Genomic DNA, 288358 nt, shown 5'->3' with positions numbered 1-288358 from the left:
TTTGTTGCCAAGAGATGATTGAGCTGTTTTAGCCAGGGGCTGCCATGATGTCCATCATTGGGTTTGATTAAAAAATGCTGAGTCCTGACTGGTGAAAAACACACAAGAAACAGGCTTTGGTTCTCAGACATGAACAAACCCACACCTGCGGCGGTCAGACACCTGTAGATGCACCACACCATGGCAATTTAAGTCAGTACTCTATTCTTGACGCTACTGGCGGAGTGTTTCCCCAAGACAACTGCTGTTTGCCCACCTCGACTGCTGTAGTAGCAGCTTATATGGGAGCACAGAAAAAGAAATTGTGTCAAATGATGCAATGCACTGGTCCGGCACTGGTGTTTTGGGCTACAGGGGTACCACAACATATTTTTTACTCTGCATATTTTCTGAATACAATAATCTTCTGGGGGTCAGACGGAAGATGAGGGGGGCCTGATGTGGTCCTCAGGCTGCTGGTTGATGATCACTGGTCTACTTTATATTGAAGTATATCCTTATGAATTACTTTCTTGATGTCATTTAAGTATTTTTCAGTTTGAAAAACATTACATTGGTTGTGAAGACAAAAATACAGAACATTGTTTTACCACAACATTAACTTTGAGTAAAACTCACAATATTCTGTATGCCACTCATTACCAAAGACTGGATTGGGACCCTTGGTTGGATCATGGGAGATTAAAAAATAAAGTCACATCAGGGGCTCCACCCTACAACACTAACCTGCTCCACCATAATAAAACGCAAAACAAGACTTTACCAGCTACTGGATGGCAAAAGTGATAAATTCACCATTATTGATGCTTGGCTAATGCAAAAAGAAATGCATTGTTCCAGACCAGACAGATACTGAAGGTCCATGGGGTCAGGTATGCAAAGACAGATCAGGACCAGATAAAGTCCTGAATTAACAAGCTAGTACCAGCCATCAGTTCAGACTGCCAGCCAAGGCTGGCACAAAAGGCAGACTTAAAGCAATAATATAAAGAAAGAAAAGATATTTGGTCCCAATGGCTGGTACCCTAAAAAGTGGGTCACCAGATTAAAGTTTGGGCAACACCTCCACCTTCTATGCTACTATGAGTGATTGTTTTTAGTGTTGATTCCTCAACTAAAGCATAATATTTAGTATTTTATCCTTCACAGACATGAAACATTACATTAAGAAAATAAAGTTCAATGTAATCTGTTTTTCAGGGATTATGAAATATGCAAAGATCAAACAAATTTGTCTGACTTGCTCTTTTTGTTTATCCTTCACTCTTTTCATAATCTTTTTAGACTCAAACCTGATATTAAACTAACTTTCTAACACATTTCAATAAGTTAAAACCAGTTATGCCTATTCCTGAACTACATGAAAACTTTATTTTAAAACAACTGAAAAACAGTTCATTGAAGATGCTTGTTTGCTTACCTTAAACAAGGTTGTAGTAGACAACAGCAGGACTATAGCTGAACAGAGAGACTGCAGAGTTGAAATGATCTCAAAATAAACTCTTCCATGTGTCTATCATGTGTTACCTTCCTGTCTGACAGTTTATCTGCCTGTGTGCTATCTTTACAAGGAAAACTTACTGCTTTGAATAACACTGAACCCTGACGCAGGTGCCTTGGCAACCACGATGTGCAATACTGGCAGTTTTTATTGTGCAAACTAATGTTATTTACAGCTTTAACAACTATTGTTGTGCTAATTTTGCCAGGCTCAGACTTTAGTTTAGAAGATGTAGTCTTACCTTGTTTTGTGTCTTTATGCTGCACCAGATGTGAGGAGCAATAAATAAAGCTGTGAATAAATACACTTCTTCAAAAAGAGGAAGAGGGGAAAAGTCAATTCTTCTTTCTGCTTTTTCTCATAGGAAACTAATGAAACCAAAGAAACCCCATTCAAGAACTTCCCTTGTATTACTTAATGTTACTTTTAATCTGAATTATACAGCCTGTAAGCCCTGTGAGGTTTCACCCCCGGGTGCGCTCCTCAGTATTTCTCTCACTCTCTCTCTTTAAGTGCATGTGTGTGTTTGATGCTCTTACAATGGGTGGTCTCTGCAGCTACTGTGTGGCTGTCTTGTCACAATCCCAAGCAGTTTGCCAGTCTTCCTCCGGGTGAAAGCCCCCTTTCCTTCCTCGCTTCCTGCTCCAATTGTCTGCAGAGAGCCTTGTTCTGCTCTGTGCCAGTCCCCCTTCCTCTGCTATGCTTGCGTCAGTCTGTGTGGCGTGTTGACAGACAGAAGACCAAAGCCGTGGACTCATTGCTTTACCCACATGTATATGGACCTCCTCCCCACACTGCCTGCAGCTGATATCCCCCACAGCTTACACACCCCTCCTCTGTTTGTCCTTCTTTACTTAGTTTAAGAATTGTGTCTGTTATTTATTGATGTAATGAACATTGCAACACTGACTTCTTGCTTTTAACCATTAATGCCAGCCTTTACCACACCAGTTGTAACCTTTGCAGATATGAAAGAACTCTCACTTGGATTTATTCTCAGTTCGGTTTGACTTTCAAGAGTTTAATTCCCTTCTGTGCTATCTTGTCAAAAATAGTGCATCCTGAGAACAACAGCATTATTTCCTGTGTGAATTGGCTTGGATCAGAACCAGGAAATATGACCGTGGGGGGAAGTAATATTTCAGAAATGATGTGTGTTATTTGAACCTTAAATGAACTTAAACTCAAGTGAACTTGGACATGCTGTTGTGTCCTCAGACCGTTTCACTGTTTATGACAGGTGGGTGAATCCCTGACCCGTCGAAATGGTACATTTTGACAAAATGGTACTTATTTGTTAATCCCAACCCATTACCCCATAACAGTCAGATTACACTATACCTCCAGCTGACCCAGTGTCACCACTGCACAACCAGGGCTTTCCGCAGACCTATAGAGTAGTCAGGCTGTGGGAAAAAGTGGACAGCTATAGGGGGGCCCAAGAGCCCCCCACTCCCTCCCCAGTTCATTAAACATAGTGAGACAAAGAAGTATCAGGGTGTCCTCTCACAGGAGATTTTATTCATCCAACACTAAAGTTCCTGCAGTCCTCAACAGTACTATTTCATGCATAAAGCTCACATTTTGCAAGATTTTTAATTTGCTGGGTTTTTTTTCATGGTAATTTTAAAAATGGGTGTTTTAAAGCTAAAATAGATTTTTTTCACAGAAATGTTTATGTTGGCTTTAAACAATTACTACACATATGTTGTATACATTTACTTTTCAGAATTTCTGTTGTTTATTGCCATAAATCACATCCTTTGTATCGCCTATAAAATCATACTATTTTGCATTTAAAACCATCTTTGTGTCATTTGGGGGTTTTCTACTGTCTTAAACTGAGGGTAGTTGAGTTCCTGTTTGGATACAGACCTTGTCTTATAGGTCCATTGAAGATTATGGTATAGTATAACCATAGAAAAGGAACTTGTACTGAACTGAAAAGAAAATAAGAGGAAAGTAGAAAAAGTAAAATGTTCCATAACACAAGATGCAAATGACGTTTGACCAATAACCTGCAATTAAAAGCATTAAAACACATATAAACAAAAACACTGTGATAAAGGTCCATGTCTGTGTTAAAAACTAAAATCCAACAATTGCGGTTTATTTAGAGTATTGCCGAAGAAAGACAAGAGTCCACTGTGGATAGTTCAGTACAGTTCTGTCATTGATGACCCTTCCCACACCGCTGCTGCTGATTAGCCAGAAAGCTCCGAGCATGAACATCAAGCTTTGGGGAAGAGAGACTGTGCTCTCCCAATCAGCCCTAACAGTCCGGGCATTTAGGCATGACATGATTCCGTGTTGAGTACAATTCATCTTTGTTAGACCCTTCGCTAAGCCCCGCCCCCCTTGGTTACTGTTACTACATCAGGCATGCTTTAACACCTTGCTGAATATGTAATTTTCCACTTGTAAGTAGGGGGTATTCTGAAGTGTTCGAAAATATCAGCGAAAGAGACAGAAATGTCCATGGCGCACTTGTAAAAGCGCTATCATTTGTTGACCGAGTGTGAGCAGATTAGTTAGCATTAGGCTAAATACCTAACAGTAAGCTAGCACATAGCTAATTAAGGCAACAATTATTCATGAGATCAAGTCTAAGGAATTCAAGCGAACTACCTTCGGTGACATTAAAACTACCGACAACTATGCAGGAAAATGGGTATGGAAGAATTTTGATTTAATCATTGATGGTGGATATAATGAAGCTGAAACCTGGAGGACTGCAGACAGCTTAACAACATAAACATGAAGCAGATATGATTATATTTTAAGCTAATGTTAAGTTAGCTTTTAATATATGTATGTTAACGTTAACCATTTGCTGAATAAATGAAAGCGAAAAATTCAGCACCCCACTGTAAAGATTTGTAGGTCCTGTAAGCTCACGGCATTGGTACACTAGCGAATGCTGAAAGCGTGTCAGGCCTCCCGTGCATAGTTACAGTTGCTAACCTGGGATTGAACAGTGGCTGTTTTAGGGAGAGGCTTAGCAGAGAGTCAATTGGTCATAGGTAGATTTACCCACTCATCAAAGTCCACTACAACTCTCTGCTTGGCCCAGGCCCATCCTTGTCCCGGTATTTCTTGAAGTCTTGGCCAGTTCAAAATCCGTCCATACTGCTGATTTTGCTGTATACTTTTCAGTAGCTATATACTTCCCTGGCTTTTTTGATGTCATCCACATTGATTTCATGAATATTCACCATCTACATTAGCCATGTGCTGTGTAAGGTACATATGTTACCAACCCCAGCACTGCACAGGAAGTAGGTCATAGTAAAACTACTATGAGTTTATAAAACTGTAAATTTTTATTCAAAGGTTCTTGAAACCTATCAATATGAAATTATTGCTCATTTCATATTTGGTAATTGGCATATTTTTCAGACATTTTGGCCATCAATATTCTAATCTGCTGGACATCCGCCTGTGAAAATGGCCAAAGACCAGTAAATGCCAGCTAACAGAAACTCTGCATTAAGGACTTACTGTATTTTAAATCACTGTGGCTGCAGGGAGCCTCTGCAGTGGCTTCACTGAAGTGTGTTGAAAGGCATGCGATTAATCTTCATTAAAATAGATCAATGCATTGTAATTGTAGTTATTAATTTATCAGGATTAATACAATCAATCTTGAGAACCATAGGAACTTCTTCACTTTTTGACCACAGGGAGGGCACCCTGGTGGGCACTTGATCATAGGGACCACCCAAAGGCACTTCACTGCATTCTGTTATAACATAAGGGTACCAGGGTAGGCCATCACCCTCTCTGCCTGCCTCTGAATCCACCAGTGTTGTTATTGCTGGTTTTGTTTCCTGCAGTAGAAGTGAGGCATCAGTATCTATTTAAATCTATTTAATAACCAATGAGGAACTCCTCACTGGTGCTTTCAATTAAAAAGATAAAAATTTCACAGTCATCATCATTTATTTATAGGTAAAACACACTTAGAGAGAGTCATCTTTTACTCTGGAGCAGAGGTACAGACAGGAGAAAAGCAAATGCAAATAAAATCAAGCAAGTACAAACAAAACCCTCAAAGCTGAGGAGGTAGCAATAAAAAAGCAATGATAGGACAGTCAAGGCTAAAAGGGCAAGCATTTACAATGAAAATGAAGTACTTTAAACAATGAAAATGCAATTTAAAACAATTGGATCAGAAATTAAAACTGTAAAGAAAATTAATAATGTAATTCTAATTAGAAATTGTTTTTTTTTTTTATAAAGGTGTTCATTTGATTTCTGGAACACAGAGCACAATAACACCTAATTGCACATGTTTTTGGAAGGATTCATGAGTGCAGAATTAATTTTACTTAACATCTTATTTATTTTTATCTTTTTATCAAGGAGGTTTCTGCACACGTCCTTTTCACTCAGTAACTTTTCATGCTGGGGCTCAGAGGCATGCGGTTCACATAATGCCAGGTGATACACACTGAAAAAGTCCTGATAAACACACTAACCCCCCCCCCCCTTTTTTTTTTTTTTACAATGACCACAATCATAAAAAACACGAGTATGAGCACAAACATGAACTAGATTTTAACAGCTTTATATGACAGCTTTTTTTTCTCTCTCCCATTGTAAAATTCTATTTGCCTTCTAATTTTAAAACATCTGAAGTTTGTTGATAAAAACAGCACATGAACATCTTCCTCTCTAGCACACTGTTTATCTCATTCCTCTTGTACTTCCTGTTCATGTTTTCAAAGATATTAAAGTGACCAGCCGCAGTAAAACAGCAAATACACAACTTCAGTACAGCTTTTAAAAGTCAAAGCAAAACAAAATATTTGAATTTTAATCTGACATTTAACTAAAGCAGACATATTTTACATCATAGACTTTTTATTGAAATAGAGCAACAGCTGCCTGAGAGTGAAGTCAAAACATGTAGAGCTCCCCCTGGTGGCTGATTCAATATAAACATAAACCCTGTCTTCTCCATGTTAATAGAGGAATGCAAACTTCATAGTTAAAATGCATGTTTAAATTATTTAGTCAAACCTAGATTCTGTGGTTTTAGTTAGAGATTACCTTGCTCTTACAGGTCCAAGTGTTCCATTTTCTAAGCAGTTTTGTTTTACAATGTTGTTTTATGTTTAAAAAAAATAGTAAAAGAAGAATAGTAGGTGATTGACACCTCTGTGGACAGATGCAGAAATCTCATACAGACTGGCGGAGAAGAGGAGAAACAGCAAGGGGGGAAATGTATCAACAAATAATAATGCATTCACTGAATTTTCCATTAATGAGACTTTCTGCTTCAAACTAAAGTAGATGGGTCCATGCTGCCCATATCATTATACAGTCAATGGTTGATAGCACTTGATTAAAGGATGTATGTAACAACCTGCTTCTGTGCTCAAATCTGCCTCCTTGTGCTTAAATTTGCTCAGTTTAAGCTCAAGGTGACTGCCTGCTCTCAGATCTTTAGTTACTGCTCAAATTTCCTGTGCTCCTGCACAAACCATTCACCGCTTGTTTGGGTCACATCTAATGGCTTAGAGATGTAGGAAGAGAAAACATGAGTATAGGAAATCTGAGCAAGCCCATGAAGATTTCAGAGCCAGCAGACATTTTGGTAAGAAATAAAGCACAAAGAAGAAGACAGGGTAATACTTTACAATAAGGTGCACACATTTCACATTGAGTTGGTAACGAATGAGTAGCTATAGCTAACCAAAAGTTAATTATGATTTAACAGATAGATAAGGAACACACATTTTGAAAAAACATCAGGTAACAAATGCATAATTCACCATTAATGAAAGAGTAACTAACTGCCAGTTAACCATTAGTAAATAACTACATTTACCTATGAGTAACTAAATACTAGTTAACTGCTATTACATTTTAAATTGTTAGGAGGTAACTACTAACAAGGTAGGTAACTTTGCAAAATTCTAGTACCTCATTCATCTGTTAAGTAATGGTTAACTAATGTAAAATTTGTGTACATTTACAGTTGTAAGGGTTAAATAATGGCTGACTAGTTGTTAGTTATATCCTTCTTGTTTGTTAACTATTAATTACTCACTGGATTATTGTTACCTAGTTACTCATTAGATAATGGTCAACTAGAAGCTTGTTTCTCATTTGTTAATGTCACGTAGTAGTTAGTTATACCTTAGTTAAGGGTTAACTGGTTACAAATAATACCTCCATTAATGGTTAACTAGTGGTTAGTTATAATGGCCATTATGTTTATCTAGTAGTTAGTTACTCAGTGCTTGATGGTTAACTAGTAGTTAGTGACTCATTGCTTAATGGTTTTCGAGTAGTTAGTTATACCTACCTTATTGGTTTACTAGTAGTTAGTTATACCTACCTTAATGGTTTACTAGTAGTTAGTGACTCATTGCTTGATGGTTTACTAGTAGTTAGTGACTCATTGCTTGATGGTTTACTAGTAGTTAGTGACTCATTGCTTAATGGTTTACGAGTAGTTAGTTATACCTACCTTAATGGTTTACTTGTAGTTAGTTATACCTACCTTAATGGTTTTCGAGTAGTTAGTTATACCTACCTTAATGGTTTTCGAGTAGTTAGTTATACCTACCTTAATGGTTTACTAGTAGTTAGTGACTCATTGCTTGATGGTTTTCGAGTAGTTAGTGACTCATTGCTTAACGGTTTACTTGTAGATAGTTATACCTACCTTAATGGTTTTCAAGTAGTTAGTGACTCATTGCTTAATGGTTTACTAGTAGTTAGTGACTCATTGATTAATGGTTTACGAGTAGTTAGTTATACCTACCTTAATGGTTTACTTGTAGATAGTTATACCTACCTTAATGGTTTTCGAGTAGTTAGTTATACCTACCTTAATGGTTTTCGAGTAGTTAGTTATACCTACCTTAATGGTTTACTAGTAGTTCGTGACTCATTGCTTAATGGTTTACGAGTAGTTAGTTATACCTACCTTAATGGTTTACTAGTAGTTAGTTATACCTACCTTAATGGTTTACTAGTAGTTCGTGACTCATTGCTTAATGGTTTACGAGTAGTTAGTTATACCTACCTTAATGGTTTACTAGTAGTTAGTTATACCTACCTTAATGGTTTACTAGTAGTTAGTGACTCATTGCTTAATGGTTTACGAGTAGTTAGTTATACCTACCTTAATGGTTTACTAGTAGTTAGTTATACCTACCTTAATGGTTTACTAGTAGTTAGTGACTCATTGCTTAATGGTTTACGAGTAGTTAGTTATACCTACCTTAATTGTTTACTTGTAGTTAGTTATACCTACCTTAATGGTTTACTAGTAGTTAGTGACTCATTGCTTAATGGTTTACGAGTAGTTAGTTATACCTACCTTAATGCTGCCTCTATAAAGTATCTATCTATCTATCTATCTATCTATCTATCTATCTATCTATCTATCTATCTATCTAATGGTTTACTCGTAGTTAGTTATAACTGCCTTATTGGTTTACTAGTAGTTAGTGACTCATCGCTTAATGGTTTACTAGACTTATTGCTTAATGGTTTACTAGTAGTTATAGACTCATTGCTTAATGGTTTACTAGTAGTTAGTTATACCTACCTTAATGGTTTACTTGTAGTTAGTTATACCTACCTTAATGGTTTACTAGTAGTTAGTGACTCATTGCTTAATGGTTTACGAGTAGTTAGTTATACCTACCTTAATGGTTTACTTGTAGTTAGTTATACCTACCTTAATGGTTTACTAGTAGTTAGTGACTCATTGCTTAATGGTTTACTTGTAGATAGTTATACCTACCTTAATGGTTTTCGAGTAGTTAGTTATAGCTACCTTAATGGTTTTAGAGTAGTTAGTGACTAATTGCTTAATGGTTTACTTGTAGATAGTTATACCTACCTTAATGGTTTTCAAGTAGTTAGTTATACCTACCTTAATGGTTTACTAGTAGTTAGTGACTCATCGCTTAATGGTTTACTAGACTTATTGCTTAATGGTTTACTAGTAGTTATAGACTCATTGCTTAATGGTTTACTAGTAGTTAGTTATACCTACCTTAATGGTTTACTTGTAGTTAGTTATACCTACCTTAATGGTTTACTAGTAGTTAGTGACTCATTGCTTAATGGTTTACTTGTAGATAGTTATACCTACCTTAATGGTTTTCGAGTAGTTAGTTATACCTACCTTAATGGTTTTCGAGTAGTTAGTGACTCATTGCTTAATGGTTTACTTGTAGATAGTTATACCTACCTTAATGGTTTTCAAGTAGTTAGTTATACCTACCTTAATGGTTTACTAGTAGTGAGTGACTCATTGCTTGATGGTTTACTAGTAGTTAGTGACTCATTGCTTAATGGTTTACGAGTAGTTAGTTATACCTACCTTAATGGTTTACTTGTAGTTAGTTATACCTACCTTAATGGTTTTCGAGTAGTTAGTCATACCTACCTTAATGGTTTTCGAGTAGTTAGTTATACCTACCTTAATGGTTTACTTGTAGTTAGTTATACCTACCTTAATTGTTTACTTGTAGTTAGTTATACCTACCTTAATGGTTTACTAGTAGTTAGTGACTCATTGCTTAATGGTTTACGAGTAGTTAGTTATACCTACCTTAATGCTGCCTCTATAAAGTATCTATCTATCTATCTATCTATCTATCTATCTATCTATCTATCTATCTAATGGTTTACTCGTAGTTAGTTATAACTGCCTTATTGGTTTACTAGTAGTTAGTGACTCATCGCTTAATGGTTTACTAGACTTATTGCTTAATGGTTTACTAGTAGTTATAGACTCATTGCTTAATGGTTTACTAGTAGTTAGTTATACCTACCTTAATGGTTTACTTGTAGTTAGTTATACCTACCTTAATGGTTTACTAGTAGTTAGTGACTCATTGCTTAATGGTTTACGAGTAGTTAGTTATACCTACCTTAATGGTTTACTTGTAGTTAGTTATACCTACCTTAATGGTTTACTAGTAGTTAGTGACTCATTGCTTAATGGTTTACTTGTAGATAGTTATACCTACCTTAATGGTTTTCGAGTAGTTAGTTATAGCTACCTTAATGGTTTTAGAGTAGTTAGTGACTCATTGCTTAATGGTTTACTTGTAGATAGTTATACCTACCTTAATGGTTTTCAAGTAGTTAGTTATACCTACCTTAATGGTTTACTAGTAGTTAGTGACTCATTGCTTAATGGTTTACTAGACCTATTGCTTAATGGTTTACTAGTAGTTATAGACTCATTGCTTAATGGTTTACTAGTAGTTAGTTATACCTACCTTAATGGTTTACTTGTAGTTAGTTATACCTACCTTAATGGTTTACTAGTAGTTAGTGACTCATTGCTTAATGGTTTACTTGTAGATAGTTATACCTACCTTAATGGTTTTCGAGTAGTTAGTTATACCTACCTTAATGGTTTTCGAGTAGTTAGTGACTCATTGCTTAATGGTTTACTTGTAGATAGTTATACCTACCTTAATGGTTTTCAAGTAGTTAGTTATACCTACCTTAATGGTTTACTAGTAGTGAGTGACTCATTGCTTGATGGTTTACTAGTAGTTAGTGACTCATTGCTTAATGGTTTACGAGTAGTTAGTTATACCTACCTTAATGGTTTACTTGTAGTTAGTTATACCTACCTTAATGGTTTTCGAGTAGTTAGTCATACCTACCTTAATGGTTTTCGAGTAGTTAGTTATACCTACCTTAATGGTTTACTAGTAGTTAGTGACTCATTGCTTGATGGTTTACTTGTAGATAGTTATACCTACCTTAATGGTTTTCTAGTAGTTAGTTATACCTACCTTAATGGTTTACTAGTAGTTAGTGACTCATTGCTTAATGGTTTACGAGTAGTTAGTTATACCTACCTTAATGGTTTACTTGTAGTTAGTTATACCTACCTTAATGGTTTACTAGTAGTTAGTGACTCATTGCTTAATGGTTTACTTGTAGATAGTTATACCTACCTTAATGGTTTTCGAGTAGTTAGTTATAGCTACCTTAATGGTTTTCGAGTAGTTAGTGACTCATTGCTTAATGGTTTACTTGTAGATAGTTATACCTACCTTAATGGTTTTCAAGTAGTTAGTTATACCTACCTTAATGGTTTACTAGTAGTTAGTGACTCATCGCTTAATGGTTTACTAGACTTATTGCTTAATGGTTTACTAGTAGTTATAGACTCATTGCTTAATGGTTTACTAGTAGTTAGTTATACCTACCTTAATGGTTTACTTGTAGTTAGTTATACCTACCTTAATGGTTTACTAGTAGTTAGTGACTCATTGCTTAATGGTTTACTTGTAGATAGTTATACCTACCTTAATGGTTTTCGAGTAGTTAGTTATACCTACCTTAATGGTTTTCGAGTAGTTAGTGACTCATTGCTTAATGGTTTACTTGTAGATAGTTACACCTACCTTAATGGTTTTCAAGTAGTTAGTTATACCTACCTTAATGGTTTACTAGTAGTGAGTGACTCATTGCTTGATGGTTTACTAGTAGTTAGTGACTCATTGCTTAATGGTTTACGAGTAGTTAGTTATACCTACCTTAATGGTTTACTTGTAGTTAGTTATACCTACCTTAATGGTTTTCGAGTAGTTAGTCATACCTACCTTAATGGTTTTCGAGTAGTTAGTTATACCTACCTTAATGGTTTACTAGTAGTTAGTGACTCATTGCTTGATGGTTTACTTGTAGATAGTTATACCTACCTTAATGGTTTTCTAGTAGTTAGTTATACCTACCTTAATGGTTTACTTGTAGTTAGTTATACCTACCCTAATGGTTTACTAGTAGTTAGTGACTCATTGCTTAATGGTTTACTTGTAGTTAGTTATACCTACCTTAATGGTTTACTTGTAGTTAGTTATACCTACCTTAATGATTTACTAGTAGTTAGTGACTCATTGCTTAATGGTTTACGAGTAGTTAGTTATACCTACCTTAATGGTTTACTAGTAGTTAGTGAATCATTGCTTAATGGTTTACGAGTAGTTAGTTATACCTACCTTAATGGTTTACTTGTAGATAGTTATACCTACCTTAATGGTTTACTTGTAGTTAGTTATACCTACCTTAATGGTTTACTAGTAGTTAGTGACTCTTTGCTTAATGGTTTACGAGTAGTTAGTTATACCTACCTTAATGGTTTACTTGTAGTTAGTTATACCTACCTTAATGGTTTACTAGTAGTTAGTGACTCATTGCTTAATGGTTTACGAGTAGTTAGTTATACCTACCTTAATGGTTTACTTGTAGTTAGTTATACCTACCTTAATGGTTTACTTGTAGTTATTTATACCTACCTTAATGGTTTACTAGTAGTTAGTGACTCATTGCTTAATGGTTTACGAGTAGTTAGTTATACCTACCTTAATGGTTTACTTGTAGTTAGTTATACCTACCTTAATGGTTTACTAGTAGTTAGTGACTCATTGCTTAATGGTTTACGAGTAGTTAGTTATACCTACCTTAATGGTTTACTTGTAGTTAGTTATACCTACCTTAATGGTTTACTAGTAGTTAGTGACTCATTGCTTAATGGTTTACGAGTAGTTAGTTATACCTACCTTAATGGTTTACTTGTAGTTAGTTATACCTACCTTAATGGTTTACTTGTAGTTAGTTATACCTACCTTAATGGTTTACTAGTAGTTCGTGACTCATTGCTTAATGGTTTACGAGTAGTTAGTTATACCTACCTTAATGCTGCCTCTATAAAGTATCTATCTATCTATCTATCTATCTATCTATCTATCTATCTATCTATCTAATGGTTTACTCGTAGTTAGTTATAACTGCCTTATTGGTTTACTAGTAGTTAGTGACTCATCGCTTAATGGTTTACTAGACTTATTGCTTAATGGTTTACTAGTAGTTATAGACTCATTGCTTAATGGTTTACTAGTAGTTAGTTATACCTACCTTAATGGTTTACTTGTAGTTAGTTATACCTACCTTAATGGTTTACTAGTAGTTAGTGACTCATTGCTTAATGGTTTACGAGTAGTTAGTTATACCTACCTTAATGGTTTACTTGTAGTTAGTTATACCTACCTTAATGGTTTACTAGTAGTTAGTGACTCATTGCTTAATGGTTTACAAGTAGTTAGTTATACCTACCTTAATGGTTTACTAGTAGTTAGTGACTCATTGCTTAATGGTTTACGAGTAGTTAGTTATACCTACCTTAATGCTGCCTCTATAAAGTATCTATCTATCTATCTATCTATCTATCTATCTATCTATCTATCTATCTATCTATCTATCTATCTAATGGTTTACGAGTAGTTAGTTATAACTGCCTTATTGGTTTACTAGTAGTTAGTGACTCATCGCTTAATGGTTTACTAGACTTATTGCTTAATGGTTTACTAGTAGTTATAGACTCATTGCTTAATGGTTTACTAGTAGTTAGTTATACCTACCTTAATGGTTAACTAGTAGTTAGGTACTCGTTGCTTAATGGTTTACTAGTAGTTAAAGCTGCCTCAATGGTTATCTAGTAAAAGGTTACTTATTGCTTAATGGTTAACTAGTAGTTCGTGACTCATTGCTTAATGGTCTACGAGTAGTTAGTTATACCTACCTTAATGCTGCCTCTATAAAGTATCTATCTATCTATCTATCTATCTATCTATCTATCTATCTATCTAATGGTTTACTCGTAGTTAGTTATAACTGCCTTATTGGTTTACTAGTAGTTAGTGTCTCATCGCTTAATGGTTTACTAGACTTATTGCTTAATGGTTTACTAGTAGTTAGTGACTCATTGCTTAATGGTTTACTAGTAGTTAGTTATACCTACCTTAATGGTTTACTTGTAGTTAGTTATACCTACCTTAATGGTTTACTAGTAGTTAGTGACTCATTGCTTAATGGTTTACGAGTAGTTAGTTATACCTACCTTAATGGTTTACTTGTAGTTAGTTATACCTACCTTAATGGTTTACTAGTAGTTAGTGACTCATTGCTTAATGGTTTACGAGTAGTTAGTTATACCTACCTTAATGGTTTACTTGTAGTTAGTTATACCTACCTTAATGGTTTACTAGTAGTTAGTGACTCATTGCTTAATGGTTTACGAGTAGTTAGTTATACCTACCTTAATGCTGCCTCTATAAAGTATCTATCTATCTATCTATCTATCTATCTATCTATCTATCTAATGGTTTACTCGTAGTTAGTTATAACTGCCTTATTGGTTTACTAGTAGTTAGTGACTCATCGCTTAATGGTTTACTAGACTTATTGCTTAATGGTTTACTAGTAGTTAGTTATACCTACCTTAATGGTTAACTAGTAGTTAGGTACTCGTTGCTTAATGGTTAACTAGTAGTTAAAGCTGCCTCAATGGTTATCTAGTAAAAGGTTACTTATTGCTTAATGGTTAACTAGTAGTTCGTGACTCATTGCTTAATGGTCTACGAGTAGTTAGTTATACCTACCTTAATGCTGCCTCTATAAAGTATCTATCTATCTATCTATCTATCTATCTATCTATCTATCTATCTATCTATCTAATGGTTTACTCGTAGTTAGTTATAACTGCCTTATTGGTTTACTAGTAGTTAGTGTCTCATCGCTTAATGGTTTACTAGACTTATTGCTTAATGGTTTACTAGTAGTTAGTGACTCATTGCTTAATGGTTTACTAGTAGTTAGTTATACCTACCTTAATGGTTTACTTGTAGTTAGTTATACCTACCTTAATGGTTTACTAGTAGTTAGTGACTCATTGCTTAATGGTTTACGAGTAGTTAGTTATACCTACCTTAATGGTTTACTTGTAGTTAGTTATACCTACCTTAATGGTTTACTAGTAGTTAGTGACTCATTGCTTAATGGTTTACGAGTAGTTAGTTATACCTACCTTAATGGTTTATTTGTAGTTAGTTATACCTACCTTAATGGTTTTCGAGTAGTTAGTGACTCATTGCTTAATGGTTTACTTGTAGTTAGTTATACCTACCTTAATGGTTTACTTGTAGTTAGTTATACCTACCTTAATGGTTTACTAGTAGTTAGTGACTCATGGCTTAATGGTTTACTTGTAGTTAGTTATACCTAGCTTAATGGTTTACTTGTAGTTAGTTATACCTACCTTAATGGTTTACTAGTAGTTAGTGACTCATTGCTTAATGGTTTACGAGTAGTTAGTTATACCTACCTTAATGGTTTACTTGTAGTTAGTTATACCTACCTTAATGGTTTACTAGTAGTTAGTGACTCATTGCTTAATGGTTTACGAGTAGTTAGTTATACCTACCTTAATGGTTTACTTGTAGTTAGTTATACCTACCTTAATGGTTTTCGAGTAGTTAGTGACTCATTGCTTAATGGTTTACTTGTAGTTAGTTATACCTACCTTAATGGTTTACTTGTAGTTAGTTATACCTACCTTAATGGTTTACTAGTAGTTAGTGACTCATGGCTTAATGGTTTACTTGTAGTTAGTTATACCTACCTTAATGGTTTACTTGTAGTTAGTTATACCTACCTTAATGGTTTACTAGTAGTTAGTGACTCATTGCTTAATGGTTTACGAGTAGTTAGTTATACCTACCTTAATGCTGCCTCTATAAAGTATCTATCTATCTATCTATCTATCTATCTATCTATCTATCTATCTATCTATCTATCTATCTATCTATCTATCTATCTAATGGTTTACTTGTAGTTAGTTATAACTGCCTTATTGGTTTACTAGTAGTTAGTGACTCATCGCTTAATGGTTTACTAGACTTATTGCTTAATGGTTTACTAGTAGTTATAGACTCATTGCTTAATGGTTTACTAGTAGTTAGTTATACCTACCTTAATGGTTAACTAGTAGTTAGGTACTCGTTGCTTAATGGTTTACTAGTAGTTAAAGCTGCCTCAATGGTTATCTAGTAAAAGGTTACTTATTGCTTAATGGTTAACTAGTAGTTCGTGACTCATTGCTTAATGGTCTACGAGTAGTTAGTAACTCATTGGTTTATTCTTCTAGTAGTTTTTTAAACTTCTAAATAATTAAAATTTGCTTTTTGTTATTTTTTTTTTTTCTACTTTTTGTCAGGTGATGTTTGATAAATGCTAACTAATAGTTAGTTATTTTCTTGATTATCAACTAGTAGTTAGTTTCTAATTGATTTGTGGTACTAACTAGAAGTTAGTAAAAAAAATTTTAATGTTTACTAGCACATAGTTTTGGCTTCAATAAATATTAACTTTATTGAGTCATACCTATGTTTATGGTTAACTAGTGGTTGGTTACACCTTGGTTACCTACTATCATAATTATGTGTTCCTTATCTACTTGTTAAGTAATGGTTCACTAATGGATACAGGTAGTTAATTGCTTATTTGTTAATGTTTTCTAAGTACTTACATACTACTTACTACTATAAATACTTGTACCATATCTTTTTGCTAAGTTACAGGGAAAAAAAGTGAAGGGATGGGTGTTGTGCAAGAGAAGAGAGAGATGTAGGAAGAGAGAGGAGGGAGATAAAGGGAAACAAATAAAAAGCATAACCTGCAGTTAGAGATGAGAAAGATGCAGGAAAAATGGAGAAGAGGAAAATGCATAAAGAGGAAGAGAAAAAGAGTAGAGGGTGAGGCAGGGTAGAAGGGAAGACTGAGATGCAGAAAAACAGGGGAGAAGATCCTAGAAGAGTGACAGAGATGCTGAAAAGAACGAGCATGCTGAATATTGGAAATCTGAGCCACTGAGGATAATTAGATTAAAAAACATTTTGAGAAGAGGCAGATGCAAACAGAGATTAGAGGAAGATGCAGAAAGAGAGAAAACATGGTTTTAGCATGAGAGCAAGGCATTTTAGCATGCAACCAAAGATTTGAGAATCAACAGACATTTTTAAGCCTAAACGCTGTAGATCTAAGCACACGAAGTTGGTTTGAGCACAAAAGCTACTGAGGCTGTTTTTTTTTTCAATCCAGGCTCGAATCAATAAGTCGGTAAAAAGTAATTTGTAGGACATAGAACACACTCTTATAAAGCCACAATAATAACCTCAAACTCAAGCTCTGTTAGAGCTTTGTTGGAGGTATATTGCTGTCTGCTTTCCCCACAAAGACTACATGAAATGAAACAGACAAACTTTTCATCAAAGACCTCAGTTCCTCCTTAAACTCTCTGCACAGAAACACATAGAGAAGTGGGTTCATGCAGATGTTCGTGGTGGCAAACCACAGGGTGATTTCCTTGCCAAACTTTCCTAACAGATAAGAGCAGCTGGTGGTCGATGAGTAGTTGACTTGTTGGAAAGTGTACGGGATCCTGATGACGTGGTACGGTCCGAACGACACGAAAAACACGATGAGAACAAGAAAGACGCGTAGCTTGATCTTCTGCTTTCCCTGGTTGTTATTGCTGCCTGAGTTTCTGAAAGACTGGATCACTTTGTTTGTGATGCAAATATAGCAAACCGCGATGACCATGCTGATGAGCCAGAAAAAAACATTCATGAAAATTACTGTATTTTCATGAGCAGCATACCCTGCCTCTCCTTTTAGTGCCATGCAGGAGCTGATCTCTGTCATGTTGGCGACTGATTTGTCATTCAGGATAATGTTTGGTAAAGCTGAGCCTCCAAAAACGCTCACCCACACTAATCCTGACACCACTTTGCTAAAAGTCACGCTACTGAACATTTTGCTGTAAGGCATCATGATCTTGAAGAAACGATCTAGACTTATCAAGCCCAGCAAGGCAATACAGGTATACAGGGTGCTGTAGAGAAAGGAGCTTAAATAACAAGACAGGATAAACAAAGCAGTCGATGCACCCGGCATATCACTTGCAGCTTTGATCGGCACGATCACAGTCATGATAAGGTCAGCAGCTACAAGATTTTTCAAGTACACAATGAAAGTGGTGGCGGATTTGAGGTGCAAGGACACCCAGGCTGCCACGCTGTTTAGCAGCAAAGCTAATGGGAATATGAGGAAGTAAAGCATGGAGGTAAAATGTGTGTTGTCAAGAAATCCCTTACAACCAGACTCATTGTAAGATGGTTGACTTGATGCCGTCGCTGTACCTATGAGAAATAAAAACACATTTAGACCACAAAATCCAAACTGTCTTCATATTTTATCATCTTTGTGTTTTTTCACTTAAAAGGAAAGTTTCGGAGTTCTTCACTCACTCTGCTGGCCGACGTCAAACAGATCCATACATGCATCGATCACCTGTCGCTTATGTTCGTCACAGAGGCAGGCTTTGCAAAAGAAAAGAGAAAGATTTCATTCAGTTTTTGATAGATTTGGACTTATTTTTCTTGAAATCTAATGCTGGATTTCCTGTTACAGTGCCTATAAAAGTGTTCACCCCCTTGGATGTTTTACCCTTTTTATTGATTTTGTAAATCAAACCAATCATGACAATATAACTAGGCTTTTTATTAACAACAAATAATTACAAAAAACTCTCAAATGTCAAAGTGAAAACGGATTTTTAAAAGTAATGTCAAATGAAGAAAAATACGTAATATTAAAAGAGTGACTGTAAAAAAACATCAGTCTCTTTCAAGTCTTAGAAGATACACCTTTGTCTGCAATCAGCACTGAGTCTGTGTCAATAAGTCTCAATCAGGCTTGCACATCTGGATGCTGCAATTTTACTCCATTCTCCTTTGCAAAACTGCTCAAGCTCTGTCAGGTTGCGCAAGGATCGGTCACAAAGAGCCCTTTTTAAGTCCAGACACAAATTTTCGAATGGATTGAGGTCTGGGCTTTGACTCGGCCCCTCCAGAACATTCACCTTGCTATCTTTAAGCAATTCTGTGTAGCGTTGGGTCATTGTATTGCTGGAAAATACATTTTCTCCCAAGCCATAGTTCTCTTGCAGGCTGAATAACATTGTCCTCCAGGATTTTCCTACCTTTGCTGCATTTATTTTACTCTCTACTTGTAAAAGCTTTCTAGTGCTGGCTGCCAAGAAGCATACCCACAGCAGGATGCTGCCATCACTGCTTTACAGTGGAGATGGTGTATTTGTGGTGATATGCAATGTTTGGTACCAAACGTAACATCTTGTGTGATGGCCAAAAAACACCATTTTGTTCTCATCAGACCAAAGAACGTTCTTCAACTTGACCATGGAGTCTCCAAGATGCTTTTTGGCAAACTCTATTCCAAATTTGATATGAGTTTTCTTCAAGTGGCTTTCTCTTTGCCACTCTCCCATGAAGCTTTGAATGGTGAAGAAGCAGGCAACAGTTGTTGTATGCAGAGTCTCTTCCATCTCAGCTGCTGAAGCTTGTAACTCCTTCAGAGTAGTCTTGGTGGCCTCTCTCACTAGTCTCCTTCTTGCACGGTCACTCAGTTTGTGAGGATGGCCTGATCTAGGCAGATTTACACATGTGCCATACTCCTTTTATGTCTTCATGGATTGAACTAAAGTCCAGGGGACGTTCAGTGCCTTAGAAGTATACTTCTCAATCACCTTTTCACTGAGTTTCTTGAAGTGTTCTTTTTTCTTCATGGTGTAATGGTAGCCAGTGACTGGACATTCACCATACTCATATGAATCAATCTTAACTTTGACATTGTCAATAAAGTGAAATTATATTGACCATGTTTGTTTTAAAAAAATCAATAAATGTGGTGAATACTTTCTATAGGCACTCTATAATAAGCAAATTGCTAGAGAAAATGACTTGAATTCACTGTTTATAATGGGACAACAAACATATTTGCTCTGAATCTATGGGATAAATAAGTCAAAATCTTGAGAAAAGATCAAATTTACTTGTTATCACAAGTTAAAAAAGTGGAAAAGTCTGATGTATCCACCTCTGAAAGTGCAAGTACTTTATTCTCTAGAAAGAAAAGGTTAATGATAAACTGTTCCTAAGAAAAACTTCTTTCTTTTTGAATAATTGAATGCCATTTTCCAACAAGATTACTTACTGTAAATGAATGTAATAGCAACAAAATTTATTTATTTATTTATTTTTTTTAAATCTGAGCACAAATTTATTTTATTTATAATCCTCATCATCATTTAGCCCATTAAATAGCTTACACTTGGCATTGATTCAAAGAATCATTTCTCGGGCTAAAAAAGATTGATAAAAGCTGGAGGAGTGCTGGGCACACACATTTGTTACAGAATTTCACTTTCAGCGAAAAAGAAAACATACAGTTTGTTCATTTGTGGACATTTTTGAGCACAATATTAGTCATTTTACAACACTAAACAATGTCTACAGCTTCTCCTGATTGGCTAAACTAATCATATATGTGATACATTCTGATGATAACTTACAGTTGATGACTTGACTCACTCCTCACAAAAAGCAAAGCTTCAACACAGACTTACGTGCCTGTCCCAGCGTGGTAGGTGTTTAAGAAACACTGTTGATTTACCTGGCAAGCAAATCAGCATTTCAGCTGTGAGGAGACAATTCGGAACATATGCAAAAATAGGAAAAACTTGCTGGTCTTTAGCCAAAAACAAAGCGTGAGTCATACAGTCATAAAGGAGCAGAGGTTTGATAATTGGATAAACTGAAAGCTTGAGTTTCAGATGTTATTTGACTACATATGGCCTGTTTCTGTCTCACCTCATAAAGCGGAGCTTATTGAAGTTTGGAGTTTTTATGTCTGCGGACAAATTACAGCAACCTGAACTCTCCTCCTTGTCTGGTGGTTGTCATCATCCTCTCCATGATTAACATAACAAATTTATTCTAATATTGATGTGGCTTTTTACCTCAGTCTGCAATTGAACGACTAGATACACATTGTATTTCCTGACTGACCATCTATTTGTTGTTAATAAAATGATCAACAAAACACATTTATGCTAATATGCATGTGCCTTTACTTTGGTATTTCCAAATTTAGCCACTGTTTTTTTGTTTGTTTGTTTTGTTTTGTTTTGTTTTGTTAGCAGAGATAAGTACCTTCCTTTTGGGAAACTGAAGCAATAACGTATTAAAATAAATTGAAAATAATATAATTACAGCATATTAAAATAGTTATCTTTGTTGGCTGTCTGCATGATTTGATGCAAGAAAAGTTAGTAGAGTGATCCTGCAGTACACAATGCAATGGCATCATTCAACCAGCAGGGGGCCTCAGCTGTTAAAGAGACCAAACAGACCGCTCTCCAGAGAAGAAAGCATGTGCAATAACCTCCAAGTAGATTTACAGTTTTAATTCTATTTGAATCAGATCCCCTAAACCTCTTTGTCTGACAGTGGCAGAAGCATCAGGGACCACATTTATTGTTGTAGTGTATTGTGCTGAAAATAAAGTGGGTGCATTGGTATTTTAATGTTTAATTTCAGAAAGATATGGCATTTCACAAAGACATAGTTTATTACTTAAAGAATAATTAGAGATAATGACATTATTGAATGTGCTGATGAAAAACCCAAATGAAATTATTTACTGTGGAAAAGAATTAAAGCATTTATTACAGCATTGGAAACAAAGGGCTCAAACTTGGCATGGTTCTGCTGTGTTATGTGTCCAGGCAGTGAAAATACAGTTCCTATAAGAATTATTCATCCCCTTGGATGTTTTTCCCTTTTTTAAAATTTTATAACTCAGTCTTGACCAATATAATATGGCTTTTTTGACAAAGAAAACCCAAAGAACTCTTTAATGTCAAAGTGAAAACACATTTACAACCTCAACAACAGGCTGTAAGCAAAGCTAGTGGAAGTACAGTTAACATCAGGTCACTTTGAGTGGGTTCAGATGCTGATAGCTAGCATTCAGGTCACACCCTATGTGAAGTCTTCAAAGTGTGTGACTTTGGTGAAGTTTGACCTGCAGTGCCACTGACTTGATTTCCAACTCTTTCTACCCTATTTTACTCTCCATATGTTGTCCTTTCAAATAAAAGCACAATAAAAAAGGAATATTGATATTGTTGTTGTTTTCTAATCAATAATAACATTTATTTTGTCAGTCAGATATAGGGGCGTAACTACGGATTTTGGGCCCCCAGAAAGAAAATCACACAGGGCCCCCCTTCGCCGGCCAGCCAAGCAAAAAAGTTGTGTTGTTTACAAATATAAATGAGATTTAATTTATTTTTGAACTTGGATTTTATTAAATTAATGAGCAACATCTTTACTTTGGCTGCATTAATTTTACTTGAGTTATCTCCTTCACATTAGTTTATGTGTCTATAAGCCTCATCTTGCTCTCTGTCCCTCCTTTCTCCTCTCCTCCAGGCTCTGCACTTTCACACAGGGCTGGGGTGGACCATACCATTTGGACATTTTTGAAGGGAGGAGTGGGGGCTTCCCATTATATTTTTTATTCTGATAGGACAAATTTCAGTCTGTTGACCAATTCATTTCATCACATCTTATTCAATAATGACACTTAATACTAAGAAAAAAAAGTTCAGGCTTCCTAAGCCCCCCCTACCATGGGCCTGGGTAATCACCCCCGTGCTACAGCCATGGTCAGATATATTATATCCATCTGATACCTTTAAGCTTGAAGCTTACGCAGATCTAATTGAAGGCAACAGAAGTGGCACAGTCTTCATTTTGTCACTAGAGGGCAGTAGAGCATTAAAATTAAAGATCAGAAGTGATTGTGAGAGTACTCCATCTCTAAATTACAAATCCATTCCCAGACTAAAAGCCAAAGTTACTGCATCCAATGTCTTGAATATGTCAGTAGCAATGACAGTCAGATAAAAGACAAACATAATTGAACAAAAACTAGAATTGATTTAATCTTTTTTGGGGGGGGGGGGGTGATTAATGACCATTTTGGCTGACATTGAATGTCTTTTGGAGTCTCTCACCCCTGTCCCACCAAGTCAGTTCAAGGGCCGGTTCTGGCCTAGAGCTGGAGCCAGTTTGCAGATGGTTCGATTTAAGAACAGCCAGTGAACCGGGTTGCTTTTCCAAGGGCTAGTGCTGGCCAGAGAGTCACATCATCAGTCACTGTAAAAATTGGCATGCATATCTGTTTTCCCAGCCAAATTCAGGCACAACAAAAGAGATATATCACTCTGCAAGCTTTCCTGCTGGCTTCCACCTTTCCTTAAAGTCCAAATGACACTGGTCCAATGCCTTTGTGCTTCTTGTTCTGACGTTTGAACAATAGTCACGTTTGTTGTCTTGCCGTCTCATTTAAAGCTCTGTTGCCATCTTCCTGGTTACCTGTGCATTAAAAGCCTCTCCCCCAGAGACCGGCATAAGGCCTCATGTGAACCCCTGGACTGGCAAGGAGTTGCCAGCTATTCTGGATCTGTTGTTTTGTTTTGGCCCTGAGCAACAGCTATGGCAAGAGAAATGCCAAGAAGTGGTGCTAGAGTAAGCACTGCCTCTGAACCAGCACTGGAACTGGCTTGGTGGGAAAGGGCATGTCCTAAGTTCATGTTGTGCCAGATCTCATGTTTTAGTTTGCGTGTGTGTTTGTTTTTACATTAACCTTTCTTTGTGCCTGTCAATCCTGTCTAACCTGCCCAAACTACAAGTCTATCAAAATAAAGGCATCACCACTGGAAGAATTTCAAACCTATCAGAGACTGTGAAAGGTCACTCTGACTGTTATCTGCAAACTTTGTTATCTTTCTAGATAGATACCACACACAAACAGAAATGCATTTATTATGTTTGGATATCTTACTTTAATAACACCAAAACGTACATTTTGACAAGGTTTTCTGACATTTTTGATATCATTTGTCATCACATACAGCAGACAGTGATCATTCCATATAAAAACACCAGTATTTCTACACAGATTATTTATCTAAGATAACTCAAAAATGAAAAACAGGGGGGTTGACAGAGGGATGCAGAGATGTGGAGTGAGGTCTCCTGAAATGGCATCTCTCTACTGGGAATCCTCCTCTTTTTCATCTGAAAACAAGCCGACACAGATCCCTCTAGCTTTCAGCATGTCCACTAGCTTGTCTCGGTACTCCCTGCACAGGTAGATGTAGAGTAGGGGGTCCAAACAGGCATTGGTAGACGAGAGCCACAGGCAAAATTTGTGGCCTATTTTCACCCACGAATCCATGCAGCTGTGGATGTGTAAGAGTTGATGAATTGTAGATGGAATGCGTACAATATGAAGAGGCACAAAACACACAAAAAACACAAGAAGTATAAAGAAGACCCTCAGCTTGGTCCTCTTCCTTCCTTGGCTGTTATTGCTCCCAGAGTTTCTGAATGACTGTAGGACTTTCATGGTGATGCATACATAGCAGGACACAATTAGTATGCTGACGATCCAGAAGAGAAGTTCCATCGAGAGGACCACGTAGCTATGGAGGGCCATAGCAGTTGGACTTTTCAGAGACATGCAGTTCTGTGATGTTACATTCACTGGACTCTCGTCTGTCAGAATCATTGTTGGGATAGCTGTGCCGGCAAATAATACCAACCAAACCAAGCTAGATGTAACAACACTGAAGGTGACGCTTTGTCCCAGTGCCTTCCCACAAGGCCGAACAATTTTGAAGAAGCGGTCAAGGCTTATAAGACCCATTAAGGCGATACTTGTGTACATACAGCTGTAGAAAATGACAGATGAGAAGCGACAATCAAACGCCATCAGCCACACTGTTGCTCCAGATAGTCTGCTAGCTGCCATTGGTGGGAGCATAAGTGTCATGAGGAAGTCGGCAGCCACCAGGTTTTTTAGATACACAATGAAGGTAGAGGTAGACTGGAGGTGAAAGGACACCCAAGCAGCTATGCCATTAAGCACAAATGCAATTGGGAACAAAAGAAAATAAAAGCATGCGTCAGCTGTATTTAAAAGTTCAGAGTCAAAGGAAGCACAGTCAGAGCGGAGGAGTGTAGAGTTGTCAGATGCCATCTTGAAATCTGTGTTTATAAAGAGACACAGAGATTAAGTCAACAGGATTTGCACATCGTCAGCTTTAACAGAACCCCACTAATTACTCCCCAGATTTTCCTGTGCATCTTTCTGAGGTTGATTTTCTGTCCATTTCAATATTTTTGATGTAGCACCTGGTTAAATGTGCTAATGTGTATTTAGTTTAAATTTTCTTTCATTTTGATCAAGGGAAAGAAGTGTGTACTTTGTGCTAAATAAGATCTAAACAATATATTCTCAGCGATATTTCACATTGATGTCCCAAAGGAGAGCATTGTGAAGTAATTGTAAAACCTTATCATTTCTAATGGCCCTTGAATGCATTATTCAATGACGAGAGTTGTTGACTGGTTAGACAGGTGTCAGCCAAGAGAGAAAAGGGTGTAAGTTAGTCTCTGATCAACCTATCAGGTGTAAAAGGGGTGGGACAACAGGAGGACAACAGAGGAGGCTGTTTCTGAATTTACCTACTATACTAGCAGTGCGTACTGATTTGCCTAAAATGTAGTATGCAGTATGCGAACAAATGCAAAAGTTGCAGTATGCCAAAAATACCCAGATGACATACTGATTTGGGAAAATTTCACGGTATGCATCAGACCAGTCTGCTTTGCCTACTGTTACCCACAATGCAAAGTCCTGGGTCAGAGTTCGTAATAGCAGAGAGCCGCAGAACTTTCACCGGAACGACTGACAGTTACAAAAAGTGCCATTACCTTTTATCTTTTCCCTTTTAACATGTACTATAGCAAAATAAGTTGTAATAGGGTCACTGTTTTTTTTGTTTCGCTGTTGCGACTCGTAATGGCCGGTAAGGTGCTGTCACGTGTGTCCTTTCACTGCACTATACATGCTAAGCTAAAAACAACGACTATAAAAATCCAGAAAAATCAAATAAAACGCTTCCCAGATTTTTTCTGTACGTAAATGGATGGAAAACACTGGAGCACCAATTAGTGGCATAAAATGAGAGGTACTGTACAAGAGAGGACAAGTTTTAAGTCCAAATGTGGAACATAATTTTATTTTAAAAATTTGATATGAGCCGATAAAAGAATGGTCCATGGGCCTCATACAGTTGCCCCGAGAGCCATAGTTTGGACATCCTTTGTCAATGGTGGGGGGGAGAAAAAATCGATACAGTATAGTATCGTGATATTTTGTCTGATGATATATCGTATTGTCTCATCCACCAAGTATTGATTTTTTTCAAATGAACTTCTAAAATGAACTGAAGTCTATTAGAATGGAAATATAAAATCAATTGCTTGGACAACTGTTTGTTCAGTGAGGTTGGCAGAGGTGGCGATCATAGAACAAGAGAAAGTTTGTACAACAGACATGGCAACACCAGGGGAAGGACATTAGCAAGGCAAGCAGGGCCAAATGAGATGGACATGACACATAGGTTTGCAAGAAGTGCTACATGGAAATAAAATACTGTGGAAATATTACAAACATCAGGGCAAGACTAATGCTAAATTAGCTGAACAGTTGAAAAAATGGTTTAGATCATAATATGTCGTGATATATGGTATCATAATACTTTAATGCAAAATGTTTAAAATCGCAATAATATCGAGTCGTGACCCAAATATCATGATAATATTGTATCATGGGGCCACTAGTGATTCCCACCTCTAGTAAATGGTATAGTATTACATAAGGGACCGTCTGTCTAAGAGAAGGAAGGAGTATGTGGAAGGTGGAGGTTAACCTATCCTTAAGCCTAATTTATAACATCCACCCTCACTCCAGACTATAAACTTAACTATATCTAAAGCCTTAAAGTTCCTTACCCCTAGCCCTTGCCCTAACCATTTAATGTGTAAAAATTCCTGGAAAAATAACTAGAACAGTGAAGACTGGGGCAACCTCCTCAGCATAGAGTCTGGATTTGGGCCTAGTTATTAGAGCGACTGTGCCACTTACATAAATGCATGGCCATGCAGTGCAACAACATAGCAACTCTTGGATCAGTAGACCTGGGCAAAAAAAGTAAGATTATCTTTTAACCTAAACCCTAACGCAATCCTCATGTTAGCGGGGTATTGCACTTTTTATTAGCTTTTATTATTACTTAACTATGTTTTAAGAAATTTGAAAGTAAAATGAAGTGATTTGACAAGTGAACATTTGCATGAGTTTACTTCTAACCACACTGAGTAGGGATGTGAGGATAATTTCCATTTCATTTCATTTTCAGAATTTATTGAATGGTTTGAGGGGATTTTTTTCCTGTCATCAGTTGGTACCTCACGTGTGTTCTATACTACATTCTGCTCTAAATGTTCCCCTGTGATTTGCATTTACCATTAGTGAAAACATTTGCTACAATCATTTGGTTTTGAATGCCCAACCCAAATATTTGAATGCATTGTGGAACTTTTGACACTGTGTTTGAGGAAGGTTATGTAATTGTTGGATTTGTTTTCAACATGCAAAGTAATGGTGTTTAACAGATTAGATTACTCTGTCACACAAAGTAACAATAAATATATCAAACAAACATGTATATAGATTATAGGGGCTTAAAACAGGGACACTGCTGTGCCTTTGAATGTTTCAATTCACTTAAACTTACAGTATGACTTAACTTTAAATGTATCAGGACTTCCTGATTTTCTTTCCTTTGCTTAAAAGATGGGGCAAATAACAGAATAAAAGCATAACAAAGGAAATTCCTTAAGATAATCTCTGATTGTAATTGTTTATTTAACAGGGTTACTGACACAAAGAAAGAAACTAAACTGAAACAATAAATCCATAGCATTAACCCGGGATTGTCAGATTTCATTGAGTCATTTTGTACATGCACTCCTATTTATTTACAAATGGTAACAGTAGTAAAAACTGTACTTCACAGAATTAGCACTTTGAAGAGGAAGCATTGGCTAAAGGACACTGCTAGAAAATTGTCTAAGGTAACCATCAGTTTGATCTCCACAAAGCCAAATTAAAGCTTCTAAGCATGATCTGATTTAATAACATGGAATCTTTCCTCTAATATAACAACCATACTTGAACATGCTTTCATTTGTTATCCTCTGGAGAACGTTTTAAGATATTTAAGCACATTTTATAAGTTCATTTAGAAAACAACAACAGTCAAATGTTTACTTTTTCCAGTCACACCCATGTCTAACCCCACATAACATTTATTAAAACACACTGTACATTAAATTAATACACTCACCAACAATGGTCATGTCCTTAACTTCACACTGTGACACCTGGCATAGTTAACACCTACAAATGGTGTTTGACCTAGGTGCCAGAGCCCTCTTAACCAGAAAGATGCAAATCCATGAATTCAGAGCAGCAGTTGGGGCAAATGTATTCAAATAGCACACAAGGTGCTTAACCATACAACAATGTTTTTAGGTAAATCTTGCATTTGTAGTTCAGATCCAGGTCTTGTCTTGACATTAAAAACATGACAAACAACTTTATTCACTTTTTCATATAATGATAAACAAAAAATACATTTGGGTCTAATAATTATTATTTCTATTTCCTGTAATCAGGGGAGGAAAGTAATTCATTGACTTCACTCAAAGTACTGCAATGCTCATTATGTGATAACCACAAGACTAACAAAATATAAAAGCATTCTAACTTCCTTTTTTGCTGTTTCATTATGATTTCTGAGAACTGGCCTGTCCAAGTCTTTGGGCTGTTTCAACACACATCCCAGTCTTTTAGATAGCCCCTGTAGTCGTCTCTCTGTCCATCAGTATGTTTCTCTTCTTAGCTGGTTTGAAAGCATTGAAATAAGCTAAAAAAAAAATAGGAAAAATATATACAACATTTATGCAAATCACTTCCACCTACTTTATGGTTCAAATAGTCTATGAAATCATGTAGATTGCAACTGGAGATCAAAGTTTATTGATGGGATTTTACTGGCAGGAGTTACTGTTTGATATACATGTGGGACATGCTGAGAAAAATAGAGCTTAAGATAGGTTTCCAAGTTGTAAGTAAAAGCATCACATTTCTTTTCAGGTCATGGTATTAGAGTAGAGGAAGTAAATGTTGGGGTTTAGGATGTTAACTGGAATAGAGAACAGAAAGGAAAACATAATAAAAAAAGTGCTTGTGTTGGTTTTGAGTTTCGCAAAAGTCAGCTTGAAAATGCATGTACATGTTTTGTTGCTTTTACTCCACAGGCAATGTGAAGACAACCTTTAAACTCAGGATGATTTTTTTGTCCTAGAATAAGTAATAACAATCATGTCTTCTGACTGTGAGACGCTACTTCCCCACTGAATGCATCAAAGCCATGCAGGGATTGGCCACTCAGTGTGACAGACTGCTCAGCTCGCCCATCTCCATTTTCACATTCATAGTTGAATTGAGAAGTTTTTCAATAAAACTGCACTTGATAATGTTGACTAATTAGTAAGCCACCATTGTCATATCATGGATAAATTTCACACAAATTGAAGGAGAAAAGCTGTTCCAAAAGTTGACTCTGGCTGCAGACTGCAGATCTCAGGTGACCCCTCTCGAAGACCACTACTGTGAGACGCCACCAGGACAGAAGTGACATAATTTCCCAGTACCACCTATTCCTGTTTTAGAAAGTTTTTTTTTTTTTTTAAATTCAACTTTAGTCATAAACAAAGTCTGGCAGTTACATTCATGAAATAACCACACTGCAGACATTACAGACTAAAGAAGATATTGTGAATAAAAAAAGAAAATAAGGTCAGAGGACTAATCTGGGATTGAATTATGTAGACCTGTTTCAGAAGAAGTAAAATGAACAGTGGTTCCCTTCGTTGGCTTTAGCTAAAGCTAAGAAAGCTATACTAGCGACATAGATAACAATACAACAACAAAATAGCCAAGTTAGCTTTAGCTTTAGCAACATGAGCTTCAGAAAATGCAACTAATGCTAAAGCAGCTATGTTGGCTATTTAGGTAACGTAGTTAACATAGCATAGTTACTTTAAGCAAATGTAGCATAAGCTAATATTGATATATCTTCATTAGCCATAGCTACATCAGCCTTTGCTACGTTAGCTGCATACATGGATAAAATATGGGTTTATGAGCTTCACAAAACTGCAAAAGGTGTACAGCTTTCAGCTACATTATCTGTGTAGCTTATGCAGCTAACATAGCTTTGTTAGTTTTAGCTTGGTCTATTTTAATTGCGTTAGAGTGTTTTCATGTAAGCAGACTATTTACACAGCTTTGTTCATCGTTTTGTTATCAGTTTTTGCAGGTCAGGTTGAATTCTTGCTGTCCCAACCTTTACCTTAACTCTTACCCAAACCCTGACCATATTTCCCCCAATTGTGGAACAAAGGTTTATCACATCTTAGCTTATATCTGAGAAACATTGCCACTTTTTTTTGTACAGTATTTTGGGGCGTTTTATAGCTTTGTTTTAGAGAGGAGGACAGTAGATAGTGTCAGAAACAGGGATGAGTGATTAGGAAAGGAGTCACAGGCCAGACTTGAACCCTGGCAGCCCATGTACATGAGTAGTGACCTAACTGCTAGGCCATCTGCATCCAGGCATTGCCAGTTTTCAACAACTTTCTCCCTCAAAATGCTAAATTTATCCATTTATTGGAAACTTTAGTTCATTTTTTAGTTAAAACACCCTGTGATGTATAAAGATTTTATTGCAAAGCAAGGTTAGTTTTTATTAGTTTTGACTGCTGGTTTGTTAGTTTAGTTTAGTTTTTATTTTGCAAAAATACTTAGTTTTATTTTAGTTTTGATTAGTTTTAGTGTTAGGGTTTTTTTTTGCAGCTAGATATCGGGGCAGAGTGAGCGTCATACATTTTTATAAACATATTAAAACAGGCTACTCTTCACTTATCATTTTAGTTACTTAGTGATGTTGTTTGACTACAACTCCAGACATAAAACTGCCAGTGTGTGAAGTCTTAACCAATCAGATCAGGCAACTTTACACTCCCCAGATTTGTGTGTAGGTGCCAGTCAGTGTGGTTGTGTCAAAGACTAAAACTAAGGATATTTTGTCTCCATTTTTATCTTATTTTAGTTAGTTTTGTAAGCGCACTATACAGTTTTAGTTAGTTTTCACTTTTTTTGGTAAAGCTTAGTTTTTATTTAGTTTCAGTTAACTAAAATGATCTTTGAACTTTAGTTTTTTAGTTAGTTTTAGTTAACTATAACAACCTTGTTACAAAGGCCTTTCAATTTAAAAAAGGAGGTAAGAAACAGGTGGGAGGGGCATAATGCTTCACTGATGCATGCCTTAGATGGAAACTCATGCATGCAAACTCAATGCAGAGGCCCAGTCCCATACGGGTTTGAACCAGGAACCTTCATGCTGTTAGGCAACAGTGCTAATCACTGCATCACCATTCAACCCTATACTCCTTGCATGCTTCATGTACAAGTACTTTGGGTTAAATTCCTTCACTCCTTTGTAAACAATGGTTTCCCATAAATCATATAATGAGTTGTCTTCTTAAAATCTGTTCATGCAAAAAGACAGTCATTGAAATCACTCCAGAATCTGAGAAAATAGTCCTTTATTTTTTAGTTTGAATTTATTTTTTCTTAGATGTTATTGTTCTCAATCTAAGCTTTATAAGAAGCAAGATTTCTTCTGTCCCCTTCAAATATGCAACACTATATTTAAATAAACACAGTTACTGTTTTCAAGGCGGGCACTTATCAGTTAGATCCTGTATATAATGTTTTGTTGTGTTTTTGACTTATTTACATCTGTATGATAATGGGATTTTATCCTTATTTAGAGGTGTCTCATAAAGTTTTGTTGGCACTTCATATGGCAGGCCCTCCACGCAAGAGTAGAAGTACATAGGGAGAAGGGTGTAGGGACTTGTTTGTGAACGGCCTAACGCGGATTTACAGATGAGATTACCATGTCTTTAACCACTCTGTAAAAAGTCTTTATCAGCATCAGTTGCCCTATGCATGCACAGAGGAGTCTCTCATAGGGGTGCTGTCTGTGTCATTCTCTGATCCCCTATTTAGCAACCAGCTGCAGGTTCCAGCCGGCAGTCTCAGGCTCTTGAACAGAGTGGTCCTGAACGACTTACAGAGGAAGAAGTAGATCAGAGGATCCAGAACAGAGTTGGAAGATGAGAGGAAGAGCGTGCTTTCCTTCAGCTGAAAAAAGAAGAGCTTAAGTTTGCAGTCAAAGAGAACCACTCGAGTCTGGCTCATTGTGTACGGCACACGAGCAAAGTGAAACGGCACAAAGCACACAAAGAACACCGCCAGCACCAGGAACACATTTACATTCATTTTTCTTTTAGCCTGTCCTGGCTTTCGGACCGTTCCTCCACTCGGTGCTTTACACACAGTCCCTCTAGAGCCCTGGGATTTAGTGCGGGAGTATGATCTGTACAGCTCCTTAGTGATCAGAGTATAACAAACGACTACCGTCACCAGGTTGCTCCAGAACACAACCTGGCAGACATAATTCACCACCTCATGCCAGTACAGCCCAGCCTTTGTCTTCAGGTCACTGCACTTGAAATACGGGGACTCGGGGGTTTTACTCGTGAGGATCACGTTGGGCAGACAGAGAATCAGTTGAAACGTCCAGATGGCTCCTGAGAGGATTTTTCGACGAGTCAGTCGGGCTGCATTAGTCCCCCTGAAGGGCTTCAGAGTCTTTCTGCAGCGGTCGATGCTGATGAGGCCGAAGAAGAGGATGCTGATGTACATGGTGAGGTAGAAGAGCACTGAAGAAACCCGACACACAAATATACGCAGGCCTGTGGAGGCGATGTTGGAGTCTGATAACACCTGTAGAAACATGCACTTTATTAAACACTTAAATTCTTCCAGAGTCTGTTACAGTTTGGTGATATGCTGACATTTTCTAAGTTTCCCCTGTTTAAATGTATTATAAAGATGTAACTTTCAACTAATGCATCCTAACATGAACCAAACTCTTGGATCCCAAATTGTCATTAAAGGGTTGCATTTTTGTGAATACACACATGGATACAAATTAAATCTTGGTATGCCAGGTTGCCTACAAAGGGATTGAGAGATGGAATGAAAAACAGAATAATAAATATTAATAACATCCTTATAATTGAAATGAATACAATGTTAGGGATGCTAAATGTTACCAAGCCGGTTCAAAGATGAAATGAATAACTTTGCTGGGGAGGAGTATTTAACAAATGTATGGAATATTAGGAAACCTAAATGTGATTAAAGTGTTAAAGTGAAAAAGAAATCATTAACCTAATGATTAACAGTCATGCACTCATTATTTAAGGAAATATAGAGGGAATTGGGGATGCCGAATTGTAAAAGATTAGGAAAAAAGATTGACTAGTCTGGGAAATGTACCATATTGTATTGAAGCTTATAGAAATCCAGGGGACCAAATTTTAAATGAAGTTATACAAAGACAAAAGTAGTCATTTTATATCTAGGGCTGACAACATGCAATTTTTAGACCGATTATTGGTTGATGGACTCTCGTTTAATCAAAATTCATCTGTTTAAGAATTGCAGACACAGAGAGAGAAATAGAAGTGGCATGCTTTAAACAGCAGTTTTTGACTGGTGAGTCGTCAAACCCATTGCAGTGGGTCGCGACTGTGTGCTAGGAAAGAAATGGGGGGGGGTGTATTTATGGAAGCCCTGAGTGAACATACATTAAATACAGAATTGTATCTTTGAGGATTTTCTTAATGATGAGTAGATTTTTAGGAAAAAAAATGAATTTTTTATTTCTGTGGCTGAAGAAGCTGGTTTTCTCCAGATAACGAGGAAATACCTGGAAAAACTGTCAACTTTTCTCAGGAAAATGCTGTAAATTAAAATTCATGCATACATTTCCTTTTGTAATGCTGTGCTTTTAAAACATTTTTGATTTGTCCACTCTTTGTTCAGTTATACTTGTTTTATTTGGGCTCCAAACTGCAGCGTTTTTCATTGAATAAATTAGATTTGTGTTCTGAGTTTTTTGAAGTTGCTGAAGTTTGGTCCTGCAGAGAATCACAGCTCTAAAGAACTAAAAAATACACAGACAACTTGACAGTAGCCTACATGTGCAGGAAGATGCAGGATTAAACGATTCTGGTCACCCTCAGTCTCAGCCTGTACCCTAGCTGCATGATTTCAATACTACACAGTATATGGAGACAAACTGGGCATTCAGCATACCAAATTCTGATATTTCTGACTGATGCCAATCCTTACCATATTTTCTAAGTTTGACAAACTATCTGTTAACTATTTATTAACCTTTAAACTCCAGCCCCGTATTTAGTGTTGCTAATTAGTTACTAGAAATACAGAAATCCAAAAGGTTAAATAATCTCTCTTAGTACACTTCAGTAATATTTTTGGAACATTTTAACTGCATTCTTGAAACCTTGCAAGGAAATAGACTATTGAGCTTTAATGAATGACTTGGACTTGAATGATTCAGTAAAGATTTTTTGAAACCCCATGATAATAACATTGTTGGTATAGTTCAAAAACCACCAATAAGCACATCAGGAACATCCATAAAGTGGCTTTCTGTGTCAAGAGGAAGTGAAACGGTACCTTAAAAGGGAACGTGAAGGTCATGATGACATCTGCAACCACAATATTCTTCAGGTAGATGATGAAGTGAGACTTGGATGGGATGCGGAAAAACACCCACACTGCCACCCCATTAAGAGTCAGTCCGATCAAAAAGAGAAAGGAGTAAAGAACGGGGAAAACCACCGTCTTCAGGACATTATCCCGGGAACATGTGATGTTGGTGCGGCTGCTGTGGTTGCCAGAGGACAGAGGCAAAGTTGTAAAATCATCCATGTTTGTTTCCCTGTAAAACAAATCATAAAACAGTTTAAATGGTATATTTTGGTCACATTTTTAACCAGTTATCTTGCTAATGCAAATTATAATTTTTCAAATCTGCAGAAATCTTCCAGAAATCTTAAAACACACTCTGTAAATAGTCATATCCACATCTATATTATAAAATGATTACATTTCAAGGTTCAACTGACCTGGTATTTACTGTGATAACTAAGGTCCTAGAGGTGTTCTTGATGAGTTTTTAGCTCTGTCTCTCTTCTTTATGTTGTGTAAAAGTGATCCATGTGTCTAGTCTCCTCTCTTCAAGTGTTGCAAGCAGTCAATGTGTATTTATATGTGTGTACCCCAGTGATACCCAAAAAACAGGAAGACTTGATTTTTTTCTTCTCCTTTCTTTTTCCTGTCGCGGGTAAGCGAAGGCTGCAGTCTACATGCTAGGATGTGCTTCTTCAAAAACAGAAAGTTTAGATCAGTACAGTAATTGTCCACTGAGTGCAACTGATTAGCAACAAATAAATCCAAAGTTAAGGGATAAGATATTTTAAAAACAGAGAAAAAGCATGGTAGAAGACAAGAAACACAATGTCCTGACGTTTAAAAGTCATTATTTCCTCAGATATTGTCACAAGCATCCTTACTAATGAGTCTCATTGTGTTTTATCAGAAGAACTGTTTTCTTCAGTAAAAGACTAACTTTGTTAGTGTTAAAGTTTCACTTACTGTGATTCCCTGTTATGCCTTTTCTTATGCTTCTTGCATGATAAGGTGATAATACACTGAATCGGAAGAATACGAATCTCAAAGTTGCACTGAAAAATAGTGAAAAAGTAACTGTCTTGGAGAAAAGTTAAATGCTTCAAATGTTTTTAATATACTATACATTTGAGCCAACATTGATTTTAGGCCAATTTTTACATAAAAAATGAAAGTGAAATTGAGCAGTAACTGTACCATCTGGGGTGCTAAAGCCTAGCTTCCTTGCTGGTGCCCTTAGCTGGCTTTCCTTAAGGGGGGGGGGGGCATCCTGACATCAATGGAGGCTAATGCCACTACTAATATCATCAACACTGCACCAAAAAAAACAAAAAAACAAAAAAACAAAAAAAACCCAAAAAAAAACAAAAAAACAATCAAACTCCCCCCTGCCCTCGCTGGAGGAGATCTTTAAAACACGCCGTCTCCTCTCCACAAAGCCAGCTGCTTTCTCAAAGATGTCACCTTCCCATCCAACCATCTTTTCACTATTCTGCCATTTAGACCAGTGGTTCTCAACTGGTGTCCAAAAGTTGGTATTGGAGCTGTTCTCAATGGCTCATGAAGGTGTTTGTGCAAAACTGTAGCTTAAGGTCCATGGTGTATGCAGGGCCAAAGCCAAAATACTTTTGTAAATTTTATTTTACGCTGTTTTTCTATTGTCATTTTAGTCATTTTCTTGAGCTCTTAACCTGTTGAACTCTTTTTCTGAGGAAACAAAACTGATTGTCTTACTTTCTCAAAAACTCTAGAAAACAAAATTGACACTGAATCTTGGTAAATGTATTAAGATACAATACATGCATAAAGGTTTTAATTATGAGGTGCTTGTCCTGCCTCTTTCTTCTGTCATATTTTGTTCCAAATAGAATATAAACTTCAGTATTCATTGTTAAATAAATTAGTTTTGCTGAAAATTTTCAGAAATTTGGGTCAAAATTGCTCATTCAGGAGGTGGTGACGGGTCCTGAGGCAAGACCAGTTGAGAATCACTGATCTAGACAACATTTTAGGACATTAAAAACTCACACATCAAGGTTTATGAACAGTTTCTACCCCAGAGCCATTACGGAACTGAACTCTCAAGGAGCAGTGCCATAATTACAACCACCAATCCCCCAAGAACATCGATCTCTACAGGAGTCACATATGTTCATAACATGTATGTGTTTTTTTAATCATTGTTATTGTTTTACTATTTTTTTTTCACAGTACATCTCTTTTACAATACAAAATGGTTATTTTAAAGGTGCAATGAAGTCTACCATCTTGTGTAATATGGCTGGTGCTACATGACTCAAAAACCACATGCAATTTCTCCATTTTTTATTTAAACCCTGCTTTATTTTTATTAGCATTACACAGTAGATTGCATTCAAAGTGCTAGACTTTTAGAACTTTTGGCGTTTCATTTATCACCCTTTTATTCTCCTTGTCTTTAAGAGTAGCGTAGCAAATTTCTTTGTACAATGTGCAATAAAAGTAGAAGTTTTCCACTGCCAAGTACCTCATACAATCTAACTTCAAAAATACTGAAATATCCCTTTAAGTCTATTTTGGCAGCATCTTGTAACAGACTTTGTCTGACACCTACTCTGCAGATGCCCGCTTAAGGTTATGACAATTACACAGGTGCAGCCAAATTTGTATCTGTTCTCTCTGCTCCTTTATTTCGGCATTTCTCCTCCATTCTGTTGATGTTAAAGCCAAGTTCTTCAGAAGTCCATGCCTCATTAACTCCTGCATTCTCTCTGTACCACCACCAATCATGGTTAGACTCCATCGGTGTGGGGAAGATGGTGGTGAGGGTCAGTATTATATACTACTCATGGCCTCACTTCTCTTTCCGCACTGTAACACTGAAAAGATGGAGGCTGTTAAAAAAATGAGTTGTGTATATCCAAAATCCACAGTAGCTTTTTCAGCTCTATTATTTTCTGACTATACAGAGCACATTTTTAGTTTTAAGTAAACAGTACTCAATCATTCTACGTATTGTTTTGTATTTGCACTCAAAATGTTTGACAGTCTGCTGAGTTTACTCAGAATGCCTTTAGGCATTTGGAACTTTTGCACCCTGAGTGAAGTTAACCACTCAGTTACAGATGTCCCACCTGTCAGGAGTAACTGTAATATAGAATGGATGGTATACTGAACATGATGGTTTTTAAGTAGAGGACAGTTTCCACAGAGTAGTTTAACTTAAAAAAGTAATGGTAACCCAGCATAAATGATTTCTCAAGAACTATTTCACTTCTTAAAAATGTTGACTTAATCAGTTTCAAAAATTCTATTTTGAACTTCAGTTTTACAGTACATAGAGACATCGCAATGGGATGTGAGTTTCAAGACAATGTACAGTGCTTAACAAATGTATTAGACCACCTGTCATATTTGTCTCAGAGATCATCCAGCATCATGAAGTGCTTTGAACAGGAATGAGGAATTTCAAACTGAATTCACCCAAATTTGAGCCGGCTCACTGGGCTTCTCTGAGAAGTCAGAAATTAATCAATCATAACATTCAACCACTAAAACTCATTTTTCTGATCAGGAATGCAAGTTAATAACTATAATTTGACATATTAATCAAGAAATAATAATGTGCTTCACTATTTTTCAGGCTTTTTGTAAATCAGTAAATTTGAAAATTCATGGATAACAATAATAATTATATTTTAGCATTAAAAATATCATTTAGGTTAAAGAGCTTCTACATATTGGTGTATTAACCATCGCAGAAACATAGAAAATGATTTTGGTAACGACCAATGCTGTTAATTTAGGGCAGCTATGGCATAAACCTTACTTTGATTAGGGTTAGGGTGGTCTAATAAATTTGTTAAGAACTGTACATTTCACATTCATTTCCAAACTTAGTGGAAAAAATGTATTCGGTCATATTCAAGTGTCTCCTGACTGAAACATCAACAAGATGCTGGGTATTGTTTGATTGTATGACTCCTCAATATCATGTGAAATACAACACTAACTAATCTTTCTATTTTATGTTGTGGATTACACCCTTTAAAGGCAAGTTATACAGTTAAACTTTTTTATGTGACAAACATTCTCACTGAGCATTATATTTCACCGATTAAAGAAAACAAAAGGAGTTTTAGGTGTCAAACACCAGTTGTTGATTTTTGACCGACTCACACATACAGGGAACAAAACCTGCAAAAAGATAAGAGAGGCACCACTCTGACTACGGGTTGCCAAAATGGACATAAAGCAGAAGTTTCTCATGAGTGTTTTATATTAACCAAGAAAACACAAAATCATGGCATTGCAACAAGTACTGTGAAAAAGTATGCGTACATTTCCTGATTTCTTTCTCTTTTATTGTATATTTATCTAAGGTAAATGTTTCAGATCATCAAAGAAATTTAAATATTGGACAAGGATAAACAGAGTAAATACAAAATTACCAGATAGAATTTTTCTATGAAAATTTCATTTATTAAGGGAAAAGCTAAACAAACTTACCTGGCCCTGTGTGAAAAAGTAGTTGATCCCCCTTGTTTAATCATCATTTGTTTTGGAAAGCTGAGTACAATTTCTCCAGCCTCACCCAGGCTTTATTACCGCCAGACCTGCTGAACCAAGAAATCACTTAAATAGAACCTGTCGACAAAGTGAAGAGGGTTAAAACATCTAAAAAAGCAACATATGCCGCAATCTAAAGAAATTTAAAAACAGATGAGAAACAAAGTCATTGACATGTATCAGTCTGGAAAGGGTCACAAAACCATTTCTGAGGATTTGGAACTCCAGTGAACCCCAGTGAGAGCTGTTATCCACAAATGGAGAAAACTTTAAACAGTGGTGAGCCTTTCCAGGAGCTGCTGGCCTACCAAATTTAGTCCAAAAGCACACTGACAACTCATCCAGGAGGTCACAAAAGAATCTAGAGCAACATACAAAGACCTGAAGACCTCAGTTGACTTAGTTAAGGTCAGTGTTCATGGTTCAACAATCAGAAAGATACTGGGCCAAAAGGGCATCATAAATAAGGAAGGAGCCAAATGTACACAGCACTCTACATACAGTATGTAGGAACCTCTTGAATGCCACAATATCACTTGTTTGATTAATTCAAGCCTGTTCTGTTGTGGCATGTCATCATTCATTTCCGTTTTCTCTTCTCAGTTCTCATTTTTTTCTTGCTTTTCTTATTTTTTTTTCTTCAGCTAGTTCCTCTGTAAGTTGGGTGAACTGCAAAATATCCCAGCATGCACTGCAAAAAGGAAGAAAAAATGAAAGTTAAGAACAGAGGTAAAGCATTCATCATTTTAAAAAATTCTTGCATGATGACAGGTTTAAAATTGAATGTGTCCCCATAGTTTTAGGAAGCTCTGTGATACAATACAATGCAATTCTCTTAAAAAGAACCAGCAACCTGGAAGCATCTGGTTGTAAAACCTGCTGCTCCAAGGTGGAAAATATATGAAAAAGCTCTTAGAGGATGATTCATTGCTATAAAACCTCCCTACTGCTGACAATTCCATTCAGTTCTATTCCAAGGTTCTGTTTGTTGTAGTGTTTTCTACCAAGACTGTGTCCCTCTTGTGAAATTTGACATTTTTCTCTCTCCAGCCTCCCTCCCTCTAGACACAGCATGAAGAAACTTCCCCAAATCTTTGTCTGTTGTAATTCAGAGCAGACGCTATCCTGTCTGAAGTTTTCAAGAGTCTAGATTGTTGAATGGATTGTGGCCTTTATAATGCATTTCAGACCTCTGTAAATAAGGGTTACTCTGATTTTTCTTGTTTTTGTTTTAATTGTTTTGGACTTTTATGCATTTATACGGATAGAAGAGTGGACAGAGTTTGAAACTGGGGAATGAGAGAATGGGGAATGGCATGTTGAAAAGAAGAAACAGGCCAGATTCAAACTCAGGTTGCTGATTTGAGGACAACAGCCTCAGTACATGGAATGCACAGACATAAACTTGGCTACTGGCACCCCTAATAAGAGTTTTAAATACACAATACCACTTAAAAGTATTTTTAAAAGGTCTGACCTTATCCAAACTTCAGTCCTGGCAAAGTTTAGGTCAGTCGGCTGTTGGACTCACATGTACTGAATCTAATGTCTGACTTTAACAGCAAGAAATGATGACATAAAGTATGTGTGACTACTTAAAAAGGCAGCACAATTCAATCAAGTTATTGCAAATTATCTTTTACAAACAAGACTTTCTCATGAGATCACTCTGCAGACAAGGAACCAAACTGGACCAGGCATTCTGCATACGCTCCACAGTCTTCACATAACTCTTTGAGCCGGAAGTTGATAAGCATCAATGCTCAGCATAGCAGAAGCAGCATTACAGTCTGCCTTTACTTAACACCATTAGAGTCAGGTATTCAGTTTTTCCTCATTTGTACAAAAAGTATAGAGAATGTATGAAATGTATCGAGTAGTAAGGTTTGTCCACGTGTTCACCATTTGACAACAATCAGTTAGCTGCTTGCTAACATGTTAGCAAGGTCAGCAGATCAAGTTTAACTTCACTGTGCATGTTAATCAATGAATGAAACAATAAACATATTACAAACAAGTGATGCACAATATACTGTGTTTTTGTTTATTGCTGTTATGTGCTTGTTTGGTTAACATGTGGATTATTGTTTGCTTACATTGCTTATTATTCAGTAATACTACCCTTGAGGCAAGCAAATGCATTCAGCACTTGTTTAGGCCAAAGCAAGTTTTCCCCAAAGGGGCAATAAAATATATCAAACCATACCGTACCGTATCTTTTGTATCCTGTCATATTCCACTGTACCATATTGTATCATACCATATCCTATCGTATCATATATCTTTTGTATCCTATCGTATTGCAGTATATCATATTGTATCGCATCATAATGCACTGTATGATACCGTAGCGTATCATATCGACTCATAACATTTCATATCTTTTGTATCGTATTGCACTGTACCATATTGCACCATACTGTGTTGTTTCATACCGTATCGTATCTTATCGTATCATACTTTACCATATCCTAGCATATTGTACTATATGGCATTGCATCATACTGGATCAGGGCTGTCCAATTTGGGGCCTGCAGGCCAAATTTGGCCCACGAGCTATTATTTTTGGCCCGCTTCCCTTGTTCGAATTTTTTTTTTCCAATTATTATTAATTTCCCACCGCCAGCAGTCTAAAGATTTCTTTCAATATTTAGTTATTGTTGCACTTCCTCTCCTGACCACAAATTAACATTGTGGTACATTGGGGGTAGGGTGGCGCTGTTGAGTTATTTCATGCTGTTAAACACAATAAAGAATAGTGTTAATCATTTTCAAAATTACTTTGTATGAGTTATTATTTTGCACAATTATGCTATAGGCATATTTAATTTCATGCACTGCAACATGAATGTTTATTTTTGGCCCGCGACCCTCCACCTCGCTTCATTTTTGGCCCTTCACTGAAAAGAATTTGGGCACCCCTGTACTGGATCATACTTAACTATATATATATTGTATTGTGAGGACTGTATCTTACTGTACCATATTATATGGTATTATACTGTATTATATCATATCGTACCATACCAAATGGTATTGTACTACTTCACTGTTACTATATATGCTACCATACAATACCATATCATATCATATTGCACTGTACTCCTATTTTATAGTATTGTTTTGTATCATACCCTACCATTCCATATTGTAATTTACCACAGCATACGGTATCGTATCACTCTGTATTGTATGGTTTAGTATTGTTTTATGTACCATTCTGTAACATATTGTATCTTACAACACCATACCGTACTGTATCATATTATATCATATCGTAATGAACCATTTTTATCTTATGGTATGGTACATATGGTATTGTACCGTATTATGTCGTATCATTCCACACCACATGATATCATATCCTACTATACCGTACCATATCTTATCGTATCATATTGTATCATATATTACTGTAAAGTAACGTGATGTAACGTAACATTACATTATCGTAACGTAATGTACCATACCGTATTGTATTGTATTATACTGTACCTATCTTTAATAGCTAACCCGCAATTTCCACATAGGACGACTGTGCTGCACACCAAAGCGCCGCGGGTTTGGTCCAACGAAAGGTGAGCATGAGGTGAGTGACTATTTTACCTTTTGGGCTTAATTTATCATCCTTTCCGGTATAAGTCCACGATACTACTGCTTCCGCCATTAGGAAGTTAAAAGGTTAATGTTTGCTTAAAGGATCTGTGGTTTTGTGTAAAATTCTTGGGTTAAATATCCTCAAAATTTAACTTTTCAATGGCGCTGTTGTAGCTCTGTGATCCACTGACCTCTCGGTGACCCTTTGCTCTCACTGCAGGATGAGACGTGATGTTGATATAGGGATGATTTGCGACTGGGAGCACTGTGTTGTATTTTGAAAGAACCAGATATTCTACGCTTGTGACTTCCTTTTTTGGAGCTTTCTGATTGACGGGTATTGACGTGGTTTGGCAGCATATCTTGAACGAAGCAGAGTAAAGAGGCGCTCCAGGCACACGCCACTGCCGATCTGGTGCGCTGGCTGAGGAAATGCTCTGATAGACTAGAGAGGGAGCGATTTGCTCTGCAGCACCATTAGCTGGCGGATCGTGGCACAGTCACTGTATGTGGAAATTGGAGGCAACAGTTCAGCTTGCAGCTCACACAGGGCAGTTGCCAGTACTGCTGAAGCCAGATTTATGAATAAATCAGGGGGCTAAATATTCAAATGGGAAAAATATCCCACATTTTTATAAAGTTTTTGTCCACTCCATTGTAAAAAAAAATCTGTGTGGTCAGTCACATCAGTTACAGCTTTGGAATGACATCTACTTTAATAATTGTCCCGTGTTGGTAAATATTGGCCAATGAGTGAGGACTGCAGTTCAGGAGAATCTATTTAAAAAGTGTGCTATTAACAAGAAAAAGAGACTAAATGAATGTAAACATGCTGATGGTTGGGCTGTTGGATTAAATTTAGAAAAGTGAATGCTGTTCATTAAATAAACTTTAAACTAGCTCTTTGTCTTATCTTGCATAACACTGAATGTATCATCCATATATTGTTAAATTTAGAGGTTTTCACAACACTTTCTTTTTAAAGATTTAAGGAATTGAGGACTGATGTTCTAAATGTGTTGACATTCACTTCTCCAGATCATTTCCAGATTCAGATGCCCTTTTGCCCCTCTTTCTGTTATGTGCCAACACTTAGCATGGCAATGCTGCAACTTCCTGTGTCTGAGGCGTGATTGGTCCAGTCAGCAGCATTCACTTCCTTAATGAATGCTTATCAGTTTGAGTTGTTCTTGCAGTCAAGGGTAAAGCTCTACCCACATTTAATCTCGTACAGTATGTAATGTCTCTTTATTTGAAATCCTCATATCCATATTAAGATGAAGTGGTATTATTCCATTAAATCTGGTATCATAATGACTGCACTGTGCATACATTCTCCTCCAAGGCCTCCATTTTCTGCTTTTCAGTTTAACATTAGTCAGTCTTTGAATTTCCGTGGCCAGCTCTCTGTTTTTCTTCTTTGCTCCTTCTTTTAACATCTAGGGTTTCTCGACAGATCTGACATAAGTTTGTGAAACAATCAATCTGCTTTTATAATCGGGTATGTCCCGTTATGTTTGGCTATCAACCTCTAAAATCAGCGCTCTCTAGGAAAAGTGTACACTTACCATATGTACTGATGTGCTGGATTACATGAATAATTGACACATTTGCAGACAAAGGCAAAGCTGCACTCTGTTCCAGCACACAATAATCCTTGTCAGCTCCCTCTCAGACAGACAGGAAGAAAGGAATGAAGGGAGGAAATAAGAAGAGAGTAACACAAGACTTGACAGACTTTCCATTTAAACCCCTCTGAGTCTCTTCAAAACCCCCTCCCTTAAACACACATGCTTTCCCCTCTCTGTAGGTGCACCCCGTTTCTCACCTCCCTCGCCACCCTTTGACCTTTAAGTCACCACTCATCACTTTCACCTCCTGCCAAATCCCACATCTCATGACTTTTCGAACATAGCTACCGTCATGCATGTTTTTCCCCCCAGTGGAGCTGGAGAATGGAGGCAGAAAGATTTAATTTCCTCCCTGCACGTGGGGTTTTGCCTTGAGCAGTCTTGCTTTAAGAGAAAATTGCTGGTCTCTACATAGCCTTTGGAGATTCCTATAAGGAAAAAAAGAAACCCCGGTGATTTAGGGCAAATATCAAGCTTACACAGAGCAGTAACAGCTGTGGTCTGAAAAGCCTGCATGATGTGAGGGCAGGATAAGGCTGAACTGTGACTCCTGACCTTTACAAACACTGGACGGTTGATCATCTCGTCATTGTGACAGGTAGAGCGACATTTGAAAGAGAGAGTAAAAAAGCCTCTGTGGTGGTCCTAGCCTCTGGTTTGTTTGTGACTGTCTTTGTCTTTAGGTATGAATGTTTATGTGTAAACATTTCTGATGTCAAGCTTTGGGATTGGCTTCTGCTTGCATAGCTGGAATCTGTAAGCCATACTTTGTTTTGACAGTGTAAGGTTTCTTTAGCTACTGCCTCTGCTGTTGTGCTGTTCAGAGCTGGTTCCAACAAGTCTGCCATCCATATGGTTACCCGCACTGACAAATCTACAGCAAGCCATATGGAGATAAAGCAAGGATGGATAAAACTGGAAAACACAGTAGGCTTCAGTAGTTGTAGATTTTACTGAAATTAAAAGCACATTTGCTGTCATGCCACATTAAGGTGCACTTTAAGCCCCCTTGTTGTGTCTGAGATTCTCTGAGCTTAAGAACACACATGAAAAAATTCTTGAAAACATCAGAGCATGTAACTCTTCCAACCTGAAACCTTTAAGGCCTCCTTGGGGGCCTGGAACTTGGGTAAAGAACCCATGGTGTGAACATCATTCCATGGTATGCTAATAAACAGTGTTGGGTAGCCTTACTTTTGCAACTAACTCGTTAGATTACTGCATTACATACTGATAAAAGTAATTTGTTACGTTACTGCATTACCTACTTCTAAAACTGACACGTTAGAGTACTTTTGTGTTACTAAATATTAAAACCCTATAGCCACTCATTCAATTTGTCAGCTGTAAAAACAACATAACAATCATGCATTTGAATGTGCAGTATGTAATGTCAACGTAATTTACAGCCTATAATCTGTATCTCTGCAGCCTGATAACACCACTAACAGATGTGAAAACCTTTACAGCTCACATGCTCACAATCTGACAACAAGTGCAGCAGAGGCAAACAGAATAGCTCAAACACCGGGCTTAATAACAGCGCATAATTGGATTGAACAACACATTTTAGAACATTATCATTACCAATTAGACTACTGTAACTCTCTTCTCTGGCATCACTTAGTTCTCCATTTCACGTCTTCAGTCTTTACTAAATGGAGAAGCTAGGTTATTAACACATACTAGTCATCATTCCCATGTCACTCCAGTTCTTGCATCTCTTCATTGGCTTTCAGTTACTTTTAGGATCAATTTATAAATTTAATTAATTACATACAAGGTCCTGCATGGCCTAGCTCTACTGAGCAGTTACTCTTGCAGTCACCGCCTCCAGTCATCTGATCAGGGTCTTCTAACAGTCCCTCGTTTAAATTTTAAAGGGGAAATATTATGCAAAAATCACTTTCTCCGGTTTTTCTAACAAAAATATGTGCCCCTGGCCTGTCCACAATCCCCTCAAGAATCGTAAAAATTTCAGTCTCGGCTCTGATTCATCCCAAAGGTTTTCTGTCAGATTGAGGTCAGGACTCTGTGCAGGCCAGTCAAGTTCATCCACACCAAACTCTCTCATCCATGTCTTTATGGACCTGGCTTTGTGCACTGGTGCACAGTCATGTTGGAACAGGAAGGGGCCATCCTCAAACTGTTCCCACAAAGTTGGGAGCATGGAATTGTCCAAAATCTCTTGGTATGCTGAAGCATTCAGAGTTCCTTTCACTGGAACTAAGGGGCCAAGCCCAGCTCCTGAAAAACAACCCCACACCATAATCCCCCTCCACCAAACTTTACACCTGGCACAATGCAGTCAGACAAGTACTGTTCTCCTGGCAACTGCCAAAAACAGACTCGTCCATCAGATTGCCAGATGGAGAAGCGTGATTTGTCACTCCAGAGAACGCGTCTCCACTGGTCTAGAGTCCAGCGGCGGCGTGCTTTACACCACTGCATCTGACACTTTGCATTGTACTTGGTGATGTATGGCTTGGATGCAGCTGCTCAGCCATGGAAACCCATTCCATGAAGCTCTCTATGCACTGTTCTTGAGCTTATCTGAAAGCCACATGAAGTTTGGAGGTCTGTTGAAAGTTGGCGACCTCTGAGCACTATGTGCCTCAGCATCCACTGACCCCGCTCCGTCATTTTACGTGGCCTACCACTTTGTGGCTGAGTTGCTGTTATTCCCAATCACTTCCACTTTGTTATAAAACCACTGACAGTTGGCTGTGGAATATTTAGGAGCGAGGAAATTTCACGACTGGACTTGTTGCACAGGTGGCATCCTATCACAGTACCACGCTGGAATTCACTGAGCTCCTGAGGTGATCCATTCTTTCACAAATGTTTGTAGAAACAGTCTGCAAAGGTACTTGATTTTATACACCTGTGGCTATGGGAGTTATTGGAACACCTGATTTCAATTATTTGGATGGGTGAGTGAATGCTTTTGGCAATAAAGTGTAGCTCATTAACATTTTAAGCCACAGACACAGAAACAGCATGTTCTGAGAAGGGCTGAAACAGAGGGTTTTTTAGACATACAAAAATCCAATACTTGAGTGTTTTTTTTTTTTGGCAACAAACTTCACAGGCATGTTTTGGGGACCTTTGGGACCAATATAAACTTGTGGTAAAATATGTAGCCCTTTAAATCCAGAGGTGATCGTGCAATTGCAGTGGCAGCTCCTGAACCTTGGAACAATCTTCCTAATAACATCAGGTCTGCTGAATCTGTAGTTTTTGATAAGCTGCTAAAAACTCATTTTTTATAGATTACTGTTTTATTTTTGTGTGTGTGTATGTACTTGTGTTCGTAATTGAACATAGGGTATGTTGGTTGTTTGCTTATCCGTCTGCCCCTTTTGGGATTTGTGAAGCACTTTCTAAGTGTGTGTTTTAAACAGAGCTATATAATTAAAGTTCTCATTATTCAAAATGCACATATTCTATGTTAACGCTTGACAAGTTTCATGGTAATCATCTATTTGCCCCTCTACTGCTGATTTTTGTCTTTGGGATCGTTTTGGCTGCTCTACAGCTGCTGACCTAAGAACATTCCTTCTTCTCTCATGAGCCTCATGTTGTCGGTGTGGGTGTGTTGACCGTCTGCATCAGAGGTTTACAGACACACACACACACACGTTAATCTTTGGATCCAGCTGGCTCCTTCTCTTACGTTTATATCAGTGAATGATGTGATTGATTTCATCCACAGCTCACCTAGCAACTCCTTTTATTTTGGTATTACTACACAAATCCATGCTCATCTCTCAGGTCTGGAATATGCATCAATGAATGACCTACTAAACAGTGCCTGGCTTACGCACCTGATTCTTTAGTTTCATTAACTCAGTTTTAATTTTTGTGTCCATCCAACTGTGAAGTGAACTTAAGCCCAACTTTAATATAAAATAAGAGTGTATGACCTATAAAATGGTATGTGTTAAACATTGAGAAACCCACAATGTCACCAGAGGTTGCTGATGTCCCTAGAAGTCTTCCATGCCCTCTTAAATCACTGTATCTGAGTGTATCAGACCAGAAATGTATAGTTTTGGAAAAATATCACCCTTCCATTTCAGCCAGTATTGATCACAGCAAAGAGATTTTAGCCAAAATCTCCACAAAAACTAGTTGTCAGTATTTGGCATTCAAGTCACATTCATCCTCTATGAGGACAATGTAGATAAAAGATATTTGCAATGCCTCTGCGATGGAGAAGTTTACAGGTGAAGTGGTTCTCAGGCTGCAGTTTCGGCCTTTGTTTACATTTTCAGTTAAAGATTCTGGATGAGTCATACATTTAATGTTACAAGGCAGCAGGATGATGGTATTATAATCATTATTATCACAAAATAAGAAGCACTGTTTGTCTACAGGGATACCAAAAAAGACAGAATTAAATTCTTTACAGGAGATTGGGAAATCTTTTCATTGAAATTTGGGGAATTTGTTTTGGGAGATCACCATCATTTCAATTGGGTAATTTGGGGTATTTGCTTGCATTTTTCAGGAATTCACATGGAATTTTTTCGAAAACTTTTATTGGAAAATATAGGATTTTATGATAGTTCAGTTTCTCTGAAACATTTGTGGAATATTTGAAAAAAAATTGGAATACCTTTTATGGAATACTTTATGCATACAATACGTTTCAGAATGAAAGTGGGATCAGTGAGAGTGTAACAAGTATTACACTTCTCTCAGTACCTGGCAAGGTCCTTGCACTGATACTGCTGAACAGGAGCTGTGATCTGCTGCTCCAACACCAGTGGCCTGAACAGTTGGGCTTTACACCTGAGAGGTCTACAGTAGACCACATCCTGGCACTTTTGAGATCCAGTAGAGGGTTGTTTGCAGGCTATGTTGACTACGGGAAGATGTTTGAGGTGCCCTGTAAAGGATTCTGAAGCTCCACGGGATCCCATGTGCGCTCATCCAGCTAATGTCTGCCCAATATTCTGGTAGAGTGCTGTGAAGTGTGTGTGTGACTCCACCTCTGACTTCTTCCCAGTTAACTCTGGGGTGAGACAGGGTAGTGCCTTTGCCCCTACACCCCCTCATTATGTGGAATTCACCCCCTCAGTACCTGCGTGGACCAAATAATGGGGTGGGTAACAGAGGCCATCAAATCTGTGCAACTACAGCGTAGAAATTGAAGAGCGATGCATCTACTTTGTCAGTGTAACCCAGCAGTCCACTGACTGCAAGGCTGAGATCAACTGCAGACTTGGACTCACGCATTGAGTGATGGGTTTGCTGAATAACACAGTGTGGCGTTCCCGGTATCTGACCATGGGGACAAAAGCCTGGTCCTTGGTCCTCCAAGTCTTGGGGCACACACACACACTAGGCCATCCGTACCGAGCCTGGGTCCATTTCAGCCTGAAGTCTGGTATGTTTGGCCAGTGTGAGAGCAATCGTTCTGTGCTTCGGCGCTGCACATTTCGCGGCCCCAGCATGGAAGGATGAAGTGGGCCTAGGTGCGGCACGGATGCAAATGAAGGAGCACAAGCACGGGAATGTGACGTAGCATGAAGTAACAACAAAAGGACCTGCTGAGATGAGGGTTTTTTGTCTATTGTATTCAGTTTCTTCAGATTTAAACTATTTTTATCCTGGAAAGCTCCAAGGCATGTAAAGCTTTATGAAACAAACTAAACATATTTGTGCAACGTCTTTGTCAAATCAAAGCCATGTTAAGAGTTTACTTGACTGCTTATAAATTGGATTTAGATCCATTTTAAAAAAAAAAACCTTTAACCCATTAAAGCATGAAAACACAAATTATAGCCAGAATTCTAATTTTTTCGAACTGAAATGTTTATTTCACTTTCTACTGAAATCCAAACAATACAAATTTCCATAAAATTTGACATATATATTTTTTGTATCTCATTTGATACATTAGGTGTTTTCTGGTAACTGATAATCCACTTGAGGGCATTTTTATCATTTATCAGATTGTATTCAGAAGTTCTTTTTAGTAATTTATTGATCCTATTGATTAGATAGAGGTAGAATAAAAGTATGTATCAAATACGATACAACAAGCTTTGAGGGGTTAAAATTGACATAAATGAAAATTGCTTAAGGGTAACAATTCAAGTAGCAAACATGACTTCAGTAGCAGCCTGACCTCAGAGCTATAATGAGGATCTGTTTTTCTTGTGATGTCATCGTGGTATCTGAGGTGCTGTAAAGACATTTACATAGAGCAGACGAGCCGCAGCAGGTGGTCCTGAATGATGTCATGTTAAATGATGTCACTGCTCCAGTTGGTGTTAGACTCAACCTGTGAGTCTATTTACAGAGTTAACGAGATGACAGAGTTTGTTTTTGGCAGCCAAAGTCTCTCCCAGGCTTTGCTTTCCATATCTTTCAAAGTTTATGACCAAAAAAAAAACGGTATTTAAAGTGGAGGCAGATATTTAGGTAATTTGTTTGATTTTTGGGGAATTGGTGTAGATTTTGGAATGGAAACTTTTGAAAAGAATTTTAGAACTTTTAGTAGATTGTTTTATGCATGGCCTTAACAAGTCCTTGTGATCCATCATCAAAATAACTAGAAAAATTACTACACCATATCACTCTCAATGACTGACTGAGCACCTCCAACAACTGACTAACTCGCTGACAAACAGCTAACACATCTGCACAAAAACCTACCGAATGCAATATTTTCTGCAGAAACAGGACCTTTGTGAGATTTGCAGACAACATTTTTTCTAAAAACTAATCTGTATGCAAAGACAAGGCTGACATTTTAAACTTATCAGGTTATCCCAAAGAAGTAGGAGAAACTACAAAATGCATTCCAAACAAGGCTTTGAGGTTAAAAGAGCCAATAAAAAATTGCTTAACTGTTTGGTGAAGAAAAAGACGGAGCTCAAAAGAGAGTGACTCTGTGAGTGAGAGTGAGGTTAATTTTTTCTATCCAACAGTAAATCTGTCAAAATGAGTGCTAATGCTGCTCTCTTTCTGCTGGATAAAATAAAATGCAACCATTATCCAAAAAAATCTCTTGAAAACTTGAAGCAATAAAATCTATCATTGCATTTTAAAAGACCTTTGGGAAAGGGCGGAAGACTAGAAAAGATGGTGCGAGTGCAGTTCATTTCTACAGTGACATTTATTTTACAGTAAGTATCCAGTATGTTGTAGGGTTGCATTAAAATGATGAACATTTATGTTGGCTCTGTTGATTCATATGTCACCAGGGCCATCAGTATTTTTTGTACCTTTGCTTCAAGTTTAATTCACATTTACAACACTTTTCCACCTCAGATAAAGTCCCAGTAACTCTTTTTGAAAGAATAAGTATTACCACACATTAAAAAGGTGGAATGGACTCAGTATAGTAAGTACAAAGAAAGAATTATTTAAAAAATACTGTAAATGCCATTGGCACCTCACAGCAGTATTCTTTTTTTGAATTCTCATCCAAGGTGTCAAAGTATGTCTGGTTATCCCTAGCCTTTTTCCTGTGTAAGCAGGATGTGGAGCTGTGGCTTAGGAATGGAAGAAAAGCGGGACAACAGATCTCTTTGAGAGACTATCCAGGGTGGGATACCAGGCATATTTGACATGGTGTCTATGTACTCAGCATAGACCTGTCTGCATACAGTGGGCAGCAGATAGGCCAAAGAGACAGGGCATAGAGTGTCGGCTTCAGCTGTTAACCACAATCATGTGGAATTCATATGCATAAAGGTCAGTGTCAAGTGCAAACCAGGGCAGAAGCCATTACTGTGGAGAGGGACCTGGATGCATCGGAGGACCTCCACTCCACACTGGAAATCGGACGAGCGCTGCCATATCTTGTCTTTTTATACCAGAAGTCACTTGAACTGAACCGCTTCTTCGTTGTTTTCTTTGTGCATATTAATATAGGCGGCAAATTCAAGTATCACTTTGCACAGATATAATATGCGACGGGAGTTTGGCTGGCAGGACACTGACGTCTCCACCTTGTTCCCTGAGGCAAGTCGCTAAGTCATTCAATACAGTGGACAAGGACTGTGCACGTTATCGGAAATAAAAGCTCAAATGACGAGATTACATGGATTTTAATGAATCATTTAATAAATGACCCATATAAAAATAACAACTGATAGTGAAATATAAGTACATAAATAAGTCATAAATCGTTTTTCGTGCAGATGGCCCATTTTGGCCGAAGTGGTCCCACACAATAAACGGAAGTACTTCATATACAGGTGAAAAAGGCCTTGTTGTGCAAGTTATCAGAATCAAGAGGTCAAACAATCAGATTAATATATAAATTTGTATATATAGATTAAAAATAAAAAATATCTATACGTATATGAAACTGTATTATATATTAAATTATTCTATTTTGAATCATGGAGTACATCTTTTCATTTAACTTAGAAAATACAAAAAAGCAGATTCTGCCTCTATGTTTCACTGTCAATTATAATTCTAACATCTATCATTTGTTACAAATGATTCCTTTAAATCCATGCAATCTCATTGTTTGAGCTTTTTTATTCCAAAAGCTTGCACAATCCTTGTCTACTGTATTGAATGACGTAGCGACTTGCCTCTGGCAACATGGTGGCAACACAGACATGCGGCCAGCCAGTCTCCCGTCACATATTATGTCAGTGCTCAGTGATACGTGAATTTAGATCATAAATCGATTCATTAAAATAAATGTAACATTATCAATGTGCTTATTAACCCGAAAACTCCCGAATTTTTCATCTACTTGTATTTCCTTACTTGGCGGACTTGCCTCTATTAACATGGTGGTGACACAAGGAGAAAACAATGAAGAAGACGTTCACTTCAAGTGACTTCCGGTATTAGAAGACGAGATATGCAGGCGATTTTCCGACTTCCGATGTGAAGTGGAGGTCCTCAGATGCATCCAGGTACTCTTGCAACTGTGATTATAAAATGACTTTGAAATAAACACAAGGTACTTGTGACCTGCTGAATTAATAAGTTATCAGTCAAGAAATCCGAAACCTCATAAAGTCCTTAATACTGACCTCCATGTGCATGCTAATGGGCAGCAAGATGCAAGCCTTTCCAGGGTTGTCAGGTGGGAACCTCTCTTGGGTGCTTTGTTTAGTTTGTCACATAGTACCTCAGGAGAGTTGAACAATGAGCTCTGGCTTTCAAGAGCCAATCCCCTCAATGTTAATGATCTCTCCCCACCTGTGATGCAAACACGCAATCCTTCTTTATCCTATCTTACCACACGACCATCACAGCCCAAACAGCATTGCCACCTAAAACAGGCCCAGAGTCTGTGCATGCATGCTCCAGGAAAGGACAATGCTGATGCTACAAACCCATGGCCCCTATTTGCCTCCACATACAAGATTACCCCTGCTTCCTTAGACATGATGACTGGAAGCCTACCAACTGGAAAAGGGGCATTGTTGTTCCTGTCTGGAAGGAAAAGGGGGATCAGTGAGAGTGTAACAAGTATTACACTTCTCTCAGTACCTGGCAAGGTCCTTGCACTGATACTGCTGAACAGGAGCTGTGATCTGCTGCTCCAACACCAGTGGCCTGAACAGTTGGGCTTTACACCTGAGAGGTCTACAGTAGACCACATCTTGGCACTTTTGAGATCCAGTAGAGGGTTGCTTGCAGGCTATGTTGACTACGGGAAGATGTTTGAGGTGCCCTGTAAAGGATTCTGAAGCTCCACGGGATCCCATGTGCGCTCATCCAGCTAATGTCTGCCCAATATTCTGGTAGAGTGCTGTGAAGTGTGTGTGTGACTCCACCTCTGACGTCTTCCCAGTTAACTCTGGGGTGAGACAGGGTAGTGCCTTGGCCCCTACACCCCCTCATTATGTGGAATTCACCCCCTCAGTACCTGCGTGGACCAAATAATGGGGTGGGTAACAGAGGCAGGCATCTGGGGATGCCTTGGATGCTGCCATCAAATCTGTGCAACTACAGCGTAGAAATTGAAGAGCGATACACCTGCTTTGTCAGTGTAACCCAGCAGTCCACTGACTGCAAGGCTGAGATCAACTGCAGACTTGGACTCACGCATTGAGTGATGGGTTTGCTGAATAACACAGTGTGGCGTTCCCGGTGTCTGATCATGGGGACAAAAGCCTGGTCCTTGGTCCTCCAAGTCTTGGGGCACACACACACACTAGGCCATCCGTACCGAGCCTGGGTCCATTTCAGCCTGAAGCCAGGTATGTTTGGCCAGTGTGAGAGCAATCGTTCTGTGCATCGGCGCTGCACTCTTCGCGGCCCCAGCATGGAAGGATGAAGTGGGCCTAGGCGCGGCACGGATGCAAGTGAAGGAGCACAAGCACGGGAATGTGACGTAGCATGAAGTAACAACAAAAGGACCTGCTGAGATGAGGGTTTTTTGTCTATTGTATTCAGTTTCTTCAGATTTAAACTATTTTTATCCTGGAAAGCTCTAAGGCATGTAAAGCTTTATGAAACAAACTAAACATATTTGTGCAATGTCTTTGTCAAAACAAAGCCATGTTAAGAGTTTACTTGACTGCTTATAAATTGGATTTAGATCAATTTTTTTAAAAAACCTTTAACCCATTAAAGCCTGAAAACACAAATTATAGCCAGAATTCTCATTTTTTCGAACTGAAATGTTTATTTCCCTTTCTACTGAAATCCAAACAATACAAATTTCCATAAAATTTGACATATATATTTTTTGTATCTCATTTGATACATTAGGTGTTTTTGGTAACTGATAATCCACTTGAGGGCATTTTTTATCATTTATCAGGTTGTATTCAGATTTTTTTAGTAATTTATTGATCCTATTGATTAGATAGAGGTATCATAAAAGTGTGTATCAAATACGATACAACAAGCTTTGAGGGGTTAAAATTGACATAAATGAAAATTGCTTAAGGGTAACAATTCAAGTAGCAAACATGACTTCAGTAGCAGCCTGACCTCAGAGCTATAATGAGGATCTGTTTTTCTTGTGATGTCATCGTGGTATCTGAGGTGCTGTAAAGACATTTACATAGAGCAGACGAGCCGCAGCAGATGGTCCTGAATGATGTCATGTTAAATGATGTCACTGCTCCAGTTGGTGTTAGACTCAACCTGTGAGTCTATTTACAGAGTTAACGAGATGACAGAGTTTGTTTTTGGCAGCCAAAGTCTCTCCCAGGCTTTGCTTTCCATATCTTTCAAAGTTTACGACCAAAAAAAAAAAATCGTATTTAAAGTTTAGGTACTATGTTATGTTAAGAGCTGAAGATGCCATGGTTGCTATCAGGACATCATCTTTGTAATCTGAGTTTATGGGTGTAAATGTGTGGCAGTCATCACTTTTATACACTTATATTGTAATTAACAGCATCATAAATAATGCACCTGAGAGCCAAATGCTGTATTTATCTATGAGGGAAAATGCTTTACAAGGGATGTCTGTTTGGAGAACATGCACATATATCTTACATAAACAATAAAGATAGCAGAGAGAGCTGTCCAAAGGTACGACGTCTGCTCCTGTCTCACTTTTATTTATAGGGGTTTAATGTTTCCTCAGCTGTGTTACAGCTCCTCCAGATTGCCTCTAAATTACACATTGGCTTTACAACATAGTGGTAAATTAGACCTTTTTCCTATTTCCACAAGCACTGAGGAAATGCTGATGGTGGCTGTGTCGGAGAAAAGGAATGTTAGTTGCAGACAAATGTCTCTCTTTCACAACACCCCTCCAACCTACTTTGCTTACTCCTCTTAGAGTGGAAATGTTGATATTTCAGAAGAAAATAGGGAACTCATGCTTTTTTATCAGGGACACAGAGAAAGTATGAATAAGTGCCCATATCTGGTGTCTTATATTTTACCTCTTGTTTTAAAATTATAGTCAAAGCAGGTACATTTTAAGAACATATCTACAGGGAGAGAGGGACAGGACTCCTGAATCCATAATTATTTATCATTTAGCCCACCTATTCATGTGTGCCAGATGCCTGGAGTTGTAATGTACAGGTAATCTCCTTTTTTCAGGAGTAACACCTTACTGCCTTATTGGTTACTCCTTATTGGTTTTATGAATGAATTCCACATCATGAAGGAGAAAATCTGTTAAAAGTAGCCTTCAAGGTTAATACTGCAAGCTACTCACAAAGCATTCTGGGATTCAGGGCTGCCCATAAGAGGGGATAAAGGGGAGAGCTTTCAGGGGCCCAGCAGAACTGGGAGCCCATGGAGGTCAGCAGAGTCATGGTCTATTGTAAAGTTAAGGTGTATTTTATATTTACCATACTTTATATGTACCCTGAATGATAAAGAGTCTCAAAGTAACAAAAAAATGAATTTCATTTATTTATGCTCTTGAACAATATAGCCTTTTTTCAAATCTCAACCACTTTTGTTAAAATAAAGAAATGGTTTATTGATGATGTGAACAATGTTGATCGGCACACTGAAGTGAATGATTAGGACAGTCATTAAGAAAGAAAGCTAAACCATGATGTGCAAAAACAGAAGAATGCCAGACAATAAAGTAGAAGACACTGAAACAACTGTAAAGGCTGATAACTCAAACAATAGCCAGAAAAGTCTCATTTTTTGGAACTGAGATGTTTATTAAACCTTCAAATAAAATCCCTCTCCAGAAAAGCTGCTATAACATTTCACGTGTATATATTTTTTGAATCACATTTGATACATGAGGTGTGTTTTTTGCAACCGATAATGCACTGAAGGGCATTTTTTCTTAGCATTTATCAGATTGTATACTAAAGGTTTTTTTTAGGAAAGTATTGATCATGTTTACTTGACAGAGGACTCATGAAATCGATTATAGAATATGATACAATTGACTTTAAAGGGATAAATGAAAAGAAGAAAATGATTTCAAGAGATTTCAAGAGATAACAAAAAATGGGTAAAAGAAGAAACAACTAGCAAGCAGGGCACAAAGCTGCAAAAGTGTCAAAAAGAAGTGGTGAAGAGTTAAAAGTGGTAAAAAAAATGCAGGAGAAATTGGCAAAAGTGGGTTAGAATTGAGGCAAAATGAAGTGACAAAAAGGGCCAAAAAAGGGACTGGCAAGCATGACAAAAAAGCTGCAAAAATGGGTTAAAAGTGGTGAAAAGAAGTGGTAAAATTGTTTAAAAAGTGGGAAGAAGTGGCAAGATGTTTTAAAGTGGAAAAAATATGTAAGAACTTGGCAAAAATGGATTAAAAGTGGCAAAATAGGGCACCAAGGTGCATATATTGGTCAAAAGTGGCAAAAGGAAGGGGAAAAATCGTCAAAAAGTGGCAAAACGGGTTAATTTGGCATATAAGGGCCAAAAGTTACAAAAATTGGGTAAAGGTGGGTTAAAAGAAGAGGCAAAAAGTTGCAGAGTGGGTGAAAAGTGGAAAAATGTGACAAAAATTGACGGGAAGTGTGATGGAACAGGTTTCAAAGTAGCACGAATAAATAATTTCTACATCAGAGCCTAATAATAGCTTGATTCACTTTTCAGCTCCAAACTGACTGTTAGCCAGGTCTGTAGCATCAATGCTATCAATCCAACACACATCACACTGACATTATCAATAAATCAAAACTGGGGAGCGCCCTTTCACTCGGTTTTGCAGTGGCCCAGCCAAATCTGAGGGCAGGCCTGTGAGACTGCTCGCAGTGTGAATATAATATGAAACTAATCCATGAAACTCAAATGTCAATTTACTGTTTGGTAAATACACCTTCTGAAGTGCAGTATTTTATAAACAGTCTTCTATTTTAATAAAAGTTTGACCAAAGCGGTGTTGTGTACACTGGAAAAAAAAGCCACTGGATATGTCACACTTACTACTGGGCCTGTTCCCTCAGATCGCTTGATGAATCCTTGATGTTTCTCTGACATCAAGTTCCTGTAGGCACCAAACCCACTTACCTTTATTGATTCAACACTCAACTTGAAAAGTTTCCTGGAAAAGCTTAACCTGTCAAACACAAACATCAACCCCCTGCTGTAAAGTAGCAGTGCCACATTGTTGATGTAGCCTAATTGGGTGAGCTGGCTAGTTAAAAAGCTTCCTCTTGCCTTTGGGACTGGATCATTTAGAGGTGCTTTGATGTTTTGAGTTTGGTGTTTATGTGACTTTAGTTAAAGAAGGTTAGGTACACAGCAGTGAGCTTAAACATTACACCTGGGTATTCTAGAGAAGTGAGGGCCACATCTGCATCCGATCAGATTGGAGGAACCCCCACTGTTGTACTTCCACTGCCCTGAGGATAGAGACTAGAGGATATGGTCCCTTTAAAATGTGTTTTCCATGCTTTATAATATGTCTTAAATATGTGTCCCATGTTGAAACCGCCTTGTTTTTGTATTTATTAGGCTGCTTTTGTCTTATAAAGATGGTGGTGTCCATTTACAAAAACGCCTTGACAAATTTATGACCAAAGTCAGAAGCTTTTATAGCTGCACCTTTGCCCTTGAACCTGGCTCTGCTACTGTACTGAGTTTAGAGTGCTGAGAGGGTCTTAGGCAGGAGAAGGGCCTTGAGGTCCTGTTGCAGAGCCAGAAACCTGAACTTGTATGCTCTGTCTTCTCTTAATGAAGCCAAAATGCAAACTCCTGGTTGTATTTGAAGAAGAATAAAAAGGATTTAGAAGCTTTTCCTGAGAAGCAGAAGTTCAAAAAACCTGTAACCGTCAACACAGTGTGACAGATCTGACATGGCAGTGAAGTGCAAAGATGAATCTGTCTTACCTGTGGCTGGAAGGTGGATGTGTGGATTCTACAAAGCCAATGTGAAATTCCAACATCACTTCAGGTATTGAGAGAGACGCTGATCTACTGTATAAATATGTGTTTGCCCAATGGAAGGCCCACTCCAATATTTTGGAAAGACTTTCCAGACTACTGGATTGCAAGAAAAAAAGGGTAAAACAATCCTCTCCATTCTGCTCTGAGCTTGTTGCCAAGTCTGCAGCATCAACGACATGAGACAGACTCCGTGAGCTAACAGAGAAGTTCTTTAAAACTACTGATGGTTGGCTACCGACGCTTCACTCTACACTGAGATCTCAGTTTCCATGTTCAGACTGCTAAAATTCCACTTTAAGCAGGGAGCTCATACCACAAACCAAAACTATGTCTCACCCCTCACTGCCACCAGTCTTCCAAAAATGCTGTAGACTGTAACCTTTCTTTCTGTCTTTTCTCATTCAGTTCTCATTTTCCCCCCTCCGCTGTTTGCCACTGCTCATCTCAAGTATTATTCACACAAAGATAGATGTCAACAGACACTGTAGCCTACATAAAGTCCAATAATAGGTCAGAATTCATATTTGAATGGACAAAAAAATGTAGCAGCAGGCTGATATTTTCTTTAATTATTGTGGGAATTTATTTTGGGTTTGAATTTCTTTTAACACAGCACAGCAGAAAAAAGATAACCTGTATTGAATTTTCCCAAGTAGCAACCTCTGTCAGAGCCACTGCAGAAGTGCAAAAAATTGCAGTTCCTTTCATTCAAATTCACTTCCACACCCATGTTAAAACAGCAGAATTCAACATGTTTACAGGGAGGTTCGAATTGATCTCTGCCGAAATATTTAATTTCTTAATGGGTTTAAATTATCTTTACTTTGCAAAGCAGATAGATTTGCCAGACTGTCTTTTGGCAAATCCATCTTGCATAGGTCCAATCTGCAGCTTTTGTCAGGAACTGAATACAGTTTGGACAAATTGGAGTCATTTGTTGAGAACGCGGCAGCAGCTATGGATCGGGTTGTACTGTAAGCTGTTAGCAAGGGCTGCCTCCAATGTAGAGGTTGTAGAGGGTGCTTCCAGGAAATGTGACTTTTGTGTACTGTGTGTTCATTGGAAAGTATGAATTGTGGGGTCACAAGGACTATGCCACCAGTGAGAAAGGCATGTGATTCTGTCCAGATTCGTTTTGTTTATCCAAAATCTTCGAGGTGGCCAATGAATGGTTAAACCTGCTAACCTCATCTTTTGTAAAAACAAATTGTGTTTATTCATCTTGTGAAAAGGAGGTGATGGTGCAACTCTCCATGTTAACACTAACTTCACCAGTTGTGACCAGAAATTGGCTTCAGAGGAACAGGATATTTGACCTTGTGAAGGTGAAATGCACACATTGAAATGCTCACTGCTCCTTTCAGAAGCTCCTCAAAAAAACCTATTTCTTAAATGGGAAGTGTCGGATTTACACTCTTTTCCTTTACCCATGAGGAAAGAGTAAATGGGAATGTCACATGTTTAAAAGTCTCATAAATATCCATTCTCAAAAAATGAACCTTGAAACCAGAACAGGACAAATAAACAAAACCATTCACAGGGGGCACTGGGTGTTAATGATGAAATGTCTATCATGCAAATGAACTACTGTAAAAAGAACATCACTTAACTTGAATAATCTGTTTGGTGGTGACCTAGCACACATATGAAAGCAGTGTTCCCAGAAATCACAGGGCCAGTAGCCTGCATTCCAAAGTTTATGGGAGACAATTCCCTCTTTCCCAATATCTTCCTGGATTATATCACACTGTCATAGACTGGCTCTTAACTTGAGAAATTTGATTTTTTCCCTGAGATGTCAAAAAGATTTATTGGAACTCAACCATCAGAGGTAAAATGACTGACCTCATTTTTAAGTGTCTGTTACAAGCAGCTGTTATGTATTGGAAGTCGGTATAAACTAAATGTCTTGCCTCTTATAGTTATGTTTGAAGTTGTCCATACAAGGCCAGCATCAAGAGAAGACTGCATGACGTACTCCAGCTAAGTTTATCAGATACATATTTTATAATTTTTCCACATTAGTGAAATAAGCACTGCAGTTCAAGTCGCAACATTATTTATGGGGGCGTTGTTTTGAAAGCACTGCATTATAGCAAATTCAAAATGAGTACAATTAACTGAAAAATTGTTTCCAGGTGTTGCCCATAAGGTACAAGGCTGATTTGGGTTTTGACTGGGCCCCTGAATTGGTTGGTTCTCATTGCAACCCTATAGTCGTCCAAATAGTCCTTGAGTGAATGGTGTCAACATGACTGTTTTACTGCTTTTGACGAAGTCAGAGCCTCCCAAAACAGGAATTACAAATATCAATTATTTGTTTTACCAACCTAGGTTGGGCTGCCTCTGACGGAAAACTTGCAAAAGCCGATGAGAGTAAGCAGACTGGAGAGGATCATCAACCAGATTTTTTTTAGTTTAACAGCTAAAATTCATGAACACAACTAGGTTGTCTTCCCCGCCAGGATTTTACCCATATCCTTTTTCATATCTGTTGCAAATTAGAAAGCTGCCTTCCACATTTGTTCTTCTGATGTCAAGTTTGATTTTATGAGTTTTTGAGATCTTTTTGTCTGTGGAATATCCACGACAGTAAATGACTAATGTGTGGTCTTGCGGATCTCGAGTGTGGAGGATAATAATGTTAAAAATCTCAGTTTCAAAAATCTGAAACTGTCCTTTTGTTTGTGGTCTTTCATGTTCTTAAAACAGGGAGACCATATAAAAAGTGTCTAGTGTGTGTTCAGCTTAAAGCCAGGTGTACACTGTGAGAATTTCAGCCATGAGTTTTGAATTGCACAACTCACTTGGAAGTCATGCGGACTTTCAGTCAGATCATACGTGACAGCTATTTTGTAATCCAACTTTAGACAGCTCCCACACTGAGAGAAGAATCTTCAACTATAGGGCATTTTTTCCTTTATATACTGTCAGACAGCATCTTAAATAAGGAATGACTTTCTAACACCCCCACCCTTGCTACAGTAAAAAAATAAACGGACACGAACAACTTCAACCTCAGTGTATGACACTTTCAAAGAAAGCTCCACAGATTTTTGTCCCGGTCTGTCCTGACTTCGCTAATGCAGTGGGAGCACTCAGGTCGAGCACAACCATTGGACCCTATAGTGTGAGTACATAAATTGCACATGATGGTTGTGCATCATTAGCAATTTACTCGCATTGTGTTAGCACAATGTATACCCAGCTTGAGTTATCTAATTGTGTTACCTTACTAATGAGAATATCTGTGGGGTGAAATTAAACAAAAAAATCTTAATGGTCAAGGAACCATAGTTTGAGAGCAACATCTCCTGACATAAATTCACTACACTAAATCAAGTTTTTGTTTAACCATGTGGTATATTTTTTTTACTTTCTGACAGTGTCATGCTGGCAATAGTTATTTTACATCAGATGAATTATATTTAGGTCAACATTTTAAGAATGGCTGCCTCTGTTGCCCTTTTTGGTCACAAAATCCCTCATCTCTCTGTTCAATTTGCAGGAGGCCAGTAAAATCAGCACACAATCACAAACAAAAAGCCAAGGCTCCCCTGTGGGCCGTGCTCATTGACGGTCAGGGTGAGGTACTATTTTTACAGCTGGAGGGTTGTGTATGTCTGGAAGATTTCTACTGAAGCCACAGGCATGAACCCTCCTGCAGTGTGGGGTATAACTCGGTAATCCTTATGACCTTCAGTACAAAAATGTTATAATAGCTTACTTGTAGTGTTCCCTCAACACTAATCTGTTGTATTCTATAAACATAAAACATTTCTTGAATACAAGCCAAACATTACATGTAATAAAGATAAAAACTATCATTGCTTTTTAATTTATTTTCCCATACTTTAATAGAGTAGATACTACAAATATATATACAAATACTGTATAGCATCACACTAGAATAATGTATAACATTACTGTTAATTCTTGTGTACAACACAATGGGCTGGAAGTGTTTTTAAAAATGTATTTTGACTTAATGATGTATAGTGGACACTGTTATGAACATTTCAAAGTACATTAAATGGCTGATGTACTGATATGAAGAGAAATAAAAGCTATGTATCCAGTGTAAAATAAGTAAAATATATTCATTAGTTAGACTGCTTTCATTGATGAACTATTCTTAAAACACCTTTACTTTACTGCTTGTCTGCTTTCTTTTAATTTGCAGTTCAAGAACAAAGCCACATATTCAACATCATCATCCAGATGATACCTGAAGGCAGTTCACCCCCCCTGAGACTCTAATTTCTTCTATCAATCTGTTGCACAGTCCCCCCCCCTCTGTGCAATTGGACTGTGTAATTGGTAATATTATACCTATGTACAGCCAGAAACGCCTGGTAAGAAAAATCACCTTTGGTTTGACTTTATGCATTAAGTCTTTTCTCCCATGAGACCACCTCAAATTAGAACCACCTTTGAATTTCCAGTCCAGTGGACCAAAGTTAAACTAACAATTTTCTTGCTCCAGGTGGGGGTTTTCCAGTTTACAAAGTAAACATTTCTTACCATTTAAAATGTCCATTTCATTTCTCACCCTTTGCTGTGCTTGTTTTTTAATCCACAATTGTCACTTCTCAATTAAATTCCATATGCCATGTTACTCAGAAATCCATGTGTAACAACAAATATCTCTCAGGCACAAGTGACAGTTTATGTTTACATTCAGTCATAGCTCTATCCTCCTCAGTTAATATTGTCTTTTTCTCACAGTACATGCACATATGTGACTTTTGAGTCTGTGCCTAGGCTGTTCTTCGCCAGACACTTGTATGTGCCAGAGTCTGAGGCTGTAGGCCTCTGAATGATAAGTGTGCCCTGAGGATGGAGCAGTTCACTACCCAAAGGCCTGCCCTGTCCTGCTGTAGACAGAATTGACTTATCAGGGAGCTCCCAGGTGATATCTGGCTTAGGGATCCCTGTTGCTGCACAGTTAAGCTGGATAGGTGACCTGGTAAGTGCCTTCACATGGGGGGGTGGGGCTGTCGTGATCCGTGGTGGGTAAGCAATGACAACAACTGGGACGGTGAGCAAAGCCTCCCCAGCATCATTGCGAGCCCTACAGATGTAGTTTCCCCGGTCGTGGTGAGCTGTATCCTGAACAACCAAGGTGCCATTGTCTAGCAAATGGTAGCGGCCAAAGACTTGGGGTCGGGTAAGAGTGTGGCCACCAGGAATGGTCCAGTAGATTCTGGGTCTAGGATTTCCGTCAGATAGACAGTGAAGGAAAAGAGGTTCTCCAGCCATACTACGAATGATACCCCTTGGCCTTGTCAAGATATAAGGCTTCTGCCCAACATCCAAAATAATGAGTTTCTCTATGTAGCCCAAGAAATTCTTGGCACCACAGCGATACTTCCCAGCATCCTCTTTGCGAGGGCTGTAAATAACTAACATTCCATCACTGCTGAGGCGTAGATGAGAGTCATGGTAATGATCAGCAGTAACTCGTGTCCCATTGGGGAAAGTCCATATTATTTCTGGTGTTGGGCGTCCATCAGCAGAGCAGTTCAGAACTGTTGTTTTCCCAAATTGAGACACAATGCGCTCATTGAAGGGGTTCTTGAAGATTGGCCTTCGTAGCATGCTGGTCACCTCCAACTGCACCACCATTACTGCCTCTCCTCCATCATTCCTTGCCATGCAAATGAACTCTGCTGTATCAGTTGGACGCACGTTGCGAATCTCTAATGTCCCATTATGGTGAACATTAATCCTGCTTCCAAAGTACGGTGCTTTCAAAAAGATGTTTTCTGGCATAATCCATGTGATACTGGGAGTGGGATTACCTTCAGCCTTACAGTCTATTAATTTCCTGGAGAATTTTGCAGCGACTTCTTTGATTACAGTCCTATTCTGCCTAAAGCCATTGATCACTGGTGGATTCCCATCAATATCCAGCTTGTAGACATTCCTATGTTCTCCAGCAAGGTTACGAGCGATACAAACATATTCCCCAGCATCGATGAGTTTAACAGCCCTAATATCAAGAGAGCCGTTGACGTGCATTAGGTAGCGTTCATTAGATGCTCCAATGACATCATTGTTTGGTAGCATCCACAGGACCTTGGGTCTTGGTTCCCCAAATGCCTCACAGTCAAAGCGTATATTCCCTCCAGGCTTTACTCTTGCATAGGTCTTGCTGGCTGGATTAATCTTGGGTGGAGCAGTCACCACACTGATATGTACATGCATTTCATCCTTGCCTCCCTGGTTTTCAGCATAGCAGGTGTAGTCCCCTTCCTCTGACATGCCAACCTGTGGAAATATGATAAAATTATGAAAAAATTTGAAAGGTTTTTAAGTTTCAAATAGAAATCAGCATGCCGTTACAAACCTCATTTAGGTAAAGAGTTCCATTGTCAAAAAGTGTGTAGCGGCGTGCTCGGCCCCCTCCAATGCTGGCATCAGACTGAAGCGCGCTATTAACCACTGTACCATCTGGTAAACCCCAAGAGATCTCTGGCTTTGGGGCACCTGAAGCTTTACAGTCAACTTTTAGGTCTTTACCATAGGCTACCTGCTTCTTTAAATAGAGCTTAGGCTCTATCTTGGCTGGCTTCATTGTCACATGGACCCTCATGAGTTGAAGAGCATCTCCAACTATGCTTCGTGCCACACAGAGGTAATCACCAGCATCTTTATCGCTGACAGTCCTAACAATAAGAGTACCATTATCCAGGACCTGAATTCTGCTGCCCATCCTGGAGAAAGACAAAACACATAATTAAAGTTTAACTCCTTTTATTCACCGTATTTAAAAAGCACAAATATAATTCAACACAACTTTACTCTAAAATGTTTTTATATAGAATGTAAAATGTCTTAACCTTTGCTTAAGACATTCGACATTGTCAGGTTTAAGATTTAAAAGCTATTTCAAATTCCTTAAACCTAAGCACCTTGTGTTATGAAAATGTGGCTGGATGTCTTTATTTTCTACAGAAGCATATTTCTTCATGAAGTAACCATAAATTCTAATGTCTTTTCTTTTGTTACTGCCACTGATAAAGCATTTCTACCTGTGCCACTGGTCCACCACAGCTTTGGATGGCAGCCTCCACATGATCCTGGGTTTAGGGTCTCCTGTAGCTGAACAGTTCAGTAACAGCTGATCCCCAAAGAACAGCTCTGTCAAGCGCTGGGATGTCTTCACTATGTGAGGGGCAGACTCTTGTTTTTCTACTGCAAGTGTCACCACCCGTCTCTCTGAGCCTGTCGAACTAGTAGCAATGCATTCATATTTCCCACTGTCTGCTGGAGTAGCATCCTTAATGTGGAGGGTTCCATTGATAAGAACAGATATCCTTGCATTACTTGCAAGTCTGTTAGATCGTACCGTTGACCCATCATTGAGGACCCAATGAATAGTGGGATGTGGGCTGCCTTGGCCACTGCAAGGAATCCACAAGTTTTGGCTAACACCAGCTCTAATATCCTGACGTTTTTCCTCCTTAATGCCTGGGGGAGCTGCAACCACCTGCAGCCGGACTGTGGCAGTGTCAGCTCCAGCTGGATTGCTAGCAATACATTTGTAATGACCTCTGTCATAAACAGACACCTGCTCGATGATCAGAGTTCCACCAGAAGTTACTGATACCCTTCCCTTCTCTGTGTTTTGACCCCTGACCTGGGTGCGGTTGGCCAGGATCCATGATATCAAGGGTGTAGGCCGACCATCTGCTTTACATTTCATCTCTACAGTGTTTCCTGCATGAGACTTCATGTCACGTATTTTTGGCTCCAGGATACGTGATGGATAGGCCACAACAGAAAGAGTGACAAGAAGTTTATCTGATCCATAATCATTCTCAGCTAGACAGAGGTACTGACCACGATCCTTCACACTTGCATTCTGGATTGACAGTGTGCCATTGGTCAAAACCTCAAACTTTCCCATTTTTCCTGAAATAATGAAGGAGCTTCCTGAAACAAAGAGAAGAGAATTTCTTTTTTACAAATCAAATAAAACTTGTGATGCTTTTATCCTATTTATTTTTCTTGACTGTGGTTCTTCTTACTTTATTTTTGAATTGTTAGGTTATAACATTGTTTATGGGTTAGCACTATAGTAGCAAAAATTTCATTTCTTTTCTTTGCTATTAAAATAGGTTTACCATCGACTTCAATCTTTATCTAAATAGAAAAATATTATATTTGTACCTGTGCTTGAGGACAAGCGTCTCCAGGTTATAGCTGGCTGAGGGTTTCCAACTGCCTCACATGGCAGGAAAGCATCAGAGTTGGATAGCACTGTGAAGCTAGCTGCATTGCCGCCAACAATCCTAGGCTTGCCTGACATGACCTTTGTGGTTTGTTCAAAGCCCTTTACACTTGTGGCTTCAACATCAGTGATGGGTTTGTGGCCAAAGTCTTGCTCTGCTGTAAGGATTGTCACTGTATCAATAGCGAGGCCTTCCTCTGTACTGCCTCTGGCACCACTGCTTTGCTCAGTAGGTCTGACTGAAGTCCTACGGGCAGTGTCACTATTTTCCCTTTGCACTGGTGGTTTGATGTTACTGTGTAATATGGGCTTTGCTGTTGTGTATGGTCTTTTTCTGGTAGCTAGTATGGATGTGGTGGTGGGGGTAAGTGTAGATAAGGGCCTCAAAGGTGTTTTGGTTGTAGTGTAAACAGGGAAACTGCTGGGTTTGTCCAAGTCTGTCTCCTCATGTAAGTCAATTAAGTCTTTTTGGTCAGAGGAAACAGAAACGGGAGTTCTATCCTCTTTCCTAGCTGGTGTGTACAGGGGATTATGGAGTGAAACTGTCCGTTGTGGTTGTCTGGTTGTCTCCATGGTAGTTTCTATAGTTGTTACTTCAGTAGTAAAGGCCTCACTTGTGGTTGTAGCTTTGGGTTTGGTAATCACAGGCTTTTTGAAGGGTCTCCTTCCTCTAAAGGGCCTCCTCCTTCGCCCTTGCTGTCGTCTTGTCCCATCAGGCCTCCTTCTGCCGACAAACCAATTATCAGGCAGACCCCCTGATCCAGATGATATGTCTTCCTCAGTATTTTCTTTTGAGGGTGGTTGTATGGTTGGTGGCGAAGGCAGAGTCTGTGACTCTGGGGGTGTTTCTTCTGTGGTTGAAGATCTGGAGTAATATGGTGAGCTTGTAGTAGTAATAAGGTAAACACTGGGCTCCAGTGTTGTAAACGCTACATCTGAGGAAGACTCGTAGTCATTGTCTATTGAGCCCTCTTTACTACCTGTGTGTGTGGATGGGGAAAGAGTCTCTGGTTCAGCAAGTGAGTTTGCAGGGGTGGTGAAAAAAGCAACAGGGGTTGGGGTTACAGTCACTGTTGTAGGTTCTGCTGTTGTTGAAGTTTTTTGTGTGATGAATGGTTTTTTTAGCCTGCTCAGTATCATTTCCTTATTTTTTCCTCCAAACAGTCTGTCCCATGGGATTCTTCCACGAATAACCTTTGAGGCAGTAGTAGTAGTAGCAGTCGTGGTGGAGATGACAAGCTCCTTCTTTGTGCTCAAGAATGGATCAACTGTGGTGTAAAAATCAGGAGCATCAGCAGAGGTTATGTAGCCACTGGAACTATCTAGCTTTGTATGTATAAATGGGGCTTTCGAAGTTATATAATTGTATGATGTAGGTTTTGGTGTGGAGGCAGGTCTCTGCACAGCTGAACCTAAAGAACCCGTTGGTGTGACAATCTGCAGATGATTCTTTGATGTATTATTTTTGTATTCACAGTCACAGTCTGTGGAGAAAAATATATATCACAGATACACCACACATTAGCTGAAGATGTTCAACCCAAAAAAATTGTAGCATTTACTGAATTTGCTCAAAAAATACTGCTGCTTACCTGTTGACAGTTCAATTTTATATGGTACTGTTGCACTCCCTTCCTTCTTAATAGAGGACTGTTTAAGCTTATTGAAAAAGGACTGTATGTCAGTGATCCTATTGGGTTTAATGATCCTCCTGCGCCCTTGGAAAGTCCTCCTGCGTCCCCCTCCTGTGCCCCCTCTGCTGCTCTTATTTGGTACGATATGGATCTGCTGTCTAGAGATGATGGTCGATCCTGCAGTCAAGTGTGGGGATTTGATGGTTTGAGTGGTGTGGAGGGTAATCTCATCTTGTTGTCTCTCGGTGGTGGTGACGGCTGTGAATGTGGTCTGGCTTTCTGGGTCTGTGGATGTGTGTACAATGAATTCCACTGGGCCAGGGCCATCCTTCAATGGAGTGACATTAGGGTCTGTGGTAAAGGTGAGTGCTGCACCTGTGGATGTTTCTGGCTCTGCAGGTTCTCCTGAGAACTGTAGTTGAGTTTCTTGTGATGCTTCTGTAATGCTAAGTTGGAGAGTGACTGGGTGCCTGATTGAGCTTTGCTGGGTGGTTCTTTCTGGGACAGAAGATTCAGTATTCTCATCAACTTTGTTGTATGAAAGGTATGGTGCAACTCCATCACTTTGAGTTTCACTCCTTTCTGTTGGATTCTGTGTGAATGCAGACTGGACTGATGTAGAATCTGACTGCATATATGACTTTGTTGTTAGTGTATTTTCTGCAACTTCAGATACTCTTCCTCTGTGTGTCGATGGTAAGGGACTCCTCGACATTATGATGAATTGATCTTCATTATGATCAACACCAGAGCCAATTTCACCATCACCAGAAAGACCAGTATGTGACTCTGCATCCTGAACTCTCTCACTTTCAGTATCAGATTTTCTTCTTGATGCCCCTTGAGCCTTTTTCATAAATTCAGCAAATTTCTTTGGGTCCACTTTTCTGGATGCTTTATCAAAAACCCTACCACTCCAGATGTGTCGATTGCTGGCGTGCCCCCTTCTTTTCTGTCCAGCTCTACCTCCAGAACCTCTACCGTGTGACCTATGTCTGGGGAAAGGCCTGTCTGAGGTAATCGTTCTGGATTCCTGACTAGTTCTGTCATAGGGACCGGAGGAGGGAATCTCTTCCAATGGGACTGTGATTTCAGTCAAGCTAGGGTCAACATTGTCCTCTGTTTCCATCCCTGATCCCCCGCTGTCCAAAACTGTCACTGTACCAGACCTTTCTTCAATCACTGTCACTTGAGACACAAGAAGATCAACTCCCAGGTCGTTAGCGACCAAACACCTATAAAACCCTCTGTCCCTTTCTGTCAGACCCTGAACTAGCAAGGTTCCATTCTCAAATAATATTCTTTTCCCTTGAGACTTTTCTAGTACTGAGTGATCAGGTAGAATCCACTGTACTGATGCCTTCGGACTCCCTGAAGAGCTACAATCCAAAACCAGATTTTCTCCCAGTGGCTTTGAAAGTTGAACTCCATTGACGTCAGACTCTTCCACATCAGGGGAGAGAACTGTTACACGAAAAATCAGGATATCTGCATCCAGGTAGTTTGTGGCAATACATCGGTAGATGCCTGTGTCTGAGGTGTCTGCTCCCCTTAGAGTGAGCTTTCCTTCGGCACTGATAATGATCCTGCTGTCTTCACTGGAAAAAGGAGCTCTGACTTTACTTCCATCTGGTAAAATCCACTCCAGCAAGGGCTTTGGCTCGCCACGGATCAGACAGTTCAATTGTGCCACACCACCTATGTTAAAAATAAAATAAATATCTCATTAAAGTAATTATTCCCTTAACTCTATGCATCTATTAAGAGTTCAACTGTAAGTTTAAAATAAACTTAATAATATAGCACCTATCAACTAGTCTCTAGGGGTAAATTCCCACCTGTAAGTACAGTGTGCTCAGTCTGGGTTTGGTTATCTCTCTTAATCATGGTCCAAGAATAGCGGTCTCTCTTAGGTGTCGTGTTTTCCACACGCAGGTTGACTACTGACTGGTACTTAATATGCAAAGTAGAGAAAGTGGTCATTGTGCGGTCAAGCTGGAAACTAACCTCTCCCTGCATCAGCCATGCAGGTGAGGCTTTAATGTCAGCCTTGATGGTTGTGTAAATTTCCTCCTCTGTTTTAGATTGGCTATACCTGTAAATCATTTCAGGGCCTCTGGCTAGCATTATGCCTCTTTCTAGTCTCATTGGAGAGTCACTGTAGCTGGCCAGGATCTGCCACAGCTGCTGTATTTGTTCATGGTCAACATTACACACCAAGTAGGAGGTTATAACAGTGGTAAGCACTGTGACATTGTTTCCCTGCTCCTCTTCCACAGTTTGTGTCAGATTCTCGAAATCTGAGGGCCTCTGGACCGTGCAGGAAAGGCTGGCATCACTGTAAAACTGGTCTGTCAAATTCATTTGTATTGAGCCTAAAGGGGCGATAAAGTCCTTTGGGGAAACAGGAGTGAAGTCCCCTTCGTCCAGGCTGACGTTTTTCTGCTTTAAATGAGGATCAATCCAGGGTTTGGCACATGTGAATGCATCACCGGGGAGAAGGGATAGAAGTCTTTTCTGGTAAGGGGCAGGATTTTCACAAACAGGACACAGCTGGCCTCTTGGATACCTCCGGTCTCGCTTGCATTTCAGCACACCTGGAAACATTTAAATCGAGTTGTGGAGTATTTAGTTGTTGCCATAGAAAAGGACATTTATAGTTTCCTTATTATGAGCCAACCATATCAAAACTGATCAGTATAACTTCTGAACCCGAAAAGATTATCATTGACATATGGAATTAAAATTTATGATTTGCCTTTCCCATTCCCAAGTCTTGAATAAAATGTTTAATTTCTATTCCTCTGCTTTTTTAGCCTTTACAATGAGATAGAGATTTGATATCTGCCTGCCATTATGTACCTGCAACAATTCATATTTTTTCTTTGGGTATCTCTTTCTTACTTTTAACAGAATTCAACATGCTATTTGTCTGTAGAAGACATAAAACACCTAAAAGGCAGAATGGAAAGACCAAAAAAGTACAAATGCAATTAGCAACTTTAACAGATGTGTCGTGTTATAGCTGCAGGCAAATGTATGGTAATGAAGGTAAAAGATGAAGGAAAATGTTTGGATTAGGTACTAGTCGTCATTATGACAGAGGGATCTCTCTTTCCTTGTAAACATTTTACAACATGACACCTCTAAACGCTTTCAGAGATTCTCAAAGCAAACACTCACTCCTCACCTGTGTTTTGCTGTGACCACTTTGAGAACCACTTCATATGGCAGTTACACATCCATGGGTTGTCATGGAGAAAGAGGTTTTCAAGCTGGCTGCAGCCTGAGAAAATATCTGCCGGCAGAGTGGTGAGGAGGTTGTCTGACAGGTGGATGTTTCTCACAGAGGACACCTTGAACACCTGGCTGTATCTCAGAGTGATGAATGTGTCTGGGTGGAGCTGCTGGAGGTGATTACCCTCCAGATGGACCAACTGTAGCTTGGTTAGGCCGTAGAAAGCCTCTGGGTTGATGAACTCAATGTTGTTGTGGTCCAGGTGGAGTCTCAATACACTGTCAAGGCCTTTGAATGTCTCTTTGCTGATTTCCCTAACTTTGTTAAAGGAAATCTTCAGGACCTGTGAAAACAGTGTTTGAGATGTTACAGAAGTCTTTCCAGCAAAATTTGGCACATGAATATTACATAAAGTGTCAAAACAGCAACATAACTTGAAAACATTTTTTGATCAGTAATGCTGGCCATGCACGGGACGACTTTCAAATCTTAACCAATTTTGAAAACAAGAGAAACCACAGACATAAGGCCAGTTCAACAGATTTTTAACATTATAGTTGTCTGCACACAGGCAATGATTTGACAATGATGAGACCACACGCCTACCATCTGTAGGAACGCTTTCACAATGGTGAAAGCAAGATCTCACAGAAACTTGCATGATCAGACATGACCTCAAATAAAAAACAAATCCTGGCATTAAGTCATGGCTAAGAAGATGGTTAAAAAGTTGCTCTTATGTATGAAAGAATGCAACATCTGGCTGGTGACGCTTTCTGGTCAGTTGGCTTTCATTGGCGATTACAGGTTTCCCCAAGGAGGTAGCCTGACCTGGAATTATAAATATCAAACATGCGTAATATTTATGATTCTGGATAGGGGGGTCTGACTTGATCGGGAGCAGTACAATAATGGTGATGTAATGGTAGTGGGCTTTAAATTGTCTATTGCCTCAACTCAACTACAGAGAAGTCAGCCTTATTTTGTTGACAATTAGAACCTGGAGACAGTCATATTTACAAAACGAATGTGTAATACGATGCTGTTCAGCAGAGAAACCCCAATATTTCACCTTCTTAGGAATCAGTCTCTATTTGGTGGTGACAGATTATGACGATATAACATAAGGATGACTGACTCCTTTGTCCAACTTTTCATGGTTTGATATTCTAGCACAGTTAAATGGCATTTTGATACAGTAACGGGGCTTTTAATCTGTTTAGAAGAGACTAACAGACACATTATCTTACCTGTAAAGACTTGAGGTCTTGGAAGGCTCTGTCTTCAATGCTGTGGATAGTGTTGCTATGTAGCATCAGCAACTCCAAGTTCTCAAGTCCAGAGAGATCATTTTCCCTCAAGACAGTTATACTGTTGTACCTAAAACCATAGGAAAAAAAGACACTTAAGGGGGGTTTAGTAATTTGGAGGCCCAAGCAAAGGACAAACATGAGGCCCTTTCTATTTAGCTAAAAGCAATCATAGCAAGTGAACAAAATACTTTGAAGCATCCCTTTTAAGGCAACAAAGCCAGAGAACTAAAGGGCATACCCTAACCTGAAATATACATAGCACGCTCATCACCTCTCAGAAGAGCATCATAACTTATAAAAGGAAAAACTGTATGCTTATCATTGATACACTATCCTTCCTTCTGCCACAAATCATATTTATTTAGTTTTTATTTATCATTCATTAATTCATTATTTGTCATCATTGCATACTCAGATACTTTCCAGCTTTTTGAGGGGCTTTAAACCTTGCCATTGGGACAACAGGGCCTCCTCTGGAACTTTTTAGATCTATTTTGATGGTTTTCTTTTCACTCTTGTGCCTTTATTTAAATCTAAAATGCAAATCTTAATAACTGAAAGTAACTTTAGACAATATACCTAATAAGTGATGTACACCTATAATGAATATATCTTACAGCCCTTAAAGTGGGGCCACCTTTGCCTGATGTTTAAACCAACCATTGTACTTTTTTTTTGTAGTTTTTGAAATCAGTCATTTTATTTCAACTCAAGCATATTTTGAGTGACGTATTGTACTTAGTTACATTTCAAAAAGCATCAAGTAGTGAATAAAAAAATGAATGCCAAAGGTCAAAACAAGGGGGCGTTAACTTTGAGTCACTGATATGAAACTAGTCAGAAGTTAAACTACAATTACACGTGCCACTCATTAACACTCAGTGAAAGAATGATTCCACATTACCTCTAAAACATTTGTTCCATTTTACCTTATTGTAAAGGTGTGCCTGTACATATTTTTTAAAATTTGATATGCTCTTGTTTATACAAATCAAGAAAAGATTATGTTTTATGGCCCACATGACCATCATAAGTAGGTATTCAGTAATTTGAGTAAAATTTAAATGAATTACTTTTTACTTTTACATGAGTAGATTTTTAGATCAGTACTTTTACTTCTACTTAAATAAATTTTAACTGAAGTAACTGTACTTTTGTTTGTCTACAATAGTCTTGTACTCTTTCCACCTCTGGTCTAATCAGATAAGAACAGTGATCATAACACTTCGATAACAGTGCGACTTAATAGCTGGAACCCATTCCTTCAATCCTGAGAGCATAAAATTTGAAAATGGATTTGTGTTTTATATTGGTTTGGTTTCTTATGGTTTTCTGGATGGTGTAGAGCATTGGTGTCAAACTCAACATCAAATCCAGCCTGCAAAATAATATCATATTTTAACTATAACTGGACTACCAGTATGAGGTCTGTAGATTTCCTCCAGTATAAAATGGAGTAAACCTTGATGATTAAAAATACCCTTAAATCATAAAAATCTGAAAATTGAAGCGTAAAGTTAAATAGACTAAAAAGAATGTGGGGAAAAAAATTAATCCATGTTTTCATTTCATATTTTCAGTTTTACATCTCAAACCTATGACTCAAACTTATGATTTTGACTTTGTATTTCATACTTTGACCTTATCAACTCATAATTCTGACCTTTCAAATCATATTTTGACATTTCGGATTCACAATTTTAAATTTAAGATCATATTTCAACCCCTTGTAACATGTTATTTTGAATTTTATCTCATATTTTGACTTTTCAAACTCCTAGCTTTGTTTTTTAATCCCATATTTTTAACTTTTAAATTAACAATTTAAAATGTTAACTTATATTTTGACTATAAAATCCATGATTCCATATTTAGACTCTTTAAACCCATTTGCCTTTCAAGCTTTTAAGCTAAAGATGGACTTTTATATCTCAGATTTTGAGCCTTTAAACTTATGTTGATTTTTTATTTTCAAATTGATTTATCATAAGTGCTAACCTTTTTTTCATATTTTATTACTGGTGAAAATAAGGTTAACAGTTTATGGTTGAGTGTTGACCCTGTTAGGCTCCAAGGTTGAACCTAAATCTAAAATCTGGCCCCTGCTGTGATTGAGTTTGATACTCCTGAGGAACTGTTCACTTTTTTAGCTAGAGACACAGGAAACATGGGTAATATTTCCTCAATATTAATGCTTTTACATATGAAGGTACTACAGTTCAACATCCTGCAGGGTGCTTTTAGCTAAACAGGCTAATTAGATTAGTCATCTTTGACTGGGGCAGGGTTATATCATGATTTATTTTAAAAACGACAGTTAATTTTCAAAAAAATGTTAAAAACATAAACTTTTACTTTCTCTCCCATGTAACGAGTGTAAATTTCACAAACTTAACACTTCATGACCATAATGTCAGCAGGTGTCATAACTAAAATTTGCTCTTAAATTGTTTCAGTAACTAAGACAGTGAGAATATTTAACATATTGTCCTCTTTGTCAGACATCACTAAAGCCTAGACATATTGACATAGCAGAAACAGCACATCTTTTAATAGGATTCCATATGTTCATATAGGATATGCCAAATACCCACTGTGTACTGAGCATAGCCTAATGCGGCCTATATTTAATCCTATTAATTACACCTGGGCTAATCCTGACATGACGTTTTCAATGTTTGTTGAAATGTCATTCTGTATTGAGGATGCCTTAAGAGGTGTAATCAAGCAAAGCAATTGAAAACACCTGTGTTACAGCGCCATAAATTCAATATATGTTGAATGCATACAGTGTGATTTTTTGTCAGTTTAAAACCCCAGACCAGTAGGACACTACATGAACTCTAAGGTAAGGTTGATAACTATTAACCTTAACAAGCTACCATAAATATAACGATTGACTTTTTTTTCCCAACTTCAACGGTTACTTTAGCCAAACAGACATTAAACTGTACAGGTTAGCCAGTGCTACGTAGCACTGACTACAAACATAAAGAATATTAGCATCAAAGCTAGCTAGCCGTTACGTGACTAGGCTGGACGATGAGTGAACAAGTGGGTACATTTTGTCGGTGTTTCAAAATGTAGGAGGCAGCACTTTTAAGTTACAGTAGTTGGTGAGTGTTTTGAATGTATCATTCTGCAGAAAAACACTTGGTTTGGTATTTAGGACGGACAGTAGCTCACCTTAAAGTTAAAGCACTGCGATGAAGCCCAGGCTATTATGCGGTTTGCTAGCATCTGCATAGTAAGTAACAGCAAACTTGCGTTGTTTTGAGTTTTCTTTTTGACCGGTCAATGTTTTTTTTTTTTTTTTTTAATTTACACCACTTTTGAAAATTTGCTCATTAAGTTAGTTTTAATTCAGAAAAGGCGGTGTCCAGTATTTTTTGTGCGTTTTTTCTGTGTAGCTCAGTCAATCAATCAGTAATTCATGGAGTGTCTGTAACGTTGTTATTCATACTGTTAAAGCTGGGGGAAAAAAACGAAAGCTCACCCTAGGTTAATTCTTTCCACAGATGGCTGGATGTGGTCAGGTATTGCGGTCAAGTATCTGAAGGTGCAGTGCACTTCAGTAGGAACATAGCAGACGCACGATGTGGGGCAGTCACCGCTCACAGGCAGCAGGAGAGCAGCCAAGAACAACAGCGTGTCCATCAGCCTCCTCCGCAGGTATGAAGCTTTGCAGGCACACGCACTCATTGTGCACATGGACGGGGCTGCAGCTGCACAGAGCAGAGGGGCTAGACTTTGTGCTGTAACATTAATGAAACCCACCTGGAGAGATAGGCACAGTACGTTGAAGCCTTACCTCAAATACTAATAACTGTGATAGACGGATGGACAGATAGTGAACAAATAACTTAGCTGTATCACATCCAAAAGGTTTCAAAATTATTATTATTTTTTTTTTTACCGTGGTTAAATTGAATTTAACTCATCTCTATCAATGGACATCACAGATTATTAAAAATGTTAACATTTTGATAAAGTTAAACTGAATCAAAATACCTGTAAAGTCTGACATTAAACATGCATTTATTTGCAAAAGGCTTTCTCTTACCTTAATTCAGCAGCTAAAGTAAAAAAGTCTTTTGCACTTTGAAATTGTAATAGTACAGATGAAGGAGTTAGTCCCTTCTCAGTGTCAGTACTTCTCCAGTTTGATTCCTCTGAGTCCACTGTGTCTGACACGCTGAGGGATGGGAGGCATGTCTGTGTGAGCGCCTGGAGTAGAGCACACACTTTGGTCTGCCTCCCCTGCCTCCCCCCTATTCTGCTGTAACGTAATCCAAGAGTAACTGCAACTGTGAAGAGTGTAGAAAAGGGTCTGCTGGAAATACCTTGCATCTTATAGTCTGATAAACACTATCAAAAATACTAAAACCCAAGCTAACAAAAGAATTAAGGAAAGAGTTCAATAGATTGCTTCCAAGACACTAAAATTTGACATTTCTGGGTGTCTGAGATGTAGGTCATAAAATTGTTTTGCACAGAAGCATATTTTAAAAGAAGAAGAAAGTAAAATTTTCCCTAATTTTAGATGTTTATCAACCATAACTCCTTCATCATGACTTAATTAAGTCATCAAGTTAAAAAATAATCATACTGTAAGATAACCTTTGTACTTCTATAAAAAGTGCCTTAAGCCTTACTACATGCTCTGTAAGATCAAAGCATCATTCAGTTATAATAGTCAAGGACAAATCTGTCAGATTGGCCCAAAAAGAATTTGACATTCTTCTTTCCCATTCAATGGACCATTTAAATCCTTTGTTTTGACTTTTGTTTTATGCTTACAATGAAAACCACAAACCAGCCATCATTCCAGGCATGTTAGGGTCAGTTTCATGTCTGGCTTTTTCCAAAATCCCATTATTTTCCCTTTTTTCATTACAAAGAGGTTTTCTGTGCCCACAAATCAGAGTGTTTACAGGCAAAGACTTTTCTTTCACATCCTACTGAGGTTAAACTGAAGCAGATATCTTGCACTCTCTTTTTCACATTCTGATGTCAAGGGCTTTGTAAATACATTTTTTTTTAACAATGTTGCATTCCAAGGTGGATTTTTTTCACCTTTTACTGTAATAAAAAGATCATATGAGACCCCTCCTATCCTAATTTGTGTTCCAAGGAATTGACAGGAAGTCTTCCTTTAGATTCACATGCGTTGCTGATAATGTAAGACTGTCTTTTTCTACCTTAATGCTGAGATTAAATGTGTTTGCATGCATGTCAAGGTTGACTCAGTGTTTTCTGTCGTGTCAACATCTTTGAGTTACTCACATATAAACAGTACCCTTTAAACTACAGCTGCTGTAGGCTGCCTTTAAGTCCCATAATGTATGTTTTGACCATCCAAATACAACATGTATGTTGCTTTTCTTCCTAAAAAAAAGCCAATGATTTACTACATTCCACATCCTAAACGTCAACACACAAACTTTAGATGCGTAGTAATGCAGACAACAGTGCAAACATTGGCCCATTTGCTGAGGAGAGGTTTTATGAATAAGCACAGAGGACTGTTAACAATTTTAGTATGACCTTTAACAGTTAAACCATAGAAAAAGATGCATGAAGTTCACATACTTCATTTCAGATGTATTTGCAGATGAGCAATTTGCGTGGAATGAGGATTTATGGGGATCCTTTTCATCAATTACTCGAGGTCATAGGCCAGGTTGGCATGTTCCATCACATGTGTTGTCAATGTCGTGTACTTAAACATCTGGAAAACACACCAGCTCATGTGGACAACATTTCTCCTCTTGTCAACGGTGACAAAATTTCCTTTCCTGCTGTTATTTGACATGTATCTCACCCAGAAACCAAGAAATATGATTTAACAGCTTTTGCTGTTGCCACTGTAAATGATGAATAATGTAACAATGCGTAAGCAAGACAAACTTGTAAACGTGTCTCTGTGTCTTGCTTGATTCACCATCAGTGACACTCTTGAGGGCTGTCGATCCTGTTTACTGTCAGAGGCCTCACCAAGGCATGTTAACAGTGATTCATTTGTGACACTGTTTCAAAACTAAATTCAGTTGCACAGGATTTCATGCCTCATTCTAAATCAGATCAAAATGAATTCAACCTGTGAGCCACATAGAAATATTATTTAACAGTAGAATATCATAGTGTTAATTATGTCTTGATCTGACTCTTCTGAAATATGATTTGTAGGGAGAGACTCAAGTGGTTGAGGAGAAGAGATGATGGGAAGAGGATACATTGCCCCAGGTTTTATGTGTGTTTATGTATGTGTGTCCGCATGTGCTTATCTTTGTAGCCAGTACAAAGTGACTTGTTTGTTAGCAATTCCACTGATCTCAAAGTTGAATCTGGTCCATTCTTTTCCTGCCAAGAAAACAATTTCTGTTTAGCTTTAATTAACTCCAGATGATGGAGTACGACAAGGGCAGCTGTATTATTCTTCAGGCTTCAATACTGAAATTTTGGATTCACTGGTGGTTTTAAACTGACTTTGATGTGGCAGCATGTTGTTGATTGAAGGAAATTCCTGATGGTGTGTTTGCTAACAGTGGGAAATGATAAACTAATATTGCTCTCTTTATCTTTGTCCTCTCAGTTTGGGCTAAAGGGAGCAAGGAGGACCTAGTCGGCTGTTAAAAATCACAGTTAGCTGGTAGGCTCTGAGGAATCTGTAGACACATATTGCATTGGCCTCAGCCTCCTCACACTCACTGCTCGGTTATGACTGGGGCCCACCTCTGTGGGAGGTGAATGACAGGAATAGCATAGTTTGGAAAATATATCGCCTTACATGAAATCCTCTTTCAACATCCTTGGCATGTTTTTCCTCACAAGTGGAATTCTCGCCTAATAATGTAGCACTATACATGTATTTCGGTTCTTTTTATGACACATTTTTCACATTTCTTTTTGTCGACTTGACACATATCTGGTAGGGAGATTTGAAATTGACAGCACAAAACTAATTGCGCTGGATTTCAGACAAAGTCACATCCAAAGCTGTGGTCTAAGTCTAATGATAAAACGACCATGTCATTGCAGTTTATGTTCACTAAGATCAGTTTATAGGTATGCCAGCTATAGCTACATGTTTCAAAGAGTGGTAAACAAACAGAGAGGAACTTTTTGATAGTTTGGAAAAAGAAACATAAGCATGAAATTGAGTTTGTATATACAGCACATGAAGGGAGAAACAAAAGATTAATTGTTTTGTAAGCCACCATTTGGTTAGTTTACAACAGGGAGATTAAACAGCATAAGCAAAACATAGGGCTACAGTTTTTGCATGGAGAACCAGGACTATTGTTAACCACCACACACACAGATGCAAGAGGGATATCCAGGAGGCCCAATTCATGTTGTTGCCAACAGTTTACTTAACCATCTGAATCTCAGAGATGTCAGTCCCATCCTAAAGTAGCACTGTCCCATTTCTGTGTTCACTCAAAAGACAGCATGTAATAGAAAGGCAAACAGTTTTTAATTGATGATTGATGTCAATTTTGTCTTTTTTAGTGCTGCAGTTGTTCAGTGACTCTACTTGGCTAGCCAGCAGTAAAGGAATATTTGTGAGAATAGTTGTATTTTTAGCCTTCAATTATCCCATATTGTTTTAATGTTCTGTCTGTTTTAAGTCTGCCTCTGTCTCAGCCCACGTAACACTTGTAATTACTCTGCTACTCTACTAAAGCAATATATGGGCTCTTTGGGTTTCCAGGCAGCTTACATTTTAGATATTTTGTTTTACCAAACCCAGCCAGTCTGAAAAGCTGTTATTTTGTCTGTGGTTGTTGCCATGTGGTACAAATCAATAATGTGTTTGCAGATTCTCTTTTCCCCGAGGGTTGGTATGTAGTCCTAAATAGATATAATGACTCTTAATGACACAAAATGTACTGAATGTGTCCCTGTTTGTGGAGAAATCTTCTCTGTTCTGACCTTATTTGTTGTAGAGTAGTTTGTGCAACTTTGTGTGTTCTGTGAGTTGTAGAGCAATCTGGTTCTTGGAACTTGGTTGTATGACTTCACCCTGACTCAGGTTTCATTCACTCTCTAAAATACTGGTGAAAAATAGCCCACTTCTCACACTTTTGATTAATGTAAAATGAGTCAGCCTAGTTAAAAGTATCCCTTCTGTGAGGTTGATGCCCTTTGGCTGTAGGTCATGACATGGCATGGTAAATGTAGTGTAAGGCAGGGAGGCTTAGCAGCTTAAAATATATCTGTGTCAGTCAAAGACACAAGGAGATGTTGTTTTTGGGTCAGGTGCCACATTTGTTTTCTGGAGTAGGTTATATTCCCCTTGAAAGCAGCATTGGTTTAATTACAAAGCGATGAATCATTTTTTACTCCCTTTTGTTTCTCATTTAAAAACAGATCCCCATGTTTTTTTTTCTGACAATCAAAAGCATTTGTGACCCAAATTTGTAATTGCATATTGTATCAAAAATTCACTATGGTCAAAAAGCTTTTTAAATTCCTTTTAACATTTTGACAGATTGTGACCCACCTAAAGAAATGGCAAATAGTTTCAAATATTCATAATTGGAGAAGAAGAAGTACACTGCAGTTATAGAAAATCTCACTAGCTTAATTGTTCTAGTAGGAAATCTTGATGCATTTTTTGTGCTAACATTAGTTGCCAGTTTGCAATCAAACTAACAACTGACCATTTATTTGCCAGCATCTTAAACTCCTGGCCAGTCTAGCCCTAGACACCCCCAAGGCCTTCTCTCTGAAGGACACTGACCTTTTCTCTGATAACTTAAGCCTGTGCTCTCAGCTGGCCTCAGATGCTATGATTAGAACCATGTGTGATGATTATTGTGGATGAGGCTTTCTGCTGGTGTGTGAGCAGGTCTATTTAATGCTTTGTTTGTTTTGTTTGACTGAGCTCCGCTACAGCAAAGACTCTGAGCATAACAGGTCGTCACAGGATGTAAAGTTCCTTATTGCTTTACTTCAGTTGCAAACTGGGACTCCATGGTGATTGTGCAGGAAAGTTGCAGTTTGAAGACCAAATCTTGTATCATATCATAGACTGACCAATTTGGCTGCTGCTGTTGGTTTTTCTGGAGCCATATGCAATCATATTTAGGGACACTAAAAATCTATCTGTCAATCTGTCTCAAAGCAACTCATCTCAACTTTATTCATAAATATATTTTTCATACAAAGTTGTTGCAGTGTGATTTACAAAGAAATGACAGCCAGCGATTAATACAGAAATTGACAACAAAAGATAAAAGACAAAAAGATTGAAACGAGATCTACCTGTCCACCCATCCTTCCTCAGACAGCACACATCTGTGATCCTCACTGATAGCAGCCACATCACTTCTACAGAAGATCTGAGGCGGACAAATTATTTTTTGCTTTTTGAGTTAGCCTCAGGTGGACACTGCAGTTTTTGCATGTGATCAGTGGCCTCATTTTTTTAACAGTGGTTGATAAGAGAAACCCATCTGGGTTTTTTTTTTTTTTTTGCCCAAACAATCCCAGTCTTGCCCCTTTCTGGGTGAAAATGTTCCTTCAAAATGATTGGCGGTGAATGGGAGATCAGGTTATTTGGGATTTAAAACCTTAAAATACAAAAACTGTACAGTTTAACTGTTGGTGAGCGCTCTAGTCCAATGGACAATGAGATAAACATACATAGGAGGACTTAAAAAATTAAAATAAAAGCATCATAACATTATGAAATAAAATTGTAGGTTTATACGAGCGTCTGTCCAGACTCAGAATAATGGGACAAACAGCCTCATCTTGTGAATGGAGATGTTGTAAATCAACATCACATACCTCATGCGTGTTCAATCTTAACATTTAAAATGTCTTTGATAGGTATATGAATGTGTGAAGAAGCTGTTAACAGGCAGGCAGACGACAGCTCCTGCTGTCACTGACAGCAGTAGGAACACAGCACCGGTCCCACATTTAACCACTATAATCCTCTCTAGTTTCAGCCCAAAGCCACAGAGTTCTCCTTTTATTTTTTTCCTTCACCATTTGAGAATAAAAACATGCCTTTAAAGATGGCTTTTTAATTGGTTAAGGCAAACAAACAAAACCAAATGGCTTTTAACCCTGTTGCCACTGCTATTTTCTAATCTATGGCTATTCGCTCAAGGGGCTTGTTTTCACCCAAATGGGGGCATGGTCACTCTGGAAAGCAGAGTGATGTTGCACTGGTCTTATCAATACATACAAATTTTAAAAAGTAAAATAAAAGTAGGATCACTATGCAGCTTTGGATATATCCCCGTTTAACCAGGTATTGGGTGTTAAACATTTCTTTACCAAATCAGGAGTTAAACCTTTTTCTGTTTTGAATTGTAATTCAACCTTTAAATCAAAGGTTATGGCTCTAGTAAACACCACTTGAAATTTCTCAGCTTGTTTTCTCCCGTGATACTTGGATCAGCTTTGAATGTATTTGTACAAGAACATGCTCCTTGAACACACACCCCCTGGAACTTTAGTGAACACATCTTCTCGCACAAACTGTAAACACATTCTTATTTCACTCATGAGAGTGACTGTAAGTGCAGAAGTAATGCCCCTGTTATCCCTGTGTGCATATGTCTAAGTTGACATTGAAGTGTCAAGTACATTTAAATGCTTCAGTAAGCCCCTCGCTATATTCTTATTTGCAGGATAACAGGGATTTACAGTATTATTGACAAGATATAGAAGCAGATATTTGTCTAATGAGTGAATTATTGTTATAGGAAGATATGAAAATTTCTGCCCATATTTGCAACATACACTTCACCAATAAAAAACTGCCAACATTAGCTGTAAATATTGGCTGTACCAACAAATAACTTTGTGGAGTTTTAGGCTGGACCAGCAGATTTACATCAGCTTTTTATTGTCTTTATCACCATTCCTTGAACAAAATGTGTTTTAAGACTGTAATTTATTAATTTGTTCATCCTCAAACTTAAAATTGTGTATTATAAGGACTAAAGTTTTAGGTCTCAAATATATTTAAATATTGGAATTGATGTCAGAATCGGCTTAAGTTGAATTATAAATGTCGACAAAGGATATTGCCAAAAATCTGGTATGGTGCTTTCCATACAAGAGGAGATTTCTTTACACTTAAAAGTTGTTGGTGTTTCTTTAAAAGATTACTGATCATCATGGACTTAGCCTACATGTTATGGGTTCATGGAACAGGGCCATACTTCTAGGATGACAGTGTATAGATTCATTTTCATGTCTCATGTCCTACTGAGAGCTACTGAACTAAGTCACATTTAGAGTTTGGAATTTGGTATTATTTTTACCCAGAAGGGCGGGCTCCAAATCCATCTGGCTGTTTGGCATTGACCTAGTCATCACTGATTTACGAACATGTCACCGGCTGTCCTTCGTGTCAGTCAGTGTGTAAATCACACTTATCGTGAAAAGACTTTTGGCCACATGGGCCAGAGTAAGCAAGTGTATGAGATTCTCAGCATGCTGCTCGATGAGTTTATGTTGGATATCTGTTTTTCCAGTTCTAAGATCAGCAGGATATTCTCATTGTAATGTCTGTAAAGTGGTTGTTTAAACACCAGTGTGTATTGAGTACTTCAGCCTTGAAGACTCTGACAAAGCTAAACCACATGGTTGGATTGTAGCCATAAATACAACCAGAGGTTGTGAAGTGCTCCAAATGACAAATGCTGATCTTTTTCATGTTTCTTTTACCCTTTAAACTCTGAAACTGCATGGGCAGTGTAGACCAAAAAGTGCTGCTGTTTAATGTGAGTCTGTGCTGTATGTATGAATGTATGTATGTACGTGTATTTATCTGTCCAGTCATGCTTTAGTTCAGCTTTTCTTTATGCATTTGTTGATTTTAAGAAAGAATTTCATTCAATAAACATTTATCTAGTTTCACCTCTAGAAATAAGTAAATGCTGTGTTGATTTATTATATTTCAGTCTTTAAAAAAAATATATTATATCATAAAGTGAAGACTATTCTGTAGTGGTTAATTTTCAGTAATTTTCAGCAGACCTTGATGATATATTTTTTCTTAGTGGATAAATCTTAAACATTTATTTGCTATCCTTGCTGCCCAAGTTTTTGGACATACAGTACTGTGCATATGTTTTAGGCATCTAGGGTGCTAAAGATAAATCAGGTGCTAGAGCAGAGTCAGCCTTGACATGTGTATGTTGCTTGGCAGCCAAGGTCAAGCTTGACAGCATCTCTTTTGCCCGGGCCTTTTTCTCCCCTGGTACACTGGGAGACCGCTGCAATCCATAGCACTGCCAGGGGCTAACTCACTACATGAACCCCTCTGCCCTAAAGGTGTGGATTTAGTTGTTTTTTGACAGATTATAATCCCTTGCCCATGGTAAAATACAAGGACATCAGAGCATGGTTCTGTCAGTCCATCTTAATGGTGCCCTCAGGCAACTCATTCAACACATACGCCTTACTTCAGCCTCAATTTTCAGCCCAAACATGTCTAAAGTTCTACACAGTACCATATATTCTATATTTCTACCTTTAAACTGATGATACATTGTGAAGTTACAATATTGTAGCTGCTGTAAGTGCCCAGGATTTGTTAGTTTTGGATTTTATGCTCTTTTTTCACCAGAGCGATGAATTGAGAGGAACTGTCCTGACTGTTATATAACAGACTGATTTTTTTGTCCCAAAGTGTAGATCAGCTGAAACAGTTTTTTTTTTCTTGTGTGTGTTGCTCAATCAGCTCGTCTGTTCTTAATTACAGTTGATGCTTTCCTGTTGTTGCTTTTCTGGAATGCTGAAGATCTGTCACACATTATCAAATGGTGTGATAATAAGAAACACAATACATCTCTTTTAGATGCATAGGAGTTGCATGTTGTGTGTACACTTATAACCTGAACATTTTGGTCATGTTTGTGTACAGTCTGTTTGAATGGCTCCACAAACTCAACCCACATAGTAGAAGACTGAGACAGAGTGCAGAAATGAAACTTCTGGAGCCACTTATGCAGTAAAACATGTGCTCCCTTTCCCCCCTTTGTTCACCCCGTTTTCTACACAACTCCTTTACAGCCTACTGGAATATGTGAGTCAGTTTTTGATCAACTGGAAGTTATTTTTACTGCAAACAGATCAAGTCAGATTCATTTATAAAGCCCAATATTTCATGTCACACATTTGCCTAAAGGGTTTTTAACGATGAATACAATATACAGCAGCTTCCCCTTAGACCTTCCAACTTTTTTTCCACCCACCTGTTACACTTCATCTTTGTCTCTCATGTTTGTTTTTGTCCTTATAGTCAAATTACGATGGCTTGTCATACCATCCCCATCAGTCATTAAAGTGTTTTTGTTCTAGAATTATTGTTTGTCAAAGAGAAGTGTTATGCAGTATTTGTGTCTGTAGTGTATGTATGTGGCAGTCAATTGATGTGCAGATTTCTGCACAAACGTGTTACTGCATGTGAATGTGTCTGACCTCATTCTGTTAAGTATAAACTAGAGGTTCTATGGGGCTGTAAACTCATGTGTTTACGGCTGTGTTTACCCCTATGATTGCAGTGATTATGTTACCATGGTTACCATCTCCAACAGTGCCAAAGATAGTTTGTGCACTGCACATCCTATGGTCTACAGCAGATGGAGTGGTCTCAACCAGTCCGGTACTCTAAACTGCTTAACTTTGGTCACACAGGTGAAAGCAACCTTTTCTTTGTGTTGTGTGCTGATTTGAAGCTCTGGAGTCATGTTCAAACATTATAAACACTATTTGAAAGGCAAACCGAGAGAGCTAAACACAGAAAATATTACGTGTGAAATGTCCTGATTTGGCTTTTAATATTAACATTATGTTGAGCATTTCCGGGATGGTTGTATTTTAGAAGCAAAGCCGGATAATCAATTAATAGGTTTGATCCAATTCTGACACCAGTATCGGAAATACGTCCAAAAATGCAGCTATTGGTACTGGTGAGTACATGAGTTTATGCACTGATCCGACACCGTTTGGTTTAGATTCATATTTTACTTTCTTTAGCCATGCTAAATGTTAGCCCCATAAACCGGAAGCCAGTTCTTCTTCGTTGCTGGAAAGCACTGCTACTGTTTTTAAGCACCAAAGAAGAACCAAAGCACCCACTGCAGCAACAAAGAATGGTGGCTGCATGACAGTTTTTCTCTGAATGTGATCGTTGAAATGCCTTCCAGACTGGCGCTGTCATTCACAACGAAAAGTGACAGTTTATCAAACGTTAACTCATAGAGATAGATAGAGAGAGCCTGTGATACAGCCCCCTGTATTATTGTTCTTTTAATATTCTGCAGTAAAACTCAATGACCAGCAGGAAAATAACTTTAGGGTCACAGAGATGCTGTACATTAACAATGGTACCATATCAGTACTCAGTATCGGCTGATACCTAGCACCTTGATATCAGAATCGTATTGGGAAGGAAAAAGGGTTATCGGAACATCCCTATATTTAAATGAATTGTGAATATAAACTTGCAAAAATAAATCTTCAGTGCACTTGCATAGAAGGCAACTGCAGACATATTTTCTTCCTTGTTCTGCAGAGAAGAAGTTGCCCTGTTTTTAATATCACCAATTTTGAAAGCAGAGCAAATCCTTCAACGACAGAGGATGCCACAGTTGTGTGATCTGGCTGGTACCAGGATTCAGTAGTGCTCTGTTATCCACCTGTCTTTGTTAGGGCTGAGTCACTGTGATGTACAGAAGCACCGAGCCCTCTGAGTATCCGTCATGTTTAGCTGCTTTTAGTTCCATGTATTCCAGCTATAGACCTCATTAACTGAACATGAAGACAACATGACAGCATGTGTTTCAGATCTACAGTGCTTAACAAATTTATTAGAACGCCACAAAAAGTAAGGTTTATGCCACAGCTGCCCTAAATTAACAGCATTGGTAAAAAGTAGTAAAACCAAAATCAGTTTTTATGTTTCTGCAATGGTTAATACACCAATATGTAGAAGCTCTTTAACCCAAATGATGTTTTTAATGCTAAAATATAATTATTATTGTTATCCATGAATTTTCAAATTTACTGATTTACAAAAAAACCCTGAAAAAAATATAAAGCACATTATTATTTCTTGATTAATATGTCAAATTATAGTTGTTTACTCGCATTCCTGAACAGAAAAATGAGTTTTAGTGGTTGAATGTTATGCTTGATTGATTTCTGACTTCTCACAGAAGCCCAGTGAGCTGGCTCAAATTTGAGTATAAAAAGGTGAATTCAGTTTGAAATTCCTCATTCCTGTTCAAAATGGTAAAACGTGGAGAGCTCACTGAAAATGAAAGAATCCGCATTAAAGCACTTCATGATGCTGGATGGTCTCTGAGACAGGTGGTCTAATAAATTTGTTAAGCACTGTAATTCTCCTTAATGCCAGCAGAGTGTCCCAGGTTAAAACAAACGAAAGCAGGCCCTGCTACCTTTTCTTTTGTTTTTCAAATAGCAATTTATTTTCCATTCCAATTGGTCCTGTCGGCCCAAATGGCCCCAAGAAAAACAGGACATTCCATGAGAGTCATAAGAGGACATCAGGGTCCTGCCGGTAATCCTGTTTGTCCTGCTCCCCATTTCTGATCTTTCTCTTAAGGTCTACACATTCATAAAAGGAGCACGTTGAACACACGTGTGAGTTCAGCGAGTGAAGGAGAATGGTATTAATGAATTACAGCTTCCTCCTCATCAGTTTCATACAATTGAGAACATGACAAGGACCTTTACTCAGAAGTATTAGTATCAAAGAAAATCATTAAAGCAAAAATATACTATAAAGGGTGCAACGGGGTGCATATTAAGCTGACAAAAATGTTAGGGTATAACATATTGATTACATAAATTTCATTCTTTATAGACTAATGATATGCAGCCATTGATTGAAGTTTTGTAAGTTCTCCCCATTGTTGCACCATATGGACTAGGTTTGACATTACCCTTCAGCATTATGTTTGGATTTTAGTTCGGGGTGCTTTGGCACGCATCAAAGGTGTAACTGCACTGTCAGAGCTATTACACCTTCTCTCAGTCAGCATGCATTTATTCAAAAACAGAGATTACCGGGTTTGTGAAAATATGAGTCTACTGGTGTCTGTAGCCTGCTGTTGCAAACTGTTTCCACATGCCTAACCCCAATGTCCAACAGCAACATAAGCAGTTCGGCATCAGACTTGCTGTATTGCAAAGCTCTCACCAAAGTGTAAAACCTTTTCAAGTATTTTCTCTTGGCTTCTTGCTTAGCTTCTTACTCTATTTCCCTCCTTGTCTTTATTACATATATTTGTTCTTTCATATTTCAGTGTTTCCCCTATATGCTGCTGGAATCTGACCGCCGCTGCTGCACTTAAATGCAGCGTCCTGTATTGAGTCAATACGGGACGCCACTTGTTCCATATTTCGTCCCTCACGTCCTTATCGGCCACTGATTGACTAATACGTGTTGCATTTGTCGGTTGGATTGGTCAGCTAAATCATAGAGTTAATCAGAATTCGAGTAAGGCGAGTCTTCTCTTCTCAAAAAAAAGCAGGAGGGAGAGGTGACAGCTTCAGACACTCGCGGCGCAAAGGCGTTTACACGGAAGTAAGCGGGAGAACGCGCCCTCGGCACACGCACACATGGAGCTCAGCAAGACGTTAATAAAAGTTGTCAGTTTCCTCGTTCACACAGCGCTGAACTGAACAGACAGGACGTAGCGATAGAGTCCTGCGTCGGACAGCTAACATCCTACCTGACCATTCCTGCTGATTTCCTTTGCCATTAACACCTGCCTGTGCAGTGTGTGTTATCTCTCCCTCCCACCTGTACGAGCAACATGTGCGTCCAAGTCCTCCTACAGTCTGACCTGACACCAATGCACAGAATGACAGAAGCTGCATTCATTTTAAGAAATTATAATATTGTATTCACTTAAGCACTGTCCTTGACAAATACGTTTTTTTTTTTTTTTACTGTTCTAATCAAAGTTTTCTCACTGAATGAAGCATGAAAGAAAACACTCACATCCTCGTCAGGCATCACTCTCCAAAAACATCAGCTACAGCTGACAGCCTGAACTAATTAAACCCTGGTTATATTAATAAGAGTAATGTCAGGATCAGATTTACAGACTTCATGTACACATTCTTTGTTTTTTAAGCTGTAGATGGAATTATTTTCTTGATCATTGTTCGCCCGTGCCAAAAAGCATAGCATACTTCAGTCAGCTCCTACAGAGAGTTCGTTTTCACTCTGTTTGCCCCTTTCTGTCCCTGTCCTTGTCTGTAAATAAAACACTTTATGAAAAGAGGCCAATTTCTATGGATAAAAAGGATTTCCCCTTAAATAACAGAATGCTGGTTCAGTATTTTTGTGCCAGTCTCTTCCTGTGCGTCATGAGGCGCATCAGAGCAGTAGAGACCCTCTGCTGTATGTCTGAAGCGCTATGAAGAGTGTGAAAGCTTCTGTACACATTTATGAAATTATATTGTGCCTAGTTTACGAACTTAAACAGTTTTAGTGCAAACAAAAATTAAATGCAGACCTGATCACAACTCAGCCCTCTAACTAGGTTCTTTCAGTGGATCTAACAGAATAATTCTTCTGAAAAACTGCTGCAGGTGCTCTTGAAATATGTCTGTAAGTAATTATTTCCTAATGTGTTTATAACCCTACGTTTCTGACACTGTGCTGATATGATTTGTAAATCCTGTATGGAGGATAAGTTTATCAGTCAGAGGTGGAGCCATGGGGGGGCTTGTGGGGTCCATGCCCCTTATGTTTCCTCAAAAGCCCTGAATCTGTAACTTTGGTAAAAGTACATTATCCCTGATTACTGAGGAATGTAAAAAGAAATATCATGTATTTTGATAAATACAGTGACCCTGCTGATCACAACATGGAAATTTCATTCAAACTGAAACCCCCCCCACACAAATCAGTTGTTTTTTACTTTGAAAATCTTAAAAGCACATGCTACAGAATAAATAAAAACCTTACTATTAATGTGTGCACACGCTTCACCTCCGCTGCTACAACTCCATCCTAGGGGAAACACTGTATTTATATTATATTCAGATGGGAGCTTTGCAAGATGGATTCGCCAGTGAGGAACACGGAAACGGGCGTAACAATCTGCTTTGCAAGGTTATAGAATAGTTACACAGTGCTGAAAGCAGGTACTCTGTGACAATGGGATAGACAACAGTTGACCCTGTTAAATGTTATTGGTCTATCACATTGACTTTGAAAACACTTTTTTGATATGAAAGGTGACTCTGGAGAATTGCTGTTTGAGTAGTACTGTGAGTCAGTTGCCAGGCAGAATGAATTGGTGGATTGTTCATATCATCACAGGCATCAATAAGCGACATTTGTCCATCAATAAACTATAAGGAGAAGGTGAAAATAATGTGGAAAAATGTATTAAAGATATTTGACAGGCCTGTCCATCAAAAAAACTATATTTTATCTTATGTAACACCTGTTTATTTATTTTTTTTAATTTAAAAGGCACAGAATATATTAATGAACATAAGCATTAAATGTTAACATGCTGAAGTCAGCAAAACTAATAATTTACATCTGTAGTCCCTTGGCAGGTAACGTATAGAGACTGAACAACAATACTGACATTGTGCTAACATGCAATAAAAAAAAATCAACTAGCCTATTTTGAATAAATCCAATGTTTTAAGCTCATGGTATAAAGTGATATATCAAGTACAAGGATAGTTTTCTGCCCGTGTATGTTGCAGACGCAGGTCAAGTAGCACAAGTTCTATAAAAGAAGGAGCATATAGCAGTTAATGCAGATGTGAAAAGATAAATTAAACATTCTATGTGACTTTGCCTAACCTTGTCACCTGAGTGGGCCAAGACAATGAGAAAATGTTACATAAAAGGTACATTAACCCATATATGTCCCATACATGCATACAACAATAAAATCGTTCTTACAGACAAAACAATTGTCACAAATACACAAAGCAGTTGTAGTATATAAAGCAGGCTGGTACAATGCATGCATACATATGTACACGTTAGCTTGGATTGAACAAAAACAGAAAGATAAATATAAGGTGCAACGCCAGGCAGATCTTTGCAGCATGGATATACATACGTATAGATACGCACATGCTGCAGCATACCTGTCCATCCTGTCATAAATAATATAATGTATTAAGTAAGTGCCTGTAAAGAACATTTTTTGTGTTGATTTTGGTGTCCCTTGTGGAAAAAAGTGGTGTATTTGATTTCTTTGCTGATCTATCTTTATGTATGTATCTAATAATATGTGAGTAAAGATGGGATTTTACATAGGTCATAGTTTCTAAAAAAACAGGCTGTAATTTTAATTTAGCTTTTAATCCTTTCAAAATTCCCAGCCAATATTGCTAAAATATTGTCTGTGAATGAGGGACCTGTAAAGTAGATCATTTGTACTTCTCAGAAGAAGCTATGGTGCCTTAAAAACATGTGGCTCAGTGATCTCAGTCACCCTCAGTCCTGGCCAAATATTTCTGTCCCAGTAACAAAACTGAATACTTTACAAGTCTCTCTATCAACTAGCCTGAGACTCTTAAATTAAAATGTCACACAAATCTGAAGCAGGATGAGATGAGTCACCCTGTTATCTACTGTGACCCCTTTTCCTCACTTAGCAACAAACAGTATGCAGGTTTTCACATAGTGGAACATCTCACAGTACTGCATTGTTCTCTTCAGGAAGTAATGTGAAAGACATCAGTGGAAAGCCAAGGCAGGTCTCCATGTTTCCATCTTCACATTAGATTTATGAAACCTAAACTCTGAAAACTTATTGTCAGTGTTCTGACCACTTCTCTGTTAGAAAACTGACAATGTTACGTTACACTTAATCCACTGCAAGACTTGAACAGTAAGTTAAAAAGAGAGAAAAACAACCTGCAGCCTCCAGTCATCTCATTAGAAAGTCTCAGTAGTATCAGTTGAACCTGGAGAGGTTACATCATTTTTGGCTTGAAGTAGTGGAAATTTTTGTCAATTTGAGTTTAAACTGCAAGGAACCTCTTTCTTTGGAGATAACAAATGGCAAAAAGTCCAAAAGGAATTTGAGGAATGATTTTAACAGGAAAGTCTGAGGGTTTTTTTTTAGCTTTGTTGACAGCAAATCGTTTTATTAGGGTTTCAGATGTTCAGCCCACTTCAGAAACTAGACAGGCATCCCGGTCCTAGATTTACAATACTTTGGAGTTTCTTGATTCTTTTTTGAATGCTTCTTGTGTAAGTCCAGGGAGTTATAGACATTATTTTACCAGGGAGTGATTATCATACCAACTCAGATTCACCTCCTCTGCTACATTTAGCTACTCGGTATATTTTTTACGTAATCCTCAACCAGCCCCTAGAGATTAGTTTTAATGATGGTGAAGCTATCAGTAGTCTGCTCATACTTCATCTGACTTGTTTTTATGTGCAATGAAAAGATATTTTAAAAAACCCTAACAACAATAGCTGCAAATTTAACAAGACAAGAAGTGAATTTTCCATCAGAAGGTTCTGTTGTGCTCTACATTGCAGTGTAGGTGTTTCTGATCTGATTGGTCTCAGCTCTCTAGTGTCATGACTCTGGTTTTTCCATCTGCACAACTCGGACAGACAACCAGGCTGTTCAAGCTCAGCCTCTGAGTAGGAAAAAACTTTGAAGCTGAACCTTAAAGGCTAAACACATGTGCCAAAGCAGGAAAACTACATATGTTACACAGAATGGTATAGTCATTTCTGGTGACAGTGTGAGTGTACTGGATTATTTGCACCATTTCATGATTTACTCAGCGTGCTTGTTTCAAAATGGGCCCAATTTAAATGAGATCACCTATTCTCTAAATTTTTATTGTTTCTTAGGTGTATAGCATAGTTTGCCATGACTAAGATGTAGGCCATAGTGTTCAGAGTTTATTTACACACCTTTGACCTTTCCCAGCTTGATGTCAGCACAGCAACATACTGTGCGACCTTCAGGGTCATGAGAGGTTGATACAACAGATACAGGCTACTGACCAGGCAGTGTGGAGGTAGTCGAGGGCATGTGTAGACGTGGACTCATATTATAGTTTATAAAGTATTACGTTTAAAGGCCCAATTAATGATGTCAGAATGAAATCATGAAATTACGATTTCTTTTTCCCTAGCTAAACATGAATTGTGATTTTTTTTTTTTTTAACGGGTCATACGTTTTATCTCATAATCCAAGTACAATTTGGGGAATCCGGTGTATAGAAATCAAGTTTAAAGACATAGTGCAATATTAGTTGTACAAACACCTGATGCCTTATTGTTTTTTGAACATGCATCACATTTAAGGTCTCGTGTCACTGAATAGGGGAAGACAACTGGGTTAAAACACTGGTCATCTAAAGCACTCTGCTGCCTGGAGGCTTGAGGTGAAGTTTGCTAAATAAAGCATGTTATGCACTCTTTGGGCAAAAACAGAGAACAGAACATTCTCCGTTCAGTGGGCTTGTCATAAGTTCCAATTACAGCTAGTTATATCACTTCTGGGTTATTGACCTGTATGGGAAACACAGTGGTATAAAGGTTATGATAGAGGCCTTCTGTTAGCTTGCCTGTCAAGTATGTACCCCCTCTACTCAAGCTGAGATCATATCACACATTCTGCTGCTCCATAAACCCTGTGCACTTCTCTGCAGCATGTAATTCCTTCCTGTTTTCCCCTTATCTCCTGTCAGTTTTCAGCTATCCCTGTTCAACAAAGGCAAAAAAGTCAGTCTTTTTTTCTTCGAGTTAGTGCTTTTGAACCAGCATCTACATCATGTTTCGAAGTAGATCCACAGCTTCTGCTGTAGGTCATAGCTCCATCTGCTGGAGTAAATTTGAACAACGACAGATAAATTGATTTAATTCACATGAATCTGATATTATGGTGTCAACTTTAGCATGTTTTATACTAAAAACATAATAGCAGTAAATCAGGATTACTGGTTAACTTCACGAGTGTAGTTTTTACTGTTATTATAAAGAAGATAGCATTTGACAAATACAGGTGTTCAGTTTCATTAAACATTTTCTGGTAAATGTATTTGCACACTTTATCATTTCTCAGGAAGATGAAGACACAACAGTAATAAAAGTATGGCCCAAAACTGTTTAGGTTTTTAAATGAGTAATAATAATACTAATGATAATGCTATTATTGTTATTACTACTACTACTGCTTCTACCACTACTGCTTACGGTAGTTAGTTAGTTAGTTAGTGAAGTTTATTTCGAAAATGTAAAAAAACAAAAAACAAAAAACAAAAACATAACAATAAAAACATAGTCATGTACCTTCAGAAGACACACAAATTTTGAAGAGAGAGATGAAACAAAACAATTACAAGAACACTTAATGGTCAAGATTAGGCTACATGTTTGAAAAGGAGTGGGAAGAAGTGCAAACTTATTTAATCCCACCCCTTCTTAGTACATTACTTGATAGAACTGTTTATTATTCTGTAATGAAAACAATCACAGATAGATTTATCTGTATCAAATAATAATAAATATTTTACCCCATTAATATATGTTTAAACAACCAAAGTTGATATTTTAATCCTTCTATATTCACTACTAATAATGATAATAGTAGTTGCAATATTGACAAGTTTAAGTCTATCATAATGTAGTAGCTTTGACACAAGGTGGGCCTTTTATGTTATTAAATACATGAGTAATCAATCTCACACTGAGACATGCTACAACAATTACAGATTGAAGACACTGGCAAAAAACAGCCTTGTCTTTGTTTGTTATTTTGCTATTTTTATATATTCAAAATAAATCTAAAACTGATATGGTGTAACAACTGTCTGCTTGAGTGACTTTGATATCAAAAACAACAGTTAACTGATGGGTCAGTCAGTGAGCCATGGGGAAAGTTTAAATGATTTTAGAGTGCCCTCTGCTGATTTACAAAGCAAACATCTTTGAGCGGCTTGTTGTACTGGAAAATTAGCATTTAAACCACTCATTTCTGAGTAAATAAAAGCTTTTTCTGTCAAGTTTGAACAAATGACCTTATCTTGAATTAGAAGAGGGAGTCATGTTACTTCCCCATATTAAATAAATGGTTGATACAGTAAGCACTAGGCCCAAGTGATTCAGGAACATTGAATTGTTTTTTTTTTTTTCCCCCAGTATTGTGACTGGGAGTAAATATGCACTTATTTTTAAGTAACCTGACCTAGATAGACGGTTTCATATATCCATTGCATGAATATATTGCACATTCATCTGGAAAAGCTCCCATAGAAAGCACTTGGGAAGGGCAGGACTTTTCAAAAAATTCTCAGAAGGCAATTGGAGGAACGTTCTGTCTGTGACATTCACGACGGGCTAGTTAGAGCGACAACAAAATGATGTACACATGCACCACTCAGGCTACTGCTAGATTTTTAATGGCGGAGCTTCTCGGTGAATAAAATTGATGCCAAAACTGGTCAGAAGATGTGCAAAAATGTCTTCTCTGACAAGACAAGCTTTCGATGTAGCTCTTTGCTCTTGTTTAATAGGAAATGTGTTCCAGTCCTGGATATTCTGCTGCTTTCCCACAGCTGTATCAGAGCTAATGGCTACCGCAGCAGCAGCCATTGGATACACCGGCAAACCCCACCTGTAACGATCCCAAACCCATGCTGAAGCAGACCAGGAGAAGAGTGAAAATATCTTTCCTGTCAGGAAAAGCTTTCAGTGTTACTCTCTGCCCTTGTTTGAATAAATACATATTGTCCAGGACTTCTGACAAAACCGCTGCTGTGGCTAAGTCTGAGCTAAACACTCCACTATCAGCCATTGTATATGTCCACTCACATAACTAACCCTTTCCCCGTAACTCTCACAAACTCATCCTGAAGCAGGTCAATAGAAGAGAGAAAACATCTTTCACATCATGATGAGCTTTCAATGTGGTTTCTTTATTTCGTATAGAAATGTGGTCCAGTTCTAGTAATACTGATGCTATACTAAAGCTACTTTGAAGTAATCACTGCACTGGAGGCAGCCATTGCAAATGGCTTTGAGTATAGTTAAACCATGCCCATAGCTGCCGCCTTGTTTTTCCCAAATGATACTGGTTGGTCTGAACAGTGATTGATTAAGCATAAATGACTTGGATTGGAGCTTTTCAAGATAGAATTGCCTGATGATGGAGTTGGAGTCTAGCAAACCCATCTGCTTTGCACGTTGATTTTTAAGTTCTTCATCTTATTTTACAACTAGAAAAGCACTCGGAGAGCGCAGACCTCCGCCATTAGCCCTATCTCCCAATAGTAAAGAGTCCTTTAAAAAATTCCTGGATCCAGACGGTGATCCGGGTCACTCCCAAAAACCCTGCTGATCACATAACCTCCTTGGCAGAGATAATTAACTGTTTTTTTTTTTAAACTCACAACGTTGTAAGCAGTCGTCATGAAAACATAACAAAGCTCTGCCAAATAAGTGTTCACATTAAAATAAAAGTCAAAAAATAGGGCTGAACAGTTTTCAACAGTTTTGAAAAATATCTAACTGCATTTTTTTACTCGTATTGCAAATATGATATGAATGCTTATATTGATGGTAAAGATCAGTTTTATGTTATTTTCATTTTTAATGAAGAACACATCTACAAAACCGCGATTAACTGGCGACCAGTCCAGGGTGTACCCCGCCTCCCGCCCAATGACAGCTGGGATAGGCTCCAGCCCCCTCGTGACCCCAAATGAGATAAGCGGTATAGAAAATGGATGGATGGACATCTACAAAATGAAGGAAATAATGCACTTCAATGTTTGCACGACGTGTAGATGTTTTTAGAAAATCTGCTGCAAAAATAAACTGGTACTTTGACACATTTCATATTCAAGAAATTTTGCACCTGCTGCATATTATATTATAAATTTGAAAATTGCAGCATAGGCAATATTGCAATTTAAACTCAATTTTGATTAATTACCCAGCCTTAGTAGCACTGCACATTAGTTTTGTTCAGTTTATAAAATACTTCTAAACATCATTAGCTGGTGTATCAAAGAATAAACTGAACTTGAATGAATGAATGAATACGAATATCTGGAACAAGCATTCATATGTTTGAGTGGTCCTGGCTCCCTGTTGTTGTGAATGTAAAAAAAATGACGTTGAGCCCTACAATTTAAACATTCATGTTTAATAGCTGTGTAGTATATTTATGCAATATTACATGAGAGGGTATGATGTTCTGAATATCATCACTGCTGTGATTTGGTTGTAGATCCAAGGCTGAAGGCTGAGTACAAAAGAAATTCACAGCACTGCTGGCAGTTAGAACCACACCTTGACCTTCAGTGTAATACTGCTTTTATACAAGTTATAAATCCACCAACTCAACCAGTTCTACAACTTAGTGGTTGCCAGGCCCTCGAACATTCTGTTGTCTTCTGTTACGCAGTTTAGCTCTGTGGTTGACACTGTCTGGCTACTTTGCGATAATAACAGCTACTTATGTGTTGAAAGTTATGAAAGTATCATTTAACCAGTAAAATTAGTCTGCTGTGTGATTCTGAGGAATGAGAATGATTAATTAAGACAATAACTGTCAGCTGTAAATGAAATTAAAGTTTTCAGAACTCTTGGCTAAAGCAGAAGGCTACAGTTTGTGAAAAGACCCAGGGATATTGTTCTCTGATATTATCACACATGGAATGCCTCTTATCATATCAAATTGCTCTGCTGGTACTAACTGTTATATAAAGCACTTGTGAACACAACTTTTTGAGGTTAATATAAAAGATGAAGGACACGTTACCTAACATTAAAACACAAAAACAGTGTGTGAGACTACACATAGTTATTTATTAAATAAAATTCAGGTTATGAAATCAATACAGTGGTGATGGCAAAGTAAACCAAAGCAAGCCTGAAAATTAGGAAAGGAAGCATGCATGTTATTTTATTGAAATAAAGGTAGTTATAATGTGATAGTCTTTCAGTCTGACAACTTATAAAAGGGCTTTAATTCAAATTGTGAAAGCAATGTCTTGCTAAAGGAACAAAAACTAAATGAAAAAACAACAACAGTTTCAGAGCACAAGAGCTACAAACAACAACAGTTTAAGTATAGAAAGAGACTGTGTAGCCAAAGGTTTGGAGGTGAAATACTTATCTCAGCTGCCAATAGGCTGTTTCAAGATTTTCTTTTTCTCTACAAATAATGGAAGAAATGTACTTCAATACAAATGTTTTATTTCATTGTGTGCAGACATTCATGCTGTCTTTAGCAGTGACACTGATGTGTTTCAAGCAAACTTAAACAAGTAATTTCAAGTCTATTTTAAGACTTAACTCTTGTCTGATCTCTTTATTAAATGATCTAATGGTATTCTTCTTAGCCACCCTTACCAGCTCTCTGTGCTCCCGGCAATATTTCATTCCAAGTATACTAAAGTAAATGTAAAAATAGGGATTTTTAATTTGACAAAAAAAAAAAAAAAAGCACAATTACACAAAAAAACCTGCTCAGTTACAGTAATCTGAGTAAATGTATTTAGTTACTTACTTCCCCTGAAAAATAAAAGGCTATTTACAAATCTGTGTGCAAGGTTTCCATGTATAGTTTTGCAAATGACAAACCAGACAGATTTGCAATACTTTAAAATCCCACACAGATACACACACTGAAGTCAAATCTGTGCACACAGTTTATAAATTTATTGGCAGGAATATTGAACTAGTTATATGAAGCAGTGCAACATTTGTTCGAAATAAAGTGGTTAACCTAGTAAACCAGAATTAAGAGGAACTTTAGTGCTAATATGCACACATCATTCCAACACCTAATCAGGAGAAGACCTGCCTTGTCAATGTGTAAATAAAGGCAAGCTCACTGTGGTTTTCTTGTGTCTGGTGATAGCACATAAGAAACTCACGTGGAATGGGGTGAGAGGCCAACATTCTTATGACAGAAGTGTTGCATAGGGGACTGCTGATAAAGAGCTTATCCACTGCTGTTTCATACACCAGGTCTCATGATCCTGAGGCAGAGCGTGGAAATAACAAACCTCTGCGGTGCAGTGGTTATGTTCTGGTGGTCATGCAGGGAAGGTGTGGTGTAGACAGGTGGTGATAAAATTAACTGAAACATTTCCAGTGAACAGCCCTCTTATCTTTTATATAAAATTCCTCAATCAAAAGGCAGGTCTTTTATCCTCCAGACAGTTAAAAAAAAATAAAGATAAGATCATAGTGAAATATTTAAATGTTATATAAAAACAATTACATTTACATATATACATTTTTAGTTTCTCAGGCTTTAATTTAAGAAAAATAAATATCCCACTACAAGTTATGATAGGAGATACTGATTGCCACGATATAAAATAATGGCCTTCAAAATCCATTACATTCCTCAAAGTAGTTTGTCATACATCAATAATTTATTTAAAGCTGAAAAATTAGTCAAGTGGCTGTTGTGGTGTTTGCCATGATTAGACAAAAATGACACTGGTTTAATTTGTATGGCCTTTGTCAAATATATTTATCTACATCTCAATGCTTGAGTCCCCACATAAACATCAATAATCAGCAAAGAACCATTTGGTACCTCGGAACAGATAAATAGATATCTTGATAAAAAAGAATCTTTGCATTTATTTCACACAACTTAATCTTGTGGTAAGTTGTAACAGTACTCAGTCTGTGGCATACATCAGTAGCTAAGGACCTTTTTCTGCATTATCCACTCAGATCTAGTCTAACAGGTCTATAGCTGATTAAATATCTACTTCTATTCTTCTGCCAAACAATGGCTCAAGTTCTATTAGGTAAGTTACATAATTACAGCTTTGGCAAGCTAATCTTTATTGGAATACCAGCTCAAAGAATAGATTGCTTGTCTTTCAGCTACTGTTGGCCCCTGAGAGAACACTATGCACCTATGTGTTTATGGGATAAACAGGTCTGTCATTCACAATTCAAATACACATACTTTCTGAATTAAGTAGCTGTAACAATGATAATACAATGCAACATAATGCAACTTCATTGTTTGCATTGTTGGATCATTGTCTGGGGGAAGTTTTTGTCACAGCATGGAAAACCATTAAAGTCTTAACTTATAACAGCATATAATGAATTGAAATATCCACACATATAACTTCCAAACTTGTTTGATTAATGGGCAGATGCTCACTTGTGTTTGCTTTGAAAAATGTGTTTGCATTTTATTGTAGAATTTATTTTAATATTTTTCCTGTTAAACTTATGTTCAAGTTGAATTGTTGTATATTGTTATTTTGATGTATAGTTCATGGAAAATGCTTCCCATATCAACCAAATAAAAAGAAAGCAAAACCGTGAAAAAAAACATTGCAGGCGTGGGAACGTGGAGTTGATCAAGATGAACCTGTTCATAGTTGCTGTCAAACAGATAACAGCAGGATGGATGAACAGCATGAAGCAACCTCCCAGGCTCCTTATTACCCATGAACAGGCTGTAGCTCTGCTTCTGGCCTGCAGCTTAATATGAAAACCAATGGGGTTGCCTGATAAAATCAAGTATTAGTTCAGCTATTATCGTAAATTAAACAAGGAAATGAGAGCATGTTGTAGACTTAATACAGTTGATGACATGAAGGAGAACATCTTTCATTTCAATATCTCACAATTAAACAAGCTTGCAAACAGTTGTTTTTTATCATTTTATACTTTGAATCTGAAGCAAAGCTATTCTTAAAATATCCATGGTCCACAGAGCATTTAGATTTAGAAAAAGTGTAAAAAAGCATTTACAATAAACAAAAGATAATTTATCCGACAAGAATGTTGACATTTCCTTCTAGTGTAAAATCAGTGAGTTTACATGATACTTTATAATGCACTGTTGTGAACATCTCACTTGTGTTCCTTCCATCAAAAATAACCTTGGTTTTTGAATTTACTCTTGTCACTTTCTTTAACAGTCTTGTTATTTAGGTTCCTTTTTCAATGTTCACACCATACCGACTTTTTGTTGTTCCTTGATTGCTCTTTTCAAATATCTTAGTTAATATCAGTGAATTATTTTTTAACATGGAAAAGGATTAGAAATTGTTTGTGTTAGCTGTAAATTTAATAAAGAACCAATTTTCTAACAGCAAGGGTTCTGCTTTTTTAAATTATCCTGCTCCTGCTTGATAAAACATGGTTTCTGTAATTTTGAAAATATGTTTCACAGGAAACAACTAATTGAGTTCTGACTGCTGAACTTCAACTTCTACCTGATTGTATTTGGTGCCTATGAGACCATTCTCAGCAGGAAAAAGTCTGATCTAAAAACTTGTCTTGAGTTTTTGATGGTTATAAAATCAATACAACAGGCTCTAAAAGAGCTATTAAACAAACCAGATGGTCAGGTAGACTGACTAAATAAGTCTTTGGCCTACATGTACTAATGTTGATAATGAATGGAAAAATGTGAATGTATTTCATTTATTACTGTAAACACCTGATTGAGATTTTCTGCCTCCTCTCTGTACTGTTTGTTTATATTTCTAGCTTTTTAAACACAGTTATAATTTATTCATAGAATGACTCATAATTCTTTGATTTGTTTGTAAAGACGGAGCTCAACAGAGTTAGTGATCAGACCTATAATTCTGGAAACAGTTGGTTCTTTTTAGCTACAGTTTACTGTTAAGACAAAGCAGACTTTAGAAAGCTATAAGTGATATTACTTTGACTTTTTAGTTTTCTTTTTTTTTTTTTTGTATAGCTTTCCTTCTCTCTTTGTTTCATTTTACTTCTGTTTATCTCAGTGGCTGCTAAACAAATCTTCGATCAGGTACAAATAAAGTAACCTGAACATGAACCCTGCAAGTTTCTGTGCAGCGCAAGTAATGATTAGCCAATTACTCAACATCCCCAATGTCTCAGTTTTTGTAATAACAAGGTACATCATAAAACAATTAACTGAACATATTTCTTTTCCTTTTTTAATGTCTTTTACAATGCATGGTATTAGTTGGAAGATACAGTGCTTAACAAATTTATTAGACCACCTGTCATAAAAACGAGAAAACATAAATATTTTAGAAATCTTTCAAAAACTTGTTTAAAACAAAAATGTTATTGTAATTTATTTGGCAAATAACAAACTGAAACAACTACATAGTCCTTTTTCACGCATAATAATCAAAAAACTTCATATTTTGTATGGCCTCCATTGGCCTTGATAACAGCTTGCATTCTTGCTGGCATTGTTTTTATGTACTTTTCCACAGTCTCTTTTGTTATTGACTTCCAAATAGTTTCTAGCTGTTTCCACAGACTTGCTTTAGATGAAACTTTTGTGCCATCAATCTTTGAATCTACTAAATCCCAAATTTGTTCAACAAGATTCAAATCCGGACTTTGACTTGGCCAGTCCATCAGTTCCAGTACTCCAGATTCCCTTTTCTTGCTCAAATAGTCTCTGCACAGCTTTGAAGTATGCTTGGGGTCATGATCTTGTTGGTATATGAACCCACGACCAATCAGATTCAGTCCAGAAGAGATTCCATGATGCACTAAGATGTTGTGGTAGACGTTCTTGTTCATGATACTGTCCATTTTCACTCATTTTCCCATGTCGTATCCACAAATGGAACCCCATACCATAATGGATTCTCCACCGTGTTTCACTGTGGGTGCAATGCATCTGGCATCAAAACGTTCTCCAGCTTTTCTGCGGACATAAACACGACCATGCTGACTGAAGAGTTCAAACTTGGACTCGTCCATCCAGAGTACCTTCTTCCAGTCATCAACAGTCCAGTGTTTGTGCTCCCAGGCAAATCTGAGGCGTTTCTGGATGTTTGCAGGCCTCAATAATGGCTTCTTAGCAGCTATTCTTCCCTTTAAGCCTTGTTCCGTCAGTCGTCTGCTTATGGTCATTCTGGAGACTTTCTCAGACTCTGATCTAGAAGCATTCATCTCTGCCTGAAGATCAGCAGTGGTCTTCCTTCTGTCTCTAGTACTTCAAATCTTGAGGTGTCTGACATCTGCTTCAGTTAACTTTCCTTTCCTGCCTCTTCCTTGGCGCATTTTGTAAGTACCAGTCAGTTGACTCCAAAGCATACTTGACCACACTGTGAGAACACTTTATGTCTTTCTCTATTTGTCTCAGAGACCATCCATCATCATGAAGTGCTTTAATGCTGACTCTTTCATTTTCGGTGAGCTCTCCACGTTTTACCATTTTGAACAGGAATGAGGAATTTCAAACTGAATTCACCTTTTTATATCCAAATTTGAGCCGGCTCACTGGGCTTCTCTGAGAAGTCAGAAATTAATCAAGCATAACATTCAACCACTAAAACTCATTTTTCTGTTCAGGAATGCAAGTAAATAACTATAATTTGAATATTAATCAAGAAATATTAATGTGCTTTACTATTTTTTTCAGTTTTTTTGTAAATCAGTAAATTTGAAAATTCATGGATAACAATAATAATTATATTTTAGCTTTAAAAATATCATTTCTGTGAAAGGGTTTCTACATATTGGTGTATTAACCATTGCAGAAACATGAAGAATGATTTTGGTAATTATCAATGCTGTTAATTTAGGGCAGCTGTGGTATAAACCTTACTTTGGGTGGTGGTCTAATAAATTTGTGAAGCGCTGTATAAAGTCAAACAAAATATCGATGTTCAACATCAATTGCACAGCCCCAAGCAAGGCTTATGAGCTAAATCACACAAAAACATGCTTACACCCGTTAGTGTAAGTGCTAACTGCATTATCGCAGTTCATATAGACAAAGACAACATGAACACATGCAGAGTTAGAACATTTTAGCTATAAACACAGCCTTTTTATGTTTAAAATACAGTACCTTGTATTAGCAGTCATTTTGCTTCATCAATTTTTCATTTAAGTAATACTGTTCCACTAACGTAAGATGCTATGATGTACCTTTGCTGCATGTTTTGCAATTTTTATTGGTTGGTTTGTGTTTTTTAAAGTCTGAATATGCAAAAATATAAAAATCACTCTAGGGATTACCTGTCTAGAAGTAACTTCAAATGTCAGTGTAGTTTAGTTCGTTTTCCTGGTCAGTCTTCAGTGTAGTCATAAGGCCACTATCTGCATTGTTATGTATGAGTCCATGTATATTTATGTACAGTTTATGTTGTTTGGTCTCTATGTGTTGTCTGGTGTTATGTATATTTTTTATTCTTCTTTATGTACATGCTTGATGTACACTTGTGTATGTAAATCATCAAGCTGCCAGGGATGGAAATTAGCCTATGGCTATCTTGCACATTTACATGCACATTTGTCAATGTGCACTGTCCCTATAATTGATTAATAAATAAATAAAGATAAATCATTTGTTTAAGTGTATTAAAGGAAATCAGATAATTATTTAAAGAACTGTTTTTGTTATTCCTCAGAAACATGGAAAAGTGGACAAGGACAGTGGTGACAATCACAGACGACTGCTTCCAGCAAAGATGATGCGAAGATGCCAATGAAATGTTGCCCAGAGAGAGGAGGGCACGAGGAGGTTAGCAAAGAAGAGGATTGTTGGACTGTCTACAATAATACTGTAAGTAAGCACTGTTTTTACTTCTTTCATTTGCTCAGTATCTCAGGCTAATATTACAACTGGCAGACAACTGCAAACTAGCAGTTTATTTGACTGGATGCAGTAACGTTTATTGATTGTTGTAGATAATGTAGGCTGAATGGTCTTTGTTAAATGATTCTGGCCTAGGAGTGCCACAGTCGTAATGATCACAGATTAAAGTGATGAAATTTTATAAATGCTTTTTGGTGATTAGGATGTAGTAAATTTTAGTTTGTGGTTGCTCTTGTATGTCTTTAGTGTGCATTTTTATGTGTAATAATATACTGAATCAAATGAGCTACATTGTAACTCATTTTAATGGTAAATCGAATACCTGGGCTGCCCTGATTCACAATTTTATGCCTCCACTGTTGTTTTTACTAGCACACTGTAAGAACTCCCAAGCATCCTCCTTTGAGTTATGTGTGCTTTATTGCTTTTAAGTACCACTGGATTTTGGAGAGTTAAAGATGCAGTTTTAAAGAAACTCAGAGAAGGAGGACCAAAGTTTTCTCTTAAGACAACTGTTACATACCACAGGAATTGTAGGTTTGATCACAGGAATTGAAAAGAAGTAAGTTTAGCATTAGCATTGGGCTAAATATGTCAGTGTTTATGCATTTGGGTTTTTCTTTTGTCCCCTTTTCTTGAAAGGGATCTAATAATCTATTAAATTTGCATTAAACAAGGTACTCACAAAACCTATACATAAATGCACATGCATTCACACATGTACAATAGCCATCAGTCCCTGTTCTCATCAGACAGGAATGAAGCCAGAACTAACAGCTTGCATAAGGCCTAAAGGGAGTAGAAAAAAGAATTATACAAAGGCATGTAGCAACCATATATAAACCCTAAAACAGCTGCGAATGGTAAGCTCATTTAGTTTTCACATTTATACAGCATTCATTAAGTATGAATCATCTGGCCAAAGTAAGCTGCACATTCAAACCAATTAGCTGATTATTACATCAAAATGTGTTCCTCCAGCTCATCTCAGCCTGAACTGTTAATTGATCAGATCCCTCTTTACATGCAGCCTGTCTCCTTTGCCTCAGCAGGGGGTCTTCAAACTGAGAAGTTACGCTTGCTGCTCTTACTCCTCCTTTGCTCATCAGCAGCAGAGCTTTGGCTTGAATTCCTTAATTATAAGATTATGATGTTCCCCTGTGGATGTTTTGAAGTGGAGAATGTGCATGCACAAAGGAATGAAACGTGACCCGTCTTTATGAACACACACTCACATGTGCGCGGCTTACAAGCAAGCACACACACTAAAACCCATGAAAACACTCTCCGACTAGCTTGTAGTCTGCAGACATATTCACATCTTCTTGAGCTTGACACGCAGCAGGGTTCTGGGGTCCACGTGGCAGAACTCTGCACAGCATGGCTCTAGGTAGATGAAGACAACATCCACACCCACACACCCTCTGACACCAACCCCCCCAACCAAAAGATGCACAGTGGGAAGAAAGTTCCATGAAAGATTTACAAGCCTACTGAGGTGGTCTCCCTCAGAAACCCGTAGTTGGAGGAGAAAAGGAGGGAGGGAATTCCAGGGAGAATCCTAGAGTGTGTGAAGTGTGATTTTGTATTCAGAAGATTCAACAGTGATCAGTCTCACAGAGGCTCTTACCCACCCTCTGTCACACTCCAGCTGCATCTCATTGGAGTTTGATGACTGATAAAAGGAGACACTTACCAGCCCCTCACCATCAGCCAATTACAAAATCCTGTTTGAGTAAGAGAAAGTTTGAATAGATCACAGCACAGAGGTCAACACAGTCACGTGGAGGCATGTGGTACAGGTTTCAGAGATGAAGCCTGTGAAATGTACAGTTTGCCTCATAACATGCCTCTTTGTAAAAGCAGCAGCATATTTCTCAAACAAGTCCCATGAAGTCTGCACTAAAGTTGAATTTTTTAAAGACAGTGTATGCTATTAAGCTAGACCCTTTTGAACTCTAGAAGTGTTACTTAGAGCTTGTAAGACACTTAAGCTTTTTTCCTTGCACCTGTTTAAACCTATTTGACTGCTTACTTGAACAAATGTCACTATAAACTTTTTTTTCATTTATTTAACCTTTATTTAGTGAGGTTAGGCCCACTGAGATCAGAGATCTTTTTTAAGGTGGACCTGAACAAGAATGGCAGTCATACACAATTTCATCATCCAGTACACCTTAACACATACAGTAAACATAAAATTGCTAAAACAATAAGTCATCAATTCAGTGACTTTTGGAAGGTTTGAATTCAAGAGTATTTACAAATTCAGTCACTAAGGTTTGTTGTCTAAATTCACTCTGCAGATTGTTCCAAGAAAAGAGTGCAGAAAACCTTAAATCCTTTTTTCCCCAACTCTGGGGACACAAACTGCAAGTCCAATGAATGCAGGCTGTGCAATCCATCCTTCAAGATTAAAAGAGAGGAAAGGTCATCTGTAATTTTCTAAATAAAGATGTTCGAATGTCCAACACGTGTACTTAACTCTCTTGAATATAAGGTAGACTAGGGAGTAAGAAACCCACAGTTTGTGATAAATCTTCGTGCACCATGATACACTGTCCAACATGTGGAGACTGTGAGCAGAAGTATTCATGTACAATAAATCACCACAATCAAGGACAGACGAAAAAATAGGACCCAACTTGCCTCTTTTTGCCATAGAAAGAGATACAGGACTTGTTTCTGTAGTAAAAACCAAGCAAGCTGTCAGCTTTTCAGCCACTTTCTGAATAACAGAACAGTTTTCTTCAAGCAAAACTCCTGAATATTTGAACGAGGATGCCAACTTAATTTCTGGGCTGTATTTAGTAACACTGTTCTTTGACAGAGCTGCTCTTAAAGATGTAGAGAACATGGTATAGTTTTATCTAGTAGTAGTTTTATCTGCATTTAGAACAAGCTGCAGCTGCTAAAGCTGATCTTGGACTAAATCAAAAGCATAAAACTATCATGGAAGAATGTTGCATACAACTAATTTTCTGTAGTTGTGTGACTGTAACCTCCCCTTAAGCTACTGTGTCTCCGTCAGACTCCTGCACCAGCAAATGAGCTCCTCGTGCAGGCTCCTTCAAAACGTGAGTGCATCAGAGAGTCGTATTGCTTTGACAGGGGGTCCTGCCAGGAGAGCCGGCATCTCATCTGAATATGTCACCAATAATATTATTAGCTTAGGCTGCCTGCAACTATAGCTGCGTAGCTGCTCTGCAGAGTCGCTCTTTAATGCTTCGGCTGGAACTACATGGGTTTCTCTTGTTTTTAAACCTTACTATCAGAGTACAATTCAACGTTAACGAGCGCATATCTGGCAGCGAGTAAATCCTCTTATGCCTAATATTATTGGAAGAAAGCTCTCTAAATGCATCTTAAGCAGAAATGAGGGGAAATAGTTGTTTTGAAACGTGGTGATCCCCTGTGGGTGCATCAGTTACATCTTGACTCCTATGTTTTGACGCTCTCGTCAGCTGTGTGGCCATGCTAAGGAGGCACCTGAGGAATTTGCAGCTTGGGCCAATGTGGGACGGTACTGCCTCGTGAGTTCGCGGGGCGCGCTCCTGTATCCATATCACTGACTCTCAAATTAATTCTCCAGCTTTACGGGACCGACATGCATAACGAAACGCGCACGAGCAGCGAGGAAAAGCCCCGAACATGCACGCCGATAACCATCAAATGACACCAAACACGTGCTGTCATATTTAGCTGGTCCGGATCCAAAATTAATTCAGAGCTTTGTCGCGCGTTAGAGTTCCTGTTTGACAGGTACGACTTACAGCCTGTCCGTGTTTGCACCCTGTCAAACTTCTGGGGACGCACTTTGTAAAATGAGGTTGGGAAATATTATTTTTTTCGTCGCTGTGTGCTCTTTTACCGCGTATTATATTTATGAGCCCATTCCTGAGGAGATAGAGGAGAGATGGAAACTCATGTTGACCAACTCTTTCTTCAGAAGTGTCAGCCACCTGGTAAGGAATCAAACTCTTTTTCTTACATTTCATCTGCACATACATCTTTAAAATGCTTTCCCTAAGAATATAAAGCTCTCTGCCAATGAAGAAATGTGTATTTTTTAAGGGCATTAAGGGACACTTTGCCCTTCATTCCTCCATAGAAAACCTGTAAAACTATTGTGTCTTTGTTCTTTCAGGGTGACTACGAGGCGCTTATTTGCTGATGTAGAGTTGCATACTGGTTACACCAGCTTATGTCAGATGCTAATCCATGTATTGTATAGTCTGCTCACCTGTCCTAATAATAGCCCCTATTGAAGTCCTGCTAGAGCCTGTGCTTAACTGTTGCCCATTATGATGCAACCAATGTGGCTCTTTACAGGTGTAAAACATCTAAATATATTTTCGTAAAATTAAGATAAGATAAACTTTTATTGCTCCCCCATTTGGGGAAAGCTGGTCATTACAACAGCTCATCAAGAGATGGACAGAAATTAGCAATACTCAACAAAAGTAAGATTTTAAATGTGCTAACAATATTTTAATACAATATGACCAAAATTTGCAATAATAACAACAATCTAAATAATAACAACAACAATATTATTTGCATATTCACATGTGTATTACATGTGAACTAAACTGTGACTATGTTCAGTAGATATTATAAAGTCCTCATTTTGTCATGCCATTACTAATACTAAGAGCTGTGCTTTTCCAGTATTCAACAACTAGGTGTTGCAGTCTTTCAAACATTGTTCTTAGTATTTAACATACACTTTAAGCATATAGTAGTGTACAAAAGAACACTGAAAACAGAAGAAAATGGATCATTTTGAAGGACACTATCATTGTTAGGCCAGTCCTCATCATTTCAATATGAAAAGTTGTAGAATATTTGATGACACATTTTGTTGCTGCTCAGCCTTTTTACTGCATCACATTCTGAAACAGAATTATAGAGCCAAACTTATCTCCTTGTTCCATGCCCACAGCCTTTCTTTTAAAAGATTTACAATGTCAAAGTGCAGTTAAATGACTCATTTTATTTGAAGGCATAGCCTATCTTTTTTATGTCCATCTGCAACAAACAAGCATTTTTTACATTTTGAAGTCATTTTTTATTTACTCTAGCTTTCCCTTTTGAACTTAAACTATATTACCTTTCTTTTTTCAGTTTTCTAATTCCGTAGACAAATAAATGCCTTGGTGCTGTGTACGCTGAAATAAGTCTGTGATAGTAGGTACTGCAGAGCTTCTAGATGAGTCTTTGATTAGTCTTCTTGTCACAGTGGAAAGCATCAGCTGATGAGCCTCATGCCAGCCACGAAATGCTTACATCATTGCTTTTAATGGAATACAATTCATAGTTTTGTAACTGTATATTGACTTATCACTTCTGGGGAAAAAAATAATTTCTTTGGGGGACTGATGACATTTCAGCAGACAATATTCTGTTGTCTACAGTCTCCTTGTCACTGTGTTTAACATGGCAACAAGTTCTGCATCTTAACATCTCTCTGTTTGTAGAAAAGGAGCTTTGTTCATGTTCATTGTATTTATGTAGGATAAACTGTTTCCAGGGGCTAATTATTTGTACAGGAAGTAATGCTGATGCCTCAGGTGTGAGAAATAAGAGGCTCTGTAACATGTCTCTTCTGTTTCACTCTTTAGGCAGACCTGAGTGAGTTCCTGGGGCTTAAGGACTACATGGGGGTGATGTACTTCATTACGCTGATTGAAAATGTAGCACCCGTGTCTGATGAACACGTCAAAGTGACCGTTGAAACATTTGATGGAGTGGAGGTGTTGGTGTACCAGTCGAAGCAGTGGGGCAGTGACGCTGAGCTCAGAAGAGCCATTATATACCTGCACGGTGGAGGGTGGTGTCTAGGGAGTTCCCGTAAGTTGATGGGTTGGCCCGTCTCCTTATTTTTCAGGGTTATGGCTCCTTGGTGTAAAGACTGATCAAAAGAAGGATGGATGGATAATGCATGCTCTTGTGATGTGTTTATCAGACAGTTATCCTCTTAATATGAGAAAGTATAATAATAAATCTCCTACTTGATTTAAATTCGAGCAGGCTCTACGACAGGACCACAAATAAAGATAAGATTATCAGAAACACAAGCCATAGAGCTTACACAATTTCTGAGGAAATAACACACCGTCTGTAGGAGCAGTGGGAACCCAGAGGGTGGTTACCCTTTAATCCAAAACATAAAGACATGACATGCAGTTTGACACAACTCATGCTGTTTTTGCAATCTGTTGAACAGTTCTAAGAATTATAGTAACTCAGGTCTTTCTCAGTACCACTTGCATTCTATTGCATTCTATAAAAGTTAATGCACAGTATCAGGAATGGATGGGTGCAAATCGTTGTTTGTGTTGCCTAAAAATCTCTGTTATTAAATTTGTGTTTGTCTTCTCTATCTATGCAGGAATGAGTCCGTATGATCTCCTGGCTAGAACAATGGTTACTGAGCTAGATGCAGTGGTTCTCTCTGTAGAGTGAGTATTACCTATTTTAAGGCCTATAATATGCAAATGCTATTGTATTTTATATAGATGGCTATGTATCTACTAGAATAAAATCAATTCAGAAGTGATATAGATATTACTTAGCTCCTGTTTAATTTCTGTTCTTCATAGTTAGATCTAGCTCTTCCCCTCTTGTTGCCTTTGTTTCTTACAGTTTTTCTGACATCACATGGGCCTGTCCTCCCTCATTAGTTGCAGTCAAAGTGAGAGTGCAGTAGGGTGTAGCTAACAGGTTTTTATTTGGGTCCCGTCAGGCCTTTCCTCTTTCACAGTGGGTTATTTTAACCATGTCTGGCTCTATGTCCAACTCTCCATGCTGTTACTCTGAAACCAGTGCTCCCTCAATGTGTTCTTAACTCTTTAGAATTTTGGACAGGTCTGTCCAAAATAAGAGGGCTTGCCTTTTCAAAACCACAAAGTCATACATCCTTTTTTGGGTGTATAATATGGTAATGTTTACTGGTGCATATTTGACAGTGAGAGAAAGAGTGTATCAGTTTGGGGGATATTGTCTTATCTGCCTCATCAGAATTCCTGTCTGTAGTTTGTTTAGGGTTCAGTGGGTGATTCCAGCGTTTCACAGACTGTTTCATTGTCCTTAATATGGAAAAATGTTTATCTTTAGTTCCCAGTATTTGTGGAAACTAAGAAATGTAGATTACATGTCTGTAGCAGCTACATTTTTATTTGCAACCTTTATTAAATCACTCCCCTTTGTTTTTTCCTGGCCCTGATTGTTGTCCAAGCACATAGCATGTGTCTGTGTATTTTTTTTTTTGAGTTGTTTTCTTCTTTGTTGCTTTGATATGCTTCTGCTTTTTCAGATACAGACTAGCACCTCCTCACCATTTTCCTGTCCCCTACGAGGATGTGTACCGTGTGGTCAAACACTTTCTCCAGAAGAGGGTGCTGGTCCAATACTCTGTGGACCCAGGACGCATTGCTGTGTCTGGGGATAGTGCTGGGGGCAACCTAGCAGCTGCCGTGACACAACAGGTACATAATCTATTTGGTCTTTCAGATGCTGGTTCTGTTTTATTTTGTTCTGTTTCACATTGAAAAGAAAAAAGTGATCTACTGTTTAAGGGTAACTATGTGCATTTTGAGAACATGACCCATTAAAATTGTAACTGGCAAGTAGGAATGGCAGTAATACAGTAATACCATATCCTGGGGTGTTATAAAATAGTCAAAGTATTGCTTTGATTAACATCACGAAGATGATGTTGTGTACTGAGTGCATGTTTATAATTATTGCCTTGAGAATGTGTCCATTTCTACCAGCAGCCCCACTGCCAGTGTGTGAAGATGCTTTAAACCTGAGAAATGAAATCCTGCTAATAATTTAAGGCCAATTTGGCAAATGATGGACATGCACATACCTACCAGTGCATTTATACTAATGCACAGCGTGCTTTTCCTGGCAAAGCACTGGGTCTTCTCTAAAGTGCACCGCTGGTTATAATTTGATCAACGGCAATGATAGTTTAAAAACAAATGTAGGTCAGTGAGGGGAATTGATAAAGTTTGGCCCATTAATAACCACAGCTGCTGCATGCTGCAGTGGAAATGTCAAGCACAATAAAACCATCAGCAGTTTTTAAAAACGATTAAACGTATCTAAACCCATTTTTAAGCGAAATGTAGGTGAAATTAATCAGTGCTTGTTGGTTATGTAGTGAACTTGTTGCAAGAAAGAGCTCACCATTTTTTGTAATGCATAAATTTATAATCATTAGGCCCATCTTGATCTGATTAGAAGCACACGGGACATTACTTCATATTTTTAGATACTGCATGGTAATAGTTGTGGATTATCAGTTTTATATTTCCTTGTAACGATGAGGGTAAAGGGTGCATATGAGCTATTACACACTTACAGAGAAAGAGAGGAAAAATGGAGACAGAAAAAAAGCATTGCTTCAACTATCCAGGCTCAAATCACTTCCAGCACCCCTGTAGTCAGCATCAGTGTTTTTAGACTCAAAGCATTTTGTTAAAGGTTTAAATGAAGTGAAGGGGCGTGTGCTTTGCCCACTGTGCTTGCGTGTGCACGGGCAAATGCTTGTATACTGTGTGTTGTAAACACCTGGCTGTAGTACCATCTAAAATTTACAGGAGGTTTAACATTATAAAGGAACAGATACTGCCCAATCCTATTGGCAAAGGATTGGAACAAACACATCTAAAAGACTGTATTACTTCACTTGGAGAGAAGTCTGTAGATTTGTTATTCAAAAATTAAAAGTTCATTAAACACTTTGGGATGTTTACAATACATGTGCTACCAATACAGTATTGATACGCCTTATAGAATCGGTAAAAGTGGTGTCTTCATCAAAGATGGTTAGTTTGATTATGAAAAGACGAGCTCCATCTTCCTATCAATCCATTGAATTTTAGAGGTAAAGATAAAAAAAGATAGCAGAAAAGATAACCTTTTAGATTAAATCTGCAAATATGACACGCAGCCTTTTTCACACACTCAGACAATGTGGTGAAGCAATGTCCTGTACTTAAAATGGAAGACTGTGATAACATTTAGGAAGTGATTCAGCTTCTTCACTATTGCTTCACTTTGACTTGCTTGACAGATCTTGGCTCTTTAATATGACTGTTGCTTTAGAAACAGTTATATAAAGGTAGAGCTGTTTTATGTGAATGTTTTGGAGGTTGATTTTGATGTTGTCCTTGGACTGCCTCGCTGCTTGGCAAACATCTAGTCCAGAGTTTAAAACCTGTTTTGGGTCCTAGCATGTGCCAGACACCCATAGAGCTTCCCCTGTCAATCTTAGCTGGTGTTTAATGACATCAGAGTCCTTCCAAAGGGTTTTTGATGGTTAAACATCAAGTTTTGCAGTCTTTCATTTCAGCTCATTCTTAAGATTTTTTTAAAGCCCTACAGTGGTGTGGATAAATGACTGATTTTAACACCAATCCCGAACTCATTGTTTTCATCTGGACAAAGCTATTCTTCAGAGCTTTGGCATTGTACACTTAAAAAAAGAAAAAAGAAAACCTCTTTGGACAAACTCTGTTTAATTGTGGGTTGGATTGCTATCCAAAAAGTTAATGCAACCCCAACTCAAACTGAACACATCTATGCATTACAATTTAAGTTAAACCAACTCAGTTTTACTGGCATCAGTATGTCTTTTATAAAAGTTTAGGTAATTTAAACAAAAAAAATGTAGCAAGTTAAACTTAATAAAATAACTTAATAAATAACCACACAGAAACAAGATGATTTTACGTTGAGCTCACTAAATAAAGTTGCTTCAGATTGTCATAAAATACTTAGACTGACCTAAACAAATCCAGTTATTTTCCATGACCATGTGTTTCCATTTTGTCAATTCAGCGAAATCTTACGTTTTTCAAGTAATGTATGTTTTGGTGCTCCAGTGTCTCTTTGAGGAAGGAAGAGACAGAGAGACACACTCTGAGCCAGGACATGATCTTAAACGAAAGGCAGCACACCATTTACAGAATGACTCTTTCCATTCCCACAGGCAGGAAATCCCGAACTGAGTGGAAAAATTCACTCATTGTGCAGAAGTGTCTAACCTCAAAAACAAAAACAATCCACCAGAAATATGAGCAAAAGAATCCCAACAGTGATGACTGTACAACAAGAAACAACCAAATACATCTTAACACATCTACATTCTCCGCCTAAAGGCTTGATTGCTAAACTCTGCCCAAATATCCCCCAACAGGCTATGTTAGTTTACTTACAACGACAAATGTACACTTTTTGACATGAATGAATGAAGTTCAACCAATGTATTTCAGATGTTATTTTTATTAACCAACATAGAGCTGATACAGGTAAATAAGCACAGGCCTGCACAAGTGCAGTGTGAAGTAACTTAGTCTTTTATCAGATTTTAGAAGTATTATTATCTTGTTTTCCCCTTTTTGCTAATTTTTGATTAAGCAAAAAGTAATTTTGATTCTATAATCAGATTGTACTGGATCGAATCGGACCGAACCGAATTGAATTGGATCAGACAGAATTGTTCTGTATTTTAATGAATCTTCAGTAATTCAAATTATAGCCTGTGAATCGAGATTTGAATCAAATCGTCTTTAGATAGAGAGATTCTCACCCCTAATATTTTGTCACATATACAGTGCTTAACAAATTTATTAGACCACCACCCAAAGTAAGGTTAATGCCACAGCTGCCCTAAATTAACAGCATTGATAATTACCAAAATCATTCTTCATGTTTCTGCAATGGTTAATACACCAATATTAGAAGCTCTTTAACCCAAATGATATTTTTAATGCTAAAATATAATTATTATTGTTATCCATGAATTTTCAAATTTACTGATTAACAAAAAACTGGAAAAATAGTAAAGCACATTAATATTTCTTGATTAATATTCAAATTATAGTTATTTACTTGCATTCCTGAACAGAAAAATGAGTTTTAGTGGTTGAATGTTATGCTTGATTAATTTCTGACTTCTCAGAGAAGCCCAGTGAGCCGGCTCAAATTTGGATATAAAAAGGTGAATTCAGTTTGAAATTCCTCATTCCTGTTCAAAATGGTAACACGTGGAAAGCTCACCAAAAATGAAAGAGTCTGCATTAAAGCACTTCATGATGCTGGATTGTCTGTGAGACAAATAGGAAAAGATATAAAGTGTTCTCACAGTGTGGTCAAGTATGCTTTGGAGTCAATTTGTTGAGACTGGTACTTACAAAATGCACCAAGGAAGAGGCAGGAAAGGAAAGTTAACTGAAGCAGATGTCAGACACCTCAAGATTTGAAGAGACAGAAGGAAGACCACTGCTGATCTTCAGGCAGAGATTAATGCTTCTAGATCAGGGTCCAAAACTAACACTTGCCACTCGCCAATTACGGGTAGATTTTGTCTCTGGCTGGTAAATTTTTAAGACCACTCACCTCTCTGCTGAGTTATTTTTTTTACCAGCGAAAAAAACATTTTTTTGTTACTAGAGAACGATACTGGTATCGGCTGGTTTCCTGGCAGAGTAATGTGTATTGCAGACTGAGACGATCTTTGGTCACATAGGTACGTCGGTCATGACATCATTCACAGCGTGGCGAGGTGGATAGCTGGTTGTTACTGTAGCCGTACCTCCTTGCAGTGTTGTCAATTTAACGGCTGTGGTGCTATATTTAGCGAGTTTTCAGACCCCTCTAGCAACTCTTTTTCAAAAAAGCGACCAGTGACAAATCTAGCAACTTTTTCTGGTGCCACTGCAGACTTCTGAAATCTCTGACATGAAAGCATGTATCGTTGTAGCACCTCTTGAGCAGCGGTAGCTGCCGTGGGCCCCTCCCCATCCCAAAGCACTGAAAGCCAGTCCACTCTAGTCCCTCTTAGCTGTGGTTAGAGCAGGAGATGCTCATGCCTCCATGTCCAGACTACAGATTAACCCTGTGAAGGCACCTAGACAGTTTTTTTTTTATTGTCTCTTTTTGGTCCAGTTAGATTGTTAATGAAGACTGTATAAAAAAAAAAAAAATTGATTTGTTGTAGGCTCTTAAGTGGACCATAGGTTTTAAACTAAACCAAATGTAAGAAAACTAAACTTATAAGAAAAATATAATAATAAATGAATGATAAACCAAAAATAAAATTTAAAGTAACTCTGCCAGAGTATCCCTTGAGTCATTTTGCCTAGCCCAGATAAAAGAGGGTTGGAATTGTGGAGTTATTAAAACAAGAATCGACAGAAGCAAGTTCATTTGTTGTTCTGCACATAATAAGGGTCTTTTTACTCACATTTTGTCTCTTTTAGCATGCATTATTGCTAGTATTAGTGCATCCTATTAAAATATTGATTGAGAATCGCATACAAGACCCAAATGACATGTTAAATAATACTGAGAGTAAATTACAACACTTAAAAGCAATTTTTATTTGGTTGGCTAGTAAAGTTTCTGCCTGGCTGGTAAAAAATTTCCCCTACAAAATGTTCTTCCAAAAGGATTAAGGCTTACTCAGGTACATTTTTGCAATCTCCAGTCTGGCTTTTTTATGTCTCTTTGTCAGCAGTGGGGTTCTCCACGGTCTCCTGCCATAGTGCTTCAACTCATTCAGATTATGACATATGGTCTGAGCTGACACTTTTGCACCCTGAATCTGCAGGACAGTCTGAATTTGTGTGGAAGTCGACTGAGGATGTTTATCCACCATTCCAACTATCCTGCGTTGCATTCTTCTGTCCACGTCCAGGGAGATTAGCCACAGTTTCATGGGTTATAAACTCCTTGATTTTATTATGCACAGTGGACAAAGGAATTTCAAGATCTCTGGAGATGGTCTTGAAATCTTGAGATTGTTCATATTTTTCCACAATTTTGCTTCCTAAATCCTCAGATGATTCTCAGCTCTTCTTTCTCTTCTCCATGCTTGGTGTGACACACACAGGCACACAACACAAAGGTTGAGTCAACTTTTATACATTCTTACTGGCTTCAGGTGTGATTTCTAGATTGCCAGCACCTGTTACTGCCACAGGTGAGTTTAAATAAAATGATTTACCCACAGTTTTAAAAGGGTGCCAATAATTTTGTCCGGCCCAATTTTTTGAGTTTTGTGTAAAATTATGTCAATTTTTCTTTTTTCATCAGATTTTTTGTGTTGTTCCAATGCACATAAATGAAATAAACATGTGGATACCAAAAAAATTTGTTATTGCAACAATTTTTGGGAGAAATGGTATATTTTCTGGAAAAATTCCAGGGGTGCCAATACATTCGCCCATGACTGTATATATAAATGATTTAACAAGATACATTTTAATTTATCAATGTTTATTAATTATTTAAATGTGTAACATCTAAAAAAGGCCTGAATTTCTTTTTTGATTGTAGCTTCCTAGGTGACAGTTAGGTTGGCCTAGGGCTGCTCTGTGCAACGGGACCTGTCCATTTTCCACATTACTAACAATCCACCCTTCGGGACATGGATGTCTCCTTCCCTTTCTCAGTATCTACAGATATTATCAGAAGAAGCCACATTACTACCATTGGAGTCAATATATATTTGTTTTTGCAAATACAGAGAAAGGGAACTGACGAATTCTTCTTGTACTTACTACTAATTACTACCTCGATAAAGATATTGTTCTACCTTGTACATTTTGTTGTAAGCACCCCCCTACATGATCTACCTGCATTGCTTAAAAGGAAACAGAAACTATGGGAAGAGATGGTTTCATGTAGGCTTGTTTATCCAGGCTTGTTTGGGGGACAGGTCAGTTTAGTTTTATTTCATACATGGTTTTGAAATAAGGCCTTTTTATGACTCATCACTCTTATATTCACAGAGACACACATGTTGTTTCTTAGCATTATTGCTGGGTTTAATTTAACCAAATAAATGTTCAGTAGTTCATTGATGAGACAGAGTAAATCCAGAACATTGTGGGTGATGCTGTATTTCCTGTACAACCATGACAACAGTAATCAGATGAAGCTGGTTTATGTCTAAAACATTTTCAGGCCAAGTCTAGTCTTTTTCAGGAATACTTTCTTTTCAACATATTTAATCCTAAACATGCTGATCCCCCTCTGTCTGTCTTCACAGTTACAAAAAGAGCCTGGGCAGCAGGTGATGTTGAAGGCACAAGCACTTATCTACCCTGTACTGCAGGCACTGGATCTTAACACACCTTCCTATCAGCAGAATCAACACATGCCTATTCTGCCACGCACCCTCATGGTGCGCTTCTGGAGTGAGTATTTTACCAGCGACAAAGCCTTTTTCAGAGCCATGATGGATAACACTCACAACAACCCAGTGTCTTCCAATCTGCTGAAGTTTGTCAACTGGAGCGCCTTTCTACCAGAAGCCTATCATGGAAAGTACAACTACAGTGCTCCCGCTGTGTTGCAGGGAGTCAGGGAGGATGCTGGGATGGACGGACCGTCTCGATCCCTAGCTGACCCCAGGGCGTCACCCCTGCTGGTTCCAGACAAGGACTTACACTCTCTGCCTAAGACCTACATTCTGACATGTGAATATGATGTTCTACGAGATGATGGGATCATGTATGTCACACGGCTCCGTGCTGCTGGTGTAGAGGTGACACATGAACACTATGACAAAGGATTTCATGGAGGGCTAATGTTCACTGTGTGGCCAACCGACTTCATGATTGCACGCCTCATGACGGACAATTATATCAAATGGCTCAAGGAAAACTTGTAAGAGCTCTCTATGATCAATATCCATTCCATTTTTTCCAAATAATGCACCATTAATCAGCCATTTTTTCCAACTATTTTTGTGTTACTTTGTTTCTCATATGTAGAGACTGGTATTCCCTTACCCCCCGTAGGCACATTCAATAACAGAGAAACCAAATTTTAAAGTATCGATCAGATAATCTGAAAATAGATGTTTAATACAGTACCATCTGCCAAGTTGATGCTCAAGTGTAATAATGTAATGTTTTTAATAATGTTTTTTATCCAAGCTAATGAAACTACACAGATCTTAGTGTAACTGTTGAACATCACAAAAGTTTTTTTTGTGGATATTGGCAGCTGCTAATTGTTATTTCCCACCAAAGAACCTGCTTGTCAATTTGATGCCCTGTTTACACGACACCTTTTCAGGTGAAAACCGAGACTTTTGTAGCGTTTTGGCTGTCCGTTTACACTAGAACGGCGTTTTGGCACCTGAAAATGGAACAATTTGGGAACGGACTGCAGAGTGAAAGTTTTTCAAAACGCCCCCGTCTCCATCTCTGTGTAAACAGGGAAAACAACACTTTCTGAAAACGCGCACTACACAGTCAGCTGTCAAGCGTAAGTGTTGCGGCACTCTGAAGCGAGCCGTGGCAGCTTGAGTCTGTTGTATTTTACTTTGATTCAGCTTGTCATGTCACAGACAGCTGGGTTTAGGAAAGGGGACACATTATTCTTGTTTAGAGGGCTATCAGTGCCAGTTTCTTTAGATAAAGTCATGCTATTAATATTGGAAATGATTACTTTGACCTTTTTTATCGATCATCATCGCTGCCATCATTATCGTAGTGGGCAGAGAAATTTCACGGCTCATATTAACACAAAAAATGCTTCGCTAGATCAGTCTTGTTATAATGTAGATATCCGCTGAGAATAATTAATTCCCCACGGACAAATTCAGCTCCTACAGCCTGTAACTTCTGGTGGAATTTCTCATAAAGCGTGGCGCTGCTCATGAGCGCACCTGAAGCCTTTTTCTAGAATGATAATTTTCCTATATATCTGCTTCTTGGAAATGATTTAGACTTTATCTTTTTTCTTTAAGTTTTAATAACTAACTTCAGCCTGTAGACTCCTCTGTCTGCTCCTCCACCGGCTACATATAATGCACAGCTGATGGAGGAGACAGGATTAAAGCTTCCATGTTAAGGTTAAAAAAGATAGTTAATCACTTCCAAGAAGCAGATTAAATTGAAAAAGGGGAAGTAGAAATATTGTTCGAAAAAGGCTATCATTCTTTTGCTGCACTAAAAGCAGGAAGCGCTGCACTTTCAGAGAAAATCCACAAGAAATCAAAGGCTTCAGGAGAAAAATGTGTCCCTGGAAAATCAGTCTCAACAGGATTTCGTTATAGTAAGTCTGGTCTTGCAATGCATTTTTGTGTTTATATGTGCCATAACATTTCGCTGCCACACTAGGATGGTGATGAGGAGGAGGATTTAGTGATGAATTACTCTCACGCACACGTGTATGATAAAAATGTTACATATTCTCAAAAACACATGAAAACACTGTCCTTGTGGTAGAGACAGTTTTATTGTGCAGTAAATCACCTTACTACAGCGTTTTTCTTTTTCCTGCGTTCTCGTGTAGACAGAGATTGTTTTCAAAACGTTGCCGTGTAAATGTGAAACTTCTTGGAAACGAAAACGGAAAACGAACAAAACGTTGTCGTGTAAACAAGGCATGTGTCTCCATAATCTGGCCACAAAATTGAGACCCATCTGGGGTTTGAAGAGTTAACAGCTGAAGTCTGTCAATGCTGGAAATGCTTTCCAGAGCAGATATTAGAATCAGTTTGGCCAAAGTTAACATTTATCCCTGCCAATAGCGGCACAACAGTGCTTGAGTTGTTTAAAAACCCCAAAACTCTAGAGTATGTAATATTTCATCAAAGATTGTCAGATCCTATTCTGTTAAAGTAAACATCCACAAAAACAGGACTGACCCTAACCCAACATGACACAACATGTTTATTTTGGCTGCCAGGGTTATTCTCACTGGAACGGAAAATTAATTGATTAATATTGACAATTATCCTTACTATCACATATCTTCATGTAGTCTTATTTTGACTGTTTCAGATGGGTGTTCGATGATAGATTCTTTGGCTTTGAAATTGTTTCACATCAGGGCTACACATGATGGAAACGTATCAACCACATTCCAGTGAGCATGATGGTATATTAATGAACAAAGACAATTTTGTGACGATATACCTCCAAACATCATTTGCATCATATCATCGAAGAGAGGTATATCTTCATCAAACTGTTAGTCCCTGAACTTCTGGGAGCAGCTTTTAGGGGGAATGAGACTGCAATCAGTGTTCTTGGAGACCAATGATCATAAAATGTCAAATAAAACGATTCTCTTGACTCTCAGATTTATCTTATCACTCATCATTCATATTTCATATATGTTTACTTATCACTATGACTCACTACACATGAAACTGCTCGTATAAAGATAACAGGAAAACAAAGGGTACCAAAAATCATCCATGCTATAAATGTCCCTGTCTGTCCTTAGTGTCTCACTGTTCTTTATACTCTATAGACTAAGATCACTCGTGTTGGTCAGTTGTAAAATAGAAAGTCTTAGTTGTATTAATGGCATTTTAATTTGTTGCAGGATTTTTTTTAATAACCATTTGTTTTACTATTTCCTTATTTTTACAAACAAAATACACACTATGTAATTTTTCAAAAACTGACAGCTTTAAAGGTTTTATTCTTGCTACATTTTAAATTTGAATAGGAATAACTGATGTTTTTTAAATTTACTCTTTGTGAGCTTGTTATTTTCATCACATCATTTCGGTGTTTCTTGTCAATAAATTGACTTGACCTTTATCTACTAATGAACTGTACTGTTTTGTGAACAGAGAGAAAAAAAAAACAAATGTGAGCAGGTGTACTTGTTAACATTGCAGTTCCTTTTGCATAATAGTGACAAGCACATTACACTCAAGGAACGTGAACAGGATGATATGCTGAGAAGGATATTGTATTGACTGACTCAGACACACTTAATCCACTTGGTGCCACTTAGGGGAAGCAGCCCCTGTGGGATCTCCTGAGTGTTCATAAGCTCCAGGGGAGAGTACAGTTGATCTGCAGACACACTACAGACCACAAAACGCACCAGCACATGTTCTTCCCAAGAGACTTGAAAAAACAAGCTGTTTTATTTTCAGTAAATAGCAAAGGGCTTGTTGCATCTATAAAGAATCATAAATTATTTCAAGTAGGTCACCCATGTTCATCAGGACATTATAAACAGAGTAGACTGTTTATGTGCTACGCTATGATGGTCTCGTGTGCAGGTGTGTAAATAAGTACTTCATTTGTTTGCACTTATTATCCCTCTGTAGACAAAGTGTGTTTACAGTTAAATTCTTTCAGTGCATTGGAGGGATAAGAACAGTAACGTGAAATGGATTATGGCAGATGATTCCCTGAACTGTTAATAATGTGTGGTGTTTTTGAAGGGATTATTCCTACATACAGTAAAGACAATACAAAAATCCTAACTCTGTTCACACAAGAATGTGAGCAAGCATGATGAGCTATACACCCACTGCTACATCTATTAATGCCCTTTTTGTAGACATGATGTACATGTTTAATGCAACCCTTTTTAAACAGTATTGTCAGAAGTCAACAGTTATATAATGCTGATATCAAAGGTAGAAATATTTATATCACCCAGCTGAAGCATCATTAAGTTTGGACATTATCAGGCATAAAAAGCTACTGGTTTTTAGGCTATCTTAACATGTACTTTTCTGCACCCTATTCTTATCAACTCTGTATCAATATAAACCTCGAAACTTCTACTCTAAAACTTGGATCATACACAGAGCAAAGCCCATGTTTTCATCCTTGCCTCTTCTTTTCTTATTCTAGGACATATGCCAATGTAAACATAATGAAGGATTTAACATGGTGTGATTTGTCACGACTGAAGGAAAGCGCCTGATCAGGTCTGTTTTATTTGAGCCCAGTGAAGTAAAACCAGCTTAACAGAAACTCCAGGATTAAAAAAGCACCAAAGGTCACAAACAGCTCAATAGGAAGGATTTTTTTTAATGACAAATGAGAGTTCCAAATGATTCCAACTTCCAACTAAATTAAACAATTTAGATACATACAGAATGTATATAGATTGTCTCAGGTTTAACTGGCATATCAAACAGAGCAATTCATGGCCAAAATTAGCACAGACATGAAAATGACAACCTGCAAGGATGACTGAAAGTTGATGGTGCTAGCACTGATAATGTTAGTCACACTTGGCAAACAGAAATATGTTGGTAACTGACACTTGCGCCTCATGTACACAGGCGGCTGGTTTCAAGTCTGGCCTGTGGCTCCTTTCCCATATACTGTATCTTTCTCCACTCTCTTCTTCCTGTTTCTGGCTCTATTCACTGTCCTCCGCCAGAATAAAGACATAAAAAGCCAAAAAATTAATACTTGAAAACAAAAGAAAAACCCTTCGAAGTAGGTTGTTGATAGAGATCAGGCTGTAGGTCGTTTCTGACATCGACCCTCACAGATTAATCATCTGGCACAATTTATATCCTAGAAAGGAAGTGCTGCAATTTCCAGTACAGGGTATTTCCAGTTTTAGATTTTTTTAAATTCAGCTTCGTAAACACAGTCTGGCAGTTAGCCACATTGCAAACATTACAGACTAACAAGCATTTCATAAATAAAACAGAAAGAGGCCAAAACTAAAATTAAAAATGATGTATAGACATGTTTTATAAGCTGGCACACAAATTTTGGCTCACTTTAACTCTGTTAGCTTTAACTTAACCTAACATAGGCGTGCTAGCTACATAAGTAACTGACATTACTATATTAGCCAAATATAGCTAAGTGAGCTTTAGCAATGTGAGCGTTAGCAAACGTAGCTAAAGCGAACATACCTGCGTAGCTTACATATTTACTTTGTGAGCTTAGCTTTAGCTATGTTAGCTACAGAGCTCTGTTGTCTATTTTATGTTTGCTTTAGCAATGTGAGCTTTAGAAAACTTATCTAAAGCTAACTTAACTATGCAGATAACATAGCTCATGTAGCTGCTTTGTGAGATTTGCTTTGTGAGCCTAGCTTTAGCTATATTAGCTACATACTCTATTAGCAGTGTAGCTTACGCAGCTAACAGAGCTACTTAAGCTGTGCTGGCAGAGCTAGAATGCTTAGTGTAGGACAAGCTTTTTTGCTGTATGCAGGGTCATTTAAGGCTACTTTAATAGGGCCATTTAAATTCAGAGTTATGAGGATGTAATCATACAGTATGTACCAGTTAAAGCTAAATTCAGACTCTTCAATAGCCTGTTATAATATTCCTCACCCTGGTGCAATGTTTCTCTTAAGTGCTAACCAGCACCAGATGGCTGTAGCACAGCCAGATGTTGAAAAACACTTAAAAAGTCTGAACATAAAAATGTTAATTCTTGTGATGACTCAGGTGGAAAGGACACAATGTAATGGGCTTAATTATTCAGCATGGTGGGATCATTTAAAAACAAAGACAACAGAGATAAACTCCTGAAACCACTTCCCTAGATTGATTTCTAAGATGACTGTTTAACTTTAGTCTGTTTTTGTGAAACAGATACAGCCCTTTAGTGTTTCAGTAGAATATGCAGCCCTGGTAGTCAAATCAAACACAAATACTGAAGCTTCTGACAGAAAGAAAAGTAGCAGCCAACTGTCTTCTCACGAATTATGTTTTATTGCAATAAAAGGTGATGCAATGATTACTTAATAAGCAAGCATCCAAAGTACAAAAACAGTGATGTGCAGATATTAGAGAACATGTTTTCCAGTTTATACTTCAAAGCCCCAGAGGTAAAGAAAAAAAAGTGTTTATTTTATGAATATTATGGACAAGTCATTCACTTGTTAGGACAGGCTTTTATGCTCACAGATAAATATACTGTGTGCATGGAATTACTTGTGTGCTCAATAAAACATTGGTTTTAGGACTTTAGGGGTTCTTAAAACAGAGATACAACAACATTTCTTCTCTTAAATAACAGAAGACCAACTGTGTAAAAATAGACACTGTTTTTGTTATCAATTGTCATGTTATTTGAATAGATGTGGCCTTTTTGACAAGTTTTAAATCATTCATGTTGTTTGCATTACTGATACAGTATGCTCTATTTACACAGAAAATGGTACCAGATTGCACTGTTAACACTGACAATATTTCAATGGATTTTAACAATTTATCACAGTTAGAACAAAAGAAAATACGACATGATGTAATACATGAGGATAAAGCTGATTTATATGTATTGTTGTGCTCTATGTCTCTACATTGAGGCTTCTTCTCTTTGCTGATTGTTTCTTCTGAAAAGCTTCCTAAACTTAGAAATCAGCTGCTCTCTGAATTGGTCGCCCATGAAGAAGTAGAAGACAGGGTTAATCACGCTGTGCAAGAAGGCTAATGGACGGGATATGATATACATAGCCTCTATATACATCTCTGTGCACACCTGCAGCCCGGCCCAGGACTGCTGGGATGCAATCCTTACGTTCCTCAGCAGATGATAGGGAGTGTAAAGAACCGTAAACATGGCTGCTACTGATGTGACAACCCTAAGCGGGCGCTTGTATGTTGTGGACCTGCGTTGTAAAGCCATTTCCTGAACACGGAGCAGAACTGCAATGTGGTATGAGAATCCACAAAGTCCAAGGAGAGGAATGATGTAGCCAGTTACAGTAAGCCCCAAGCTGTACCCAAATGGATCAATGTCTCCTTTAAGGCTAGCAAAATCCTTGCAGAGGTTTTCATCCTGCAGGTCATGTACCATCAGTGCTATCATTGGAGCAACTTCCACATTGACTGCAAGCCAGCTCAGCCCTGTGATGAAGAGGGCTGCTTGGCGACTCTGCAGATAATGGTTCCGTGTTGGATGTTTTACGAGCAGGAAGCGGTCCATACTCAGCCAAACCATAAAGAGAATAGAAGTGTACAAATTCACATGAAGGACATAGCGGTTAATAACGCAAGCAGCAGGACTGTTCTCCAATTGGTGATTTGCATAGAGGTATGAGAGGCGTGGCAGTGTGCAGAGGAAAATAAGATCAGACACTGCCAGACTGAAGAGATAAATGTTGAAGCTCTGCCACTTTTGCAAACAAAATATATAACCAAATACAACTAAAAGGTTGCCAGGGAAACCAATGCAAAACTCTATGCCATAAAATGGTGACAGGTAGTACTTCTCCAGCCAGACATCTATCTGTGTACAGTTGAGCGCCTGAGAGAATAGAGGAGGTAGAAGAGAATAAGACGAAGGGGAGGGAAGTGGGGGAGGATGGAGGAAACAAAATTGGTGAGTTATTATAGAAAATACATTTTTCAGATGTGAAATTTCAAGCTTCAAGAGCGGAAAAAACTCAGATCTAGAACTCAACATATTTAGCACAACATGAATACTGTTCATGTTCAGATGAGACTTACCATGCTGTAGTTTTAGAAGTCGTTGCTGGTAGAAGAGAAAGAGAATGCGACCATGTGCCGGAGAAGCCACTATCTGTTCTCTGAAAACAGTAAACACTGAGCTGTGAGGGTAGAGGTGCTTGACATGACAGGAAAACTCAAACTGCTACTGCTGCTTTACTTATCCTGGGACACAGAGGCACTTTGAATTAATTTGCATTTATACAATATAAAAAGATGACATAAGCCAAACAAACAAAACAAAACCTCCTATAAGATGTCATTGATTAACGTAATCCTCATCTACTGAAAAATTTTAGTGAAGCAAAAATATTAGTACTCATTCTAGCAAATGAAATTTAAGATTGAAGCAAAAATGTGGAAAATGGAAAAAACGTGTTGAAAAGACCTGGTATATAGTGCTGCATGAAACCATTTATGTGAAACGATGCTAGCCTTCAAACGTCTGAGGTGTTATTTACAGATCAGAAGTGCCCAATTGCATACCAAAATGGCGAAACACAAAATTCAACTATCTATTTACATTGTGAACAAAATCCAACTTAATGTTGGGTGGACAAATTATGAATTACTGGTTGCACTTTTAATGGAACTAGTTGATACAACACGTTATAATGACTTTCTTAAGTCATATAAGGTAATAGCCACGAGAACATATAAATTAAAGTTGACATTTTTTACTGGAGAATTTTTCTTCCAATTCAACATTTTAAGCTTTTATGTCAGCATGAAGCATTAAGTTGGACCCCTCAACTCAAGGAAGCTGTAAAACATGTTATTCAATGATTCTATGTTGGACCCCAAGTTTTGTTTTTACACTGTAGTTGATTGGGTGCATTTGGTCTGCCTCATTGCCCTCTACCTCAACCATAGCAACTAGAAAAGTATGGGAGTCTATGTATGATATAGTCTGAAAGAAAAATAAGTGTTTAAAAAAAAATGTTTTTTCTTTTAAAAAAACAAAACACAAACAACTGTTTTTTTAATAGTTTACAGCGTGGAGAGCAGATAAATATGAGAAACTTTTTAAAGGAAAAAAGGTCTTGTTCTGCACGCATAACAACAGTTAACAGTATATTTGTATGCACAGACAGCAATACACACTTAGGAAATAGCTATAAGAGAATTGTAATCACTTTTCTGAAAGCTTTCATTAAAGTTGCACTTACAGTGGCCTGGGGCTGAAGAAGACGACTTCTCTGAAGTAAAAATGAATCTCAAAAAATGCACCAAAGAAAAGTCAAAGTATGAAGACACTGTTCTCTCTGTATCACTTTTATCGAGTGTAATTATCTGTATTTAAGCTTTGATTTTTTTCTTTTTTTTTTTTTAATTAAAAATGTTTGTCAAATTTTCAGAGTGGACTAACACCTTTAAACCCAAAAGAGAAATGTTCATCTTTGTGCCCTTTCTTTATCTCCAGTGACTGATATCAAAAGGACTACTTCCTTAAAGTCTTACTGTATGTGTAAACTTTGTTTTTTTCTGTCCTTATTTGGCCTTTCTATGTCAGATGATGAGAGATAATGACTTTATTTCTATACTCTTTCCTGTCGTTAATTTCCCCTCAAGCTTTTAAGTTCCCATTTCTTTTGAGTTGGCCAATGCACAGAAACATTTTATTCCTCTTTTGGTTCACACTTAATATTTGATGAGCATTAAATTAGTACATTTTAGTTGTAATTGTACACTCTAATGCTAAATTGTATTAACTAGAACTTTTGCCGTTTTCTTTAATGCCTTTCAAATTTCATTCATTGGAATGTACTGAGGTATTTTTTCATGCTATAATTGTTAGTATTATGTTTTTTACTCATTTCCACAATGGCCATCATTTAATTTTTCCAATATCCTTCTTGATATCATCTTCATAAAACTGATTTGACGCTTTTTAACCCCTGATTGGACAAGATTTAAGTATACTGGATAAGGAACAGACTTCCCCTCCTGCTAGGGGCCTTTTTTAGGGGAGTTTGCATGTTCTCCCTGTGCATGGGAGGGTTTTCCAGAGTTACCCTGGCTTCCTCCCTGTTCCTACCTGTTGTATGACAGGTCACTGTATTATGAACCCCTAAATCAAATTTCAGTCAACTAAAACATCTCTAAGTTTATGAAATAAAGCTTCAAAATCATGAAAAATGAGGCAGTAAAATCTGCTCAAGGATGGTGTGGGCGTGTCTGTTAAATAAGATGAAGCCACACCCACACAGGGGAAATACGATCCTGTCAGATTTTAAAAACGTTACAGTCTGAATGTTGACCTTATGAGCAGAATGCAGCAGCCTGGCTCTGTGCCAGAGAAGAGACATGGTCGGTTTTCTGGCTCCACTCTCTGTTATGATGCTTTATATGATCCATAAACCACTGTGGCTGATAGATTTGGCACATTTACCTCACAATAAACAAAAAACAGCCTTTAACTGACTGTAAACTTTCAATAAAGGCAGTGACATCATCCAACAACAGACTGTACTGAGATGAACTGCTCTGTGGTTTTATATTGTAGTGTTAGAGGTTTGGGGCAATTCCCTACTGAGGGCTTGTGACATCATGAGCCCACATATTGGCCACGCCCACATGAAACCAAGCCAGGAAAGAGGTTAAAAAGCTTTCTAACAGTCTAAATCCAGAATTAAGTCACATGTAGATCTCAGTGTTTTCACATGTTAACAGGAACCATATTCTAACATATCTAAGTGTGTTGAGACACAAATTTTGGATTTCACTTTACAGGGTCTTTAACAACTGGTGACTCTAAATTGGCCGTTGGTGTGAATATGAGTCTGCCCGGTCGTTTGTCTCTATGTGTCAGCCCTGCTATTGGCTTGTGACCAGTCCGGTGTTACGCCCAGCCTAGGGGATACTAGACGTAACATAAATGTTGACCTCTCCTTCCTCAGTCCCAAGATGAATCAACACACAAAGGGACAGGAAATGAGCTTGCAGTCCAAACAAACAAAATTTAATTATTTCTTTTTCTTTTAGATCAACAAGTACCTCGGGGAGATATAGCAACACAATAAACAAAACGCTCTTATAAATCAAAAACACTTACCTAGTTTTAAACAAAGAAAATTTATACAAACCTGGACTAACTCCCTAAACAAAAACAGGAGAAAATGGTTACCCAAGAAGCTATACTCCCCTACCTACCGGGACTGCTTTTATGTTCTAACTTTTAGTCTTTTTACATGTACCCTGCCTCTTGCCCAATGACAGCTGGGATAGGCTCCAACCCCACGCAACCCTGAATGGCAGAAGTGGTGTAGAAAATGTTTCTATGGATGGAAGAAATGGCCTGTGGAGGTCTTATGTCATAAGGTTTATCAGAAAGATTCCAGTAAGTCCAAGCACCTGCAGAATGTAGATAGTTGAGTATTGTTTGACTTACATAATATATTTACGTAAGTCAACAAATGAAGTAGAATAATATCCCCCTGCATCTAAAAGATAAATAATGCCATTCAAATTTAGAGCAAAATTTAAATTCACAGCTGATACCATGGGGTCAAGACATCTAATATTTTTAAACTCAGAGATAAGATATGACAGATGTTAGAAATTGTAGCTATAATCCATTTTGAAACATTAAAAGAAGAACAAAGTAAGATTTACTGCATACAGAGGATTTGACTACAAATTGAATGCAATTATGTGTCTCTATGATGTGAGTTTTCTCTATTGAGTACCACAACTGCTAATCACTGTTACGAGGTCCTTAATCTGATCTCCTTCGATTTCTGTGGACATAGTTGGTGTCTTTCATGCTATTCCTTTGAAATTGTCCACGGTGGTTTCACTTGCTCAGAACTGTTTAAATTCTCTCCTCACATCAAAAAGAGTCATAAGTCTTTAAATCAAATATCATGGGCAAAAAATGTGTTCAAATATTTCTTCTGTAATATTAAATCGTGTCAAAATGTTTCACTTTGCTTTGGAACATGTGCAGGATAACAAAACAATACCACAGCGATGACTTTTAAATTTTCAGTCTGTGATCTTAGCACCTTTCATGCTAAAACAACACCCTGATCTGGTTGATACTGATTCTGATAAAGAGCCTTCTGTATATTCTGGCAACAAAATGTACAATGGTTGGCCTTAAAAAAGCACATGATCTACTGCTGAGAGACATGTGAGACAGGGTAGACTTTCTTTTTAACTTACTCTGCAGAGAAAGTAAGCTAGGTATAATGGAAATGGCATGTCCTTAAGAAACCTAGCCTCTGACTGACAGTAGTTTATTTGGATATATTATTATAGGATCAGGAATAATCTTTCAACATTCTTGTGCAGAAGGAGTGTTACGTTTTCTCGGGTGGAGGCCAACTATGGGGCAATTTCATGAGATTTTTTTTTTATACTACCTTCACATTATTTGCAATTCTGTAAAATGAGAGTGACCTCTAGTGGCAGACCACTGCAAGCAACGATTCAGAGGCTTCTCAGATCATTTCCACACATGCCATGTTATCATAAATAATTGTAGTAAAACAAAGAGAGTTGAGGCCTCTGGTACCCTCTGAAGTTTTAAGGGTGTTTTCACATTTAGTAATGATTGTTTTGGACCATGCCTGGGTGTGATTGTTCCCCCCTCCCATCTCCCTCACTGGTGTGGTTTTATATTATTATCATCATTTTGTGCCCAAGCACAGAGGGTAGCAGTGTGCATGTAGTTAATTTGCAAATATGACAAGAAGGAAAAAAGAGACAACCATGGCAAGCAGTTGGTTCAACATTTGTTTATGCTTTGTGTGGACAGTGAAGTCTATCCTGCTACTGTGCGTGCTTTTATTATCTTAAAGACACCAAAAACAACTTCCATCCCACTTCCACATCTACCGTGCTGCTGGTAGGATGAAATGGCCCTATGTTTTGTAGAGTACCCAATACTCGGGCCTGGTTGCATTCATAACGTCCATACCCTGTGTACCGTACGCTTGCACTCACACTGAAAAAATGGAACCAGACTTCAAGAGTAATCATACCTAGGTCTAAGTCCCTAATGTGAAATCCCCCTAATTTTGGACTGAGGACTCCATTAGTGATCTTGAATGTACTTGAACGCACCCTTAAACGACTTGTACATGAAAATTAACTACATATTGGATGCACATTTACTACAGCGGGCAGATGAAAATGATCAAGACTAATAGTAAAATATTATTTTGTGTTTTTGTTGGAAGTAGAACAGAAGAACATGAGACCATAGACTGGAAAGACACCCAATTTTTTGATCCCCCCATTTGCCAAACAATATATTTTTTATCTTTTATATTTTATGGACTTCTTATGTCCTTCAATTATCTCAGGCCCTGCAGACAGGCTTGGGATACTGGCCAATGCATTAACCCCTCTAAAAATCATTAGTGCCATATTTCTTCATAGCTCTATTTCAGAGAAAGGCTGAAGGCCTGTGGCTTTAGCAAGTGTATTAACTTTAAACTAAAGGACCATAAGGCATGTGTGAGTTTGAGTCATTCTTAGGAGTAACTGGCCACAATATTTTACAGTACAATAAACACTGAACTAGCGCTTCACCTTTAAATTAAATGTGGTTATTTCCTACAGATCATCTGTAACAGTTTCATGCATTGCACACAAACACTTAAACTAAAGAGATTTTGCTCTTTGAAAGTAGGATGAACTTTTTAAAAAGGAAAAAACTGAAAAGAAAATCATTAAAGAACTGTACTTCAGCCACATTGTAGTAGTAGTAGTATTAATGTAATCACCATATAAAATACAATAGTTACTAACAATATAGAAAGTTCAACAAGGATGGGTAACAAGCAGATATTAAACAGGCATTAGCAGAAGAGAACAGCTTTTCCTGTATAAGCCTACCATATGTCCTTATCAAATAAGCCACCAGCTCACAAAGCAATAAAGAAAAACAACAGATAAGTCATCCACATTTACAACCCTTAAACAAGAAAGGGGAAAAAATAAACAAATTTAGATTACATGTTGCTTTTGGATCTGTAGTCACATAATTCCATTGTTTTACCCAAATGGCTGAAAAAAAATCTTTATATAATTATATAATAGATTTTAAAACTGTTGTTTGAGAATTTCTGCAATTGACATCTACCCAAAAAGCTATACTCCCCTACCTACCAGGACTGCTTTTATGTTCTAACTTTTAGTCTTTTTACGTGTACCCTGCCTCTCGCCCAATGACAGCTGGGAAAGGCTCCAACCCCACGCAACCCTGAATGGCAGAAGTGGTGTAGAAAATGTTTGTATGGATGGAAGAAATGGCCTGTGGAGGTCTTATGTCATGAGGTTTATCAGAAAGATTCCAGTAAGTCCAAGCACCTGCAGAATGTAGATAGTTGAGTATTGTTTGACTTACATAATATATTTACGTAAGTCAACAAATGAAGTAGAATAATATCCCCCTGCATCTAAAAGATAAATAATGCCATTCAAATTTTTGCCATTCACATCTGATACATGGACTCTAAATATTAGCTGTGAATATCATTGCTATTTAAGTAAAAAAAAAAAATCTCAGTTTGATATTTTTTCAAAACTGTTTATCCCAAGTTATATGATGATTGATGATATGTAAAATTAATCAGTCAATTTGCTAATGTGATTCAAGTATATAAATAACAATATTTCATTCATATAGATCCGTGTATTATCCTATTTCATGCCAGTGTGTATTCCTGGCCTGCAGGAAAGAACAGTTTATGTCTGATCGATCTAACATTGTGCTGGTTATGAAATAGAAGGGTTTAGTACTTGTGTTTGTTGAAAAATATTCAAGATGAAGAACCTAATAATTGTACCTTAAATTGCATTTTTGGGGAAAAAAAATGCAATTTAGATCATTTTCCTAAATCTTTCAGCCTTACTTGTGTGTTAAAGACTCAAGTTGGTATCTTTGGTCATCCTCAAACTTTGAAATGTATTTCAAGAACTGAAGCTCAGGTCTATACTACATTTATGTATTAGCTAAAATGAATCAGTATTGGCATGATCATGCTGAATACAGGCACAAATTGGATGCTATGCACCCTAATATACATATTGGCTCTCCAGAATTAACAGAGACTGGGGTATCTTAAGTTTTGCTTTGAGCATTATCGACATTATTTTGTAATAAAACAAATAATTAAATTTTATATCAGACAAATTCAGAAAGATGGAAACATTTGGCTTTTTGAAAAATACTGGACCATATTTTAGTGAGCTGGATTTAAAAAAAGTTGTTTTAAGTACTGCACGTTACCCAGGTGTAGTTTAACTTTAAAAAATTAACGCAGCATAAATGTGGTAAAACTGAATTGATAAAACTTTAACTGCTAAATGCCTGCTACTGAACAAATACATTTTTTCAGTGAGTGTTACTTAAAAATGTTTAAGTAATCAGTTGCCTCTAATATTCTAAGTTCTATCATTCATCTGGGATCACTACTTACAAACTTTAATGTAATCAGTTATGACAGATATTTTGAGTATCATCAACTTGTTCAGTTACAGTGCAGAAAGTACGATTAGTCATAAAAAAATAAGTGAGCTATGGATTATATGCAGTGCCTCCAAATTTCACGTATCTCTAGATTAATACAGGATAACTACTAACTTTGGAAAATATTTCTTTGTTTCTTTGTTTCTGTGTTATTTTTTATGATCAACCACAACCCTGGGAAATTTTGTCTCAAAAAAAAAAAATCTTCCAGTTTTTACAGTACAAACTTATTCCAGTCAATTTTCTTTTTATTTCCAACAATGCTGTATTTAGTTTCCCTAAAATTAAGACAATGAATTAACATCAAACAAAGTTTCAAGAAATTTTCAGCTCTCTTTTCATGATCCCTTGTCTTCCTTATCGTTCTTTTGTAAACTTTTGGTCTGAACCACTTTAAAGTGAGTTAGATTTTAATTAAAGGAAAATAGAAGGAGTCTCCTGCCCACAAGTTTAGGTTTGTAGATAAATGGCAGGTTAAATCTCACTGGTCATGTCTAAAACCAGTGCTACAGACATCAATTACAGACGGAATCCAGCAGAGGGCAGTCTTGAACCAAAGCCCAGCCAGAGGGCTTCACTTCCACAAGTGTACTGCAGTGTATGGATAGAAAAACTACATTGTTAGGAATTACATCAGAAGGAAAACAACAACACAAAAACAAACAAAATTATTAACTGAACATAACAATGGTATAAAACAATGTATTTTTAAAGTATAGAATAGTCACAAATAGTTGGGACCAGGCAGTAGTTGAAGCCAGGTGAGTGAAAATTGCTGGAAAAAAGACAAATGACAAGAGAGAACCTGTTAAGTCATTTTTTCATCAGCTCCACATTGTGTTTAAATATGTGTGTGGTTTGCACATTTTGGCACGTCTGTGTGTGAAATGAAGAAATGAAAAGGTGATGGACTGTATCTGCCAGTTTCAGTTCTGCTCATTTCTTCCTCTCCCCCTAGGACAGGCCCAAATGCATCCAGACACTCCACCACAGAGAGGGAAAACAACCCACTAGGCACTAGCAAATAACACTAAACAATAATGATAAGAAAATAACTTGACCTTTACAGTGTATAAGTAAACTTTGCACAAAAAGTAAGGACATTTGTGTTTGGTAGATTATTTCTTTGTGGTAACAATGCTTCTTGGCAATAAATCTTATACCGTTGGAAAGCCTGTTTATTTCCCTTTTAAATGGTGCTGCATTTGTAAGGAACATGCATTTGTGGGATGAGCAGCAGAGCTGAGTATATGAGTTGTGGCCATGAAAAATTTGCTTAATCTTCTCTGCCAGTGCCAAACAGCTGATTCTGCCTTTGACTCTTGTCTCTTGTGGATTGGATGATTGAAGTTTGAAGAAACAAGACATATTGGCAATTTAACAATATATTAATGTAACAAACAGGAGCCTCAGTAGTGTGTGAAAGAGCAATACACAGCCACAGCAGCCTGGCTCCTCCTCCTCCTCATGCTGGTCACACACTGCTGTGGAATGGCATCCCATTCTTCAACCAGCGTTTGTCACAAGTCAGCCAACGTGGTTGTATTGGTCACTCTGGCATGAACAGCATGCCCAAGCTGATCCCACAAGTGTTCAATTGGGTTGAGGTCAGGACTGCTGGCGGGCCATTCCATCCTCTCCAAATTCTGGAAGTAGTCTCTGATAAACCCCACTCTGTGGGGGCGAGCGTTGTCATCTTGGAGGATAGAGTTTGGTCTCAGACTGCAGAGATATGGGATTGCCACCAGTTGCAGAATTTTATCTCGATATCTCTCTGCATTGAGATTGCCTCCAGTGATGACAAGCCTTGTTTTTTCAGTGTGGGAGATGCTGCCCCACACATCACACTGCCTCCACCAAAAGATGTTACTCTATCGGTGCAGCAATCAGCATAGCACTCTCTGGGTCTTCTCCACACTTTGACCCTATGATCCAACTGCTGTAGGCAGAATCTGGACTCACTGCTGAACATAATTTTCCTCCACATGTTCAGGTTCCAGTGTACGTGTTGCTGACACCAGTGCAAACGGGCCTGACAGTGAAGGGCAGTCATGGCAGCCCTACGAGACCAGACATTGCTTATGTGCAGTCTGTTCCTAATTGTCTGGGCAGAGAGCCGTCAGCAACATAGTCCTGCAAACCTTGACTGCAAATCTGTAGAAGACAGCCTATGGTACCTAAGTGCTGACAGGGTGAGGAAACAGTCTTCTTGGGATGCCCACCTTGGGCCTGTCTCTGACATCCCTTGTTATATGGAACTTGGCCTTCAGTTTGAGATGGTATTAGAGTTCACTCCAAACAATGCTGCAACTTGGTTTTGTGGAACACCAGCTTGAAGTTGCCCTATCGCGCGGGCCCTATCCAGATCAGTCAAACGTGGCATGCCGATTCTTGGAGCAGACACCTGTAGCCCATGCTTACAGCTTACCAGAAGCTCAAAACAAGAGTCAATAGCAACAGCAAAATAAGCTGTTTGGCACTGGCAGAGAAGATTTGGCAGATTTTTTTTATGGCTGCAACCCACATTCTCAGCTCTGCTTCTCATCCCACAAATGCATGATCTTTACAAATGTGGCACCATTTAAAAGGGAAATAAACAGGCTTTCCAACGGTATAAGATTTATTGCCAAGAAGCATCATTGCAACAAAGAAAAAGTCTACCAAACATAAATTTCTTTACTTTTTGTACTAATTTATTTCTTTCAAGCAGATAGTCATGTGAGTGAGGGTGTATCTGAGATCACATAAGCCCCTGTAGCTTCATCTGTCCCACTTCTAGAAGGTGACACACTTAGAGCTTTATCACCATAGCTTTGCACTAATTATCAACACGGTTTACATCCGACAGTTTGTTAATTAGGTCAAAACCCGATGTAGCAAGTTGGCTTATTGATTTAAACCTGTCTCTTACATAAGATGGAGTCAGAAACCTTTCTCACACATGCGCTCCTGAAAGTAAATTTCAGAACAGGCTGCAGCTGGAATCATGCTTGTCCACAGATGAACCTCACAGCAGGAGACTTTCCCTGTCTGACGGTCTCAGGAGGCAGAGGATAATGTAAAAAAAGATGACAGAAATGGTGGACAAAGCAACAGAGTCTGAGTCAGAGGCAAATTTTTTCCTTTCTGTCATTCAAGTTATTACTAAATAAGTGTCAAAGAATATACTTTCAAGCAGCTGTTCAGTACATCCCTGATGATTGCAGTGGTCATGCATGTCACAGGAGATCTGTGATGTAAAATCAGCCCCCTGCCTTGTGTTGAATTTTCTTTAATATTTGCTGCTTTGCTCACACATTAGCTTATCTTCTGTGTACATGTGAAAACACTAAGATAAAGTGAGCAGAGCATTTCTTCACTGTAAGCATTAAATCCTGTAACTCCTCCTTACTTTATATGCTCTCTAAATGACCTTTGTCCTCTCCTTTTTAAGTCTTCTCTCTCCCCCGTTTTCCTCTGTTTTTCTATATCATTATCCCAGCATCCTATCGCACTCTTTTTCAATCATGTCTCCTTTATGTTCCCCCAAACTCCAAATTTCGATATGTTCTCACAGGCTGGAGTCAAGGGATGTTTTAATAATTCATCCAGTTTTTCAGCAGCAGTCAAACTGGCGTGCTGAGACAGGGGTGAGATTGAGGGCCTTAGTTGCTCTCACCCTTTTCATTTCTAGGTGGGGCTGGGGTCTCACAGCCCAGATTGGTTATGAAAATTGATGTGAAAATACACCAAAAAGCCTGATACAGTCTTTGTGTTTCTTTATCTAATGTGTGTGGCCATTATGTTTGAAAGAAACATGATCATTAGCTTTGAAAATATACACCAAGATACTCGTTTTTGGCCAATTTACTTCAGTTTCACTTCAGTAAGTGAACTAGTTAGGCTCATGTTGTTTTATCAGTGTCACAGACACTGTCAAATTAAGTTCCTTGTCTTCTTCCTCCTAACTACAGCAGAGAAAATAAACTCTGTCTGGGATTATAATGAATCAGTTTGTCTTTATTTTCAGTTTTTCTTTTTTTCTGACCTGTAAAACACCAACAGTCAGCCAGATGTAGCATTAACGACAGCACTTCCGCTGATTTTTCTTACACTTAATATGTAGAGGTTTACAGTTCAGGGTTCCCGCCAATCCTTAAAAAGTCTAAAAAAGTCTGAAATTGGACATTTGAAAATTCAAGGCATGAAAAGGTCTTAAAACGTCTTATTTTTACCAATGATGGAGTTTTAGATGGCACATTTATTAAGACATGTCTTTATCCAATCTTAGTTTTCCAGCTAACATCATACAATTTTAATCATTCTTTTTGTGTGTCATGTTTTACGCGTTAGAGTTAACAGCATTTACAGTTATGCACCCTGCACATAATCTTAAAGTCTTACAGTTATATGTATATATATGTATATATATAGTGCTTAACAAATTTATTAGACCACCCTTACCCTAACCAAAGTAAGTTTTATGCCACAGCTGCCCTAAATTAACAGCATTGATAATTACCAAAATCATTTTTTATGTTTCTGCAATGGTTAATACACCAATATGTAGAAGCTGTACTGCTTTCTGAAAATGTACTGCAGGTTCTTTGCAGATGATGTCCCGCAGTAGCAAAGAACACTCCTTGGGGGGCAAGTAGTGATTTCTGCATTGAGAAACGCTACCAAACGCCAAAGTTTTGAGTAGTGTACAGCTATGCTAAGCAATTAAAGTGGGAGAATACAAAAAAATCTGAACTCTTAAGCTACTTTTGTGTCCTGAAAGTAGTGAAATATTTAGATCAATAATAAAAAAAGTTGGGTTTGTTGTCTTGTTCCCACACCTCAAATTTATCCCACACAGCTGACATGTCGAGTTTGTTGTTGGCATCCGACATCATCACGTGCGCTTAATTATGACATCACATTATCGGCCGTACAGGTCGGCATAAATTTTATTATCGGCCGATACCGATGATTGACTTTTTTAGCTATTATCGGCCAATACAATATACTGCCAATAATGTAGTGCATCCCTATTTTTCATCTATCCTCTTTCTCTGCTTTTGTACTCTCTAATCTGTTGTAGATAAAATTAATTTTTTCAGCCGCTCTGGAAGCTTGTTTTACACATGCTTGTGGTAAATGCTGTGTCAGGCCTTCTCAGCATTACTGATATGATTGCCTCTGCTGTCCACTGGGATGTATAAACTCAAAAGAAACTCTGTTAGGTCAGCTAACAGTCAGCTAATCGCTACGCTGGTCACTGGACCCGTTGCAGAGCAAAGACTTCCTGGCCTCAGCCAGGGCTGATATCTGACCCTGCCATGTTTTCACTTCAGCTTCTGATAGCCAGCTCTCAAGGTCAATCAAGGAAAACTGATATCAAACCATGCCTTTAGCTCACTGCTTTACATCCGCATGCAAAGCTTGTACAACATCTTTGCTTTCCCACTGCCCTGCTGTGATCCTAGCCTAAAGCAGATTTTTTAAAAATGCAATGTTTGTGTATGCACACTTTGTCATGCATTTAATGGTCAGGGTTGCAGTTAGCAGCTGCCTGCTTTTCCTAAACGGTAGCTTAAAAGTGGATTTTTCACAAGCCATGAAACTTGTACCCACATTAAACTGGCAGCTGTGTGACACACAGGGGTGCTGTCTGAACAGCAACATCTGTGTGTGATTTGCCTCCTTGTCATACTGAACTCATGTAAATTGCTATCATTCATTTCAGCAGGTGGCAGTTTTCTTTTCTGGGAGTTGTTTTCCAAAAGCCCACGCACACCCACACACCCACACACACACACCCACACACACACACACACTTTGCACACCTCAAGGCCTTTTAAAAGTCTTCTCTTGTTTCATTACCGGCATCACCAGGTTTGTACAAATGTGAATGTTACCACACCATGCTGAGAATAATGGCCCTCCTGTTCTATGTCTTGACTTGATGACATCACCCAGCTCATGTGGGGAAACCTGGGAGCTGTGAAACAGGTTATTTTATGTAAAACACATTGTAATGGTTTAGCAGGGTAAGTAGAGACAATGAGTGTCTTGTAAGCCTCTGTGGTGATTTGTGAAATACTGTTCTTGGCTTTAGACAGTGGGGGAAAGTGGCCTTTATTTCTTAAATTTCCCAGCTCTCTGTCAGCACACCAGCACTCTTGTCACTCTTCCTCTGTGAGGCCTGAGTCGGCAGCTTTATCAGCTGACATTCAAGTGTGGGCTGACGACAGAAAACGTCCATTTCCATCATTGACATCAACCTCTCTTTTTTTCCACTCACTCTTCCTATCCTTGTCATCCCAGTAATTCTCTTGACATGTTTCGATTTTACTCCCCCCAGTTTTATCCATAATATCAGACAAAAACACAAGAGAGGCTCTTTTTTTTTGCCAGTTACAGCATTTGGACCAATGGCTTGTCATATCTACAGCTTTCTAATTGGTGTCACATGGTGTCATGGGATAGAGAACTCTTGTAGCACAATGAAGGACACCATTGAAATCTGTCACTGCACTCATGAAGAGAAGAGTTTTGAAAAAGAGCCTGAAGGAAAACAATAAGCTGAGTGGAGACATGATTTACCCGATGCCAGTGAAATTAAGTGAGATAAAAACATCGTCTGTATTGAGTTATTGACGTTGCCCCTATAAGATTACCCGGGGCTGGAAAAGAGACAAAGATTAACATACTATACACCAAAATTGTCACCAATAGTCAACACCTGTGGATAATTTATTAGCCAGTGAATGCGCTAATTTACTCTTGTGTTTTTCCACATTAGTTTTGTGGAGGTAGCTTAAAACTACTATTTATCAGACTCAAGATTGTAAAGCCCAGGCCAGACCACAGATTCGTGATGAGATGAGTTTAAACTCACAACTGCTTGACATGGGTTGCTCTGCAATGTTCTGAAAGTCTGTCATTTTACACCCTTGCAAGTCGAAAAGGCAATGCATTTTAGCAATGACTCTAACAGTCCTTCACTTGAAAGTGATCTATTTCTTAAGTTGCTGCACAGTAAATACGCCTCTACAAGAAGAACAGTATTGCAGATTAATATTTTTTTTATCATATCGCTGCGTAACATCAGGCTGTGTGATTCCTGCTCTTCACTAATACATACCATACCATACCAGTGATTCTGCAGTAATTTACTGAAAATATTTAGATTTCTGATTAACAAGAAAAAGAAGAAAAGAATAAACTAAAAAGTACTAACCAGTAGGGGTGTGACGAGACACTTATCTCACGAGATGAGACAAGACAATATTTGGGCCCACGAGACGAGATTTTACACTTTTTTTTTAATTTTGGGAAAAAAAACATGGATGATAATACGTCCTTTATACAACTGAAATTCATAATTATAACGCATTCAGGTCTATTCAAAAATGTTTGAACTAAGTACTGAATAGGCTATCGTTGCTTCCAACGAGTATGTTTTGTCTAACTTTGACTCAAACTGTACATTTTAATGCTCTTAAAATCAAACCTTTCATTTTAACAGTCTACAAAATGTTAAATTTACTATACTATGCACTCATCGCTACAATTACAATAACAATTTTTAATATACTTAATTATATATAATAAAAGCACTTAGATTATTTTAAAAGTACTTTTAGCACTGTTTAGCACTGAAATATGCTGCATCAGTAAAATCAAACTATTTTTCATCCTCTTTAAGGACATCTATATTTTAAACACTCAAAATAAATCTTTAAGTCAATAACATGTAATTTAAAGAAATAGATTATTGTATCGTTTTGTGGTCTTTTTCTGATATGAGCTTTAACAGTGTTGGACACGATGCACAGATGAGCGTGTGTGTTAATGTGTGTGCGTTGGTGAGTGAGTGTGTCTCTGTCTGCTGTCAGACAACAAACAGGACGTGGTTAACTGAAGCTCTAACTTCACTTTTTGGAGTTAACAGTGGACTCTATGGCGCTCAAACAGAGTTTGTTTTACTAAGTTTACCGCTGCAGTATGCAGACCCGTTGCGCTACACATGTTAAGCTTCTGACTGATGATACGCACAGCCAACAGCTGATGTATGTGTGACTGACAGATGGTGAGACGAGAAGGAGAAATGACAAAGCCGCCACTCAAAGTTGCAAATAGCAGCACTATGAGCGAGTCTACGCGCATACACAAACTAAATAAACGCTGTTTTCTCCTCATGGAGACTGCACAGGCTTTCACCAGCAGCATTTCATCAATTCACACAATATGATGATGCATAGGCAGATCATGTGCGGCCCAAGTAGTGCACGCGAGGGTGTGGTTGGAGCGGTCATCTTAATGGATACTGGATAAGCTCCGTTTCCTCATTTGCTCTCTCGCCAACAGTTTTGAGGTGTCCAGGGCAACTTAGTGAGCTTTTATAACTTCCAGTTTGGTATTGTTTTCTGTAAGGAGAGCTGCTGCTCCAAGTGTCTGCGCAATATTGATCTTGCGAGATTGATTTTTCCGCGACGAGAAATCTCGTGGTGTTTTGATCTTGCGAGATCTCGTGGCAAGAGATCTCATCACACCCCTACTAACCAGACATCTTAGATGGACTGTGTCATATATCCATTGCACGGGATGTATTTCACATCCATCTGGGAAACTTGCCTTACAAAGTGTTTGGGAAGGACATGCCTTTTTTATCTTTGAGGGTGACTGGATGAGTGTTCTCTCTGTCACATCCATTATAGGCCAATCAGAGTGACAAGACAAAAAGAGGTAGTTGGCATGTTCAGCTCCGGTTAGTACCATGATTTAGACAAGCAGGCAGGCAGTATCACCTCTTATCATACCCCATTACATCTTTTCACCATAGGGAGATGTTGTCCTACTCTCATCTTAATCTTTTATCCAACTGTTAATTTCTTTGTTGGCCAATTCCCATACAGTATGTTCATATTACCCTCAGTGATGTCATGAGTGCTATGGTGAGGACTCATGAAATGTTTAGTGTCAAATTGATAGAGAAATCTGCTCAAGTTTTTAAATGATCAGGTATGGGTATTTGTGCATTTTGATTGAATCATATGAGTTAGGTGAGTTTGTTCCACCTTACACCTGTCCTATAGAAAAAGCAATGAACTTACCATGCAGGCATAGTGAGTGCTGCTGATCTCCTGTTTAGTATTAAAATAACAGGGATTTAATTTTTTATTCACGATTAATATCACAACTTTCATAGTTAACTTGTGATTAATTGAAAATTAATCATGCTATTTTTATCTGTTCTAAATGTTCCATACACGAAAATTTCTCAAGAATTAAATACCCTTATCAACACATGAGTGGACAAAAATGCTTTTTTATGCAGATGTTTTTTCATAACAATGACAGATGATGTCCAAAAAGATTCTTTAGATTAAGCTCAAAGATAGTGAATGCTCCAAAAATATGCTCAGAGCCTAACATGGTAAACTCAAGCCCAACAAGCAACAACAGATGGGGATACTGACTTTAATGTAACATTATTGAATAATACCACAATGAAGTTAATAAATGCAGCCATTAGATACAAATTATTTCCACCTATTTAGCAACCACTGTTGAAAGATTGTTGCTTGCAGAGTTGTCTTAGCATCTCAATGTAAACAATCAAGCATGGCCTGCCTTTGGTTAGGGGGGCAGCTTTCTGCATTGGTGGTGTGCACAGGGTACAGAGTATTAAAGACTCTATGAACTTCAGGCAACTCAGTTCCTGTCGACAGTAAGTGCAAATAACTTCTGTCTTATCTGGCATGATCTTAAAGGAACTCACCATTCAAAAGTCCCGTTCCTTTATCCATCTCTACTGGCTTGCAACCAACATCGCTACGGCATCGCTTCCTGATCTCACAAACTATGGGATGGGTTGAGGGTTAAAAATGCATGCATTAATCGTGCAACAAAAAGATTGTGGTGTTAGAATGAATTTAAGTTAACTCATTATTAACGTGTTTACTTTGACAGCCCTAGAAATAATAATATAATGATATTAGAACACAGCTTAAAAGAATAACATTTCTGTATACATGCAAGTGCAATTGTATTTGAATTTCAGAAGTATATGTATCTTTCAGATTGTAGAGACCGCCTCAAGTGGACACTCAAGGAAGTCTCATTTTTCTCTTCAGCTTAATTTTTCAACTCTGGAGATTTCTGTTTGAACCAAAAAAGTAAGATGAATTGCCCAAGTCATCCTGACATGTCAAATATTAAATGTTTTTCTATATTAGGTCTCAGTGTCAGAGGTGAGGAGTCATCACTTTCCTCTGTGGTGTCTTTGACTTCCTAGCTTGTGTGTGTTGGCACCAAAAGACAAGACTCGCTCTGCCAGCCATTCCTAAAGTGGTCAACAGCTCTCCAAAATAACACACCCGCAGGAATTTGTCTCGGTCTACTCGGTTTTGAGAAAATAAAGAGAGGAAATAAGCAGAGATCATGTTTGGAGGTGCTCACTGGACTAGAGAGACAGCAGCACCAAGAATTGAAGTATTTGCTCAGTGGTCGAAAAAGATTGTTTTATTTTCTTCTCATATGAAGAGGTATACAACAAAAACGTTGAGAGAAGCCAAATGTATTTAATAAAGCATGCATTTGCGTTTGGTTTTCCTCGTGTGCTGGTTGTCTTTTTTTCCTGCAAGTCCCTGATTCAGTCTCACCTTCTTTGTCTCACCTCTTTCTCAGCTTTCTCCCGTTTTTCTCATTGGTCAGTTGCTCTCCCTGTACTCCTCCCCAGGTGGCGATTATGAGTGACATGATCCTAATGTCTCGACTTTGCGCTCTGCTGCACACAGACAAGAAAAAAGATGTCAGTGCAGAAATGAGAAGAGCATCCTCTCCCTTTTCTTATTCCTTTTCCCATCCTGCTCTCGCCTTCATTGCCTCTCTCAGCAGGTAGATGGGGCGAAGGTCTTGCCCTGTGACATCACAGCTCTCTGCTTGTCTCATGGCTGCTCAGGTTTCTGCACCAAGGATTAGATTAGGCTCATATTGACTGGCTGACTCACTGTCCTTGAGTTATGTTGCATCATGAAGAGGAGGTTAGATTGCTATGTGGTCAAGGAGGGGGGATCTAAATTGGATTTTTGCTCAGATGGAGATAAATCTAAAATGAAGCTGCACAGATTTGTTCCTTGCTCCGTGAACAGTTTCTAGTGTGTAGTAATTCAAAGCACTTCTTTGTCCTCTAATAAGAGTATCATCATTTCATGTCCCAGCTTAAAATCTCTCTGTTTGAGAATTTAAGCTAAACTTGCAGCAGATTTAGGGATGGCAGTACTTCTGTTCAAGACCCAAATATTCTAACCCTAAGCTACAAGAAGTGAACCATGGCATGAGTAACAGATTCACATTCTGAGAAAGTAACCTGGAATCTAGTGTTCCCTAAAACGATCTTTTAACAACACTAGCTTTAAGTAAAATTTCTTTTTTCTTTTCACAGCTGTGCATCTCGACAGGTCTCATGATGCGATTCACTTCTGATTATCAGGTTAAATGTTCACTTGGATTGGATATTATGATGCATCACAATTCATCACGACTCATCATGATTCTTCAAGTTTGGTTGCACCCTCAATTTTCTGTATGGCTGCTATTACTTCTGTTTTACTGCTTTATTACTGCTACTACTCTTTTATCAAATGAGGCAGGCTGTTAACCTTGACAAGCAGATGGATTGGCCAGACTTGATGACTGTCATTGACAAATCCATCTTGGAATCTGCACCATTTTGGGTCATGCCAGTCAGTGTCGCTTGAGGAGAACAAAGTGGTAGATAACTACAGGTGGGGTTTTATTGGACTGAAAGCTGACAGCAGTGGCTACTGCCGGTGCAGGGTTTTGCTCAGATGTAGCTATAATACAGGATCTTTGCAGATGACGTTGAGCAGCAGTGGAGAACACCCAAATAGGCTATGTTTTGAGCTGTTTATGACTATGCCAAAGGTTCAAAGTGTAAAAATATAAACAATATTAATACTTTAGCTACTCCTGTGTCCCAGAAGTAGTGAAATATTCAAGCAAAATAAAGCAACCCCCCTCCAAGTCCCAGAGAAACAGCAGTAGGCAGGAATTTTTAAAAGCACCTGTCTAAATCCTGCTGCTCATGTATGGTCCATTTCCACAAAGCAGTCAGGTTTTTTTTCAGTATAATTTGGCCATGTTTTAGCACATTAAGCTCTGATCATAGCCGTGTTTCCTCAGCTGATTTCCATCCCACAAACCTTGAGTCTTGCTTACATTGATGGGAAATACATCTTTTTAAAAGATCCAGATCATTAGGCTAAGCTCGGCAGAGCTGGCTGTTTGGCTCCCAAATGACTCTTCATTTGCAACCACTTTGGCTTTTAAATGTGGAATAAATAATGCCAAAGGATGGAGGAAAGGAAACTGGCACTCAAGCGGGAACTAGCTAATGTGACATACATTAAAGATGACATACATTAAAATTAGGAATTCTTTTGTGTTAAAGGTGGTCAGCTAGCCTCTTAGCTCAGTACAAATCTCCTCAAGACTCTTGTCTCCCATCATCTGACTAGACAGGGCTGGACGCTAGGGGTTCTGCAGGACTGAGTAATTTGTGATGTTGATCACCTCCATGCCAGGAAAACCATTTAAACTGTGGTGAAAATCACTGCTTTTTATATTCAGTATGTAGAAATTATGTAGAAATTTTCTGATGATAATTGCAGCATAGAGGTCCATTTAGCATTAGTTTAACCATAACTGGGCTACATTTCTTTATTTAAAAAAATAACAGAGTCACACTGAATTTTTCTCTTAGCAGACAAGATTTTTTACATGTCTTCCAATAGGCATGGATTTTAGCCACCAACAAGCTCTGCTGTTCAAATACCACAGCAATGCTAGCCTGTATAGCTGAGGTTAGCATTGGAGCTATGCATGTCTACTACCTCGTTTTGGGGGGGGTTTGATTTTTGTGATTGTTCTGATGTGGATGAAGCAGGACTGTACAACTGTTTTAATGTGTTGTTCAAAGTTGAGATTTGCAAAGATTACTCCTAAACAGTGTTGGGGGTAACGCGTTACAAAGTAATCAGTTAGAGTACTCAGATTACTTTTTTGTAGTAACGAGTAACATAACGCATTAGTTTTGCATTTTAAGTAATCCTTTTACTAGTTACTTTTTAAAAAAGTAACAGTGACTGGGAAAATATACTTGAATTCTCTCATCCTTTTTGGACACAGAAACAAAATAAAAATAAAATCCAAGAAGGATCAGCGCAGTCTCCTCTCTTCTCTTGGAGCAGCCATCGGCGTAGAAGCGGAAGGTAAACCTTCATCTGTGTCAGCGCGCATGCCTGCCATGTGAGTTCAGCGAGCAAGAAGGTGGAGTCAGAGAAGACCGCGTTTTTGTCCTGGAAATATTCTCATTATTCGGGGTTTTTAAACAAAAAGGACAAGAACATCACGGTGAAGTGTAAATTGTGCCGGGAGGACAAGTTTTTGTCAGCTGCAAAGAACTCTACATCAAATTTAAAGAAGCATTTACAAGCTAAACATGGCACCGCGACACTTGTTGCCAGGCCTATGGGAGAGGAGAGAGTTGCCAGTGGTGCCACAGCTCCTAAACAGCAAAGACTAGTTTTCAGTTCAGCCAAAACTGTCAGCCTAAGGGAAATCAATGAGCTTGTAGCTGGTTATGTGGTGGAAGAGATGCTTCCAATTTCAACGATGGAGTCTTCATCTTTCAGCAAAATAGTCAACAAAATCCCAATGACGCGTAACACACAGGGAGGAAATGTGCCTGACAGAAAAACATTTGCCAGCTACCTTGGCAAAGCTTACACCAATATGGAAAAAGAACTGAAAAAAAAACCCTTTGAATGTGTGGAATATTTTTCCACCATTGCGGACTTGTGGACTGCAAACAACAAAAGTTTTATGGGAATGACAGCGCACTGGATCCAGCCCACTTCGTTGCAGCGTATGAAAGCCGCCATTGCATGCAGATGAGTGAGAGGCAGACACACTTTTGACACGATCGCCAGCAAGATTGAACAGATACACACATCATCAGTGGGAAAGTGACAGCCACAGTCACTGACGACGGCTCCAATTTTGTTAAGGTGTTTCAAGTGTATCAGAAAACAAATTCAGATCAGAGGCAGAGGAGGAGGATGAGAGTGAAGAAGTTACGTTTGCAGATCTACATAATGTGCTTTCCACCTGTGATGACAACAGGTTTGTCCTCTCTCCACACCACAGATGTGCTTTGCACACACTCAATCTCATCGCCACCACGGATGTGGAGAGATGGCTGTCTACACACACCGGAACAAGAGCGGTATACAGGAGTGCCATTGCCAAATGTTCGGGACTGTGGACCAAAGCTAGTATGTCAACTGTGGCATATAAACAGAGAATAAAAGTGGGACTAAAATAAAACCTTGTGGTGCACCACAGGTAATAGGAGAGGTGGACGATGTGTGGTTACCTATGGTGACCGCAAGGGTTCTGTTTAAAAGATAGGAATAAAACCAACTAAGTGCAGATCCCTTGACACCGACCCAGGACTGGAGATGTTCTATTAAAATGGCATGATCAACTGTATCAAATGCCACGCTTAAATCTAAAGGAATTAAAATTGCACTCTCTCCTCTTTCTGCAGCTAAAAGAAGGTCATTTGTTACTTTGAGGAGGGTGGTCTCTGTACTATGTTGTGCTCTAAACATGATTGAAATTTCTCAAAGATGTCATTATCATTCATAAAATCTAAAATCTGTGTTAAAACTACTTTCTGTGAAACTTTGGCAAAAAATGGGAGTTTAGAAATTGGTCTAAAATTACTGGGATGAGAAGGGTAAAGATTTGGTTTCTTTAAAAGTGGTTGGACCGCAGCGTGTTTAAAAGCAGGAAAGTGTCCAGTTAAAATACTGCCAGTATTTGATTGACTCAGGGTTCTGGTAAATCTATCATATCAGGCTCTAGGGTCATTTATTTTCCACCATGTGGTGCATTCACTCCAGTGATGTGCATTTTGCCTTGTAGTAATGTTTGACATTATCACATTTAGCAATAACCCCATTACTGAAAACTACAAGTCAGTTTTACACTGCTAATGGAAAATGTAAAAGTGTCTGTCCATTCTCTGTTTAAACATCTTTTTTCTCTATCCTATTTTCTAATTTCTTATGACTTGCTTTGTATAACCATGTTTCCATCAGCAGCCTGTGGTCTACAGACTTGTGAGCATTTCCATGTTGTAACGCCAGCCATGTCTTAGAAGGCAAAAACGAAGATAAAATGAAATTATGCTCAATTTGCAAATAGACAGCATGTTTATAGAAGATAAACTATTTACAGTAATGCAATCAAATCTCTAAGTGTGCCAGACACTTTTGAGCATACATACAGTTGCGTATGTGAACCTTTTGGGATTTCTTGGATTTCTGAATAAATTGGTCATAAAATGTGTTCTGATCTTCATCTAACCCACAACAATAGACAAACACAGTTTGCTTAAACTAATACTGCACAAAAAAAGGATATGTTTTCATGTTTTTATTGAACAAACCATGTAAACATTCACAGTGCAGGGTAGAAAAAGTATGTGAACCTTTGGATTTAATGACTGGTTGACCCTGCTTTGGCAGCAATAACCTAAACCAGGCATTTCCTGTAGTTGCAGATCAGCCCTGCACAACGGTCAGGAGGAATTTTGTACCATTCGTCTTTACAAAACTATTTCAGTTCAGCAATGTTCTTGGGATGTCTGGTGTGAATCGCTCTTTTGAGGTCATGCCACAGCATCTCAATCGGGCTGAGGTCAGGACTCTGACTGGGCCACTCCAGAAGGCGTATTTTTTTTTTCTGTTGAAGCCATTCTGTTGGCTTGCAGTCATCTTTACAGGACAACAATGCCTAGGGAGAGTAGCAACAGTGCTGAACTTTCTCTATTTGTAGACAGTCTGTCTTACCGTGGACACATGAACATCAAGGCTTTTAGAGATACTTTTGTAACCCTTTTCAGCTTCATGTAAGTCAACAATTCTTGATCATGGTCTTCTGAGAGCTCTTTTGTGCCAGGCATGATTCACATCAGGCAATGCTTCTTGAGAACAGCAAATTCAAAACTGGTGTGTGTTTTTTATAGGGCAGGGTAGCTTTAACCAACACATCCAATCTCAGGTTGGCTGACTCCTGGCTGCAATTCTTGGAGAAGTCATTAGCCTAGGGGTTCACATACTTTTTCTACACTGCACTGTGAATGTTTACATGGTTTGTTCAATAAAAACATGACAACATATAATTTTTTGTGTGGTATTAATTTCAACAGACTGTTTTTGTCTGTTGTTGTGACTTAGATGAAGATCAGAACACATTTTATGACCAATTTATGCAGAAATCCCAAAGGGTCCACATACTTTTCCTTGCAACTGTATGTTTGCAGAAGACCATGCTGAAACAATAACAAGTGTGGGTTATGACCTGCAAGAAAACAATGCGATATGTTTCCTGCAGACAAAACATCAGCATACCTCATCACGTACACGTAAAGTAGGAAGTGCTGTGCAAGGCAACAGTCTGGCTCATATTATGATGTATTGTTTTTGATGTGTGTGCTTTTTACTACATTTCTGCAAAAGAAGGAAGGATATTTCTGCAAGGAAACATTATTCTGAAACACATTGAATGAGTAATATGTTAGTGTTACTCCTCTGGTTTTATATGCAAAAAGAATGATTGCTGAATCTCATTTGGTTACAATTCTGCCTGCAGTTAAATATAGAAATGCATTGGGAGCACTGTCACTCCTGCGTGTCTTGAAGGGCTACGTAGTGTCATCTGTGACTGATGCTACCATAAAGACGAGAAAGACTGTCATTAAAATAGACCACCATCGAAACCTCTTCCAACCCACCTCTTCCAATTTCTTGATATCCCTCATGTTAGGATAAACCTTTCACATGAGTGCATTTATACACTGATTCAGTGTCTGGCAAAATAACTGCGCAACTGACAGTTCTTTTTTGGGGGGTTGTTATCTTGCTTAAGAATATTTAAGCATGTGATGATTTAGAATCAAACCCCTGACCATCCTTTGCAGGGTGTACCAACTCATCTCTCCCCTGCTCCCCTATAATCTGTTGTCGCATTATGTTTCTTTCTATTCCACCACCATGAATACATTGTCTCCTTTCTGACACCTGAATTAATCTTTATGATATAATTTCTACTGTATAAGTAGAGAGAAGCTTATATTTCCAGAGGCATGTTTCTTGTAAAGCCTTAAACCTTTGCATATCAGTTTATTTAGAAGGGTTTGATCTTTATTTACCAATGACACAAAAGACAAGAAGCTGAGACATAATTCTTATCCAACCCTTTGCTCTATTGTGTGTGCTTTTTTCTTTTTTTGCAGTGTTCCTAGTCTTCTTCATTTCAGTCCCTCTGGATGGACAAGGAAAGAATATGTAATGTATATGTTCTTTCATTTTGTCTCTATAGAGGGATACACATACATACACCTAGCAAGTATGGATGGCTACAGGAATGTATGCAGGAAGCACAGTGATGTGTGAAACAGATGTGCTGCTGATCGGCGGCATAAAACAAAAAGGATGAACACATTCTGCAGTGAGATGGAGGTGTTAAGAAATGGTGCAGTGGGGCAGGATGTGCTTTGATTCAATTCTAGAGAGAGCTTCCCAGATTTCATTAACCTGGGACTGCATTCTTATGAAAAGTGTAAAACTCGGCTCAGTGGACAAGACGGCTGAGATTTCTCTTTATAGATCCCATTCTTTTCATTCATTCCCAGTCCTCCATTTTCTTCTGTTTCCTCATTTTTCCTATCATGGCTTTGGCAGAGCTCCAACAACTACGCATTTTCATTGGCCTGCTGACTCTACAAACAGCTTTACAACATTCCTCCTCACCTCTGTGTACACACTACACCTTGCCCCCTCAAAACTCTCTGATCCCCTCTACAAAGACCTCCCAGGAACATCCTCACCCTCACGTTGCTACAGTCCTGTTCTGTGTTTAACCACAACTCCACAGATTGCAGCCTTACCTCCTGGTCTGGTTATATTTCTCTATCTGTTCTGTGTAAACACTGCACACTCACGCACAAGTGTGCACATGGTCAGCTCCATTCTGTGTTTATACGAGCGGGGACAGAGGCATGCCGGCGGTTTCACCACTGTAAACAAGTCTTAAACGGATGTCTGCTGAGCAGTGTGGGTGATGTCAGCCCCTGTTTGGTTCTAGCCAAGCTCAACATTCTGCACATGGGAGAGGCCAAAAACATATGACCACAAAAAGGCAACCCAGCGTTGCACTGTGGCATCAGTAGTCTGAAGCAAACATCATTACGCTAAGAAGTGCGACTAGCAGAGCAAAGAATTGAGTTAGTTTAGACAGTCAGCTTTCATCTGCACTCATTAGGTTACAGCTCATTCTTAGACCTGACACATAACTGCTGTTTTTTTTTCTCTTCCTTCCCCTTTGTAGCTTCCTCCTTCCCTTCTTGTGCCTACATCATTTTCTCTTTCACATACACAGAAAGTGGGGAAAAAAACAGTACTGACTCTGCATAGTAGAATAATTACTTTTAAGCTTATGTCGTGTCAGACTGCAGCTTGTTTTTGAGTCAGTGACTCACTGTGAGCTTTGGCTAACGGAGAGGAGATGGAGGGAAGGCGGGTTGTGGTTTGGAGACTGATTATCGGGGGGCCTTGATGAGGGGAGACCAGTGCTCTGCTGGTTTACTGGACATGCCTATCTCTTTCTATGTCTGTCCATCCATAAAAGTTGTTTACCTATCAACCTACTTACCTGTCCATCCATCCATCCATCCATCCATCCATCCATCTGTCTAGTCTTCTGTATCTATATATGTCCACAGCATATACACACAGCATGCATGTTGGCACATAAAACGTTTTTACATGCAAATGCTTGTCTGCTTTCTGTAAATGAATAATTCATCAACACAGCAAATTCCTCAGAAACCAGGATGCAGTTTTGAATTCCCAATTTCCAATACTATGTTAATATTGTCTCAAACGTTTTACTCATATAAACACACAGAGCTTTGCATTTCTTTGAGCATGCTTTTCATAGATTGTTTCAGGCATGAATACATACAATCATACAGAAGTGACTCATGTTGATTGGCAGAAATGTTTTATTATTCTGTTTGTAACAGTGTTAGTTACAAATAAGCAAATAAAAACAGGTACAATAAAAGCCCTGTGCCAAGTTTTCCAGTTATGACAAACCAAAGCATGGGCAGTTTTACCATAGGGCTATTACCAGGGGTCTCCTGCTCACAGGCCAGCGGCAAAGGATGAAGATGAAGATGAATATTTAGAATGTAGATAAGGTGTTCAAGCATCAAACTACAGTAAGAAACACACACAAAAAAGATCCTGGGAAGGACTCCTGGACCCCCAACTGAGTTCAGGCTCCTCAAAAGCCACCAAGTCTCTGTATCAAGCTAATTATTGTAAGGTAAAACTATAACGAAATTTCAAATACATAGAATACTACTGCAAATTACTGTGTGGTTAGAATTAAAAATCACGATTTTTGGCAGAAGAACTGATATTACATCATGTACTGCTCAAATTAATTATTTCTATTATTGGGATACTTATTCAAATAAAGTAATCCATTACACATTATTTGTTACTTTCTTTTAAAAGTAATGCATAACATTACTTAGTTACAGCAAAAAGTAATTAGTTGCACTGGTAGTTACATAACTTTTGTGTTACCCTGTGTCATCTGAGATCTTCTGTACCTTAATTGCCAATAAGAATACAATGCTAAACCTTACATATTCAACATTAGTGTGACATAATATAATGGCACTATTTCACGTTCTAAAAAGCGTAAGGATACGGGAGTGATGTCAACCTAAGGAGTGTTGTTACCAGACAGGACTTAGTGCATGCTAATCGATTCTTCCCTGTCACTATCCCAATATTCCCTGAAAGTTTGGTGAAGATCCGACTGTCTGTTCTTGAGTTATCTTGTACACATACAAACAAAGAAACAAAGAAACAAAAATACAGAACCCTTTACATAACCCCCTGCCGATTTCATCGGCGTGGGTAATAATAAATACTATCATCTAAAAGAAACATGATAAAGTGCATTCCAGCTGCAAATCTACTGCACTAAGATGCACCCACTAAAGTGCCTTTAAAACAGTGCGGGCCTCGGCTATTTGAGTTTGTGGTGTGGAGTTTAAAGTCCAAAACCGTTTGAGTTTAACAGTCTGATTGTGTGGGGAATGAAACTGTTGCAGAACCTGACTGTTCTGCACTTCAGGCTGTGATACCTCCTGCCAGAGGGCAGTAGAGAGAACAGACCATGATATGGGTGTGTGCTGTCCTCGATAATGTTGTTCGCTCGCAACAAGCAGCATTTGAAACCAGTGTCCTGGATGGAGGGAAGAGAGGTACCAATGATTTTTTCTGCTGTCCTCACCACTCTCTGAAGGCTCTTCCAATCTGCAGCTGAGCAACTGCCACACCACACAGAGATGCAAGTTGTCATAATACTCTCTGTGGTGCTTCTGTGGAAAGAGGTGAGGATGTTGGTAGGGAGGTGTGCTCTTCTCATCCTGTGGAGGAAGAACAAACGCTGCTGTGCTCGCTTTACCAGAGAAGCTGTATTTGTGGTCCATGTCAGACTAGCTGTTATGTGCATCCCCAGGAACTTGGTGCTCTCTACCACCTCCACTGCTGTGTTGTTTATGATCAGTGGTGGGTGACAGGTCTGGTTCTTCCTGAAGTCAGCAATAATCTCCTTTGTATTGTCAACATTCAGGATGTGGTTGTTTTCCTCACACCAGTCCACCAGCTGCAGCACCTCCTCTCTATAGGCCAGGTCATCATTGTCTGTCTGCGGGATGTGACCCGCTGCTGTTGTGTTATCGGCGTATTTCATGATGGGATTTGTAGTGTGCCTAGCAACACAGTCATGGGTCATCAAGGTGAAGAGCAGTGGACTTAGAACACAGCCCTGGGGAGAACCAGTGCTCAGGTGTTCTTCCCCACACACACAGCCTGAGGCCTATTTGAGAGGAAGTCCAGGAGCCAGTTACATAGTGTGGTGTTGAGGCCCCAGGGTACCAGTTTGCTTATTAGATGCTAGGGAATGACCGTGTTAAATGCTGAGCTGAAATCCAAAAACAGCATACGCATGGGGGCATTTCTCTCCTCCAGGTGGTGCATGCTCAGATGTAATACAGAGGAGATTGCATCCTCTGTGGAGCATTTGGAGCGAAAGCAAACTGAAGTAGGTCAAAAGTGGGGGGGGCTATGTGTTACTTTACAAGTCTCTCAAAGCACCTCATTATGATTGGGGTGAGTGCGACAGGGCGGTAGTCGTTCAGGCTGGTAACTGAAGGTTTTTTGGGCACTGGTACGATGGAGGCCTTCTTGAAGCATGATGGTACGATGGCATGGCTCAGGGAGGTGTTAAAAATGTCTGTCAGAACTTGGTTGGAGCACTCTTTGAGCACCCGCCCCGGTATGTGGTCCGGCCCCGCTGCCTTACGAATGTTGATGTGTTTCAGGGTCTTACGGATGTTACCAGATTCAATGCTTCTTCATCTGGGTGTGGAATAGTCTTCCTCACTGGGGTGGTGTTCAGCGGCTCAAACCTACCAAAATGTTCGCTGACCTTGTTGAGGAAGTCAGTGTCATCCTTACAAGGTGCTTGGGCTGCCTTATAGTTTGTAATTTCCCGGATACCCTGCTACAAATTCCTTGTGCTGTTAGGATCATGGAAGAGTGCCTGAATTTTCAGGCTGTGGGCTCGCTTTGCTTTCCTTATGGCACGATTAAGATTGGCTCCAGCTGTTCTTACAGTCACCATGTCCCCAGATTTGAAAGCTGTGTTCCGCTCTTTCAGCATGGCACATACTTCCCCAGTCATCCATGGTTTGTGGGCGGCCCTGGTGATGATGTTTCTGATGACACTGACATCCTCCATGCACTTTTGAATGTATCCGTCACTGACATAGCATATTCATCCACATTTGTGTTCTGGTGGTATGTTGCAGCTGCTCTGAACATGTCCCAGTCCGTACATTCGAAACAGTCCTGCAGGGCTTCCATAGCCCCTCAGACCAAACTCTTAACCTGCTTAACAGAAGGCCTCTCTCTGATCAGCAGGGGCTTATAAGATAGAATAAGCATGACAGAGAGACGATCCGAGGAGCCAAGGTAGAGGTGAGGTGCTGCTCTAAAAGCCTCTTTGATGTTACTATAGGCCAGGTCCAGTGTATTCCTCCCCCTGGTTGCAAAGTCCACATACTGATGGAAATGAGGAGGACAGTTTTCATGTTGGCCTGATTGAAGTCCCCAGCAACAATGAAAACTCCCTCAGGTTGAGTACTCTGAAAGTCACTGATGGAATGGTAGAGAATACTCAGAGCCTCTTTGGTGTTAGCCCTAGGGGGAATGTACATGGCTGTGATGTTAACAGTAGTAAACTCCCTGGGTAGGTAGAATGGCCTACATTTCACAGTCAAAAACTCTATGTCAGGAGAGCAATGTCTGTGGACAATGTGAGCATTGTTGCACCAGTTGTTATTAGTGTAGATACACACACCACCACCACCACCACCACCACAGGTTTTACCAGTCAGTTCACAGCTCCTATCCAGGCAGAATATTGTTAGCCCTTCCAAGCTAACCGCCGTTTCAGGAATGGAATAATTTAGCCACGTCTCTGTCATAATTATGGCACAGCAAGTTATGATACCTAAGGGGCTTGTACTGTGAAATAATGTGCAATAACAACAAGAGGATAAGAATCTCCAACCTGGTTGTATAAGTAAAGGCAGACCTTTATAATCAAGTGAAATTGAACAGCTCTTTTTGGGTGTATTGTGGTCGCATTTTCTGTATGTGCTGCTGACCGACGTGCAATTGACGCCATACTGACCAGTTTCATGCCGTTGACAAGGACCTTGGACCTCCTTACTTCAGCTTTTCTCTTTGTTTTTTACTCTGTTATGCTGAGTGAGGAAGCTGAAATGCTGGGATTGCATGTCTCCTGGGCCAAAACAATGATCCAGGCATTTGGAGATGCCTTAGATGCTGCCACTGAGTCTGAATCTCTGAATGGTGAAGCTGTTGAAGTTGTAGAGCAGTTCCCCTACTTTGGCAGCATAATCCATCGATCTGCTGCCTGTGAGGCAGAGATCAACTGCATACCTAGACTGGTGCATGGGACAACGGGTTCACTGAGCAGGACAGTGTGGTGTTCCTGGTACCGGAGCATGCAGACAAAAGTCTTTCCGGCCTTGGTCCTCTTGGTCTTACTATACTCTTGTGAGGCGTGGACATTGACTAATGGCCAGAGGCGCCAACTGGACTCCTTTGCACCAACTCTTTTTGGTGGATTTTTGGGTATCATTGGCAAGACCATTTGTCTATTGCTGTTTTGCTCAGGAGAGCGAGGATCGGAAGGGTCAGCTGTGCTTTTGGCACCCTTTCCCAAGTCTGATCAGCTCACCACATACTGGGGGCCCAGGACCTGGTGGGCTGGTCCACACGCCAGGGGTGACTGTGTGCATTGTTGAAGGGGAAGCTGGGAGAATACTTGGAGAGATGGGGCATGGGTCTGGCGCAGGCCTGGAAGATGGCCATCAGGAGGCCAGAACAGTACATGGTCAAGGTTGACCCAGTGAAGTGCCAAACTAGAATATGCTCCCATACCTGACCGGTAATAGAAGATTTTCAAAATGTAGTGAAAAACAATTCCTCCCATATAAACTTAAGTAAAAGTAAAATACTGACTTTAAAAAACTACTAAAACTAATTTTAAAAAGTAGAAGTACACAAAAGGCCTCTCAATAACTGCAGTGTAAGTAAATGCAATGTTACTTTCCATCTCTGCTGACCTTATGTTTACTGAAGCACCTATGGGACAGACAAAATGATGGTAGCAAGCTTCCTCAAGGAGTTACTAATGAGCCAACATCAAATGTTTTGAACTATAGCATTTTTAACAAATATACAGTGCTTAACAAATTTATTAGACCACCTGTCATATTTGTCTCAAACACCATCCAGCATCATGAAGTGCTTTAATGTGGACTCTTTCATTTTTTTCATTTTCAGTGAGCTCTCCAAATTTTACCATTTTGAACAGGAATGAGGGATTTCAAACTGAATTCACCTTTTTATACCCAAATTTGAGCTGGCTCACTGGGCTTCTCTGAGAAGTCAGAAATTAATCAGGCATAACATTCAACCACTAAAAGTCATTTTTCTCTTCAGGAATGCAAGTAAATAACTATAATTTGACATATCAATCAAGAAATAATAATGTGCTTTACTATTTTTTCAGTTTTTTTGTAAGTCAGTGAATTTGAAAATTCATGGACAATAATAGTAGTTATATTTTAGCATTAAAAATATCATTTCTGTTAAAGAGCTTCTATATATTGGTGTATTAACCATTGCAGAACCATAAAAAATGATTTTGGTAATTACCAATGCTGTTAATTTAGTGCAGCTGTGGCATAAACCTTACTTTGGGTGGTGGTCTAATAAATTTGTTAAGCTCTGTAAATGTATATAATTGAATATGTCTATAGTTAATGTTTACACTAGAGCAGTTCACACTAAAGAAGCCTTCTGCTGCACTAATTAGCTCAGGTAGAAGGCTGTGTACTCTGTCAATAAACGATCAATGCAGTGATCACGCTGTTATTACCAGCAGAGCAGGGCAATTATCTGCAATGTTTTCTTGTTTGACTCAGCAGTTTTTATTATTGTTCTCTGTTGGAAATTTTATAATCTTTATATATTTTTCCACTAATGAAACTGTCGACTGTCAAGATAGATTGAACATTGGTTCGGTTGAACTTGATATGCCTGTTTATCTTGTTGTTGCATTTTTTTTAAGTTCCACCAACCTTACTGATAATATTGAAATCATACTGAATACTTCATTAAATCTTTGTTTTAGTTTACTTAAATCAATAATGAGCACAGCAGCATGCACTGATTTCCTGAGGCAGTATGGGTAGTGTAGTCCCCTAGAGTGCCTGTCTCAGTGTAGGTCTGAGCTCCCTGTTGGGGTTCTAAGGGGATTGGATATGCTCTGCTAATGCTATTAGTGCTGCAGTTGGGGATTACTGTCTCAAAAGGAAAGGGGGAAAGGGCGTGAAAAGTGAAAAATCAGTGCGTCGGGGGTGTGTATGTGTGACAGAGATTTGCATGTTTGTACGTGTATTTGAGGGGAAAAAGAAGAGATTAGAAAAAGGGATTTTCATGCTGACTATTGCACACCAACAAAAAATACTAAGTCACTGGCTCTAATGCAAAGTGTAGTGTGAGCTGTTTTTTAATTTCATTTGGCTGTTACAGGACTCTAGGGATTTGAGTTAATTAGTCTATTAAGCTGGCCAGCACCTCTTAGAAAAGACTTATTTTTAGCTAAAGGAGAGATAGATCCCATGATTGTAATTTTTTAAGAAGGCCAAAGTTGAAATCTGATACAGAAGCGGAGGACTAATCTCATTTGGCCAGTCTCGTGCCAGAAAAGCCTTTTAAAGAATTATATAACACCTCGACTCAAGGTTTGAGTTAAAGCAAAAATAGTGGAGAAATTACAGCATCGTTGAAATGCTCCTGATGTTGGTTTCATAGCAGACTAAAACTAATAATTATGACTATTTATGAGCTACAAAAACAAACCATCAGGATAAATATTTGCTACTTCTTGAAAGTTTTTGCACCTTACACAACGCCAGAAAGAATAAGACTGACTACATTTATTCCTGATGTAGCATCCTGACAGCATGGAGTAACACATTTACCCTCGACAGTGTCAATGTTGTGTGATGTCATGGGAATTGAAAAAAAGATATTTTGCAACATTTTATCTCTGGAATACACAAATGATTCTGATAATTATAATAAATCTATTTATGTACTGTGTCCTCAAAGATAATGAATACATGGTTATATAAAACATAAACAATGAAAAGTTATTTGCTGTCATATACAACACATAAAAATGTGCAGCACAATCACACATTTAAGGTTCGTTAAACATGTCTTGAGCACTGATTGGAATGTAAAACTGCAATTCCAAAAAGGTTGGGGCACTGTGTAAAATATAAACAAAAACAGAATGCATTGATTTGCAAATCTATTAAACTCATATTCAAAAAAGAAGCAATACATCTAAAAAGTAAGGACAGGGCAACCAAAGGCTCGAAAATTAGGGGGTACTAATCAAAAACGGCAAGTTGTAAGTAATTAGTTAATTCATATTTCAACAGGTCAGTAACATGACTGAGTATAAAAGGAGCATTTTAGAGAGGCAGAGTCTCTCAGAAGTAAAGATGGGTAGAGGATCGCCAATCTGTGAAATAACTTTATCTAAATGTTAAGGAACAATTCCTAAAGAAATGTTCCCTGACACTGAATTGTGACAACCTTGAATAAATGTTTTGGAATTGGGGTATAAGAGGGGCCAGTCTGTCTATCCATCATCAATCCATCTTCTGCGTGCTTGAAGTGGGGTCACGGTAATAGCAGGCTAAGCAAGTAAACCCAGACATTCCTCTTCCCAGCAACGATTTCCAACTCCTCACATTGTAAGACCAGAGTCAGTAGAGTCTTGGATATGTTTGGCTAGTTTTAGGGAGTGAGTTCCAGAGGGAGGGGGCTTTGAAGGAGAAAGCTCTGTTATGTAAATATTCTGAAAATATCTCATTTACTTTGGTGAGAGCGAATGACATATCAAGCAGCAGCGTTGCATTGACTTTATGTGAAATCACACAACTGTGTCTTGAGTTGGTGTGGCTTTACTTTCAGTCCTCTTGTCAGTGTGAGTGAAATCACAAGCCTCAGATGCAATCTCTGCATTGGACAGCAGGACTACTGTACACAGTGTGCATTCTCTAAAATCAATACGGAGGAAAATAAGAATCACCCTCTCCTTAAAGAAGTAACATAATACAACTTTCTGAAAATCCAACTTTGACAGCAGGACATTGTTTCTATAGATCAGCAGTTTGTTTTTCTCCTGTCAAGGAAAAAGTGGAGTCTCTCTCACAGTAGGCTGAGGAGGTGAAAGACCTCATGGAAAACAAGCTGAGGATTATGGTATACCTAGTGAACAGACTGGACATGATCTGCTCTGCCCACCAGTATTTCCCCACAGCTTGCCCTCTGGGTCAACCCGCTCAGGGAGCTGGGCTGAAGAAGATGAGTGTGCACCTTCAGGGGAGGATAGCCTGGCTTTGAAATATGAAAAAAGAAATTCTCTGAATCATTTAATACCATGCACCTTATTTGACCAAAAAAAAAAAAGACATGGCCTCCTGAATATGAACTATGAGAGATGAGGACTCACATTTACCTCAGGCAGCATGATTTCATGAGGCGTTTGTTTGTCCAATCAAACAGAAAATCACGATTTTCACATTGCCTGGGGTTTGCTGCAGGTGTTTTTTTTTTTTTTTTTGTAGGCTTCCTCACTGCAACAAAAGTCGGAGTTTGATATTTCCAGTCAAATTTCTTAAAAAAGAGAAAGCTTCAGACATGTAGGCCTAAACTTGAATATACTTCTGTGTAGCTCAGAAATTCAGCCATCCAGTGATGCTGCATAATGTTCTTTGATAGTTGTGTTCATGCATCTCTAATTAGCTATTAATCTCCACTGAAACAGTGTAGTTTAGCTTTGTTTATGCACAAGTACGATTTCATGATTGCCAATTAGTTTGTTAAAGTATTTAAATCTGTAAGACCAAAGCATTTAAGATGTTTCCAAACTAAACCCCATATTAAAAAAAATGTTTCCCTTTAACCACTGAAATTCTTCACCCTTCTATCTCCTGCTTAGCATCTGCTCTGTTTCTCCAACACACTCCAATAATCATTATCTCCCTGCATCTTTCCCCCTCAGTCTCACACATTTGCACATCTTTCTGCATGTTACGACGAGTCTTGAGATCGGCCTTATGAATATTTACCAACAGTAAGGTACCAAGGGCGATGTTGAGATTTTTCATTCACTCCCACCCTGTTTCATATGTATGCTTGCATAAGTCTCTGGGCTCTGGATTGTGTGTGTGTGTATTTTATTTTTCTGTTCCCTGACTCTCCTCTAGGCAGGGTCAGGTACTTAGATCAAACCCCAGGCTGACCTCTCTCAACAGCAATGTCAACATCTCTCCCACGTACTGAGCCCAATCTGCTGTAGATTCAAATGCAAAGTAGATTTGCATAATATTGCAAGATTAATAATCTTTGTGAACAGGTATTATTTAAATGCATGTATCACTGAGGTTACAGACATTGCCTAAAAATAATTTTCATACCTGCTACTTATCTTGGCTTTAATTTACCTTTATCACTTGAACAACTGATGGCTATGTTGAAAGCCTCCAAATTTGTCCACTGGTCAAAAAGGCTATATCAGAGTCACAGTGAGTCACAGTGAGTCACAGTGGCCTGTGGGTTACAAGAGTAACCAACATAACACAAGCCACTGTTTTCAACGACAAAATATAAAAATTGTTAACATAAATGGTTAGATGTAAGGCACAAAAGACATGTGATCAAGCTTCTTAGAGGCATGTACTATTTGGCGGCTCAGTAAATGTCACATGTTTTACTCTGTATTTGTGGATACAAATTTTCTTTGCCAAGCGTGTAAGAGTTTGGCTGTATGAACTTTAGCTTTCATTGGTGTCTTGCTGTGGAAGTTTCTCATCCCCCATCTCAAACACATGTAAAGCTGTTGGTTACATTTTTTCCTTTAAAGACTTGTACTGTAGGTTTGTGTAGTCTTCTCTTCAAAGGTCATGGATTTTTGTTGTTTGCTGTATTAAATTAGTCCAATCAGATGTCTTTGTTATGTTTTTTCTATTTGTAGCATGAGCATAGAGATGATGTAACCTTGTTAAGATGGAAGCCTGGTGCATTAATGTTTTTGTACAGCTGCCTGTATTGTTAGGCTGATGCTGGGGGAGCTCTTAAAAGTCTGCATGTGAAAGAATATTTAAAAGACCTTAACACTTGCTCATTCTGTTTGGTGTGAGTCTCTCTGCAGGAATAGACTTATTATAACAGAGACAGACAAGTAACCCAACCCTCTCCATCTCTCTGATAGCAATAAGGGAATGGGTAAATGATATTTCAATTAATTTTTGAGAAACCACCGGAAGTTCAGCTTATAAATTAACAGTTTTGTTTTGTACAGATTAAATGCATCTTTAATAGGCCTTTGCTTTGCTGCAATGGATGTTTGATGGAAAACTTTGTGATGTTTGACTTACTTTGGCTTGATAATATTTCTCAGATAATGAATGAGATAATAGGTATACAACTAAACTGTATCTGTATCTGTGGGAATATCAACAGAATGAAAATGATGACCACTGCTGAAGCATATATTTGTTCCTTACCATACTGTACTCCTTCAGCAACCCCCACAAGTGATGCAACATTTACTGCCAAGCAAATCATCCTTCACAAATGATTTAACTCTACCTTGTCCACCTTAGGACATTTTCCAACTCCCACTTGCCACTCCAGTCTCTGCATCCTGATAGGTAATGAAGGCTTGATATAAAATGCAGTAGACACATATGCACTTGGTTATGTGGATTTTCCCACAGTTCAGAGTTTTTGATCTCTGACCCTAAACTGCCCTGACCTTTACAAAAGCAGCCCTTTGCTTAAGGCTATTGGTTGTGCTCAGAATTAAGATTGAAGAATTTTTTTTTTAAGATTTATTTTGGGCCTTTCAGGCCCTTAATAGACAGAGGAGGACAGTGGACAGACTAGGAGCAGAGATGAGCGTTAGGAAAGATGTGTGACAAAAGGCCATGGGTTGGATTCGAACCCGGGCCGCCTGGGTACATGGGACGCACCTTAAACCACTTAACCATCCGCGTGCCCTGGAGAGAGCAGTTTTAACCCCTTTAAAACAGCAGATCATCAGCATATTGAGGAATAACAAGAAATTTATTCATTCATTCAAACCTTTATTTATTCTGAAAAGGACATTGAGGTTTCCCTCATTTCCAATGTCGAGATTACAAGCACATTAGGACAAGCAAGAAAAAAGAAACAACAGTCAAATACAATCAGTAAAAAAACAGCAGAAATCAATTAAAACAATAGCAATTAGAAACAGAGTGACTAGAAAAATACTGGTTAGGAAGCTGCAGGCCTCAGATGTCATTTTTATCAGCATTGTCCATCAGGAGGCTGTCAGCCTAGTGGTTATTTTCACAACCTGGGCTTAAATATAGCCTGTGGCTTTTTTCCCCACATCTTAAGGCACTTTCTCTCTCCTGAGTTGCCGACTGTACTTTCTGGCCCTTCCCAAAAATTTCCAATTGACCCTTTAAGAATCAACAGTTGAGCAAAGAAGCAAACACAGCTCAAGAGCCTGGTTTCTTTTTCTTTAATATATCTTAAGATTTTAATGTAGCATATATGTAGATAGCAATAACATACACTTGTAACTACTGATGAAGACTGCAACTTTTATTTATTGATTATTTTCCTCATTAGGTTGGCAAGTTGATTTTTAATCTTTGCTGATTTTAAAAACATGGGTGATCACAGACATGAGGACAGTCTCAGCAGGACCACACAGCTGTCTTTATAGTAACAAATTCACAGTGGTGATTCCACACAAGCTAGATTTCACAGAAATTCGCATGATCAAATGTAAAAAAAAAAAAAAAAACATGGGACATGAACATAAAAATAAGGAAAAAAGAACATGGGATAAAGAGGAAAGTAGGGATGTAACGATCCATCAATGTGGATTGATTCATCCACTGGTTCATCAAATATACATGTATATTGATAGAAAGACAAAACATTGATCTTCTGTCTTCTTTAAGCTAAGCTTTTATACCTTTAGCTTTTGAAACTTAAAACTTACAAAAGTTTTTGGTTAGAATGCAACTGTTCCCATGTATAGTGCAGGCAAAGCTCAATATACAAGCACATTCACAACCCCAGAACAAATACCCACAGTTCATTGGATCCAAACAGTACAAGTCACTGTTTGTGGATAGCATTAGATGTTGTTAAGTCTCCTTTAAAAAGAGAATGATTATTTAAGTACATTAGCTAATTAGTAAGCTCTTCCACTTGTTCACAGAGCTGAGGCATATTTTTTTCTTTCTCTGGGGTATTATTTATAAAAAAAAAACTTGATAACCTTATCCAGCCAGTATAACAAATCATATTTACAACTATCTATCCAGTGAAACAGTGATTGATGGTTAGAGCTTTACTGTCTATACAAGGAAGAGCCACATTTCATACAAAATAGGTGTAAAAAAGTAAAATCTAGGTGAAGAAAAGTCTAAGGGCGTTTACAATTACACTAGCACTTCTACCACCATCTTTATGCACATGCATAATCAATGGTCATTGTGCCTAAAGGGAGCTGCATTGTTGGTAATGAGTAGCTCCAATGAGCAGTGAGCTCTGTGTGTGTATGTGTGACAGTGGTAAGTGTTAATGCTTTTAATGAATAGACGTGGCACATATAGCCTGTGGACACCTGCTGTTGCCATTATAGTCCCAAAGTACTAATCACCCTGGCTTTCAAATCCGTACAGGTTATTCAGCATTCCTCTGTCTCAAAGACCCTTCATTACAACTAAGAACATGAGTGTTGGAGGGGCTGTCAGCTAATCAGAAATATAACATGTTTCTTCAAGAGGCAGAAAACACAGATGATACCTGTTTGGATTATATAAATCTTGTGATAAAGTTCAAATGCACATTTTTTCTGAAAAATCTTGTATTATTCTTTTATTTTAAATTGTCTTGATAAATTTATGACAGTAGATAAATTGTGTGTTCTCTTCCGACCTTCAACCACTAGTTGTCAGTGTTTTCATCTGTTGTAATTTAACTGACTCTTTGTCTGACAATCCAATATAGCAATGTAAACTGATGAGGCCTGTCTGATTTCAGAGGTAGTATTCTTTGAAGGACTTAGGTAAGGAAAGAAACAGCCTTCAAAGCATTCATAGGTGGCTTGAAGTCACTGAGCTCTTCAGAATGACCCATCTTGTATCACCAATGTTTGCAAATGGCTAGGTACTTTATTCTAGACACCTGTGGCAAGGGGTCTGATTGAAACCCCTAAATTAGAAAATTAAAAGTGTAGCCAAATACTTTCATCCATAAAGTGTTTATTGGCAGATTCTTACCAAGTACAGGCGCTTGTATGAATAAAACCAAGAATTTAATAAGTGAACAACCAGGATGACTTTTTTTATGAAATTGTCAAAAGAAAGTTGTTATGTAAATAAACTTCTTAAAGGAGTTACTTCAGGGCCTAACTTCTTGTCCAGTGGAAGATTCAACAAATGGCCTATCTTTGCCTAATAGTAAAGTCTGCCTCTGTTCGTATCCTTACTGTTGTGAACAAATCATATGAGACAGAGTTGTGTTTCTTATATGCAGCATCTCTCCTCCTGCTGTATGAATGTGTGTATGCCTGCTACTGTATGCACACTCAGTTGCTGCAAGAAAGAGGAAGGGGCATTGTGCTGCCATGGATCACATATCTCTCAAGCTTATATTCTATTTAAACAAATACTGTTCTTTAAGCCTACATAGATAACACAAGTGTATGTATTCTTGCATGATCACACTTGCTGGTATCTCTTGACTCACACCTTGTCTATACTTTCCTCTGCCCCCTTGCTGGCCCTTTGCCAAGCTCACTGATTAAATCATGCTTGTGAGAAATTCAACAATCAATGCTTAGTGATTCCCAGTTCCTGCCTGTTCCTATGGCTACAAGCAAGACACAAGAGCAGAACTGTGGGAGTTGTAGTTCCTTTTTTTTCCTAACTGGTCTTCCTACTTAGGTTCTTTCCACCTCCAATAGTTTCCTGATAGAATTATTAGCATGTTATATGCATTTTTATGTTAAAGTGGACTTGGAGCAGAGAAGGAAAGGGGTACGACTGATGAGCAGAGGGGAAGAGAGCAATGACAGTTGCACATGAGAGAGAAAAAAAGGGAAGAATAGATGTTGAAAGATTGAGTGTTAGGGTTAATAGTGCAATGGTTATGCTGCAGGTCTCAGCTGTGCACCTCTGATTTACAGGGCCTGAAGGACAGCCACCCACTCTGTAGCCATGGGAGACCGTCGAGAGGAGGCCTTGTCTCCTTTTCTTCTTCGCCCTGGTCTTCTCTTCTTTAAATTACCTCTCCCCTTTCCTCCTTCTGTCTCTCCTATCTTTTTCTGTCTATCAGCCCTCACTCTCTTGATAACCCATGGAGCTCCTATTATCATTCTGAATCATCCCACTAAATAACAGTTCAACCCTACCTCCAGGAAGGTGAATCATGATGGAAATTGGAATAATTACACCAGTGGGCGCAGTCCGTCTGTATGTCTGTCTGCTTTCATGATTGTGTGTTCATAGGCTGTGTATATTTCATTGGCCAGTCCAGCTGTACTTCCCCTGTTGGTAATATGACTGAAATGTGTTATCAAAGGGCTGCAGGCCTCAGTGCACTGGCTGGAGCAATTGTGAAAAAGGAAAGAAACCACAAACAGGAACTATAGCCGCTTCCAGGAACCACCACATCAACCCACACACAAATGCATGAGCACACCACCCCTCTCTTTATCTCAGTAGGCAGAAGCAACAGTTAGTGATCACATGACCACAAGTGCCTCTTCTCATTGCTGTGCTAGCTCATTAGCCTCAAAGTAAACCTTAAAAGAGGAAGTCAAATGGGTGCAGTTTGTTAAACCTTTTTTTTTTCTTCCACTTTGTTTCACTGTTTAAACAGAATATGCTGAGAGAGCGAGAGAGAGAGAGAGAGAGAGAGAGAGAGAGAGAGAGAGAGCTACAGGAGCAAGGCAGAGAGAGGAGGGGCGGAGGGATGCTGTTTCCAGGGCAACCAGAGCCGCGGCGGTTGTCATCATGAGGCTTCTTCTTCTGCATTGTGTGCATGCGTGTGTGTGGACAGAGCGTGTGTGAGCTCACCCTCCTCTGTCCAGACAGGAGGTGAGGACATCCCCCTTTAACGCCGTGCCAACCAAGAGAGAGAGAGAGGGAGAGAGAGAGGGAGGGAGAGAGACCGATACCCCATAATGCACTGCACGCTGCAGGGCTGAAGTCGTGCAGATTCATCAGTTCCTGTTCAGAGGGATTGTGTGTGAGCGCACACACTCATACACCAAGACCGAACGCTGGAGAAACACAGAGACGAGCAGGCAGGTAAGACGGCTTCTCTCTCTGACCGTGTGGACAGCTTCTGGGTTTACAACATGAGCTGTTTATCTGTCTGTTTGTGCCTCTTGAGAGGATGAGAGGAGTGAGTGGCTCCACAGACACGACAGGCTGTTATTAATATTTGACATGTTGCGATTCCGGCAACTTCCCTGCCTGTTGCTGTTATGATTTTTTCTGCCTCGGAAATGCTTGAGTTTTAGGAAGAGAGTATGTCTTGGAGATATTTGAGATAGCTACATGTGGAGCATCTGTTAGTTTATGTCTGGGTTTGGTTTTTTTGGCATGTTTTTCCTTCTTACTTGCAGACACTGTAACTGTAACTTATTTGAATAGGCTGGGAAGGTTTTGCATGTAGTTCTTATTCAGGAAAGATGGTTAACGTAGTCACTTTTAGGAATGGATGCTTTTTTATGGGATTGTCATTCTGAAAAAGTGCATCTTTTTGTATCTAACTTATGTTAAAAAAAGAGTTAAAAACAAAACAATTAATGAATAATCATCAAGAGCAAAAGGAATACAGCAGCAGACAGTTTGGTCTTAAAAGATTTAACTGCAAATGATCCCCTTTATAATGCATTATTTAGTCTCATATGCATAAAACAAAACATGTTATTTAAAATTTACAACTTATGTACCCAGTCTGAAACAACTAGTCCTAATGATGCAGTTTAAGTTACACTTTAATGGAGAAAATCACTGCTTGCTGACACTGTTTTCAAGCTCATTGTAATTGCAATTAAATATCCCGCACCTTCCCCTGTGCTACCACAAATGCTTCAGAGTACAATGCTGATTTTTTTGAGCTATGGAAATCCATGTGACAGCAGTAAAAGCATGGCTTCTTCATTACTGGTCATCTTGTGGTTTAACGGCCACTCAGGCTTGTGACCATATCAGTTGCGACAGAGATACAGACAGGCTGAAGAGAGCGATTGCAGCAGCTCAGGGCAGGGACGTTTCAACTTTATTAGCACAAGGCTCAGATGGGGACTTTCAGCCTTTTACCCAAAGGACCTCATCATGTTTCAACACTGTCATGTGGAGACGCACAACAGAAGATCAAAATAAAACAGAAAGTGAGAAAATGCTTTGAATAATTGATTTCTGAGAATTATTTCTTGATGAAATCTGTATTCCAAAAGGACATAATTATATTTCAATCGTGCACAAAGGTCCCTGAAGAAAATAAAAGCATGAGTTGTATAACAATCCAGCTTTTCAATAAGCTCAAGCCTGTTTTTATTTCATGATCACGCTGAAATATGAAAAGCTATTGTTCAACTTGTATATCTTGCACATTTGCATATCCTGTATTTTTAGACGTGGGGAGATTTTTGAGCTTAACGCCATAACAAGCTATGCAAAAAGCTTTAGCTGTGTTGGGAAATAAAATGCAAAAACCAGCCATAATGCAGATCAGACAAAAAAGTCTTTGAATATTCAGTTTGTGTCCACGTACCTCCGCTCCTATCTGCTCTGCCTCTGCAGAAATCCACCTGTCAAAGCTCAAAATGGAGAGGCTCCTCTTTTTTCATTACAGTCCCTTTCATTAACAGCCACCCCTTCACTATCTGTGTTGCTGCCTGATAGAATTATCCACCAGACACCTATGTGACAGTAGCGTCTATATCTCTGCCTCCACTCTGTAATAATTCAGCTTAGGTGTTTAGGACACTCAAAGCTGGCTGAACAAAGTGTCTACATATACAGTGCTTAACAAATTTATAAGACCACCACCCAAAGTAAGGTTTATGCCACAGCTGCCCTAAATTAACAGCATTGGTAATTACCAAAATCATTTTTGATGTTTCTGCAATGGACAACAATATGTAGAAGCTCTTTAACTGAACTGATATTTTAATGCTAAAATATAATTATTATTGTTATCCATGAATTTTCAAAGTTACTGATTTACAAAAAATCCCTGAAAAAATAGTAAAGCATATTATTATTTCTTGATTAATATGTCAAATTATAGTTATTTACTTGCATTCCTGAAGAGAAAAATGACTTTTAGTGGTTGAATGTTATGCCTGATTCATTTCTGACTTCTCAGAGAAGCCCAGTGAGCCGGCTCAAATTTGGGTATAAAAAGGTGAATTCAGTTTGAAATTCCTCATTCCTGTTCCAAATGGTAAAACGTGGAGAGCTCACCGAAAATGAAAGAGTCAGCATTAAAGCACTTCATGATGCTGAATGGTCTCTGAGACAAATATGACAGGTGGTCTAATAAATTCGTTAAGCACTGTATGTGTCTATAGACTGTAGTCTTCTGGGGCTTCTTGAAAATGTGTGTTGTAGTGTTTCCAAGCCAAACCAAGCTTGTGAGTGGGACATAGAAAAGCAGAGGGATGTTTGTCTGTCTTTAGTTATAAGTTTAAGAATAACAGTGGTCATAGCATAACATACCACAGCTGTTTTAGTGGTGACTTTCAGGGTTTAGAAGGTTTTTGAACAATGCTCATTCATATATCCAAACACTGATCTGCTATAGAGCCCTGTGTTGACACATTCCCACATTTTCCATTGAGGTCACATCTCAGGGCCTCAGAGTATGTCTGCACCAGAACTCAGTTCAAGCCAGACTAAAAAGAAATATGCATAATCTCTGCAGGGTCACAGAGTTTTCAAAGCCTGAAATACCTACTGTTGTTGAGGTTATCTGTTCGATGATTTGATCTTAGATACTGAACAATAGATTTTATGTCTGTTATGAATGCTGAAAAGCTCCCTGACTCACACATCGGGGTCACCCTGCTGGATTTTCCATTCGCTAAGATCCTTGAGGTTCTCCAGCAGATATTCTTTTGCTCTCGGTCCAGCTCTGGCTTTGCTTAGCAGAAAGGATCAAAGATGATATATGAATCCACATCTCCTAGTCCAGCTTAACTCCTTCAGCCTTTTGTTCTTTTTTTTCCTCTGTATTTTTTTCCTCTTCGTTCCTGTCTTTAATGATCTGGAACACAAGGGACACATGTTCATGGATCTGTGGCTGAGTTTTGATGATCAGAATGAGCGAGGATGTGAGGGACACTTGTTTAGAAAACAGCACCTTAGAAGTCATTTCAGTTCTCTCCTCGGCACACAGACATCAGCAGAGCGCTGAGCAGGAACCTTAGTGTGCATTAAATTATCTGCAATTGCAGCAATTATCTGCAAGTCCAAAACCACTTTCCCTGTGCCTTGTCTCTTTATCACTGCGTCTCTCCCAGTAGACTAAAAGCCTGCTGGTGCAAAGGGTATTTGCTCAAGTACTATTCACAGGTGTGATTCTGAAGTATTTCTTATTTTATACTTTTTTGCACCTCTAATTCACAATGTCTCAGGGGGAGCTAGTGCTTCACAGACTCTCATTTGAAAACCTGAAAACTATTATTTAAATAATTGTAATGTCAGGCAGTGGATTAAATCAACAAAAGTGTATGAAGTAATGCAGTACGAACAACTCCATTATCGTGTTGACAAGTTTGAAAAATTTGCTAATGTGAATGCTATATAATATTCAAATGAATGCATATAAAATGACAAGTATGAAATATTCTGCCCTGTAGTTTCAAACCAAGTATTGCTGTTTAATCAACATCTTTCCCTTACACTCCTATACACAGCTTTTGTTCCCTTTGACTTCAAGGTTCACTTTGCGGTAATTTAAATGCACAGAATATAAAAAGGCTGCCTGTGGTCTTTCTTGGGGTCTCAAAATAAAAACCATTTGTAGTTTGAAGATGCCAGAGAATCATGGGAACTATTGCGTTTCTCCCTTTATAGAACGTTTTTTTTTTTTTTTTTTTTTTTTTTTTGTCTGAGAATGATGAAATAGGACATGATTTAACAAATTATAAAAGTTAAGTCTGCCTCTTGGAATTAGATACAGAATGCTAACATAACTAACATGGGTCAAATGACAATGTGTTTACAGTATAAAAAGAAACTTTTGCACAAAGTTTAACACCAACAGAACTTTAATCTGAGACTTTTCAGATGGAAATTGCTTTATTTTCCTGGTTTTCTGAATGGAAAATGATCATTTTAAGGTTAAAACTCTTAATTTTTTCGCAGTAAGAGGCACAAGGGACAAGCAGGTTATCAAATTGTGTCATTTAGAAGCTGAAGAATAGCTATATCTAATTTTCATGATTTGGAGGAGACTGAAACAGAGGTTAAAGAGATTAGAAAACTGGACTTTCCTTCAATATCTGCTCTGGATGTTTTTAGGACGATAAATGGCTCAGTATCAGTTGAATAAACATCAAAATGCTTTAAGACTGCATGCAATATTCACCCTTACACACAAACTTTTATACACTGATGGGAGAGGCTGCCACAAAGTGCCCAACAGCTTATTATTGTAAAATGGTTATTCAAATATTGTCTATTTAGACTTTAAGTGAAGACATAGGGTGCATTTCATTCTACTTGGCTAGGTTATTAAAAATGTTGTGTAGCAGCTGTTCAAATATCCATCTCAGTAGGGTTATTTCTCAGAGGGGGTCACAATTTCTCACAGATGGACTTGAATGTACATCTCAATTTATTAGGTTGATGCTAACCAAAATGGAAATTTCTAACAAGCCAACAGTGTTAGCAATGCAATTGCAACTGTAGTTTTGACTTAAGAAACAGTTTGATTGTTTTTTCTCTTTTTCAATTTAAACAATGCTACATTAGTAGGGATGGGGATCAAATCCCAAGCTGATAAAGACCTGTTTCTGTATTTTTCAAATACCTGAAAATCAATAATGCCTTAGCTTAATGATACTGCTACCGAGTCTGACAGGCTTTGTGACATAGCGTCTTTTATCTTATCACTGGTATGAAAGCATACATCAGTTCTTTCAGGGGGATATTTTTAACAGCCATCATTTTGTGTTTTTTCCTAACAATATCAAGTAGCAATAGTGGTATTGATGAGGACTTGGATCGATAAGGAGTATAATATATATGTTAGTTCCTTAGGGTCAGTGTAGTTTCTAATACAACAGTGTCATTGGTCAAATGTCAGATGCTAGTGAGTTGAATTAATTTAGCCCACATGATCAGAAAGCTATGGAGTATGCCATGACACATTTAGCTAATTTACATCACAGAGCAGATTAGATGATATGGATGTGAATCTTTCCTTCTCAAAAAGATCTGATTTGAATTATGATCAGGCTATGATTTGTTTCAGTTTCAGTGACGATTAATTAAACAAAATGATTTTGTTCGATACGATCCAATGCAAATTGATTGTGGCATACCCATTACTTTGTGCTTTATAAATCTGAGAAAAAGAAGGAAAACATGATAATTTCAAAATAGGCAAAGTATCTTTGCGTATGAAATCCCAGGCCTCCTGTGCAAACATTCTGTCAGTCTGTTTATGAACTAAGCTCTTCATCACACACTTGCACAGGTGTCTCACTTTGACAATTAGTTGGGGAGACAAATATTAAAGAGTTTAAAAAGACTGGTACATAAATCTATGTCCTTCTGTACTTGTAACACCACCGGCTTTATTATAATCCTGCTAACAGTTAAAACAGGATGTTAATTTGGCCAAGGAACTCAAATTAAAGCTAGTTTAATGATTAAAGGATAAACACAGTGACAGAGCTCTGGTTGTCCACTAGTAAAGAATAAATGGGTTTAAAAAAAACTGTACTAACAGTAGAACAAAAACACTTTCTTATATATTACATTTTCCTCTTTCATAATTCCTCTTTATATGAATATTTAGTCTACATGTTGCTCAGACATTGTTATCCCTGTATCTGACTGCTCTTGTTTGTTTTCTGTCTTGAATTGTTTTCCAGTTCTGTGAAATGTCTGTTTAATATCACATCAGTGAGCTCAAATGTGCTCATTCTGTCACCATGCTAATCTTTCTCAACAACACATTACGGTTGCAAGATCAGGGAATAATACAGTCTGTGGATACAGTGATTACTGAACACTTCTTCAAGTTTTAACTATGATAAGTGTTTAATATTCAGGTCTGTTTGTGCTGCTTGATAGTGCTAGCATCTTAGCTAATCTTTAGCTCTGCTGTCTTAAGATTTATGTGCTGCCGTTGAACTTAAATGCTTTTTTACAAAGTGTACAGAAGGGCAGACATTACAAGTTATCCTTCCTCCGTGTTAAGTCCACATGACTTGATCTATAAGGGAGAGAAGTGTAACTGTAGGCACTTCAACAACTTTTGTGTAACACACCTAGCTACCTAGTGAGCACCTATCGCTAATGCAACTCTTGTTTAAAGGTAAAAGGTCATTGTATGAGATTAGGGCTGCTGAGCCAGAGCATGGACGATTGAGCTAGCTAGGATAACAAACAGCAGAGCCCCAGTGAACCAATTTCTAACATTAAAGCCAGTGCAACACCAATTCATGTTAGGTTTTTACCAATCTAGGGCTCTACGGACTAATGCAGTCAGATCTTTGACATAAAGATTGGTTATCCAATTCAGATTGGACTGTCTTTACACCACCTATAGATGGTGATGCTACAGTGCCATGGGTTCAAATATTTAGCTTGTAGCTATAAGCCATGGCTGCTTCATGAGGTTCCATCGAATTTGAAAACAGTCTGTTGCTACCCTTATAGTCCATTACACCAGCTTTTCAGGATATCTCTAAAACCAAAAGGCAGAAAGCACAGTCACATTAGAAAAGGGATAGGGCTGTTTTATGCCACTGATAATTAGTGTAATTTTGATTTATATTGAAATGAAAGTAATTTCACACATTTCCTTATTCAACAATGACAGTAGATGCGTTTATTGAAGGAAAGGTACTGTCTGACTGGGACTCAAACTAGGTTTCTTCCTGCTGTAAGGTGACAGTACTTGCCACCTACACCACCATGCAGCCCTGTTTGATCGTCACCACTTACCTTTTTTTTAACCTCTTGCAGTCCTTCATAGTGCCATTCTACTGACGCTATCCATGCCTCTGTAGCCCTAACAGAAGCTTTTCTAGCAAGCCTGGACCTTGGGTGACTTGGGAGAGGTCTTTAAGAATTAAATCCACACCAATAACATCAATGTTAAACATCATTTTTTTTCTTACATTTTTTAAATCAATTTTTCAATCATATCTGCAGCTAGCAGCTAATGCCATATTGTTTCATCACATGGGCTGCAGCAACTGATGGCAGGCTGATCCATTGTTGCGTCATGCTTTGCCAAAATGTGCATGTTTTTACTCTCAAGAAGTCCAGAATAGCTCATAATAGAAAGAGAGACAGAGGGCCTGTGTTACATTACTGTAGCATGCATATTCTTAAAGCCCAGTTTGAAGGAAAACTGGAAAGGAAAGACTGTTGATGTTTCACAAGCTTTTTAAGACAATAAGTCCAGGGGAGATAAAATGGTTAAAAAATAGCTTAGGGCTCAAAGGGTAACAAGGAGAAAATATTTGTTTTTTAAGCTAACAAGGGGTTACAAAGAGTGACCGGCCTATTTTAGATCCTGGTCCCACTTCAGTTTGACTGTGGAATACCACTGTAGGACCACATATGGGCACAAGTCGGTGATTTGTCCACTATAAAATTGGAGTCCACATTACCAAGGTCTGTGTTACATTGCTTTGACTTATGAATAATTGGATAAATATTTATAGAAGACGGAGCAAAACATTAACACTTAGAGCAGCAGAGATCCATCATAGATGCTTCTGTGGGCTGCAGGCTGCTGTTCAATCAACATCTTTCCCCTACACTCCTATACACAAGCCAATACAGTGATAAATTCCAAACACCCTGATATATTGCAGCCACAAGTCAGTGATGTGGCTCTGAGTCACTTGGTAACACCAACCCGCCACATACACACACACCTCCGCAAACACACAACAACCACACAGCCACACAAAGGCTCACACAGACACACATGCACCTGACGTAGTGTTTGATGGAGTTAGACACCATGGCAACAAGAGCTGTGACTCTTGCTGTCCTGTGAGTGGACTGAAGCTGTGGAGGAGGAGGAGGAGAAAGCTACCAGCTAGCACCGCTACTCAAGTGCAGCTATTATTGTTCCCAATCTCTCCGTCTCTCCATTCTCTGCTTCTCCTTCTTCTCCAACAACTGCTATCCACATGCAGCATTTGTCTTTTTTTTCTTGAGTGCAATACAAAGGCTGTCAGATGAAAAAAAAAACTCACAGAGAGGGGGTAGAGGAAGAAGAGGAGAGGTCAGCAGGCATGTATTTTTAAAGCCATCGATTGTGCACAATCTTACGCATCATCAGAGGGAATCACGCTTGGTCTTGCAGCAGCAACTCCATGCTTCTGTCTTTGTTGACATGTTATTTTCAGCTAGCACTCTCTTTTGCTGCATCACCCTATTTCAATCACAAAGACAAAACGGTTTAACACCTTGTTCTTCTCTTTTCCTGACGCTCTTTAACCTTTTTTTAATACTTTTCTGTCTTTCAGTGTGTTTCTCCCTCACTCTTTTCCTGTCAGTCATGTTTTATAAAGGCAGCAGCACAGATTAAGGAGAGCAGAGGGAGGAAGAGGAGTAGGAGAAGGAGGGGGGTGCAGGTGGACAGGTCTCACAAACAGCATCTGTATGAGATTTACTGCCTGCAGATACAGATGGTGAAGGAAGAAAAGAGAGGGAGAGAGATAGGGAGGTGTTGGAATGGCGCAGGTGAACGGCATTTCTGCTCTCCCTTTGCATTTTCACGGTCTGATTGTCAGCATTTGTTAACATACACACTTGCATGCAAACACACACGCACTCACAGACTCACGCAGTGTGAAATTGTGGGAACGTGGCTGTTGACAGAAGAAGTTTGTCTGAGTTAAGTTCTCCCTCCGCCACCCTCCCTCCTTTGCATATGATCCAAGAGCGAGCTGTGAAAGGTGAACTTGCAGCCTGCTGTGGATAAATTATGTGTGACATGTTTAGCTGTGCTGCCTTATATGGAGTCTGGTGTATCTGAATACAGTAGGGCTTTGCCAAGAAGGAAGAAGGCAAAGAGAGAAGGAGCAAGGGAGAGGAGGATTGGGAGGGAAGGAGGAAGGAAAGAGACAGGGGAGGGTGAAGGCAAAGGAAAAAAGGAGGGAGTAGGGAGGGGGCAGTGACGGAGGGAGTGAAAGAGAGGAGTGCCGCGAAGCAAGCATGAGGTTTTCACTTTCCATTCCCTCCTCAGCAGCAGTCAGATGAGTCTGTGCAGAGATACAGTAAGTCTTTGCTGTTTACTCTCTGTGTTTGTGTTCATTTGTGTTTTTGTTTACACTAAGTTGTTTCTGACTTCCATTTTGCTTCTGGATTTTTTAATTCTCCACATGGATGTTGAAAATGATGTCTTGACTTGTGTTTGTATGAGTTACATGCCTGTTTGGAAATACGTGTTCGCACATATGCAGATGACCACCGTTATTCACTGCTAATGTGCAGCAGTACAAGGCGGGACAGTTTTAATGTGGAAAAGAGCTGAGCGGACAAAAGAATGGGTAGTGTTAGTGTTTAATGTTCCGCAGAGTAGTTAGCACACACTCACACAGACACACATCTTCCTCTCTGGCAGACTACACCCCGTCTCTCTTGGACTATACTGAAATCTCTGTTGTGTGACTCCAACTGTTAAAACTAAAGCTAAATATGAGCTCACGTTTATGGATGAATGAATGAAAAAACACTCACAGCCACTCAGGCAGACTCACATACATATGAACAGCCCCACACTCCTCCTGTATAATGACTGGACTACTGGTGTTTACACTACAGCTGCCCTCAGGAAATGATTAAACCCCCGCGTTGCACAGGCCGTCTGCACAAGTCTGACACACAGACACATCAGCATTCAAACATGTGCATGCATTAAATCATTCAAAACAATTATGGAAATTTACATGTTGAGGAAAGGCAAAACAGTAAACCTGAATTACATAAAATGACTACATTTTCTGAGCAAAGTTTGTTGAATCATTAAGGTAGCTGAGTAGGTAGATACAGCTTAATTTGGTGATTATATTCTTAAATAATTTTGACTTATATGGTGCCACTGATTGGATAGGAGACCTATTTGACAGAATTATTACAGTAAGACGTATCAATATTTCATGAACAGATCAAAGGATTACCAGAACACAACAGACAACTGTACTATCCTCTGAATTGTGAGTATATGCAGAATTTCAAACACTTGTTTTCCTCTTTCATTGAAGCTAGGGGTGCACAATATTATTTGCATGACATTGGTATCATGATTGGTACCACAGATATGAAAATTTCTTCTGATGTTTTGGCTATAAAATCTGCCTTTATCAGCTGTTAATACTGGCTGTATGGAAAAAATATGTCAGTAGAGTTTTAGGCAGAACCTACAGACCATTTTTCTTTATTTATCATCATTCTTTGTGCTTTAAAGTGTGTTTTGCAGACATAAATTTGTGAATTTTTTCATCCTCAAACTTAAAATTGTGTGTTTTAAGGACTAAAGTTTTAGGTCTGAACTACATTTAAATATTGGTATTCATATCAGTATCAGCTTAAATTAATTTGCTGATATTCGCATATTGGATATTGTCAAAAAATCATTATCATACATCATTAATTGAAGCTTGATGACTACAGATTAATTTAGGGAAGCATGATACTATCAGCATGATTGGCAGATATTTAGTATCAGTTTTGGCTGATAATTTAAGCAGATATATCTGCAGAAAATATCAGCCTTAGATATCAGCAAAATGGTCAACTGTACCTAGGGCACTGAAGGTAGCCCACTGTCACGTTTTCAAGTGGAAAAACTTCCATACAGTCTACTTCCTCACTCCTCTCAGCTCTGCTTGACTTGGCTCAACTGCAGTGTCGCAGCTCATCGTCAAATGTTGAGCCAGATTATGCATGTTGGGTAAGACAAATGGTCTTATAGTGTGACGTAATCAGCAACATGTCTAAGATGCTCCACGACCATGACCCGACAAGACCAGCATGCCAGAATTTTTCTTGCATCGGTGTCTAGTTTACACCCTGACCTGATGTTAACGACGTGAATCCTGGCGCCTAACAATATGAGCATTTTCTTTCCCTCTTTGTGTCATCATTTACCAGAGTGTCATTAAACAAGTCCCCACTTTATCTCCTTCTGGAGATATATGTTCACATATATTGATTTTACCTCAAGTACAATCTGAAGGTCAGCTGGTCCATATTGTCCTCCTCTTGATACATATGTCCATAATTGTTTCTTGTTTTTTCTCCTATCAGAACAAAAGACCACTTGTGGCATATAGAACACTTCTGTTGTAGCTATGATTGACACTTTTTGAGCCACCTTCACAATGATATGTGAACTCGCACATAGTTGAAGAGACAGAGGTGACATCAACATACCATGAGCAGTTGAGGAACATTCTTGTAGTGTGGCCATGCTGTCAGCCATGACCGGACAAGATTTTAGGTGCATAGCTTGACATGGGGCTGACATGAACCACAAAAAATTATGTATTCTGAGCTGGCCTATAGCCTCTCTTTGCACTGAAGACACTTGGTGAGTTAACAAGAAAAAGGGATTATATATCAGTAAACACTAAAATGAGTTTGTCGATATTAGGATATATAGACAAAAATCCACTATTGTGCATGCCTACTCTATTTTTAAGATAAAATTACACCATTCAAACTGCAGCGCGAGGCTTGCACAGGCACAAGATGCATTGTAGTTTTGAAATCCATACTCAGATTTATGATACTGTGATGCCGTGCAATGTGATGCAGAACACTACACTACAATACGATATGATGTGATATAAAATGTTGCGATACAATATGATACAAAACAATATGATACAATATGAAACAATAAGATACCATACCATACCATCTCATCCCATACAATATGGTTCCAAATGATATGATAGGAAAGTAATCAAAAGCTTACAGATTATACTTAATTAATCTTCCCACCATTTGCAAAATATACAAGTTACCCACATGGTTTGGGCACCTGCACTGTGCTGCTCTATAAACTCCTGTGGTCAGAGGTTATGATACCAGTTCTCCATCCTGCATGCAGGAAATGAAGCAGAGGTGTTACTTATTCTGAAGAAATGTTGAACCAAACTTGTCTTAAGTGCATGTTCCCTGTACATCTCCATGTAGTTTATTAATGTTTCCTTTCTCATTTAGTATGGTTAGTAGTGACCCACGAACTGAAACATGCATTTTAAAGATTAAGGGTTCGTACAGTTTTCTGCCTAGGGCTGAACTTTCTGTGGCCTTTTATTTCATGATAAAATACTTAAAGTATTTTCTTCTTAGCTGGTGACCTTTTTTTTGCATTAATAGTACAGGGTTTTTCCTGGCTCATATATAGGCAGCGGTGGTACCATTCTGATCATGCATACCCCGACCTTTCTAGAGGGGTCCGGAGGCATGCTCCCCTGGGAGAAAATTTTGTACATTTTTTTTTTTTAAAGATTTATTTTTGGGCCTTTTCATGCCTTTATTTGACAGAGGAAGAACAGTGAATAGACTCGGAAACGGGGAAGAGAGTGGGGAGAGACATGCAGTGAAGGGCCGCAGGCCAGATTCGAACCCAGGCCGCCCGCGTACATGGGTGGCGCCTTAAACCACTCGACCATCTGCGCCCCAATTTTGTACATTTTAAAGGTAATTAGATTAATTTAGTAAACTTTGAGAGGGGAATTAAGAGGCTAAATCTACTGAAAATGTTTTCTTTCATAAGTTTGTGCTTTAATTTTGAACGGTTTCCTGGTCTGACCTGATAAAGGTTTTCATGATACAAGTGTTGTGCCTAAAAAGCTGTTGTTAACATAAAAAAGCTTTTTTAGTCTTTCTTCAATGAAAGTTTAACATAAAAAAGCTTTTTTAGTCTTTCTTCAATGAAAGTTTAATTTTAAGTCCATAATAACTGACTCATTGTCCACTTATAGAGGTCATGTGACCTGCATAATCATCCCTGATTTTAACTGAAACTAATTTCCACCAGAAAGTTGTCTGTCACACCCTTTATTTCATTTTACCCTTATTCCCTCAATAATGCCGGTATTGTGTTTAAGTTTGTTATTATATTATTTATTAACTATCTATTATAACGAATTATCTATAATAATATGTGAATAATATAAGTAATATGTAATGTGATTTCTGGGTTAAGTTCACAAGCATCATCATTTAGTTTATTTCTCTCTGCTTATATTTTTGATAAATAAAATTAATGGAACTGAGAAGTTTACTGCAGCTTCTGCCTGGAGGAAATATAAAATATCTAACAACAACATACAATCGGTGACCGTTCAGTTCAACTGTTGCTTCACATCGTTTACCTGACCTCCTCTCTCCCTGCCTTATTAGACGGGTTTGTGCGAGCAACGAGTTTTGATCATGTTTTAAATCTGCTAACTGATCCCTATTTCCTGTTCAGTGATACGTCTGATTGATGCTCAGTCTTAGTAATGACGCGCTGTGGCTGAATCATTTGAACTAAAGGACAGTATCGATGTATAAACGCATGCTAACCAGCCCACACACGTGACAGACAGAAACAGCGGAAGCGCATTCATAAGGACAGCGCGCTGTCATACGCCTATTCTACAGCATTAAGTGGATGGAGAAATGCAGAGATGATAAAGCCCTGTGTTTATCCTTAAAGCTAAAAGTCTCCTCTTTTTTATGTGTCTTTAGCTGACACACACCGAGCGCAGCGTTCCTCTGCGTTCCTCAGTGTGTCTGGCGCAACGTTCATCCGCGCTGTGTTGATCCAAAGACAATCTAGGAAGTTTAGGAAACTCGCGGTCCTTTTTTTTCTTCTTTGGTAGTTTTGGCACCAGCTCCTGGGCCCAGCGCCTCCCAGTTGGCGTAATACCGTAATTTCAGTTAAAAATATCATCCACCTGCTGTAATGTTTGTCAGAAAATACAGGTTTTCATGACGTCAGAGCTTTGAGAGCTGGTGGTGGCACAAAATTTGCTGGAGGCGGCCGCCACTTAAATTTATATGCAGAAAAAGCCCTGATAGTATGATGGGTATCTTAATTGCAATTGGAATATTTTGGCAATTATGAGCTGTTTAAAGAGTTGAGCTAGATTCAAACACATTTTGTAGTAGAAGACATGTTGCTATCTTAACATTGGTGGAAATCTTTTGGGTGCTCATCTTCTAAGTTTCATAGTAAAGACAGGATTATCAAGTATTTGATTTATCCCTATAATTATTATATGTCTTACCTAAGACCGAACTCTCACATGCAGTTGAAGTATTTACAAGTCTAGTGCTGTAAAAGAAGCTGACTCTGTGTATTTTTCATGTTGTTTTGAGTGCCAGCCCTCTTCTCAACTATTAATCTAAACAGCCCTGACTGTTTTTTTTTTTTGTTTGTTTTTTTTTTTTTTTTAACATTTTTTCTTTCTATCCCCTTTGAAGCTTGTATTTCTCTCTCTATCTGCATCTGTCTCATTCTTTGTCTTTCTGCTTTTTCACAGCTCTAACTTTGTGTTTCTCTTTCGTCGTTTGACTCTCCGTGAGTTGAAAAAGCTTCTCTGCAGATCGGAGCAGGCAGATCTACAAGGTCATTAGAGTGAAGAACAGGCAGAGCGCAGAGGCACTCAGATACATACTGAATCTCACAGCACACACCACTCTGACTAAACAACTGCATGTAAAAGACTTCAGGAGAGTAAGCCAGAAAGAGAGGATGGTCAACTGCATTGACTATATTGATTTAAAAAACAAAATTATGGGAGATTTTTCTCCATAGTTGCTCTTTAATCTTTTCTTCCCCCACCTCCTGCTCTCGTCCCTCTGCTAATCTGTCCTCTAGAAGTGATGTCATCTCCCTGCTGTCTTCAGCAGACACAGGGCAGTCTGTCGAATGCAGATGAGCAGCGTGTTTGTGTGCGTGTGAGTAAGACCAAATTAACGTGTATGTGCATAATGACACAGAGCACCCTGACACCCTAATTTACATTATTCAATTATGAAGAGAAAGAAAACAGGGCGGGTGCTGCGATCAAGGTGACAAGGGGAGAACGTGAGCTGAGACGCAGAAATCACACATCAAAGCAGCAGATATTCAGTCACTCACCCAGGCGAATGGTCAGGGGAGCCCTTGGAGGCCATTTGGCAAGTGATGAAATCACAGTGAGTCAGTCAATGGTGTATGATTGCTGTTTTCCCTGCAGTCTGCAAAGCTGTCACTGGACTAATGCACACTAGTGGGAGATGTAATCTATAGTAAATACAGTTGGCTCCACTGAGGAGCCCTCTGTGATTTCCACAGATTAAGGTGTCAGGCTGAATCACTGGTCATAGACAGCTGAAGAGTACAGATTATCCTCCTGTTTGGCCAAACGCTGCTCCGTTGACAAGTCAGAGATTCTTGACTTCATGTGTGTTGATAGAGATAGTTTATTTCAAGCGAGAGCATCCACTCCTTTGGTATTTCCTGACTTGATCTCCAATACCAGACTGGGGAATCTGAAGAATTTACAGAAGGCAAAATCATTAGCGTTAATCATCCTCATCTATTGAGCTTCATAATCTTTACAACAATTCTCCTATTAAGCTTTATTTCAGGTTCTAATCAGTGATCATCTCGCTGCTACTGAACCGTCTCCTGTCAAGGCTTTTCCACTGTCATAAATTATTCTTATCTCGTTGTACTTATTGTCTGTCTGAATCCCCCCTCTCTCCTTCTTTCAGTCTCTGATCCCGTCTCATTATATGCTGAATATCTCCGCTCTTGTCTTTCTTGGGCCGTGCCACCTGTACCACCCAATAGTCTACCTGTCTGTCTCCCTTTTTTTTTAAACATTGTTTTTCACCAGAATATCTCAGTATCTATCCAAGCAAAAGAGACACTGTCAAGGGGGGAAAAAGGCATGAGTGTGTGTTTTATGTCTGAGAAAAAGCCCCCATGCGCCGAAATGCCACATGCGTAGGTGTTAAATTTACACAAGGGAGCTTTTTCAAAGTGGGCAGACTACTTTTTTTACTAGCGTCTGTCTGCCTTCCTTCCACCTATTACATCTATATTTCTCAGATTTTGTCTTTCTATCACTCACTGTCTGTTTTTTCTTGCCTCTGTCTTGTGTGACTCTCATTCTCACTGTTTTCTAATCTTTCTCAAACTACCCTCCCACCCACACTTATGCTCTCGCACAGACACACATATACGTTCTTCCTCCTCCATTGCTATTCCTGTGAGGAGCAGACTGGTCTGGCAGTGGGCTGGTTTATGTCCATGAACTCGATGACACCCTCACTACCACTGCATTACACCACGCTGGCACTGCCACAGCCAGGTAGCAACACTGCAGTGGAGATAAGAAGAAAAAGCGATTGTATATTTGAATAGATAACCATATATCCTCTATTCATGTGGGTGTCTACTTTAACCCACCGTCTCTGTGCACGTCGGCTGTTTAAACACCAGCGTTGATACCACAGTGCAGACGACAGCTTGCACACGTGCCACTTGACTGCCCCCGTCGTCTCCCCTCCCCTCTGTTTGTCTTACAGCTGAAGGGGAGAGTCATGGATTGTGTGTTAGAGAGAAAGTGTGCAGTTGATGTTGTGCATATGCATACATATTACTCATGTGGCTGTGTGCTGAATATAAATGCACCCACTGACCTTCCATTCATCTCTGTAGTTGTGTATCCTGCGTAGATGGTGCAGATCTGCTGTCTCATGCTTTGTGGTCAATACTAATGTGTGTGTTTGTGTGTATGTATCACGAGCTAGGGGGATGAAGTCTAAGATTACCCTGATGGTCCAATCTGTGGAAACATCATCGTAATGGAGTTTGGTTTCGGAATGACCAGCACTCAGCTGAGGACTGTCGGATCAAATCTCAAGCCCTCATGGGTGGGACTGGGCATTTGTGTCGAAGGGGTCACAAGTAAGCATTTTAAATCTGATGCCCCCTGCAGCAAGGTATTCCAGCTCATTAATGTCAGCGAGATGTCCATCACTCCTTCCTCAGTATAAGCAGCAGGAAAACATAATATTTTCACAGCGATATACAGTAGAGACTAAACACAGAACGTTTGTCTAAAGTAAACGTGGAAACTTCCCCAGCATTCATTAGTCACTGCCATGTGAATTAATGTTTTCTTAATGAGCCATGTCTCCCCAAGTAATGAGGATTTTATTTAAGTCTAATATTTCACTTACCTATAAAGAAAAATACAGTTATCAACCTGCTGTGGTGACAGCTAGCTTTGTTCCCCAAGGAAGCATTTAAACCATGCCATAATGCGGCTAATATTTTCCTCTGTTAACACAACATTACAGCCTATAGGAGATATGTCGTACCACAGGGAGCAATAAAGCCCTTGTATACTCTTCAAATGAATAAACATAATGGTTGTTATGCTAAATACCTTCCCACATATTAGTCATCATTTTCTGTTCAACATTTTGGAAATGTTCATTGCAAATCACAGTATCCTCCATTTGCTCCCAGAGATCACCTCTTATTTCCCCTAACTTCACTGTCAGCTTTCTAAACTTCCTCCTGAAATAGTCCTTAAAAAATCTTCAGCACAGAAGCATTACAGGGATGTAAAAGACTGCTAAATGGGTTTTGCTGGATATCTCATATAGTAAAGCTCCTGTTAGAAGTTATACTAGCAGGCTGCTAATGGCCTACTGGTTAGTTTTAGGGACCAGTGTACAGAGGATGTGGTATTAAAGTGGGTGGCTAGATTTAGAATCCAACCTGTTGCTTCCATCCTGCATATCATTTCCCACTCTCTCCCCACCATCTGACTCAGTCCACTATCATGTATAGTATTTGAAAAAAAAAAAAAAAAAAAAAAGGAAGCTAAGAAAATACAGATAAAATAAAAGTTTGTACAAGCTTAGAGGGCTTCTTTTAAATGTCCGTAACTCTCAGTTTTGTATCCGTAGTAGAAAATTATGGCATCTATTAATTGAAAAAATAACATCTATAACAAAAATCAACCTTTAACTTGTAAACAACCCCTCAGGCTCTAACCTACCTCCTTGCCTGTCTCAAATGATCACTCAGCTGATGGTCAGCAGCTTCCTGTTGTTCACAAAGTCCTAAAAATAAACTTAAATAAGTCATTCAGCACCAGGGACGCAACCAAGTAAACTAACAGATCAGCACTGTTTTAAATAGGAAAAATATGCTGCAATCTGCTGATCCCAGGTCCAGAATAGTGCCTGTTAATTTATGTTTCAGGATGACATTTCTGTGGACAAGTCCTTTATAATAAATTATGACCAATATTAAACACCTAAGATACTTCACTTTGAGTACTGTTACAATTGCAAACCCTGATTTTGGCCTTGTCTATTTGGAATTGTGTTCAAGATTTCCTGTCTGTTTAGGGTGGGACTGTACATGTAGTGAATGAGAGTTTTTGTTAATGTTGTTGTTTTGGTCTAAGACGCTATAATGTTAGATGAGGTTACTCACAGAATCACAATAAAACTGGAATTCAGTGTGCTGTCAGCTGCACAACAGGGCAAGCAACTAAAGCAACTGCTGTATCTATAGGTTCTTTGCAGATGACATCATGCAGCAGCAGGGAATTTCCCTTTGTGGGCTAGAAGTGATTTCTGTATGGAGAAACACTACCAAAAGGGCCATGTTCTGTGCTGTTTACAACTATGCCAAGTGTTCAAGGTGTAAAAACAAAAACCTTCTCTATTCTTAAGCTACCTCTGTATCCCGAAAGTAGTGAATTCAGACAAAAATAAAAAGTACCAAACAAAAAAATAGAAACTTACTGTGAAGCAGGCAGGGATTTAAAACGTCTCCATCTAATGCCTGGAAGAGTGGTGTCACATCCCGCTCATGTATGGTCCACAAAGCAGTCCCATTTGGTTCAGTACAGTTTTGCCAGTGTTTAGCATATTAAAGTCTGATCTTGCTTGTATTTCCTCAGCTGATGACCTGCCAGTTTTTCTCGTTGTGATGTGTAATCTGTCTCTTTTAAAAGATCCAGATCATTGTGCTGAACACAGTAGAGCTGGTTGTTTTCGCTACCAAACAGCTCTTCATTTGGTCACAGTTTGGCTTTTTAAATGTGGATGTAATAACTACTGGATGAAGGAAAGGAAACTGCCACTCAAGCAGGAGCTAGCTACTGTGGCTCACATTTAAGAGCCATTATTGTAACAGAACAGGCTCATTTGTGAATGGCACATCATCATTTAGTCACTTGCCCAGCAAGGTTTATTCAGTGATAGTACATCGCTGTTTCAATTTAAAGCATGTTTGTGACAAAACAAAGATTTAGGGGCTCAGCTAGCCTCTAAGCTCACTGCAAGAGTCCTTTATACTCTAGAGGGTCTACAGGACAAGGTAAATTGTGATACTGATGGTCTCCACACCAGGTAAATCACTACTTTGTAAAATGTACGGATTGTACTCAATATGTGTAGAAATTTTCTGGTGATAATTGCAGTGTAGAGATCCATTTAGAACTGTAAAGTACCAACTTTCCATCATTTCCATTCTTTCATAATGGCTGTTGCCCACCTCTTGACCCCTAACAGACATCAGCATCATGTGATTGCAAACAACATATAGAGATAGCTTTGCACCATTGAGGATGACTTGAACTTACCTCATTCATGTGATGTTCAGCTTGTTCAGGTGAGTGTTTAATCCTGCATTAAGCAGAGTTGTGCAGTTTATCCAGTTTTTTGCTGTGAAAATTTGTGTCATCTGGATTTGGAAAAAGAGAACATCAAGAAGCCAACAAAAAGAGCTGGTCAAACAGTCAAGAGAAGATCTTGGAAATATAAGGTCTGAACTCAGCTTGACTGTACACGATACAAATCGTTTTATTTTGTAAGAAAAAAAGGGTTATTTTGTCATTCTATTAGTTTCTATTTTTTTGCAAAGGGAATTTTGGAGTATCACTTCCCTCCAGTTTAGCGGTATTGTTTAAAATTTGACACTCCTTGGGCATACTGTGAAGTGTTTCATTGAAAATAATTTGATAACAGAACATTATCCACCATCTCAACTGACTGTTGTAACCTAATTATTGGAAGTGGATGAGTTTCGTTTAAAAACTTGATATTCCCACCATCCTCCTTTAACACCAGGCTGGATCTGACACCATTAAGCACTTTGTCCTTGCTTTAAGCATGCATTCTGTAGTTGCCGTGGCGATGATGACCTTGCAGCACATTACCATGGCACTGCAGCATAAGGTGTTGTCTGAACGAGGAACAAGAAGCTTGGATAAATAGAGTGAGCTGAGACATTGGGCGATTAAAAATGAGGGCAGTTGCTATTAAAAGCCATGTTGACAGAGTTGTTTATGTCACATTACACTCGTGGGGCATCTCATGAGACGGCGAGCAGATCTGTAAGAAGAATAAAGGTTTGGGGATAAAGAGAAGGATGAAAACACCGAGGCATATGTGTGGAGATGGTCGGGATCATAGAAAGATAAATGAAGAGGGATGAGAAATGTCAAGATATTATCACGGCAGAGCCAGGAAAGCTTAGAGACAGAACAAAATTCAACTTTTCCCCCTCTGATTCCTCCTCTTTTGTACCTGCCAGTGCTCTCCTTGTTTCCCCTCTTTGCTACCAGACTTCAACCTCTGTCTCTCACCAACTTGTACTAATTACTCTGGTTTGCCTCCCATCACTCTTCCTCTAGCCTCCATCCTTCCCCTGTCAACACCTCTGGTCTGCTTTCCTCTATTTGTCTCTCACTGCCTCCCGCCTGTGTGTCATGTTCCTTCTGATGCTCCTATCAGTATAAAGGGCAGCTCAGGTCGAATATAGATGATATCCTGGTCAGCCGGTGATGCGGTGTAATATGAAACTTACATCATCTACTTTTTGCTGCTGCAGTCAGCACCCTTTCACCTCTCACATTACTGAATTGCACCTCCCTCACTCCACATTTTCTTCCCTTCTTTCTCTCTTTTACTTTTGTCAAAGTGCCTAAACCTAACCTTGACTTTCCCTGACTGTAATCCTAACCATGAGTCACACCAACTATAAACCATTCTTCCAAAGATACAGAAATCAAAGCATAAAAATCTGATTCTTTGCTCTTCACACGATCTAAAACACTCAAGGAATGTCTGAAGTACAACTCCCCGCCTAAACAAACAGCACCCCCTACACCGAGCTCTTTTCCAAGAGATTAGAGTTTACACTGCAACTCTCCTGGGGACCTCGTTTTGAAGTAAATTGTTTTATTTTACTCTCCAGTAACTTTTGGCCATTTCGTTCCCTCGTCTGTTGTGTTTCAAAGGTCAGCCACAGGAAATCTAACATAGAGGAACCTGCTTTTTAGCTTTCTTCCCTTCACCTTACCTCATTTTTTCTGTTTCTAGGAGTCATTCAAGGTGAATAAATGGCTCCAATCTCTGGCCTCTGTTCACTCTATTTTTCCTCATTCCTTTCTCTCTCTGTATTGCTCTCAGATGCAGGGCTGAATGTGGCTCGTGTTAACAGTGCGAGAGGCCTGCCATAACAGAAATTCCATGTGGTTTACACTTAGCTTGGCACATCATATGCAAGACTCGGTGTTAACTTCATGACAGAACTAAAAAAAATATATGTGTGGACAACTTTAAACAACAACACTTAATGAAAAGTTGCTTTGAATAAATCAGTGTCAATTACCTTCTGAGTGGTTTGCCTGCCTAAAACTTCTTTGACTTAAAAGTTTCTCATCAACATAAAAAAATTGTAAGATGCATTAAAGGGGAAAACCTTGGCTCTTTGAAGCTTAGATATGTAAATCAAGTTTAGGTCTATTGACTTATTGAAGTATAAGTTGGACAGTGTGGCTCTGCCTCCTCCCACTGTACAAAGATGAGGCCAAAATACATGTTGGCATTGTAACGTTATTTGGAGCCAGAGTTGTGCTGCAGGGATCAATGGAGCTGCAGCATCATTATGCCCCTTCTGATAACCAAAACACACATTTAACTTGATAAAACAGCACAGAACTTGAACTTAACCAAAGTCACAGCAAAACAGATTCTTGTGTTGGAGAATTGGGCTTTTCCACTATGACTTTTGCACCCTTCTTTTTGAAAATTACCTGTTTTGTTTTTATGGGGAAACATGCCTGAATTGGACATATTTCAGCTAAATTCTTGATTAGTTGATTGAAATGCGAGGTTTGACAGTTTGTCAAGATATTTAATTTCATGTCGTGGCAAAAGTAAAAAAAGGAACTCTCTTAGACCAAAGTATGTTGGTTATTATTTTACATTATAGTAGGTAAAAGTAAAAAAGAATATTAATTTAAAAAAGAATGAATACCAGTTGGAAAGTGACAACTTTTGTTTCTGTATATACAAGTGATATCAGTTATATTTAGTTATTAATGTATTTGCTCACTACATATTAACCCCTCTTACCATCAGATGAGCATAAATAAATATAAAAAACTTACTTTTAAAATTAACAATGAAAAAAGAGACTATTAGAGACTACTAAATGTAGTCTCTGGATCATTTACAGAGACTCAGTACACATCTTGCATTGTAATCAAGTGTAAAATGTGGATTAACTACCTACATGACGGCTAATATTTAGACATATTTATGGTCTTTGTTATAAATTTTTAACATTTAGTAGCTTAGCAGCAGCGGTGTCACTTCAGAGTAAATCCGTCAGATTTGCCTTGAGAGCTTTTATAGCCATGAAATACCAGTAAGGCCAGTCAAGTTGCCCCATTTAAACAGAGGAATCAGCACAGGATCAGGGAGCTTTCTTTAAACGAGGAGATGCATGAACCCAGGTGACACTACCATCATGCTCTGCTTTTACAAGGAACTCGTGCCAACAGATGAAGCCATCAAAGAGTGAGACAAAGCTAAGATTTTACTTACGTGTGTATGTGTGTGTGTGTGTCTTTCAAGAAAGTCTGGGCATCATGGGATTGGGGAGTGCGTAATATTCCCAGCCTTATACCTCCCTCTCTACTCCAATTTATTACCTAGGCTAGTTGATCTGATGGTGTAATAATATCTCCTGCCTCTGGCTACGGGAAATGGCCACATGCATTATTCACACATGCTAAGATGCTTATTGATGACTCTTTTATTTATATATTTCCTCAACTCCAGAGTCATTTCTCATAATTTTAACCCCCCACTTCTTTATTCTCTATTTTTGATGTGAGCCTCATCTAATGAGCCTCTCCCTCTCTCTCTCTTTCTCTCTTTCTCTCTCTCTCAGTTATTTGATGGAAATTTAGTTCAAGCATTTGGCACGAGATTCATTGATGGGGAAATGGGTCTAATAGTACGTATTAAATCCGTTTTATTTGATGTTAAAGCTCATTCTGTCATAGCTGTTTACACTGGGGTATCACGCAAGTCAAAGAAAGCATAACTCCTTAGAGAAAACAAGCGTGACATTGCCTAAGGACTCAAGCGTAAGTTTGTCTAATCTAATACGTGTACATACTCTAACTGTTTGCTTCTTCTTTATTCATGCAGTCGTTGTAAATGGGGCATATTCTCTTTTAAGTCAGTGCATGCCAGAGTTCAGAGCTGCTTGTAATCACAGGGTTTTTCTCTCTGAACTCACATTTCCTCTCAGTTTAGACCCCCAGCTGCTGAAATGACAAGCGACAACTATAATATGTTATGTTTCTTAGCCAAAACTTTTTCTATAAGTCAGGCCATTTCACACGAGCCATTTTGCGTCTGTTCACATTTAATCTCCCTCACCCTTAAATCCTAAATAAATAAGGCCATGTTTTTCTGTTCAGTAGAGAGTTCTGTTTTCAGTTCATTTGCATACATTGAAGTTATCTGACTGTCTAAAATGCATTCATGAGCCATCTGTTCTCAAAAAAAACTTGTACTAAAACGTTTGGTTAGCTGGCAAGCTGCTCCAAAAGTAAATCCTCAGGCTCTCGGCTATAAAAACTGATGTCACTGTCTACTTTTGGAAGGACTCTGGAGACAACATTTTTAGTGATTTCTGTGATATTTAACTTTGTTTGGAAACCATTTTGAGGCTGTTGTGCTTTCCTAAAAATACTTTGCCAAAGTTGTGTTCCTGGATCTCTGCAATGTAGGCAAAAGAACAATAGGCCTCATTTACAAATGTCTTCGTAAGATTTTCTTGAATTTGTTCTTAAGGAAACGTCTAAGCGACATGACATGGTTCTTCTCTGCTGAAGTGTTTGCACTTATGTTCTTTAGTTGATGAATGCCTGGTGCTTGTAAGCTGAAATCATGTGCACTCCTAATTTTTGTAGAGAGAAGTCCCTTTCTGTCTTTTGCCCATAAAAAGGGAATGAGACTGCAAGGCAGTGTGCAAACACAGGAGTGAGAAGATAAGTAGCAAGATGTCAGTAATTTCCAAATTGAATTAAACCATAAAAACAATTGCAATATTTCAAAATGTATAGTTTTAAAGTGGATATAGTGCTGCAACAAATGACACCAAAACAAGTATTTGATAAATTATGCTACAAACTAAGGATGTAAGGGTATCAAATTCTCACAGTATGATAATACCTTGGTAACAAGTCTAGGGTTGGTATTCATTGTGGCTTTAAAAAACAAAAAAAACCCCACAACAAATGAAGACTTAGGAAAAAAGAGACTTCTGCATTTATTTAAAAAACAATCACACTTCCAATATTACAATATTTGCAAAAATGTGCCTTTAGTGAGCATTGGGCTTAAAGATATATACTTATAGTTGGCTCCAGCTTATTTCTCTAACCTTTTAAAATCTTTGTTGTCCACCACTGTAAACAGCTGTAGGTCTGTGGTGATATATTCACAGATACCTCGTGATCTGTTGAGCCCTCTTGCTGTTGTGAGGGAGTGGGATTGTGAGAGCTTTCTTAAGAGCCTTTTGGCTTGGCTGGATTCTGCTCCTAGCATCTTTTGTTATCTTTTCAGGGTGATGATTTGCCAGATGGCTCCTCATGTTACTCGTATTTCCCATAAAGTGTGTCACCACAGTCTGGCAGTGTCTGCAAATTGTTTTTGTTCGTCTATCACCTTTTCTCCTTTCTCATTTCTTGACACTGGGAAATCAAAATGCTTTCACATGTCGGATTTAAAAGTCACTGGAGCCTCTGAAATCTCAAAAACTTGTCACTCGTTCTAGTAGCATCCACCATTTTTGCACTGTTCCGATTAAGCCAGCAAGTTGAGAGCAAAGGATCATGGGTATGGCCTTCCATAAGACAGAATGAACTGAACCTCTTACTGCTACACAACAGGTAATACTTTAGTGTGTCCGTCACAGCCATACATTACCAAGGCTGAGTGACAGGGCTGCTAATGTTAGCAACATAACTGAAAAGTCAGGGCTGGCACACCCTGTGCTGCATCCATGTAAGGAAGGTAGAAGGTGCATGGAAAGAAGTACCAGCAGCACGTTTGACTGTTGGTGAACATTTACTTGGGAAGAAAGAAAGTATATTTAAAAGAAAAGTCAATTTGGGGGCATTTTGAATTGATTCAGAATCTTAGAGATTAATAATTGTGATTCAGACATGAATAGATTTTTTCCAACTCCTCTTGTGGTCAGCAACAGTAAGAATAGGCAAGGCGATGAACTCATTTGGCTTCCCTGTATGCACTGGAAATGGTAAACCTCTCTGTATTTTCTGCCCTTACCACAGTCCTCCTGCCAGCTCCAGTGGGCTACCCTGGCCTCTACTCTTTCCCAAACACACACTCACTGCCCAAAATATCAGCTTTGGGCTGAAAAAGTAGTTCACTACAGAAGTGACTGACCCAAATAGGAGAAGAGAGCATGACACATAAGCAATCAATGTTTGACCAAAGGAGTATTTTTATTTTTCCTTCCTTCCTCTCTGACTTTGCTCCTTTTCTGACTCATTTTAGTCAATATACCATTTCTTTACCAAGCATAAGGAGTAGCTCATCATACGAGAATCCTTTGACATCTTGTCACAGTTAAATATAATCTATTAAGGATGGACCTTATTTTATAGGTTAGTTTGTGATCACATCTGTAAATCACTTTTACAGTCCGTTCTCTGCAATGTGAGTCCTGTTCCATTCTGATGACGTCCAAATGATATAACAGTCCTCTATGCATGAATTTGTTGCATCCCATAATGTAAGTAACTTGAGGTCTAATAAACATACTATCATAGCTCAAACCCTGACTTTGTTAGCTGCTGCCATACAGTAATGACTTTTGCAAGGTTCTTCAACCATATACAGGTGCATGTGGCTTTATTTTTCTCTTTTGACAGTGGCAAATATTAATGTTCCCTACATTGGGCATCTTAATACATAACTGGCTCTTATTTTGACATATGTTAATTGACTTAGAGGAAAGAATTTAATGTTCTTAAGCCGACATACTTAGGCAGAAGGATACTGTATGAGTAACATGACTTCTTGAGTATAAAGAGAAGAGGCCTAACCCCCAAATAAACCCTTTAAAAGTTGCCCACATATATCTGTCTGGCTACTCTCTTTATTTAGAAATCACATCAGCACCTCACTTCAGCATTTTCATAAAATCATTACATCTGAGTGTGGGGGGACAGAGCGGTGATGTAACCATGTGTGGGTGGAGGTTTTAGGGCATTTTCTCTGTACAACAGCTGTAGGAGTGTTTTTATTGGGGAGAAAACTGTTCTCTCTTAGTCTCTCTCTGACACATCATCTTCCCCTAGTCCTTGTCCAACGTGTCTCACCTGGCCACCTGGCAGCAGTGAGGCTGAAACCATCTAGAGAGCTGATTGGTTGTTTACAGTCTCAACAGGGGATGGGGAGGATTGAAAATGTGCCTCTTCCTTGATTCTCTTCTCACTTGTTCAGAGTTGATACCTATCAGCAGTTATCTTGTTTTTGAACTTGAGACTGATTTTCCTTGAAAGAGCAATGAAAAATGCTCTTTGAGAAATATGTTTTTTTTATATAACTTGAGATGTTCTGAGGCAGCCACTTTCAAATCCCTCATTTAATTGTTTCTAACTGGCCAGTCTGATGTTATGAAATCCTCAAAATAGGCCACTTTGAGGATGGTTTTTTCCACACAGAATCATAGCTTCTGCTGGTGAACAGTGTAAAACAGGTTTGCTTAGTATTGCTAGCATTAGCAGTGCTAGCACCACCTGCCTAATATTCTCTTTGCAGGTTAACATCTACATGCCTGTGCTGATTACACATTGCTCCACTCAGGTGTTAATATGCAAGTTTAACCTGCTACTGCAAGACCCCAATTTATATAATTTAGCGTACAATTGAGCCAGCATTGTTTTTTGGCAAATTTTTACCTTAAACTCGCAAACTTACGTGGAGAAAGTTTACCCAACTGCTAAGCTGTATAACCTAGCTTCTCTAAGCACGTCATATTTAAAAGGGCCAAACTCTTAAATCACTGGAGGCTAATGGCACTACTGTTGCCAAGTACCTCATACAGCCCTTCAAAAATAAAATATCCTTTTTAAACCTGATGCACTGTCGGTGCACTTTGGATGATATTTTTAAATTTCAGACACGTCACACACAAAAAGTGAACCTAATTTGCGAAAATGCACACTGGAAGGTGCATTGGATGAAAAACAGTTTGGTTTTTAGCCTCTTTAGCTTCCATACTGATGAAAAATTGATGGCTTAAAATTTTGCAGGCCAAAGTCGATGGATGATAAAGGGGGCCAACTGAGAGTCTGAACACAGCTGTGTTTTAGCAACCAGAACAACAATGTCCACAACCTAGATTACAATTTGACTGAAGACCTCCTGGTTAAGGCTCAGTGGATAAGGGAAATGTTAAGAGAGAAGGATGGTCGTGGTTCTTAAAATTGTTAAACTTTGTTGAACTTTGTATAACAAACTATAATTTTAAAGTAAAATGAAGAGGTTTAAGCAGTCAGTTTTTTAAAATTTATTCTATGTCCCTATTCACTACCTAAGCTGGGAAATAAGATTTTAGTAAATGCTGAAATTCTGTGCTGTTTTTAAGAAAACCCTCTGGTTTGCTTGGTTTTAGAGGGGGTTTTCGTAGCAGTTTTAGGTCTGAATGAGTTAAAAACACCTTTTATCACAGAGCTGTCACCTCTGGTGTCTGTGGCTGAGAGAAGCACTTTGCCTGATGTAATACAATTATGTAATTGAACTGCCAGCCCATGAGTTGAAAGCATGCCAGCATTATGAATCAAATTAAATTGAAATGCAGAACCTTTAAGTGTTGGTTAAAAAACAGCTCCATAAACCTTTCTGCTGCATTTGCTGCTACAGGTCAGTCATCCTAAACCAGCTGAATTTGCCATGGTAAAATACCCCAAATACCATGAGTTAAAAATATTAATCTAATGTTTAAATCAATGTAGGAACCAATAAGATAAATCTCATCAGCTTTTATCTTTTAGGCAACATTACATGGTGATGTGTTTGAGGTCTAAGTGAACTGACTGATAGGCAACAGAAAATAAAACGGATTCATAGTCTATTCAGTGTAGCATTGATCAAAGGAAATCTAGTTTTTGGTGTGAAACTTGATTGATAAAGTTGTTTGTAGTTTAAATTTGATTTAGCACTGTAAAATAATTGCATCAGTCTTATAATCCAACTAAGTCAATGTACTGAGACTGAATGTCTTTTATTTTATTTTAGACTTTTTGGCCTTTTTTCTCTGTTTGAAGCCAGTCGAATATGCTTAATAATCATTTTTTGCCTGTTAATAATTGTTTTAATCAATTAACATAAATTCAAACATGTTATCAAAGAATTGTATGTATTTTAGTCGTCCTTACTGTCAGATACTCATTGCATTGTTCTGGGAAGTTTTTGTACTGCTCTGTTAAACAAAGAAAGTAAACACATGTTGTTGACTGTGGAAGGATGACTTTCATGGTCATTTTTTTGGGGGGGGCCACACTGCCACCTGCAGGAAGTCTCTGTACACTAAAAAGCTAGGTGGACTGACCAACAACTAAACCAAAGTCTCTCTCAGAAAGAAAGAACACAATCGGGACTGGTCTATTAGCAGTATTGAGGATGGTTATCATTTTTACTGGCAGCAAAAAAAAGCATGACTGAGTCTGTCTAATTGGACACATCTCTATTTTTTACAAGCTTAATGTGAGTAGGAGTCCTAGATTTTGTCTTTCTTCATTAGTATTGTCTTGGAACTAATTTGTTATTCTGGTGGGGTTTTTTGTATCATTTTGTATTTAAGATTTAAAGGTTGACATGTGCAGATAACTGTAGTTATTCTTGTAAAATCTTGTGCCACAATTGGAATAAGACTCTATGTTTAATGTAATGCTGTCTGAAAACTGATGCTAAAATTTCTAGCGTGATTTATTTAGCACACAAAGATGAATACATAGAATTCTTTGACTTACTTTCTTTGTTTCTGTCTCTTGATTTCTCTTTCTTCCTCACCGTCTTTCTTTGAATTAAATTGTCTTTGCCTGAATGCCTGAACGTTACTGTTAGCGATATGGTGTTTGATTTGATTTTCCAGTTGAGAGCCTGGCAGCTACTGTGAGGGCGACCGAGAGAGAGGATGTGCTAGAGAATGTTTTGAAAAGGTGTTTGAATAAATGCAGATATGTGCTTTGTGGTTCTAATTTGTGAGTGTGTGTGAGTGTGTTAATCTGTGCTCTACTGACACTCTTTTCTCCTTCCCCACAGAGAGAAGTGCCTTCTTTCGTCGACCCTGTTGGCTGTTTGGCTCAGCTGAAGCCGCCTCTGTGCCTGTCCCTGTCTGCTGGAGTTTCCAGCCACACCAGGAGCCGCAGGACTGCCAACGCCACTCGCTGAGCCAGTCTCCACAACACTGACACCTCCCTGCTTTGCTCCATCTCCTGCTCCGTCTGCTATCCATGCCACTCAGCCCTCCACTGTGGGTGCCAACCACTCCTCCATCCTTGAAGACAGACAACTTTCATCGCCTTCACTGAGCAAAAGTCTCCTATTCGTCCCCTCCGCCTCTACCTTCTTCTCCCTCTCTTTTTCCTTCCTCTCCTCCCTCCTGCTTCTTTTCATCATGGACCAACTTGATCGATAATGTGTTTTGCCATTCGTCTCATCTGACAGTTCAGCAGAGGAGTGAGGCGACTGAGAGGACCAGTGGGTGATTGTACTTGAGTGAAAAACAACGGGGAGGAAGAGATTACGAAGCCTAACCTCTGTGGCCATTCCCAGCCCAGGCCCTGGGTGGCAGGTGGTTAGGGATTCCTGTTACAGCCACAAACAGACTCTTAGGATGGGCTGCATGTGGTAGGCGAGTCCAAGGCCTCGTAGGCTTCATCTAAGAATCACACCCTGGGGGAAAAGAAGCTCTTAAAACCGACTTTCTCCCATGTCCTTTCCTCACTGTTCCTCCTCATTTGTCCCAGTGTCATTAGAAAAGCACAGACGCACACATAATTGCATTTCCTGGATATCTGCTCCTCCTCCACATCGACCCCTCCTGCCTGGTCCGAAATGGCGGTGAATGTGACACCGATCAGGGACACAAAGTGGCTGACGCTGGAGGTTTGTCGGGAATTCCAGAGAGGGACATGTTCCCGGCCAGACAGCGAGTGCAAGTTCGCTCACCCTGCCAAGAGCTGTCAAGTGGAAAACGGCCGAGTCATTGCCTGTTTTGACTCGCTCAAGGTGAGTATGACAAACACCTGTGATAGCCATTTATCACCCCTCTGTCTTCTTTTGTTTTTCTAGCTTACTATGTTCAATAGCATTATTCTCAGGATACTTCCAGAGCCCAAAATAATAAAGATGTAGCCTGTTTCATGGGGAATCCTTTTAGGGGAGCTGGGTAGAGTAAGAAGAAGGGAAACAGCTGTTTCTTTAACCATGATGTTGAGAAACTGCAAAGGGACAAATAAATATCCCTATAAATACTTTTTAGTATGTTTGGGTCTTGGTAGGCCAAGATGAGGCTATAATCCCATTAACATCTGTGAATCCAACTCAGAGTTTCCTTCACTTGCTCACAACTGTAGAGTAGGACTGATGGTTGGCACCTTGCAAAAGTTTCTGAGTGATTGGCACACCAACAGGCTGAATAGGAAATATTCAGAAGTAGGGCAGCAAACTGTGTATTTCATATTTGTATGTTAGACTGTGAGTGTATGTCTGTGTGTGTTATTTTGAGGTCATGCTGCACAGCAGGGTGCTCTCAGAAGGCTCTGTAATTTACCGTCTATTTTTGCCCTGGCACTGGGACAACGCACTTCCACTATGCAGTTCCTCTCTCACTCTCTTTTTCTCTCTCGCTCTCTCAGTCCTCTCAAAGGGTGGGGGGATCAAACAGTTGGGACTTGGTCGAGACGCCGTGGAAGACGGGGAAAATTTTAGGATTCTTTACAGTGCTGCGCATTCACTGTGGCAAGAAATGTTTACTCAAAAGCAAGTCTGATTAGATTGTCTATACTGTCAATAGACTGTGACCAAAGTGCTTGAGTTTCGTTTTAGAGGAAAGCTTCGATAATAATTCACAGAGAGTTTGATTTTTGTGTTGCCAGTCATTTTGTCATGCTACACCTTAACCAACTATGACTCCTACAAATTCAGTCTAACTAGAAGAATGTCGGCACTTCCTGGACTGAACTCGCCAAAGATCAAAATCTTGGCGGGAATTTGTTCCTAAAAAATGCACTGAGCGAACACAGATGTGGTTGGAAGGTAGTTGTGGTTGGACGACGAGCTCTAAAAGAGAAGAGACTTTGACAGTGGAGATTTGGGTTCAAGTCTGGTGTCCCACTTGTGGTTAATGTTAACTGTCAAAGCCACTTAATTCTTTAGGTCTTCGATTTTGATTACCATTTATATGACTTAATCAGTTGTACCATCTTTATTTGATGCAGTAACATGTTGATAAAGCTAAGACTTACATGACTGTTACATATTCCAACTTGTAGGGATTTGACAGAAAAGCCATGTAACCAAATTGTAAATTCTCATGGGACTGTACACATGACAAAATTTTATGACAGATATTAGGATGCAAAGATTTGGGTTCCTGACCATTACACCATTGTATTCAAATACATGAACTTTAGTATAGAGTTGGTCCCCTTTGTGTAGTTTTTATAGCTTCCACTCTTCTTGGAAAGCTTTTCACAAGATTTTGGGGTGTTTCGGAAATCCTTTATGAGGTCTGGCGCTGATGTTGGGCGAGAAGACCTGGCTCACAATCTTTGTTGCAGTTCATCCTAAAGGTGTTTGATGGGTTGAGGTCAAGGCTCTGTACATGCTAGTCAAGTCCTTCCACACCAAACTCATCTAACCATCTCTTTATTGCCCTTGCATTGTGCACTTGGGTACAGTCACGTTGGAATAGAAAAGGACCTTCCCCAAACTGTTGCCACAAAATTGGAAGCATAGCACTGTCCAGAATGTCTTGATATGCTGAAGTATTAAGATTGCCCTTCACTGGAGATAAGGGACCTAACCCAAACCCCAAAAAACAGTCTCATACCATTATCCCTCCTCCACCAAACTTCACAGTTGGCACAACTGAGCCAGGCAGGCAATGCTTTCCCAGCTTCTATCAATCTCAGACTCCTCCACCTTACTGCTCCACAGTCCAGTGTTTGGTGCTTTACACCACTTCACCATATTCTTGGCATTGGACTTGGTGATGTGAGGCTTGCATGCAGCTACTTGGCCATGGAACCCCATTCAGAAGCTCCTGCCAGACAGTTACTGTGCTTACATTAATGTCAGTGGAAGTCTATAACTCTTCAGCTATGAAATCAGCACAGTGTTGGCAACTTTCACGCACCACATGTCTTAGCAGACATTGACCAAGCTATGTGGTTTTACAAGGTCTTCTGCTTTGTTGCTTTTATGCTTTATGACCTCTAATATTAAAAAGGTGGTATCCATCACAGTACCATGCTTGAAGTAACTAAGCTCTTCAGAATGACCCATTTTGTGTCACAAATATTTGCAAATGCTAACTGCTTGGCTAGGTGCTTGATTTTATAGCCTAGTGGCAACAGGTCTGACTGAAACACATAAATTAAATAGTTAATAGGTGTGACCAAATACTTTTGTTCATGTAGTGTATTTCAGCCTAGGGATTGACCAGTATTGTTTTTTCAGGGCCAATCCTGATTATAAGTAGTTCATGAGACAGATAACCCATATTTGGAAACAAAATGCAGTGTAAGTGAATTTCCTTGATTTAAATGTTAGTGATAAGACTTAAATCTGTCACTCTAAATACTGAAGCCACTTCATTGCTAATTACTTCAGATGAATATCTAAAACATTATTAAAGGAGAGTTTTTATCTCTACAAACTGCACCTTTCACATTTCGTGTCTGTTTTAAAGGTACGGTGTGTGATACTGAGAATATTAGCAACATCTAACTGTCAGATTCTTGATTGCATTGCTCACTTCTGGTGGTAATATGGCAACCAGTTGAATTTGAAAGAAAAACACAGCACTGTTATTTGGTCCCTGCTGTGGTACTCTAGAAAAATACAAAATGCAAAAGTCTAAAGCGGCCACACGCTGCATGCTGGATGTCACCCTGAATCCTCCCTTCTGAACAAACTTAGTAAAGGCTCAATTATCAGATGGTTCTAAATATTATCTTAACAGTTCACAACTGTGGATGGCCATAAAGTGTGAGTAAACATACAAAATTATTTACCCACAACAGAGAGAGAGAGAGAGTCTTGAGGGTCAGCTGTGGCACCATTTGTCAAAGCTGAGTGCCAAGCATTAACAGGGGCCCTCTGTAATGTATGTTGTAAATCACATATAAGGACTAGCACATGTGCATGTTACGTGAGTGGTCTGAATGACATACACAATATATGTACACACGTCATGCAAACATAGACTGTGTTATTTCAGGTTGCTGCTAATCCTGTTGTGGCAGATGGCTGTTCATTACTGAGTCTGGTTCTGCTCTAGGTTTCTGCCTAATAAAAAGCTTAAAATTAATTGCTTTTTGCCAAGCGTGTGCTCCTTGGTGAATTTATGTCAGGTCTCTGTAAATATTGGAGCAAAGAGTGCAATCTTAACCAGCTCTTTGTGTAGAATGTTATGAGATATCTTTTGTTTTGATTTGGCACTGTTTGAATAAAAGTTGATTGATTTATTGATTTCTTTATTCCAGGGGCAAACCAGACATGTGTTGGACAGAAGTATCAGTATAGTCCATCTGTGTATTTTGGCTCAAGTGAGCACAGTGACTCTGGATCATAGAGTTCTGTCTACCGTGTTGTTCACTCGCTGTCTAATTTGTTTCTTATCTGATTGGCACAGAGGGTGTTATTCATTGAAACAGAAGACCAGAGCTGGAAGTCAGTCAGGAAAGTCCAGACCAAAGCTTACCTTGTCTATAACTTTAGAGGGAGGGGGAGTGCTATCCGTGTTATTACAGTTCTGGGCTGCTTGGTTGGAGTTTAGATGGCTTGGGTAGGTTTGGTTGGTACAGGTAAGACAGGGATGGATAGAGTGGGGTGTTGGGGCCTTGCACGGATCATGAAAACAGAAAGAGAGACAGAGCTGGAGAGGGCTCAGCAGGGAACATGTGAGGAAGCGTAGCGCTGTGCTCGATGCCAAGGCATTCCACAGTCTGCCTCCCTTCTCACCCTCTGTGACAGAATGATAGATCAGCTTTATCTGTGGATGAATTTATAACACATAGTGAGGCATGAAGAGAGGGGAAAGGGGAATGTAAAGGAGTGGATGGTGATGCGCTTTGCAAAGGACAATTTGGTGTGCCACCCATGCTTTACTCTTTGGGTAACACAGGCTGGCAAAGGACAGAAAAACATATAATGGGAGAAATAGAAAAGCAGGTGGATATAAATCACATTTACACGTCAATATATTGTCTTATGTCATAAAGTTATCAAATTGTTGGTACCAAGTATCCATATTGTAGTTTAGAAAGTAAAAAAGCACTCCAAACAGATTTCCCTGACGATTTGACGCCACTGCTTCATGACTCCTTACTGTGGCACTTATGACATGATGCAAGTAATGTAAATGGAAGTTGATTTGCCTAAGAAGTTGGCAATGAAAAAAGAAACAATAGGATAAGATCACGCTTTACTGATCCCCAGAGGGGAAATTCTTGCATTGCAAACACAGGAGACAGAGGGGCATAAAAAAGAAATTGAATTTAAATAAGAACTAGCTACATAAATAAAGACAGAAGGTTATTGATATTCTGCGCGGTAAACAAAAAAAGTGATATCGTTTTTTGAGTACATTTTGAAATTTGTGCTCTCATTTCTACTTAAGTATGTTTTAACTAGAGCAACTGTACTTTAACTTGAAGTACAATACTCTTGTTCTTTTCCATCTCTGTTGAATACACAGTAGCACGCAGACACACACATTACATCCCAAAACAGCTAAAACTGAAGTGTTGATATCTCAGAATTTCATAAGTGATTTTATCTGTCAAAGTGTAATTTCAACTCCACTACACTTTCAAATCTGGGGATGTGTGGGCAGAGTTCTCCTTCATGCCCTTGGGCAGAGTGTTTAGATGTGTTTTATGTATTTATTTGTGTTTGGATGTTGCCTGTTTTTACAGTGATCACTGCTGGGGTTCTTTTAGTCATGTTCCTGGTGGATTGATGTTGTTTTTTGTTTGTGAGACACATTTGCGCCATGAGTGAAGTTATCCATTGCATTACAGTTTGACTTAAGGTTCTCCCATAGGGTGCATAGTATTCTATCAGTATGCATTGCCTTGCTATGAGGTTGACTAAAGCCGGTATACACTGTGCGATTTCAAGCCGACCATACGACAGTCGTGGCAGAATGTCATCTCATACTGTGCGACTGAATTGTTTACGACGCACGACCATCGCTCACGAGTTGTGTGCTCAGACTGTACAATCCGACGGTCATGCACAACCTGAGTGCTCACACTGTGCAACTAAAGTCGGGCAGAAACCCGCAGAGTTTCCTTTTTAAAAAGTGTCAGGGTCTGAGGGTGAAGTGTTTCCAGTCATATTCTCTCTCTCTCTCTCTCTCCTGCTATCTCTCTGTCCCAAACACACAAAGAGCATAACCTCTGTGTCCGCTGCAGGTCTGCGGGTAGGAATATTTCCTGCTTGTTTATTTCCTTTATCATAGCGGGGGTTCGTCAGAAAGTGAGCCTAGCCGTTGTCATGGTAACTTAGGACATTGTCTGACAGTTTACAAAGGAAAACAAACCCCCAATGTTGTTTATTCTGCTTGTATTTCTGCTCTCACTGTGAAGTGTCTGGAGTCGTAAGACCAAAATATCAAACACGCCAGAAATCCTCCCAACCAGTCGGGAGCAGGTTGTCGGGTTTTAGTCGGGCCATGGTGGCCATTGTACCCCCCTGTACACAGCACGACAAGCGACACCCGATCCGCCTACCTGCCTAGCCCCCACTCCAGAAATTTTTAAAGTCACATTATCAGAACTTTAAACTTAATGATTTTAGAAATAAAAAAACATTGGGTTCCCTTGGGGTCCATTGAACATGGATATTCCAAAGCTGTCAAAATAATGTTAGAGTTTAAATGTCTGTATTCTTAAAACTAAAAGAAAACTACTTTTTTAAAGTTCTGTTCATTTAAATAACTTGAACATGCCACAGAATAAACACACAAATTTATTTTTTTTCCCGAAAAAAGAAAATTATATTTTTTATGCTTTTACTTTGCCTCCCTCCTTACAAACATACATGAACACTTTAAGATCATACTAATGACAACAGCCTGGGGATAGGATTTGACTGAAAGACTGTTATAGTGGGATTCTGCTTTTATTACGTCCTCTTGCAATTATTTTATCCCAGAGAAGCCACAGGTAAGCCTCAGCCTCTTAAAGTTATTGCTATTATAATAACGTAGAAACATTTATCACTCACTTATTCAACAAGCTAACGTTAGTTTGTTAATGCTTGTTGTCAGACCGACCTGCACTCACGGACGGACACACAAACTATCCTCTCTGTCACACACATACATACACACACGCACAACTGCTCCTGTCGCCCTGTGACTGCAGCTCGCGCTTCTCTTTCCTTCTCTCCTGTTTTGGCAGACATTTAGAACGCAAAGTGAGGCAAACATCATGGATTAGATGAATGCCTGACAGTCCATTGCTATTGTTTTTATGCAGTCTTGTATTGTAACAGAAACAGAACTAAAGTTCCGCCTGAGTTTTTACAACAGTGAGCTAATTTTAGATGGCTAGCGTCTCATCTCCACCATGAGACACGGCTGATGATGAATATATCTACTTAATTTTTTTGCTAATCACCGGATTATAATCAGGCAAGTACTAAACCAAGCCAAAGTAATGTTTATCAGCCATCCGTGTGTGATGACAGACAGGAAGTTGATACTCCGGTGTTAATTTTTCAAAATTAAATTACTTAGAGCAGTGTCACATTTCATGATTACAATTTCAAACTCCTATGGTACATAAATTTTTGCAAATATAGACTATATGTTTATATGGATCCATTCATACAGTATAATTTACATGTTTAACATCTGATAAAAAAGATCATAATTCTGAAGGCATGGCAGCTTTTATTTTGGCATGGCGGTGTGCCACGATCAATTACATGTAGCAGAAACCCTGAAGGCTAATGCATGGACCATTAAAGAAATGTTTAAAGTGCTAAATGTAACACTATATGAGATTAAGTAACGCTGTTAATTTTGCTGTGTATTTAACTTTTTTACATACGTGTGACTTTTTTCTCTTGTTGTTCTTGCCAATAAGGAAAGATTACCGTATATTTTATTGTACCACTCCTCAGTAGCAACTCAGTACTTAAAGTAAACTTTAAATTAAATATTTTTGACCTTTACTTGAGTAGATTCATGGACCAATACTTTTACTTAAGTAAATGTTAACCAGAGTAACTGCACTTTTACTTGAGTATGGTAGTCATGTACTTTTTCCCATCTCTTGACATGACTGTGCTAAATGATCCAAAAAGAATAAAATTTTATAGATGCAGTACAGAGCAACCAGATATATATATTATTTTAAGATGTATGGATAAACGGAAGAGTTTATATGATTATACATGATTATATAGTTGTCACAATACCAGAATTTTAAATTTTTATATGATTCTAATTAGCATCAGAAAATATGAATACCTGTTTCGATAATACAGCAACAAAAATGATCCCCTGGACACCTGAAACTGGTATATTTATTTTTTATATATTTATTTTAATTCCAGTCTGGACATCAGAAAGGTTAACAAAACAGTTAACACATTCCAATACACATATTGTTTATACTTACAAAAGGTAAAATAAGAAAGATTTTCCTTAAAACAAAATGTAAAGGGCCGACTATATTGCATCTGACTTTTTATTTAAAACCAAAAGAAGCTTATGCAGGGATTCTGCTCTGTAACTTAATTTTTTTATTCTTATTTAGGTCATGTTATGGGTGCCGTTGTTTGTGCTGAGCTATGTCGCTGTCATCAGTCTTAAGATCTGAATGTAAAGGAAACTTTTAGGGACCAGGAAACATTGCTGTCTCTCTCCTCTGCTCTCTGGCTGTAACAAACTCTAAAGTACTGCTTTCTAAGACACTAATGAGACCTAAAAAAAACTATTTGCCAACTGGTGAGTTAAACAGAGAGGTCTGACAGCAAGACAATGGCACTTGCTCTTCTCCTGATCACCAATCACTGTGCGCTGTCTCTCTCTCTCTCTTTCTCTCCACTCATGGCCTCTCTGGATTGAAATATAATCTATATCAGTTAATCAAACTTCTGTACGTCTGTTTAAAGCACTTTGTATCCAAATGTATTGAAGGTCATATCTTACAGTATCCTTTTATTTCATGTCTTGGTGATTGTGTCATACCGTACCTTTTTTGTTTGTTTGTTTTAAACCAGGCTTCTTGTTAGTTACAAGGCTTACCAGTTGGTCTGTATATGCTTTTTTCCCCTTTTTATCCATTTCTATGTAAACTTCATTCAGTAGTTCTGTGTTATCTAAAAAAAGCAGGTGTTAATCAGTCAGGAATGATGTGGAAAGTTCCATTTGATGGGCTGCATTACCGGGGATGACGTGATCGAGAGCAACAGGAAATGAGTCAGAAGTGTAGACTCGGTATGATTGGCTGATGTTACAGACGGACCCTCTTTGTCTAGACCAAAAACACTGACTGAGAATAGTAACTGTCCTCATATACAGCATGTTGTGATTAAATTGTAATAGCATAGTCATATGAATCTCTATCAGATCAACAGCATTTGTGTTTCATTAAATGCTACTTTGTGAGCAGAATTCTCTTTATGTTATTGATGGTGAAACCTATGCCTGAAACATCAGAGAACTCTAAGACAAAACCTCTGTCTTTGAGAGAATAGACAGCTTATTATGGCCTTCTTGACCTGCCTGTGATTAAAGGGAAGCAAAAGAAAACTTGGATATTTCTTGTCCTTTTTGTCCCAGCAGCTTGTTGTTATTACCAGCTGGACATAAAGCCAGTTTTATTTTTAAAGAATAACAAATAAATCTGGGTATTTAGGCTGATGAGGGATAATAAACTCTTCATTGTTGGCAATGATGGGAAACAGATGAGTATACAGACTATTGTATGATGGTCTAGCTACAGCAATAAAATTATAGGGTTGATTGGAGTTTATTTCCTGGAATTTCCCCAGTTTGAGATCTTCATTCTTTCAATTGACATTTCATATATAATATTTTTCTCATAGAAAATCCTGTTGTTATTGGATTTCACTGTAACTGACAGATCATCTCTTAGAAAAAAACTACTTAAGATATTGAAAGTGCTTACAAGATGTCAGGAGGACTATCCAGATCAGCTCAGAACTATTTAAAATGGTACATAGTATGAGTGCACACATATTTCTCATTTGTTAATTCATCTTTTACCATTAGGAATTTATTACACCCCAAAATGAAACCAAATCCCCTCCTCTCTACAAACATGTTTCTTTTGGTACTGATATTACAGTTAAGCCCTAAATAGAAACTGACGATGTTTACAAGCAGTCTAGCAAGCCCACTCAGGATTTACTAATTTACTTATTTACTCGTTTCAAGAAAACAACATTTCATGAAAAACTTCAAAGTGGTCTTGGATATAAATTAGTAGTGATCTTTAGGGAAATGCTGTGTGACAAGTCAGAAATTAAAAGCTATATTTATGGATGGAATTTAGCCCCCTCCTCCACTTTTTTCTCTCTGTTAGCTGGAAGGTTTTAAAGAGAAACATGCTTGGTTGGAATTAGGCTTGGAAATGACTGCTTCTTTTCAACTTCTCACATGAATAAGTAGGAATGACAGTTTAAAAAATGATACCAGTTTTCAATCCCAGACTCCTTTGGCACATATCGGAGATCATGTATTGTCTAAAAGTCACCAATTTCAAACAAATAGAAATAATTCACATTAAAAACTGCTAAAACACTGCTTTGAATAGTCACAATAGATATTTGACATAAGAACTGTTGTCTAAAAAATGATTATTGTGGTCAGGCAAGTGACTTTAACCTCCATCTGTTTCATTTGAGTGATGCTGTTGCCTACAACTTTGATAGCCTTTACTGAATAAACTGAAACTGTAGCTCATTAGATTAGATGGGCAGATAGATTTTATTGTCTCACAGACTGACTCCAGCTATAGATTTAAAAACCTTTTTGATGTTTCTCCCCCTCTATTATTTCATGATGACAGTATAAAAAGTACTGAATTAAAAAAAAAAAAAAAAAAAAAAAAAAACTAACTAAAGATCTTTAGTCATGTGTTTGACCAAAAGCTGCCAAGGATGAATCATCTACACTGCACGAATTAGTTGACAGTTTTCCAGTACTGAAACATTGTCAATGTATTTTGTGCAACTGAGACAATGTGCAGAAGTTTACCAGAAATTTTATAATCTTGAAGTTTAAAAATAACCTTATATTATGAAAGTCAGTATGCCTGAATCTTGTACTATTGTTGCCTTGGTTAAAAATTAATGCTGTCAATTGATTAAAGAAATTAATCAAGTTAATCACATCACTATGCTGTGATTAATCATGATTAATCATGGCACTTCTTTAGTTTTAGTAATTTTTAGATTTTTTAATGTTCTTATTGTCAAGTGTTTATTTTCATTTTTAACTTTATGTACAGCCCTTTGAAAGTGTTTTTTACTGAAAAATGTATTATTATTATTATTATTATTATTGTTATTATAATTATCTGTAAATTAACATTTAAAATACTACCATTTACTTGCAATTTTGGTTGAGAAGTATGGTGTTGTATGGTGTTTAAATGAAGAAATATTAAACAGACTAGCGTTTTTAAACTTATTAGTGGTCTGTAAATCCGAGTGTATTAATTCAACAAGCAATAATATTTATAAACTGCAAACAAGCCCAGAAGACAAACACATCAGTGAATGATCAGGTGTGCTGTTACCCCGAGGTAGCTTGGACCAGCTGCTCCACTTTAGTTGCCTTTTTACTTGTCATACAGTTCATGGATTCTTGTGACAGTAGCTCTCGTAGGTGTTCTGTGGTACGGGTCATCTGAGGAGACCTGGATGATGTCTTGAAGCCCTTGTCATCAACGATGTCGACGGTCTGCAGTCTCTGGCGACCTATAAGCGATTGCATTAATCAGCTTAAATGTTGTCGTTTTGGGGACATCTCCATGTCTGCTGGACTGCGCCGGTGTAGCTTGGTGTTATGGCTTGGTCCCCTGTTGTTGGTGTCTTTGCTAACATTAGCAACATTAGCTATCATGGCTTGATCCTGTATTGTTGTTAGCATCTTTGCTAACATTAGCAAAGATGCGTTTGGCCTGGAGGTGGTACTTCAGACTCAATGTGCTTTGGTGTAAAGACAGTTCATCACCGCAGTATGTACACACAACTGTTGTTTTATCCAGACTTCCATAAGGCAGCTTTTTCAGTTGAAATTTGCCGTGAAGCAGACCTGGGTCTGTCTCTTCACTCATCACTGCTGGCTGCGTTTGACCCGCCTATAACCTTTTCACCCCAGGGGCATAAACATCCATGCAGGACAACTACGGGAGGAAGTTGTGATCTTAGTCATATGATTAAATTGCGTTAGTATTTTTTTAACACGTTAATCTTTCCATATTAATCACGAGAGTTAATGCGTTTATATTAACAGGCCTATTAAAAACAGATATTGATATTATTAAAACACTGGCATCATATCCAAGTTTAAAATTCTGGTATTGTGACAACCCTAATTCATTACAGCGTTTTAGCCTGACCTGCATAAAGGATGTGTCAGTTAGCTAAATGATTACATGTTCAGTTCCTCAGTAGTTGGCACCAAAATTATCAGTGCGTTGAACTGATACATGGTATATTAGATCAGTTCAGGCGAAAGGGGATTAGTCTCACAGGCAGTAGTTTCTGAGCCTGAAATTTTGGACTTAGAGAGAAATGACCCTTAGACTTGTGCACGTGCATTTTGTATATGAGCATTATTTTCACATGTGGGTGCCTTAAAGGGCACAAAACTTCATTATGGAGACTACAGGGTGCGTTTGCAGAGCCTGGCCTAGTTCTTTTTAATAGACTCTTTATTATACCTTCAGACAAGGCACGGTTTACATTTCAGAACACAGTTCCCATTGGCTGTCAGGCTGATCAGGTTAACAGTAATACTGGTAAAGTAAACAAAGTATCTAAATGAAATAAAATTTAAATAAATATAAAATGAATAAAATAAAAAGGGTTTGGTCAAAGAGGTCTTTCGTGGTTTGCATTGATAGTAATGAAGATATAGGGCTTTTAGATGTTTACATGTAACACATTTTTCAATAATATCAGTGTTTGATAGCTCATTTTGAAATGCAGTTAGTGTCAGCATAGTTTTGCGAAATCGACATTGTACAAAAAATTTTGGTAAGTAATTATATTGTTATTTCCAATACTGAAAAGCATCCCAGAAGTTTTTGGATAAGGTACAAGAGATGAGATGTTCAGCATCTTGAGTGCTTGAGGTAAAGAAAGTACACATTAAAGCTGAAACATTTATGTTAAAGATTGTTACTGGGGTAGATTCCATTCATCAGTTTGAAATGAACTTTTTTCGCTTTTGGAGGAATTGGAAAGGAAAGGTATCTACGTCTTAACTTGGTTAAACCAATTCTGAGGTAATCTACAAATGTAGATTCATTTAATCTTGAATATGCCTCCACACTCCTACTGTCTTGTCTTTTCAACCTTGCAAATATCTGGCCTAACATGATGCACAATTATGGTGATTCAAATTGCAAAGCACACACCTCTAAGAAACTTGTTCAATTGCAATGCTGATCCACTTCCCTGGGTGGTACTGTCATGAAAAAGAGGGTCCTAATTTTGCAGTCATGAAGCTACGTCCCAAAGTTGCTGTCTGTGAGCCTGCAGATAGGTACTAGTTGTTCAGGCCCACATTCGCAGTCATGGCAGCTGCCTGCCACTAGTAGCCACTGTAGCTGTGGCCAATGGCTAATGACTTGCTCCATAATACCCTCTAACTTAAATTATGTAAACACACATACTAATAGAACCGATAGCATCTCAGAAAAGCAGTGCAGTTTAGCACTTTTTGATCTTAAAGCTTGGTATAAAGTTGTATGTGGGCTGTGTCAGCTTATATTCCTATATACGCAGCATTGAGTGATGGCATTCAGCACAGAAATGTGGATGTTAACATGCAAGGAAGACTGAAGGTCAGCGGTGCTAGCACTGCTAATGTTCACTACACTCTGTAAACCAACTCCATATTGTTTACCAGCTGAAGCTGTGGTCCGGTATTGAATAAAAGGTGCCCAGTTGTCCCTGGTTTATACTCAACACAATGAAAATTTCTGTTAAACCAGATTTGCAATACTAGCATAGCAACATTACTTACCTGTACATTATGTTCTGATGATCACAGAAAACAAACAAGCTCAAGTATTATTTTGAAAGGACAGAAACGAAGAGAGGTGCTGCTATTGAATGAACCATTAGTAAGTGAAATACATCCTCTTGACTCTGAAGCCTTTCCATGTAATGTGTGCATAAATGTCAAAGATGTGTGTCCTCACTTAGCTGTTCACAGTTGGTGTAACGATGATCCTTTAACATGTGGCTTCAACATGTCCCTGTCATGGTTGTGGTGTAGAATGGTGGTGAGGTATGAAAAGTAATTTCCTTAGAGTTTTTTTTTTTCTTACCTCAAACTCCTATCTCAGATCATCTAAAAGTAATTGTAGTCACACACACCACACACCCCTCTGTGTACCACTAATTGTTGTTGCTGAACTAGGACTCTTTTGTTTTGAAGTGTTCAGCCTGTTGTTTAGAAGAGATCCACTGACGTAAACATAGTTTGTCACATTCTCAGCAATCTGTCTCTTAAAAATGTTGCCTTTTATTTCTCGAAGTGACACATGCATTGTTAACTGTTTTCCACCTTTACGCAGTGAATCACATGGCTAATATTACAAAGAATGCGTTTGATTTCGTTTGACTGGCTCATTGTTGGAGAAAGTGTGAAGCTGTCAGAACACAAGATGGTTCAACAAAGACCAAGAGCTACAAATACAGAGAGAAGTTCAACAAACACAACTGAAGTAGGAGCCTTGAATTTTTTTTCTAGTGTCTGAGTGCAACTGAAGACAAACTTACCTTGTATTTGTTACTTTGGGGGTGTTCGTTTTTGGAGATTTTAGGGTGTCATATAAATACCACATCATTTGGAGGAACACTTTAAATGTGCTTGTGAAGTCCAGCTTGTTGGGAATAGTTTAAAAACACGTCCCTAACTGTAAAGCTGCCCTGTGAAGGCTCATTTATTGTCTGTATTAATGGAAATGTGTTATCTTTATATGTGTATTAAAGTTGCCACACTCCTTTGAGTTTTATTATGCATTATACAATCATAGAGGTGAGGACTCTGCTTGTAATACCATGTGTCCTTGAAAATGGGTGAACTCATTATAGGAATAACACAGGGCACTTTGTATTATAATGGTGATGATGCTACGTACTACGCCCCCATAATCACTTCAAACAAGTGTTTAAAGTAGAGCTGTTGGCAGTATGTTTTTGAAATATTCTTAAGGTTGCATACATTAGTGGCAAATTCCCTGTGCTTGAAAACACAGAAACCAATTCAAGTATTTAAAAACTAGTTATCATTTTGGCTTTGGTGAACACTAAGGTAAGGTCTGTCCAAATGTACTCTGTTATTATCACATTTTGAACGTGCACAGCAGTGAAAGCAAAAATGGCACTTCTTCAAAGAATAGCAGCTCTGTGCTGATACTATCCTTAAAGCTACAGTTTATAGAAAAACACAACTTGTTTATCATTGCCCTGAAACATTAGATGTCATGTGGAAGAGAACTGCATAAAGAATTGGAAACTGCTGTTTTGTTGTTGTATTTCATTCATGTTTTGTGCTGTGTACCTGTGATGCACCACAACTATTCTTTTCCATTGGCCGTTAGTTCAGTTGAACTCAACCCTCTTATGCAGAATTCCCCATCCCTCTGTGCTGCAAGCAATCCCAGAATTTGTTTATTTATTTTCAAGGGTCAATGCATGTTAATAAATATTTCTGTAAATATGCCAGAGTTAGCTAAAAGGCTAGTTTCCATCTGCAGTCCCTTGCCAGATGTTAAAATAGGAACCTTTAAAAGAAGAAAATAATACAAGGCTGAGGTAAGAAATACAGACAAAAATACAGGGCAAGCAATAAAAAAGCCAAAAAACTTTCTATAGATATAACACTCATTGTTGGTGTCAGCTGCTGACACCAACAATTAGGATTACCAAAATTATTTCTATTTGCTTAATGCCAGAATAATGAGAGAGATCATTTTTTAGACAATTTTTTATTATTTTCTTGAGAGTCAGAAGTTTACATACATTTCATTAGTATTTGGTAGCATTGCCTTTAAACTGTATGACTTGGGTCAAATGTTTTTGGATATGCTTCCACAAGCTTCTCACAATAGTTTGCAGGAATTTTAGCCCATTCCTCCTGGCAGAACTGGTTTAACTGAGCCAAGTTTGTAGGCCGCCTTGCTCACACATGCATTTTCAGCTCTGCCCATAAATTTTCAATGGGATTGAGATCAGGGCTTTGTGATGGCCACTCCAAAACATTGACTTTGTTATCCTTAAGCCACTTTGTAACCAGTCTTGCAGTATGCTTAGGGTCATTGTCCATTTGGAAAACCCATTTGCGCCCAAGCTTTAACTTCCTGGCTGATGTCTTGAGATGTTGCTTCAGTATTTCCACATAATGTTCTTTCCTCATGATGCCATCTATTTTGTGAAGTGCACCAGTCCCTCCTGCAGCAAAACAACCCCACAACATGATGCTGCCACTCCCATGTTTCACAGTTGGGATGGTGTTCTCAGGCTTGCAAGCTTCCCCTTTTTTTCTCCAAATGTAACGATGGTCATTATGGCCAAAATGTTCCATTTTAGTTTCGTCAGACCACAGAACATGTCTCCAGAAATTAAGGTCTTTGTCCCTGTGTGCATTTGCAAACTGTAATCTGGCTTTTGTGGAGTAATGGCTTCTTCCTGGGAGAGTGGCCTTTCAGCCCATGTCGGTACAGGACTCGTTTGACTGTTGATAATGACACACTCTTACCAGCTTCAGCCAGCATCTTCACAAGGTCTTTTGCTTTTGTTCTTGGATTGAGATGCATTTTTCAGACCAAAGCACGTTCATCTCTGGGACACAGAACCCGTCTCCTTCCTGAGCGGTATGATGGCTGGACATTCACATGGTGTTTATACTTGCATATAATTGTTTGAACAGATGAACGTGGCACCTTCAGGCATCTGGAAATTGCACCCAAGGATGAACCAGACTTGTGCAAGTCCACAATTCTCTTCCTGATATCTTGGCTGATTTCTTTTGATTTTCCCATGATGTTACACAAAGAAGCAGTGTGTTTCAGGTGTGCCTTAAAATACATCCACAGGTGTGCCTCTAATTAACTCTAATGTTGTCAATAAACCTATCAGAGGCTTCCAAAGACATGACATCATCATCTGGGCTTTCCCAAATTGTTTTAAGGCATAGTAATCTTAGTGTATGTAAACTTCTAACTTTGAAGAAAGTAATAAAAATTGTCTAAAAAATCATTTTCTCATTATTCTGGCATTTAGCAAATAGAAATAATTTTGGTAATCTTAATTGACCAAAAACAGGAAAAGTTTAATCTGATTTAATGTTAGACGGTGAGAAAAAAAGTTTATGTGCCTTTTTATACAGTGTATGTAAACTTCTGGTTTCAACTGTATGTGTTAGACAGAGAGGAGAGATAGTTTGTGTGTCCGTCCATGAGTGCAGGTCGGTCTGACAACAAGCATTAACGAACTAACGTTAGCTTGTTGAATAAGTGAGTGATAAATGTTTATAAATTATGATAATATCAATAACTTTAAGAGGCTGAGGCTTACCTGTGGCTTCTCTGGGATAAAATAATTGCAAGAGGACATAATAAAAGCAGAATCCCACTATAACAGTCTGTCATTCAAATCATATCATCAGGCTGTTGTCATTAGTATGATCTTAAAGTGTTCATGTATGTTTCAAAGGAGGGAGGCAAAGTAATAACAAAAAATATCATTTCTAGTTTTTAAAAATAATACATTTTTTGTGTTAATTCTGTGGAATGTTCAAGTTATTTAAATGAACAGAATTCAAACAATGTTTTGTTTTTGTTTTTAGAATATAGACATTTAAACTCTAACATTGTTTTGACAGCTTTGGAATATCCATGTTAAATTTTTGAATAAGGGACCCCACCCCCCAGGAGACTTCAGATTCATCGATTAATCGAGAAAAATAATCATCTGATTCATCGATGGTTGAAATCATCGTTTGTTGTGGCCACATTCACAAAATACATAAAGCATGTATGATAAACATGAGGCAGCATAAACAAACATTGAAAAAAATACAAGGAACATTATTAAAACAACAAAAAAGCATTCAGACAGCACCATACAAAAAACATATGACTGATACAGAGAAGCAAACATCATCACATAAAATAGCATTAAACAGATATCAGTGAAACATGCATACAACAGCTTACCAAAATATGTAACATGCACACAGCAGGACACTCTTAAACAACATTGCCCAAAAATTGGTAACATGAAGGTCCTCCTTCCTTGTAATTTTGACACATCATTCAATAATAAATGGTAACAAAATCAAGAAAGAAGGATACGCAAACAAATCAAAGAAGAAATTGACAATAACTTTAACCAGACAAGATTGCAGATGCACAAAAAGGCAAAAAATATATATTTGGTTCTTCAAGTGGTGAGCAAGGCTGTGAGCACAGTAAAGGCAGTAATCAGGCCGAAGCATTGAAGTAAAAAGGGCCTAAGAAAATAATAATAACAAGAGAAAATTAAAAAGTAAGGCATTTTATGTATTAACTCCAAACTTTTCCCTGAACCTTAATATTAAATGAAAGATTTTAATTTTTAAAGTAGAGAAGAACAACTTTATAGATTTTGTAAATTCAATGATGTAGCCTCTGAAACAGCAGCACTGAAGTTTTCAATGTACAGCGTGTATAAAAACTTTATTTTTACCACCAGCCGTTGTATGTGAGCTTGAGACAGCAAACTAGAGACCAGATATATCCACCAGCAACCAGACGTATGCTGCACATTTTCATATTGCACAGACATAGGCACTCATACATGAGGTGAGTTACAATAGGGAGGTATGGTGACCCATATATATGGTGTGCAAACAGAGTCCTTGAAAAGACAAAGAGTAGAGGATGAGTGTGAAAAAGAGAGAAAGGAGAGCATAGGGAAGAGATAACGACAGAATAGGTGAGGTTAGATGTGTTGAAATGAATGTGCAGTAGAAAACAGGTAGAAGCATTTGTGTATGGGAGAGAGAAAGTGCATATGTACAGACAGAAGGATGCAGCATATTGGATAAGAACTCTTTGAAAGGAAAACGTACTCCAACAGTGCTAATCTGCTCTGGATCTGTATTCTACTGTCATGCTCCCCGCTCTCATCCTCTCCTCTCATTACCTCTGTTAATCTGTCTCTACTCATCCTCCCCCACCACACACCCTTACCCCTCCTCTTTCCTGCTCTCTTTTCTATCCCAGGCATCCCAGACACTTTCATTTCCATTTCACACATGCTGATTTTTGTCTTTTTTTGTTCATGTCTTTTCATCATATTAAAACGAGACTTGTCGTTCTGAAGCTTTGTGGCCAAGCAGCCCTTGAAGAGGAGGTGATTCATGCTTCCATGTAGGACACTGCCTACTTTGTGTTGCTTTGACATTGGTCTGCAGAGGTCACCGAGGTTTGTGTGTGGACTTTATATACTCCAGACAGGCTAAATCTGACAGTGATGTTTACAAGTTAAGGATTTAGTGGCCTTGCTGGAGATTTAAGTTGTTGTGTCTGAGCAGTTGTGACTCTGTTGTTCCCCAAGACCTCACTTTTCCCCAGTGAGGCCAGTGGTTGAGTCCTGAGTCCTGTGCTGACTCAGAGCTAATAAAAATCCAAATGTAAGAAAGAAAACAATTGAAATCAAGTAAAACTAGTGTGAATGTGACTAAAATGTATGACACATTTTCTTAACAAGAACAGACTTTAATATCTAAGGAGGCAATTGTGACTCTGCAAATACTGTACATTCCACAAAGAGAGTTCTGTTTGACTTCATTTTTTGACAGTGTTTTTACACAAATAATATTTTAGGACATGATATAATAATGTTTTATTCATTTTACGTTTAACTAAGGTAAACAGTTTTTAATTACACCCAGTTTTTATGTTTTATTACTTTATTCAAAAGTTAATTTATAGTTTGTCCGACCAGAGAAGTAGAACTATAATTTGTAATCCTTTAACTTTTCTATAAACAGTGTCAGCATTCAAATTACTTAAGCTACAACAACCTGAAGCCTTGTCTTGGCACAAGCCCTCTTCAGTAGCCAAATGGTTGATGCCATTTGGGCTTTGATCCACATTTTCTACAGTCTTTGTTTCAGGTCTGGTTCTGGTATCAAGACTTCAGTATACTTGAGCTGTCAATGAGTACTTCTTTCCTGCCATTGTAATTTAAAAAACTGTTGGAGAAAACACTGAGTGCTGACAAACTAGCACTGCAATTTTGACACAATTATAATTTATGTGAAGCCTTTTTGTTTCAAGGAGCTAAATTGGCCTGGAAGTATCAGTATCAGCACAACTCTAGCATGACTCGTCCCATTCATCACTTAATATTTTGAAGCCACCATTATGCTAATTCTGCATCATGATGTATTTTTACACTTCAGGATTTGGAGGCTGCTCAGCCTTAACTTGCTGACTTTAGAGATGAGGCCAGAAAGATTCTACCTGTCCTGGAGAATGCATAGTGAGAGGCTTTGAAAGAAAGGGGATGAGGAAGGCATAGCAAGGGTGAGGCCTGTTCAGGCAAGAGCTCACCCATGCAGAGTTACGCTGTATACAGGAAAGTGTTTTGTTGACTAATTTTGTGACTAAAAATGTTAGTTGACCTTTTTCCACAAGGACAAGAAAAAAGATATTTTATGATTAAAAACTCTTATGAAGACTAAGTCTAGTTTCATCCAGTAGGCTGAAATGAGACTAAAATGTAATTTAGTTTTCATCAGGCATTCAAAATCTATGATATGAGAGAGCACAAGCTGTTAGGTTGGAAAACTCTGTAGCTGTTTGCCATCAGGTGTAAAAAGCAGGGATACCTTGGTGCAGGGAACAGACAAGTGTGATTTCCACTAGTGATGCTCATGAATAGTTGGCCAAATAGTTAAATTCAGATCCATTTGTAGTTGGCAACTTGAATTATAAGTAATTTAAACTAATTATTAACACTTTTTTATCAGTTCATGTCCACTTTAGTTGTTCTTAATGACCACTGATGTCACAGTGCAAAAAACTGCTAACTGCTAGAGCACCTGTAGCATCTTGTGAGAAAAGCTTGGTTTAGCTTTATCCAGAGGCTGTGCCAGGTCATATATAGATTCAATGGAAGCGGTGAGTGAGAATATTTATCTCAAATAGATGGTAATCTGCAGTGGATCAAAGTCTGGTGGCTCTAGCACTGCTAACATAGCCACAGTCTGCGAACCAACTTCACTACGTTACAGTGTGCCGTTGTTTACTGTTGCATTGGGAAGCTGGTTGCACACGATTTTGGCAAAGGGCACTAAGGATTCATCAACAGCTCAATGTGTCACTACCCGGGCGGTATTACTCGCCATTACTTTAGCCTCAGTTTTTGGCCCAAACATACCTTAAAGTTCTGTCCAGTACTGTATTTGACTCTAAACTAGTCTGCTGGTTGCAGTTATATTTTGTGATTATTGGTACAGGAAATTAAACTAGAGACTAAAACTGTTAAGGATTAAATTGACTAAAATGCGACTAAAAGGCATTAAAATCTAAAGACTTAGACTAAGACTTGATTTAAAATCGCTATCAAAATGTACACCGATGGAGTAGGTCAAATTAATGGAGCAGTCCAGAATCACTGAGGAATTGTGACTTATATATGAGGTCAAATGTGGGAATGATAAATATCTAAGAAAAAAAGTAAAACTTGCACAGGAAATGTTATGTGGGACTTCAAAACAAGATCATTTGGGAGTAAAAGCAGCTTTCACTCTTGTGTTTGAATGCTGTTTAGACTTTCTTTTGTTTTTGCCTGTAAAGTGCAGGTTTAAGTGGATCTATTGGACTTTCCTAAGCTGTTTTTTGTAAAGTGATGTTATTGGTTTAGGAGATACTTTAAAACATTAGTGCTTGCAAGTGGGTGTACTTTCTCTGACTGCTATAATCTGCACTCTGCAGTTCCATTTATAGAATATATTTTTGGCCTAACTAAACCAGATATATCATATCTGATTTCTCTCATGGCTTAGCCTACACAGGACATTATGAAAGGAAGCTTTTATTAGCACATAGCCATGAAGTAAACACACGGCTAGCTGCTATTAACTTTGTCAGTCTCTTTTCAGGAGCTAGTCTTCTCTCAGGACGTCTCCTCTAAATGTCTCTCTGTCCTCAGAGAGGCCACCATTTCTACATCCATCTGTGGATACGCTGCCTCAGCATAGACTCACAACACACACACATATCCATCTTTAAACATGCTGCATCAGCATGGAGACATGACACAACAACGTCAGAGCCAAAATACATACAAGGGCATTCAGGAATAGCTTCTCACAACATGCAATCCCTCTTCCAATGTTTTTTTTTTTAATTAACTTTTATACAGTACTTCACTTTCTGTTGCCTTGAATTCACATGAAGGGAGTTGTAACTCCCTTCATGTGAATTCTCGATGCGAGTTTTCCAGCATTACGAATATATGCATCTGCATTCACAGGGCTGGAGAGGCCCCAGACTGTAGGTAATATCAGCATCTCTGCGTGCTGAGTCGTGATGTCCCTTTGCTATTGCTGCTCCTGCTGCTCCTGCTGTTGTGAACAGAATATCTAATCAGTTATGGCCTGATCCATTCCTGTTCGTCCGTCTCAAATCCCTCCATGACTCTCCAATCTACTCCCCATCTTTCATAAAACACCAGTCGTCTCCTCCTCCGCCCTCGTATTTTTTACCTTATAATCTTCCCACTGTTTTTCTACCTTCTTATTATTCTTTGAGGGGTGATGCAGTAAAACAAACCTTTTAATTTGACTGCAGACAAGTTGTCTGGGGGGTGGAGGGAGAGCTAGATGGAGAGCGAGAGCAACGGGACATTAATTCACTCCAGGACAGCCAGTCGTCTGCCAACTTGTTCTCCTCCTTTGTCGTTTGAATCCTTTCTTCCTGTCTCCTCTTCCCTTTATCTGTCACCGACCTTCTGTGCTCCATCTGATCTTTGGAGTTCGGACACCTTGGTCTCACACTTCTGCGGCGTAATCTTTCACTTTCAACCCAGAACACATAAACACACACATTTACACCTACAGCAAAAAATCCTGCTCTCTGGACTGCAGTCACACACACACAGTGACACACAAACAGTCATCTCTGAAGAGCAGTGAGAGTCCTGTGAAATCATGAGCATTCACCTCAGGTAGGTAATCACGTCAGAGTGGCTTTGGTGCCTGGTTAATGGTATTGCTGGCTGCATCGGGCAGGACGTTGGAGGATGGGCAGGTCTCTCTCTGCTGTGTTGTTAGTGATTTGAAACTGATTATGAATATGAGTGCTGCTCTAGACGCCACTGAAAGGGAACTCTCTGACGTAATGGAATAGATGATTAAAATGAAACAGGATGATCAAGGTGGAAACTTAGGACAGATGTGTTATTTTGCATTAATCATACTTTGTGGGCAGCCATGCTGGTGCAGTGTACAAACTCAGGGCTAGATTCTTTGATGTCTTTGAGTTTGCATGTACTGATGGTGCATGTGTGGATAATATCCCGCAGTCCAGAGACATGAATCATATATATATTTGCAGCTTTTACGGTGGTTTCACGTCAGGAATCCTTGCCTGGATCTGAGTACGCTTGACCCCAAAGTCCAGTTTGATCAGTATGACTGCAATAGACTGCACAAATCCACTTGAAGAGTTGGTCTCTGGCGTGATTCATGTGAACTCAGGGACAGTCTGTGTGCGAACAATTCCATGCCCTCAGTGAGTGGAGTTCAAAAGGCATTTCTAAACTTCTCTTGTCTCTTCAAGAAGTGTCATATCTATATAGTCCATACCCATTACATTTTTTAGCTTTATGGTAGGTGTGGAGGTAGAAAGAGGATCCCTGTTGGTGCATTTAAAACAAATACATCTACAGTGGTCTGCAGAATGGACTCATAAACAAAGTTAAGAAGAGTGGCTGCCATAGCTGTTTCTTCTTCTTCTTGGCTGATTTGCATACCAACGACATGCATGCTGTCACCTGTATCAGTGTGTATACATACACAAGTGCATAAATTATTGATGTGAAAGCAGACTTGAAGGGGAGAGAGAAAGGGGGAGCTATCTTGCTAATGTGAAAAGCCTTTACTTACCCACAGGTGTAGATAGGTGAATAATTGTTCATCTTGGCATGGTAATGCTGAGAGAAGCTTAACAAGGTCCAGTATGGCAATATAGTTGGTGCTGGCAAAAACTAATACTTCACTAATACACCTATAACTAGTGAACATTTGCCACTGCAATATGTTTTAGAATAAAAATCAAAGTTTTTGCAAAATGGCTCAGGGAATGGCAATCACTCGCTTATGTCTGATGATGAAATAGTCTCTGGGCAGGCTGAATGACTTTACAGGCTTACGGTGTAGCCATTGGTTAGCAGTCAAACCAGGAGCCACCGTCTTGGCTCCTGGCTGAATTCCTCTCTTCGTCCTTAGCCCTGATAAAGAAATGAGGTTTGTTAAAAATGATAGCCTTATACTAACCCTTTCCAACCCCAGCACCGTTTTGGCAGAGGGCTGTCAACATGAGTCTGGTTCTGCTCGACATTCCTGCCCGTTAAAGGGAAAGTTTTTGTTTCCACTGTAACAGTGCTGAATACTGCTAGTGCTGTGCTCATTAACGCTGGTCTTTATTATGATAGGCCATAATAGAGAGTACAGTTTAGGCCTGCCCACTTTGGAAAGCGTCTTGAGATCATTTTGGTTATGAATTGGTACCATACAAAGATCGACTGACTGATTAATTGACTCAAGTTTTACCTTACCATGATTTACTTTTGTGCACCACCTAAAATAAGAACAGAGTTGGTTTTGAGAAAAGAGGTCCTTGTTGTCATCTGCATTTGTTTGCAGTAGAAATCTATTTAAAAACATTAGATAAAGCCGAGTTGCCATTTGATGACAGCCAATGGGTTTTAAGATATCATTACAACAATTATGTTCCTTCCAATTTGCTCTTACCACAGACTGTTTTCCAGATGAAAAATGAAAACCCCAGAATGCTTCTGGTCCAGCTCTTATAGCATTTTTTTTTTTTGCATAACCATAATCAATGTATAGACTTTGAAGATGGTAAGGATGCATTTCTGATGATCCTTTAATTCTTTTGTTAAGACTGAAATAATCTTAGCTTAAAAAGACTAACAGTATTGCTTTTCTGTTGTATGTTAACATTGTCACGGTTCTAGTTGGAAGAATCTTTCTTCATTTGATTATTCTTTTTTTATTATCATCACCAGAAGGCCAATTTAACAGTTAATATGTTTTTTTTTTATCTTACTGGATGGAGAGCCACAAAAGTCACACACCTACAACTTTGATAATTAGTAAATTTTTCTCAGGTTTGTCCAAGATTATTGGCATTATCGTAAATTTCTGCCTATATTTACAACCCATATTTTGGCCATAAAAATCTGCCTAAATCAGCTGGAAATATTTTCCATACAAACAAATGTGTTAGTGGAGATTTGGGCTGGACCAACTGACATACATCAGCTGAAATCTTCTTCTTCATTCATCATTATGCCAACTTTTTAAAGTGTGTTTTAAAGACTGAAATTTTAGGTCTGAACTACATATGAATTTTGGTGTTGATTTTGGTATCAGTTTCGGTATATAGATATGAGAAGTTATTCCAGCAACAATTTTTTACCAAACCCTTGCAAAATTGGGGGCAAAACCCTTCAAACTCCACTGTACTTTGTAAGCATGCTTACTAAGTGAAGATGGTAAACATGGCTCAATTGAAAGTTATTTGCATGTTAAAAGTAATTTATGAGTTGATATTACCTTTTATGTCCTGGTTGGTTGAATCATGAGCGCTCCTACAGTGGTATCCTTTTCATTGTTTTTATCACTTTTATCATTTATTGGTATTTTCATCATGTTTTTTTTTTTTTTTTTGTAGTTTTCTTTTGTATGACGTGTTTTTCCATATTACATCTGTTTAGCTATTCATGATCTCACTGGCTGCTTATAAAATCTTTTTTTAGGAACAAACTAAGCAGCATGAGCTTGAACCTGCTTAACACTACCCAGGTAGCATTGTCATTAAAAGTATGATACATGCTGTAAGCATTAGCATTTAGCTGAAAATACCAGTGTTTCCTCTACCTAACAGAGCAGAGAACATAACTGTAGACTCTTGGTCCTCTCTAAGGAATCATCTGGGCCTAAAAAAGTTCAAAGTAGGTGGAAGCACAAAGCCAGGCACTTCTTTTACTCACCTATAAGGAAACACTTTTCTCTGTATTTACATTCAGTACAAACTTGAACGACTTTTTCATGTCAAATATTTTTCCAGTTCAGGCTATGATAATTCTTCTTTTGAATATGCAGTGAGCTGGCATTAAAGCACATATAGATACGATTTCCTCTGGGGTTGCTTTGAGAGAATATCTGCAGCTTCTGCTCTACTAAGCATAATAAAAAAACGGCATCACAAATATGCAATTTGTTAGTAGTCTTAAAGTCCACCTTGATTAATGCAGTTTATATGGCTGCAAACATTTTAATATTCACACCACTAGCATCCATATTTTAGATCACAAAGATTTGATTCAAGGTTTGTTATTTGTTTGAATGTTACAAACATGTCTTTGTGCCAAACAACCCCCAGCTCCTGAGGGAGTGTAATAAACAAGACTCAACTGAGTAAGATATCTGTCTCTGTGTCTGTCATTAACATGTTTGTTGTTTTACTCTCCCTCCTGCAGTCATAAACATGCATTCATGAATTTAGTCAATGCCCCCATCACTCACTGCTTTAATTAGAAAATAATCAGAGTTGGATGAGAGGTTCATTAAATTTCATCCTTGAGAGCCATCAGCCACAAACACAGGAGTGGGATATTCATCAGGCTTATGAAAAGAACTCAGATACCTCCCCTTTGTTTTGTTTTCTCTGCTTAGAGATGTAATATTGGTTAGGAGGGCAGCACCAGCACACTCAAAGAGAGCGTTGATGCCAAAGGACTAGCTTTTCTTTTGCAGTAGAGAGAGAGAGAGAGTGGGAGGGAAGTACAAAAAAAGCAAGAGAATCAGAAAAGGAGGAGAGGAGAAAAGAGAGAGAGATCATTAGAGAAGTGCTAATTAACAGAAACCACACTGTTTAGCAGCACTTTGTCTCCATGCATTATTGATCCTTCATGACCATTACAGAGCGGATGTTTTTTGCTGCATTCTGCTTGGACTTTCTCTTCCCTCCTACTTAATACTAAAGTTAATACATCAACTCTGAAGCACCATCATACAGAAAACCCTGCACTTGCTTTTCCACCCTGAAATATTTCAAGTGAAGTCAATCAGCAAATCGATGTTATTTAACAGCATCAAATTACAAAATAATTTATCTCATGGAGCAAACTGTACCAAAATTATTTACTGATACCTGATATGAACTCTCAGGAGCAAATACTGACAAACTTCCTTTTAACCAGACTCATTGGTGAACCACCAATCTACTGAATCCAAAAGATACAAGTTAGTGAGATAAAAGAAGAAAGAAATGTAGAAAGATAGAGACAGAATGCTACAGGCAGCAAAAATAGTTATCAACATTTAAAACTGTACTGATAATGTAGGCCTGAGTATGACTGACAGTGGTCAGCAACAACAAATCCATAGTACTTTAGCAAGAAGAGAAAAACACTGAATATATGTAAGAGTGTGATAAATATTAATGGGATGTGAATGCATACAGATTGATGAAGAAAGGGAAGACATCAGCTCAGTGTATCAAGTCCTCTGGCAGTCTAACCTTTTAAACCCACAGGATCCATGTGCGCCATGCTCTGTCTGGCTGTGGTTTTGCTCCATCTGACAGTGCACGCCCTCGCCTATTAGGTCTGTTTGTGAAGCGTGGCATGCAGCACAATCCAGAGCAGCTGGATCACAAGTTCACAAGTACTTGCAGGAATACAGAAAAAAACATACAGACAATATGTTATTTTGCCTGTCCATGGTTGGTTTGCTCTTTATTTGCTTCCTGTTTTTGACATGATGTTGATACATTGATAGGATAAAGAATTGGTCGTTTGCACCCGGTATTTTCTTTTGATTTTGACTGGGTGCTCTGTCTGACTTCCTGTTGGATTGGACCTGCTCTGTTCAGCTTCATGAGTGCTGGCAGCAGCACTATGAAAAATAGATTGGGCTAATATAGTTCCTATAAAAAGTTTTTACCCCCTTGGATGTTTTACCCTTTTATTGATTTTATAAATCCATCTTGCTCAATATAAAAACATTAAAACCTCTCAAATGCCAAAGTGAAAACAGATTTCTACAAAGTAATCTCAAATAAAAGTATGTAAGGTAAAATAAGTGACTGCATAAATATTCACCACCTTCAAGTCAGTATTTAGTAGTATTTAGTAGTATCATAGCACTGAGTCTGTATGAATAGGTGTCAGTCAGGTTTGCACATCTGGACACTACAATTTTACTGCATTCTTCTTTACAAAACTGCTAATGCTCTGCCAAGTTTGCATGGGGATCGGGTGTGAACAGCTCTTTTTGTGTCCAGCCACAAATTCCCTATTGGATTGAGGTCTGGGCTCTAACTCAGCAACTCCAAAAAATTCACCTTGCTGTCTTTAAATCATTTCTTTGGCTGTATGCTTCGGGCCATTGTCTTGCTTGAAAAGAAATTTTCTCCAAAGCTGTAGTTGTCTTGCAGACTGAATAAGATTGTCTTCCAGGATTTTCCTACATTTTACCGTATTCATTTTACCCTCTACTTTTACAAGCCTTCCAGGTCAGGCTACTAAGAAGCATCCCCACAGCAGGATGCTGCCCCCACCATGCTTCACAGTGGGGATGGTGTGTTGAATTAGGTTAGCCACTTTAAAGCGGGTGAATATTTATGCAGTCACTTATTTTACATCACATATTTTTTATTTAATTGACATTACTTTGAACTGTTTTCACTTTGACATAAGAGAGTTTTTTTGTGTGTTTTAGTTTAGTTATTGCAAACCAAATTATACTGACCATGATTGATTTATAAAAACAATAAAAGGATAAAACATCCAGGGGGTGCATAATGTTTTTGAGGCACTGTATCTTTCAAGAAGAGCAGCTGTTTTAGCACACACTGGAGATGGACCACAGCCATAGGCCATTCTACCATTAGGCAAAGGTAGGCCATTGCAAGGCCCTCATCCTCAAAGGTGCCTCATTATATAGCTAACATATGGGTGGGTCAAATAGGAAGTTTATGTCTTTGTGTGTATTTTGAATGTAAATGAAGGACTTAGTGAATGAATAAAACTCCATTAAAATTGATTTTTATCATCCAAAAAGTCTCTGGGGAGGACACCTGGCGCTGGAAAGGTCCAAGCCCCTCAAAAAGCAAATCAAGTAAATAATAGTTACAAAGATCCCCATAGACGTATTAAAACAATTAAAAGGTGGACTCCTTTTTGCATGAACTAAATGAAAATACCTAAATTATGTCAGGTGAAAGGATATTGCACTAATATTGAGCATATATTGTTTCCAAGTTCCACCTGACCTAGACACATGTTAAATATCAAAATGTAATGAGTTTGGGTTTTAATGTCCCTCTTTGAGCTAATGATGTATTGTTGGGTATTTGAGTATTTATATTTCAGCTTTGGGAATGTTCTGTAGCTCTCTGACTTTGCTACCTGAAAAGAGATACCTTAAAGTAGTTTGTTCACTCACTATGATTATTTTTAGCTAAATGAAGAAGGATCTCATACAAATCTTTGCCTGGAGCCTCCATATTTCTAAAATCACCACTGACCACTGACTAGAAAGACATTTGGTCCAGAGTGCATGGCATGGATGAAATGTTGCTAAGATGGACTCAATGGAAATTGCAAATAATTCTATCACATCTGGTCCAAGCTGGAACTTCCCTAACTTGAAGTTTTATCTAAAAGGAAAATTGTCGCCTATTTATAAAAGAAGAGAGGGCGTTTGCCTCTGTAACCCTGACTGGTCGGATGGCTTCTTAAAGGATACACAAATCAATCGACTAAAGGCTTAACTTTGTTGTTTATTTTATGTAATATAAGCAAGCCTGCTCTCTGAAATTGTAATGTTCCAGATACGGAATAGGGCGCTATAAGATCTTTGAGTTATGATAGTGCCTGATCATTAAGAGCTTGCCAATAGTCTGTAGCAAAAGCAAATATAACTGTGTAATGGCCAAGGAAGTCATTTTAGATGTAAAAATGTCTCTATCTGTAATTGCATCATCGCAGCATTAAATATGATGTGTATGTGAGTATGATCCCTGCAGAGACAGACAGACAGACAGACACCAGGGTGGTGTCAACAAGTACATTAAAGCCAGAGTCGACAGGAGACAGTGCAGCTATGAAATGAAGTGGAGGAGAGTGAAGGCATGATGGACGGGTGCACAGACATCAAATGATGTAGCGTGCACAGTGATGGACAGATGGAGAGAAGAAGAACGGCAGATAGATTGGTGGTGTGTGGATGGAAAGAAAGTAATAAGAGGGGTGGAAGTGAACAGGCGAAGTCATGTCAGTCTTCACAAGATTGAGGAATGTCTGTAATATCCCTTTATTGTTATAGTGCGTGTTGCAGGGCTTGCTATCGGACGTTGTGATTCTTCAAAAGGCTTTAAGTGGATTACAGCGGTATCAGGCTCAGCCATCAGAGAGAGATACAGCAGCTGTGTCGTGTTGGGTCTCCAGACAGCGGGCTGTCTGTCACCTTGCTGTCTCTCACTGCAGCTTTCATGCTGATGTTTGAAGTCTAGACGAGTCTACATATCACAGAATATGTGATCGTAATGACATGGAGATTACAGTCAGATCCTCATTGTGCGTGCAGAACTAATCATTTAAGCTTCAGTGCAACTTCAATTTGTTCACATTTATCTGACCTTTGTGCCTTTTTTAATTAGATTACAGCTTCTTTGATATACATCTCTACTGCCACACATTATGTGGCATTTCCAACAACGGATGAGTCTATTATAAGAGAGGCTTAACAAGGTTATGATCCCCTGCTCAGTGTTACCCCCCTCTCTGCTGAAGTGGTATGAGCCGACTTTGATCAATGTGGATCGATGTGGATGAGTGTGCAGCCGGAAGGCGCTACGTGGAGAGAGAAGGGGTGACGGCCCTCTGCTCTGTCACGCAGTGTGTGGGTGTGTGTGTGTGTGTGTATGTGTGGGAGGGAAGGAGGGAGGAAATTAAGTCACACAGTGTCATTCTTTTCTGCATGATGTGTCGCGCTAACAAAACATATCCTTAACCTACAAATGACTCTGTCTAAGTCTCTATTTCTACCCTATCTGTCCCTTTTTCTCACAATTATCTTCTGTTGACTGCGACCCTCTGTGGGAACAGGGGTAACAGGGCATGGGGCCTGCTGAATGGCGGTATAGCCAAGGTCCCATGCCTGTAGAAAAAAATAGTTATCTGACTGTGATGTTATTGTTTGCTGTGAATTTGGAAGAAAGTAAGTAACCTCAGCATTAAAAAAACAACAGATTAAAAGATGTTTTGGCAAACTGAACATAATAGAATTCTTTGACACCTAAAAAATAGACCTCTTTCATTTGCTTTTATTGCTGTGTCTGTTCTAACACTTTGTCAGAGCTCATCACAAAAAGCCAAGGCTTCAGTTTGAGGATTTTCCAGCTCTGCAGTTGTTGGTGATACAAAGGATCACTGTATTTCCTTTTGTATTCAGCTCTGACAGTTAGTCTTTCAAAAGGAGAAGCTGCAGCTAAAGGAAATCTGGCTATTCGCCTTGTTCCTTCTGTACGCGTGTGCCTTGAGCATGTCTGTACATCACTGTGTCTGTGCCTGGAGAAGAGGGTATCATCACTTTATGGAGTAATGAATGCTAATCCTCTCTTATCTGCTTTAACCTCGAGGCAATGACACTCGCTGCTGATGCCAGTACAGTGACACCCTTCGTTTGTGGAGAATAGGACTGTGTGTGTATTTGTGTGTGTGCAGGCTTGCACTACTTTTGAATGAAGAAATAGATGTCTCTACTTGAGTCTGACATCTTACTCTCAGTTTTCTTTCTCTGTTGGCTTCAGGGTGTGGTCCGGTGATTATCCGCCACGTCCCTCATGACTCATCAGAAGTAGAATAGAACATTCCAGCCCTCTGACTCGGCTGTATCCGATCCTGACTCGTTTCATCAGGGGTGCAGAGATTTTGCAATTTGATGCTAAATCTCCCCTTGGATTGTTGCACAAAGAGGGCAAATTGACAACTTCTGTGTGGCTCTTTCCTGTGTTTGCTTTCTGTGTCCACTCACGCACTCACAACAACCAAACTCTTGCCTTCAAAGCAGCACCCTGCCTGTTTTTCGGCAGCTTCTCTTCTCCTTCCTTTTGTTTTCACTTAAGTTTAGCTGTTAAAGATCACAGCACAAACCAAAAGCAGCTGCCAGTCTGTGCCAGCTTTTGTTCATTCACCGGGAAACTTCATCACTTTTTTTCCATCTCCTGTCTCGGTCTGCAAATGGAGATACAAGCAAAAACAATTTCTCAAAGAGATCCTCTTCGCTTGACACTTGATGAACTCTTAATGACACTGGCTGTGAAGCAATCTGAGGAGAGATTGAAAATAGGGAAGATGGAGATATGAAATATGATTGGAGGTTTGGATGTAAAAAAAAAAAGAAACAGAGGAGGTCTCCTCCCAGAAGCCAGAGAGGCCCATATATCAGTGGAATGAGTGTTACAAAGATGGGCAGAAAATAATTAGGCCTAAAAGCTGTTGAATCCTGTGTGCCTGTTCACCAGTCTTCCATTAAGGCTGTTTTAATGGGTCTGCTCTCCTCTGGCACGGTGAATGGGAGATAAAAACTGAATTAGACTAAAGTTTAGAGATTGTGAATAGAGAACACTTGGGCTTAGAGAGAAGGAGAGATGGAGGCAGAAAAGAAAAAGATGAACCAATGGAGGATGGAGGATGAGGGTTAATTGAAAGAGAAATGGAGAAGAAGGACCACATCTCGGGGGCTGTGGGAAGGCACAATCTCCAAATGTGTGTGTGCATGAATATACATTGGTGAGTGTGTTTGTGGAGAGGGGAGATAGAGTTGTAACCCTGATGAGAACAAAGCTAATTAGAGTCTTTGCCATGCAGAATTTTAGTGTAACGACCCCCACAGGACGCAGGACAACACCCTTTTCTACAGCCTCCAGAGAAAAAGAGAAACGCTGTACATACGCTTTTATTGGCACTATATTAATCCTTCCTTCCAAGCTGATTTTACAAGTCTGGGCTACATTACTGTAGCAGGGTCAGAGAAAAGAGCAAAGTGAGCAAAGATGAAACGGACACTCGGCTGCTGACTTGGTGACTTTGACATCATGTTTAATCCCTTTACGCGCCACCAACCTTATTTTCCCAAATGCTAATGCTGACTTTTCTGACCACAAGGGAGTTCACTGTCAAAGCGGGCAGCAACAAAAGTCAACCCCAGAAGGGCCAAATGATCCTATGATATGCATACAGCCTATTTTCTACAGTTCCCCAGCATGGAACTCCAAAAATTGTAGTTCCTTAAGTGTCCACTTGAGGCAGGCTATAAAAGCCAAGGAATCCCCTTAAGGTCCCAAAAGAAGAAACCATTATGTGTTTTTATGCCTTTTATTGATTTTATGGTGTTCTTATGTGCTTTTGTATGGTACTCCTAATGCTTTTATTTTGCTGTGATTACGTTCTCTGTGCTTTTACTATGTGGCACTTTGGTAAACATCGTTTTTATAAAGTGCTATATTAAATGAAATGGATTCGAGAAGTAGACATGACAAAAAACATTGTTAAGTATTTTTGCACATATATTTGGATATCCAGACAGACTCCTTGCTCAATGTGACATCACAGTGTGACATTATAATAATGCCTGCCCCCCACCCTCTATATCCACTCATTATATCTCAGCTGTTTTGGCCTCTCAGATCCCCACCCACAGCCTTGCAAACGCACAGCTGTGTTTATGTCGTGGAGAGGGGCAGAGAGCTCATTTGCATTTATAGAGACACACACCAGAATCAAGCTTTCAGAGAAAGTCTGTGAAAAACTAGTTTATACAGGGTCAAAAGCATTCTGTGATGCTTGATCCTATGATATTTGACCAAAGCGCAGCACAGATGTTCCATTAAGACCTAAGGGAAGTGTAGTAACATGGTAGAACGGTGGTATGATGTGCTAAAGTGTCATTTCATCAGAAATAAAAATGTTAACAGTCTGGTAAAGAAAATAATATTTTCTGTAACGTTAGTTATGCATAGAATAGCATAAAAAGACTGTGGCTGACTTGACTGAAGATTGGGTGAGTTGTAACTGTTTGTCAGGAGGCTGTATTTCACCTCTTTGCCTGTTTATAGTTTAGCGGTATTTCCAGTATGGTGACGTCTATCGACAAGCTCACAGCCTCTCTTCAGAAAACAATAAATGCTATTATTAAAAGCAATGGAACACTGAAAGTTTAAAAGAATACTTACACATCTTTGTCTTTGACTTATAAAGATGACCCACACGTTTGTTTAGTAAAGTGGCTCCCATAGTGGGCGGTGCAGTTTCATAACAGGGAGGATGCAGCAAGGCAAGGCTAAGCAACACCTGCTGATGACTTCAGCACTGCAGAAGAGGAGCACTGATGTCACCTCAGATTCAAAAATGCGGTTGCTGTTCAAGTCCAAGACATTGTCTGCATTTCAGATTGGCAAAATACAGATCAAAACTGGACAATGAAAATAAACTGAGAAAGACACTCTCACAGCTGCATGCAAGACTGAAGAAGATCTGTAGTATGTAACAGTCTCACATTAGTGTCTGAAATTACTGCAGGACTGGGAGTTTAGATCTGAAAAGATGTTCAGTATGTTTTAGTTTTAAGAGAATTATTTATCTTAAGATGGTCATAGTTTTAAACTCTGTTAAAGGTGATGGTTAGGGGTGGGAATCACTAATGACCCCACATTACAATATTAGCATGATACTTATGCCACAATTTTGATATTATTGCGATTTTTAACATTTTGCAATACACAGAGTATTGCAATACCACGTATTGTGATATAATGCTATCGACCCAATTTTTTCAACTGTCTAGCTGATTTAGCATTAGCCTTGCTTTCATTTTTTATCACATTACCGCAGTATCTTATTTTCATGCTGCACTCCTTGCAAACCCCATGGGTTATGTCCATGTTGTTTGTGCCCTGCTTGTATTCCTAATGTCCTTTCCCTGGTGCTGCCATATTGATTTTACTAACCTTCTCCTGCTATATGACTGTCACCTCCGCCAACTTCACTGGACAAAGGGCATGACAGCATCATCAAGTGGACAGAAAGCAATTGATGCTATTTATCCAGTATCAAAGACTTCAGATCATATTAGCAATTAATTTCGAAAGAAACTGATACTTGGCAGAAGATATGTTACGATACATCGCCATGCAAAATATCACAATGCTATGCTGAATCGATTTTTTCCCTCACCCCAGGTGATGGTGGTTGTTATTTTTGGTTTAAAAAATTGACGTTTTATGTTGGAATGAGTTCTAGAAAAAAAAAATCAGGAATGTTTTTTTGCAAACATTATGACTGACAAAGTGTTTGTCGCACTGTGAGGGGAGAAGGTAAGAGGCCTGACAATATTTTCATTTGCCAAAGGGGGCAGGGAACCACTGGTTTAGTACAACAATACAGCATTCTCTTACTGTCAGTCTTACTGTGGGTGGTAAACCAGTATCAATACTTTCACCTGTAAAATTTCTGTCACAGAATGAGTTTTGTTGCTCCATCACCATCATTTAAATGTATGTGTTGTGTTGCAGTGCAAACAAGGCAAAACCAAAGCTGACATAAGCGTAGGAGAGTGATATGTGACAGACAACAGCTCAGTCTGAGTCCTGTCACTAGTATGTTTTGCTCCAACACTGAAGCGCGGCCAGGTAGCCAGCCAAACATCACCCTCTTGTACCAGTGTAACTGAGGTGAAGCACAGCCATGAAGTCAAATGTGTTCTTTCCTCTCCAAGTTTAATCTGTATAGTGACTGCTACAGTGCTCACTTTCCGACAGAGATAGGCCTCTCTGTCAGAAAGTGGGCACAGTGTCTATGTCAAGAAAACCACATGATTTGCAGTTCTACATTTTTCTTTATATTAGTAGTTATTAATTTGCTCTTATTCCTGATCTTTATATTTTGCGGCATGGCTGTTCAGGGATCCCCCTGCCCTCCCACAAGCATATGTGGAAAACATCAAGCAGGAACAGCACACACTCCTGGCACAAGGAAGGCCTGAGGTGGGTGGAGCAGCAGGAGACCCAGAACAGAGCAGGTATCAATGACAACAGAATGACATTGATAGCAATAAGGAGGAGCTGGGGTGGAGTAGGGTTACAAAAAGCAGCTTGCAGAGAGAGCTCTAATGCCTAGAGCAAATCATTGGCAGTCAGCTGATGAGGGCTTGTGTAAAAACAGCTGATCTCAATTTATCTCAACGCTGTGGCCTGCCTGAACTATGGCTATACGCTTAATGCTGCAATGGAGCAACTCGGCCTGTCTTGAGTCCAACGCTGACACAATTCATCTTATTACACTTTAAACCACTGTTTCAGTGTGTTTTTTTGAGTCATGACTTACCTGTTTTCAGCCAGTGATGATTTAAAGAAGCAGACTGTGACATTAAAAAGGGTTGGAGAGGCAGCTGTATACTCAGCTGCTCTGTACTCTCCCTGACACCTCTACTACAGCTAAGCTAAATCAATGATAAACATGCTACATCCAACAAGTTCTAACAATAAAAGTCTTTCCTTAATGTTTTGCTCGAATGTTTTTATTGTGAACACTAATATCAGGGAATGTGTTGTTGTCAGTAGCAGCTTAACACTGCAGCAAGAGAGAAATGAAACGTAAAACTACAGGTGCAGAGACAAAAAGGGGAACACGGATAGACTTTTCTATGATCTTCTGCTCAGACATGAGTTCAGTGCGCCATCACAAGTTTGTTTTGGGGGGGTGTTGTATCACCTGAATATGCATTTGAATACATTATCTTTTTCTAATCTTGTAATACCGTGATATAATTTTGCTTCAGTGGGGATGATATGAAATCATAATTCATTGTCAATCTCCATTCCAGTCAGTCATATTTGAGCTCTTTCACAGATAGAGCCATATTTGAATATGTCTGCATAAACAGAACATTAGGCAGACTTCATAACTTCTGCCCCCCCAGTTCAAAGTCTAGACACTGACATACTGAACTCATGTGAACAGATCAGGTCTTGGCCAGAGAATTTACACAGATCATGTTAGAGTTTTTATCTGCTTGTTTGTCTTTTCTATCCCTTGGTGATGAAACATGAGAAAAAAAACTGTTGGATGATATTAACACTTGGAACACTCAGCCAGACATTTCACTCATTGCTTGACAGTAGGTAACAAACAAATGTCCGCTCAGCATGACAGTAGCAGAATGCTGTCAGTAGCCACGGCCGCTAATGATTTTGTCCCGTCATTAGCTTTCTGTGCTAATGATTTTGTACCCACACCCACCAAAAGCATGCTTACACACTCTCAGACTAAGTAGCACTTTTGGGGCTGTAATTGGTGTTTTGGCTAATTGAGCACTACGGCTAAAAGCTTTTGGCGGGTCCTGCATCATTTGTGACGTAGGCTATCTCCCATCTGTGGATCACCAGTGTTTTTCTGTGAGCACATCAGCTGTTGTATTCCGGTAACAGCCCCAACTAGTCATATTTAGTCATCTCCATCCCTCACTGTGATGCCTCCATCCACATATCTACCCATATCGATGTCTCAAAGGCTTATCCGTCTGCCCAGTTAAATGAGGTTTCAAGGCCATTAACTGATCCAGGCTATTATCCTAACGCACCAGGGGTGTTCCAGATTTGATAAATGATTGAAAAGAGATGATGAGACTTATATAGACATTTGGTATTAGCGGTGGCTTAGGGAGACACAGAGGAAGACAAGACGAGAGACACAGAATGTTTTGTCCTCTAATTCGAAGGAAAAACATGTTTGTCCTCAGGTTTGCTTCCTAATATGAAGCAGGATGAGCCAGGGGTTTGCAGCTGGAGTACTTTACTTCAAAATCTGTTGTGGCAATTTTGTGTGTGTGTTATTGGGAAGTCTGGCTGCAGTTTCAACCCTTAGACAGGCTGTTCTTTGTGCTGTGTCTGATGTCATAATTTGCCTGATGTATGCTTGCCAACAGGAACCTTTGGTCAAGTAAAGCACATGCCCCTGTGTTGGTGTTTGTGTGCGAGTGCTTATACTTGTGCATTCTCATCACAGCCCACATCCAGACGGTGCTTTCTTGATTGATGCCCATCTTTGGGAGCAGGAGGGAGAGGCGGTGCCATTGGGACAGAATTAATAATGCACGGGGTGCTGGGACGGTGGCTGTGCAGACTTGAGCTGTACAGTTGTCACACTGGTCACGGTGTTCACTGTTTCAGCAGTAGCAGCAGCCACAGTCTGAGGGGAGCTCAGATGCGGCGTGAGCCTAGAGAGAGAATGGGAGAAAGATCAGAGGCTGTTGGATTATGTGTGGTTAAGTTGGAATGAGGCATTCTGGATGGGCAGATTAAAAGATCATTTAGAATCAATGGGTGATTACGGGAGTGAACATGCAGAAATGCAACGCGCCATTCATCCACCCCTCAGAGGATGGAGATATCTGGCAGCAAAGACATTGCTGAAATCTCCAAAAAAAGAGACTGCTTTGATTAATATTAATAAGAGTAAAGCACCCAGCACCTACCTGTCTGCCTCTCTCTTTCTCTGTCTGTCTTCCTCTTTCTGTTTTTCATACCTCCCTCTGACTCTCTGCCTTCCTCTTCTTCTGTTCTTGTTTTTGTCTCTGCTGTTCGTCCGTGAGATGAATTCTGCCACGGGTTTTATTCTCTGGGATTCCACAGACACATCCTTCAGAGAGCAGCCAAACTACCACAGGCAACCAATAATACTGACAGTTTGAGCTTTTGATCATGGTCCCATAGCACACAAACACTCTAAATCACACTCATACACTCACACACATAGGAGAGAAAGTAATTGAGTGCATAAACATGTGGCCTATGTGCTTTGACCCTTAGTTTGGCAGAAATGGTAATGGACTTGTACTTTGGACTTTCATTAATTTGACTCTTATTAAATTTACTCCACTTTATGGTAACTGCTTTACAATCACCTTATTTACACCTTTACTCAAATGAAAAACCAAAAGGATTAAAGAAATCAGTGAGAAAGTGGGGACAAGATAATAAAACCAAGGCAGTCTGGCTGCAGACCGTACATCTCTGGTGGCCACTTTCATGGACTGTTCATCTGAGATGCAGTATATCTCAGAATGGAAATGCACGCTAAAACCTTTAAAATAAAATTGGATTTAACTTTCATTTAGGGTTGAGGTAACGGTTAGGATACCAAAAGTGAAAAATTTTAAAAATCTGGCCTGCAAAACCTGAGTACAAAACATTTTATAAAGCTGAGTAAACAGGCTGCTTACAGGAAAACAGCTCATCCTCCAAGACAACACTCCAACACAGCAAGCGTATCTTAGGTAGTTCTGTTAGCTGCCTAAGCTATGTAGTAAACATAGCTTACATAGCTAACATAGGTGAAGCTAAGCTTACTCAGCAGGTACGTTGGCTACATCTGTACCATATCCATGTACCTAGGTAAGTTTTAGCTACTTTTGCTAAAGCTCACATTACTCAAGCTAACTTAGCTATAGATACCAGAGCTACGTAGCTAATGTGGCTAAGTTTACACAGCAACTACGTAAGCTACATATCTACGCTATCCATGTAGCTAAGTTAGCTTTAGCTACATTTCCTAAAGCTCACATTGCTAAACCTACTGTAACTTAGTTATTGATTACGGAGTTACATAGCCAATGCAGCTAAAGCTAGGCTCACAAAGCGGTTATGTAAGCTACGTATCTACATTATCTACATACAGTGCTTAACAAATTTATTAGAACACCTGTCATATTTGTCTCAGAGACCATCCAGCATCATGAAGTGCTTTAATGCTGACTCTTTCATTTTCAGTGAGCTCTCCACGTTTTACCATTTTGAACAGGAATGAGGAATTTCAAACTGAATTCACCTTTTTATACCCAAATTTGAGCCGGCTCACTGGGCTTCTCTGAGAAATCAGAAATTAATCAAGCATAACATCCAACCACTAAAACTAATTTTTCTGTTCAGAAATGCAAGTAAAGAACTATAATTTGAATATTAATCAAGAAATATTAATGTGCTTTACTATTTAGTCAGTTTTTTTTTTGTAAATCAGTAAATTTGAAAATTCATGCATAACAATAATAATTGTATTTTAGCATTAAATATATAATTTGGGTGAAAGAGCTTCTACATATTGGTGTATTAACCATTGCAGAAACATCAAAAATGATTTTGGTAATTACCAATGCTGTTAATTTAGGGCAGCTGTGGCATAAACCTTACTTTGGGTGGTGGTCTAATAAATTTGTTAAGCACTGTAGCTACGTTGACTTTAGCTACGTTTGCTAAAACTCACAATGCTAAAGCTAACTTAGCTACATTGACTTATATAGTAATGTTATTACATAGTTAGCGTAGCTAGAGCAAGCAAGCAACCATTCATGTAACTACTTCTAAAACGGGTCTATGAATGATTTAACCCTGGATTAGACCTCTGATCTTTTTCTCTATTTTATTCATAATATGTTGCTTAGTCTGTAATACTTTCAATGAGGTTTTTTATGAATGTAACAGCCAGACTCTGTTTATGAAAAAAGCTGAATTATTTTCAAAGACATCTCAAAGTGGAAATACATTGTACAGCAAATTACAGCATTTCCTGTCTGAGATATACAGTGTCTGAGACGAGAGAGAGGCCATCAGAAATATCCGCTCTGCAGCTAGACCCCTTACGACAAAACAGGAAAAATTATGTCACTGTTGTCAGATAGAAATTGGAAGAAGTAAAAGAGAACGTCTCAAATGCTTCAAGTATTGTGACTGGATCACCCACAGAATCAGAAGAAAAGCCTTATATGGACAAGTCTAAAGATGATCTCATGGTTTCTGCAGCCTGGATATTACAAAGAAGGAAAATAGAGAAAATGAACAAATAGCAATAGTGTAACCTCTGACCCTCATTTTAGAAATTTAATAGAAATCACTTAAGTTTCCTCATCTATGTTTTCAGCAGAGAGAAAAGGCTTTGTTTTTCATTATATCTTCTCATTACACAATAACCTAAAAAATGTGGTGACTGCTTTGCAAAACAACGGTTTGTTTCAGTCATAATCTGTGGACTAAAAAACACCTAATCACACTATCATGCTAGCATGATACCAGTATGAAAAGCTTTCATTGAGAACTATGCACGTTTTAACCCAAACTAGCAGATCACTTGACATATCAGAAACAGCATAGCATTGATGTTTATTAAAGGTGACAAATCACCCTTTTCCACCTTTGTGTAGTGCTTTTGTGAAAATCTGAAATGGATCTAGCAATACAAGAGGTTTTTTATGGCTCATTCTCACCTGCCCCTTTGGGATGTGCCAACATGAGTACACCTGTGTGCCCCAATGGCAGAAGGGTAGAGATACCAGGTGTTACGTTTGCAGACACAGGTGGTGACTAGGTAGGCTTATTCCACATTATGTGTGTTAATCAATACCCTGGATACCCTAACTTTATTTGTCAGGTAGACTGTTTCACAGCATTTCCTAACTAATTGAATAATGGCACAAATATAGCCAATACGAAGAAGCATAAGGACTTTATTATATTCTGAATACTTTTTCTCAAAGAATGATTACTTCTTTCACTTTTTGGTCCACAAGAGATGGAGGGAGAAGTCTGTGCAAAAAAAAAAAAGTCTTAATCAAAAAATCTCTGCGTTGTATTTTCTTTTTACTATTTTTTTCTTTTTAGACCCATAACTTTTTTTAATTCCAGTGACGTTTCTGCAACACACATATGCTTCCTGAGCTTGACTTTGCACTGCAGGGTTGATGTTTTACAAGCTTTTTAAGAAAGTAATTTCAGGCTAAAAATGGTTTAAACTAGATAGGGCTCTGGGGGTTAAACTCTTTTTAAAAACATTTTTCTACATTAAGAAAAGCTGTCCTTTGCTACTCTCTTTGGAGAGAAATGCTGTCCATAAAACTGCCCCAATAGCTACATGCATCTGACATAATCTCTTCACAGCCTACCATTGTTTACCGGTGTTGTAAAACTAAATCTCCTCAGTAGCTACTCCTCGTTCTCCTCAAAACACACTGATTGTTCCTTTTATTCTCAGATCAGGAGCAAGCGTTTCAGCTTGAAGCTTTGGTAGATGGATTTGCTTGATGACAGACATGGAATCTGGCAAATCAATTGGACTAACAGTCTTATGGTTACCCAAAGTTCTTAAAAGTTGCTTTTCTATGATATGTCAGTCTAGTTTCTGATCCCCTTTCAGTTGGAGATGCAGATTTCTGGCAAACTTTGAGCTTTATTTTATGTTTCTGCCTTTCAGTAGACATGTGGTACTCTTACTAATTGCTTGGATTGCATTTCAAGTTAATTGCTCAGGTTTATGTCAGCTGTCTGTTGCCGGACATGTGGAGTGCTCCTATGTCTTGTTTTTCTTTTCAGTTTAACAGTTTTTATGATGTTACAAGGTTGATGAGTGTGTTGGAACTGAGCCACAAACTCAAGCCACAGTCTTAAATGCCAAACAGCAAGCTCTAATATGTTAAAACACTCAGCTGAGTTAAGAAAAACATCATCAGTCTTTGGATAAGAGCTTTTACAAAAATATTAAAAAGAGCAGCTTTGAAGAATGTTGTCCACATGGTGGCATCTAAAGGGTTAAAGTTCCCCCTATCATGACTTGTTGTTGTCAATAGTTGATGTGACCTTGTCATGGAGGATTGTGTTTTGCTGATTAAATGTATGTTGTCGTCGAGGTCAGGAACTGCCATACGTGTGACACCTGAAACTGCAGAGAAAATGCTGCAGCGGTAATTGAAGTAACTCAAGGTTACAGCATGTGTGTGTGTTCCTATATGTGTGTATATGTATGCAAAGACAGGAACTGGGATTTTTTTCAGTGTGAATTAACACCTATAATAACATTTTACCACCTCAAACAGTTTGTTGTATAATCCTATAAAGAAGTAAAAGTTGGTCTGTGTTTGCCTGCAACTTTATGTGCATATAAGACTGTGGAAAGAGTGTAGCTGAAAGATATCTGCTATAATGAGGCCAAGGTGATTTATAAGTGCAGAATGCTCCATTTCTCCAGCACAAACATGCAGCAGAAAAGAACTGCTGGAACTATCAATTGCCTCTCAATCAATGGCAAAAAAATGGCTTTACCTGAAAAGAACCTTGTGGTTCAACTTTAAGAGTCCATGTTTTTAGTGATTAGACAATGGCATGTCAAAGGATTGTTCTAGCTTTGAAAAGTATATTTTTCCTGTTTAAAGGCATGCTTGGAGAAAACAAACTAGACAGTCACCTGACAAAAAGGTAGGATGTGAGAGAGACAGATGCTTGTAGTCTGTTAACATATTAGGGTCTCAGTGGGCGGCTTGCAGACAAGTGAAAGCGGAACAGAGTCAACTCATTGTGTCTTGTAGCCGTGTAGTGTACAGCCAGAGGGAGCACAGCTTTGGATCAGACAGGCTCACCATTAACCTGTAGTGACACTGTTTAGACAGTGGAGACAACAACAGCTGAGAAAAGAGGCAGGAGAGAAGCCGGGACATTAGCATCGCAGGGAGTGACAGGCGTGGAGGGACTACAGGCACGGGGCAGGACTGATTGGTACAGAGCTCAAGATCATGAGGCTAATGGTGAAAACACAGGGATAGGGCTGTGTTAAAGTGCTGACCTTTACAGAGCAGGTGATAAAATGCACAGAGGTAAATCCTCATAGCTACAGGCCTAATAATAAGGATTTAACCTTCAGCCTAATGATTATGCTTTGATGTGTTACAGCCTTTCTTCCTTCTTAAGTCATCAAGTATGGCAGCTTGGTCAATGACCCACCCATAAAGCTGGGGGTTACTGGGTGCTTTCCCTTTGCTGACTGTTGTGATCTGGCATTGAAGTCAGGTAGTATAGTGTGAAGAGTGACTGTCTGTTTGGACTGGCAGTGAGGGCTGAGGGAAGGGTCATGCAACTGGGACTAACATCGAGGAAGCCCGAGTTTGATTATAAAACGAAAAAGTCAAAGTGGACTCCTTTGAAACTAATGTGAAGTCTACCAAGAGTACGGGAGTTATATCAAATGTGGTATGTGTTAGGGTTGTCTCTTGGGTTAGACAGATAATCAGCCTGATGCCAATATTTGGCATTTGGCATTTTATTTTTCCAATAATTGATAACAAAAATAGTGTTACGTTGGCTCCACTGCAAGGTGTCATCCCCTTTGGCTTTATTTTCACTTTCCAAATTCTCACCAAATGTCCTGCATTAAACACAATCTGATTGACTGGATGTCACATGAGTACCAGCCAATCAGTACCTGGCCTCAGTGCTAGTGACACAGTGAGTGTCTTCTTTTACTTCCTGTTTTCTTGCTGCTACTGTGTTGCTCTGTGCTGTTTCTGTAAAAATGAAACAAAACTGATACCTGTTACCTCAGCAACAAAAAGGCTCTGGTCGAGGTGCAGATGGCTCAGTGTGTAGGTTGTGCCTCCTGTACGCGGGCGGTCCGGGTTAAAGTTTTCAGGGTTCAAGGGTAGCTTTATTTTCCCACTGCGGGGAAAATGGCTTCACAGCCAGCAGTACCACACAAACCATTCACAGAAAAATAGAATGGAAGGAATAGAATACAAAATACATCAGAAGAACAATGACATAATAAATACCACAAAAAATATCACATTGAGTTGTTCAAGAGGCTAATGGCAGTCAGGACAAAAGAGTTTTTTTTAGTCTGTTTGTCCTACATTTAAGAAGAACGTATCTGTGGCCAGACGGGAGCAGCAAGAAGTCCTTGAAAAGTGGATGGTTTGGATCATCTAAGATCAACTGGGCCTTTTTTAAGAGTTCTCACTTTGAATAAATTAAACATTTAATTCAGAGTAGTGCCTGTGATATTGCAGCATGTTTTACCTGTGGCCCTCTCACTGCTGGTCATTCCCCACTCCCTCCTGTTTCTGACTGTACACTGTTTTATCTCTAGAACAAAGGCAAATAAGACAAAAAAAATCTAAAAAATTGAAGTCAATTACTTGTTTTCAGTTATAGAAAATAGAAGGCAAATATCTGAAGTGTTGCAAAGGTTTTTTGTAAAAATGTAGACAGTGTGCAGGACTTTGCCTACAAGTGTGATGGATTAATTCCTCTTCTACACATTCACTAAATACAATAGATTTTTTCCTTTTTCTAATTTTGGCACCATCTATCCCTAAAACGTTTCTTCTCTATGTTGGACTCAGCTGCCAGTGTTAGTCAGTCTTTTTCACGCCTAAGCCTAACCCTTGGTGCTGGATCTCAAATATATCACCTTCCCCACTGCCTTACCCTGAACCTAACCACTCGGGTTTTAATGCCTAATCCTAACCTTAGACGTACGGACTTCCGGTTGAGACTTCTGGTATGGATTGGATGTATGCTGCTGTCAGAGACACCACCAACCATCTGAAGGCTGGCATATTTGAATCTTAATTTCAGAACCAGCCCCACCACCACCAACCAGGCATGAACCTCCACCTGGATGACAAACAGAGATAGGACACACATGACAGACAGCACACTCAGGGTTTGCAAAGTCAAGCTCTAAACATCCTTTTTTCAGGACAACCCGGGCTCACTTGAGTTTAAAGAAGTTGTGTGACTATAAAGACAAAAGAAAAACTAAATTGAAATTGAAATTGAATATTTTTATTTGTGACACACAGGAGACAACAAGACTTTTTTTGCACAAACTTGTTCTCCCGTCTCTTGGGGACCAAAAGAAAAAAGAAAAAGAAAAAAAAACATTCTGTGCCAAAAAAGTCTTCAAAATATTGACATATAACAAAAAAGGGGCGGCACAGTGGTTAGCACTGTTGCCTCACAGCAAGAAGGTTGCTGGTTAGCTTCCCGAACAGGGCCTCTGTGTACAGAGTTTGCATGTTCTCCCCGTGCACGCGTGGGTTCTCTTCGGGTACTCCAGCTTCCTCCCACCACCAAAAACATGCTCATTAGGTTAATTGATCACTCTAAATTGGCTGTAGGTGTGAATGTGAGCGTGCCTGGTTGTCTGTCTCTATGTGTTGTCTGTCTCTATATGTCAGCCCTGCGATTGACTGGCAACCAGGGTTTACCCCGCCTCTCGCCCAATGATAGCTGGGATAGGCTCCAGCCCACCCCCGACCCGGAATGGAATAAGGGGTATAGAAAATGGATGGATGGATAACAAAAAGGTTCTTCCTTTTTTAAGTTCGTTGTATTTGAGCCATTTCTCAAAGCAGTTCCTGTCTGCAGAGACACAGAGGGACACATCACAGACTCTCTGTCTCTCTTTCATTCTGTTCCTGCTATTCAGCCTGTGTCCATAGTGATCTGTGTATTTAGACCTGTACAGTTTGACACAGCATGATGCAGTGTAGGAGCAGCCTTCCACTGGCGGACAGCCTCTTACAAAGAGTTCTGGGAAAACAATATGGCTGTTTGCATTTGAGCTAATAGCAATAAAAGGTCGAAAATGGATTAAAGGGCATTCAATAAAGGATCCACCAGTGTGGATTCAATCTGTTAAGTCCCTGAAAAGTCACATGAGTTCCAGCCTTGATAGAAATGCTTCAGTAAGGGCCACAAAGGTGTGGATAACGTCACTGGAACCCCACCATGGCTAGATTTGAGAAGAAAAAAGTAAGAGGCAACGATGTTATTCAACTTTGAATAACCTGTCACTTCTTGCCCTATCCAGCACTGCTGGTCTGGAAGGGTTAACATGAGATGTTTTAACTCATTTACTGGAGGGATTTACTAGTGGATGTAGCACCAGTAGCTGGTGATTATATATACCTTTAAAAAGGAAAAACAAAAAGGAAAAGAAATTTTTTAAGTATATCTAGGTAGCTATTAAACCTGACTGACTCGCCCAAGTTTTGTGTATGAATGAAAAATACTGAATAATGTATTATTTAGGAAAACCCCCTAAAATGTACCATGGTGTTTTGAAGAGAGTTAACTGTGTTTATGATTACTGAGCTTTCATGAGACTTAAACTTGTCATTCATATTTATTGTCTGTCCCTTATTTGACTGATTTATGGTGATTATATGGCTACACCTCATAGATTGGCATTTTTCTTGCAACAGTAAAGACCCAGTTTATATATTTGACAAAGGAAGAGTTAAACCTTGTTGTGTGTGCACAGCATTGTCTGGCTCACTGACTGCACTACTTTTAAATATACATCAGCTATGATCAACATTCAACCTGGATTAAACTATGCCTTATCAAAGTTGATTCTTAAGCAACATGTAATATTCTATTATTCTACCATTACCATCACTATTGTACTATTAATTACAGATCCTGGCCTTGCCCTAAGAAAATAAGAGGACTTAATCTATCAAAAGGAAAAACTTCAATGCTTATTCATTCATCATCACGCTGTGTTTGTTTCTTTCCGGTCTTATCTACTCTTCTTCCAGCTCTGCTGTCAGTAGATTTCAAGGTAAAATCATGATTCAGCTGCCTAATATTTATTCATTTATCATATAGTATTCTTCAGTTACAAGCTAGCCATGGTTTTAAAAGAGAAGGTTGCAGGATTTATCAAAGGATTGGATGAGTATTTTCTGTAAGCGTACTGTATTTTGAAAATGTCATTTCACCACATAAATATTGCAGTTGATCCTTTTCTCGGCATATTATAAATGTCAGAAAGTGTTAAAAAAAATCTTAACTTATAATAACATATTTTTTAACTCATGGGAGAAGGAGAAACAAGCTGTAAACTTCTGTATACATAACCCCTCAAGATGTGAAGTGAACTTTGTCACTGGAATAATGTCAATTCAGTTCGACTCTCTGATTTTTTTTTTTTTACTTTGGTTTCTACACATTTCTTAGTTAAATACCTGCCTATTAAGCGCATTAATGCTTCATGTGCCTGTCAGCTGCTAACTTTGTCTAAATCAGTGCCGTTGGGCCAAAACGCCTTATCTACAGAATCCGTCCTTTATCAGGAAATTACAAAAACACTGTATTTTTTTAAAATAAAATGGCACTGGTTTGTCATAGTACAGTAAGCATTATGCATGTCTGTGTGTTTGGTTAAATTTATATGTTACAGAAATCCAGCTAAAATGGAGTTACAGGGTTTTGGACCAGTGAAACTGGACAGGATATTTTGGTGTCATTGATAGGAACAGTTGAATCCAGTCACTATATGCATCACATCACATTTTAATCAGCCAACAGAGGACACAGTTTATTGTAAATAAACAAATGCCCTCAGTTTTTCCTGTTATTTACTATGTTTGTCCAAAATCTTATTAAGAAATATTTATCTTTATGATTAGAGCATCTAGCACAGCATAATTTATGACTGGACAAAATAAAAGCTCTCAACTAACTGTGATGTCCCTGCACTTTTATCCATTTCTGACTGCAACGCCACATAAAACTGTAGCCTTCATATTCTGCTTTTTTTCAGCAAAGAAAACATTGTACTGACTTAAGAAACAAATTCTTAATTTAACTTAATGTGCAAAAGACAGAGACAAAGACTGTCCAAAAACTTGGTCATTATTTAAACCCTCAGAGGTGTAAAAATAAATTGTTGCAGTCAGGCTGTTTGTGACAATAAAGAAAATATAGCACACTTTTTTTTTTTAAAGCTTTTTGCATTGATTTTTAATCAAGAACAGATCTGATCATGCATATCTAATATAAATTCATTTTTGAGAATTTAACTCTTCAAATGCCTGTTTAAGTGCAAAGCGCTGATTTTTGTGATGTAAAACAACACAAGCACATGAAACATTTTTCATATTCTACATGCAAATTGGAGTTTGCATATAATTGGGGATTATCACAGCCTTGAATATATTAATGATGAGCAACAACTCTGATTTTAATGAATTATCATCTTTTGAAATACTTAGATTTTTGTAGATTATTATAATAGTAACCCTATAGGAAATGAGGAAAAAAAGCATGCAATTTCCCCTCATGCCAAATGTGCAAAAATGGCTGACATTTGATGATAAACAGAAAAGACTGACAATTTTAAGCATTAACTCACGAATGATGATTTGCATGGGGTTCATTGAGGCATATTTGGTTACAAACACCCTGAGTGTAAACAAAAAGTTTACATTCCTTGTAACGGATTCGTTACACCATCAAATAATACATTTTCAAAATTCTATCGAAAAAAACCCATACTCTCGAAAATGTATATTGTTAGCTTTAACACAGGCAAAATTATTTAAAAAGCAAAACAAAATGTTCCAAAAAAATCTGCAGAATGACTTACATACCCTCTATGGCAGTGTTGTCCAAACTATGACCCGGGGCCAAATGTGGCCTGCGGCCCTTTTTTGATTGGCCCGAAGCTTGTTCTAGACAGTATTATTCTTCCTAGTTTCAGCACAAGACAGTGCTACCATGCTAATACCGTAAACAAACATTTTGACAAGAGGGATTTATTGCTGTTTTTTCAGGACTAAATTGAGACTAAACTATAAATTGTAAACATATTGCAACCAAAATAGTAAAGATATCTTGATATATAATGCCCTAATGGATTACAGCAGCACCAATGATGTTCCAGGGGTGGGGCCAGTTGCAGCCAGAGCTGACTAGGGCCCTGTGAAATCTGATTGGCCTCCACAAAATCCTTAAAATGATTGGCTATTTGCCTTGTCAGCCATAAACTAGCCATCAAGGTGAGGCATATGAAAGTGGCCCCACCACCCTTATATATTTCTGTATGTGGCCCCCAGTGGAAAAAGTTTGGACACCCCTGCTCCATGGATTAAGAGTGTGTTTCTCAGGTGAAGTTGGGCAACATCTCCTGTTTGTTTACTTACAGTTCTGGATAGGAAACTAATAGTGCTGATTTATGGAAAAATTATCAAATAAAATCATGAAAAATTAAGATACATGGTTATGTCCCAATGGCAATGATATGCTCTTAATGGCTTTGTTATGAGTTGGGAGTAGATTTTTAAATATTTTGGTCAAAAACAGAACCATAAAAGCATTGAGATAAAAAGACAGCATAGTTTCTGGCTAATGGACTTAAACAGAGAGCTAAAATGCTACAAAAGCTGCATGGAATAGTGTGATTCTCTCCATTGTTGCACCACAAATGAACACATTCAAAGTGTTTATTTGGTGTGTAGTTAATTCAAAGTATATTGATTAAAAGCACCCTACAGTTGGTTGTTGCAAACTAATACATAGATTGTCCTCAAGGAGTGTTTTGGGCTTTGTTGTAATGAAACACTTTGCATCGTCTCAGTTAATCACAAACAAACACACATTAGAAAACAACCAAGACACACACAGAGACACCGCTGGAGTTGACATAGTAGAGTCTAGTCACCCGGCGGGAATGTGCCTTGAAATCAAAAGACATTAGCCAATTAGTGCTGATCAATAGTCGCAGCCACACAGGGAAGAGCCAGACTGGGAGCATTGTTAATGCGTGCCTCGAGGCCGATCTGCCGGCTGGGAACTACCAGCACTCTCAGCTCTCGACCAATGAAAATGCTGCAAGAACTCTTGACATTCTGTCGTTCTCCAATGCAGAGTACCTTTCCCGCTGTATCCAGGCAGATCAGCCATGCACGAGGGTGAAGAGATGGAGAGATAGAGCGAGATGTAAGGATAGGAAAGAGGGGAGGTGGGAGGGAGAAAAGGAAGAGTGGGAGTGTATGTGTTAGGTTGTGAAAGCAGGTGTCATGGTGGGCCGCAGTGGGCAGCAGGTAATCGCACTGAGATAAGCATCAGCATGACAGCCAACCTCTAATTCCCCATGGGAGGTGGTAGTGTGGAGTTGCTGCAGGGTTGGTCTCCTCATCCTGTGGAAATAGATTTATTTAAAGGAGTAATGGGATGAGATGGAGAGAGGATGCATTTTGATGGAGGGAAGATAGAGGCAAGGGAAGAAGAAAGAGTCAGGGTATTGCCTCTGTTTCTGCACCCACATGTTCACACACAGATCACGGCCTTGGATGTATGGAGGGTTGAAGCAGAAGGAAAAGAATATAGAAAAAGAAGGGAAGTAAAGAAAGAGGAGGAAATATCTAAAATATTACACCCATCCAGGGGGAGTGTTCAGCGGAGCAGGCATTATGAGAGTCTAAATTGCATTCCCTCCTTCTCCCCTTGGGCTGCCGGCTGCTGGATGAATATAATCACACACAGCACAGAGCAGCACCCAGAAACCCACATACACTGTCTGCGGACACCAGAAGAATATAGATACTCTGTGTGTGTATGTGTGTTTCTGTTGTCACAAAAGTCTCCAATCATGCTTCGATTTTGCATCAGTCCCCTCGCCTGTATCCTTTTTTTCTGAAATGGTGTAAAGTATTGACACATGGGTAATCTGTCTCAATTGGGAGGAGATCGATAGTAGTTCACTGGGTGTCGTAAAACATCAAGCATCAGCCTCCAAGATGGAGGAGAGGATAGGTCTCTGCTAATTTTGATTCCCAGGACAATTCATCTTTGGAGTGGCAGCAATAGTTCAGGCAGGTGGTTAAAGCGTGCAACATGTTTTTATCTTTCCTTGTATGATACTGAATGACACAAAACGACCTGACACAGCACAATAGGATACGATATTATGATATGATGCAATACCACACAAGATGATACAGTATGATTCAATGACAAGATGCAGTCAAAATAAAACAAAACACTTTCTTTTCATATTGGACTTTACTGTAGACAGTCTGCAACCTTTACTAGTGATGAAATGTCATGCAACTTCATTACCATATAGTATTGTATCATATCTTCTTATTGTATGATATTTTTTTTATCTTATCTATCATATCGTATCATATCATATCTTTATTGCATTGCATTGTATCATCTTATTTTACCTTCCATTATCATACCCTGTTATATTGTATTGTCTATCCTATCCTATCCAATCACAACATGGGTAATTCTTGGATATGATATCATATGATGCATTATATTGTATATGTTCAGTGTTTGGTGTATAATCGTAAAAACAAAAAACAATAAATTGTTTTTTAGTGCATTTTTTACCAAATTGTTTGGCAAAGAAGAGTTTTGACCTTTAGTAACATTCAGATAAAACATCATACAATATGATGCATCATATTAAATTGTATCATTATGAAAACAAAAAACAAAGAGAACATTTTCTCTCTTTCTTTTGCCATATTAATATTTCAGTCAGGAAAACTATGGTCATGCATTTCACTATGTATTGCTAAATTAATGTACAGTTTTCCTTGGCGGTGAAGATTCTGCCTTCTGGGTTAGTCCACCAGCGTGCTTTGACTTTCCGGGTGCACATTGCTGGAGATGTTGGAGATGCAACAAAAGCTTTAGACTAAAAAAAAAGAAGGAAGCTGGGGTGGTGGAGGTGAAGCTTTGCTAGCAGCAGGTTGACGTGATCAGCATTAATAAAGCAGGGATCAGAGAGATGGACGTATTTTCCATGAACTGATGATTTCCATATCTTGCATGAACTAATGCTTAGCAGGCTGTCAAACAATCAAATTTTAGAAATCGTGATTAATATCAGATTTCCTGAGAAATGTTTTTTTTTTTTCATTTGGATTTTAGAACTGTCTTAAACTAAGGGTAATGCTTTTATTTTGAAAATGATGGTCTGAAAAGGAAATAAGGTAATAGCAAGAAGGTAAATGTTTGAGAAGACAAGGTGCAGATTACTTTTGACTTGTCTACTGAGCTGTCTGTGGGTTTTTTTAAAGTTAAATGAGACATCGAGTGATATCTTTGTATGACTGTAGCTGCAGAGAAATATTACAATGGCCTAAATGAAGTGTGCTGAAAGAGACAATAAAGCATGCAATTAACCACAATTAACTTGAATTGATTTATTAATCAAGATAAATACATTAATGCTGAAAAAAGTTTTGCTATTGACATGATACAACATGGTACAAAGAGAGATTTGCCTTCTTTTTCATCAAATAAATGTTCAACAAAGAGCAAAGTCTCAACCTTTGTGGATGTTACATGCAAAAATAAGATTTTTAGATGTTAAGATTTACTTTATTCATATGAGTGAAAAAGGGATATACAGTAATTTGCTTATTAAATATTTGTCAGGAAATATGCAATTTGGGGAATTTTCTAACATGTATTTACCATAGTTAATCAAGAATAGTGATTACCAGATTGAATACTTGTCAGACTGGATCATGAAATATCCATATCATCACTGAGTCAGTGCATTATTCTGTTTCCTTTTCTCTCCCTCTGTGTAAAACGCTCTGCTAGCAGAAGCAGATAGACATGCTAATCCTCTTTATCTCGTCTCTCAAAGCTAATTTGTCTCTCGATGGGACCTGTTGGGACCAGAAAATAGGGGAGGGTAGCATGTGAGCAAGAAAAGCATATCTGATCAGTCTTCTTCACGATAACACAAGTGGCAGCCCCAGATGTCAGGGATGTAAGGTCAGCTCCTGCTAAATGGGAGGGCATCAACCCAAGTCAAGGCTCATTACTTTTTTACATTAGGCGACAATTGAGAGAAACTCTTCTAATTTTCCTCTCTCCATTCTCCTTATGCCTCTATGTCTCCTCCTCCTCTCAGGGGCGCTGCTCCAGAGAGAACTGTAAATACCTTCACCCTCCTCCCCATCTAAAGACCCAGCTGGAGATCAATGGCAGGAACAACCTCATCCAACAGAAAAACATGGCCATGTTGGCCCAGCAGATGCAGCTCGCCAACGCCATGATGCCCGGTACACAGCTACAGCCAGTGGTGAGATGACAACAGTGCATACACATTTACACACTGTCAGCAGAGACATATGTAACTGTAGATATGTAAACCGCATTTTGTTTTAAAAGGTGAGTTAAATAAGTCTAGGTTTGTTCAAATTCTGAAGCTGACTTGGAATTTATGGGATGTTGATGTCCCTCCAAAAACTGTCAGTACATTTTTAAGACCACTTTTACCTACAGAATGCTCTTTACCGATTGGTTGTCACAATAATTCCATGTAGTTACCCCAATATAAGTTTAAGTGCATATTTAAAGGACCATGTGTCCATTGGTTTCTCAGTTTTTTAAGACTTTTTAAGGTTTTCATTAGGCTTCTGTCTTTCCAGAGAGTTATTTTCCTGTTACAAACAAATAAGAATGGCATGAAATTTGATATTTTATTTGATACAAATCTCTTGAACATCCTCATTCTTTTCTGGCCCAAATGCCTCAAACTTAGACCAAAAACAGTGTTTTAATTTTCAGAAAATGGTATTTTTCCTTTTAAGCTCATATTTTTGCAAATATTTTGTGTAGGGAAAAGCAAAGTAAACCCTGTCCAGTGCTGCAATTTAAAAGATTGAAGAGATTTAAAAAAAATAACGATATAGTAAGTGGTTTGTGATTTTATGAGAAAAATAGATTTCTACTGAAAGTTGTTTTTCTTTTGCGCCGAGAGAAAAACATTTTAATGTTGATAGAATTTTTTCATTTAGAGCCAAATTGATTGCTGAACTTCTGAACCCTAAAAGCTTGATGGAAATATGTTGTTCACTTTAATGTTGTGCATCAGAGAGCCTTAAACATGCTTAATGAGAGATTTGTGCAGAATCGTATTTGATTAAATATGATTAAGGTCAATGAGCCACTTGTACCAGACAACGAATGATAATGGTTTTATACCTATGCTCTTTTTTTCTTAAATATACAAACCACAGCAGATCTCTATCTGTGGTCCAAAAAGGTTTGTGCAGTCTCCACATGAACTTACAATTTTTTTTCTTAATGACAGACAAGTACTTCTAGATGCTTTTCACCCTGATGTGTTTTGACTGCTAGCAGTCTGCAGTCTTCCTCACAAGGGTCACATGATGTTGCTGTGAGTGTCTTGTCAGCTGATCTTAAGCCCAGTACAGACAAAAGACTCACTATGAGTTTAGCTAAAACTTGTAGCTGCTTGTGACAAAATTCTGAAAGCTGTCCAAGTTACTGTACAATAAATCTGCCTGTACAAGAAGAGTAGTATTGCACATTCACTGTTTTTAGGTATTTTATTGACGTGATAAAGATTACCATTAGGCTGTATGAGGGTGCATGAGGGGGATTCATCACTTCTTCCTCTTTGTCATACCCCAGCATGACCCCAGTGGTCAGCCCTACACATGGGAAAACCAGATTTTGTCAAGTCAAGATTAAAAAGATAGAAATCGTATTCTTGATCCTGGATCATTTGCTTTATGAAAATGTCAAAAATAATGATTCTATAATGGGACTTGATTGTATCGACTCAAACCGATCAGATAAACTGTGTAGTACATTTTCTGTCAGCAGACTATTTGACAAATAGACTGACTTTTGGAAAAGACTTCATTAAAATCCTAACAGCCTTGATGCATCAAGCAATGTTTAAACAAGAAGCTGTTGTGTTAGACACTGTCACTGAGGGAGTGTTTTCATACAGCAATCAATAGAGTGTTATGTTATTATCATGCAGCCAGTGGCACACACATATGCCGTGAATTATAGCAGGAGTCGCTCTGTGACTGTGCTGCATGCTCTGCAGAGCTTCAAGGTGATGCTGGAAGCTCCATTCAGCCAGTTCAAATGAACCCCCCCACTGCCCGCTCCAGGAGACCTCATGGAGTCACTGAGAGCTGTCAGTCAGGCTTCAAGTCATTCCACTGTCTTCTCCATCCCTCTATGCCTAAGGGAGAGCACTGGAGTGAATTTGTTTCCCAACTATGCAAAAAAGCTAGGATACACGCACACTGACACACATAAAGCTGATGGCTTATCGCCCTTATCTTTGGGGGGTGAGGGACTGAGTAGAGAGGCCCATTGAGAGGAACAGAGACAACCATGAAAGGGTTTAAGAAGCAATAGATCTCCCAGGGACTGCAAAGCGTTCTCTTTTCTGTTTATGTCATGGGGAGAGAGAGAGAGTAAAGAAGGAGGAGGAGGAAGACAGGCTGACAGAGAAGGACACAGCAGCAGAAGAAGAAAGGGAGCGCTGAGTGAGGCAGGAGGAGATAAATGGGCAGAGTAAAGACAGGTAGGTAAAGTGAAGGAGATAGGGCGACAGCAGTGAGGAAAGATGGCTTTAGACCTGTGCTTCAGTTTAAGAAAAGTCTGTGTGCAAAGAGAACAAAGGATAAAACCAGGTACTTGCCTTTCGAAAATCTGACTTTCTTCCTTCATCCCTCCCTTGTGTCTGCAGCTGAGTTTCTTGCCCCCATACTCAGCAGCTCATGAGCAGCAACTCATTTAATCTGCTGCTCCCCCTCTTTTTTTTTGGCCCTTACCTGCTCTCCTTCCATCCATGTGTGTAGGAGAGTGCTTTCATTTCACGCATGGACCTGTGCAGAGGGTGGAGTAATTAGGGTCCATTACAGCCTGCTGTGAGTGATGGTGCTCATGATGCTTTTTATTTCAGAGTAAACGTCAGCAGACAGGCAACATTACAATTATGTTGTATCAGTCACTCATGAAAAAAACAAAATCCCCACTGGAAGAAACTTGGTGCACTTGTTTGATGCAGTCAGAGAATAAAAATAAGTGAAATAAAACCATAAAAGCCACAAGGGAAGGGCTTTCCAAGAGCTGTCTTACTTCTGTAATTAGATGTATTTCCATGTTGTGTTGGAGGAAGGCGTATGTTTAAAAGTGGTGGCACAATAACAAAACAAAGCCTCGACTGTTCTCAGTGTTCAGTTGTTGAGTTAGCACTGTAACATCTTCAGAGGAAAATACAATGCTTTTATTGTTATTGCACAAAGCATTATATTCAGAATTATTCAAAATGGTTGAACCATCTGAATGTGAAATAGAGATCTTCATGTCACTATCAAAGATTTGGTGCTTTCCCTGCTAAAGAGTTGCAGTGTAGGTCATAAACCCTGCCTCTTCATGTTACTTGACGAGACACGGGGCAATCTTTAAATCAAGATACACGCCTTTTTATTAATCAACTAAACAAATTCATATTAAATAGGAAAGACTTGATATGAGCTTAAAAATGATTCATTTCACAAATTTGAAAATGTTTGAAAATGTGAAATGTCTTGAGCGAACAGACTCCATTGTGATATCCCTATAACCTTGAAGGGCCAGTGAGGTAGTCAGCAGGATAGGATAGTCCATTATGGTGTCTAGACACTGGTGGTGGTAATGGAAGGAGTAGGAATGGACTTCTAAGGAGCTTGACTCAGACAATGATTCAATGACTTGGAGGTGGTGATGAAGGGATCAGGACAGCATCAAGAGGCTGGACCTAGACACCAGTGGGATTTAATGGAGGTGGCTGGGGTGGAGGAGGGTGGTAGTGGCCGCACTGAAACAACAGACCTAGTGCAGAGATTAACAGATTTTAGGATATGATGGTGGCAGGATAATTGAATCAATGAATTTGATTGGCTCAGAGCTTAAATGATTAGATGCCCATACCAGCTGATTACCAGAGCAGGGAAATGGAGACACGTGATTAAGTGATTAAGTGATTATTAATTAATAAAAAGAATGAATAGAAATGAAACAGTCTTCCTGCTTGAACTTATGTAAGCTTCATTAGATGGGGGCCAACTCATGTCCCTATTCCTCCGTCAAGCTTACATATTGTGCTGGTGATGCCATTTGGAGCAAGGAAATACGCAGGATTGAATGGTAGGAAGGGCCATTGAACTGATGCCCCACCCCAAAGCATGCATAAACTCACTGATAAAGTGGCAAAACAGCCCAAATAACAGTTCATGGCAGAGACAAACTCTTGTGACAGATTGAAGCAGACACTCATGGTCATGTAAAGTTTAATGACTCTTGTGTCAGTCTTCATTTTGTTCTTTACTCCCTTCTCCTTATCTGCTGTACCAAAGGCTGTAGAGCACCCTCCAGGAGCCACAGCATAGTTGTCAGTCATGACATCCCATCCTCTCCTTTTTACATTAAATAATAGATTAAGTACTTGCCACACTTGATACTGATTGAATTTAGGTGGGTAAATCAGACCCGTTGTCACAGGTGTATAAAATCAATCACCTAGCCATGCAGCCTCCATTTGCAAACATTTGTGATACAAATAGGTCATTTTGTTGAGCTCAATGGCTTCAAGTGTGGTACTGTGACAGATGCCACCTTTACGATAATTTCATCCTTGCTGGATATTCCACAGTCAACAATAAGTGATATTAGAAACTGGAAGCATTTAGGAACAACAGCAACTCAGCCACAAAGCAGAAAACCATATAAAATCACAGAGTGGGGTCAATGACTGCTTACCCGCAATTTCCACGTAGGACGACTGCACCGCGCACTGAAGCGCCTCAGGTTTGCTCGGACCAAAGGCGAGCCACCTGGCCCGCTGGAAGTGGGTATAGAGCACTGCGCCATGGCGTGCAGCCCTGATCAGCAGGCAGAGATCACAGGAGAACTGCGAGTTCATTCAGTAATAGTATTTCAACAGCAGACTGTTTTACCTTTTCAGCTTAATTTATCATCCTTTCCCGCATAAGTCCATTATATTATTGCTTCCCCCATTGGGTGAGTACATTAGAAAGTTAAAAGGTAATGTTTGCTTAAAGGATCTGTGGTTTAATGTAAAATTCTTTGGCTAAATATTCTCAAAAGTTCACTTTTCCTTGACAATGGCGCCATTGTAGCTCTGTGACCCATTGACTACTCGGTGACCCTTTGCTCTCGCTGTAGGATGAGATGTCTTGTTGATATAGTAATGATTTGTGACCAGGAGTCTGTGCATTGTGTTGTATTTTGAAAGAACCGGATATTCTATGCCTGTGGCTTCCATTTTAGGAGCTTTATTGACACAGTTTGGCAGCGGCTGAAGCTGGAAATAGACCTGCAGTGTATCTTGAACGAAGCAGAGCAAAGTGGCATGCCAGGCACACGCCGCTGCCGGTCTGGAGTGCCAGCTGTGGAACTGTTCTGATGGACAAGAGAGAGAGCGATTTGCTCCACAGTACGATTCACTAACGCACTGTGGCGCGGTTGCTGTATGTGGAAATTGGAGGTTAGGCACAAGATGCATACAAGTCTCCAATGCTTTCCTGATTCCATGGCTGAAAAGTTTTGAACTTCCACTGGCATTAATGTAAGCACAAAAACTATGCTGCAGGAGCTTCATGGAGCGGGTTTCCATGGCCAAGCAGCTGCACGCAAGCCTCACATCACCAAGCCCAATGCCAAGCATCAGATGGAGTGGTTTAAAGCACACCGACACTGGGCTGTGGAGCAGTGGAAACATGTTCTGTGGAGCAGTGGAAACATGTTCTGTGAAATGACGAATCACACTTCTCTGTTTGGCAGTCAGATGGGTGAGTCTGGGTTTGGCGGGTGCAAGGAGAATATTGCCTGGCTGACTGCAGTGTGCCAACTGTGAAATTTGGTGGAGGAGGGATGATGGTAACTGGCTGTTGGCAGTGAAGGGCAGTCTTAATGCTTCAGCAAGACATTTTGGACAATGCTATGCTTCAAAATTTGTGGCAACAGTATGGGGAAGGGCTTTTTCTATTCCAACATGACTGTGCCCCGGTGCACAAAGCAAGAACTATAAAGATTAGTTTAGTTTGGAAGAACTCGACTGGTCCACACAGAGCCCTGACCTCAACTGCGTCGAGCACCACTTGATGAACTTGAATGGAGGTTGTAGGCCAGACCTTTTCATCCAACATCAGTGCCTGACCTCATAAATTCTCTACGGAATGAATGGGCACAAATTCCCACAGAAAAACTCCAAAATCTTGTGCAAAGCTTTCCAAGTAGAGAGGAGGCTGTTACAGCTGCAAAGGGGGGCTAACTCTTTATGAAAGTACATTATTTGAATGTAATGTCATTCCAGCCACTGTTGTTGTAATGGTCAGGCAGCTGAATACTTTTGTCCTTATGGTGTGGCTTGTTAAAAGTAAAATGTTGGAGAAGTGAACACTAACGTAAGGACAGAAATCATGTCTGAAAGAAAATGAATGCCCATGTCCCATCTGTTAACATGGATGAGGTGGGGTTTATGATCAGTACTGAAGCCAGTCAGCAGGGGTGGCTAAAAATATTTTGGCATCACTTCTCAGTAACTCTTAACAAGCCTTTTGTATACAGTCTATGGGTATGACTAGAAGCTTTTGTCAGCTATTCTCATAAAGTCTATTGTGATTTGAAGCACGTGAATCTGTTCAGTGACACATTACTTTGTGTTACTATGACACTCTTTGCTTTTATTAACCATAAGCTTATTTTAACCCATGGCCAGTTTTCTTCTGTTTATTACTTTTAGACACATTGTTTACTTGTCTAAAAAGTGCTGAAAAGAGTGAGAGCACAAAATGTGGATAAACTTGGCTCAGACAAATATGAAGGAAACAGCTTTTCCTACAGCTTGCCATTAGCTGACTCCAAGTCAGACATGTCAAACCATAATGCAGCAAATATCTAGTGTGTGTATTGTATCAAATTACAGAGAGTCATAAGACATCTGTGAAGATGTTACTCATGACATTACAACATTTTAACACAGCTCAGTTTGATTGCACCTCTTTTTACTTCGCTTCAAAGTCTTAAAAAGCAAGTAAAAGCTGTCATTCTTATCGAGATGATACCCAAGTGCTGTAGCTTTCTGGTCATGTTGAACTTATTATTGATTTAAATTAGTGCTTTATTCAATGTGTGCTCTCAACATTAACATATGCTGTCTATTTGCAAAGCACATTTTGTAAGAATGACATAGTTTGGATTAGGGCAAATTTTTCACCAAGATTGTCTGAGAAAGGGCTTGACAAACATCACCACTGCTGCAAATCAAAGTGCTGACAGGAGGCACGCAGTGAGAAATAATTCCGTTCCTACTGTGTAAACATGCTCAATTTCACATAATTGTTTTCAATCCATTGCGACTGTGATTTATAGCTGAAATCTATGTGACCTATCATTATTGGAAACCATTCAATGCTAAGTGGAGAGACATTCTAGAAAAGGCCATTAAAAGGATCACAAACTTTTGTAGGGTGACATCACTGCTTCATTACAACCTCGTGACTGTGAGTCTTTTTATGTGACATCATTCCAACCTTGAGATGAGGAAATTCTAAACTGATTTCTAGCATCTTAAGAGAGAGACACATTTACTTTTCCAGACCTTGTGACAGGACATAATTCTTCTTCCAAGGGGCAGGGAGTCCAAGCCATTCTCACAGATTTTCTGAGTCATCCCAGAGCAGTGAGGAGGGTTTTTTGGGAGGAATGTAAGCTTTCGGCCCTGCTGCTCTATTACTCACTGTGTCGTGTTGGCAGGGACTCAAGAGACAATCCTCAGACTGGGCCTGAGGTCAGGAACGTGCAGGGAAAACTTACAGAGCGCTACGTCAGCTAGCATACTCCTTAGCCTCCCTCTTGGGAAGTTTTCACTGTAAAGCACATATAGGCAGTATTTTTCCAACAGTAAATCCCTTCTATTCCTTCCCCCTGCACACACAGCATGACGTCCCTCATCCTTATTACCCTCTGTATGTGTGATCTCTGGTGTGTGAAGCGTGTGATTCAATCAGAGCCGTGGGGAGTGGGTGACACAGCATACAGAGTGGAGCCCTCTTTTATGTGTTAAGTCAAATGGAAGACAAGCAGCCATGAAAGACATATTGTGTTTCCTTTAATGTAAGCCCATTAATTGTGTATTTTTGCCATCCTCTCCCCCCCATCTTATAATTTCACATCTCTTATTTCAACATATTTTACACCTGCAATGAGATATATAAGAAGGACTGAGGGAGAATGAGAATATACAGTGCCTATAAAAACCCCCTCAGATGTTTTATCCTTTTATTGATTTTACAAATCAATCATGGTCAATACGATTTGGCTTTTTTGACAAAAAAAGGAGAAGAAACTCTTTATTGTCAAAGGGAAACCAGATTTCTACAAGGTAATGTCCATTAAACAAAAGATATGTAATTTGATATAGGTGACAGCAAAAATGTCCACACCCTTCAAGACAGTATTTAGTAGATGCACCTTTGGCTGCAATCACAGCACTGAGTCTGTGTGGATAGATCTCAATCAGGCTTGCACATCTGGACACTGCAATTTTACTCCTTTATTCCTCTTTGCAAAACTGCTCAAGCTCTGTCAGGTTGCACAGGTACCAAGCGTGAACAGCCCACGTTCATTATACCCTCTACCTTTGCTAGCCTTCCAGGGATGGTTACCCAGAAGCACCCCCACAGCATGATGCTGCCACCACAATGCTTCACAGTGGGGATGGTGTGTTTGTGGTGATGTGCAGTGTTCGGTGTCTGCCAAACATTACGTCTTGTCTGATGGCCAAAAAGCACCGTTTTGGTCTCATCAGACCAAAGAACTTTATTCCATGACCGTGGAGTCTCCCACATTCCTTTGGCAAACTCTAGTTGAGATGCAGACTCTCTCCCATCTCAGCTCCTGAAGCTTGTAATTCCTTCAGAGTAGTTGTAGGTGTTATGGTGGCCTCTCTCACTGGTCTTCTTGCATGGTCACTCAGTTTGTGAGGATGGCCTGATCCAGGCAGATTTACGTATGTGACATACTCCTTCCACTTCTTGATGATGGATTTAACTGAACTCTGGGGGATGTTCAGTGCCTTGGAAATGTTTTTGTATCTATCATATGACTCAAACTTTTCAATAACATTTTCTCTGAGTTGCTTGAAGAGTTCTGTTGTCTTCATGGTGTAATGGTAGCCAGAAATACTGATTAACCTGTGGCTGGACCTTCCAGACACTATAATCGCTTGAGATCCATCACTGCACTCAAGTGATCCTTATTTCACTTGTTGTGAGACTACCAGCACATTCTGCTGAACACTGTTTATAGGCACTGTACTAAAATCTAACATTTTTATATGTATTTGTCATGTCTCATGTCCCCACAGCCCATGTTTTCAGTCACACCCAGCCTTGCAACCAACGTGAATGCTGCTGCTGCGGCGGCCGCTGCATTCAACCCTTACCTTGGCCCTGTGTCGCCTGGCCTGATGCCTGCTGACATCTTGCCCAGTGCCCCTGTACTGGTCACCAGCAACCCCAACGTCCCCGTACCGGCTGCTGCTGCCGCCGCTGCACAGAAACTCATGAGGACGGACAGACTGGAGGTGAGAAAGACAGGTTTATGCAGGTAAAAAGAGGGAATATGAGACCACACAGATGTGTTTTGCATCAGTCACAAATAAAAGAACAGATGAGCAAAATGCTAACAAACACTCCACATGGCGAAGATCTTTTTTCCCTGCTATGCAAACAGATTGGGCTTTGAAAAGTGTTTGAATATTAAAGGCATGGGCCTCCACTGATTCTGTTTGTGGACTTAATTATGTATCTGGTACACAGTTTCTGTAACAGTAACTACGCCCTATTATCATATTACAACCATTACCCAGGCTTAGACAAAGAGACACAGATGTTAATGAGTGTCTCTCTCTGCAAACATCGCCACTATCAGTGCTGCATCCAATCAGCAGGCGGCAGACAGCATTGTTTGGCACAAACTTAACTTATACTGTATACTCAGAAAAATCTTTAATTCTTCCATGAAAGCAATCTGTCATTGGTAACTTGACGGCCGCCGCTCCTCTAGCAGTGTTCAGATAATCATTAATTGGACAGTAAGTCAATCTCATCCATTATGCAGGTCCGCACTGGAAACACTCGCAACGGAATAATGGGGAAATCGTTGCAGGCAGGCAGGAAGCATGCAGGAGCATTAGAAAGGTTACATTTGAATTGGGTAGTAGGCTAATTAATGGGGGACGAGGGCGAGAAAGTCTCCAGGCCCTGATGAACAAGTGGGTGACACACATAAGAGTGAAGGAAGCGGGTCAATGACAGGAAAAAGACACAGAGGGTGAGGCAGGGAATCAATTTGTAGACCTGTTGTGGTCATCAGGGGAGTGTTTGGAGAAAGAAGAGAAAGAAATAACCAAAGAAATCAGAGTTTTGATTGAATTCTATGGAGTAGTCGTGACTGGAGAGGAGAGGAGAAGAGGAAGAAGAAGCACATGCAGGTCTCAACTCAGAGTGAAATTATCAGTTGGCAGCGGATTGAAAGCATTTTTGCACCAAAGTCCAGTAAACACTCGAGCAGATATGAAATATTTATTAGCGAAATGCAATAATTGGCAGTGGAGGGAAAATCTGCTCATTTTTACTGTTTTTCTCCTTCATGATGCCCAGGCCCAGTGGTCACATCTGCCTGCAGAGATCAGATGGTGTACTGGTACAGATTCTTGATTGGGGGCTTTATATACTAGCATCTTTCTTCAGGAACTAGGTTTGCTAAAAATACCTTCAAGAAAAGGTCTGGCCATGTTTTAGTTTCTCTTGTGAGTTGTTCAGAATAAACATAGAAGGAATTCAGTGGGCTGACACACATACCAATCGTTAGATATGTTACAGGCCATTTTCTGGAGGCTGATAGATTGTAGAAGAAAACCCTCCAGACTGTTTTCCCCAGAAATACCCCCCGCCCCCTTCCTCTCTCATGTAAGCATACTGCAGCCTTTCAGCGTGCTTAAAATCACATATTACTTACCTGCAGCTATGGTGATGTACATAAATGGTCCAGAGGGACAGTTCCCATGGGGACAGAAATATGATTAACGGGCCCCTTTATTTGTTTGTCCAACTAAGCACTTTCACTGAGTTAGCTCTCGCTAATGCATGATTAAACACTGTTGAGAAAAACACACACCTGGCGCAGCAAACATCACTTTGCTTCCATTAAGTCGTCCCCTTCTGTGCTAATTTCGTTTCCATGCCACGCACACTCACACTCCACCCCCTAGAGACTCTCGCTGTGTCTCCTTGATCCCCATCTCTCTGTCCTTTACTCTTTATTCATCAACCAGCCTTACATTTCCCTTTCTCTCCCTTGTTTCCATCCTCCCTCCCTCACCCTCCCTCACCCGCCTCTCCAACATCTGCCTGACAACAAGGCAGTGTCTCTCTCTCTTTTTTTTAATAAGGCCATAGGAGCAGTGATGTGAGATTAATATGTGTAGGTTTACATTTATATAAAAATCAATGAGAGAAAAAGAAGAAGAGGGAGAATCCTTACTCTCAGATTGTGGATGATGAGCCGCCATGCAGCAGACAGAGTAGGGTTAGACTGGAGATAACGCTGATGGTGGCCTTTTGTTTTGCAGCCCCTCCACCTGCAAATCATATCCTTTATGCATGCAGACAGCGAGACTGGTAAACAGACATTTGGCAAAGGGCTGGTTCAATCACAGTAACTGATAGATCGATACAATGTAGCATGAAATTACGTTTCATGTGGAGCAGGATAGGTTTTTGAATGAGGCTCCGCAGACGCTCTTAAGTTATTGCACAGCTCTTTAACTGTCAAAATGTAATCCTTGAGAAAAAAAATGCTGCCTCATAATTTAAAAGTGCATCCACCTTGTATTTGTATTTTGTGGTTACGTCAGCTACAGCCTCCCTTGAGGGTAACCAGCCTCATATTTCCCCTGAGCCTCATTGAGCGCTCACATCCAGGCTGAAGCAATCCCTTTCCCAGCTGCTCATGCAGATGCTGCCCCCTTCTGTCTCCTCTGAGGAATAACAACAACACAGCTCATTTGAATAATGGATAAATGTGGTGTGATTGATGAGTCTGAGAACACTGGTTACGGTCTGTTCTGCTTATCAATCAGCAGTAATGGCCAAGCCTGTCATTAAGATTGGTTAGCTCTGTCTGCTAAAGTGATTGTCAAGTTCTCAAATGACTGAGCAGATTGATTTCTTCATCAAATGTGAAGTAAAGTGAACCATGACTCCATAATGAGCTTTTGGGCTCTTGCATTTGTGTGTGTTTTTCTTCTTATTGTCACGTAAACAAAAGCAAAATGAGAAAGTTGTTGATTTTTGTGCACCAGGTATGTAGGGAATATCAGCGGGGTAACTGCACACGCGGGGAGAACGACTGTCGCTTCGCCCACCCAGCAGACAGCACGATGATTGACACCAACGACAACACGGTCACTGTGTGTATGGACTACATAAAGGGCCGCTGCTCAAGGGAGAAGTGCAAGTACTTTCACCCCCCGGCTCACCTGCAGGCCAAGATCAAAGCTGCCCAGCACCAAGTCAACCAGGCTGCAGCGGCTGCGGCCATGGTAGGTAGTGAACACAACACAAATGATTAAAAAAAATAAAGATGTCAACTGCAGCACAAACGAGGAAATAAGAAAATAAACAAGAGTTATATACTGTATTACTCATAAAAATCAAACACTGATTCAAAACTTAGAGCCTCAAATGTTTCAGTTCCTTCATATTTCACTCTGCACTTTGACTCAGTCTCCCAGCACACATTGCAGTCTCCTCTGTTTCCACCCTCACGATGCACACTGGCAAATGCAGAGTGTTTGGTGTGCTTTATTAGCAGAAGGCTGCAGTGATCACGCTAGTTTGTAACTGATCCTACTGCTCCCTCTCCTGCTCCTTCTTATGTTGCTGCTTCTTAATTGAATATTATTTTGCCTTTGACAACTAAGGGGTATTTTCACAATAAAACAACTGTCATTCACATTGAATTTAAGCACGTTTCTGTAATGCAGAGAAATCTTCTCAAAGGATAAAATGAGGTCTGGCTCTGCCTGCTAAAAAGATATGTAACAGTACATATTCAAACAGCATGATTACACCTGCAACACCATGAAACAGCTCTTCAATAACATCTTCAAGTTTAATATCATGGGCAGAGTAATGTCCTTGTGTTTATATTTCTTGTAAAGCATTGTAACAATGATCATGGTGATGCTTATTCTGCTATAGGTCGTCGTTTTCAGAGCATCATTTCTATTGCATAAATATTATGATAATCAATTTTTCTCTAGTCATTGGGGCACAGTAGGGTGATTTATATTAAAAGCCAACAGATTTATCATGCTTTACTTTTTAACAACTGACCTTCCTTATTGGACTGAAACTGTATCTAAGGGTTTTAACTTACCTCTTCCTAAGTACATATACTCAGATACAGTCAAAAACAAAGGAAACAAGCTTAAAATCCTATTTTAAAATACATGATATAGACATGATAGGATTTGAAAAAATATTCAAAAGAACCTCAGTTACTCTCACATCAGGGCCAAACATGGAGTAATCAGTTCTTTATTCTATGAAGAGTCAATGTTACATTTAAACTATAGATCCTCTAAATCTAAAAGGACTTAAAACGGTCAGAGACCTCAATTTAGCAGACTCAGATTCAATGATATTCTTTGAGGGGCTGTCTATATACAACATTATTAGAAAATTTTTCTTCAAATACCTGCAACAAGTTTTGTCATTCAAAATCTTGCCCTTACTGGACCTGTAAAATCAACTATAGAAAAATAAAAATATAAATGACTGTGTGGAAAAAAGGCATCATATCTTAATTTTACAACCTACTGACATCTAGTTCGACGGAGAATTCATAGAGTGATTGAATATCTGGAGAGGGGATTTGCAATCTGAAACTTTTATAGACTGGAAAAGAGGTTTGTGCTGATGCTCACATTAGGTATATAAATACATGTCCAAAATTGTTACTGTATAAATAGTTAATGTTTACTTATAAGACCACCTGAAATTTAAAACTAATTTTGTATAGACAGGCAAATACTAAGACATGTGATACTTTAATGTGACTTGTAAGAAAGGGAACATCCATATACTTTTAGATTAAAATCAAGAGTTTAATGGTTAAATATATTTTTGTAGTTTTACATTGGTTGAAAGTGGACAGAAAGTTGTACCAAGAACCCGATGGTCTCCTCAGCAAAGATCAAGGGAAATAGGAGTAAGCTGGGCTAAATTTTAAGTGTTTTTGCAAAGGGTCTGAATACTTGCAGGTACATCTCAAAAAATTAGAATATCATGAAAAAGTTCAAGGTGAAGTAAACATCGGAGATGCTTTGCCACAAGCTGCAACTGCAGGAGCTACGCTGACTAAGGTGATGCAGATCTTCTTCCGAGATGGTATTCCTTGGAGCGTCCACATTGTTAGAAACCCTTCTGCATTGTTAGCAAGGATCTCAGGTTCACAGGTGTTTCGCCCCTTAACCTGTACACCTCGCCTGAGTGGGGCAGCAAAGACTGACTAGCCCTCACCTGTAGAAGGGTTCCAACTGTGGGCTTTCTTCAGCCATAGCCATCTTGAGCTGGTCTCGGCTGCTGCGGCTATGTCCCTTGTGGCTTTCTTCAGCTGTTTGGGCTCCAGCCCAACCCTCTGGAGGAAGTAGCACACCGATCTTGCTGGGAATCCGAGGCAGTCGACTTCGATGGGGAAGATGGTTGCATGTCACCCTTTTAAAACAGCTTTGCCCATCAAGTCTTCATACTTCGACTTTTTCTGTTGGTGAGACATGGTAAGCCTCTCTTCCCAGGGCACCATGAGCTCAGCAATTATGATAGTTTTCGTGTTCCTGGATACCAGGACCACGTCTGGTTGGAGGGAGGTCACTGCCACGTCCTGTGGGAAAACAAGTTTCCTCTTTAGGTCTATACTCAGCTCCTTGTCGGAGGCGCGTTGCAAGGTAAACATGCTAGTCTGCTGTGCTAGTCTTAGGAGCCTTGTCCCCTTCCCTCACAAAGTTTATGGCTTTGGGCCGTTGGGCCTGCTTGTTGTTAGCTCTGATGACTCTCTGCCATTTAGTGATCTCAGTGAGGATCTTATCGTGACTCCATCTGTACCGCCCTTCTGCCAATGCCTTTGGACAACTGGTCAAGATGTGGTTCAGCGTACAGGAGGCTGCTCCGCATTTGCTTGCAAGATAGATCTTCCGCTCTGCCCCAGATCTTCAGGTTGCTTGGGGTTGGCAACAGGTCAGTCACAGAATGCAGGAGAAAGCTCAACTTCCCTTGGTCAATTTACCATAGTTCCTTCCACAACTGCGGTCACTCCTGTGTCTGGTCCCACTGCGTCCATCGACCCTGAGAGGCAAGCCCGATCGCTTTCACCTGGCGGTCGTCCTCTGCTTTACCACGAGGCCTCTCCTGGTTCCAGCATCAGCATTGCTCCACCTTTTCTTGCTATAGTGTCCAAGGCCGAGGCATCCCTGGCATACCACGGCCATGATTTCTTGGTGTTTCCAGTGAGATTCTGCTTCCGTCACTGCTTTCTGGGGCTTCCACTTTCTGCCACATTTGCTGGTCTTACTTGTGTGTCTTACTTTCCTGTCTTCAGTCAGAAAGAGTGTACTGACTGCCCTTGCCTTGATGGCTTTAACCTCCTTGGAAGCTTTGAGGTCTTGCTGTACAGGTTGACTACACTAAAGGATGGGGGGACTCCCAGGCATTTCCACAAGATCTTGCTGCACAGTCTTTCCATTCCTTCTACTTGGGACATGGGAAAGTCATACAGTAGGAAGGGCCATTGCAGTCGGGGTATAATTCCATACTGAAAGCACCAGACCTTAAACCTCCTGAGCAGTTGGTTGTTCTCAATTGCCTTGAGCCAGATGTTCAGCTGGGCTTTGGTGCTGGTAAGATTGTTGTTGTCCTTTAGGGAGCTGTCATAATGCTTTCCTAGACATCAGATACCCTGGTCTTGGATTGTTGGGATCTCTGAGCCTTGGATGCTAAAGATGTTTCCTGTTAGCTTCCCCTTCAGGATACTGAGGCTCCTTGACTTCTCTGGTTTGAACTGCAGGCGTGATCATGTCGCCATCTTTTCTAGTGCACTCAGTATCCATCGTGTCCCTTGGATTGATGGAGTCATTGCCGTCACGTCTTCCATGAAAGCTCGACAGGCGGGCTGTCTAGTGCCGTTGTCTGCTTTCAGGCCTCTGCACTACATTCCTCCTGCCTTCAACAGTAGATTCATAGCTGCTATGAACAGAGCCATGGAAACCGTGCATCCTGCCATGATGCCCTTCTCGAGTCTTTGCCATTTGGTAGTGATGTTTCCCAAGGTGAACCTCATCCTCAGCGCGTCCATGTGCAACATCACCAGCTCAACTACCACTGATGGAACTTGGTAGTGATCCAGTGCCTTTTCCGATCAGCTGATGTGAGACGCTTGGGTAGGCTTTGGCGAGGTCCAGCCAAATGACAGAGGGTGTGTTGTTGTTACTCTTGGCCTCATTAGAGGGCTGGCTGATCACTGCTGTATGCTCCAGGCAGCCAGAATACCCAGGTACTCCTCCTTTTGGACACTGGGATCCATGAACTTGTTGGCGAGCAGATATGTTGTTAGCCTTTTGGCGATGATAGACCAGAATATTTTCCCCTCTGCGTCCAGCAGGAAAATCTCCCATAACTGGTCAAGGCTTGTGGAATTTAGCTCTTTCGGCACAAAGGCACAGCGAGAGTCCATAGCCCAGGTTCCTGCTTCTTCTTGCACAGTGACCATAAGAGCTTTGAGAGTCTCTTCAGCAGCTGTGGGCAGCATTTGTAGATTTTATTGGTGGTGCCTAATGGACCTGGAGCAGATCCCACCCTTGCTTTTGTCACCACTGCCCTCACCTCATTCATGGTTAAGTCTGCCATGTTGAAAGGGGTGTGTGGTGTAAGCATCATCAGTCTGAAAGGACATTCCCCCAGAGGAATATCTCTGGAGGGATCTCCGTGTGCAGCCGCCACACTGTTTTCTATTTCTTCCTTCCCACAGGTCAGGTTCCCGCTTATGGGCTTTCCTAGGAGGTCCGCTGTGAATTGGAAAGGGTTGTTGAAAAAGGCTTTCCTCTCTCTGCACTTCTCCCTCTGCTTCTCCTGGGTAGTCTCAGCTCTCCAAAACTTGATTCAATATTTTTTGTCACTCATTTGAGAAAGTGAAACCCATATATTATACAGACTCATTACACATAGAATGAAATATTTCAAGCCTTAATTTCTTGAAAAGCTGATGATTATGGCTTACAGATAATGAAAATCCAAAATTCAGTGTCTCAGAAAATTAGAATATTACATAAGATCAATCAAAAAAGGATATTTTAAAAAGAAATGTCAGACTTCTGAAAAGTATGTTCATTTCTATGCAATAAATACTTGGTTGGGCCTCCTTTTCCATGAACTACTACATCAATGCGGCATGGCATGGAGGCGATCAGCGTTTGGCACTGCTTAGGTGTAATGGAAGCCCATGTTGCTTTGATAGCAGCCTTCAGGTCATCTGCATTGTTGGGTCTGGTGTCTCTCATCTTCCTCTTGACAATACCCCATAGTTTCTCTGTGGGGTTCAGGTCAGGTGAGTTTGCTGCCCAATCAAGCACAGTAACACCATGGTCATTGAACCAGCTTTTGGTACCTTTGGCAGTCTGGGCAGGTGCCAAGTCCTGCTGGAAAATGAAATCAGCATCTCCATAAAGCTTGTCAGCAGAAGGAAGCATGAAGTGCACTAAAATTTTCTGGTAGATGGCTGCGTTGACTATGGACTTCAGAAAACACAGTGGACCAACATCAGCATGCCATGGCAGCCCAAATCATCACTGACTGTGGAAACTTCACACTGGACTTCAAGCAACGTGGATTCTGTGCCTCTCCAGTCTTCCTCCAGACTCTGGGACCTCGATTTCCAAATGACATGCAAAATTTACTTTCATCTAAAAAGAGGACTTTGGACCACTGAGCAACAGTCCAGTTCTTTTTCTCCACAGCCCAGGTAAGACGCTTCTGACCTCTCCGGTTCAGGGATGGCTTGACACGAGGAATGCCACATTTGTAGCCCATGTCTAGGATTTGTCTGTGTGTAGTGGCTCCTGACTCCAGCCTCAGTCCACTCCTTGTGAAGCTCCCTCAAATTCTTGAATGGATTTTGCTTGACAATCCTCTCAAGTCTGCGCTTATCCCTGATGCTGGTGCACCTTTTCCTACCACATTTTTTCCTTCCACTCAACTTTCTATGAATATGCTTGGATACAGCACTGTGTGAACAACCAGCTTCTTTGGCAGTTACCTTTTGTGGCTTACTCTCCTTGTGGAGGGTGTCACTGACTGTCTTCTGGGCATCTGTCAAGTGTGCAGTCTTCCCCAGTCTTCATTGTGTAGCTTACTGACCCAGACTGAGAAACCATTTAAAGGCTCAGGAAACCTTTGCAGGTGTTTTGAGTTAATTGGCTGATTAGGGTGTGACACCATGACTTTCCGAAATTAAACTTTTTTTTTTTTTTTTTACAATATTCTAATTTTCTGAGACACAGAATTTTGAGTTTTCATTATCTGTAAGCCATAATCATCCAAATTACAAGAAATAAAGGCTTGAAATATTTCACTCCATGTGTAATGAGTCTATATAATACATGGGTTTCACTTTCTGAAATGAGTGACAAAAAATCTGGATTTTTAAAGTGATAATCTAATTTTTTAGATGTACCTGTATGTCAGTGTGCTATTTCAGTTTTTTATTTTTCATACATTTGCGCAAAAATTAAAATTATTTTTTTCAGTTTATCATGATGGGTTACTTAGTGTAGAATAATGAGAATTAAAATTATATTTAAAAAATTGTAGCATCAGACTGTACCTGAAAACAAGATAAGTGGGTCTGAAAACTTTCTGAGTGCACTGTATGTCCGATTAGGCTTATGTTGACAATGGGCTAATTTGAACTGACATTTACATTAGAGGTGTATCTGGGAGCTATAAAAGTAAGGGGAAGTAACATAATAGAATTAGTCCACTTAACACATATCAGTGACTCTGTCAAATCAAGTAATTCAAGGGCCATCTCAGATAGAGTAACTTTTTAAGAGTGGACTAAAAAAAGGCATTTCTCAGTGCACAAGCAGTGATATTAAAGCATATAAAGAAAATACTGGCATTTGCTAGTGTTTTACTAGCATTAGTCCATTCAGGGCCTCTGTTGCAAATGAGATTTTGCCATAAAAAATACTGCTTTATTAAAAGAATTTCAAACATCTACTACTGGCACGTCAAGCTTTCTAAACTTTCCATGTACAAAATGTGCACTACACAGACTACCATGAAAATTTGTTGGCAGCGGTAGTTATATAGCAAAACATCAAGCAAGTGGCATGCCCTTTTTGCTGTTCAGACAGAGGTGGAGCCAGGCAGAACGGACATTGTGACGTCTGGTGCAAAAGTGCAACAATCCTGGAATGCCTTGAATCTTGAATCCTGAATCTGAATTAACATATCCTTTGTAACTTGTTAATCCCTCTTCTGGACCAGATCAACATGCACTTGAAGTAATTTAACAGAATTTTCTTGGGATATAAACAACATTAAGGGCCATAATTACTCTCAGTAACCTACAGCCATTAATGTGCATGCTCTAGTCTTGTAATTGTTGTATACTGCATTCCAATGATTTCTTTTTTTTATTTGTTTGTTTGTTTTGTTTGTTTTTGTTTTTTTCTCACCAACCCACACTGCACTGCTGCCCCCATGATGCACCTCCGCTTGCTGGTTTATGTTAATGCGCTTGAACCCCCCATTGGCCCCATTGCCATCATGTGCTCGCTGCCTGCTAATTAAGACTCAGTCGGCTGTCAAATCACTGAAGCGACCCCTCGACGCAACCTTTGACCTGGTACTATATCCTTTCACCTTTTAGATCAGCATGTAGCTGTGATGTAGTGCATTTACTTCTATAGCTCTGTCAAGATAGATATCTAATGATCTAAAATGGGGAAACACTGAGGGTGATGAACTGACTAGAGCCAATAGTTTTGTCACTCACAAAATACTGCCGAAAAATCCTACTCAAATCTTTAAAATGTCACAAAACGTATAAATACTAATGTGAAACGGCTGATTTCAAATGTCAGCATTAAAAAAAACAAAAAAGTGTTTACTTCAAATGGTCAGTTCATCACCTAAAGTGAATCTCAAATTAAGGTGGCATGAAATTGTAATATTTTAGTGTCTAATATAGTATGCTAGTCTTTGCATGATGTTGTCATTTCCAATACTGCATGTGTAATTGTAAAAAGGTGAGTGGACAGTCTAAACATGGCTTACAGTGTATTATTATCATGGAGCTGGCAGTGCAGCGTACCCTAACTACATCTTTTCTGTTGACGGTCCAACAATCAGTGCAATGTTAGTTTAATAAGGTTTTTAATGATATCTATTAGGCCTACAAAATCAACATTTAATGTTTTGTATTTTTTTAAGTGATTTAGTAAGGATCTTTAAGTTGTGTCGAGGACTGTTTTTGTTGTCACAGTTTGTCACTTAGCACCACCGTGTCTTCCACTGCCTGCTTGAGTGTGATAACTTTTAAATGAAAACTTTTATCTTCTAATGAAATTCTTTCCTTTCTCTGTCCTTAATGTCACTGCCACCATCCTTTTGATTTCCCCTCACTCCCATTTCCTTTATTTCGGTGTTGTCCCCTCATCAGGGGCTCCCTCCCGTCTTGCCTCCTTTACCAAAGAGACCTGCACTTGAAAAAGCCAACGGTGCCACCACTATGTTCAATGCTGGCGTATTCCAGTACCAACAGGCCCTGGCCAACATGCAGTTTCAGCAGCAGGCGGCCTTCATACCATCAGGTAAGGCTCCAGCCTTCTGTGACACACCTGAGTGGCTGTTATCCCATTGCTACTGGCTGTCAGATTCCATGCATCTGTACACAAAATTTACTGGTTACGATTATGTTTTGGCATCTGCAGTCAGTGGCTGAATGATTGTGTGACCTACAGTATTTGTTGGTGAAAATATAAAAAACATGCATGTATTTAATTCCACAATTAATACATTCAGCATGGGGAATAGTTTGCTGCCAGGAGGCAGGTTGATTTTTGTTTAGGTACTAACAAATGAATAAATGAAACATGAATCACCCCAAGGGAAATTTGCATTGAACCAAGAGCATAAAAACATAAATGACATCAACTATAGTACAGGACAGCACATAATGAACATGGATAATATCATGTCAACAATTGTGTGGTAAAAATAAGCGGTATCTTCTGCTAAAATAAAATTAAAATATCAATTTAAAATAAATGAATACGTTTATAAATGTTTAGAATTTTACATTAAAATATAATTAAAACATAAAACAAGAATTAAGAAAATTATGAGCATAGAGTTCCCATGTTCATATCAGCTGCAGTGGAGAAACTCAATTACTGATCATTACCATATTGGGTGTAACTTTTCAAATTCATAGTGGGGTTAACAAGTATTTTTAGATTCAGATTCAAACAACTTTATTTATCCTGAAGTGTAATTCAGTTTTTGCAGTCTACCCAGACCATACAGACATTTACAAATAGCAAAGAGGAAATGTTGGAGACAGTGATAGATAAATGATCAGTACAATCGATCCCTTCATGTGGCCTCTTTAGTAATGACACACCCAGGGTCAGGCAGATGCTAAAGAACATTTAAGAACAGCAGCAGATAAAATAGGAAATACATAAGATACACTAAGGTGCATAAAAGACTACATTAGAAGTCTACATTCATAGAATGTATGAAAGAGCCTACAGCAGAACACAGATTAAACCACCAAGGCCAAACAAGGAAAACAAACTAATACAAAGTTATCAGTCCATGAGACTACTATCAAGGTTTAACAGCCTGACGGTGGAAGGAATGGAAGGTCTAAATAACACTTTGTTCTCCTACAGGGCACGATAAAGCAGCGTCCTGAGGGCATTAGAGTAAACTCACAGGAAAGGATGTGGCCATGTTGGAAAATTATTCCTTTAGCTTGTTGGACCTTTTGCCTTTCCCACGAAAATGCAGATCTTTCTGCTGGACTCCAATTATTTTTGAGCAGACTTTTAACAAAGAAAGGTGGTATATTTATATCAGAATGTTTCATAGTTGTGGCTTATTTTAAGTGGAAAAAGAGATATAATATACATCTAAATTGATTATGAATTTTCGCTTCTTTTTGAAGGCTTATAACATTTCTGATAATTATTCACTGAACATTTTTATCTCCCCATACAAGGCATGATTTGGATCTTTGTATGGATGCATATTATTTCCCGACAATCCCAACATTATCAGTCAAACAGTCTGTAAAGCCTAATTTTGAAATAGGAGATTTCTTCTTTTCTTCTCCTCCCTATGCTGATGACCAGATGACAAAGAATTACTACTCCTAGTTACTTGTTCCTTGCCATCTCTTTGCTACCCCATTTCAGAAATATTAAAAGAAATCATATTTATTAATAAAATGTGAAAATAGCTGAAAGCTTTCAACATTTGGAGTACAATACAAATTTTTTCCAAATTTGTATTGCATGATATCGTATCGCATAGCATTGCATGGCATCACGTCATATTATATTGTATTGTATTGTATTAGATCATATATTATCGCATTACTTTGATTCGGATTGCATCTTTTCATATTGTGCTATACTGTAGCTATTTCCCATGTGAACAATAACACGTATCCAATCATATCTTATCGCATCATATTGTATCACATCTTATGGTATTATCTTATATCATAACACATGATATTGTGTCACATCATTTCGTGTCACACCGTATCCTGTCACACCGTATCCTGTCACACCGTATCCTGTCACACCGTATCCTGTCTCACCGTATCACATCACATTGTATTGCATCACAGTGTATCGCATCACAAAATACCGTGTCACACCATATCGTGTCACACCATATCGTGTCACACCGTATCGTGTCACACCATATCGTGTCACACCGTATTGTGTCACACTGTATTGTGTCACAGTATCGTGTCACACCGTATTGTCTCCCCGTATTGTGTCACATCGTATTGTGTCACACAGTATCCTGTCACACCGTATTGTGTCACATCGTATTGTGTCACAATGTATCAATGTATCAAACTATTTCCTATGTGTTTAATAAAGTGTTTCATATCGTGACATTTTGTATTGTATCATATTGTATTGTTTGGTATCTTACTGTATCATATCTTGTCATATCAAACTGAACCATATGGTATTGTTTTGTATAGTACTATATTATGTTGAATTGTACAGTAAAAAAAATTAAAATTAAATTTTCGAGCATAGCATTGCTTGTAAAACTTAATACCACCAGCTATAGTATGTGTATTGAGTTAATACAGAAAATTGATTTGTATTTTCTCTTCTTTTTATTCTGACATTAGGGTTTTACACTTTAGAAAACTTGTATTTATTAGTTCAAAATACTAATATAAAAATGGTTATACATGAAAGAGAGGAGTTCAGCAGGTAAATTTTCCCTTTTTTCAGTGGTTATTATATCCGTCAAGCATAGCATGTGTGATATACAGTTTACACTTACACAAGTAGAGGCTTATTTCAGCTGCTCTCTTCTGGCCGCAGCATCGTCATCTTACACTGCGTCCCATATTCTCCTCTGACAGCCTAAGAATAGCCTGCCATCGATTCCCTTCTGTGAGAGATTCGGGTGCTCTGATCCTCATATGTCCCACACTACCACACTGTCAGGTCACTGCTGCACAATTTCAGGCCCTGAAAGCAGGTCATTAAGAACTACCTTGGTGCATACAGCAGTTACTCTGCTGACAGGAAGATGGGACCAGTGGTATTGTTTAATCTACTGACAGTTATAGTAAAGAGTAAGCTGAAGCTGAAGTTGTTCTTATTCTTTCTATGCAGCTGCATAGAAAGTCATAGAAAGTCAAAGAAAGCAGGTCACAGCAGCTGTGATGGTGCAAACAGTTTCTTTAATGTGAGTTAAAAGCACAGTCTGCTAAAATCAGGTCTGACTTTATAACACTTGTAATGGGTTTTCTTGATTTCTTCTCCTCCCTATTCACTCCCCTCCCCGTTGCAATGCATGATGGGCAGGCTCGATATTGTGCATGACACCTGCAACAAGTGTTGGTAGGTGCCAGCTTTCCTTACTGACTATCTTTGTGCACATTTTAATCACGCACATGTCATTGAACTCACCACATAATGTGAGCATTCTTCCTTTAAAGTCTTAAGCCTGAAATGGCATTTGAAACTTAAATGTGTCAATTGGAAGATAGGTGTTTTATTCTACTTTGTCAAACAATGTTGTGGTAAAGAATGCACCCTTTTTGCTCTGTCTGTCACCTAATGCTTGTTGCAGTTCAAAATCCCACCGACCCTTCATTATTCATCCATCTCAAGCTCTGTAGCCTCATATGCACTTCATTATACCGTCTGGTTATACATGCTAAATAAACATGAGGAGTTATCGTTCAAAGTGAACGTAATGGTAGATGCCCCAGAGATCTGAGTAATGCTTTCCATCAATTGTCATATCTTAAGCATTTTTATGAGGCTGAAGGTCTTCTAGTTTGCCAATCTACTACCTCGCAAACTAAAGCTGAAAGCTGAAAAGTGGTTTTCCCATGTTTATGAGCATTCTGTATACAGACTTACAGTACAAATGAAGTGTTAACATTATAGACTTGAATTCTGCTCTGGTTCAACTGCCTGTGTGGTCTTTTCCTCCAAGTACCCATGATGCACGGTGCTACTCCAGCCACTGTGTCTGCAGCCACCACATCTGCCACAAGTGTTCCCTTTGCAACCGCAACAGCCAATCAGGTTTGCCTCTCTTCAGCCTCTTCTCTCAGTTTGTCTTCTTACTCCTTGTGTCAGCTCTGACATTTCAGTAGCTGTTGGTTCATTTATTTATTTAATTGTAAGGTTCCCATGTGCCTCTCTATCAAAAATGCATGAATAGTGCGCAAGGCTTATCTTTGATGTTTGCTAGCTTTTCAGAGCCTCTGAGTCTGTGTTTGTTTGAAGTAAAAATGCTTTTCTTTCTAAAGTTAAAGTGCTCATTTAAACTGATGTCTCTGTCTCCCCTCTGTCTTTTCTCTTTTATTTATTTATGTCCCTTTCTGTCCCTCCCTCTTTTGCTCTTTTCCCCTCTCAATCAGATTCCAATAATATCTGCAGACCATCTGACTAGTCACAAGTATGTGACCCAGATGTAGGATCTCGATCAGAACAGTACGTACTGCTGTTTTTAATGACATCTCTCGCATTGAATTTGGACAAACATCGGTTTCTTTTTTCAGCCAAAAAGGCTGAAACTCTTACAAAGGGGGTTTTCAATAACACTTAACACTTTCTCTTAAAGATAGGGACTTTACAGAAGTTTGAAGTTCTTGGAAAGACATTTATATACTTTCTCTCCAGAAAAAGAAGGACTCATTACCTGAAAGTAAAGATTTCAAGCAGGTAAAAAAACAGCTAGCCTGGTTACTTTAAAAGGAACCTTAAAGTCCATGGGCATCTTGCTTGCTTGCATCATATCTTGCATGTTTAGGCTGCAAAAACTGGAGTAACGTGAAACCAATACTTTGGGGTTTCCCAGGAGTTTAAAAAGGTGACAAATCCTTGGTTAGGCCAGTGTTTCTTTGAAAATGAATAGCACATAAAAGTTAAAGATTTATGTAGACAAATTAAGGTCTTTAAAAACTGTGATCACACACCACTGGAGTTCTATATATTTCCTGTTTGACAAATAGAACTCTACCACTGTGGGTGGTTTTGCAGTCTGACAACATAAATCAACTTGGCAAGTTCAGAAAAAAGATGTGAAGATGATTACAGCCACTAGCACACCATGCTTACTAAACTTTTTGTAATGATACATTAGAAAACATCTCATAAATCAAGCTGTGTAGTAGTGTCATGCAAGTATTCTTTCATTTTTCTGTGATGATAGAATTTATATGAATTTTACCACACTAACTCAAGCAGAGCAACAGTGATGTTGAATCAAAAGTTTGACATAATAAATGTAGCTCAGAAATATGATTCCCTTAGTCAACCAAGCCAAAAATCCAGAGAAATCCTATTAAACTCTGCTTTTAGTGTTATTTGTCTAATGTCTGTGTTGACTATAGTAAATTAGTTACTATGCTGTTTATGGTGGAGAAGAAAAGTGGGACTGCAAATACCAGAGTAACAGCATATGGCTGATTCTCATGTTACTTTCATAAATGATAAAAAATTGTTTACTCATAGTTGCACCAATTTTTATGTCTCTGTTTCTCCATCTTAAAAAAGACTTAAAGACTTAGAAATGTAATTATTTTTTATTGATCAAAAAATACTATGAAGGTAGCTTGTGTTTAACATCTTATATCGTATCACTTCCATTGAAAACACAGTGTTTGCATCATGACAGACTATATATGTTATCAAACTGCATCTTATTGTGACAGTTAATGGCACTATATTGTTTTAGACTGAAACATATTGTATTTTTTTGTATCACACCATAAAAAAATATATTTTTAGTTATTCAATAACTTAATTTTTTCTCAACAACTGTTGTAGTTACCTTACTATGACCACAAAGCAAATGTGCCAAAGCTTTTCTGCCATAAAAATCATCATGCAACACCAAGCCTCCCATATAATCAATTTACAGGTACTAAAGAACTGCAGTGAGGAAAAAAAACTGTTACTTCTTGGCATAAGAAACAATGCCATTAATCTTTATTTAGGATATTGGAGAATATTGCAGTATTGACATTCTTGTTTGGTAATAGAGTGGAAATTTCCAGGGATGCCAGATTTTGATAGTGAGATATTAGGAATGCATAGGCTTTTTCATGTCTCCTCCCTTCTCATCTGATCAGCCGTTTTATTCTTTCCAGATGGAATATGAGTGTGCAGACAACTAGTCCAAGATTAGCAGTCACCCTTCACGCCTTGAACATAGAGGGCAACAACGGAGAACCAAATCTGAAGTGGTTTGGAATAAATCTGCATGTTAACATAGGAGGCACAGTTTGTCAGGATTGTTTTCATCATGCACACTCTTACACAACAACAGAAAAAACTTCATTTGCATCAAAGACTGCCTTTTGCTCAGCGGAGGCGACTTACCTTTATTCACCGGACACACTTTGAATGTCAACATGAGGTAAATGTGCGGAGCGTTCATCAAAAAGCGACTGGATTGGTACGTCCATCAACCGCGAATCATGACTTGAGTTTGTGTTTGTTTATTGGTTGTAGGTCTTTGACCTAAATGTGTTCATTTGTTTACACAAAGGTGCACCTTGTATTTCAGTTGAGGAAGAAGAAACAGAAATCTGACTGAATCACATATGCATGCACGATTTATTTCTTGGTTTTTTTTTTTGTTAAACCAGTTGATAAGGGAATGAACATAGAGTGCACTCAGAGGCAAAACTAATAACTGAATGTCTATAAGGTGTCTTTAAACCTTTGTAGCCTAACTTTCTATCTCTTAAGCACACATCTTTAACCCTACAGGCATCCCTGTAAAGTGCCATACATCTCAAAAACATGAATGGTATTTAAGCAGTGTTACAAAGCATAAAATAAACAAAGATTCCCTTTAAATGTCTTATTTTCTATTTTGGACAGCATGAAGTGTCCAGTTTTCATTCCCTTAAGAAAACTGCTTATTAGAAGTCCATGCCACAGTTGTCTCCTTTTATTTTCTCCTGAATGGATGGTTTTGTTTTTATCAGCACACAGATTCCTCCATGTCAAGTATATGTACCGACTCTTAAGTCAGATTGTTGTATACGGGGGTCTTGAAGTTTTAGACCAAAGACCCTTCTAATGATGAAGATATTATGCTGAATAGCTTTGAAACAACAGGGCTGTATGTTGGTATCCGAACTGCTGTGAGACGGAAGTCTAAAACATGCAACTGGTGTGATTTGTTCATTTGTGTGGTTGTGCATATTTTAAGGCAGATCCTCAGAGTAAACTGAGTGTTTGAGTGTAAATATAGTCTGACATATTTAAGAATATTTGTTTAATACCAGAGAACTGTTTCAGATAGTCAGCCAAAGTCTTTTTTGTGTCACCGTTACTGGATATTGTGGAGTAATGTAGAGAGAGAAGATTTTTAAAAATGTATGGGCGGCAGCCCAAAGACGGATGCTGTGTAAAGAGTAGATCTCTAGAACTCTTTGTTTCCATTGTGTTCTGGGTGTTTCTTCAGGCATATTTAAATTTGGTGGATATTACAGGGAAAGTGGCAAGAATAAAAAACGATTGTATTACTCATCCAAAGCCTTAGAATGTACCATCGGGTCAGCACAATGCAACATGCCATTTTGAACCATCCAGTTGCCTAATCCACGCCATATTAACACACAGACACTGACATGCATACAGACACTCACAGAGCACTATGTACACGTCATTTTTGTCAGTGTTTTCTTAACTTTCTTGTAGTTTTCTTTAGATTAGGAGTGTTTACTTTTTGTTTGGACTACATTTTGATATTTAGTTATCATATTTATCTTTCTTATAATGAATATAAGATAAAAGTGTGTGTTTTGTGTGATCCTCATGCACAGTTTCCTGAAATTCCATGTAATGTTAATTTTAGTATGATTATGATTGTAAACTCAATATTTTCTACGTTATGCATATTGTTGAACTGTATGCATATTGTTCATTTCTCTAGTCTCTTTTGTGTTCTTTGAACAAAGATGTTTTATATGAGTATCTAACAGTGATGAAATAATAGAACAGAGAGGCTAAGTTGTCAATGTGGCAACCGTTGCCAATAACCGAGTAATATTTTAATGATTGTAAGGTTTGTAACTAGTCATATAAGAAAAAAAAGACTATTATAAAAATCTAGTTCTTAGATGTTTAGAGTAAAGATGTTATTTTCTACTGTATCCATTTCAAATAGTAACTATTGTTTTAATATTTTTACTCTCCCTGGAAATTGGGCCATGTTGGAAAACAAGCTGCATATTTGATCACTTTTTGGGGGGCGTTACTGGCGGGGTCAGGTGAACGTGGCGAGAAGGGAACCGAGCGTTCGCTCGTCTCTCACTCAGCCGACTGCAAACACAAATGGGTGGGGTGGGGAATCAGGAGGCGATAAAAGGTGATAAAGGCTGACTTTTTTGCACTTCTGTACATAGTCAAAAAAGAGAGAATCATGTATATTGAGATCTTATTTTGAATAAAAAAATAATGTCTATAACGACAAAGGAATTTTGCTAGGATAACAAAAAAAATCTTACGAAAGGCTGAACAAATTGCTTGCATTAAAAGGGCACTGAGTTCTCACTCTCCGACCCCTTTCAGAAAAGGCCAAGTGTTGCTCTTCTTTTTCGTCAGCAGCTTGTAGTTTGCCAGGTAACCTTCCGGAGGAGGCGTTCACGGACCTCCAGCGTGAGGGCCTGGCTGGGTTTGTCTGGCCCCCCATAACCTGCGGTTACCAGCAGGTTTGTGTGTCATGGCCACGCCCTCCCAGGCCCAACCAATCACAACCCGTCCTGTCTCTTTACTTTACTCAGAGAGGAATGCATGTTAAAGGAAATACATATACCGTTTAAAAAAAGTCACCACAGTAATACTGAATAAGAAAACATGTTACACAGAAAGATGTATTTACAGTATACAATATTCTATCAATGTAATGGAATAAAATATATATAAAAATACAAAAATAGAATAGTGGTTTATTTAAAAAAAAGATTCCTGAGAATATACTCACTAAAGTTTTACCACTTGGGGAGTTAAAATACATGCAACACAAACACCATAGCTATAAGTATGTTCTTTATGTTTCTGTAAGCTGTGCTTCTAGTAGATGAAACTGACTTAACAGGAATGTAGTTCAACACCAGGCTGAATTTAAGAACCATTTCAGATTGAATACTGTCAGTGGTTTGGTCATAAAGTGGTAAATTTGGAATATCGTCCTGATCATCTTTGTCATCTCTCATCTCCTATAAGCACGCATGCTTACATTTATGATATAATGTAAACTGAACTTTTTTTTCCTTTGTCGTTTGTTTTCTCTGCTTGTAGTGCCGATATGATGTATTCTGTCTTCTGCTGCAGTTTGTTTCTGCTTGTTTTACTGCTGCAGGCTCCCTGGAAAGATGTGTCAAGCTTGCAAGTCCACCACCTTCAATGAAAAGCACCTGTAGAGATACAACCCTGTGATGGTCACTGTCTAAAGCCATAAAATATAATCTCATCAGAAAGAAAAGCCGAGAAGGACCCAGAAATGAAACCGAGGTGGAACATTTTACTTTCTAAAGCGGAAGAAATGTGTAAGCTTGGGTTTTATTAGCTACAACATCCTGGCATAAAAGTTGTCATGAATGTGGCTAATATTACCCATAGTATGCTGTGCCAACTTTTGTGCATGTGTGTAGTTATTGTTTAAGAGTTCTTGACACATTTTTTTTCATGGGGCCTGCATTGCTATATTTGATTCTTGCTGTTATGAATAAAAAACGTAATAAAAATTTACAAATGAACTGAAGTAAAGAAAAAATTGCCTGAGACATATTTTTTCATTAGGATTGTGGTCACGTGTTACCATAGACTCAAAGGTGCAAAGAATTTAGAGAATTGAAGTCTTGCCTACTTTTTCTTCATGCCTTTTTGCGCAGCTACAAAACCAAAACAAGCAGGAAAATGATGAGTAGAAAGCCCTATTTACTTCATTGTAACTGATGGAGGCCAAAACCAAAAATGCATCTGTTTGATAAGGTTGTACTCTAAACTTCCACTATTAGAGAAGCTTTCTGTTTCCAACTCAAAACAAATTTTCACAGGAAATATAAATACAGCATGAGTGCACTTCTGGTTTGTGCCTTTCAAAGTAAAAGCCCTGTTTAGCATTTCTTTGGAGAAACTCTTATCGTTTGTACGGACCCAAAACGTATTTTCAGGAGGCATTGTATTTTGAAAAATAACATATCTCCATTCATTTTAAAAATAAGCATAATCGGAGTAAAATATCAAGACAAATATAAATAATCACGACATTGCTAAATTTGTAGGGATGCACGATATTGTTTGTCTGGTATCGGTATCAGCAGATATCAGCTTAAAAATGCAATTATCCGTATCACCAGATATCGAAATTTCTGCTGATATTTACATCAGATATTTTGGCCATGTATTTCAGCATACATCGGCTATAAATTTTGTCCATATATACTAATAAATGAGTGTTGTTTTAGGCTGAACCAACAGACCTTGTCAGTTGAGGTCTTCTTCTTTATTCATCCTCATTCTTTAATCTTTGAAGTGTTTTTAAGGGCTAAAGTTTGTTTCCTTGGTCATCCTCAAACCTTAAAGTGTGTCCAAAAGGACTGAAATTTCTTGTCAGAATAGTATATGTAAATATTGGTTTCAATATCGGTATCAGCTAATATTAATCTGTAAACATCGGCATATCGGATATCGGCAAAAATCCAAAATGGTGCATCCCTTTAAATTTGGCAGGTAAAATGAAGCCAAACTGGTACCCAAGTGAAGAGCCGTTCGAGAAAGAGCCGACTCTTCTTGGTGAGCTGAGCCAAATGAGCTGGATCACTAGAAGGAACCATAGTTCCATCACTGCAGCTGAGCCCTCTGTCACCGTGAAGGGTCAGTCTTTAAAGTGAAGAAGAAGACGCCAGCCTCTACGCGGACATTTCAGCGCAACGCACTGTTCACTTCCAATACGGTGACATGACTAATCGTTGATATGCACGTCTGTGCTGCCAGCAAGTATGACGTTACCTCCGAGGCAAACGTCACCTGTACAGGTGAATCAAGAATGGGCATGAGCGATCCCTCAAGATAATCCTCGTGAGTACAGCCTCAACTTTTTGTTTAATGACTTAACATATTTCTAAACGGCTGCGTGAGCGTCAGATACGTCATGCCCATTCATTCTCGTGGGGCTGAAGCCCAAAAGTCACAACATTGGATCCGTCTACTACCTGGAGCCCTCTGACACAGACGAAGATGACATGTAGATGTGTGGCTAAGGTGTCTTAAACGTGCAAACATGAAACGTAAAAACTTGCATATTTTTTCCTGCTGAGGATATGAACTATCCCTAACGCTGATGGTTTAGTTCCTTCCTCGCTCACTCTATATGTCATATTAGTACGTTCAGAGCTGCTTGATCTTAAGCATAGAGAACTAGCAGATAACGTTATTAACACAAAAACAGAGGGAAAAGACAGCAAAGAATAAATTCAAACTAATAGTTTTAGATAAGGATGCAGCAGATTTTTTTTCCTTAAAAAAAAAAAAAAACACACCAAAAACAATAGAGGATGATAATTCAAAAGATGTTTTTGGTGAAGTATCTATAATGCGATCTAAATGGTAAGAAAAGGGTCCAGATAATTTTCTTCAGAATAATACTACATAATGTAGAGATACAGGGTTTAGACTGCATTCAAGAGTTTATTGATACACTGATAATTTGGTATTTGTACAATTTTAACTTTAATTTTCTGTAAAGTTTTTAGAATGCAATGCTTTATAGCATTTAAATAATTTATGCACATGTGTTTATGTGTTATTTCCCTGGTGTCAGAGCTGACTTTATATATTATGAAATTCTGGGTTGTGGATAAATTACCCCACACAGCCTCAAATCAATACCTTGATGAAACATTTGCTGTTATTCTTTGTGCTAATGAGGAGCTGTAGAAGAGCAGAAGTACAAACATACAGAAAAAAAATGATAATATAAAAGTAAAAATTTGTGTCAAAAATTTACTGTAGTCCTATTTGAATGTGCTAATTTACTTGCACCAGTTCTTTAATATAGCTTCCTCTGTTATTTGACCATTTCAGACCAATCAGAGACTGATGTGATTGTGATGTCATCAGGCAGGTAAAGGTGCTGATCTGAGGGAGGCAAGTAAACATGAAAGACTAATAATATTAACAACATGATGATGATAAGGATAAAAAAAAACACTGTTAAAGTATAATTTGTCAGAGTGCTGTGTTGAATGTAGTCAGAGTATTGCACTATAAAGAATCAAGCAATCAGAATGGGACATATTATGTAGATTTAACGGAAATTTCCCCCAGACTGTATAACTGATAGAAAAATGAAAACCCTTATGACTTTGATTGTATAGATATGCTTAAAGTGCACAAAATGGCATTATTCCACCCCTTTTTTCCATAAAAGATCTCCTTGACCCCACTCTAACCTATAGCCTCTGCCAAAATCCTGGCTTGCATGACGCCCCTGAAAAACAAGAGAGACACAAAAACGGACTTACATACCAAAATATCCATTTCAGTGCACTAGATATTTAACCCCACAAGCAGCTGAACATTGATACTATTTTTGATGGAAAGAAAAGCTGCTAAAATGTTTGTCATGATGCTAAAACAGCTGGATGTTTTACACACAGCGTGTGTTTGAGTTTCTATTACATTTAAAAGCCTAGACAGTTCCCTCAAAGTGCTGTCCTTCATTTGTACAAATCAGATTTTCTATCTTCACTGGATGGCGAGCAAAATCACCTGAAACCAGGAGCAACTCTAACAGCAGATCAGAAAATCACTACTCTTCATCTTCCTCAGACCGGTAGGAATAAAATAAACTTTTCTTTTACTTTTTTTTTCTTTTTGTGCATAATTAACCCTGAAAGTTATTCTGAAACAGAGAAATTCTTAAGCGAACTGGTTAGAACTTCTTTTTCTGCCAGGATCCTCTTTGGCAGAGGAAAATATTTCCAAGAATGAGAAAGGTGTGTTTCATGTTGAAGAGAAATCTCTTAGTACAGACCTTTTTTGGGGTGATCTAACTAAGAACTATTCCAAAGACTTAAAGATGAAAGAACCTGAACTGCTAAAATGCTGCTACATATTTGGACCCATTACTGCAGCCCTCTATTTTCTGGATGTAATAGCAGCCATGGCCTTAAATATCTGTTTTTTTTAACCTAACCCTCAGAAACCAACCCCTAACAATACACACATTTAAAAGTGGTTTAAATCTTATAAGGTTTATATTTCAAGTCCTGCAATAATTTCCTTAATTCAACTAGAAAAGCACTCAGAGAGCACAGACCTCCACCATCAGCCCTATCTCCCAATAGTGAAGAACCCTTTAAAGACATTCCTGGATTCAGATGGTGATCAGGATGACTCCCAAAATGTAATTTGCTGATTAGTCCTGCCCTGGTGGGGTGGAGACATGGTGAAGCAAAGCATTGGCTTTGCTATGTGTGGACTGTCATGGTGGAAGCACCCATGGTCCCACTGGACGACTGAAAGTCATGGC

At 38.7% G+C, this 288358-nt stretch overlaps 8 protein-coding genes and 1 long non-coding RNA gene across 19 annotated transcripts in view; 3 read left to right on the top strand and 6 right to left on the bottom strand.

The window, feature by feature from the left end:
- Positions 1-2259, bottom strand: part of LOC121521797 (P2Y purinoceptor 13-like) — a 12633-nt gene extending 10374 nt beyond the window's left edge. Inside the window, exon 1 of one of the 3 annotated variants that reach the window (XM_041805964.1) lies at positions 2041-2259. The gene's annotated coding sequence lies outside the window, so the exon portion shown is untranslated. The other 2 variants (XM_041805981.1, XM_041805972.1) reach the window with 2 other exon arrangements.
- Positions 2260-17527: 15268 nt separating this feature from the next.
- Positions 17528-18457, bottom strand: LOC121516832 (P2Y purinoceptor 13-like). The gene has a single exon (XM_041798252.1). The coding sequence runs from the start codon at positions 18455-18457 to the stop codon at positions 17528-17530; it is 930 nt and encodes a 309-aa protein (XP_041654186.1).
- Positions 18458-24319: 5862 nt separating this feature from the next.
- LOC121516822 (P2Y purinoceptor 13-like) lies at positions 24320-25081 on the bottom strand. Its single transcript, XM_041798241.1, has one exon. It carries the CDS (start codon positions 25079-25081, stop codon positions 24320-24322), a length of 762 nt encoding a protein of 253 aa, XP_041654175.1.
- A 6777-nt stretch (positions 25082-31858) lies between these two features.
- p2ry12 (purinergic receptor P2Y12) lies at positions 31859-35428 on the bottom strand. The gene is made up of 3 exons (XM_041810467.1): positions 35323-35428; positions 34871-35135; positions 31859-33103 (listed from the first exon to the last, which is right to left on the bottom strand). Exons 2-3 carry the CDS (start codon positions 35123-35125, stop codon positions 32258-32260), a joined length of 1101 nt encoding a protein of 366 aa, XP_041666401.1. The 5' UTR covers positions 35126-35135; positions 35323-35428; the 3' UTR covers positions 31859-32257.
- A 27850-nt stretch (positions 35429-63278) lies between these two features.
- On the bottom strand, positions 63279-78019 carry igsf10 (immunoglobulin superfamily, member 10). Of its 2 annotated transcripts, none has more exons than XM_041813814.1 (10): positions 77915-78019; positions 77348-77628; positions 73789-73918; positions 72491-72881; positions 71139-71897; positions 69259-70998; positions 67606-69150; positions 66465-67368; positions 65780-66146; positions 63279-65700 (listed from the first exon to the last, which is right to left on the bottom strand). In XM_041813814.1, exons 2-10 carry the CDS (start codon positions 77560-77562, stop codon positions 64150-64152), a joined length of 7602 nt encoding a protein of 2533 aa, XP_041669748.1. In that variant the 5' UTR covers positions 77563-77628; positions 77915-78019; the 3' UTR covers positions 63279-64149. The 2 variants fall into 2 exon arrangements, with proteins under 2 accessions (XP_041669748.1, XP_041669756.1); XM_041813822.1 differs by having other exon boundaries at positions 77348-77576; positions 77915-78002.
- LOC121527111 lies at positions 76644-106400 on the top strand. The gene is made up of 3 exons (XR_005993376.1): positions 76644-76699; positions 77370-77523; positions 106253-106400. It is a non-coding gene; the product is annotated as an uncharacterized LOC121527111 (long non-coding RNA).
- Positions 106401-110046: 3646 nt separating this feature from the next.
- Positions 110047-123909, top strand: aadac (arylacetamide deacetylase). The gene is made up of 5 exons (XM_041796719.1): positions 110047-110405; positions 112065-112293; positions 112835-112904; positions 113759-113930; positions 120512-123909. Exons 1-5 carry the CDS (start codon positions 110265-110267, stop codon positions 121133-121135), a joined length of 1236 nt encoding a protein of 411 aa, XP_041652653.1. The 5' UTR covers positions 110047-110264; the 3' UTR covers positions 121136-123909.
- Positions 123910-127511: 3602 nt separating this feature from the next.
- On the bottom strand, positions 127512-158099 carry LOC121516815 (succinate receptor 1-like). Its single transcript, XM_041798230.1, has 4 exons — positions 157974-158099; positions 157454-157683; positions 156588-157068; positions 127512-128462 (listed from the first exon to the last, which is right to left on the bottom strand). Exons 1-4 carry the CDS (start codon positions 158097-158099, stop codon positions 127512-127514), a joined length of 1788 nt encoding a protein of 595 aa, XP_041654164.1.
- Positions 158100-170222: 12123 nt separating this feature from the next.
- LOC121515940 (muscleblind-like protein 1) lies at positions 170223-284584 on the top strand. Of its 8 annotated transcripts, none has more exons than XM_041796938.1 (11): positions 170223-170364; positions 199963-200931; positions 254023-254193; positions 263317-263535; positions 266317-266556; positions 273867-273920; positions 274770-274887; positions 278152-278187; positions 278792-278883; positions 279222-279294; positions 280956-284584. In XM_041796938.1, the coding sequence occupies exons 2-10, from the start codon at positions 200758-200760 to the stop codon at positions 279276-279278; spliced, it is 1161 nt and encodes a 386-aa protein (XP_041652872.1). In that variant the 5' UTR covers positions 170223-170364; positions 199963-200757; the 3' UTR covers positions 279279-279294; positions 280956-284584. The 8 variants fall into 8 exon arrangements, with proteins under 8 accessions (XP_041652872.1, XP_041652853.1, XP_041652896.1 ...); XM_041796919.1 differs by having other exon boundaries at positions 274737-274887; XM_041796929.1 differs by lacking the exon at positions 170223-170364 and adding an exon at positions 179449-179549 and having other exon boundaries at positions 274737-274887.
- The last annotated feature ends 3774 nt before the right edge of the window (positions 284585-288358 follow it).

Source organism: Cheilinus undulatus, linkage group 2, assembly GCF_018320785.1.
Source record: "Cheilinus undulatus linkage group 2, ASM1832078v1, whole genome shotgun sequence".
Classification (NCBI taxonomy): domain Eukaryota; kingdom Metazoa; phylum Chordata; class Actinopteri; order Labriformes; family Labridae; genus Cheilinus; species Cheilinus undulatus.
This window is presented reverse-complemented; position numbering and strand designations above follow the sequence as displayed.

Bases quoted from the DNA above. Each gene is read 5' to 3' on its own strand.
- LOC121515940 (XM_041796919.1), top strand. From the start codon at position 200,758: ATGGCGGTGAATGTGACACCGATCAGGGACACAAAGTGGCTGACGCTG. The intron at 266,557-273,866 runs GTAGGTAGTGAA...CTGCTAATTAAG, and splicing joins CTGCAGCGGCTGCGGCCATG to ACTCAGTCGGCTGTCAAATC. The intron at 273,921-274,736 runs GTACTATATCCT...TCCCCTCATCAG, and splicing joins TCGACGCAACCTTTGACCTG to GGGCTCCCTCCCGTCTTGCC.
- igsf10 (XM_041813814.1), bottom strand. From the start codon at position 77,562: ATGTGCACAATGAGTGCGTGTGCCTGCAAAGCTTCATACCTGCGGAGG. The intron at 73,919-77,347 runs GTGAGCTTTCGT...CTATGGTTTTAG, and splicing joins GTGGAAAGAATTAACCTAGG to GTACAACAGTATAACTGTCT. The intron at 66,147-66,464 runs GTAGAAATGCTT...GTCTTTCTCCAG, and splicing joins GTGGTGGACCAGTGGCACAG to GATGGGCAGCAGAATTCAGG.
- aadac (XM_041796719.1), top strand. From the start codon at position 110,265: ATGAGGTTGGGAAATATTATTTTTTTCGTCGCTGTGTGCTCTTTTACC. The intron at 110,406-112,064 runs GTAAGGAATCAA...TTCACTCTTTAG, and splicing joins TCAGAAGTGTCAGCCACCTG to GCAGACCTGAGTGAGTTCCT. The intron at 112,905-113,758 runs GTGAGTATTACC...CTGCTTTTTCAG, and splicing joins GCAGTGGTTCTCTCTGTAGA to ATACAGACTAGCACCTCCTC.
- LOC121516822 (XM_041798241.1), bottom strand. From the start codon at position 25,081: ATGGCAGCTAGCAGACTATCTGGAGCAACAGTGTGGCTGATGGCGTTT.
- LOC121516832 (XM_041798252.1), bottom strand. From the start codon at position 18,457: ATGCTTTACTTCCTCATATTCCCATTAGCTTTGCTGCTAAACAGCGTG.
- p2ry12 (XM_041810467.1), bottom strand. From the start codon at position 35,125: ATGGATGATTTTACAACTTTGCCTCTGTCCTCTGGCAACCACAGCAGC. The intron at 33,104-34,870 runs GTACCGTTTCAC...ATGTTTCTACAG, and splicing joins CCTTCACGTTCCCTTTTAAG to GTGTTATCAGACTCCAACAT.
- LOC121516815 (XM_041798230.1), bottom strand. From the start codon at position 158,099: ATGGAGGATGTCAGTGTCATCAGAAACATCATCACCAGGGCCGCCCAC. The intron at 157,684-157,973 runs GTAAGAACAGCT...AACATCCGTAAG, and splicing joins AATCTGGGGACATGGTGACT to ACCCTGAAACACATCAACAT. The intron at 157,069-157,453 runs GTGCTTTGAGAG...CTGTGTTGCTAG, and splicing joins CTCACCCCAATCATAATGAG to GCACACTACAAATCCCATCA.